This window comes from Balearica regulorum, chromosome Z (assembly GCF_011004875.1).
Source record: "Balearica regulorum gibbericeps isolate bBalReg1 chromosome Z, bBalReg1.pri, whole genome shotgun sequence".
NCBI classification, from domain to species: Eukaryota; Metazoa; Chordata; class Aves; order Gruiformes; family Gruidae; genus Balearica; species Balearica regulorum.
The window spans coordinates 51348163-51616283 of NC_046220.1; the positions used below are offsets into that span (position 1 = coordinate 51348163).

The following is a 268121-nucleotide window of genomic DNA, read 5'->3' on the forward strand; positions in this document are numbered from 1 at the left end:
CAGGGAGACTGTGGAGTCTCCATCCTTGGAGATACTCAAAATCCAAATGAACACAGTCCTGGAAACCTGCTCTAGCTGACCCTGCTCTGAGTAGGGGGGATCAGACTATACGATATTCATTGGTTCCTTCCAACGTCAACCATTCTGCGATTCTGTGATTTGCAAGGCAGTGTCTTGCTTGCAGTTATTTGCTGCAACAATTTGTAAGTTTGATGACTTTGTTCTGTGACCCATAAGAATAATCACATCACTCGTGTGGTGGCATCATGGAATAGATGAAGTAATTATCACAAAACAGGAACAGCTCCTTAACAAACCAAACATTCTTGGGCACTGTAAGCTAAAGAAAATGAATGATGGAATTTTAGGATATGCTTATCCTCTCATTTGCTGTGGACACAAACCTCAGGTTTCACAATGATGAAGTTCCCCTCCAACCTTTTATTAGACTGATAGCTATATGCCTGTGTATTGGTGTGTCTCATCATTATTGTGCACTGCACACTCTTTTTCATATATGTGTCAAGTGAATGGATTGATTTTAATGACCTTTATTTTTCTATCACCTTTGCAGTCCTCTAAGTTCCCATCTTGAAACTTTTTAGTTAGCGTGTATATGGCATAATTTATTTGTTTGTTTTAAGAAAAGCAGCTGCGTTTGTGTAATTATGGTAAAGTAATGCTGTCCTTGGGGAGAGGACACCTCATTTTAGACAAATCCCTCACAATATGAATAACTGTGGCAAAGAAAAAGTGTTAAAATATCACTTAGAATTGACTTAAGTTGGTGGTTAGAACAAAAAAAATGGGGTATCAGGTTTATAATCCAGTTGAGTGACCCTGTATTTTTGACAGAACGTTTAAACTCCTCTGTAATATAGGGGCACTTGTCTAGAAACACTCAAAGCTGCACTACCTGGATATATATATCTCTCTCCTTCCTTCCTCTTCCTTCCTTCCTTCCTCCCTCCCTCCCTCCCTCCCTCTTCTTCCTCTCCTTCCCTTCCTTCTTTCCCACAGAGAACATCGTTCTGGAAAAGGCAGAATTTTGATTCTGAAAACAAATATACATATACGTACACAATAAGAGGAAAAAACCAGACATACAGGAAACTAAGAATTGGCAATTGGAAAAAAATAAAGCTTGTGAAAGCCATGTAGAAATTTCCGTCACAACACTTTCCTCAGAATTACAGCTCGGATTCCAGTCTAAACTCAACCCAAGTAGCTCTCCACATTTCATCTTCATGTCCCTGAGATTTATATCTGAGACCCTCAGACTTGTCTATAAAATTATAGTCTCTAAATTGGATATGAATTAGACAGCTGGTTTAATGAAAAAGATGACTAGCAGCTGCTCAAAGAAATAAGTTTGTATTTGACTAGCTCAGATGGTGAACAGTAACTACTCTATGAACTTTGCAAGAGGTTCTTGTAGACTCAGACAGAGGTAGAAACCATTTCAGTTATTAAAAGAAACCAAGTCTTTTTGTGCAGCACCAAAAAAGAGGGAACTCCTCCCTTTCAAATTATAAATCTTTACAGTGCAATTCTTTATGGCTAGGAAAAGGACTTCAGACGCTTTTCAAATAACCCCAACCGTTTAATCTGTACCCTTCAGGAAGTCAAGCTGTGTGTGTACGTGAGGCAGAAACATTTTTGCTGAAATAGGAAGAATCATACGGTTCTGCTCAGCCCACTGTAAAACTAGCTGCTTCTGATAGGGGAAGGAACCTACTTTTTCCTTTGCAGAGAATGGCATTACATGGCTTGTGAATCTTCATCCTTTGTAGTCTGGTCCGAACCTGTGACCATGAGAGACCACTGTAGGCAAATTTCTCCCAAAAAGAAAATGGACAGTAGATCCATTAACAAAGGTATTTAATTTTATTTATGTAGAAACCCAGCAGCTTCTAAGTTTAGTTTACAGGAAAACAAGTCTGAGCCATTCATAAAAGGTCTTATTTATCACTTCCTTTTAAATTTACTATTACTCCAGAGTCAGTTCAGTCAGGGTGTTCCCTATTAGGTTTTAAGCAATTTGTCTGAAATTCTAGCAAATCCAATATCCCAGTAGTAACATTTATTGATTTCCCTTACCTTTCCCTGTGCAGAGATCAGCCAATCATATAGGTATAAAAGTGCAACGTAAACAAGTATTCCACAAATACTTAATGAAGACTTTTGATGTACTTACAGTTGTAAAGGTGTTTCACACTGGAGGAAATTTGCATTTTCAATAAATTAAGATAGCCTCACAGACTGCAGGACGTTAATACAGTAGAGATGACAATGAATGGACCTTGCAGATAGATAACATTTTTCATCTGAGAATGAAAACCTTTTAAAAGTACTGGAGAAAAATAGGTAACAATTCTTACTTACGAGAATTTACAATCAGGCTCCTGGACAAAAGGATTCCATCTTGAAGGGCAGGCTGGGAATTCTTTTGTTTAGGTGTTTTTTTAAGTAGCAGTTGACATGAAAAATAAAGGGGTTTTTCTTCTCTTTTTCTTATAGGGAGTCACAACCAGCATTTGGTGTCCAAATCACGATTTATTGCTAAAATCACACAAACCCCTTCTTTAGAAATAAACAGAGCCTTTTGCCACTGAACATGGCTACAAGTTACCTGGTGATCTCTGAAGCTATCCAGAGATTCCCAGGACTTCTTTTCTTTCTAGTCCTTCAAAATTAAAGCTGTTTCTAGCTATTCTCGCCTTATATATATTATTTTCCTAAATTAGGATGTCCACTAGGTAACTATCATCAGCACAGTTTTTCTAACTGGTCACCTTTGCATGCCTTTCTTCTTGGAGCTTTTTGACCAAATGACTAGCACTGCTTTGCAGTTAGCCTAAGATTGTAATATTTTGCTCGCCCCTTTAAAGAAAGGTTTATTTACAATGCTAAATAAATTCTTCTCATTTTACTGGTAATCATGAAGTTTCCTCTTCTCTCTTGCTAATAATTTAACAGACTCTGCCTCAATAGAGGCTCAAGAGTTCACCAAGCAAAAGTTGGTTCTACCTGATTGCTGTAAGTGCTTCTGGGTAAAATAAGGAGTTCAGCGCAATGTGCACGATATGCATAACAGCACATACACCAGAGAATGCTAAAGAATACATTAAATAAAATAAAGCACTAACATGTTCAAAAAGCCAACACCCAACTCAAATGTTGAGTTGGACAATTATACTTTGAGATACAGCAGGTTCCCGCAAGTCTCCCTATGGCTTTGCCCCTCTGTATTGCTCAGTGCTCTTTGCAGCACAGTTTTGAGTTTCTGGAAGCTGGAAGGATTTATTTTTTGCCCTTGAGCCCGTGGCAGGCATGAGAATTGAGTTCCCTCTATAGGCCCTGCCTGCTGAACTGTACTGTTCTCCATAGTATACAACAGACTCGGTGTAGATCTTGGAAGAAGACATAGATCTACAAACTTCACCAGTAATTCCTACTGTGAAGTAGTTAATCTTGTTCCAAACACTTTCATGATATCTTAGACACTAGGAAGAAGTTGAATATATTTACTTAAACCCATAAAGACAGGTACTTAAACAGGCTGCTGCTTCTAAGCAGCTCTGACTATTATGACTTTCTACAGAAACTCTTTGTGATTTACCACTCACACAAGATTCATACATTCAGTTATTCCTTTAGGAGCCCAAATGTGATGTCCCGATGTCACCTAATGGGATAGTATAAGAACCAGGAAGTTCACATATGCATGAAAAGTTTCACATGAGCTAGGTCCATTTGCAGTTGTAGGCTTCAACCAGGCTGGCTGACATCAACTTGAAAAAAGACATTGGCTTGTTAAAAAAAAAAAAAAAATGTTACTCATGAGCATTTACAAACTCATTTCCAATACAGAGAATTCTAATGACTTCCAGAAAATATCCTGCAGTCATGAGAAAAATCCTGGAAAGCATAACAAAGTCCTATGGGACTAGACAAACAGCATGCAGACTACTTCAGCCAAAATAAGGAAGTACGTAACAGCTGTCCATATGAGGGCAGTTATTTTGGAATAGTTATTCTACCGTGCAAAAGCACAATATGAAATATACCCCACCCATTGTGTACACAAGCTCTTGTAAGCTCACCAGTGTTTATTGCTTCCCATATTCTTCTTCAAAAACATTTGTTTGTTTGAGTCCACAATCACATTATTTTCTATATCTCACTTGCCAAGCCAACATCTATTTCCTCTTGAGGGTTTTAGACTGGCACGGAGACTTAACACTGAGAAGTATTCAGAGGAAAAACACAGTTATTTTTCCCAAACTTAAAGACAAGATGAAAAGCCATTGGTGTGTCCTAAGACAAACTTACAAAAGCTATCAGAAGGTGCTTCTATAACAAATCTGCCTTCTGGAGTTGGCTTTGTACTTTTCAAGGTACATTTACTAACTTGTGTGACACACCCGACAAAAAAATCTTGAGATTTATTTATTTATCTAAAGACCCAACAATTCTGTCTTATCAATCCTCTCAAGAGGCAGTATGAAAACATATATGAGGGGAAAAAAACCTGACTAGTTCACATTTCCTGTCAGCATATAATGAATGTTGCCACCATTTAGACAGTATAGAATTCCTACTCCAGCAGAGTACAACTGCTCTGTCTTGCGCTCTATTTTTCTATAGCAGCAAGATATGTCAGTGTATACTTTGCTGAAAAGAACTTTCTGTCAACAATCAGTGTTTCATTGGCATTAATGTGCAGTAAAAGACAACGAAGCATGACTCAATTAAACCACCAAATACTGCATTTAAATAACATTAACCCCTGACATTTTAAAAGAACTGTGCAGGATTTTAGCTGCATGACTCTCGTTAAGGTCAGTGCTTTAACATATACAGCTTCCCACCCCAAATGTCTGACATAAACTTGTATCAGTAAGCCAATTGTGAATGAAGCCTGAAACCAGGATTTATCTTCTACTGCAAACATATTGCAACTAAGATTTCTCCCATGCTATTGTTTATGGGGACAAATTTTATTAACCTTCACATGGCATAGACATAGGAAAGGATTTAATTCCTAATTCTCTTTCCTTTTTTTGATAACCACCTTGTGAACTGAGGACTGGAAATTATTTTTTAAAATTTTTTATTCAGTAAAAATCTCAAACGCTGTCCAAATGTCACAGGATGGAGTATAGCTTTGGGTCTCTCCCCATATGTGCCAGCAGAATCCCATGCATTAAAAAGATTTTATGTATGAAGTCACAATGGGCTGGCAAATCAACACAGCATACGCTAAAAGTTACTGAAACTCTTGCCTGATTCATACAAAAGTTGCCACCATTTAGACTGGTACTATTATGGCACATATGCCAGATTTTTACACCTAACACCATTTTCCCTGTAAAGTGTAAAAGGTGTATGCTTTACATAACAGACTACTGTTCACAAGTACACAGTCTGTGATGCTTGTTGCCAGGACTTTTAGGAGCACACCACTCGTGTACAATATTCAAGCATCAGTAAGTCAACAGTTAGTGGGGCTGCTATACGAGTTAGCTTTGTATCACACAAAACGGAATGTAAATATGTTTATGTATTAAATATAATTAGCAATGTTGCCTTCAGTTTGAACAATCTCCCTGTTACCATTCAGCAGTACATTAAAAAATCTGTTACCATGAAAAAGAAAGGAAACTTACACAATAATGCTCACAATATTGTGCTTAAAGTAAATCCAAGGTTCTTCATTTTTTTAATTAATGACATTCATTGAATTAGTCAAAACAAAATCCAACAACTTCTGAAGCTTTAATAAGGCACAGCAGAGCCATGAGAAGACAATCTAATATCAGTAATGATTATTAGTACTATTAGTTTATAAAGACACAGGAAGTATGGTAAAGTAGAAGTGATAAAAAAAAGAACTGAATTATTCAGTGGATCTCCCTACCCACGCTGAGCATTCCTTGGAAACAACTTAGTTTTCAGACACTCCATTTTTTTTTCTTTTTTGTCCTTCTTCAATTTTATTCATCAGTCACTGGACACCAGAAGTGACAGACAAAGATTCAGATTGCCAAATGACTGGTTCATAAAGAACCTTTTTTTTTTTTTAACATTAGCATCGAACTACAATACATCAAATTATATAAAGCACACAAAATCCTTACATGATGCTCCCCATGACAGTGATCAGATCCATATTACCATGACAAAGAATTTGTCACCTTTCATCTTACATTGATATGGAAGTGATCAAATGATCAATCTGACCTAATTGACAAACAGCTTATATAACATAATGCATTTCACTTAATCCAGGGCTTTAGCAGCATTCGGGAATTTTGAGAGGCCTTTACACAAGAAAATGGCCCACTGTTGAGTAAGGACATATGGACTAGATACATGGACAGTTAGTTTCAAAACTGTCTAAACTGGTGGGCCCAAAGGGTTTGTGATCAGTGGCACAAAGTCCACCTGGAGGTCAGTCACTAGTGCTTTACCCCAGGGGTCAATAATGTTTAATATCGTCATTAATAACCTGGACAATGGGACCCAGTGCACACTTCATAAGTTTGCTGATGATACAAAGCAGGGAGAAGTGGTTGATAGACCAGAAGGGTTTGTTGCCATCCAGAAGGACTTTAACAGGCTGGAGAAGTGGGCTGACAGGAACTTCACGAAGTTCAAAAAAAGAGAAGAAAGCCCTCTACCTGGGGTGGAATAACCTCATGTACCAGGACAGGCTGGGGGCCCAAGACTGGCTGGGGACCAATTTTCTGGGGAGCAGCTTGGCAGAAAAGTACCCGGAGGTCATCATAAGCTCAATATTGACCATGAGGCAATATGCCCTTGCAGCAAAGCAGGCCAACAGCCTCCTTGGGCTGCATCAGGAAGAAAACTGCCAGCAGGTCATGGGAGGTGATCCTTCCCTTCTATTCAGCACCAGTAATGCCGTATCTGGAGTAAGGGCTCCAGTGCTGAGCTCCCTAGTAGAAGAGAGACATAGACATACTGCAGTGAGTCCAGTGAAGGGCCACAAAGATGACTGATAAAATGACTGGATCATCTATCAGACAAGGAGAGGCTGAGCGAGCCGTGATTTTTTTAGCCTGTAGAAGTGAAGGCTCAGGATCTTATCAACATGTATAAATACCTGCAAAGTAAAGATGATGGTGCCACTTAAACATAAGGAAAAAACCACCTTTACTTTGAGGGTGATTGAACACTGGAACAGATTGTCAAGAGAGACTCCATCCTTGCAGATATTCAAACCCAACCGCACATGATGCTCAACAATCTGTTGTAGCTGACTGTGTTCGGAGCAGAAGCGCTGGACCACACAATTTCCAGAGGTGCCTTCCAACCTCAGCTGCCCTGGACTAACTTGGTAAAGGCATCAAGGTATTTTCCAGCAATGGAGGAGACTCCCATAATTGTGTATCAAGCTTTACTGCCAGTAAAACTTGTGCTGAATTTGCAAGTATGTGTGGGAGACAGAGGGAGCCAAAAAGCCTTTCTGTACTACTGGTATAGTAGTAATTGCTTACAGTATGTGGAGAGATAATACAGTCAGCCCAATAACCAAACTCTTTGCTGAGAAGTGTACACACGTGTGCATGCAGGCACACACACAATTTGTACTAATAGCTGTAACACTTCCTATTGCACGGAAGAAATCCTGTATTTCACAGTCTGTTTTCAGAGATGAGTTGCTTGGTCAGAAAATAAATTATTATGAATTTTGAGACCGATCAGAAGAGACATCTGTGAAGAATTATTTATTGTGCCACATTCCAAAATTGTGGAGAATATTCTAGCCCCACCAAACATGGGCTTTCTTCTAAGGAAACTGTTTGGTTGTTCTCATGGAGCAGTGCTGATGATGAAGCTGAGGTTATCCAAGCAGAAGCAGTCCTCTTGAAATTCCAGGCCCAAACCATGAAAAGCTCTGAAAGTAAGGATCAAGGTCTCAAGCTCTGCAATTTTCAAAGCAAGCCAGAGCGAGCAGATGGCATAAAACAGTCAGGATGCTCTTTTGGCAGCTACTGTTACTGAACTGTGTTGCTACATTCTACACAATCATGATTTTTATTGTGTCCCCAAAAAGGGAAAGAAATGCTTTGGTGGGATCATTTGTAAACTACTAACAGGGGATCTTGCCAGCTGGATTTCTTCTATTCATTTGGAATTTATCACAAATTTCAATTTATCAGATGCCTGGAAAAGCAACACAGGAGTATTTGACTGATGATGATCCAGGTTACTCCTCAACTTCTTCACAGTATGAGAAAGAGAAGCTTTCCTTTACAAATGGGACATCTGACATCCAAACAAAAGATATTTCAAAGTCTCTTCAAAGTGGATAGTTTTAAGAAAAATAGTCTGTAACTCACAGTTGGTCAATATTTAAACAGAGCAAATGAGGTAGACGTTCTCCTTTCAATGAAAATACACAGGCTAGTTCATGTGAGAAACAATAACTCACAAGATTATTCCTATTAACTACGTTGTTTGCCATCGCTATGGTCCCTGTGAAATCACATGAACATATGCTTGGAGCAGTAACTGGAGTAACTGGAAGAGATCAGTCCTAGTCTCAATAAGATACTGATTTCAGAAAGAAAAACAGATTTCAGAAAGAAATCTTCCATCTCTACATGCACAATACCGCATATACTGACAATGATGGGAAAGAGACAAATATGCTGCAAATTTTCTTCAGTAGTTTGAGGTCATGTAGCAATGAATAGGCACTTTCTCAAACTATAGAGAAACATGAGAATATATTTTAAAAAGTAAAACACATACATGCTTCTATACATAATGGAGAGAAAAATGCTCAGTAAAATATATTCTTTCATTCTTCGTACAAATATAACAGATCTTTGACATATTTGAGAACGCAGAATACAGTACTTGCAGTGCCTTTACCAGGAACAGTCACTGTCAGGAAAGAGGGAAGCCAAGACTTTTGGAGGGAAATGAAACTTGTTTCTGTAGTATTCAAGACTAATTATATCATCATAAAGAACAGGAGTGTTCTTCCTCTATCAGCCAACTCTTACATGTGAGAGTTTTGCAGGATTTATCATTTGGTTTTGCATGGCTCTGTATTAGTATACATACACACATGCACATCATAGCTGTGGGCAATGGACTTGCACGATAGGGGAATACCTGAAAACTTGAAGCTATCTTTGATTAAAGTTCTTCTGTTCTAAATTTGAGATTTATTTTGGCTTTCCTGGTACCTTTGAAAACAAGGATATTTGGAAGACTTTGGTCATTGTTAAGTGGTGTATTATCTATGCAAATATTCTTTTCCATCCAAAATGGAATTTCAGCAATAGTTGGGAGGCTTTAAAATCAAATCCTACATTTGACATATTAGAAGAAATTACAAATTCCATAATGCACAACATTATTTTTGTAATGTATCACTGGCCCATAATGAGAAACAATCTATTATATAGATTTTGCATTCAATCTTTTTGTCAAAAACTACATAGCACATCAAAAGTTAATAGCACTGGGGAGTTCAGTGATTAATATGAAAACAAATGGTATATTACAAATTTTCTTTTATTCTTCATTCACAATGATGAAACTGCTAGGATTTAACCTTTAAGGGTTAAAGAGTTTAATCAATGTCAATGTCTGATCTTCTGAAGGCGATAAAGAACAGTCTGTCTAGCGATACCCAACAGAACATCACTTTGTCAAGCCACAAAGCGCCCAAAAGCTTGTCAAGTAAGTTACCAGAAACCTCTTTGTGGTTAGAACTCAGCTCCTTCCTGCTTGACCTATTATTTGATATTTGACCACTTGGTTGCAAGACACTTGCTCTTTCCAGCTGAAATGTCACTGGGGCATCTTGTCAGCTCCCCGACATCTCGGCCTGACATACAATTTTACTTTTGTGTGCTACAAGGCAGAAAATGCAGGGCAATGGCCTTGCTTTAAATTCTGTCAGCATCAAAGATGGGCGTCACTCTTGGGTCCTACCAACAACAACAAAAAAGGAGTCTATTTGAAGGTCAAAACAGCCATTACTTTAAAGTCTTTCACAGCTTAAACTAAATATATTACCTGCAACACTGGTCTGGGAACTGTCCTTATAAAGTACATAAACATATCATCAGAAATCCTCCCTGCACAATTGTTCTTCTTTCTTATGAAATGCAGACTTGATAAAAGGGTGAGTTTTCAGTGCCTGCAGGGACCAGATTCAGCAGTTAACTTAACTTGTTCAAATAGGCAAGTGGTATCATGTAGCTTTACAAGGAGCAACCTGACCTTCTCACATTGACCAGCAGTGACATTATTGTGCAGGAAGAGAAGCAGTCACATCATTTCTGTTTTGCACAACCTGCTTAAAGTTTGCAACTAAATGCTTGTCTTCAGTTGAGCTGACAAGAGAAAAGAGGGGGCTCAGTGAACCATGGCAGGGCTGCCATGAAATGACAGGAATCATTGGCATACATTTCAAATAGCTCTCTCAATCCTATTAAAGTATTGCAGTCCTGCTTTAAAATAGACAAGTATGAAACAACTTTGATAGATAGAGACTAAAATGGCTTATTGATTTTTTTTTTTAAAGACTGAGGAAAATTACCCAAAATGTGTCATTCTTTAACATTTAAAAATATACTACATAAAAAATGAACAACTGCAATAAACAAAGTTATAAAAATAACTGTTTTGGTATGCAAAGAATGAGAAGCACAGAAATGTGAACATATAAATGCACATTTTCATAAAAATGCAAAATTAATGTCAAAAAATACATATACTCAACTACAATTCAAAGGTAGCAACAAAATTGCACTTTAATTGCATCATTTTACATTAATGCAATTTTTTCCTTCTAAAAGATTATTGATACAAAGAATCTGAAAATCCATTTTCCATTGTTCTTTTGGGACTGGATGTGACATTCAGGCTGAAGAAATAGACTGAAGACTGAGAACTGGCTCTATTGTGCATGAAACTGTACGATGTGTCAGATTCAGCTTGCAATGCCAAAAAATATGGGCTACAACTCTGGTCAGGCTGAATTCCTAGCTTGAAGCCATGGTGATGTTTGAACTCCCTCTTGATTCCTAGAGTAAAATAAAGTAATAATAATAATTAAAAAAAAAAAAATCCACATTTACTGTTAAACAAGAAAGAAAAATAATTTCATTATGCCTTTCACAAGTATGAAGTATTTGCAAGTGTTTGCTTCTTGTTTCAAACATTTATTTATAATACATGGTACCTGAATATATATATTAATCTTTAATAAGCAGGAACAAAGAACATTAGCTAGATTATTCTGTACCAGTAAGTGTTAGGAAACAATAGCCTACTTTATTTGAATTACTAGAAATACTTACAGAAAACTTTTATCCCTCTTTGTTATCATTTCTAGGTTGTGGATTTTTTAATTAAGTAAACAAACTTATTCTAGAGTCTCCCTGTCACTGTTATTATGGAAAATATGCCATGATAACCATGGAAGGTATTCATTTACTTTTAAATATATTTTACATCAATCGAAATCAAACACTTAATACTCTTCAAATGTTAGCCTATTAGAAGATGGCCAGAGAATATACACTGAATGTATGTTGATGGGAAACATGGTTCATATTTCAATGAGTCTCGACATTCAGTCAAACACTTACAAAGGTTAGATCAGTTAAAATTCAACATTAAATAACTTCCATCACCAAAACATTGTGCATCTTACTTTGAAAGATTATGGATAGTATCAGTACATCAGTCTTAGTATTTTTTTAAATGCTAAATAAAGACAGTCTGTATACCCTTAAATATCCAGAATAATAAACAAACTTAAGGAAACACAATGCCATATTGCTCTTCTGCCCTTTACCAAGGTATTTTACTCAATGCACTATATAGCTGTCGAAATAACAATTAATTATTTCATCAGGCCATAAAATGCATGAAAACTTCACATGCAAAGCATAATTACAGAAAAGACAAAAGTTAAGATACTGGGGGTTTAAACACTCTGTCTACAGCATTTCAGGAAGAATATACATGCATATATAAACACACACAGAGGCAGAAATGCATATATACAAAGGCACAGATTCCAATATACATAGTCATAGATATCCAGAGACGGGCAGAAGGGGGTGCGTAGATTCGTATTTCACCAAATCCAGACTCAATCATATGTATAAAGACACACCCATGAAAAATTCCCCTTTCCTCTGTTACTACTGCTGGAGAAAAATCAATGGTTGCCTCTAACATCTACTTCAACAGTTCCCTTTGATACAGACTCTTTTGATTTCCTGATTCACCACAAGCCGTATTGCAGCTACGGTAAATAGCTTGGTTATGTTAGACCTTCATTAAGAACCCATGCAGTAGCAAATTTAGATAACTACTTCAAGTAGATATTTAAAATGAGGTGGTGCCCTGAGTTTTTTTAAACTGTGGTGGTGATGAGGATGAGATAACCAGCAGAACTGACAGGTATGATCTGTCACACTGTAGCTTTTCAGTCCTTCTGGGCTCAACACTATACAGAATGGGGACCACCAAAAAGCCAAAGCACAAATGAGATTTACTGCATTTGTATCAGCACATCTGAAATGAGATCTCAGTGACGGCATCCACCTATTACATCGATTAACAGTCTGTTATTTGCACACTTTAATCAGCTGACAACACAGATAAAATTCTCTCTAAAATAAGAGTCATTCATAAAAAAAATTACGACAATATTGAAATATGCAAATAACTTCTGATGTTCTAAAAACACTTGTGTGTGTAAAAATATGAAATCAATAAGATATAAACTATAAACAGGTTTCACTCTAGATAACAAATACTGAAGACAAATTTAAACATATTGGTTTGTACTGCTTTCAACATCTCAATTAATCAGCGTATCATAATGAGTAAAAATCACATGCTACAATGACACTCTCATATTACTCTTTTTCCAGATGTAGTGAGGTTTTTTTTCTGAAGAATTTGGCATCAAAATCCCAGTAAGGAGATAAGAAATCAGATTTCCTTTGAGAGTTGCAAAAAAAAAAAAAAAGTATGAAACTTAATGATTGGCAGCAAGTCAATAGACTATGTTACAGTAAAAGCTTCACGGTTGGGGGAAAAAAAAAAAAAAAAGCTCTGTTTTAGTTATCCAGATCCTGTGCTGTACTTCTTACAAAGAACAGAATACTATTCACCGAATAGTAGGGAAATCGGATCTAAAAGCAATGTGATTGATGTAAAAAAAAATCTTGGCTGTTACTTGTAAGAACTGTTTTGATCCAATATCATTATATACACTCATGATGAAAAAGAAAATGGGATTCCATAGGTTAGAAGAAAAAACACTCAGAACTGTTATAACACTCATTGTTTGAATACATACCTGTACACAGGAATTTTAAAGGCAGTTATAATTTCCCCAACAGACTTCTTTCAACGTTATTGTATTTAGACACCTCTCTAAAACATGTATTAAATTCACAAACTCAAATGACTATGCCAGAGCTGTGATGATAATCCGTCATATAAATATGCATTTAGGTAATTTTTAAAAGAGGAATTATGTATCTTAAATAAGGTGTCTGTTCAAGTAAATCTTTAGCATAGCACGTTTATTTACCCGATAAGCTGTAAATGATTCCATCTCAACTGTTACACTTCATCAGGTAAATAGATATTTAGGACACAGTATTTCTAGCAAAAATATGCTTTCAAAATATTTATGTAATATAGTAATTGGTCATGTCCTATGGTCATTTTTCAAAGTTTGATAGCCTAACTTTATAAAATATGTTTTCCCAAAGACCAAAATATGAAAGGTTAGTCTATATTATAGAATAATTGCTTTCTAAACTATAGTTAACTCAAGCAATTTTTTAATATTAGACATGGAAAAAGATTTCTAAAACAATTCTTCTCTACAGTTTTTCTTCTGTGACTAACCTGTGATCACATTTAGGATCTAGTTTACAGGTTGTCTCATGATACATGAGCTGTTTTACCAAAGTTAAAACTGATTTATAGTGGGTTGCATTACTGTGTATGATATTGTGAGAAAATATTATAAATACCATCTTGTATTATATCCATATATAAGTTTTTATATCAATGTCAGCATACTCAAAAGCATCATGTTGTGATCAAAGACACTCCATTTTGCTTTTATATATCAATACTTGTGGAATAATATGCACAGTTAGACACCTGGAACTAGAAGACTATGCATATATTGTGACAGTGGTGCAAACACATAACTACATAAAGAAATTCACTGTTAAAAGCATATTGTTTATCTTCAATTGCAGGAGTAAAATCTATAACCAGAGCTGAAGCCATAAATCAGTCAGAATGGTTTCAGCCTTCAAAGTCTACACCAGGATAGTTTTACTGGACCACAATTTTCACTACAATACCACACTACAACTTTTCAATTGCCTTCTACTATTTGTATGTTACAACAATAATCTTGGGATTTCCCACCACTAATTTGAGTCACTTTAAACTGCTTTAAAATATTCACTTTCAAAACACAGTAGCCCAAACTCCCCTTCCACTTTCTTATGACATGTAACATTCTATGCTATAAAAAAAAAAATCAGAATAATAAAAATTGGTAGGGGTTTTGTGAGTTAAGGCTTCTGGGTTGTGAATATCAAGCTTGCATATATGGCTTTGACTGAGGTTAAAAAAGTAATGAAACTGCTTAGAATCAGAACAGAGAATGACTAAGGGACAAAATAAAAGGGCAGAAATACTGAAGTTACAACATAACACCAAGACTCAGTTATGGGTGTTCCCTGTGCGATGATGCAGATGCAGTAATAAGTTCAGTGCTCTCTCTCCAGGTAAACTAAAGCAACTGTTGAATTACAAAGACAAAGTGTGACCTGGAAATCACCAGATTACAGGATACTTGGGTGCGGTGAGGATACTTGACAGCCAACAGAAGTGCAGAGGGAGGAGCAAGTTGTAGTCTCTTCTGAATTCTAGCAACCCCTAAAATCTCTGGAAAGGCTGTAGCACAGTCCCTCAAGAGTACCAAGAAATGTAAGGTAAGCACAGACACAGAGAGCAATGGAGGGGAAGTGGGAAACAGTCATATTTCTCCACAACTGATTTCTGATACTGATTTCTCTCACCCCAACTCTAGAACATACATATACACAGTAGTATCAGAAGCCAGCAAATCAAGTGGCCAGTAATGTTCTTTTCAGCTTGTCCCACCTATGCTATCATTGTAGCTTGCACCATTTCACTGTAGCAATAGCAATTCCAGTAAGTGTTAAAGAAACAAGCACTGCCTTTGACAACCATTTTGCAGCACTTACGTGGAAAAACTATTTCCCTATAAAGAAAGATGCACATTTTCAGATCGTTCACAACCTCTTTCTCAGACTGCTTTTCCAAAACTGAGTTGCCTTTTGCCAGCAATGCCAATGGACTGCCAGTATGCTGCTCATTCTTTTGCGGTTAAAAGTAGCTCCAAGAGCCATTTCTCACTCTCAGTGAAATAAATAAAACATGCTAGAAACTGGTGCTTAAAATGGAAAGTATTACTAGTGGGTGTCAGTACTATACAGTGCTAGTTAACAAACTTTTTCAAAGCAGGAATGTATGCTGGCCAAAACTGGGAAGTTTGCTTCCCATGTCAATGATTTTGCAATTCTGTATGCTGAGGCAGTAGGACTAAATTGGTGCTCTGACACAAAGTAGGAAAACAGTAACATTCGGTATAAATTTTAATTGTCAGCACTCCTGCCTGGATTCTGCAAACAAATTGCTATCAGAGAATAATTCAATGGGCTGCCAACTCATTACATATTAAGTCAGAAAGGTAGACACACAACACACTTTGGGTACTGCTAGCCAACAATACTAATGGCTTTTTTCATTACCAAAAAATTCCCTCTTCCACTTTCAGGAGTTTTTAAACAAACACATGAGTCTGAAATATTCAGAAATAATAATTTACTTCCCCTGCTTTTCTAATGCTTTAGCATTTAATGCCTTCAGTGAAATCACACACCAGAGGCTCAAATGAAAGCAATTAAAGATTCACAATATTATATTTGTTTTTAAAAAAAAAAAATCCTGCTTTATTCAAACATACTTGAACCTGGTATGTTTGAAGAATACATGGGATTGGATGGATGATCACATCAGATGAACACCTTATCTTCCATGTTCTGTTGGCTTAAAGACAAATAATTTGGTTTTGCATTGCTAATTTTGATGATTTCTAAATATTTTGGCCAAAATCCACCATATAGCCTATATAGTAAGCTTCTCTTCCAGATGCTTCATTGGAATACACACAGAAGTTTCCCATTCACAGGTCAAATTCTCTGCACTACACTAATAATACCAAAACATTAGGCAAACTATGTAGTGTACTATTTTCATGGTGAAATGCTCAGTCTGTATTGATTTCAATACAAGTTTCCAAATTCTTTAGTATATTTTGCCTGTGTTGCCTACCACTGTCTTTCCACTTTCTCAAGAATGGCAGCAACTTTTATTTATTTATTTTTAATCTGATTAACTAACCCAAATGACTATTGATCATATAGTCCTATCTTGCGCTGCATGTTGCAAACAAGATTGAAAGGTACACTGTAGTCTTACTAAACTGTTGTGACACCTCTCCATGTTTTGCGTCAGTGTATAAGGTTGTCGCTACCTTTAACTGATTCTCCTCTTGCTTCCAAGAAAGTCTTTCCTGCTATGTGAGTTTTCCCACACCTTTCCATTGCCTCAGATCAGTGTTTCCCTCTCTCATGGCTCCCTCTCAGCTCTTCGCTTCTTTCTAGCAAGAAGAGAAGGTGACTACAACCAGAGACTAAAACAGTCGTGACACCGTGCTGAGGCACAAGTGGCTCATGAAGTAGTCCTCCACACTTAGCCTTTTCTTCTGCTGGTGCTAGTGGGAAAACAGTCCTTACTCAACTAGTTCAAGTTTCAAACTTGGTATTCTCTTGAGAAATGTATTCAGTCATCACCTGAATTCCTAGACAGCGTGACTGTCTGACGTAAGCCTTCAAAGTTTTGTCTGAGTTGCATGTATACTGCCGCTCTAGCAGAAAAAAGAAAAAAGTGTATTTACATTCATTTTGCCAAACATTAGCATCTTCTGTCCAATCATTTGAATGCAGAACTGTTAGGAGAAAACAGCTTAGAGAACAAGGGTTGACACATACAGTGTGAAATCTTAAGGTGCTTGAATGCAATGAGGGAGAAAGTGAGACAGAACCACATTTCATCTCCCTAACTGTGCTATAGTCCACATGAACTTTGTGACAGGTCTCTGTCTCTCAGCCACACTCCACTAGCTTCTGCTGACATTCAGCTGTCAGACAGCAACCCTTTACCATGCCCCTAACATGCTCTACAGCTTCACCCAATTAACTCGCTTTCACTTGACATTGCAGCAAAAAGCTTCATAATAGGTGGTCAAGGTGCATGGTGTCTGCTTGCCCTCTAACTGCTCACGCAAGGCAAAATGCTTAGCTACCTTCCTTTTTGTCTGTTTGCTCTGAACTGGTGCAACTACAATTTAGGCATTCTGCTGCTAAACAGGAAAAGGACAGCAGACCTTTGCCAGTGGTGCATTAACCTATCTTTTACCAAAGACTAATTTTAATGCAGAATCCTAGAGCTAATCATCATAAGCATCTTGGCAAAAAAGAAATTACACTGATTCAGTAAAATACTTCAATCACTTTATAATTAATAAAGATGTACTGTATCAGCATTATGGATACAAGAGGGAAAGAGGGAAAAAGTAATTGTTTATAATAGTAACATTTAACAACATAAAGGAGAACGGTCTAGGAACAATGAAAATGTCTTTATGATTCAGCTTTCTTGTATTAAAAAATCTTTAGGCATTCAGAAGATTAATTTTTGCTATGCATTTCTGCCAAATATGCAATATTTTTGAGGAATAATGTTCAGAAATATAAACCTATGTAGCTAACAAAACAAATGAACTATTAAAAAAATGGAAATCAACATTTTAGGATTCTCCTGATAGCTTATATAAAAACAAGAACAAACATGGAACTCCCTGTTACTTTGCAGACAGATGCCTTGAAAATATTCCAGTTTGCTCACTACTTCTCTCAAGTATATTTGTATTAAATATGTGAAGTAGGTCAGAAAAGGCCCTTAAAAATCCAATATATAGTAACTACTGATGATGTTCAAGCACTTTTGCTGAAAAGGCACGCTATTAATAAAGGCTGGAACAGTCTGGATGAGCACTGGTGTCTGGACAGTGGAATTAGGGCAGTCACTGTGGCGAACACCTTCCAGTAGCTTTATGGGTTTCAACTACCAGAACTGCAGCAAGGCAAGACTCAAAAGACTGTCCACGAAGCCCTTTCAGATTCTGGTGTTTGCTAAACTACAGAAAATTCAGAGAGGTTATGTAACCTATTTGCTTTCCAGCGTATCTACAGGGACAAATCCCCTTGAAGTTTTCTCTACAAACCATTGAAAGGGCATTTTTCCCCACAAGAAATCTGATTTTCATAAAGAGAAGCAGACATCCAGTCTGTAGAAAGTGCAAGCTCAAAAGAAGCCATAAGCAGGAAGGAAGGAAAACACAAGGAAATACATTGATTGAGGTGTAAAGCAGACACCTTTCTCGACAGGAGTTTATGGCAAGGACATAGAACCAACTCATCTTTATGAAAGGTGGTGAAAAGAAGCAAGTCATAAGGACTCGGAACTCGCACACCTCTGACAGAGGTAGCTGATGCAAAAATGGGTAGATTTGCAGCAATGAAAAAAATTTAGCAAACATCTCACTTGGATTTCAATTGGAAAATGGTATTACTCAGACTTCAAATGAAATGCCAGGGACACATGAGGCCTCTTAGTGGAGAATATTATTGCAGATCTCTCCAAAAACCTGTAGGTGAGCAGAAAGTGATTTTGGTCCACTTGGTTGTGCGAATATAAGTGAGAAGGGAAATGTTAATCTTCATAATCCTGAAGTGAGAAGGGAAATGTTAATCTCATGAATGGTCAGATTTTAGCATCCCCTAACAAACATCAGATTGATGTTAGCTCTTAGGACACAATAGAATTAGGATCATAAACTGGATACAGACATGGTTTATGCAACCTATCTGCACCTATTTGAAAAACAGACTGATTGCAATCTGTTATCCAAAATACAGACAAACACTTTCATGCTGAGTAAAAACATCTGCATTTGCATTAGGCTACAGGCTAATCTAAATCTCAGGTCATCTAAATAACTGTGTTAAACAGAGTAGCCTCTTAAAAAGACCCTCTAATGATAGAGCAAAAAATGACTGACTTATACCATGCTTAGAAGTGAACTATTACTACTGTCGACCTCATTTTCTCAAAATCAATGTTTATTATTAAAATCATCAATGTATTAGGAGGACAAAGAGTTCCACCCTTTTAGCACTCACCAATGCAGTGTACATTTTCCGGACTGTCCACTGCAGATGTGTAGCCTGCCACACACCAGCCAAAATCCTGATAAGGGCTCCATCCCCCTCACCCATAAACTAGCTTAGAGAAAGATTCACTGGGAAGAGGTACATTTGGCTCCCTGTATGGTTGGGATAGTTTTCAAACTTTTGTTTGCTTATCCAAACCAAGCACATTAATGTTCATTCATCCTCAGTAAAACTTAGTTGAAGTAACTTCAGGAGGGAATTACTCTTTCACCCACAATTTGGATGCAATATCTCAAGTAGTGTATATTCATCAGAGTTCTAAAGGGTAGTTTTATAACAGTAAATGGTCAAGGAAAACAGTTGGCTTTCCAGCAGTGTTGCTTATAAAATATCAGTTGATATGTGAATAGCCTAAAAAAAAAAAAAAATTAAGGTCAATTTCAGTTGATGGCTAACATGTAGGTCTTTTGTAAATGTAAGATCCAAATTACACTAACTAGGCAAGGAATCAAGCTTATCAGTTATAAACAACTTGAGTGTGGGTGAGCTAGGTTTACTGTCTCTATTGGTTTTGGCCGAATTTATATATACAGTTATACTTCAGACTGAAATTAAATAAAAAAATCTAATAATTACTCCAACAGAACTTTTTATGTGTATTAAATTCCTCAGCATAATCGGCCTCTAAGTACTGCTCTTAGCTCAGGTACTAGATCATCACTTTCTGTGAGGCTGAACGTGCAGTTTGGGTGAGTCCACTAAGCAAATGAAACTAGTATTTCCTGCATACCAATCATATTTTATGTGAATCAACATAAAAAAATACTGACGGGATTTCATCCTTCTGTATATATATGCCAAACATATGTTCTGAAAGCACAGAAGAGTTGAAACAAAAACCAAACCAAAACACAAAAAAATAGAACCCACCGCCACCACATACAACACTATGAACTTTGATCGGGCATGTTTTATCAAAAGAGTCTTGAAGAACATAAAAGGAGACGTGGAGAGAGCTTCAGCTTTTTGGTTTGTAAAACAAGAAAGCTGTAACACATCTTTAAAAAATCATTTTACACAAGGATGTTTCAGTAATTTGGTGTGTCTTGTACATTCCAGTATGATATCTTCAATGCCTTTATTCAGAGCTCCCGAACAGATTATGCTCTTCTAAAACATCTCTTATTTAAAGTGTAGTAAACTTCAGTAAGTAATTAAATTAAACTAGAAATTCCTAAAGCAATAGGATGTTTTGACATGCACAAATTAAAATGGAACTGGATAACTTAAAGTGTCAGGAAGCTTTGCAAAGTCCTGGTTAAGTTACAATACATGCTCAGGCTCTCAAGAGAGTGCAATGCATTTACTAGACCACGTGAAAGAAAACTTGATGTCACACAGGGCCTGAAAGACTAATAGGTCCCTGACTATAAGCATATAACCACCATATAAGCCGATCCTTTTGTGGCCAAGTGAGAACCTTGCTGCTCAACAAAACCTGAAAAATTAATGAATTATTTCATTATTGCATCTTTGCCCTGAAAGGGCTTTCTTTGTCAAATTACCTGCAACACATAGATCTGACAAAAGGCTTTCAAAATATTGGTGAACATACAAATTTAAGAGAGGAAAGTACTGCAATGTCAGCTTTATGGAAATGTTTACTGAGTGAACTATGGGTTTATGGGCCAATTTCAGTTGAGGGTCAAATCCAAAATTGTGGTGTCTTAAAACAATGTTGTTTTAAAGGTTCCATGGGTCCCTCTCTAAAAAGGTGTAGGAATTGAAGCAGTTACAGCATCTGAAAAGGATGAAATGGAATCATTACATTATCATAATGTCACTTTGCTTTCCTAATATCATCACATGTAGCAGGGAAACTTTGCTGGTGATTAACCACACTATTCTTGCCTACAGTTTTAGTATATGTTATTACTTACTGTGCGTTTTAAAAGTACCCTGCCTTCCATTAAAAAAAAAAAAGTCAATTGATTGCTTAACAAAAAAGAGAGTTCTTCCTTTCCAAAAGGTAGCATTTCTGAAACAAGTCAACAAAAAATCCAAATTACTGTAAAATGGGAAAGATATAGTTTAAGAAACACATTTGTTTTTCAATCTTTTTCTTTAACTGAACCATAACATAAACTGGAGAGACCAAAAGTTATTTGAAAAATCAAGATTATTATCATGGTAACATCCTTTTAGCTGACAACAAAGCTCTTTACCCTACTGTGTACTCATTTCACATTTTAAAAATTTGTTCAAGTACTAGTTTATTCAACAGGCCAAACTGCTTCAGGGAGCTCAGTCTCTGGAGAAAATAGGTCCTTACTGTGATCAAAAACTGTGCCTTCACTACATAATGTGGGTTTCACAGACTTCCATGACAAGTTTTTATACGTAATTTAAAAAAAACCCAACAATAAATAAATAAATATATGTTGGGTAAATATTAAGCAGTGTGACTTAAATATGTAAAACCCAATAAAAATAAACATTAAGATGTAACTTGCTGACTGTATGCCCTTAAATCATGTCAACATTACAGGAATAAAATTATGAATTAAGAACAGTGTTACGCTTCATGTCCTAACTCTGTATTTCCTGTCTTTTTATCTCTGCAAGTCATTCTCTCTAATATATTTTAAAGTGTGGGTTGTTTTTTTTTAATTTCTCGCATTAACTTTTATGCTTGAAGCACAAAATGCAAGCAATCAGGCAATGGAAGTAGGTAAACATGTATTTCTACAAAACCCACGTTACTCTAATGCAAAAATGTAACAGAAAGGAAGGCAAAGGTTTGTTGGTTGAGTTTTTTCCCCAGTTGAAAAGGATGCAAACATGCACAATTATAGGTGAAGGTGGGGAAAAAAGAGCATGAGCAAACCAATAGAAAAATGATCTGATTTTATAAATTCCAGAAAGGCACAAAGTAAAGGCGACTGCTACGGTTTACAACTATCCTTCTTTATCGCTCTCATTATCTCCCTTTGGCCTGCTGAGGATCCACTCCTCCTCCGGACTTGGAGTAGTGAGGTGAGGTCTGACAGCTGAGAAATCTGCTGTGGGACCAAGGGTGGAGACGATACCCAGTGCTGTGCTCCCATGACCTTCCTTCCAGTCAGTGCACCAGAAGAAGAGACCAAGAGGAGATACAGCATCAGAGACAGTTGTCTGCTGTGGACGGAAGTCTGCCCGCTAGCTGGCACTCAGTTCTCTGGTGGTGGGGTGTTGGGCACCTCTCTTCCATCCAGAGGGAAACATAAACCTCTAAACATGAGATTTTGCTTTACAAATCATTAAATAACATCTTTTGAAGGGAATGCTTACTTCCCCCTACTTTTTTAAATGTAGTTTATGCTTAAATAGATTCTCCAGGCCCAATCCAGTTAAATGTCAGCACAAACTTCTTTTTTCTTTTTTTTTTTTTTAAATGGATGCATGTAGCACTATCCATGCTACATTATAAGTGGGGGCATGCTGCGCATGCATGCATTTCTGATGAGGCTGGCTGAGAAAGAGGCAGACTCCTGGAAACACTGTCCTGGATCTTGCTCTCTTTTTTCCCTGTGAACTGGGCAGTGAGCTAGTGGTACAAAGTAAACAAGAAACACCACAAAAGACAACAAAAATCCTTCCACCTGTCATCCCGATCAACTGAGTTGCGACTCACAGATAGTATCTACGCATCTTGCAGTATTTATCAAAGCTAATGTCCGAAGATCAGCACTGATTTTTTTTCTTACAAACAGTGCTTTACATACTTAGCTTGAAACACAGAACCAAACAGGTGTCAGAACAAGAAAATAATTATTCTCAACAGTATACCTTATAGAATCTAAATTTAAAATGTCAGGAAAATATCAGGAAGATGACTATCTGGATTGCATGTGTTCATTCACCATTTAGGTATCTGAGCTCATCTCATTCAGGCACGGCTACGCTTTAATCCCTACCAAAAAATTCTCAGCGAATTCAGAGTCTCAGAACAAACAGACATTCCCTTTATGTTTAACCCACAGTTTAGCAGGGAATAATAGAAGCTTCCCATCTCTCTTTCGTGAAATAACTGCTTCAAAAGGAAGGAGGAAGCACCTTCTGGCCTCAGTAAAAGTCCTTGAGTCTGGAAAGAAGTGAATTTGTCTGCCTTTGTAGAGAATATTTCTTTTCTTCTATAAAGCCAGTAAAATTGTGTCTTTGGCTCTGTTCTTTTGTAAAAACTTTTTCCTGGGGTTAAATGTCCTGGTCTATATATCCAGTTCTCAAAATAACAGCCTGTCTAGCACTCCCAATACTTTTATTTCTACTGCAGCATTAGCAGTGTACATAGTAACATACAAAAGTTTCTTTTAATTTGATGTGCTGAAAATGTCACCTTGAGAGGTCTGGGAAGAGGGCAAAGGAAACGGGTGTGTAGCAAATGGAAAGCAAACATGTGGCTGGTGACTAAAACTCATTGCATATTAGCAATTAAACACATTTTGGTAGACCACTGCAAAGACATCTAACAAGGAAAAGGGCATCACATGGCTTTCTCTTGACTCACAGTTGTCCTCCACAGCAACTGGGGCCTTTCTGAAACATTCCGTTTCAGGAAACCCCACATACCCTTTTGCAAAGGAAATAAAAGACTAGCTCATTCCAGTATTTCTCCTTCAAAAACTGAACAAAATGAAGCGTAGGCATTCACTTCCTTTTTCTCTGTTAATCTGCTGCAGGCAGATAATGAATGCATGATGATTTTTTAGAGGGCAAATTTGAACCTATACTTTAGACTTGTTTCCTTATTCAAATCATTAGTTTCTCTAAATCAATTTCCAATTAGTTGCTGTAGGAGGTACAATTGTTGCACTGGCCTGCAACAGGGTAAGAGATGAATACAGCTTCAGGTTCCAAGTGTCTTGTTTTCAGTCCTGGGAACTGAGGACCCTTGTTTGTGAGTTGGTAGTTCCAGTACCTCACTAGAAACACATTTCTAATGCCATAGAAATGCAAACCATGAAGGGAAAAAAGGAAAGGAGATTAGCTTCCTGAAAAATTGACCCTCCTTTTTTGCGACTCAGCCAATGACTTGAAAGATTTGTTTTGTGCTTAACATCGGAACAAACCTGCGGTCATTTAGGAACTTCACGGTCTCCATTAAACCGCACAGCATGGACATTTGGAATTTCATGGCAACTGTGAAGTGAGAATGTAGATTTTGCTTTTCCAAAGCACCAGCCTCTGCCGAGAGCTAACACCCACACACATTCACTCACATTCCTTCGCCAATTCATGTCATTACGGAGATTTTAAGAACAGACAAAACAAAGCAGAAAAAAAACCCCAAACCAACCCCACTTCAACATCTTTCTTAAGCACTTGATACAAGTGGAAATGTAATGTTTCAATGCAGTGAATGCATTGAGTCCATCTACAGTGTTTACAGCATTAATTCTGCAACTACACTGAAAAGCTGAAGTATTGGAAACCACCTAATTACCCAAACATTTACCTCTCTGCAGGTGTAAATACATGGGCCTAATAAGCCTTCCCACTGTGAAAGCAGTTACTTAAATTATATTAAAATATTAAAAACTATTTAATGAGCTTTTTTCCCCTAAAGTAAATTGAGTGTGTGCCTTAACCTGCTTCAGGCAAAGGAAGTTTCAAACATATTGGTTTTGAAACTAGCCATTATTTCCCATGTTGCAAAAATGGCAATTTTATTTCCCAACAGCAAATGAAACTGTCAGGAAAATTTAGATGCAATAAAATTGGGTGGTTAAACCAACATGCTGGATTTGGAATAAAACTGAATTAAAGGAATTAAAATTAAGCATTATGTCAGTCAAACTTTATAAAAACTATTTGAAATGCTGGGGAGGGGGAAGGGTGTTGGTTGTGGGGGGTGTTTGGGTTTTTTTTGTAAAAGTTAGGTTTTGGACTTGGTGAAGTCCACCCGTAACTACCCATCAACAGTGTCACATTTGAAATTTGTGCAATGAAAAATATTTTGCATAAAATGTGTTGCTTCTGGCAACATTTCTGCCTAAATAAAAAGTTGTCAGGCAGTGTGTGACTTTAGTGGTACAGAGTTTTAAAATGGTGGCTTCAGTCCAAGGCTAGCTAATAACGGCTGACATGCACTGGAATCTTGAGGCCTAAATCAACATTGTTTTCACAGCTGTAATTAAGCCACCTAATCAGAAGCACATTTTGACGGGACAGTTTCTGGAAGCCAGACATTACAATTTCTTATGCCTGGAGCGCAGTGGCTCATGAGAGGTCCTCATTTAATTTCAGGTTGTTTTTTTTTTTTTTAAAAAAAAGGCTGTAAAATGAAAAGACTATAAAAAAAGCAGTGTATGGCTGTTGAAATGAAGCAGGCCTATGTGTTCATGCCTTGACCAACCCTGCATCCCACCCTCCTTCGGCTTTCTGCCGAGTCCCCAGCTCTCAAGTGGCAGCTGCACACAGTGAGATTAAGGGCTTCTGCCAAAGTCAACAGATGAGCTGGTCTAAACTGGCTCTCTGTGTGTTCCGATTGTAAATTGTGCTGGTGATGATTAGAGAACTCTAACACAGGATGTCGACTCTTAAAACTGTCCAGAGAAAATAATTTTATTTTTTTTTAAGTTCAGGAAATTTTTTTAAACTTCTTTTGTGGCTTGGTACATGGTGTTGTGTCTATAACTTTCAGATGATTCAACCACGAATTCACACAAATTAAGTAACTATATTAAAAAAATACACCATTACTCGCTCACAGCAAGATCCTTCATTTGAGGATGTTTATGTAGCGGTGTTGCTGCTGAATGCAATTCTCTGACTAGCACACTCCAGCAGTCTTATGCTTCTACCACCTGCCAGTGGAAGATACCCCTAAAATTCAGACTATTTTTGTTGAGTGACTATCACTTCAGGATGTTGTCATACCTGCAATGGCTACACTGTCTTGCTCTTTTTCTGGAATGCAGCTACATTAGTAACTTTAATATAAACTTTCAACCCCAGAGGCCATTCTAAAACTACCAATATGAAGGCACCAGTCACTGGGGTCTGATTACATTTAGTTCTGCATTTTAATTACATATGGATTCTATTAACCAAACCTTTTGCCTTATAGGCAACATTTTAATCAAATTAGTATAATTTTCAAATATGTTACAATAGTCTGACAAGTTAAAAGTTCACATACCTAGAATATTGAGTATCAAAAATATTTTGCATATAAAAGTAAGCATTCTTTACAAAATAGCAAATGTGTTGTTGGATTGCTGCAACTGTTTTTGAACACCTTGCCCTAAATTACATAGTGTGATTTATAATATTGATCTCATATTACTTTTTATTGGTACTACACAGTAAGCAAATAGTTTAAACTACATGATTTATACTATTTGGTTACAACTCATAAGCAATACCACATGACAAGGTAAGCATTTGCACTAGGATACCTTTATTCCTTGGCTATGCAATAAGGTTGGCAAGTGACACCCAAGTGCTTAAAATCAGGTAAGAAATGCAAATATTTCAATCAAAACTAGTTTCTGGAAGATATCACTGCTTTGTGGATTCAGCCTGATACAGACTTCAGGCTTAGTAAATACTACAAATACAGTTTTCCATTTTTGCCTATACTGAAATTTCCACTCTTTCATTATTATTATCAACTCAACAGTTGGGAAATTCTCCTTGTGGGCCTGTCAGATTTATCTTTACTTACTATCACTTTAAGAACATTCATATGTTTCACAGTAAATAAACCATGCACTGGTAATTAACAGTGCTGAGCAAAAGTTACAATTATTTGAGGCCCGTATCTTACTGAATTCTGTCCTATTTCCCAAAAAACATGGCAAGACAGAGGGGAACAATGAAAATAAAAAGTCTGATTATTTTTTGCAAGGCAAATTAAGAACTAGTATCACCAAGTTTTTCACAAACCCAATTCAATTCCAAATCTTTCAAAAAATCTTTTCAGTTCAATTGTGCATCAGGCTAGCATGAAGTAGTGGAAAAGCCAAGCAGTTTTCATCCAGGACCTATCTGCTGCTTGCAACATCTGGGAAGAATTCCCCCAGCTGCAGTCATTCCATGTCCTAACACAAGAGATATGGCTTGGGCCCATGAAAGCCGCTCTCTGACATTTAGCACGACACCGATGGAGTGAGTGCCTTTCTCCTATGCAGCAAGTGAAAAGGCACATAGGTTTTTTTCTTTCTCTCCAGTTCCGTCCTCGTAATTCTAAATGTAAGACATTGCACCCCTGTTAGATGCAGGTCTCAGCCTTGAACACAGATTGAACTGGTGACAAGGAAACAGAGGGTATGGGGGAAAGACATATAAAATCACTGCCCTGACCAGCCTGGCTAAGTAGGAAGAAACTGTCAGTGGTGTAGTTAACTGACAAGTTTTAGTGTTAAATATTTCTTTTCTCTCTCCACCCCATGAATGGGGGTTCAAGTAGATCATGAGAACTGAGCACTGACTGCTCTGAGTAAGAAGTGTACATTTTGCTTAATTCCATTCTTCAACACAAAAATATTAAAGCATGTCAATTACCAGCATCTCAACAATAAATAGGGATTATTCACGCATAAGATCATTCTACTTGCTTCTCTTACCTTACCAAAAACTACAATTCTTGTATTTTCAGTACTTTAAGTAATATCACTAGGCATTTTCAGACAAAGGACAGGCACAGTCACAACTGCGGGGAAAAAAAAAAGTAAGGATGAAGCAAAGCCACATAAAGCAATGAGTGACTTCATTTCCAGCCCGTTAGGAGAAGCATCCAAAGACAACAGTTGTTTTTGTGGTTAGTTAGAGAACTCTGGTCTTCTTACAGACCTTCACTTCACCCCTCTCTCACCCATCTGAAACTCACCCTCTCCTCCTTTCAGTTAAAATTATCCTTTTGGCTCCCCAAATTTCCATTTCCCCAGTGCAAACAATGCTTTTCTCTCTTCATGGTCTTTATAAATTACTGTATTTTCTCTTTCATTTTCTACTTGCCTTTGATTCTGAAGTGAAAGCAGAAAAAGGAAGGAACACCACCAGATCAGCTGCACATTCAGAATTAGAGAAATACCTGACCACTTGTATTATAACAGTGGCTTCTTTTGTTTGCCAAAACTGATAGCAGAATATTTTAAATTCTTAAAATTCTGACAGCAGTACTGACATCAAGCACAAAATCTCAGGGCTGAAAGCTACAAAAAACACTTTCTGGAGAAATTCTGTAGTGAATTGAATTCTGTCAGTTCCTCATACGTGTCAGGTCACACTGGAAAATACAGTGTCACTGCACCCATTCCCCACAACACTGTGTTTGCAGCAACAAAATCTTTGGCAGTAAAGACACCATGGATTCATGTGCTTGCCATGTGACTAATACGATGCCACATGTTGCCCCACAGCACCCACAAAGTAATTGCTTATGACTATACTACTGCACAGTACAGCACTTAAAAGCTTTCAGTTCAAAGCCTACTTATTACTGCAACTCTGAATGAAAGTGCAAGTATAGTAATAAACTAATGTATCTGAAGAAGTAAAATGGATCAAAGCAGCAGAATTCAGTGCTGTTAAAGTAACTGGCAAGTGTTCATTTAATAGGAAGCCTTCAAGCACAGTCCAGTTCGTGATGTTTATATTACTAGATGTTGCTGAACAAGAAATAGGCAGGAAAAAAGAAATACAAGAACATTTTAGCTGTTATCTTCTCTTCTTACATACAGGTCATGTGTACAGGTAGTTACTACCAGTGAAGTACTTCCAGTAAACCCACCTAAGCACACTGAGTGTTCCTAAGGAAAATCATAAGAAGGCATATATCTTTATATATAAAGGGAAACAATACAGTTTATCAAATTTCATGGAGAAAATGGCAGTGCCAGTCCACTACTGAGTTCAGTGCTCAGTGAAATAATTCTCCTTCTTGTTTCATGCTAAAGGTAGACTGCTGGCTTCTCTGCTCCTCCTCTGGACCTACATCCTTATGGTCAAGACTACAGATGGTCATATCAAAAACATCTTCTTAGCTGAACTCTTATTATCTCTACCAATTATACATATGACCCTTAATATGAGGATGCAGAAAGTTATGGTGGACAGAATTGTGACTGTGGTACTTGCACAGTAAATTTTAAAATAAAAGGAAATGCACAGAAGTGAAACTCTTATAGTTGCAAAGAAAGACTATTACAAAATGTTAATGGTTTGATGACAGAAATAAAAGAAAAAGACATTTTAGAAATGAAAGGGAAATTCCAGAAATATTTGGTAAAGAAAAAAAACCACAAAACAAATTAAAAAAACCCAACCAACCAACCAAACAAAAAAACCCAAAACCAACACCACAAACAACAAAACGGAAAAGAGATATAGGAATAAGGAACAATAGAAAAAAGGAAGGTTTAGGTAGAAAACCAATAATCTGTATTTCAGCCATACTGAATGTTAAAGAGTTGCAAGAAATAAAAATGCACAGGGCCCTTCTCTGCACAGAGGAAGAATCATCAGACATGAGTGCAACAGACAGATAGCTGGACACCAATGAAGAGTACAGAGACATTCTGCTATTGACTCCCCTTCACCCCACATAATAATACTCTTCTCTGTAAGCAGTGTTTCCAGTGTTCATCTCACCTCTGTCCGTCATAATCATATCCCTTCCTGTTCCTCTCTGTTGGCATTAGCATGAGCACACATAGCAATCTCAGAATCTAAACACTATTGACTAGAAGGAAAGTGGTTGGATTAGAAGCAGACTGGAGGATGGAGATGTCAAATCAGAGTCTTAGATAAAAGATGAGAAGTCAGAATCACTGATGTTACCTTATGGCACCAGTTTAGCTTTTACAATTATCAGCAAAACCCAAAGCAACAGAAGAGGAAAAAAGCAGTGTGAATAGAAAGAGAGGTGACGTATTTAGCAAATTTCAGTACAAAAAGGTCACTGAGGAAAGCAGTATCTTCTGAACATGGAAACGATCAATACTGATGAATGGCCCAAACTTGGATGCAATGGACAGTTAGGAGGGCAAGAACCTCACACAACTAGCATACAAGACATCGAGAGACAGAGACAACATAGTGAGATAAAACCCAGTCTTAAAAGGTCAGAGTCCACATATGGTATACACTTGAAAGACTTTTCAAAAATACGTTTCAGCACTGGGCAATAGGTTACTATTCTAGGAACACAAGCATACGTCATACGAAGACCTGCAATTAATACAGTCCAGGTGCTGTGTTTGTCTCCCACATGAAAACTCCTGCCTGCAGTGTTACTAGAGCTAGGTATGTGATTGAACACAGAGGGTTGAAACCAACAAAGTGTGTACAATTCTGAAACCAAATAGATGCTCAAGAAAAGTCATTACTCCACTTAAAATAATCAAGAAAAATATCTGTTCTACTTTTTTAATACAGAAAGAAATGTAGTGAAAAATTTCTTCCTCAAAATCAGAAGAGAACAGTATTGGCTGAAACTTGAAAATGTAAGTCACTCCGAAGTTGTGATGTCTGAAGTTATTAAAAGTCACGCTTGATGCCACTTCTGCAAATATTAGGGACAAACTTTACAGAGAAACCAAATACTACAAAATATACCATAAACACCTATACTTTCTTCATGGGAACTTGAGAATCTATCATTCTGAATTTTTTGCCTTTACATGAAAATTTTAGAACACTTTCTATTAACACTTATGCTTAGGTTCAAATTAAACAGTATCGAAAGAAGAAATATTCTTCTCCTCAGAGGGTTGTACAGAAAAGCCAACAGATCCTACTACAATGCAAAAAGTATCATCTTTGATAGTATTGGCAGACACACTTTAAAAACATTTACTTTAAAAGCACTGCATTTAATCATAGGCATCGAAGAGCTGGGGGGGCAAGTTGTTTGTTTTCACTGTAACATATTAAGCCACTGCATAGCCCTTCATAGACAGGCCTAGCATAATCTTTGCTAAAAGCTCTCTCAATCCAAATGAAAGCAAACCTCGCTGCAGCAAGTTTGGCAGACTTCCCAATCCTTAGTACACAAGTGGTCACCTTGATTTAAACAACAAAACCAATCATAACAGGCAAAGGAGCAAGCCAATTACACTGGGCACAGGCTCAGCAGGATACATGTAAACCTAGTAGAAAACATAAAGAAAGCCTGGTTGGAGGAGAAAAGCAGCAATTTCAGTGAAGTATTTTCATTTAGTTGCTCAGGAAAGTTGTGCAGTCACAAATAAAACAAAGCTTTCATTCAACAATTATCATCTCAAGATCTTAAAACTGAAATTCAGCACTGATTAATATATTTTCTATTTGCACTAATTTCCCATTGTGCTGATCCAATTTAGAAGCAGGATAAGAAATTAATGTAATTCTGTTGGAAACAACCAAAGCCACAGCCACAGTCTTTGAATATTTATTTGCTGATTTGTTTATGTCATTTGCATTAGTGACGGCTCTCTTCTTACAGATCATCTGTTTCAAAAAGAAAGACAAACAATCCTCATTTTCTTTGGTCCTTTACTTCAGAAGAATAAAAGAAGAGAAGGGAGGGAGGAGAAAAAAAAAGAAGAAAACAAAATACCACCTCCAAAGCTTTCTCCTTTATCCTATGTGGAAAAGTAAAGAAAGATGGAGAAGAAATACATCAAGTGTATGCAAGTTGCATAGCTTACACAATCTCATTCTAGACATACTTGGCTACATATTTATGACAGTTTATGTGTCTGGCTTCCTGCCTGTGTGACACAAATACATTTGCATTCAGTAATCCCCCTAGAGAGAGATCTTAGATCTGAAGAATCACCTTATTAGCCTTAAACAAGTCCAAGTATCTTTGTGGGCAACAATATTTTAGACAAGAAATAATTTCTGAAATTGGATTTTAACCTTGTAACTTTAGTGAGAAGTATTATTCATAACCACAGCTGTCTAAACAAAAAAATTGTATCTCCTAAATAAACATTTTGTTTACATGCACAGTTGAGAACATTCTGTTTTAATACGGTGTTACATCTTTAGATGGTTAAATTCTTCAGATCCAAAATTCAACCATTTACTGTACTGCCCAAAGAAAGAAATCACAATATATACTTTTCCAGTGACAGCAGCAATGCACAGGTCCTTGTAGGAGATACAGTAGTAAAATTAATCCTTGTGTTAATTTTTACCACCCCCCTTCTCTTCTGAAAAAGTTTCAGAAGGTTTCTGTTGACAGTAGTTTTATTGCTCTATTATGCTTATAATGAAATATGACTGTATTTCCCTCAGAAACTATGCAGCATGAAGGGAGATGCAGGCTAGGAAACCACATCTAAATGACAAAAATTACTTGAAAAGCAGACTTACCAGTTGTAAGCTCTCACTTTCATGAAGACAAGGTGTTTGGAGCTTGGACTTCACGGCTGCAGTGTGAAGCTGACGAGATGCTGTTTCTCTCACTAACATGTCTATTCTGGAACTTGCAAGCTGGTAGACATCCATAAAACTTTTAATCATGGCCTTTAAAAAGTAAAATAAATCATCAGTGCCAGGCAGGCTTAAATGCCAAATAGCATACATCCAAATTCATTACAGAAGACCTAACTTTTATTAATCAGGGAAATCAAACAAAGGTTGGAAGCCAGGCAAAATTTCAGTCTCAGGACTTAAACATTAAAAAGGTCTAACATGGGATTTTGTATTCCTTCTATAATATTAAATATTAATAGCACTGAAGAAAAGCAAATGACTGTGCACCCTAATTAGAAGGTGTTTGGATGATATGTTTTCAAACATGCAATAGTGCATTGAGCAGCTGATACCATTTTTGGTTGTATTTAAATACAAGACTCAGTGCAAGTTCAATTTCTATATACAAAGAATCACTACACAGTTTCAGGTAAATGTTCGTACTTTTAAAATGAGTCATGTTACGAATCCTCCCACTCCATGTTAAGAAAAAAATAATAATTTGGCAGAAACAAAAGAAACGCAGTAAGTCTACAGACCTCTGAAACTAAATAATCTGATTACAATATAGCTGGGAAAATATAATTGTTTTCATGTATATAGTGGAAGAATGTCCCAACCATGTAATATTGATCAGACTGATAATAAAGTTAGCAGCACAAGAGAGTACAAATGATTTGGCAGTACTGTTAACTTTATATCTACCCTAAATAGTGTAACACTGTTGAGATTATTGGTCGTCTTTACAACTGGTTAATCACATTTTATAAGTTACAGTTTTCCCTCCTGGAATGACCTGTAGCGAGTTTCTACTGTAAGAACATATTACAGATAATATGAAATTGGCCTTATGGATGTAAGTCTGTGGTATAGGTAAAAATAAACTTAATACCACAAACAGGCATTCACAAAGATTTTTAATGTTTTCCTTTCTTTGTTCTCAAACACACTACTGCTTTTCAGAATAAAAGTTAACATAGCTGAAATCAATCCAGTTATTTCATTGTCAAATGTAGAAAACGGCAGTGGCAAATTAACACCATCATATCTTTTCTCATCAGAAAGAATATCCAAAATGTTTTACGTACTTTGGTGCTAGTCCTAAAAGCGTGTTCACACAGCTCTGTAAGTCTGCCGCTGTCAGCTCTGATCCTGCTTTTAAAATTTTTCATTCACATTCAAAGTGACTAAAATGCTGCAGCTCTTCGCAAACAATACCAAGCAAGAGTGCGGATATATCTCACACCCCATATAAAACTGCCTGACAGTCTTCATATGGCAACTGCCCACATGTTAAAAATGAGACATATGTTGAAATAGGTCTATGGACCAGGCCTGTGACTCATAAACAAGGATTATACCAATGCGTCATAACAAGCTGTGTCTCAAATCTCACAGAAAAAATTCTTGTGTTCCTTTGATTACTTCCCACATGATATCTAAAGGTACTACTGAACTAGAATGCATAGAGACAATTTCTTATCTTTTTGCTTTTACCACTGCTACCACAAAGCTGATGAAGCCACTAACCTATACAGCTTCATCCTACATCTCCAGAACCACTCCAAGTCCATGCAGTTATCTGAAACAGCAGTTATCAGTTCCTCACTGTGCAAATCAGCTATTATTTCATTTGTTCTGTTGTTTAAAGAAATTGAAAATTTTCAATCTAGGAAAAATGTATTCATTCATGAGCTTTTATTTTCAGATGTGGCAAATACTTCTTCTAAGACACCTAGATTTTTTATTAGTCCAGAAGGAAGCAATTTCCCAGCTATTAATGACTCATTACCAATGTGGAACGTAGCATTTATGCATCCATAGGTACACAGTCCTTCCAGTATATCCCAACTCCTTAGCAAAGATTCAGGTCAGTTTAGATTTCTCTCACTCAGGACGAGGTTAAGGAAAACAGTATTTTTGGTTCTTCCAGTGGGTGACATGGAATCCTTGATAATGAGTGTGCAGAACACTTTAAATGCCATCTGGAGGAAGGCAAATACTTTAACATGCCATTGGAAGGTATTAATTTATATATGATTTTACATAAGTCAGTCACGGATTGAGTCACGGATCTGTTTTCCACAATACAAAGTTCCACTTATGAGGCAGCTTGATACACAGGGAACGGGCACAGAATCTGGTCAGTTGCATACTATGAGATCTGTGACATAACGATTAAACACATCTCTAAAGGAGTTCGGAACTTTAATTTAGATCTCTATTTGCACGCTACAGACACAAATGTATCTACAGCTCTGGAAACTGTTCCATGATCAACAAAGTTGGTTGACAGAATTTCAGAGAAGGCACATCTAGTTTTTCAGATTTTTTTTTCCTCTCCTGCTAAGGAGTGGGTTTTTTTAGGTACACATAGCAATAGGATGTATACATAGTTTTTAAGCATACATAGCAATAAGACACTTCAGCAACCCTCCTGATTAATTTTTATAGCATAAAATTTGGCATCCATACACATCTGCAGGATGTGCATTTAAGCGAGCACTTCTGGTTTTGAATGTGTTGGTAATACTGTGACATGCAAACTGGGAACAGAACATGAAACAATAAAAATTTGTCTTCTGTTACAAATAAAAATGTTTTAAAAATACACACCAGAAAATGACTTCTGTTCAGAAAGGCTAGATGTAGTGATCCACAAATATCATAGGAACCAATATTATTGCAACTCAGACCATATTAAAAGTTAAAACCTTTTCAGAGAGATGAGTATTATAGGAAAGTTAGTGGGGACAAGACTTAACCAAGGAGGACACAGCAATAATGGGGCTGAAGAATACTAATTTAAAACACTGCTGGCTCTAGGTGTCCCTACTTGAGCAGGTTTGGACGGGAGGACCTCCTGAGGTCCCTTCCAACCTCAAGCAGTCTGTAATTCAGTGATTACAGTGTCTTCCTAAGGATGGAACACAATGCAAGTTAATAATGTTTGAAATTTACATAGGACCGTCAATTTTAAGAGCAGAAATTGTAATGAATTACTCTGCACTAATCAGAGAAAAAGAGGAATTAATCAGACAGCTGGAGGGCTTTTTTCAGTGATCTCTTCCCTTTCCTTTTACTCCACACAATACCTTGTTTCATAAAGGATTTCACTATTATTTAAAGTTCTACATCATGTGCTACTGATATGGCAGAACCAAATTATAATGGTGTTTTCAATGTCAGAAGCATCTTCAATGTGAGAGGAGACCCATGCTCCAACACTAAGTCAAAACACAAGCAGCTTCATAAAAAAAGATGTGTGACTTTCCTGGGTAATTGGCTGCAACTCACAGGATAAAAATATATTCATAAGGTTGGCATGGAGAAAGGATACTTTTATATTGAAGGTGCTGGACTAGGCACAAAATTTGCAAGAGTGCCCAAATCTCATTGTCAAATATAACTTTCAACGGACAAGTTATTTTAAGCCTAAGTACTTCTAAGGATTTTTTTTTAATGGCTATTTATACATTTAAAACAGTATCCCTGTCTAGAAAATCCTTATGAGCACTTTAACTATCTTTGAATTCAAAGCAAATCAGAAAATTTTGAAAAATTCAGGTAAGTGCTATTCACATGATAAAGCAACAAAGTATTTTAAATTTCAGATCCTTATTTATTTAGAAAATGGGACTCTGACGATTCTGAGCATTGCACACCTGGCTGTTTTGTCTGCCTCCCCAGCTTGTAAAAACAAGGCCAGAAGACAGGAGCATTGCAAAAGCATGTATGCACCTAGCCATCCTCCAATGCTCCAATACCCTGAATATACATAGATAAGCACATAATTAGATAAAAGAGAACATATATAAAATTTAACAAAAATTAAAGATGTTTTGTTCTAAGTGAAATTAACATGAGGTTTATTTCAAAGCAGATGTAAGGAAGAAGGTCCTTATGACCTGTTCAAAGATGTCTGATCTGTAATATGAGGCTACGCATAAAAATTTCTGGCTTAAGCTACAAGTTGGTGAAGCTGAGAAACCTGAGTTGAGAGTAAAAATGAGACAAACTAATTTGATGCTGTTTATAAGCTACAAACCAGTGAACTGCAGAGCAAAATAACAAAATTTAAGCTGTGCTTTCTTTCTCCAGATTAATCTTTAAAAGGATTGAGAACACTAATATTAGAGATAGTCTTCCAGAGGACCTGTAAAAACATTTTTTTCTAATATTCCCTCAGTGTACTTCTGAATAACCAATTATTTCCTTGTTCTGTACACCATTTCTAGAATCAGTAAATTTAAGGTGCATAGTGCTATAGATGCTTTAAAACAGCTTTTGCATGTATATCTGGCTATAAATTTACAAGACTGGAAGACTCCAACCATCAGGAGTACTTTATTTACAGTGAAAAATGGCTAATACTGACAAATTACACAACAATCCTTAAGGAATATGAAACACGAAAAGAAAATAAACCTTTTTTTTATAATTAAGACATTCAAAGGTTACTCATACTTCAGCTGTTCTTAATTCAGTTATAGTAGAAACATATGACAAGAAATATACAGATCAGCATATGCAAATTAGCAGAAGACCTCTCAAAGTTTTAATGTATTTATTATACATTATAAAACTGGCATTTTTAATTCCAAATTAAAACACTGTACATGTTGTCTCCCTTGCCCTTAGTGCTTGGCTAATGAGAACAAACACAGTTCAAAACAATTTTTATTTGGATTATGAATTATAAATAATCACGAATGGAAGTTTCCATTTAAAGTTTTAGACTATTCTGAAGTTACAAATAAAATACCAACTGATTAAGAATCAGTTTCTTTGGTTTTATATCTATGTTATTCCATTAGCTCAGGATCTTATTGGGCCTACTGTTATCATAGAACTGTATCTCCTGTTTAGAAGGAAGAAAACTAAAGGAAGGAGACCTTACATGAAATTATGCTTATTAAAAGGTATCAAACAAACTAAGAGCCTGACAATATAAGCACTGAGTTTGTAACCTCAGATGCAGTGGGCCAGAATAATAAGACCATGTACTTTACACAATATGCTTTAAAAAAAAAAAAGTAGAAAAAATGTGAAAATTAACATTTGACTGTTAGGTTCTCCCTTCAGGAAATTCTTCAACTAAAAAGAATGTTAGCAGGTAGTAAATTTACCTAAGGGCAACATATACAAAAAGATTCAAAAGTACAAGAGAAGGAATAATGAATGGACTTCAGAAGAATGAAAGATAACTCTAGTATAACTAAGTGCTTAAATGAGACTCCGAAAAGACTGAGAATTTCATTTATGGCAGAGAATTTGGCTGCAGTGTAGTTCAGGCAAAAGCAACTGGTGTGAAAACAAAACTCCACAGAGTAGAGTTCTGCATGCTTAATGGATAACCTATACAATGCCTCTTATTACTGCCCTGCTTCAAACTGGCATAAATAAGATTAGTTAAAACAAGTCCAGAAAAAAACCCATACATCAATTACTTTTTGTTTTCAGAAGCAAGATTTCAGGATACATATTATAGATTTAGGAGAGCTATATTTGGGGAAGATAGGATTAAAATTAATTTCCCCCATACATTTTAGCATTTGAAAACCAATTCTGGCTGCCTTGACCCATAGTCCAAAATGTCTAGTGGCAACATCAGTGGAAGATGTAAATACAGCAGCTTCTCAAGCATCAGAAAAAACCCTCAAGGGAAACAGCATTCAGCAAAATTGCACTTTTGCAGCTGTTTGGCACTTCTTTAATGATCTATTCTCCTTGTATCTCATTTTGACACTAAACTTTTTGTTGGGTTCCATTCAAGCGTGGCATGCACAATTTAAATGTGCCAAAAAGCAGGTCAGTTCTGTTACAACTTTTTTTTTTTCCTCAACTAAAGCTGACTCAGTGCCACACACGGGGCCTAACTCTATCCCCTTCGCTTCAATAACAATTACTTTACCCTGAGGTCTCAGAGGATAGCCCAGGGGAATGAAGCTCTAAATAAAAGGCTAGATTCTCTGCAAGAGGTAATGACATGACTTCCTACAAGAAAATTGAAAAGGGAGCATTGAAATTGACAGAGACTGAAGGGAAAGTGCTTCTACTGGAAACCATAGCAGATGGGCATAACAATTGCCATGAAAATTATTACAAAATGTAGGAGTTTCAAAAATAACATTGATCTTTCTGAAAACTGATAAATTAAGACCAATGTGTTTGCTGGTAAGGTCAGGTAGAAAGCATCCTGAGAATTTTATAACAAAGGATCTACCTGCAACCTTGACTACTCAGAAATATCTCTGGACCATGCACGCAAATTACCACTTAACAAAATTAAAGAAATGCAGATTTTGATAGGCCAGTAACATTTAATGCAAAGACCATTCTCACTGTCTGTTGCACAAAGTCAAGCATAGCTGCATGCAAAATGTAAAGGAAAAACAATCACTGCCCCAATGAACTTGTAGTTTAAGCTACAGCTATGGGGAAAATGCTACTAATATATTGTACCCCTTCCCATCTTTTTACACAGTCTTGATACAAAAAGAACATTTCAGTCTGTCAGTAAGGAAGATAACTGTCAAGTAAATGGTTTTGGTGAGAAAGAAATGGAAACTAAAAGAAGTTTCTGTTCCTTCCTTCCTTCAGCTTTCTCTTGCGGTGAATATTCTAGACAGGGATGAAAGAAAGAGGGACAGGTAGTCACTGAAAATAATATAAAGTCCTCATTGGAGTGCCTCAGCTGTGATCATGAAAATCTGCTTAGAGTGAGCATAATATATTACCACTGATGACAGAAACTAAATAGCAGTAGTCACAACAGAAAAGTCAGGATGCAGTTTTATTTAAAAAATGGCAGTGTCGCATGACACCATCAGTCTTGAGAAACAAGACAGTAAAACTTCTCATCAAAATCCAGGTGAAATGTGCCCACTTTGTATTTTCCATGCAAAAAGATGAAGACAACCTATGTTGTAGTTGGCATTTACTAGGAGAGAAAAAGGTCCCTTCTGGCAGGTTTAGTCAATATGACAACTGCGATTATGTGGCTCATACATAAACAATCATTACTGACTCCTAATCTTCGTATCAGATTTTAGGTGAGTGCTCATATCTAATGGAGCTCAGGGGCTGGCAAACTGAACAAAGTTTTGTGATACAGTTACTTCATTTCATTTGCTTTTCTTATGAAGTGCTCATAGTAGCATTGCATTTTAAGTCAAGGTAAGTATTTCATCCTACATAAAGCAACATTTTGTAGTTCTGTAGGAAACTCCGAAGTATACCTGTTAGTTGGATAGCAAACTAATTTTTTTCATTTTAGCTTCTCACTAAAACATCAGTTATGTGCACAAATTCATGATGCCAGCACAGGAAAAAGCACCAGTCAGTCTCTACAGAGAAAGTAATGATCTAGAACAGCTGAACTGCATTCCTCAGGTAAATGGATGCACCTTTAATCTAACGTCTACTGCCACATATAGGATGGACAGGTGTTCTTCCTTTATTCTGCCTAAACTCAGATGTTAGTAAGATAACTAGTTTGCTTCATACATTCTAGAACTTTACAAAAATTTGTATTAAAAAAATGGCTCAACATACAAATGCTAGATTTTTCAGACTTGCTTGCAAGATCTGGTTTATGCCATGAAAATGTTTTGTTAGAAATTTCAGGGACAAGAGCTCCTGTTCCAAAATATGAAGCGTCAAAGGAAATTTAAAGACCATGGTATACCTACTACTGACCTTCACAATAAGCATACACATTAGCATCCATCTTTCCAAAGCAAAAGTTGGAGAATATTGGCAACATCTGCCAAAAGTGGTACTGACACTGAGCTTGACAAATCGCTATCCTTAAGCTTAGCATGAAATAAAGAAAATATCTTCTTCACGAAGTTTGCTTTTAACCATCATAATCTGAGGAAGAAGAACAAATAAAATGACCCCTGTCATCTCTGAATATCTAGTTCTACTAACAATGGATGTACAGCAGAAGAAAACCTTTGTTGGGAAAAAAACCTGATTCTATTTTTCTTTTTGGTATTTGTCATATTGATGACAGATAAGGCCAACTCAGAAAGGTATAAATCCCAACAAACACATGCTAAAAACTGGTGGATGAGACTCCACTATACTGAAGTCTGGGCCTCTTCTATGTAAGAGGTCAAAAAGCTAAGTGAGAAAGCTGTTCACTTGGAACAGCTTGAAAGACAAAGAAAAGTCACTAACTCTTCCATTGGCAGAGCTCTGGTTGTCCTCATTCAGACCAACCATTCAAAGTCGTGTTGTTACCTGATGAGTTTTTTAGATTATATTTTGGAAGACATTGATTTTCTGCATTATCCTCAGCAAATGCACCAAGAGTCTTTTCATTAAAGGGAAACTTATCATCAAATTGCAGAATAGGATTTGAATTATTAGGTTGGGAGCCTGGCAAGTAAGGAACAGGCTGTTATGGTCCATTCCCCTGTCTCGCTAACAGCCAACAATTAGATCCCATTCATTACAAGCATAAGAGATAAAGTGAATTTCTGAATTTTGTTTATAAAACTGGATGCTTATAGCAACACTGAAAGGAGAAAACTAAGGACGATAGGCACTGGTGAGATGAGTTTGCCTAGAGACCATAAAGTAGTCTTCAACAATAGGATCGGAAGTAAAATACCCCATATCACAGGGTACTGTAACTAGATTTAGAAAGCCCTTTTTAGTCTTTCTTTTTTACCAGATTTGGTAATGACTGCAGGTGCTGCAACACCATGTGTTTGAGTGGTGGCCTTAATGGTGGATGAACAAAATCTGCTGGTTCTTATCCAAGAATCCCAGGCTATCCTAACTTATAAACACCTCAGAGGACAGCATTTTCCGAACTACCTCTGATTTTAATTGCTACTACTCCTTTAACCATTTTTCAGTCCACTACTTGCACTTAGGTCATTTATGAGCAATTGTACCTATGGATGTTGGTAACATAGAGAAATCACTTCCACAGCTTACCAAATCTAGAAACTACAGCTTTTCATTTTCTTGTAGTTTGGAAATGACGAAAATAACCTGAAAAAAACCAACTGCTAATGGAGTGGCAGAGAATGGGAGGTGATTGTAACAGATGGTGCCAAAGCATGACTAGTATAAAGAAGGTAAACTGGGAATATTTATTAACATGTTAACTTTAAATGAAGTAGCAGAAACCATTTTCAAAACAAACATAGAAAATAGTTTTTCAGAAAGTGTGTAGTTAACCTGTGAAAGTCCTTTCCACGAGTCATGTGAATGCTTAACTTTACATGCTTCAAAAAGCAATGGGACAATAAATGGCTGCTGAATACAAAAATACGAACTTTGTTGCAGGAGGTCCTCGAACTAAAATGGTAGAGGCTGAGAAAAATTCTGGAGACATTTTAGCCCTGTTTCTTATGCTCTTTTGTTTGGTTGTTTTTTTTTTACTTTCCCCTATCCAGCCTGGTTTTTACCAGGGACAATCAGATTTACTGCTCTTCTATGTGCCTTCTAGGCATTAAATGTTTACTCAGTCCCACAGTCTATTTCCCAAAGGAGTAAAATTTGCAGCAAGTCTCACATGGAATAAATGCAGAACAAATCAAGCATCTAGGATAGTGACCTTTGCCAAGGTACAGACAAACATCACATTTTGACATGTAGCATACTTGCTGCTCAAAACCCAGTCCTATGGTCTTTTCAAGCATTTGTAAAAAGTTCAGAATTTTAACCTCAACTTGTAATCTTTAGCTTGTGCGATATTCATTTATAAAAAAAGTTATTCCTTTGAGAACGGGAAACTGGATGGAGAGAAAGTCTGTCACTATACACAACAGCAATGGCATGATGCTTTGCTCTCTAATCTCTCCCTTTAGTAACCTGGAAGGGGGGGACCCACAGATGGGTGCTGGTATTGGAAAAGAACACACAAACGGTCTCTGAACAGAAAGTCAGAACTAAAGTACAGTCTTCAGGCATTAAATGGGCATTGCAAGTTGGCCCACAGGTTGAATGGGTGACTGTTTCCTCCTGATCTTTACCTTTGAACTGCACTTTTGTCAAAAAGATTATAATGTGGAAGCAATCCCAAGGAATCTAAGTTCTATCAAGGTTCCAGGAAGATAAACAAATGGTGGTCTTTCAATGGATATTATCTTTTTAAAAGCTGTGAAAGACTCAATCCTTTGCAGGTAAACTTGCCAACATGCAGGCTTCGTATCCCTATTACTTGGGTTTACAAAACAGTTCCACATTAACCCTCTTTCCATTACTTTAGCACCCTCTTGCCCTCTACATTTTCTCCCCACTCCCCAATTTCTTACCACCTTTTTGATTCTAATGAGAAAAGACCACTATGAAGGAAGACACCATAATGAAGGGAGAGTTAAAGATGACTACAATGAAATTGGGTACTGCAACAGAAAAGTATTCACTAAAAATGAGTGCCCTATTTCAAGCATATTTGTCCTGGGAACACCTATAGCAATAGACCTTATCAATCCTGAGAATTTATGCTTTTCACAGTCCAAGGTAAGTGTTGGAACTTGTGACCTCAGGATTCTAGCAGCACATATCACTAGACCATCAATCAATTCAGTAATTGAAAAATCAAGACAACAGCTTCAAAGTAGTTCATTATGGTTTCTGCAAGACAACAATGTAAAAAAGAAAATTCACATGTAACAACATATGTGAATTTATGAACTATATTTCCCCTCAAAAAAAAAACCCAAACCCTAAATAAATTAGTGGCAAATTGACAGAATTTGGTAAAAAACAGGTTCACTTTAAATCCATTCAAAACTCATCCTCTTTGAATTTCACGTCAGTGGTATACCACTGGGATGCTATCCCAGTCTATTTCTTCAATATAGGACAACTGTGGAATTAACAGAACAGCTTGGGTTTTTATGCCTAGTTTTATATTCTGAAAGGTTTACTGTGTTTTTCTTAATCCTTAAGTTGCATATTCATTGCTGTATTTTCATCTAACTGCTGTCACTTATATTGTCATGCAGAAGGGCAAATCAGGGTCAGTTTATGTAAGCGGCATCAATCTGAAAAACTTCATCAGTCTTTATTTCAAGGCATTATGCAAAGAAAGCTGACATTAAGAGAGCCTTAACTGACAGCAAATGAAATCAATCAGCAAATCACTAAGCCATAATAAACTCACTCAAGTTGTAGATAACCCTTCCTCTTCCAGGTCTTTAACTACAAGGCCCACCAAATGCAGTTATCTGCTCAGAAATGTCTCCCTTGATTCCATTACAAAATTCTTGCACTAATATAGTGCTTTATTTAATAATTTTTTCTTGCTCTGTAAGCCATCAATAAGAATAACAAATAGATAGAGTTTTATAATAATGGAATACTAAGCAGCTAAGTGAAAAAAGACTAAACAAAAGATTCAGCATTTGAAGAATTTTCTTTTTTTAGTTTAAATGTAATTAAGAATAGAAAACAGTTTGACTCTGTTTCTGCTACTAAGATATTTGTGTAATAAAGTCTATTGCCTTATTAACTCCTATTACTTAGATCCACTTGCTCAGCATTTCTTCTTAGTTTTTGAAATTAAAAGAACCAGTACAAAAAAAGTAAGACTCCAGACAATTCCTAATCTTTCACGGTTTTCACTTCATGAATTCATTTTGTAACCCACATGACTATTAACAGTTTAACAGCTATGCTTCTGAATGGGCTTATCTGTGTTACAACAGTACATGCTGCAGACAATATCAAACAATACAGTCACATCCAAGCTATGCAGTTGTTATCCAGTAAAATTACTCCTTTTCTGAAGATAGTGCGCATAGATAATCCCGTGCAGTTCTGAAAGACAAGATTTCTGAAGTAAGAAAAATTGCCTAACAAACAAGGTGCTGTGAAAACTATATTCGTTATTTTCTGTTATCGAACAATGCTAGTTACAGCATTTAGGAGTCTGCCCTTATTCACTGAGGCAGCTTTGGGTACATATTGTCATGTCTGTAGGGTAATTCTTCTCATAAAAGAATAGTGACTAAAAGTCAATAAAGATGCTTCCTGTTGGGTCCTTATGCTAGACGATACAGCAACGTGGTAACCAGCTGGAAAAAAAACCACCCCAGGATTACAAGCAGAAGCAAAACTAAATAAATAAACTTGGTGAATTAAGATCATATTTTATACAGTTCTTATAGAGCTTTCTTGAGTATCAGCACAGATCATTCGTAAGAGATTACTCACATGCAACAGATATAAAAGTATGAAAAAAGTCTAAGTGAATAAAGGCAAATAGTTACATGATTGCTTGACAGGGTCAAGAAAGAAAATTTTCCATCAAAAAAGGTTACTGAAAGGTTAGATAATTATATACTAACTTTGGCAGTCAAGATAATCAGCAGCAGATCTTAACTGAAAAGTTTTTACAAAACGAGTAATGCTTATGAAAGAGGCTGGACAAGAGTTAGTAGTTTCACAGGTATAAAGAGACAGCTTTCAGTAATTGATTAATCGGTGATTACAGATACTGACTTTGACATTTACAGTCCCATAGTGCCAAAGACTTAATAGGGTTGGGGTCCAATCAGTGTACCAGCTAACCACAAAGCCTTCTGAGAAGGGTTCTTCATATAGTCTCTCTTCATGTATTAGAATGAAGAAAGGTGAGGGAAGAAACAAAAAAGTGAAAGGGTAGCTGAGAAAGTGAGGGAAAGAGGCTAATGGTAAGGAGAGGGGAAATGAGGAAAGGAGAGAGAACAATAAAAAGCCCATAGAGGACAGGGAGGAAAAGACTACTAAAAGAAATGCTGCCAAGAGGAGAGGAAGTTGGGAACACAGTTAACCTGCAGAAAGCAGAAGGGGTGTGAAATTAAAATTACAAAAGGCAAATTTCCAACATCACTGGCATTTTGAAGATGTCTCATTTTTTACGTTTTAAATTGTGTTTTGCTAACATACATTAATGTTATGTTTTTAAGGAATTATAGTTAAAATAAATTATGCTAAAATGGTTTTGAAATATTTATCATTATGGTACAAGCTATCTGGAGACACGATACCAGCTGAACACATTGAAGGAGATTAAATTAGAGTTCTCCATGTTATGTCTCTTCAATCTGGTTATTCAGATTTTACTTAGTTGTTAATTATTGTTTCTTAAGCCATGCACCAACTTTATTTTTGACAGCTTGAAGTTTGCAAAAGGTCAAGGTTGCAAGAGGTGTCATCCCACTCTAATGAGTTTAAAACACTTACTTATTTATGAGTATTTCAACTCAAGGTGCAAGTGCAAAGTATCATTGTATTAATAAAGAATCACTTCTCTCTTTAAACAATATATTGGAAGGCAGGCTCATGGTCAGTCCATAAGCAGCACATTATGACACCATGTAGGAAATTAGTCCTTTTGTAGAGCAGAAGAAAAGAGGGGGAGGGCAGCCCAGGTGCTCTTGATAGCAGCTGTTGAACTCCTGGAGAATGAAGACCCAGTTTTACCCAACAAGAAGGAGCAGTGAGATTCCAGAAGAGGCAGCATTCTGGCCTCTGTAATCAAACGGATAGTTCCTTCTGTGGGTGAAAAGGTGAAATTAAAACACTAGAAGTGTGTGCATGTTGGGTGCATGTATATATAAATGTACTATCTTCAAGACACTCTTAAAAAGGTGTCTCCTTTCTGAAGCATTAAGAGGAAAAAAAACACAATTATTTGTTCTTTTAACAGACATGACATTTAAAAAATAAAGAAAAAGGCTCCAAAACAGAAGTACAAGATTTAAAATACTAACAATTCAGTTTTCAAGCAGCTACTCCACGATTAATTCATCCCGTTAAGTCCTCATAACAGATGTGAGTTACCTTTAAAGACTTGCCCTATGCAGAGGATAAAATCTAATGACAGAATTATAATGTTACCTTTGAAATCACTTGCTTCCTCAATTTGGTAAGAACTTTTTTATTGACAAGTAAACACAGCAATGAAAAGTGTTTATTATTTTGAGAAAAATTATCAGCAGAATTATGCATATCTTTTACCTTCTAATCTATCAACCATAAATCTAATATTAATGAACAAGTGAAAATAAATACAAATTAAGACACTCCTAACACTTTAAACTACATTTATGTTTGCCCAATTAATTAGAAAAAGTGGACCTACAAAACAATCAGATAATGCATGACTAAATCATACATGAATACATAATTTACTAAAATAAATGGTAAGAACCTACTCCTTCATAAATTTATAATGATTATACGCTAACACAGAAGACATGTCAGCACTTGACTATATTACTACCGCCACTACAAGCCTTTTTGTTATTACTGCACTTTTCATTTCAAATTACCTCAAAACACCTGAGAAACGCAAAGAAGTACATATAAATCCCACGTGGACTTCCTAAACCTGCATGAACAGATGGACACATGCTAAAGACAGACACGGAGATCAAGACAGAGAGTGTACAAGATGAGGGGGGTGGGAGGGAGAGGCAGAGAGGGAGGTAGAGAGGCAGGGGGACAGAGAGGCACAGCAAGCGAGACAGAGCCAGAGTGGGAAAGACAGGCACAGGGAGCAGGAGAGAGGGGCAGAGCATGAGAGAGACCAAGGCTGAGCAGCAGGCAGAGAGGGACCGAGGGAAAGCACCAGCGTGCAGATAGCAGAGCGCAGGCATGGGAGGGAGAGGGGCAGCAAGAGCCGGGCAGGGAGGGGAGCAGCAAGAGCACCGTCGGGAGAGAGGCAGCAAGAGCCGGGCAGGGAGGGGAGCAGCAAGAGCACCGTCGGGAGAGGGGCAGCAGGAGCCGGGCAGGGAGGGGAGCAGCAAGAGCACCGTCGGGAGAGGGGCAGCAGGAGCCGGGCAGGGAGGGGAGCAGCAAGAGCACCGTCGGGAGAGGGGCAGCAGGAGCCGGGCAGGGAGGGGAGCAGCAAGAGCACCGTCGGGAGAGGGGCAGCAGGAGCCGGGCAGGCAGCGAGCGCGCACGGCAGGGCGCACACAGCAGCGAGCAAGCCTGCGGCACAGCCCGCCTGCAGTGAGTGGTGAGTGTGCACATGGGACCCGGGGAGAGACGGCGTGCGGCGTGTGCCAGGGAGAGACGGGAAGAGAGCGAGACAGAGGCAAGCAGACGGACAAGACAAAGTGAAAACTTGTCCATCTCAAACCCACCCGGAGGAGAGAAAGCACAGGCACAACTGTACGGTATCCTTCAAAATGAAGGGAGAGCTTAGTAATGAAAAATACACATTTACCTAATAAAGTCCCTGGTTATAATAAACTAAAATTTTCTTAATAAGCAACGGATTTCCAACAGTCAGGTCAATCTAACATCTCCGGTGAAGGGCAGCATACAAAGAAATGCTATCTCCTATGACCCATAAATACTGACAAATAGATATATTTGTGCACCCCTTTTAGACCAGAAGCCTGCCTATAGTCTCATTCTCACATTTGCTTTTTCATACATCACATAAATGCATTAAATATTCACATCCTTATTAAAGTCACTCACAAAACTTGCCAATTTGGATTCTTTAATTCAGGTAAATCCTGTAAAACAGCAACACAAGTTCATCTGTGAATATCGGTTTTGTTCCCAACCTACATCCAGAAGTTACATCATATCCTTCAGCAACCAGGTATTAGAGGGGGAAGAGGTCCACCATGCCAAATACTGACCAAAAGCAACCACCACAAATTAATAGGCCCAATTAATAAAATAGGCAAACAGAGACTTTGAAGACAAAAGTCAAGGTAGTTCCTGTGACACAGAAAATGATTACTCTTTCCCTAATTGCATATCTCCAGGCAGTTACCACGTGTGAACATCAGTGGCTGGCTGATCACACAGCCATATGGATGTCTTTCGGACACGCAGCGGATGTGATTCTGACAACCACAGCTAGTTTCTTGTTGCCACTGTTTTTCACAGACAATGCCTGAATAAATCTGTTACTTCTGTGTATTAGAACATCTGGGACATCCTCCACGAAGACAGTGCTCCTCTACTTTGTTTAAACAGCTCCTGTATCTCCTGTAAAACCAACCTGCAACAGTAGATACAGAGCATAATGTAGGTACACAGGGCAAAGCCACTGATTTGTATGTTGTTAGCCTTTCCCTGTTTGGGCATCAAGCACTTATACATCAAGTATACATTACATATCCTACTGATATTGCAAAACTAGTCTAAAGTACCTAAATTTGCTTCAAGAAGTTTCTTTCATAACAGTTCTTACCTTTCTGCCCTTATCTCCAAATAGAAGAAATTTATTTTGAGAGTGTATCAATGCTTAATTATTTACACATGACCATTTAAACCTTATCTGGTTTATTTGGGGACTTTATGCATTGGCTTTTAGGTCAAATTGCTTGCCGTGATTATTAACTACATACTTGATGTAAAAGTACTTGAGACTATTCAGAATGAATCTTCTGAAGGACCACTTTTTCTGTGAGTCAATAACCTCTTTCAGAAAAGAGTTATGAGAACATTATCCTCTTCCTAAAGGTGTAGTACAATTCAATTTTGTATTTTATAAAGAGTTGATAACCTTAACTGGTTAATTTAAATAGTCATCTGCCAAGGAAGACTATTAGAATTAGGAATCTGATATTAATTCAGTTGCTCTTTTTCACTCTATATGCTGTATTTATTGGAGGCTTCACATACGGTTCCACTTTTTGTCTTCAGTGGGAACATTCAGGCACGGCCAGAACAGCATACCTTAAATCCTGTTCTCATGTGTTTCAGGTGCTGGAAAATAGTACTGTATTTTCCACTTTCAAACTTAACTAAGTAACAAACAGTACAACTTTGTGACATAACATCCTTCACAGCAATTAAATACCAATTGTGAGTGTTTCAAAGCTATAGCAACCATATCATTCTACTCTTTGAGATATCGCACTTTTTTCATTAATTATCCATTTCAAGTGCATTTTCAAACTATTATAGTAATTCTTGTAACAGTGTCCAAGAATTTCACTAGTGCCTACAAATTAAGTCATACTTTCACAAAGTCATACTTTCACAGTTTGAGCACAAACTGGAACACAGGAAGTTCCATCTGAATACGAGAAAAAACTTCTTCACTGTGAGATTGACCAAGCACTGGAACAGGCTGCCCAGAGAGGTGGTGGAGTCTCCTTCTCTGGAGATATTCAAAACCTGCCTGGATGCCATCCTGTGCAACCTGCTCTAGGTGATCCTGGTCTAGCAGGGGGGTTGGACCAGATGATCTCCAGAGGTACCTTCCAACCCCTACCAGTCTGTGAGTCTGTGATTCCGTGACTCATTACTTCCATGGGACATTAGAAGACACTCAGTGCAAGGACATTCTTGTTGAGTAACTTTCAATATATTATGTAATTTTGCAATTCAAGAGCCATTACATAAAGTGCAGGCGAAGATACACAGAACTTTGTGTCCCAAATATTTCATTGCATTATTTAAAGCTCTATCATCAGAGTGTACAGACATTCTTTAAAAGATGCACAACACTTCCTATACAGCTTAACAATTATCTTGTTTGAGAATGACAAGGGTTCTATTTGTGTGTTTGTTTGATCAGCCCTGTAAGGATTCCTGGTATTTGGAATGCTGGATCCCTTTGCTAGAAAAAACAACCTGGTTTTACAAGATAATTAACTAAGTATGCCACAAAAAAGCAAATCTCTGCTATCTTAGTTCACAGTCAAGCAACTTAGGTTCATTATGCCAATCTTCTTTGCACTTGTCTCCTATAAATATATTTTTTTCCCAAGAAACATTGTACAGACATAATAGCAATTTAAAAATTCCAAGATTTCCTGTATTTCCAATGATAAGGAATATAGATCCCTAATGCTGCTGAGCCCATCAAGTAAATTAAGGATAGCAGATTTCATTCAAAATGCCTTTAAAAGCAACTTACTTTCAAAAAAGAAAGAAAGATAACCTATGCAGATGTGTATGCACATACAAATACGATAAATATATGATAAAAAAGTGATACAGACTGAACCAATGGATATAAAATTAATTACTGAGTACAGCAACCGACTGTGAACTGAATGTGTGAATAAAAATAAAACAATGCAAACTTCTGTGATTACTCAACAGTTCTGATAGCCAGTGCTTCATGCCTATCATACTGTCTAATTTAGGGTCTTAACTTTTATGCAATTTTTCAAAAGAAATCAAATATCAATAAATTTAGACTTGGAAAAAAACTCCTTCTGTTGAACACTTGCAGATAATAAGGCCTTTAACTAAAATGCACGTCATAAACTAACTATGAAATACATGCAGTAGCAGCAGTTATAGAGAACATGCATGCAAACAATTCCACTGGTTTTAATAAGAAGTGTCCATAAAGTGATTACTAACTGCTTACCTCATTTAAGACTGCAGCATTGCCCTTAATATAGTTTTGCATACAGTGATATTAAAATCAATTAGTTGTCTCCCAGCTATAAAAGGGAAATTTTATAATAAAATCTCTATAATGTACTTAGAAAGTTATCAAACAGGCATTATGAACTAGAGACAAGAGGAGAGGGGAAGGGGAGACAAGAAAAGGAGAAGGGAGAGAGGAAGGGAAAGGGAAGGATGAAAGGAGTCTAAGCACAGTGATCTAACCTGTGAACCATTGATGCTGTTTCTGTATGTACAGAGTAATCACGTGTAATAGGAGCTGTCAATTGGAGGTGAACAAAATGCATGTTTACAATACTGCGCCACCAGTAAGCTACCCAGCACATACACTGCTATATGTTAGTTATACCACAAGCTCTCCATACAAATGTGAAATGCAACTTGTTATACTTCTGTTTCTCTTCATCTTCGTAGAAAGAAAGAAGAAATAGGCTGTCTTGCAAATGCCTCTACAATAATTCTGAGGTCAAAACAGAATGGGAGTTGGGACGGGGAGAAAAAAAAAAAAAAAAAGGCAGCAGTCACTGAACAGACCACCCATTTAGAAGAGCTGCGTTTAAAAGCTGGTGATTTCCATGACAGCTTCTTTGAAAAGATGCTACCTGTAGAACCCCTCGCACAGCCTTAAAATGATCATCACTGTACTGGGGAAACATTTGCAACTCTACTCTGTACTAGAGATGTACAGCCATGTTAACTAAAGTTCATGGGAATCCCAAGGTGTTACATATTACTACTTTATTATGGAAACACAATACAACACACATAATTTAAATATTTATCATATTGAAACACATACATGCAAGAGGGCAACAGTGAGAAATGCTCATCTTAGAATCTGCCTTTCTTGAATGTTTGATTTTGTGACCCTGTTTCTGCAATTATATACTGCATCTAGAACAGAAAATCCACAATAAACTACAATGGATCACTACAGAAATGTACACCCACTATGCAATACTTGCACTGTCTGACTTCATTGCACTTTACATGACTAGCTTTCCTCTCTCTGATTCACACAGAAGAGCACAATGAAAGAAGTATGTACTCACTATGCCTTTCATTCTCTCATTGCGAAAACAAAATGTTCTGCCTTTAGCAATAATGTATCACAAGAATGAAGTCATTCTGCACAGCCATAAAGACTAAGGGATAGTTTGTGTGTAAGACAACAAATTTAAAAACAATAGGGAGGCATTGCACAGAATCAATTTTCAGAGCTGAAAATATGTACATTTTCAGTTAATTTCTCTTTTTTTCCATTGTTTCCTCTAATCAAGTTAGTATTTTGAAACATACAAGTCTCTAAACCTACACGAACAAAATAGCTCTATATTTAAGTACTCCAAATAGCAGTTTCTTTTAAATTAGGAATGCTCAAAAATCACTATTACTTCTAAAACTGTAATATGCAAAAATCTGATACTGACCAAGAAGCAGCATAAAAATCCTTTCTTTTTTTTCCTCCTATTTTGTCCTGCTTAAACTGGGGGGGGGGGGAACCTAACATTTGCTTTTTCCATGGTCATATTCCTGTCAGTTATTTAACACAATAACTGCAAAATCAAAAGTTCGCATCATCTCTGAAATGTCATATTCAAGAGTATATATGGAAATAATTTCTCTTTCAACTGTTGACTGCAATAGTTCTGAAGCTTTTTGTTCTCCACACATTCAGAGCAGTCTAGCTTCTTGTTCTATCTCAGATACAAAAAAAGGAAAAAAAGAAACAGGATTATTTTAGACTCTAACCTGAAATGCTACAACCTCTGGCCTGCCCTTCAGCCCTTCCACTGCAAAGGTCTCTAGGTGCAGTTTGGGTAGCTGCAGGGTGAAGTCATTCCTGGTTGCCGCAGTCCGTGACAGCAAGGTCTGATCTCTGACCTAAAGGGAAAAAAACAGCATCAATGGTAATTCCCCTTCAGACACATTAACTGGGATGAACTGGGTCCCCTTGAGCCCACTGAGTGGACTTGCATTGATCGCTGGACCTGAAATCCATGAATAAATTTAGGACTAATTGATTTTTCGTTGCAAATAAATCTCTAATTCAGAGTGCTGGGAGAGAATGTTAAGAAGAAAAAGCATCTTCCCCGGTCTGAAATTAGAAGGAAAGAAGAGACACTAAGGGCTCACAAGCTCACCCGGTATATACATTTCACAGATCTGTCCCCTGTAAAAACCTTGTAAGAAATGAAATAGTAATTGTACTTCTGACTCAAACAAACATCAGCTATGAAATTAAAAAGTTTGTGTGATCATACAAACAAGAAGCTGGCATGTGAGTTCTGTCTACTGCAGGGAGATCGTATCAGTCCTCCACAATAAGGTTCATTTAATATCAATTCAGTTAAACCCCAGATTAAAATGAATAATCCTCAAACAAAGCAAAATAAGCCAACCTGTAGCTCTACAATTAACAGAAGGAGAAAATAACCCTGCTGCTTCTAGATTTCTTATTGTGGATGTGCTATAAGAAATAATGCACTAATTGGTATTAATCGACTTTTATACAGTTTCTAACTATGTACTAACCGGTACAATTTGCACAAAATTCACACAGTTTGAGATTTAGCTAGTTTTGCACGCAGTCTGAAACGCAAGGATAAGACAAAACCCCCAAGCGGTACGAATGTCGTTTCCACATGCGGCCACAAAGATAACGTAAGGCCGTTGATGTCACAGTGCCACCTGCCGACTCCGCGAGAAACTGGCACTAACCGAGAAACTCCCGCGCCTTCGGGGCGATACACACCCATTGCTAAAACTCAACAATGTCAAGTGATTAACGCTTTTGTCTTTAAACACAACCAGACTTACTAGTGTTGCACACGAGACGAATATTGTCATCCTTATTTAAAATGCAGCATTTTCCCACATTTTATAACATGTCATTAGTCTATCTGATGAATATGAAATTACAGGTATTTAAGAGGTAGCTTCCACAGACACATCACTTACGTTCATGTACCATATGCTGCCACACACTCATTTTTCATTGTATTTCATACAAAAATTATCATGTCCACCTCCAGGAAATCCCAGCAGTCAGATTAGATTCTAATACAGATGGACAGACACACATACAAATACATATCAGTACAAATGAACAGATGAAATACATTCATTGGGCATAGACTCTATCTGTTGAGTAGCAATAGCTGGTACTGCAAAAATAATTGTTGTCTTTAACAACAATACAGTCTGATTCTGAAACATATATTAAATATATACTAAATAGATCATAAATAAATCAATAGATACACCATTTACTGAATAATACTTAAAATAAATTTGAGTTTTTCTTAGAGCCTCCCTTGCCCTAACAAACTCACCGAACATGAATTAAAACGATGTCCATTCATTTTAAATCCCAGATTACTTTTTTGCAACCACTTGCAAAACTAGATTTTACTAAAATGTTGATTATGAGTGAACATATTTCAAATAACAGCACAGCCTTTGAAATCTGCTCTCATTGAAAGAAGTATGCATGTGTAAATCTACTGATACAAAGAAGAAAAGATTTTATTTGTTGCTCTGTTCTGTGGGAATAGGGAGCCCTACATTTCCCAAGTTGACCTAAAGAATTCCTGTCAATACCTGTGGCTGCCAAACATATGCACTATGATGCAATTTTTATAACAGGAAAGGTCCTCTACACATTTTTTGCACACATAGTGCACTAGGTTCAGGATATACAGTCCTGTGGAACAAACATACTCTCTAGAGTGTTCTGTCAGCATGTGTAATTCCGGTCAGATGTTAACCTTGCTGAATATAACAAAATGCATTACTTTAAATACACACACACTTATATATATATACACACACACACACATACACATACACTTGATTTACATTTTTATAGCTTATATATACCAACTTTTCAGTGTCTTTGCTGCCAGTATGCACACAGATAAAAGAAAACATTAATGTGGATTAAGGTACTAAGAATTTATCAACATCAAACCACCAGTGTTTTGCCTTCTACCCTTCTGAACCGTAGTCAATAGATCTAAATATTTTACTGCACCCTGGCCAATTCATTGTTTGATGTTTAAAAACTCACCCAGAATCAAAGAAAATTTATTAAATTTCAGCCCCCAAATGAGATACTATTAGCTTTGAAAGTCAAGTTTAACTGCGATATTGATGATTCTCTTTTTTCTGTGACAAAATTCACATGGGAAATCCCTATGTCAAAGTACAAAAGCAGATTGCTAATACTAGGGGGGAAAAAACAATGTATAAGCAATGTAGGTATAATACACACACAATACAGACAGTGGAAGTCCTTTTAACCCTATTAGTTTCAAAATCTCCATTTCAGTATCGGGGCCTGACTCTCACTGAACAACAAAATAAAATACAAAAGCCATTTTTAAAAATGGCTGAATTGTGGTAAACATATACCATTAATAGCACCGCACCAGGAAAGTAGATATTAGCTCCTTAAAGAGTGTATTTGATATGAAGATTCACAGCTAAAAAAAACGCAAAAACAAAACCAAAAAAAACCCAACCAAAACTTTTTGTGTTTGTAAATACTGAGATTGTAAATAGTGAATCTCATTATCAACATGCATACTGAGAAACAGAATACGAAGCTAGAGTCTTCCTTTGAAAAATACTCATAAGCATTCAGGAAAAAGAGTAAGAATAAAAGACTGGGCATATATTGTACAAATATCACTACATTCTTTCACTAAAAGCGAAAACAGTCTTCAAGTTGGCTACCTATTCAAGGCATGGAAAGCTCCAACGGCCATGCCTGCATGGAATCATGCTGGATAGGCCATACCTATATGAAATCTTAGTTAAGAACTAATTTAATTACTTCCTGGATATTTGCTTTTTGAGATCCAGAAAGATAATGACAGGAGTTGGGAGACAGTGATTATTTCTTCATTCTCTAAGGAAGTAAGCACAGTACTCACATACACACTTACATTACATAACTATTAGGCAAAGGTAAACGAGGTAAACTGGTAATTTTATTTTAAAAAAAATTTTTATTTTTTTTTTGGCAGCTTGACAGGGAGGAAAATCATCCCATGTAGTTAAACTGTACGATGCAAGTTTCAGAGGGTTTTTTGTATTTAAATTTTTCTTCCTCCACATGAAATCTAGAGCAAGACTATTTTGTCTGAGAGATCTCCTTAGGCTAGAGACTAAATGCTATAATCTAAAAAACCTAATCAGCCAATTAGGCTTATTGCAACAATAAAAACCTGTCTAAACCCAGTTCCCCTTCCCTATACTCAAAAATTAATGCAGAGAAAAAAATACATAAATGTATCTATATCCAATGCTAGTGAAGATTTTGGCTATTTCTGACTTTGGTAAACACAATTTAGTCTGGGACCATGAAAAGTTGCAAGAGTTATTTTACATGGAGCATAGTAAGTACTGCGACAGTGGACTGCTAAGTATGATCATTACATTTTTCAGTTTAGCCTTATATAAATACTGCCTGAAAACAGGCAAAATCACAAACGGATCCTCACAACTCTCCTACAATACTCAAAACATTTTAAAACAAGGGAGTGTAGTGCCTTATGACAGTGTTTAACTTTTTAATTAATTAAGAGAGCAACACAGAAGACAACACTGTAGCCACTCAATTTAAAATCAATAAAGTACTGATGAATTCAGATCAAAGCTGAATCTGAGTAATAAACTGAAGTTACATTATTGAGTGAACCAAGGTGTAGAATTTGATGGGCTAATTCTACATGTCCAAAAATGATATTAAAAATTCTCTGCTGATCAGAGATAACAGTAATTTAGTCTACAGTCCACTTTGGTGCTTTTTTGTTTTCCCTCTGCCCAGTTTGAGCTGGTATGTCCAGTTATGCCAAAAGAGACATGGTACTAAACGCTAGCAAGTTGTAAATGGTATTAAGATGTGCTTACCCGTCTTTGCTCAGCTACTGTCTGACTGATGCAACAAACCTGAGATTTTAGTTCCTTATGTTAGGCCTAATTCAATGCTTTCTTATGGTGAAAAGATTATTTATGGATATAAACCTCACTATGTAAGCTATATAGAAGAACCTTTTATAAGCTCAAAGTTCACCAATTCTACATAAAAAACAGGACCTAGAAAATAAAAGACTTTGGGCTTTTTTTACTTTCACTCCCTACTATTTTTAATAGTGTATCATCTGCAATTCAAACAGTGGAATAAAAACTACAAGGATGCAGTGATTTGGTGGTAAGTTAATGGTAAACAATGATTTAGTCTGCTTGACTATAAGATGACCATATTGCTGAGATAACAGAAGCTACAAATATGTTATGCAAATCATTCTGAAAGAGTGCAAAATGTTTTCTACCACACAGTTATGCGTTCTGCATGTGACATATAATTAACAAAAACGTTTTTAGAACTTTTTGAAATAGAAGGAGGCAATTTGAATGTAAACCACATCTTAGTCTTAGCCAGTCTTGCAAATGTGTGGCTGATTTAGCTGCATACTGCTCATACCTTCAGGGCAGCATGTAGAATGGAGGCCACATTGCACAAATCAAGGACTTGTACATCTCCTGAACATGGTCTTTTACCTTCTTCAATGAGAAGCACTTTAATGTAAATAAGGTACATAATAACTAATTTGAATGGGCAAGTCTTTGTTACAGTGGCACAAATCATCATGGAATTAAGAAGAAGAATAAGTATAGATATTGGTGGACAGAATTAAACCTTCATGAAAACTTCCTAATTTTTTAATGTTTAGTTATGAGTTGTTAATGTTCTTTTACTCTATCCTAAAAAATACAATTGAATATACACGAAGGAAGTTGCACCAATAATAGTAGTGAATAGTATTGATAACAGTAGTTCTACAAGTAAGTTGCCAATACAGATGATCTTTCTAAGGATATATCCATATACTGTCATTCCTGAGTATGGGCTTTCTAGAAAACCGTGATCACACCTGAAGTGCTACCCCTTTAAAGGAATATAGACCCCAAAAGATTTGCTGAAGGATTTGGCATGTGTGACATCCAAAGAAGTATATACCACAGCACCCTGTTGGATCCAAAAGACAATCTGTTAATACAAGTTGCTCATAAACACCAGAGTCTGAGCCTGCCCTGAAAATAAGGAAATCACTCAAATAGTGTATATTCATCTTACTGAATGAGGGCCTATATAATGATAGACAAAATATTTTCCATCAGGATGTTTCAGCAATCAAGGATCACTCCAGAAGTAGAGTGACTACCTGTGACAAGATTGCGTTGCTTAAACTGAAGGCACTTTAAATCAATCTGAAAACTGGGAAATTAGAGCCACAATTAGAGAGCAAGACAGGTGAGGAATGACGTTGGGAATCAAATCAGTCTTCCCCCCCCAAGAAGACCAAACCAAACTACACAAAATCACAATGTATCTTGCTTAGACAAAATAAAGCCTCATAGGAGGGAAAGGGAAAAGAGCTACACGGTACAGTTGAATGGATACTTGTTATATGGCCATCACAGTTAGCTTTGAATACTCACGAAAGGCTGGCATCATTGCATACTTTTTCATCAAAAGAAGGAAACCATCCTCAAACGCAAGGGTCTGACTTCTGTTGATAGTGGAGGTTTTAAATAGCATTTGCACATACCCTACTGTTGGTAGCCACACATGAATGTAATTAGGTATACCAAATATTTCCCTGAATTGAAAATCTACTAAAAATTTCTGTATTAGCATACAGATTTAGTGACTATTATTTTTGATTAAGCCACGCAAATCTGTATGTACAATACAAGCCACTTCATAGGCTGTACTAAACTGGCCCTATCACAAGCCTATTGAAATAGTGGGTATGTGCACATGCAATAAAATCACAAAGAAAACCCAATTAGAACATCAAAATTGTAAATGACTGCTGTAGGAAGTTTCTAATAAGAAACAACTATTATTTCTCTGTGATAAGAAAAAATGCAGCAAAAAGATTGCTTTTTCTCCTCCTCCATCTCAAATTAGCACCTCTTAATTTCAATGTTTTATGAATGACTTCTGTTTCCCCCCCTAGTAATCTGACTTTCTTGATCCTTGTTCCTGAAGATCAGTTGTGCAGGACATACAGGTGTTAGCACAGCTGGCTTGCTGATGACAACTCTGTCCATATAGCTGTCTAGTGTGTCATCACTCATATTGTTCAGTGTCATTCTGACCTAGCCAAGCTAAAAATGGTACTCCAGCTCAAGAGGGATTTAAAAACCTTGACAAACTAAAGATAAGACATTGCCGAATGTCATATCCATGTGCTTAACTGTTTTCAGTTTCGACATATCTGAATAACTCACTTCTGGCTGCATTTGCCTTTGTTTGTTTTTTGGGGGTATTTTGTTTGTTTGTTTGTTTTAAAGGCTGAATCCTTCTGTGTAGTTTGCCTTCAGTAAGGAAAAATTCTTGTTCAGAGAATTGTGGAATTACTGAATACATTAACTGTTATTTTCTCCAGACATAGGTTCACTTTCAGCCCAAGGTCACTGAAATCCATTCACAGGGGATTCATAGTGCACATCCTGCAACTACAGCAAAGCTTAGGTGCAGTGGTCAATGTTTGCAAAAAACAACTCTGGATCAAATTAACATCTTGTTCAACAGAGCATGTAGTGTGTATGTGTGTAGTAATATGAGAAAGATTGAATTAAACGTATACATAAGCCTAGGATGGTATTCTACTCTGAAAATTAATTTCCAGAATCTTGACTAGTCTTTAAGAAGGAAAAAAAAAAAAGCCAAGCACACCCAAAACATCAGCTTTATGAGATACATAATTACCCAAATGTTGTTACACAGTAATTAATGTTCTTTTAAAATCCACCAAAAATGGCTTGGTGGTGTATACTCAGGGCAGTGAGGAGGGCACACAGCAAGCTCATTACCCTGAACTTCTGGAGAGCAGATTTTGGCCTCTTCTGGGATCTACTTCATAGAGCACCATGGGACAAAGCCCTGGAGGGAAGAGGGGCCCAAGGAAGCTGGTTAGTAGTCAAGGATCACCTCCCCCAAGCTCAGGAGCAATGCATCCCAACAAAGAGGAAGTCAGGCAAAAGCACTCAGAGGCCCCCATGGATGAACAATGAGCTAGTGGGCAAACTCTTAACACAAAAAGGAAGCCTACAGAGGGTGGAAGCAAGGGCAGGTAGCATGTGAGGAATACAGAGAAACTGTCCAAGCAGCCAGGGATCACGCTAGGAAAGCTAAAGCCCTGAGAGAGTTAAATCTGGCCAGGGATATTGAGGGCAACGAGAAAAGATTCTATAGGTACATCACAGTGATAAAAGGAAGACTAAGGAAAATGTGGGCCCTCTCTGGAAGGAAACAGGAGACCTGGTTACCCAGGATATGGGGAAGGTTGAGGTACTCAATTACTTCTTTGCCTCAGTCTTCACTGGCAAGCGCTCGAGCCACACTACCCGGGTCACAGAAGGCAAAGACAGGGACTGGGAGAATGAAGAACCGCCCACTGTAGGAGATCAGGTTTGAGACCATCTAAGGAACCTGAAGGTGAACAAGTCCATGCGACCTGATGAGATGCATCCGCGGGTCCTGAGGGAACTGGCAGATGAAGTTGCTAAGCCACTCTCCATCACATTTGAGAAGTCCTGGCAGTCCGGTGAAGTTCCCACTGACTGGAAAAGGGGAAACAGAACCCCCATTTTTAAGAAGGGTAAAAAGGAAGACCCAGGGAACTACAGGCCAGTCAGTCTTACCTCTGTGCCCAGCCAGATCATAGAGCAGATCCTCCTGGAAACTATGCTCAGGCACATGGAAAATAAGGAGGTGATTGGTGACAGCCAGCATGGCTTCACTAAGGGAAAATCATGCGTGACAAATTTGGTGGCCTTCTACAATGGGGTTACAGTGTTGGTGGATAAGGGAAGAGCAATGGATGTCATCTACCTGGAAAAGTGCAAAGCATTTGACACTGTCCCACATAACATCCTTGTCTCGAACATGGAGAAACATGGATTTGACAGATGGACCACTCAGTGGATAAGGAATGGGCTGGATGGTTGCACCCAAAGAGTTGCAGTGAATGGTTCGATGTCCAAGTGGAGAACAGTGACGAGTAGCGTTCCTCTGGGGCTGCTGTTGGGACCAGCACTGTTTAACATCTTTGTTGGACCGTGGGATTGAGTGCACCCTTAGCAAGTTTGCTGACAATACCAAGCTGAGTGGTGCAGTTGACACACTGGAGGGAAGGGATGCCATCCAGAGAGACCTTGACAGGCTGGAGAGGTGGGCCTGTGCGAACCTCATGAAGGTCCTGCACATGGGTTGTCACAATACCATGCACAGCTACAAGCTGGGTGGAGAATGGATTGAAAACAGCCCTGAGGAGAAGGAATTCGGAGTGTTGATTGAATGAAAAACTCAACACGGGCCGGCAATGTGCGCTTGCAGCCCAGAAAGCCAACCGTGTCCTGGGCTGCATCAAAAATAGCGTGATCAGCAGGTCATAGTAGGTGATTCTCCCTCTTCACTCCACTCTCATGCGATCCCACCTAGAGTACTGCATGCAGCTCTGGGGTCCCCAACATAAGAAGGACGTGGAGCTGTTGGAGCGAGTCCAGAGGAGGGCCACGAAGATGATCAGAGGGCTGGAGCACCTCTCCTATGAGGACAGGCTGAGAGAGTTGGGGTTGTTCAGCCTGGAGAAGAGAAGGCTCTGGGGAGATCTTATAGCAGCCTTCCAATACCTAAATGGGGTCTAAAAGAAAGTTGGAGAGGGACTGTTTACAAGGGCATGCAGTGATAGAACAAGGGGTAATGATCTTAAACTCAAGGAGAGTAGATTTAGATCAGATACTAGGGAGAAATTCTTCACTGTGAGGGTGGTGAGGCACTGGAACAGGTTTCCCAGAGAAGCTGTGGATGCCCCCTCCCTGGAAGTGTTCAAGGCCAGGCTGGATGGGGCTTTGGGCTACCTGGGCTAGTGGAGGGTGTCCCAGCCCATGGCAGGGGCACTGGAACTAGGTGGTCTTTAATGTCCCTTCCAACCCAAATCATTCTCTGATTCCATGATTCACTCTGTGACTATTTCTAAACACACAGAAGAACCAGCTCTGGGAGTGACATTATGCTAAGGAAAAATTTTCAAGTTGAGATCTCTAAAACAAGAGCTTTTAAATCATTATTGAGATAACTAAATAATATGATAGATTACAGATCCCAAACTAAATATGGTACACTACAGATCCCAGTTAACTCAGAGAAATGTGGCTGATCAGTACACCTAATATTATCAGGTCACATCTATTGAAGTCTGATTGTGGCAGCTAACTTAAACTTCATAACTGTTCTGTTTTTTTTAAGACCTGATCAATTTGTGGTCTTCTTGCTGAAACTAACAATTAATGCCACTTACACTGAGTCTTTTTACTGATGTAGTCACTTGTATATAGACTTAAACCACATCAGAAATAGCAATCTAATGCTACGATATTACTAATTTTAAAGTCTTCAATGGTCTTACTCCATCTCCAACTGTCTCTGTCCTGTATTAAAAACATCATTAAACTGGATAAAGAAAGATAATTTTGTCTTTGTATTTTACAAGTATATAACAGGATGCATTGTACAGTGTTCAGACTTTTTCCAGTTGATGGAACTGTGGGGCCCAAATCTCATGCATAGCCATTTTAGGGACATTTCGGAGAAGACAACAGGGGTGGAAGGGGAGCAGCAGTGAGGCAAGGAGACACAATGGTGAAGGATTTCAAGACACAACCCCTGGTGGGTCTGTGAGGAAGCTGTTCTGCCCAAGGGCATGTGAACCTTTCTATCAGCAGAAATGAAGTGCATTACAGAAGTGGATGAAGAAGAATTTTGCAGACCAAGTGCCAAAAGGAAAGAACACTGGGTAGGTGCTTTGATTCCTGCACTGGCCCAACATGTCTGAGTGGGCTCCTAACCAGTATTGGGAAAAAGATCTTTTGAGGGGAGGTTTTTGTGTTTTTTACTGACTCATTATCACAGCTCATCAGCTTCACAGGGTAGTGGGTAACAGTCTAAGCTTGTGAAGACATGGCATTTTATTGGCCAAATCCTAAGCAACCGAGGCTGAGACAAGCTGAAAACTCTGCCAGCCCATAAAGCTTGTCAAGACTTTAATAGTTAAAAGTATAAGGGGAAACAGAAAGAATTTGCTGTCTCTGTACAGGCTGACTCACTGGGATGACTTCCCATGGTGGTGTTTTGCACAGGCAAAGTTTAGAGAACAGGGATTTAGAGAGGCTGATGAAGAGGGCAGTTACAGCACTGTACCAGGTGTCATTGCCCAGGCGATGGTGGGGACCTGCAGGGGAGCCTCTGTGAAGAAAGACCAGGGCTGCCCCATGCCAGATGCAGCCAGCCCAACAGACACACTGCAGGGCACAGCTGAGCCCCTCAGCCAAGATGGTGGGCCCTGTGAGAAAATGTATTTAAGAAAGGGCAAAAATCACCACACAGGCAGAGGAGGAGGGAAGAAAAAGAGTGAAAACAGGCTTGCAAACACCAAAGTTGGAAGAGAAGCTGGGGGAGGAAGTGCTTGAGGCACCAGAGCAGGTTCTTCCCTGCAGCCCACGGAGAGGACCATGCTGGAGCACATGTCCACACTGTAGCCCGTGGAGGACTCCATGTTGGAGCAGGTGGATAGTTCCTGAATGAACTAAAGTCCATGAAGAGCCCATGCAGGTATTCTTGAAGGACTGCAGCCCATGTGGAGAGCCCATAGTGGAGCAGGGAAACAGCATGAGGAGGAAGGAGCAGCAGAGAGTTGTTATGGACTAACTGCCATCCTCTGCCCCTCATCCTCCCTGCGCCTCAGGGTATGGGCAGAGGAGTCAGGAGTGAAGGTGAGCCTAAAAGACAGGAGGATGCTTATTTCTTTGTCTTTATTTCTCACTATCCAAATCTATTTTAATCAATAAATGAAAATAGTTTTCCCCAAGTCAATTCTGTTTTACCTGTCACAGTAATTAGCATGCAATCTCCTTGTCCATATCTCAATGAACAACCTTTCTCACCCTATTCTGTCCCTCTGTCCTGTTGAGGAGGAGTGAGAGAGCGGCTGGGTGGATGGCTGGCTGCTGGCCAAGGCTAACCCACCAGAAGTGCTCAAACTGAGTAGCAATACAAAGGGAAGGCTGAAGATTTTAGCAGAGATAGTGTAAAATGATTTTTTACACTCATGGGATTACCTAATAAATCATGGGATTAACTAATAAATCATTAAGTACCCGTGTTAAAGAATCTAGTTGTATAAAATGAATAGATATAATGTCTCTTACTCTGTTTATGCAAACATCATATTAAGAAGTACAGAAGAAATTAATAATGAAATACAGTTTGTCAACAAGTTTAACAAGGATATAACAGAACTTCTCAACATATTTTTGACAGGGAAGTGTTTCGAGAAATCATTTATCTTGCATACACTAAAAAAAGACTGCAGATGGGTTTTAAAATAACACATTTACTTAAATGCTTTTTCTCTGTATCAGAAGACTTTTTAAGAAAACTCTTTATGTTTGAACTTCAAGTAGATGGAATTTCTTCTAAGAACTCTTCCAATAAAAATTATTTGTGTTACCGTTTTGCATCTTACATTGGGCTTTTTTTTTTTTTCTTTAAAGGAATTGGTCAAATCATGGACACAAGTTCTCTAAGTAGCCAATGTTTAAACATGTTCTACTTTGCTAAGTTTTTCAGTTTAAGGCTATTTAATAGATTCTAAGGTGAAAAATTTTAAAAATTGCATCTGTTTTCCAAACCTAGATTATAAAAAAAAAATAAGCTATTAACTTTTGGTGACCTTTAGTATTATGAGAACAAAACTGAATCAACCCAAAATCTTCTTGAGGTCCTTTGTTTACTCTTGGTGATGATGTTTGTGGGGTTTTTTTAATTTGGTAAAACATTCACTTTGTACTTTGATATCTGTCTTCAGTACTTAGATGGTATAAAATCAAGAAAGAGCTCTTATTTTCACAGTACAGGAACTCTTGTGCAAATAATCCAGCTTCAGGAGTCAGATGAAGATAGCTAACATGACAAGACCCAGGATGAGACAAAAAAATAACCTGCAAGAACACCTTGCAGGTTACGAAGAATATGGAACTAGCTGCTAAAAATATTTTCTCTCTTAGCAGAGCACATGCTCAAATTCTTCAGCATCTATGCTTCATAAATATTCATGATGATTTAAAAAGGTGGCTCTGAAATGGTCTTAAGAATCATTTTGGGCACAAGCATGCCCAACACTTGTTGACAAAGCCAAAGTTATGATACTAGACCTTCCATCCAGTCACAGTGGGGGCGGGCAGTTAAGTGTTGTAAATGATCCCTTGTCTAGAGCTGTATTAGAAGTACGCACAGAGATTGCTTCCCTCAGCTCTGCTGCTTCTTGCTTTGTTTGCTGAATGTTACACCCAGGTATACCCAAAGGCAGATGATCTAGTACCTACATTGCTGCCTTCTGGAATTCTTGTAGTGATAGAGTACAGAAAAGAATGAGGTTGCTTTAATGGATATGACTGTATACTGTCTTATCCTGAGTCTAACTAAGATTACTAAGGATGTCTGTAAAATCCCTCTGAGCTCTATAAGCAAAAATTTAGCATTATGAATTGATAACACAGATCCTGCAAGTGATGCAGTGGAATTTTGTGGATATTTGCTCATTAATACATCAATGTAGAAATACCACAATGTGCAATTTCAAACTCCCATCAACATATCTGCAGCTAACAGTAATACTTGTTCAACTCCAGATGATTCTGAACTTTATCAATTTTCTTTTGATTCCTTTTTTTGAAAACAAAAGCAGTTCCCAGAATTTCTAGGCGGGGAACAGACAGGCTTGTGGTTCCTTTACTAGTAGTTCATCTACTTCATAATGTTCTGGTTTTTCACTATGTGAGAAAACCTTTAAGAACAACAGTGTAAACGTGATAGTTTACACATAAGCCACGTTCATTACTGTTAACTAGCTACCATTATGATGTAGGGTTTACTTTTCAGGTATTTCCCAAAGATCAATAATTTCCCGTTGTTCTTCTAGGAGAAATGATATGTCAAATTATGAATGATTTACAATAAATTCTTTTTAGTTCCTTCTGAAAGGAGTATCCAGACGTTTCTAATTCTTATCTTTTCCTCATCCTTTAGGTTGACAAACCAGAAAGGATAAATTACTGTGCTACTCAATAATAAGCTATTTGGGCCTAACAACTAGGCCTAACACATCAAGAACTAAGAAGCAGATGTTGTAACTAAAATTCTCAGAGAAAGACGGCAGTTCCTCAATCCATTCACTGCATCAGGAAAATCAGTACTAAGCATGCAACCTTCCCTATGACCTTCCCCCAAACATTTCAATCCTTGTGCATATACAGCATTGCTTTCTAAATCAAAATGTAAACTTGTAATCCAGAACAAAAAATTCTCAAAGCTAAGTACATTACACATACATGTTACTGTAAAAACACAGCACTTGATGCATTACATAGATTTCTCAAGCTTAAAAGAAGCCAGTATGAAGAAGATAGGGACACAAAGGAAGACATTACCTATCAGCACAGTTTGCTGCAGCTGAAACACAGTTTAGGTACTGTCACTTTTTGTGAACATTACAAGAAAGAGAAACTTGAAAAAGGTATCTGAAAATTAAATTAACAGCAGTTTTGGTGGGCACAGAAACTAAAATAAGGAATAGATTCCCATGTTGCTGGGAATCCAAGATGTGATAAGGGAAATGAACACTCCAAGGTAATAAACACACTTCTTTTGCTCTGTGTTGCTCTAGACTAAAAACAGTTATAAAACAGTCAGCCACTAGAGCTACAGTTAAAAACAGTCCTTTCTCCCAAATAATTAATATATATAGCTTTGTTGGACCTTCAAAGAATACCATACCAGGGCTAAATAGTACAAGTCAAAGAGACAAGATTATTACTCAATTTAAAAAAGGTTTTAAGAAAAATCATTAAAGTTTTTTATTATAGGTTAATACTTACTTTTTGTTATTTTATTTATCATGTATCAAAGATTAAAGTAGCATGCACAAAGCCAAAGGTCTTATGGCCACCACATATGTAACCTCACCAGATGACCTCCACCTTACTCAGTAGAGAGAGGTAACTCAGCAGAAATTATAAGTTGTTTGGATGATCAATAGTCTTCACTTGGTAACCAGAAATAGTGCTCAGTGATTGAAGGCAGTAAGGTGAATTTTGTAGTAAGTTTTATATTAAAAAAGAAGTCTGTGTACTACAAAATTGCATTTTATTTCACAAAATATGAATAGTTTTTCGAGATGAAAGAAGTTGAAGGTGTAAACTTAAACTCTAAGGAAAGGAAGTTGCTTTACAACTTCTACTCTCTTCCTTCCCTGAGAATAAGCAGTTGTAAAACCTTCATGTGTTTGGAAAAAAAAAAAAATAGAGTGAACATTTCAAATTCTTACCTTATGAAGAGTGGCTTCCACAGATTTCATATGACTAATAATCAATTCTTTGTCTCTATTACAAGAAAAAAAAAAAAGTAGTTAATAGAAATTAAATTCTACTGATGTAGAAATTCATTTTCTGCTACTTTATAAGCTGACAAATTCTATTTTTTTCATCAATTATATGGGTCTAAGAACTATGGACTTATACACATGTAAGTCTTCCTGTCTTCTCTAAACCTGAACATTCCACTGATCCGTTTCCAAAGGAAGTCCAGTCAAGGATCCTATCCTTACAAAACAGAACTAATTAATTTCTAGGTTAGTTACTGACAGAAATCAGTCTGTTCCTCGTGTATTCTCAGGTGTTCATCATAAAAAGGGAAGTATCTCTAGATGGAATTTTGGACCCAGGTTAACAGGTGGTCCCCAGGTTCTTTTTTCTGAACACAAAGCCCTCTGACTACAGTTTATCTATCTGAGATAACATCTTAAAATAAAAGTCTAGTAGTATTTGTTTATAGCACCTAGGTAAAAAGTTTAAAAAATTAATCTATTGCACCCCTACATGCCAGGATCCACATTTCATTCAATCTTTATTTCATATATTCATCAACTCCTGCAGGTGTAAGGGAAATTGGAATTGCATCATAGAATTATTCTTTAGGATTATTATCCAGAAATGTAATTCAGGCATGAGGATCATACTTTACAACATCTTTTACACAACAGCTGGGGTGAAGATACGATAGAAAGTTTCTATCTAGCAGAGAAATGACCAAAAGAATACTAAATTTCTGTCAAGTTCACCACTATCAGACGCTTTTATTAATACTACTTCCTACTCTGTAGGAAAGTGGAACAGAATTGCTGATCACCACTGCAAGGAAGTCAAGATAGCCATTCTCAGAATAAGCCAACCATCTTGCTATTCTTTAAACCTGTACAAAAGATTAGGAAAGAAACTGAAAGATACCCATGCATTGCTTACAATCACTCAAGTTATGGAAGAGGTATTAAAATAAGATTTTCTAGACAAAACTAAAGTCTATTTCACCCACTTTGCTTATATGTTCCAAATGAAAAAAAAAAAAAGACATTTCTTTTGAAGAGTTGGCAAAACAAGAACAGTATAGGTTTTTCCTTTGTCAATATGCAACTGCTATATACAGAAATAAACCCAATTTTAAAACCACTTCACGTTAAAATAATCTTTTCTGAATATAAAAAGGGCCACAGGGAATGATCTTTACTAGACTGTGTAAAATAGGTTGGGGAGGGTGAAAAGGGGCAAGCTTTCCAGAACAAATCCTTTTTCAGGTCACATCTGCTTTAATACACTCATACTAAATAACATTTGTCATTTTAATTAGCTTGTTAAACATTTCACTGATAACTATATTAATTACGTTATTTCACTTGTGCGTAAAACGCTTAAAGCTTCTAAGCTATTGTTCTTCAGAAGTCAACTGTATCCCTGGTATAATGAGAAATTTTAATTTTAAATTAAACTTTTTTAAAATCTTAGCCATGGACCAACAATATTCAAAGTAGATACTACAATAAGAGTAACAGATAACAGAGTCTGCAAAGATTTATCTTTTTATCTGACTATATGACTGTAAAAGGTTAGTAATAATCTCATTCAAGTCAATGGAACACCTTTTGACTACCAATCTTTTCAAGATTAGTCCCTGAACATTTCCTTCCACTCTCCAGGTTATGGTACAAAAAGGCATGGGGTTTATGTCTAAATCCAAAACTCTCTGAAATCAGCTGAAAGATCTACCCTGTATCTAAAATGGTTTTCAGCCCCTTTGGCAGCTAAGTCCTGTAACCTAGCTGACATTTCTGTATTTATTATAAATAAATTTTATCTCTCTATAAAAAGATGATGTGGAAATAGAGAAAACAAGCAATCATTTCTTAAATAAACAAACCATTAGGGATCTGCCGAAGAGATGCTGTCAAATCAGTAAGATAATTGGCAAACAAAAATGCCCATGCTATTTCAGGACCCAGAATTTGGAGCATTATTATGGGATAACTACAGAAAACATACCATCTAGTATCTTGAACTAACAGTTTTCTTTAGAAGACTATCACTGAATTTCAAAGAGAGACAGATGTACTTTTGTTTTCTAGCATTACATTAGCCAGGGCTAAAACCCTGTGCATGAAAGTAAGAATTGATCTTTTGTCCGTTTTAAGTGATCTCCCCAAGGTCTCAGCGCTCACTTCGCTGCCATGCAGAGGGCACTCTCTGCATCATGGATGCTCTCTCTCAGTCGACGCTTGTCCTGCTCCAGCTGGGTAAGAAGTCTATTGAGCTGACGCAGAGATTGATCTTTTCTTTTCAGCTCCATCTTTGCCTCCGAGAGTCTCTGCAAGCAGACAGAAAGCAGAGTTACTTGTCAGCCCAAATAATTAACTTCAATTTATGCCATAGGCTATTAAATAAAGTGGAAAACAGACTGACTGTGAAGTAGATTTGGACCATTACATACTAAGGTTTTATGAATTCTCCAGCAAAAACATTACTAACTCAGAACCCTCCAGTTTTTAGTAAATTGCCTATGTACAAATATGTTTTATAAAATAGTGATTTGTTGATCCAATAGGCACATATACTATGCTACAGGTGTATTTACAAATACCAGATCTAAACAGCATGGAAATAATCAAAGGCACAGCATTAAAGAGAACAGAATAGTCTCACAACTTAATTTACAATTAACATTAAATAAAAGAACTCACAAAGAAAGAAAGCAAATAAACAAAGTAGCATTTAAATATTCTGCACTATTCAGAAATTTCAGGATTAAAAATATAAGAATCCAATATGCTCTGCTAGTGCATTAAGTACAGTTTTGCTGCAATTCCTGCTGAGAATAAATCACTATTTTAAGGTGCTTTCACTATTTTAACATTAGTTTTCCAATATGCAAAATAGCATGTGTATTTTTTTAATCTTTCTCTCCGTCTTAGAATTAACACGACATACTTTAAATCAATTCAAATTAATCCAATATAATGACAAACAGCACACAGAACTAATTAATATACAACCTGGCTCGTTGCCACTCCTTTCTGCTGGGATAAATCAATACTTTCATAGACTGGAGTATTAATAATATGATTTCATAGTTTTCTAAATGTTGTATTTCACTTACAGGTGTTAATTGCCTTTTTAGAAAGAAATTATAATAGGTGGCTATAAACATCCTTTTACAAAATGCAAATTCCCTGACAGATTCTAAACCAATAGAGAAGGACAGAGAAAGCTGCACAGTTGCAAGACTGAGCTCCTGTATTTTGATTTCAAGATTTATGGATATGTTTTCTGCTTAAATTCTAAGAATGCTCTGCATAATTTGTACTCAGGAGTACTTGACTTGGACTGCGGATCATGGAGAATATGTATTATGCTGTAGACATGATTAAGAACAGTATATACAACAGGCTGATAAAAATTTGGGGGGGCACTGAAAACTCAACTAATCTGAAAAATCTTCAGACCTAGCCAAGGGTCAAAGGCACTTCAAAAAACACTATGCAAGAGAAAATTTCTGTAAAATAACAAAGTACAGCATAAAAATGCTAATCCTGTAAAATAGACTGAAATCTGTGGATTAGTGTAGGTTTTCTTCAAATACTTTTTCAAGACAAAAAAGCAACCAGTTATTTCAACAGTGTATTTGGAAGGTACAGCACCACTACCTGAACTCTCAGTTCAGCAATTTACAAAATCCAAGATGAGAATAATCACTGCTGTAAGAAAAAAAAAACAATTAGGAGTTTATTTAAGAAACTCTAAACCCCAGAAATGTTAATATTAGTCTTGCTCAAATTACTGCAGGTTGAATAACTCTATTCTGCCTCTTATGTCATTATTTTCGATGAATGCTATTTTTCACCTAAGAACACATAAACACACAGATCTCATTCTTCCACTGCATTATTAGCATAAAGATATCCAAAAACCAGAAGTGTTGCTTTCAGAAATTCTACTCTAATGCTACCAGCAGCCATCAAAGCCCTGTCTGAACAGCTGACTTTGTGAATTGTCAGATTTTCAGAAATGTTATTTCCAAGAAAACAGATATGGATTAGCAAGAATAAAAGGAGTTATCTTTAAGAACGAAGAACTTTATCTTCTTCCATTTATTGTGTTTCCATTTATTTGTTTGTTTTAGGCTAAGTCAGCAATCAAGAAACAGCTCTGAAAACCGAGTCGAGTCCCGTCCATCCCCCCCGTTCATATTCCTATCTTTTGACAAACAAAATTTATTGAACAGAGAACAATGTCTCTGGTGACAATGCTTTGTTCACCTGACCTTCCCATATGATTGAAAAATCTTTTTTTAAGATGCAGTCACAGGACTGAGCTCTGGCTGATAAAGAATAGATAATTCTGCTAATATTTTGACACAAACAACTTCTGATTTAGAGGCTGCTGGAACAGAATCTGGCACCAAGATTCTAGTGGTCTAAATAAGTGAAGATAGGATAATAGGGACATTAACTATATTTACTTCATTTTTACTAGATAACTATCCTTCTACAGGGGCTGAAGAGTTGTCTGCTCCCACATAAAGCTTTCATCACTGACTACAAAAGGTGAAGAGACCCACTAGGTGTCAAAATCTTCTGGGAGCTGCTAACTAATCTTGCTTACCAATTGCAAGTGCAGGCCTTTTAATGAAGCAATAACAGGGATGAAAGCACGAAGCCTAACTCTTTGAGAAGCACAGCCAGCAATCCACACTAGCTAGTGATGAAGCAAAATAGAAACGATTAAATCAAATATCTCACTGAACAGATGCTTTATTATATTCAAAACTCACCATTATTTACAGAAATCTCCAAAGGATTCAGACTTTACCTATCAATAATATTGCAATATCTAAGCAAAATATAAACTGATTTTAGCTCTCTAAAAGCAGTTTCAGCATTCACTTGAAACTTCTTGCTACTGTGGGTTAAAGTCAAGCCTTGGAAATTGCTCACATACAGTGTGGAGTATTCTAAAGTAATGGCTGCTATGCCTCTCTTTTTTTCCTTCTTCAGATTGATCTAATTAAAACCCTTGATAAACTTTATAGACTCTAATATTTCCAGCTGAGTGACTGAAACCAAGAGGGTGTGCCTCAAGGCAGCAAGGCAACAATGATAAGCAGCAGGTTAGCCACTAATTTCTCAGCCAGGGTAGATTGTGAAAGTGTGATGTTCTGATATCCAAGAAAGTGTTCAGGAGAGAATAGGATAAATCAAGTTTAATAACTCTGCTCCTAATTGTTCCCTCAATGCTCCACTCTAATTACTTGGAGAACTCTCCTGACTGTCACCTGATATTAAGTTGTTGGAGGCTGAGTGTGGAGCAGTGAGATAATCAATAAACATTTAGTGGGGAGAAGAATGAAGATCCCGTTAAGCAGTGGGAACCTGCAGCACCCAAAGCCCTTCTGCTCATGAGAAAACCTATGGGAGAGCCATAGTGATTGCAAAGCAATAATCCAAAGCACTGTTTTTAGGCCTAGAGGCCTTTAGGCAACAGTACATTTGAGAAAAAAAGGTTAACACGGTCACCCTAATTACAGCCCATTTTCACATTCTTCATATATAAGCGAAGACAAGCCAATTAGGTAGAAAGGAAGATAAGGGAAGTTTTATTTGTATACTAATTAAACCCCTGATGAAATTAAAGGAAAAACATACAGCTCTGTAATTGTGTCTGAGAAAGGTCACTTCAGGTTCAGTTATCAGAAAAGCACAGCCTTGAGATATTTCACTTAATCCACAATATACCCCTTATTTTGCCCCCCCCCCGGTCTTAGTATTTACAAAAATAAGAAAATTTCAAAACCTGATAATGCATTTATCTTGAAATGTTTTCTGTGGACAATTACAATTGTAGAAAGTTGAGGCTAAATATGATAAGAAGAATGAAGGTTTTAAAACCTACTATGTCTGCACATCGTTCTGTGAAGATGCTGAGCTTTCATTTTCAAGCACAAGTGATTCTGAACCAACTCAGAAGCCAAACTCCAATTTATTGACATTCAGTAAAATCCCTGTTATCTGTTTAGTTCAGATGTTTAGGCATTCAGGTGCTAATTCAGACATCACAGCACTCCTTCCTCTACAGTCCACCAAAATCTCACAGATCAGTTGAGTTTTCATCAGAATTCTTAGAAGTTCCCTTTAGAGATATTTTAGATTTAGGCTTCCCCCCGCCTCCCCCATAAACTGAGCAAGTAAAGAGATCTGTTGGAGACAACAGCAACTAACTGATAGCACTGAAGAAAAAATCTCATTGGACGTCTCTTGGCTGTGTCCTTCCACAAATAATTTTAGCAATCTTACGTTTTGCAGTTAGGAATATCTCTCTTCAAAACCAGTTACAAAAATAAATCAAAGTTTAAGACTGTCATTCTTTATACAAAAAGAAGCACTCTATTCAAAAGATAACAGATGGACAATCATTCTAGACGAATTATGACAGTCATACAGGTTAAATTCATGCAAAGCATGTGTGACACATTTATACTGAGAGGATGTTTTCCAAGATCAACTAAAGCTAGATCAAACCGCTTACTAAATTAGATTTAAATTACACAGAACGCAGCACTACACGATATGTGCATTATGAACTTATTGTGAAATTAAAGATTTTGTCTTCAGGATGAAGTTTTATATGTATAGTTTCCATTTAGATGCAAAATATTACTTTTTAACATCCTGAAAACTGTCCTACACACATAAATAATAAAATTCCACAATGAAAAAAAGAATACAAAGTTTAGCCAGCATCCATTCGTCCACGAGTTGAGACACACTTCCCATTATCCCTGTTGGCAAATATAATCTTCAGGATGGTCTCTGAATGCATCCTATAGATCCTCAAAATACATGCTATAGATAACATAGAGAGGACCTGCAAAAGGTCCAAATCCAAAAGGTACAAGAAGTTACATTAATATTTAATGCCAACTGTATTTTTAGTGTGCATGACTGCAATGCAAACCAAATTACATTTGCTCAAACTCTACAGCTGAATTTCCACAGGATGTTTTTCTGAAAAGAATTCTTACTTACCCAGAACAACTCAAATGAGTTCATTCAAAATGAAACTTCTATCAAAACAGGAGATTAAAAATCTCAGAGAAAAAAGTTCCGTGGCAAAAAAAAATTCATAACTGAGACTTCTTACAGATACATGGAAAAAAAAAAGAACGTCTTAGACATACATTACATATGCCAACAAATAAGATGGATTTACACTTCTCAACTGGAAGCCAAACAGCAATATCAGCATACTATATCTGGATTCACTGTGTGTCATAGTGGCTACAGTAGTGTCTTTAAAACAATTTGAAATGAACTCCAAGTGGCTGTTCTGCTCTTGCAAAGCAGAGCTAACCTGAGGCTGATCACCCATGATATCCCTTCAATAACAAATGCTTTCACATGTCCTTTAAACTTCTCTACGAAAAGAACTATGAGTACTCAAAAGGACGCTCAAATGAGATCTATCTACTTCACAGGAAAAGCAGTGAATTTTTTAACTTCTTTGCTACTGGACCCTCATCCTGCCAGCAGTAATCTTCTCGTATGCTGGCATTCTGAGAAAGAACATACCTGATGACACCTCTCTGAAGTATGTGATGCAGCATGGAAGCAGCTAAACACAGCTTACAGATCACAGTGTATCTAACAAGGTGCAAAATGGCTCTTCCATGTCTTTGAAAGTGCCCTGTGTAATGAGGTCACAGAGAACCAGTGGGTCTGCTAAGCAAAACAGTAATTCCAACCAGCACAATGATTTTAAAAAATAACCAACAAAATACTGGTGAATAAAGGGATACCTGCAAACATATTTTCACATTTCTTACACAATGTCAAATACAATTGCTTGTGATTGTTTTACATAAGAAACCCTCGCAATACTGGAGCACAAACTATGCTAATACAGAAAGCTTTAGCCAAATTAGTATCATAAAAAAGTCAAGCAATCACCTAAAGACAACGAGTTGAACAATGATACAGGTAGCTTAAAAAGCAGCTGTGATATACAGTTACTCTACAAGATCTAGAACCTAAGTATTAAGAAACATTTCAATAAAAATTTGAGAGTCACACAATGGATTAGAGGGGAAATGCATATATTTTCATCTTGCAAGAGATTTTTCTTACAAAAGTAATTTGAAATTGTAGGCACTCATTTTGTCAAAGCGAATGGCATTACCTATGTCTGTCTAGACAACAGTCCATTTATTGACTGAAGCATAGCTCTCAGATATCCAAGTGAGTTTAGGAACCACAAGCATTTTACCTGTAGTGGTTCAGGCTGGATTACAATGACTCAAAGACTTAAAGCTAGGTTTAATATCTCTGTGCTACAATGTAGACTTATTTCTCAAGAGAAAATCTATTCTGATCAACAAAAAACGAATGCATTTTTTAATTGCACTAGGTCAAAATGTTTAGCAAAGGATGACTGAAAATGTTTTATGAAGTCATTGAGCTGTGTATGCTTTTAAATTATTGTGAATTAAAAGAGCAGTAGCTATTTCTGAATAATTCCACATAATAACATTTCTTCTGGAAGAAACATCCTATGTTCACATGTCACTCAGCTTCAAAGTAAAACTAAACAAAAATTTGGAAGTTTTTACATGAAGCAATTACAAAACATAAACTGCCCACACACAGGCTAGATCATCATGGACTGTTAGCAAACAAAAGCATTGGTGTTGAAATGTGTTAGCTAGGTACACTGCTGCATTTGAAGAGAAACAGAAGTTGAAAAAGTTGAGGGACACCCTTTTGAATACCAAGATGCACTCAGCCTTCCAGACATACACTAATCCAATCAGAGATAATAATTAAGCCCTACTTTTAAACAATGTTTTGGAAAATGTTTAAGTGCATAATAAAATTTATGCACATAATAATCTACAAATTTTTATCATCTCCTGAGCTAAGTGAATTATGTTAGCATTACTGGAAAGCTGCAGAGAAGGATTATATCACCTTAATAGAAGAAAGGCAATTTTAGGAAAACTCAGGCTTTATCACTGTGATTTTTAAGTGTATTAAAAAAACCTTTGATGTTAAGTGAGAATAAATTGTTGGAATCATGTGTGGTGGCATGAGTACATGATAATTCACTCCTCATTCACCTCTGACATGCCACCTCAGGACTGATGTTTCTTTTTTCTCCCTAGAAAAGTAAATTCCTCTCCCACTACAATACCTAACCCTATGCAAACTAGATAAGATCCAGCCCTGAAGGAGCAGCAGCATTTCTGTGCTTTGGCAGTGTCATGCCTTTAAATCAGTTATTTAATCTCCATAGAAAAGAAATAATGCCTTTTTTTTCACTGTTACACTTTTTACCGTAATAGACCCCCAGCCTTTTAGTTGTTACAGTTCCAAGTTTTCAAAAAGATGGTTTATACCTGGTATTGCAAAAGAGGACTTTTCATAACTTTATTGTGTACCTATATGTATTGAGGCATCTAACTTTACAGGAAAGTAATGTATTACTGATGCTGCTCTCTAACACTGCTCTCTGCTACACACAAGCATCTGCAATACTGTTGCTTGTTTTTGCTATACATTTAATTGTGCACATTAGCAACACAGTGTACAAGATAAACATACAAACAGCACTTAGACTTTACTATGAGTGAGAATCTGGACATAGACTAAAAAGTCATGAGGGACAGGTTAAATCACACAGCATCCTGCTTCAGAACAAAATTTAAGAAACAAGTATTATGGTACACTGTCTTCACTTTAGACACTGGTTCAAAAAATGAGAATCCTAAGAGTCTTTATCATAGTTTCAAGAAATTTTCTAAATAGAAGGTTGAGTTCTGAGTAAGAAAATACACTATCCATGACCTTAATATACTGGTAGCCCCAGATAAATTGTTTTAGAGCTGCAAGCCATTCCGCAGCAGTTCCTTGGAAGAGGCTGCTGCACAATTCCACTAGATACTAGCGCACTAGTGCGAACCATCACATTAAGCTGTTACGGACAGTGACAAGTATGTCAATTTATGCCACCTGAAGTTTTGATCTTGCTTCAGCAAGAGTTTTTCATTTTCTTTACTTAATGAATTGGATAAACCTTATTTTAACATGGCACTAATGTGGGCTTCAGCAGATTGATCACTTCATGCAGTTTACACTCAAACACTGCATTCTCCTTCAGAAGAGTTCTGACCAAACCATACATTTGTATTCAGGTATATGTGTATCCACAGACAGCCCCAAATACTGTTTAGTGTATGCATATTTTATTTTAATATTATGCCAGCCAAATCCTGCTGTATGAAGTGCCTGCAGCAGGAAACACGCATACATGATTCTCTTTATCCCTTTTACTCTTTAAACCTCAATAAAATAAGAATGAATTGATAAATATATAATTTCATACTAAAAGGTCTATTCTTTTATACAGGTCACCCATATTCATTAAAAACTGGAGAGTAGTCTTCTTAGCAGAAAGAACAGATATGGTAAAACAAAATTTATCTAATATAAAAGGCAACTTCTAAATCTTTCTGTTGAAAAAAGTTCAAAAAAATATTACATCCCAATATTCAGCAAGGAGATCAAAGTGCTGTAAAGGCATATTGATTGGGTGTCTCCTTTCCCTCTGGATATACTTTGTGTCATATCAAGTGCTGACTGAGAGCACAAACCTTTAACAAGGAATACATTTATCTGAACATGGCACACACAGATCCTGAAGTAGACATGGTAAACACTGACAGCGATAAATCACTGCAGCTGTTGAATTGAATTATTATTCATATTTTTCACTTTTGGTATGTTTCCTAGTTACAACAAAAAAAGGCACCATGATGGTACAAAACTTGGAAAATCACCTGCTTCACTCACCTATAGAAGCAACAGTAATACATATACTCTATTATCAAACACATTGGGTGATACCACACAACCAATTATTTTAGTAAATTATCATTAACTTTGGTGTTTTTTTACGAACACTTATTTCTTCATTCTCATACCTGAGAAATTTTCTTGTATGACAGCAAAGTACTATTTATAAATAAAATCTTGGGACTGTTACTTAGAATTGAGAATCTTACATTTGTAATTTTTAAATCACTTAATTACTTATTGTACAGTCCACAGACAAAAGAAAAGAAACAAACAACAATTAAGCTGGGTTTACATTAGCTAAAAAGCTTTTTTAAAAAAATTAAAAGTCATTTGAACTAAGAAAGTAAAAAGAGTCAGGTAGCAACAAGAATTTCAGTGGCTTTTTCATAAATACTTATTGTGAAAGTCAACACAAGAATTTAGACAACATAAAAAATAATTTCTGTTTTGAATGTGTTATCCTGCTACGATCTCAAAGAGCTTCCACGTTTTTCATAATTAAAAGAAGATAGCATAGCTATTGATTTTGGAAGCTGAAAGCGGTATAAATTTTGAAAAAACTTGCCCTTGAAAATCAACAAAGACCTAATGAAAATGAAGTGCCAAATTAAATTCAAAAACCCAATTATATGAAAGATAAGCATCACTGCTGTTGTTGCATGTAGCCAAGAAGGAGGACCGAAGTGCAAAGGAATGCATCTCTTGCTTCAGCCTTATGCCAGCTAGATACAAAATTATATTCCAATAGCTTAATTATATTCCAATAGGTATTTGAGAGTTAGTTACTTATGGTTTCACAAGAAGATATAAAGATCTTTCCAGACTTAGCTTCACACAAATACAAAGGGAGATCATGGAAAAACCTGACTAAGTTATAAAAATGATGGCACCCTAGAGATATCCTAGATAAACAGTAGCAAGAAGCAAATCTATGTATAAAGCACTTGTATATCAAGAACCTGTATAACAGAAAGTCCTACACATTGATATCTAAACTACTAGGAAAAATAGAGTTTAGAACATTCATTTAAAAACATCACATGCTGTTTTAAAGATCTATTGATCCCCTCAGCACATCTCAAGGTAACAAAGTTACTTTGTAGTTGACCCAATAATATAACAAAAATCTCCCAGGCACTGGATTTACCAAGAAGCCTTTCTGTATTTTTGAGTGAAAACTGAAACATAGTTGAAGGTCTTGAAGTAACAGGGATAAACAGTATCTAAGTGCAGATGCTTAATAACCACACACTGTAATTACACAATAATCCCATTTTTCTTCCAAACTACATGTCAATAAATCTTTCTCACTGCACTATAAATTCCAAGGTCATGGACAGAGGTGTTTATTAGTATAATTACAATGCAGCAATAAAACCATTAAGCTTTTATATCCTGATATTGTTCCATTTATTCTTCCCTCCCCCCAAGGGAGGCAAACAGTTCCTACAAATGGAATACTCAGAAAATATCCGAAGCTACTTTTAAAAGACTATAAAAACTTTCTGGTTCATGCAATTACTTTGTTAAAGTTTTCCTTTACTTAATCTTCAACAGAATGTCTGAATTATTTTTTTTAATAGCACAGTGCAGCAAGCAGACTCAAGATAAAAAGTATTTTCTGAAATGAACTATGTTACTACACCGTAAAGATATAACTAAAACAGCCTAGATTTCACTCTGTGCCAGTCATTAATATATTAGACCAAAAAAACCCATGGTCTTAGCCATTTGTTGTGAAGTAACTTGTGGTCCAAATTCTTGACTTGTTTCCACATTAGTTTAATTATTCCTGGGCACAATTCTACCTGTCTTGGTTACTTGCCTTCCTCTGCAAACCACCAGAAGGACGCTTAGGTACATGATTAGTAAAATGACTGTTGAAATCAGACTAGCATGATCAAACTTTTTCTAAAATTTTCTATAGAAGGGAAAACCTGTTCTTACTTGGAAATTAACTCCTGGTCATAATTAGGTTTCAAAGATTAACTGATGTTATGTAATCATGACTTATTGCAGTGTTTTTTCTCAGAACACCCAAATTGTTCAAATGGTGAGCTCATCTTCCTCAGTTATCTTAAACTCTTAAATTACAATGAACTATCACCAACATTCAACTTGCAAAATTGGACAAAAGAGGAACTGCAGAGGAATGAAACAGTAACAATAATGCCATGTCCTTTCAAAATAAGGGCTTCTAATGAAATGATGTTTGTGAGACTCATACTGAAAATTTTTAATTGTTATACTGAACTTCATCTTAATGTAAATACATAACTAGTTCATAACCACAAATTCTAACTTTATTCTTCCTCCTATTCTGCTCATTACTTAGGTATTTTCCAGAAAGCCTGACTCAGAAAAGTTAAGGCAGACCTTCAACAACATGATTGCTAGTTGCTTGGTTGCTTCACTGATGACTGTGGAGCAAATACAATACTTTCCTAAAGGCCATGTACTGACCTCAGTCCCTCCGGACTACTCATGCTGATACTGATGAATGTTCTAGGCACAGAACAAAGGAAATACACAGTCCTAACAACCTGGCTGGAAATAAGTTAGTTCAGTGAGGAAACACAGAGATCAATATTCCTAATGAGGTGATCTCTAAACTGGAAAAAGAACAGGGCAACCCCTGGACCCTGAATCTTAGATGCTAACCAGAGAAGCAAAGCAAGGAGAGCTATGCACCTCAACATAAAGAGCTGCTTTCAAAGTGCTAAACAGAATAGAGCACAATTATTTATCTCCAAGAGAAGATTTCATGCACCAGTTTGTGATTTTTAAAAAAATAACAACGCGGACAGTAAGACAATAAAACAAACAAACTTCATGGACAAACCACAGAAGAGAGAAATTTAAGGTGACGTTTAAGTTTAGGTATCTGAAGTGCAGACTGAGTAACAGAATGCAGACTACATCACAGTTGCCTTCTCTTCCCTTCAGTGAAGAGAAGCTCTCAGGTCCAGTCCACAACAGGATACCCTCTATGTGTCTCTCCTATTATGTAAAGATAGCAGCTGCTAGAAGGAAGCCTGGGAAGTCTATCCCTTCCCATATACCTGAATTCCACATACAATGCATTGCAATTTTTAAACAAGAAAGCACCAAGGACCAGCTCCAGGGCAAGTCTTTAGTTGACCTAACTCCTTGAAGACTATCTAAGAAGTTATCAGTAGTGGAAGTTATGTAACACAGACAAACAACGAGCAGACTTACTTATTTTACAAATAATGTTAACACAAACTGAAATACATGACAAAACTGTTTAACCTGTAGTTTATTGTAATAAAAAAAAACATATGACCTCTTTTGACTAAGAATAGGGCAGATGGCAATGCTAATTCATTCTTACCTACTTTATAAATTATTTAGGTGTTCAGAACACAGAGAGTACGGAAACTTAAAAAAGCCATTTAATTAATGAATTATGTATTTTAGTTTCTAACCTGTTCAGAGGGGAGCTTGCTTCTCTTTAACATGCTAAACTTGATTAATACAAATTTTCCATTAAGTTAGATGCTAATGGTAATCAGCCATACTGCTGTCTTTAAAGAACAGCCTTTAATTTAACTGGGCAATGGATGGAAATGCCATTTCCTGACAAAGTGACAAACAAGTTTTTGGGAATTGACACTATCCCCTCAGTGCACCCAAATCCTAACAGTCTTTCCAACTTAAAAGGACAAGAAAGTTTAGAAAAAAATAAATACAAACACTATTTCTGTTCTTATAGTGATTGTAATCTTTGCTGTTCTATTTGAAAAGCATGAAAATCACTTGGTCTTCCTAAGTGAGGCCTTTTAACCTTTCTTTAAGTTAGAATACTGCACCATTTGCAGAAATAGCCAACTATAGAACTGACTTGCAAAGTGTGTGCAATAGTATTAATAAAAGTAATTGTATAAATAATTGAAAATATTTTTCAGAGTAAATATGTGGCTATAAATGTATGAAGAGGAAAAGCAACAAAAAGCAGAAAATTGTGTACCATCTTTATTTGAAATCCACACCAAGAATAAAGAGTCTGCTCAGGGAAAACATCCACTTCTAACAAACCTAGAAATCGCCATCAGAATCTAATTAATTCTGATATATCTGTTTAGCAAAGGATACTACACTTCCTGAACACAGACTATACATATAAAGATTTAAATGAAGTCACTCCAAACCTTCCCATCAGAAAATGTTTTAAGTGTTATCAAAGCACTGGGATGAGGTTCTTTTCTCACTTATGCTGTCATAAATCAATGGCAGCTTCACTAAACTCAGCAGAGTAAATAAACCTAAAATTTAGGGTATCTTCTTCTAAAACATGTATTGAAGACTATTTTGAGGCAGATCAGTAGCAAGTTAACATGATTTAACATATATTGCATTTGAAATGCACACAGAAGTTATTCATTAACAATTTGTATAACATGCTCCATAAATTTAACCTTAAAAAGATACTGTTTTTATTACAAGTACTAAGATACCTAAAAGGACGTAAATATACAACCAGTGCCTGTCAATAGGAAGAAAAAATATTTTACTGGAATTAAGACATGCTTGTATAAGGAGTAAAAATTATGTCTGCTATAGATGTCTGTTTAGCATTTGTGTACAAATTTCTCTTCAAAGACAGGGGAATGAGAGCTACTGGTTTACCTCATCCAATAAAAAAAGTGGTGTAAAAGAGTTGCTTAGTTCCAGCTGACCTTGAATGTAATTGGCTACCTTGGATGTCTCTATGGTATACGCCATTAAGAAGATAAAAATATACAGGATTAAAATCTGAACCGATAAAGCTAAGAAATTAAGTATTACTCCTTTAATAAGCCTACTTTATGAAAGTACGTGAACACCCAAATATCCCCTTACTGATTGCCTTTCAAGTGTGAATAAATTTAAAAGTTATCAAAAGTAAACTTATCTAATATTTTATTTTTCCCCTTTTTATCTGTTTAAAAACTATGAATAAAGGATTCAAAGCAAGTTTTTTTTTTTTACCCCATGACACACTACTCCATCCAAAATCACTTGTGCGCCACTACACTCTCCAACTTTTTACGTATACTTCGTCCAGACTGACAGATTCTTTTGTATCTTAAGATGAAGATTGAGGCATATTATTTCTGTTACATTTTTTCAGTGCACAGTTCTTTTTTTCCCTACTTCTGTACTATTTAAGAGTTTAAAAGTTTATGCAACTGTAAGAACACTGTTTTACACGGTCAGAGTTGATTATTACAGAGATGAAACTGTTCCACTGTACTGCAAAACAAGAGCTACAAAAAAAAAAAAATTCAAGTCACAAAACTCAATTAGCCAAGAGAAAAAGGTCTGTCAGTTAAAACGCCAGGGCAAAGGCAGAGACCACTTCTGTCTGTCATGAATAAAGCCATGAATAAAGAGGGATTGTGGTAAACTGTGGGAGGAGGAAGAAGCTTATGAAAGATGTATACTTAAATTTTAAAGACCCAAACATGTAGAGCTCAAAATAAAGTCCTTTTACTCCATGGTATCAAAGTAATTTGTGTTAGACTGCTACTTGAATTTAGGAAGTACTTATTCAGCACAGGTTTGGACCTGTAAAACACAATGATAAAAATTGAAGGCATGATGATTTAGGAAGTATACATTATAAAATCATACATGCATGATAAAAAAATTAAGAAATACTAGATCATGAATGTGTGCTGCCATGCTACCACAACTGATCTTGTTTCCTTCCTTGATATAGTCACAGATACGGGCCATTACAACCACAATGCCATTTTGTGCTAACTATCGTAGTAAACATTATGAAGGAATTAGGAAACGTCAACCAATCTTCTGGTATTTAAACACAAGTTTAGGGACAGTACACAGCAACAAGTCTACAACTTAAACTTGGTTCAAAACTCCTCCATGTAAAGGATTGAGAATTATGGAGTAATAGATTTAGAAAATCAAATCAGTATAACTGTAAGTGGTAAGTTTTAGCTCTAAGGTTTATTTTTGTCTTAGCCTCCATCCTATCACAACAGGTATATTATTATGTTGTATTGTATCTTTACAGCTTTCAGCTATAATCAAGCATTTTACACTAAGTCAAGTTGGTCCAGTAGCAAACAACGGCTAGGGGGTTGCAGAATAAGGATATATTTTAGTATCACTGCTGTCAAAAAAATTGTATCTAGCCTTTAATTAATAAAAATATAATTCGTGAAATTTAATTCAGTATCCAAGAATCCATGTAATAAATCTGTTTAAAACTCCATTCTATATTTAAATGCCTACAATTGACTTTTTGTTTCATTTCCTTGGAAAAAATGTAAATGTATGTTTTACATATAAAGTAAAACATGGTGAAATACCATGCATTAACTTATAAAGAGTAGACCCTAATGAAGTTTTCAAATAATACCTGTCTTCTATTCCTTCTCTTCTTTATGCTCCTAATACCCATTTAAAAGTCTTGAATCAAGTATTTCCCAAAGAAATCAAACATAAGTCTAATGGTTTATATAGACTGCAGTTATATCTGAAACAAAAAAGCTGTAGTATTAACACACAACCTGACTTAAACATTAGACAAGTTTATTCTTACATTGAAATGAAATGCCCAAAGTTAGGGGACTGGGAGGGAGAAAAAACATAAAAAACCAGCAGGTAAATTAGCAATGTCATTGTCTTTCATGTTTAGTGAGATAAGGCATTTGAAGTAAATAATACTGCTAGTGGAAACTCTCAATAAATTTAACAACATCCTTCAGCTTCCTCCACTGCAAATCACTTCAAACTTCAACTCTGTTGCAAGTCATCCTCTTTGACATCCATTTTTGCTGTTATATTTTCAACAATGGTCTCTGACATTTCTACTAGTTTTGTAGCTTGCATCTTTTTGGTTCTCCTCCTGCCTCTTGACATTTCTTATCACTTCCTCCCTAAATCTTCCTCAGAATCACAAGTGCTTCTATTTCTCAAAATATCAGTGAAGCAGCCTCTTTTTCTCAACTATCAATTCACAGAAGAATACTGAAAAGTGGAAAGATAGTAGGGCTGAAGAGCAGACACAAGCAGCAAAGCTTGCTTTAAATAAAAAATAAATAAAAGCTACGAGCTCAAGTCACCACACGTTACTCGTCTGCCATCACAAGGTTTCTTTCTCTTCCCATGTTAGATATCCACCTGGTTTCAAACCTCTTACTCTCTCTGCTCCTCAATTTGGTATCAAAGATTCTGATAACTTCTTTTCCCCATTATTTGTTATGTCTGGGGAAAATACTAAATCCTGATGAAAAAGGATCTTCCTCTACTCTCACCTAGCATATTCAAAACTGAAAAATGCATTGTCTACCCTAAGATTATATTCAGGAAACAGCTAATCCCAGCTTTAAAATACTCTTATGATCTCTATTATAAGTCAAAGTATTCCAGTATTTCTTCCTTCATTACTCCTGTAGTCTGCAAACACCTCACAATAGTTAGAACTGCTGTCTCTTAGGTATCATGTAAAATCCAGACACTTTACATATTACAGATACTGGTGTACACCACCCAGTCCCAAAAGCAGAAAACAGAAGTTATACCTTGAAGTTTCATCTTGAAAGTGTTTTCTGAGTGCCCTAAAATTCCAACGGACTGAGTAGTATGTGTGCATTTACTCCTATAATTTTATTTACAGAACAGCAAGATTTGGCTTATTCACCAAAAGATAAATTTCCAATGCCTATTTCAGAAGGATGATCATCTTACCTTTATAGTTTCACTTAAGACTTGGTTTTTATCTGCTTCTTCACTGGAGTACAATTCCAGTTTATTATTTAACTCCTGTAGCTGTTGTGCCTGTTCATTCAAAAGCACTTGTGCCTGATGCTCCCGATGTAATGCACTATTTAATTCTTCACATGCACTTTCAAACCTCTCATGGGTGATCAGTTTCTGATAAGGGAAATAAATTGTGTTTGATTGTGTAACTGTATTCACTTGTTTACATGCTTGACTTTCAGAGTTCCACTTGCAAACATATCAAATTCTAAAACAAAAGCGTGCTAAAGATGAAAATTTAGGGGTTTTAACATGAAAACAGATGACTAAAGAATAAAACAGCAGACAACTTCATTCACTGTGTTTTTTCAAAAAAGCATTCAGGGTACTGTAAACAGTATGCATTCATTATTCTATTCAAATTAGTACCCTAGGTTGTAAAGAATAAAAGGAACTATGCAGATCAATGCCCCACATTTCAGTGCATATCTTATTAACCCTTGTAAACGTCTTCCTGGACTTCTTCTCCCCTCCCAAAAACTTTCCAGAAAGAATCATAGAATGGTTTGGGTTGGAAGGGACCTTAAAGCCCATCTAGTTCCAACCCCCCTGTCATGGGCAGGGACACACGCCACTAGACCAGGTTGCCCAAAGCCCCATCTAAAGAAGAAATAATTCTTCAAGAAAAATCATCATCTACATTTGAATGACAATCTGAAATGTGATAATTTCATTTCTCTGTCCCAGAATTGTAACAGAATAAAAGTCATTAAGAACAAAACTGAAGATGATTCGATGTGCTCTTGTCCATTTCAGTAAAAAAATCTATTTTACCAGCTAGCAACAGGGAGGAAAATGGATGTGAAATCATCTACTAAATATTCTCTGCCTGGAAGTGTTTTGATTGGGATACACTGACAGCTCTACCAACCAGGCTTCCGGACCAACACTGGGCACAGCTACAGAAAATGCTGCTCATTCTGGGACACGACTACTTCAGTTAGGCTGTGCACCTGTAAAGCATGTATAAGAATCCTTATCCATTCACCTTCTCAGATAGCTCAGTTCTGAATACAACTTGTAGAAAATAAGCATAGGAGGAAAGATGCCAAGTGAACCTCCAGCGTGCTAAAGCAAGATAAGCTTCTTCCCTTCCAATGAGGACTAAAGGCACAATTCCATGAGGGAACAAACTGACAACCCACAAAAAGGCATCAATCCCTCAAACACCATGTCCATTACTTGCTATCCTGTGTTTTCAAGTGGTTAAGGAACCTTTTCGTTCTCTTCTCATTCCTGTCACAACAGTGGTATTTACAAGTTAGTGAACCCATAGTGTTTAAGTAAATTGATCAGCAACAGCAAAGGGTCAGAGGAATTTGGTGCATATGTGCTACTGAGAATGTAGAAGGAAGCTTTCTTTCTTCCTTGCCATAAACTTGCTCCTTCAAAGAAACAGCCACACTAAAATTTGCACTGACTAGCTCAGGATATAACCCATACTCACAGATACAGTAAAATGTCTCTCATAATATTCAGTAATACCCATGCAGAGTTTAAAAGACTGTATCTATGCTTTATGAACTTCTCATGAACATACTTATTGGATACCCTCATTCAAGCTGACTTTACTCTGTTGAAGTGAAATCTTTAAATCCTGTTAGGATATATAAATCACACACCTAACATCAACATTTTCATCATGTGGAAGAAAATCTGGGTTGCTGAAGATCAAACACGTAACTTACACAGAATACCTCATTCTACAAATCAAAGAGAAACTCCCGTGTTTTCTGAAAATTCGGTAAATAGTAGGTTGATCTTATACTTGTTTTTCAAAAGAACACAAATAAAACCATGTGTAAAAAGGAGGATCTCTTGTAAGCAGTTTCCTCTAAATCAGACATACTTACAGATTGCTTAAAAATATTTAATTGCTCTTGCAGGCTCTGGGCTTTGTCAGCTTCTTTTTTCATCTCACTGAAATTCCATTTGAATTCTGCAAGTTTTAGGCGCAGTGAGCGGCGCTCCACCTCTGCTGTATGAAGTCTTTGTGTAAATTCAAATATTTGCTTCTGCAAGGATGCTATGCTTTTCTGTTAGTAAACAAAACCATATGCTATAAACCATGCTATTTTAGCAATAAAATCAATCATGTTTAATACCCAAGCAAATTAGACAAAGCTGTCATTTTGTCCTCCATCTCTAAAAGACACACAAGTGCAAAAATGTGAACCTGCTTCACAACACTGTTGCGGGTTACTGAAAACTCTTGTTTTTGGGGAAGTATCTGTTTTCATGTAAGACCCACAATAAAAGACAGACTATAGGAGAAAGAGTTTATCTTTTCATTTTCAGGGAAGAAGGTTATCTTTACTGAAAGATATAACAGGGAGCAGGACAAAAAAGAAGAAAAAAAGAACAGAAGAAAGAAGAAACTTAACTTTTAGTTAAAGACAAAAGCAAGTTTGTTATAAAGCAAATACAATTTTGATAGAACTTGAAAAAAATCCTTTCCTTGGATACATCAAATCTCAAATTCTTTGACAATAAAAGATGTATTTACGCTCTAATGCTTTTGGATGTTGCAAATCAGCTTCTGATTCTCTATATAGTTGAGTTCAATGCAACCGACCCTTAAACAATCTGAAACAAAATTAATGGTACTATCAAGAGAGGTTCACCGTAACACTTATGCTGTGAACCTACTGTTTACATGAAGTAGCATCATAAATACGCATACCATAATGGGTACTCTGTCACACAATCCAGCTTCCAGGGCCCGGGTATTTATTTTATGAAGTCCATGAGCCAGCCTCTGTACCAAGGAATCTTCCTCCAGGTAAGTAATGCTCCTGCTGTTGTGTAGTAGAACAGTCTCCATTATTACATCCAGCTTGTCCATAAGTTTTGAAAAGGAGTTCCTGGCTGCACTTGCAAGTAAGTGTCCAGAAAGCCAGGACTTTGGATCTTTAAGATTAACAACAAAAACGAAACATCAAGTAGGTTATTAGTTTTAGGGTTTTTCACTGGAAAAAAGCAACAACAAATAGCATCTTTAAAATACTCAGTAGGAAATTTCCATGAAAGAGTAGAAGCTTGAGCTCACAGGACTGCCTCAGAAAGGCTTCAGGATAAATTCTGTATTAGCAATGAACACTCCACTCCTATCAATCTTTGTATGTAAGGGTAGGATAGGATTCTAAAGGAAAGGGTTTGTTTGTCAAAGAATAATTTACCAGTTGTTTTTATGTTCTCCTCCAATACTATATTTTCTTAAGTCTTTCTTGGGTGTTCTAATTTTGTAATTCAGAAAACATGTAAGACAGATGCAAGCAAATGTAAGCCAGGTCAAGTATGTCAGATGTGATAGCACATGGTAAATCACTTTATCGCAATATTTACAATGCAAATTTCTGAGGGTTTCCTGACTCCTCTTCCCTCCCCTCTATAGATGTCTAAATCATTTGCTATTCAAAATTAGTGAGGCTTGGTACCTTAATGCCATACTATTTATATTCTGAGACAAGAGAATATAATTTACCTTATTCCAAGGCAATTAAAATTTTACAGCTACAATTACTTATTTCCCCACAGGATTTTGGTAATCATCCTTCTCATATAATGGACTTAAGGCCCCAGCACACCCAACATGTCCTGCTTACTGCTAGATTCGTCAGGTCTGTAATTAATAATTGCGTTTAATGTTGATAAATAAAATTGTCAGTGCTCCTTCCACTAATTGGTATTCCAGATAACAGTTAATAGGTTTATTTATGCCTTAATAAAAGTCTTGTAATTTAGTTTTCCCTCTGCTAGGCAGGTCTTAATCTGTCATTACTTGTCTTATGATACTTATCAGTGTAAGATGACAAGCATGGAAGAGCTTATTTACATTCAGTAGTACAGCAGGTCTCCTGTTGCTGCAGTGAATTAAAATATTTACTTAAGAACATAAACAGAATAAAAGAACCACAGCTTTTTTCAGTTAAATAATTTCTTTTTATATATTATGAGGATAAAGCCAAAGGTTCAAAGCAAACAAAACATGCTTATTGATATTTTTAGCTTACAATTCTTACCATACAGAATTTATCATTTAGACACAGGAGATGAAATTTATGTGTAAGCAAAAAAAAAAAAAAAAAAAGCACATGATAAAGTCAAATATTCTTTTTTCAGAGCCACTCTTCCTGCTTGGTTTCAAAATACCACCATTTCAAAGATCCCAGTGCTTAACTGGAGTACCATTTTTCAGTACATGCTCTCCATAACCCCAGCTAGTAGTAAATCTGTCTTTTCTTTATGTCTAAGATAGCACTCTTTCTATTCATCTTCAAAGCTAAAATCTTATCCAGTATTTTTATCTTGCACTTCAACTAACAAAACATCCTTTGAAATAAAAAAAAAAAAGACATTATTCTTATCATACACAAAAGAAACTGATATTGCAATGCTCTGTTTACTCTGGCCAAGGCTCCTCCCTTTTCCTTATGTTGGTTCTATATTACTGATCACATAAAAGATAAGTTACCTTCATAATTTTAACTGATTATCCTGTCCCATCTGCCTTTCAGCTTCAAAGACCATCTCTTTTCTCTAGTCATGATGCATTGCCTAGTTTGACTGTTTAGATAAATTAACCTAAAATTAAAACTAGAACATTTGTACTGTCTTCCATGTAAGATGACACCAAAACCTTCTAAAAAAAACCCCTCTCCTTTGCCATGATTTTTGGCAAATATCAAAACAAGGATACTGTCAATGATCTACTGTTCAAATCACGACCTCTTTTTTTTTTTTTAATGAAGAGCAGTTTGCAGTAAATATACAGAAATATATTGATGCAAGTTACTGACTGCTTTGAAAGATGAAATGAGAATATAATGCAATTCCACAAGAAACTATCTTTAATAATTGGAAAGAGAATATACGGTTTAAGTATATACATTTTAAGTACCTGCCCATGAAGGATCAAGGAATTACATTAAAAGCATTAAATTATGTATATTGCAATGTGTGTAAGAAATCAACAACACAAATACACATATGACAAAGAGCAATTAATTCTTACATTAAACAAACAAAGAAAAAGACAATGAAAAATGAAAAATCTTACTTAACTGACAGATGAAGAAAGAATTCTTTTTTACTCTGTTTTGGTGAAACAGGTCAGCAGGATGAGCTTAGTAGTACTGCACAAGACTAAAATTTTCATGCTAAGATTCAAAAGCTTTGTGTATGCAACAGCTGATGGTATTTGTATTCAAAAAGCTTGACTTTCACTTTCTCTGGTTTATTGCACTACAGATTCTGGTCAAACAAACCTACAAAACTAACCTTACAAAAAACCAAACCAGGAAACCTCAGCACCTGTATTCAAATCGAAGCTAAAAGATCATTCCAAGACATGCTGGAATGAGAATCAAACTAATGAACAGTGTGAAGGGAATTGATCATGAATATCAACCCCAAACCACATTTTTAAAAGTTAAAAGCTCAAGAAATGTGCCTCAAATCACCAGCACGCACAAGTACAAAAGTTCCAGTGTTATCTGAGTGATCTGGATTTGGTTTCTTTCAACTGCCTCAAATGGTTCCTCAGAAGCTAGTCATCTGTGCAATATTTAAGACACTGAACCATTCCATATTGTAGATCCAGATAGCACCTTCTTGTGCCTACTCTCTCCTGTGATGTACAGTCTAATCTGGAACTGCCATTATTTCCAGATCTGAACAGAGCAGATGCCTCTCAGATTGCCTATTTACATTTAAAAAAAAAAAATTTCAAAATCATTTAAATCAGTTTGAAGGTTTAAATCATATTTGAAATATGACTTAGAGAACATAAAATAATTTCCTAAGTATGCAAGCTTTCTTTCAAATATATTCCTTCAGAGCCTTATCACTTCAATGTCTTCTGGAAATTTCATGTCAAACTTTAAATTATTTATTATTATTTTTTGAACCAAAGATTCTTGTGAGACTTTTGATCTCATGAGCAAGAGAATTCCAAGTAATACATGGGCAGTTCTATCTTGAAGTTCTGTAAAAATTATTTAAAATAAAGATAAGCTATGAATCACCAAACTGACTGTGGCCACGACATTCTGGGCATGGCCCTCCCTAATTCTCAAAATCAAAACTGTGTTGAGTGCAGAGATATCAAGTAAATAGAGTCCACCACAATTCTCATATCCTTCAATACCAACAAAATGTCATGAGGTTTAGGGTATTCTAACTAGTCACTTCAGCACATCAATGATGCTGTAAAGTTTCTCTTCATTCTTTTTCAATTTGTTGTTCTTATTCAACACTTTATATACAAGAATATCTGCAGTATAAACCTTGTAAATATTCTGAAATACACATCAAATTTTGTTCTGTAAGGATGTAAATTTAAGTTATTGAAAACAGGATGATCAAAGAAGAGAGCACCTGAATCTGAATTGAAACACTTTTGATTCAATGGTTGACTTCTGGTACCAGTTTACTGTTCAGCCTTGTGGGAAACGTATAACCTTTTCTCTGTCCTGCTACTTCCCTTTATTCGTATCAATTATCCTTCCTTTAATATCCTTTATTCTGTGACAGAATTGTTGGGACTTTGACACTACCAGGTACCAAAGAACTAAGGATGGCAGCAATGCAGAGGAACCAAGTCATATCTTATATCAGTCCTCACTGCAAAGATATTAAGGAAGATAGTTAACAGCTGAGAATAAAGAGGTGACATTTCCAAAGATTGGCACCAAAATTTTCCATAAGCATAGCAGAATTCTTTACAAGGAAAGACTAAGAAAATTAGGGGATCTAGACACAAATCTAATTAAGCATTTACTTAGAGAGGGAACACAGCAGAGACATAAACTAAAGACTGCTATACATCATGTAAATTAAGAGCATTTTATTTCTCTCTCAAAAGACACAAGATAGCAAGTAAACCCAATGAAAATAGTATCCATCAAATTCAATTGTTTTCCAGATTTGGAAATTCTAGATTCATATCATATAAGACACAGTAGGAAATTATTTCCTTTCAGTCAGCAGCGGCAATGTCCCTGGCTGAGTATGTGCCAGTTTCAGGGCCTGCACTTAAGAATTATGCAGATTAAATACACAGAAATGACGCAGATTTTCTCTATGGAAAAAAAATAGATTGAGCTTCAGTAAAATACTTTTCAAATATTAGAAGAGTGGAACAACTTAGCTAGGAAGCTTGTAAATATTACTTCATTGGAAGCTTTTAAGGACAGGTTAGCCAAGTATCTATTGGCAAGGTGTAGTTTGTTTTTTTTTTCTATCTCACAACAAAGCAGGCAAACCTGTTTATATGCTTTCTAGAAGCACTCACCAGCCTTTTGTTTCCATGACTCTATATACCAAAATGATAAAGCATCACATCACCAATTAAAGAAACTTAATCTGTTCTAACAATATAGCTCTCCAGATATTTGATCCAGAATAGTTTAGATAAAATCCTAAAAATGGAAATGATGTAACCACCCTATTATTTTTTTAATCTTCTACTCTAAGAATATACTTTTGAAATTACCTGTTTTGTTAACAACATCCTGTAATTCAGTGACAGAACTGATTATTGCAGCAAGGAGGTTAGAACTAGTAAACCAGTTGAGTGCTTCAACACAGTGAATCTGTTCCTCTTTGTGACCTGTGAAACAGAATTGTAGGTAGCAATAAAACTGAGTAACTTAGATACGGCACACTACTATCTCCACCTTTTTCAGAAAACTAAGTATATAAGCCACAAACTAATTCTTTTTTCAGGATAATTTAGACTGTATTAAATATACTTTCAGAACTACTAAATCCGAAAAGTAGATGGATCTTCTAGTTTGGAAAACATTTTTTTATACCATTTATCCTTGTAGGGGGAAACATGAGCTGGTCTGGTAACAGAAAGGGACAGGAAGACTACATAATCTCTAAAGCGAAATTTAGAAATTCTATACTAATATTTTACCTGAATCAGAAAGCAACTTTTTTGCATTTTTAGTAGGAAATAAATATTAAAAGTGATTAATAAAAGAAGAGGAACTATCTTTTAAAAAATGTTGATGGTCATATATTTAAGAACAGTACAAGATATTTACCACAGAGAAGATGCGTTAACAACTATTTCTGAAATCCGTAATATAAATGTCAAGGATATTAAACAGTATGAGCTCACATGTGTTGTTGCAACTTTTCTTTCAATGCTTAACAGACTAAGCATTTCCTTTTAGGGGAAATTACATTTGTCAAGAAATCCAGAAATCCTAAATTCAGAAATTACATTTGTCAAAATGTCATTAAATTTGTCTTTATGCTCTATTAATAATAGCATTATTATTTGTTATTCACTAACCATGTAATTTTACAAAACACTTATCAAAGAAGAAAACAATTAGCTTACTTGACAGATTACGCTTGCCTTTGGAGTCTCCTATACAAACTAGAATTCCAATGCCTTCTTTGAAGTCATTTACCCAGGAGAAGAGGGAACTAGAAGACTGGGCTAAAAGTTTAAGTCTGTTAGCTGCCAAAACTGCAATCACACCTCTTCGGAATACATGAATCAGGCCTTTAAATTTTCTTTTCTTCAGTTTTGCTTCATCTTGATTATTTTCCTCTACATCAGAGAGAGCATGAACTAGGGTCCTAATCTCCTGGTTCACTAATTCATAAATGTTAACCTGATCCTGGAGAAGGTCTCTTTGTGAAGACATAGCACACAATCGGCCATAGAGAGGATACAGGGCACCTGCCAATAGTGCACAGGCTGCCAGGAGAGATGAATGCTCCTTCTGAACCTGCATTAATGTATTTTTCACAGAAACATTTTCAAGGGCCAATTTCTCCTGTCTTTTTTCAAGGACATAAATTTTATCCTTGTTTTTCTCTGCCGTTTCCTGGTATTCCTGGGATAAGGGGAAAAAACAAACAAAACCAGAAGAAATATTAACTAGAAGATTTTTTTTGGTAAATAAAATAATTTTTACCTAGACAAAAGCGAAAAGAAAATTAGTAATATTTTTTCAGATTCAAATAATACATCAAAGGAACAAAAAATATTAGTAATGACTGTCAAAGTATCTCTCCTAGCAGCTGCAGAACCAGATATATGAAAACAAATCAATAGCACGAGGAAAATTTGCACAACTTTCAACTACAAATGGAGTCCAGATTTCTGACTAAAATCCACTAGTACTGCTATAGCCCACAGAAGATCCAACAGTACCTGGTTATCCACAACCCAGTTTTATGAGCTGGCTTAACAATAAGGAATTACATGCTCCAATTTCAGAAAGAACATTGCTCTTCAAAGCAGAAAAGAAAGTTAGTGTAAGAGAGAGGAAAAAAATCAAGGAAGACTCTGGAAGATAAAACTAGACAGATTGGCAGCAGCTGGGAAAGGGGAAGTAAAGGTGATCTCTTAATTACTTTGTAATCAACCCCCTACTTATATATTCACAGATTAATTAGGTCTCATACAGAATTGAGTTTTCAAAAGAACAGTGTAATACAAATATTGTTATTTTGACTAGTGCCATTACAGATATTTTCAACTTGCAGACCTTTTCCCCGCCCCCATACACCCTGAAAGAGGGAGATTTAAAACAGTAAACCTGTGTAGCAAAATTAAGACACTAACAAGCCAGGGAATGCCAGGACTAAGTTTAGACTATGCAGACTGGTTGCCTTTGATAACACGCAGTTCTCATACAGGAATCAAGACACTGCACTGGTACCTTAGAGACTTAGACTGGCTTCATGATGCATGAGTCCTCTGTGATTGGAACAACCACTTGAGGCTACATTCAAACAGGATCCAGTGGTATAAGGAGGTAATAAATTTTAGGCACTGTTTCACAAAGAACCCACAGGCTCAAATTAAATGCTTAAACTCCAGTTACAATACATGGACACAAAAAGGCAAACATTAATGGAATGCCAAGTCTGTATGAAGAAGAGAGGATTACGCTAAGCTTCAGCTACCTCTCAGAGCTATAAACAATTTTGTTAAAAATGGGGTGAGGTTATTCCTGTTAGCAGTGGCCAAAAAAGAAGTTAAATGGTGTCATCCAGCCACGTTCCCATGTGTTCTACTTGGTACAGATCCCAAGCAAGTGGTGAGGGGGGCACCCTAGTTTCTTCTCCCTCCTCCATTTTGCAAGCATATCAGAGGGGGGGAAAAAATTACATAGCTATCCCTACAATGGAAATAAAAGATTCCACGCTTCTATAGAGACACCCTAGTCAGTTCAGAATGTCTTTGACCAAATAAATATTTTATTATTTTTTTAAAAAGGAAGAATTTGTAGTATTATTAAAACACTTTCAGTGATATAAACTAAAAGATTTAATTACAAAATGCAATTTACAGCCTTTGTATGCCACTTTACTACTTTAAAATTAAGTATGAACATGTACAATACTTTCAGTGCTACTGCATTATTTACAGTGTTTGATTTTTATAGATTTTTTAATAGAAAAAACCCTGATAGCATGACTGGAAGAAACTGAAAAGGTAAGCTGAATTTAGAAAACAACTTATGGTTTCTGGCCATCGCAGGTGAAAGGCCAATATCTGAGTAAACAAAGTGTGATCCCTACAGGGCTGTTGGGCAGCAACACTAACATTCAGTGCTCTGGCTAATTAAAGCTTATTTTTAAAAAAAAAAAGCTTAGTGTTTTATGCTTATGGTTATCTGGTAATATGCAAAAGTGAACAAGACAATGTGGGACTACAGAAATAGAAAAGTTTTGTAGGAAAATACACTTTTTCGGTTTCGTCAGCTAGTAATTGCTTTTGTATTATTCCACACTGTTTCTAGTGTTTTCTTCGAAGCTTAAAAGCACAGTTTTTGAAAGGAACATAGAATTCTCTTCCAAAACATTGGCAAGCCAACTTCCTTTGGTGTTTGAGCTTTGAGAGACACCTCACTGGGTTGCAGAGCTTGGTGGACTCCAAGAATCCTTGACAAAAAAAAAATCAGGTGCTACTAGCACACTATTTTATCCTACTTCTTACTGGGTTCTTACCCATTATTCTGGCATGAAAACAGAACTGGAAACTAGAAATATAATGACACTATGTCTTCAAAAGGTTTTCCTGTATTTCAGCTGTTTTATTTTTCTAAATATATGCATCTATACATCTAAATAAACAATATCAACACTACTGTCCTCCATTTCTTTTCTGTGTTTTAAATACATGGCCCAGATACCTCTATCAAAGACACCTGGTATACATTAACAGTGTAGTTGCATGTACTTCTCCTTTTGCACTGATTGCACTGACTTTTGATACAATTGCAAGATATCACTTTAGCTAATTCACCTGCCTTGCTGTAAAAGCAAGGCTTCCAAGAAACAACAACAAAAAAAAGCCAATGAAAGAATTTTTTTCTCCCTAGAGGACTTTTTCCCTTTCCTATTTAGCAAACCTTTTATTTTTCTGTTGAAATTAACATTTTTAAAGTAGTTACAGGATATTTCTCTTCCAACATGTTTTTGCATATCAGAACAAAACCCTTCTATTTTAAGTGGTTGCCACAAAAAATGGGGACAGATTAATAAACGTCTACATAATAAACAACAACTGATAGTTAAAATTCAGAGAACATTTCCTATGAGACTATGCACAGTCTGAATAAATAATTTGTGTGAGGCTAAGGAACAGGCATAGTAATATTTTCAAAATGGCACACTATCAAATCAAGAGGACTGCACTCCTGCTACAAAAGGCAAGGAAAAAGGATATGCATTTTAAGCTCCATTGACTCTCTTAACATGGAGACCATGGAAAAAGAAGAGCGGTATCTGTAGAGTGCCTTGTTCACTGCTGATCTGCGATAAGGCTACTCTGGGAATTTCTGCCCTACAGAAAAACAGTGAAACTGCTTTCTGATTACACCATCCATCTGACCTACAGTAACAGCTGTGAAGTAGTACCTATTAACATCCATAGATCCTATCTTGGAGTCAGGGCCCCTGAACAGTACTGGCTGGGGACAGAAGCAGTGGCAGGTGTCACTGCTACTAAAACCTTCACATTTTGCAATGTTACATTTTAATCATAAGGAGATCATTCTGAAATACCCTAACTCTCAACTGCAGTTCTAAGAAACAAAAACAATAATTTCCAAGATACATTACTCATACAGCTGTGCAGTTAGAGCTCTCAGTTAACTCTTGAGAGTCTGAATTGACAGTCTTCGGTTTGCCTTCACACATGTACCAACAATTGGAAAAATGAAAGAAGTCCCAATCCAGGAACTCTAAGAAAAAAATATCTAGAAGGAGGCATGAACACTCGCTGAAGATGAAGTTACAAAAAAAAAAAAAAAAAAAAAAAAATGCATCCATGCTGTACCATTAGCTTGGTGTATAATAGCAAAAGTCACTTATCTTCCTCTTCCAGAAAGGAATTAACAGCAAATTGCTACAGTTTCCTTGTAGTGCTAGACTAACTATCCTAGAGTGATGAGACCCACAGTTCTACAATGAAATACAGAATGCTATGAAATTATATTCCACTTACACTGATTATATGTGTCCTATAAAATTTAATGAATAAAGCCTGCTAAAATAATTAAATTTAAATGTTGCATTCTTTATCTTTATGTAAACACTGGCACTATATAATGAATATATTAATATCTAAATAATATCTAAAAGACCCTTTGAATTCATTCTGTAACTTGTGGCATATTTTTCCTTGTTTCCTATGGAAACAAGGCTACAACATTACTGTGTCTGCACACTTCTGATCCAACACAGCAGTGATCTCGCAGACAAATATGGCTAACAGGCTCAAAATGCAACTGGTAAAAGACAGTGAAGTCTTATGAAAAACAAACAATCAGGATTAGAACAGCCCTAACAGCATAGGCCCTATGGATCCCAGAAAGTGAAGGGCTTAATCTGGTACTTGCAGGTCCAAAGTCAGTCACAAATTAAAAATCCGGAAGAAATTAGCCTTTTTACTTCCCAGATTGACACTGAATAGTAAAGAAGGCAAAGTGGAACATGGGATGGAAAAAAGACGAGACACAGGCTTGTTGAATGATCTAAGTGTACATAGACATTGCCTAGATTACAAGACTACCAGTTTGTACTCCAACACTATATAACCTGTGCCAGAAAACATGCCCAGACATTTCTAAGGGAAAGCATTACCCTTTTAGAAACCCAGTAGTCCTGTACAGCAAGTTGACAGATAAAGTCTTTTCCAGAAGACATGCCTAATGCATGCTCCACAAAAGAGAGCCATGTTTTCAGTACGTGCTCTGCTTGCTGTATACACAATTGAGCTGAGAAGACTGGCAGGTTCAGCACCATCCCGAAGAATGGCATGGTACAGCACAGCACCAGTTCTCCACAATAGGCTAGAATTCTGAAAGAGATAGAACCATACAATCATTTTGGTTGGAAAAGACACTTAATATCATTGAGTCCAACCGTGAACCTAACATTGCCAAGTCCACCGTTAAACCATGTCCCTAAGCAGTACACCTACACAGCTTTTAAATACCTCCAGGGATGGTGGCTCAACCACTTCCCCGGGCAGCCTGTTCCAATGATTGACAACCCTTTCAGTGCAGAAATTTTTCTTAATATCTAATCCAAAACTCCCCTGGCGCAACTTGAGGCAATTTCCTCTTGTCCTATAGCTGACTCACACCTTTCTTTTGTGCAGCACCCACAGGAGGTAGAAATCTAAACTGTGTAACTCCACTTTTTCATTAGGAAGGAAACATCAGGTTTAAAATTAACATTAAGCTTCCTCATTTCATCATTCTTTTTGTTGGCAATGATTTCATAAGATGAAACTACAGGATGTTGGGGGCATGTCTGGACGCCACTTACTCCACTCATAGGGGTATTTTTAGCATTGCCAATATCCAATGTGAAATGTAAGCATCAAGCAAAAAATATATACAGTATTTTAACGCATTCCCAATAAATGACCATAAATTGCTCTGTCTAAAGAATACGTCATAAACACATTTTTCGGAGTGTGAAGACTTCCAAGCCCGAAATCTGAGTCAAATAGAGTATTCTTCTGATGAAGCAAGTTTCAGATGGCAGTCACAAATAACAAGGCATATCTTATTTCCTCTATTTCATGACACTTTTAACTAAAACATGTATATAGAAATGAGACTGTAAAGACAGTGAATTGTGGTTGTAGAATAACAGTGAAAGTTTTAGATTGCAAATAACTCCTCTAACAATCAGACATGACGGTTTTACACTTTTGAACCACTGCTCACTGTAGTATCTGTATACTGAAGTCCTTTAATACTGTTGAAATCTACCACTGTAACTGCTAACTGGTTCTCAGGGTCAGAATATATATACCTAAGTTTATACCCAGATGACACCACATTACTGTTACTCCACAGAGTCTTTGCAAAGCATGACACTGAAAAAATAACTGCTGCCCTATATAATTCTTAAAATAAGCAATTTCAATCTTATAGCTTTAACATTCTCAAAAAAAAAAAAAATTAAGCAATTAATTTCTGGAATGTTTTAACAAAGTGATTTATTTCTTATTCTCAGTTAAGACTAGCACACTGTTAGGTTGGGTTTTATTTTATTTTAAAGATAGACTAAAAATCCCAAACAACCTTAACTTGGTTAGGAGCTTAAGATACTGAAATAATCCATAAAATATTTACAAGAAAAACAAAAAATCAGAAGTTCACAGCATCGTACCTGTGCCCTTGCATGAACTTCCCCAAGGAGACCTGAGTACTGCTGTTCCAGATACTCTTTTTGTTTCTGCCAACAGCTTTCCTGTGCTTTCATCTGCTCAGCCATTTTGCTAAAAACATCTTCCTGGCTCTGCTGAAGCTCCTTCACAGTATCAGACTTGTTCTTACAAACATATTCTAGGTGAGATACCTGTGTGACAAGCATTTAAAAAGAAATTCTTTTACCTCTCAAAACAACATTTTACTTTAATTGTACATATTAATATAAGCACAGACTATTCCAGTATAAAATCTAGACTGTAATTTCTTCAACATATTTATTAAAAGTAAGTAAAAGCCTTTCACAACAGATTACTTACAACAAAACTGAGATATATTTTGGAATAAGGAATTTGCCTTGGTTTCAGTTTTGTTACCCTTAAATCACTTTGCAGATATCTGTTGCCTTCTTTGTTGGAAACTTGAACTGGACATTTCCCATACTTTTTTTAAAATACGTGCATTAAATCTCGTGCTGCCAAATTAGTAATCCAACTCTACAAGTCCTTTAGCAGTTTGCAATGATTGCAAGTAATAATGAAAAACCAGCCCTTAATTTAATTATTTGTTTTATTGGAAAACCAAGACATTCCATATACTATTAAGAATTAAAATAATTTCAGGAAATTTTAGCATACAGGATGTTTTTCTCACAAGTAGCTCATTAGTTTATGATGTGTCTTCAACAAGCATGAAGGGATTCACTCTGGTTTAACTTTGCAGCTCCCACGCAAACTAAATGGAGGAATGAATCAAGCTAACAATGATCTCCAAATACTCATGCCTACAGTTTGTTACTACAGAATATAAGCAAGTTACCTTCCAAATAGATCACACAAAACTGCAGGAGAAAAATTTTGTTCTCAGAAAGGTACAACACATGTAACAGCACTGCCCCAAATCCCTGAAAAGCTGGTAAGTACATGAGAAGAGCCCTGGAGACCTCATAATCCAATCTCAATAACCATACTAAATTAAAAAGCAAGAAACAGTAAGACACAACCCCTGCAAACACTGCCAACAATGTTCACTCCCTTCCTTTCCATTTCCTTTCTGCTTCTACTTCAAAAGGAAAATAGAAATGTACATTCAACCTGCATAATCCAGATTTTACACTATTGCTCTTTAGCAATTTCCGCTGACTGCTGGGGTCATCATTACTAAATGATGGGCTGAGTCAAAACGATTCACTGTAACCAGCCCTGTCCCTTATTCAGGTGTCTGAAAGAGCCTTTCCCTTCCTATGCCTCAAGAACAAAACATTAAGGCAGCCAAGATCTGGAGTGGCTCTACTAGACTGTAGGACTGGCCTGATCAATGGAGCCACAATATGAACTGAAATCCTAAAGCGTGGCATATGTTAGTCTGTGAAGCTAGTTTAAGTTATTTAAAAAGAGGTATTTTCTTTCCTAAACATGCAGGGATTTCTGCGGAGAAAGGCCACGTAAGCTTATTCACATTAAAATCATTCAGAAAAGTGCAGCTTCTCCCTTAAAGAAATATGGACATGTTTTATAAAAGTATTTTCTATTGTATTTCTGAATACAAATTTCATAATCCAAAAGTTACAATTAAACAAACAAACAAAAAAAACCCACTGGCATTTTTGCAGATAATACCTCTGAATAATAAACATGTAATTTAAAGATGATGTTCCTGGATAAATGCATTTTGTTTCTGTTTTATGCTAAAATAAAGACTTGCTTTATTAGTGTAAATGACTAAGTTCTTTGAATTGCTTCATCAGTAAGATTAATTTATTTTCTTTTAATTAGGTCCCTGTGGCTAATATTGGCTAGTACTATTAGCATGTCCTGCACAGAAAGTGGAGCTTAGAGACTTCATACAGACTTCAGTCACATTTACATGCCCACAGCAATGGCATCAAACTGAGTTGTAGACAAGCCATAATTAATGGTATTGAATTATTAACGTTCAAATTCTTTTTGAAATAAGATGAATGTCAGTCCTTTTTAATGATACTGTGATGTGGACAAATGTCACTGAATTTAATAGAGGTAGCTGGTGCCTAAGGACACTTACCTTCTCATTAGCCCTGTTAAGGTCTAAGATCAGGGAATCAACATTCTCCTGTAAGACTGTACAAAGCTCAAACCAAGAGAATCTATCTAGGATGCCTTCTGGTTGTTTTATAAGCACACAGCCTGCTACCAAACGCTGGTATAAGCTATGGAGGAAGGTTAGCTTCTCCTGAGACAAAAAAAAAAAAAAAATTAACTGTTGTATCTGAACAGTGTTAGAATCCAAAGAGATGCATCATATATGGCATAGTAACGTGAGCTTCATGCAGCTGAAAAAAACCCCCACAAATCTCATTCTCAAACCTTTTCAAAATTCCTTAATTCATTGTTAATATTTGCAGTCATACATATTAAAGCCAGAGTAAGAAAAGGTTTTTACAAAATTTGTCTAATTAGACATACTATATAAATAAAGCCCAATCCTGCAGTGGTCACAACCATGACCTGATATAGATAAAAATTTCCATGCTGTTAGTAGATGCAATTTAATCATTTATGTTAACACTTTCATGTACATTCAAACTGTACCCATTTCCAGTATCTGCACAGCATGCAGAAAATTGTCTGATTGGCTTGGCAGCGCAACACATTGTTTATACAACCACCACTCTAAAGTCTTTTAAAAATTGTTTTTGCATGGATTATGTATGACTAAATAGCTAGACAAAACAGGTTTATAGCTTCATCAGTTAAATTCCACAAGCCATGCCTCATTCATTTACACTGATTTTAGTCAATAGTGTAATAAATTGATGCAAGTTATAAATAAACTTTAGCAACAATAGCATACAACAGAATTTCCAGCCTTCATCCTTTTAGTACATATATGCAACTTAAGAATTTTGATTAAGACAACAATAGAAAGCTGTACCTCAAAAGCCACAAGAAACAGAGCCTTTATTTGAAGTCAGTAAAACATTGTAAAGGTTCCCATTGCTTTCCAGAGACCTTGGATGAGGCTTTACATTAAGAAATTGTGAATGACCAAGAGGAGGAACTATTGGTTTTCTGAGCCCTCTTCATTATACTTAGGTGCATTTTCTCACAATTATTTCACAGTATTTTAGGCAATAGAAAAAATGTAGTTTAGTTTAGTTTAACTTGGTTTCTAGCAGATCTCCTAATTCCCCAAGGAAAATCCAGTGTGCCACCATCACTACATTTTTGCTTGAGCGGTGACAAACCAAGGATGATAATTATCCATTTGGCGTGGAAAAAAGGCATCCCAAGATCCAAAATCAATTCACACATGTTGAATGCAACCACAGTGTTGTAGACATGCTGACTTTACAATATAGCCAGGCTTCTAGTTTCCTTCACTTTAATCATTATCTGATGTGTCTAACAATTCCAGCTGCTTCATGTGGACACTATTTAAATACCAGACTGCAAAAGAGGTGGAAAGAATGTTTCCTTTTTACTCAGCTGGCATCCATGTCCAAATTTCTGGAAGTAATGAGCTCAATATGCACGACAAAAGAATATCTTTGCTATTGCCAGTACAGAACTGCTTTACTGGGGGGAAAAAAGCAACAAAATTAACATCTGTAAGCAAATATAAGGAGAGAGATAATAGTTCTAAAATAAGATTTTGTGAAGCAATTCGCACATATAGCACACCACAATGAACTAACAGGTCACAAGTAAGAGTTTCTAGGTTTTGTGGCTCGCAGGCAATACTAGCTCAATTCCACATTTGCTATCTATCAATTGCGATGTGAATCAGTAATTAACAACACATGATGATGATACTATTGTATGTTCCAATTGTAAAACATCACTTTTAATTTGAAAGAAAGAAATAATTGCTCATCAAGCATAGCTCTTTAAATAAACTTAGTTGTTCAAAAATTTTAAATACTGGAAGGGTTAAGCTATTAGTTCTGATATAGAAGTAAGGATCTTAAGATCTTGTAGATATTAAATACATATTTCAAAATATGTATCTTAAAATCATATTTTGGGGATAAATCTGTTAAGACTAAGAGTAACCATCTGATGTATGTAAATGTATAAAGTTGAGATTAAATAAAGACTCTTTGACAGTCATTTTGTCTCTGGTAATACCTCCATATCCTTTTGGTAAGCCCTGGTAAGCTTCTGGATTTCCTTTTCAGATTCTGTGGCACGTACTTTCTCCTTCTCCCAGCACTGCCGTAGATTCTGTAGTTCCATTTGTAAAGTTCCTATTAAAGTCTCTCCCTCTGCACACTTAGTGTGCAGATGATTTAACTCTTCATTGGCATCAGCCAGGTTATCTTGAGCTTCCTGTAGAACAGAGGCATGGAACAGAAGAGCTAGTAAGAATTTTACTCTATAAAATGTTACCTTAGTCCAGTGCTTACCATCTGAGGAAGTAAACAGTCATATAGCCACATGTGTTCAGAAGACTCCAGGCTAAGCTGACTGTATCTTGTCAATAACAGAATTTCAAAATTGACAATAGTCCCTTCTCCACAGCTTGTAACTAGATGGCATCAGAAATCCATCTCAGAGTTAAAAGCTCCATGATGCAGTGACCTTCGGAACCCGCTCTACCCCACAACTGAGATGCAGAATGCATGGATGCCAGTTATCTGCAGAGTGGAGAGGTCTCAGAGCTAGTGAAAAGATACATTATTTTCATGAGTAAATCTCTGATCCGTTACAGCCAAATTGGGAGGCAACACAGATAGCTGTTGTTACCCACTGTATTCTTTATCTGCATGATAGGAAAAAAAATGAGGACTCTCTTTGGAGGTTTGACCACAGGAAGAAACTAATAATTAGAAATGGTCATAAATACAATCATTATGTTACCAGTACCAAATCTCACAAGGTAAACAAAGAACTTAATACACTACCCCTCTTCCGCCAAAAGATTGCTGAGATGGAGTGGACAGATACACATGCTTTCCTCTCCTACAAGCACTGGACTTCCAGCACTGCTAAAGTTTGCTAAAGGTCAAACTGAAAGCATTGTTTGTTTTTCATAAAATCATAGCTGCTTATATAGGAAATGTAGTAGGAAAGATACTCCCAAATTCATCAGACAATGACAACTTTTATTCTTCTTAATGAAAATACTGACAGATTAAAGCAATGTTAAATTTCTAACATAAATGTTTTCAGACTGGATCTAGTTTTCACTCATATATACAGTTTTATTACCAAAAATTTAAAGAGATCAAAAACTGGTGTACTGCATAGAAACTAGCACCGTCTGTGTGTAGCAAACTCAATTTTTGCACGATGAATACAAGTATCTGTTGCAATGGGTTGCAAAATTTTTAGGTGCCTTACAAAGCTGCTGCAACAGAAGCAGAAGTCTTAAGTCTTCTGAACATAAATTAGTAAAGAAAGCTCAGATCAGATATCAGATCATGTTCAAGTATCAATTAATATGAAGATTCAACGAGTGTTGCAGAAGGATCTGACTAAACTGAAGTGATAAAGCAGCATATCCCCAGCAAAAGAATCTGAGAAACACTGGGAGACATTCTATTTTGGCAGTAATATAATACACTGCCAGTTGGGAGATTAAGTTTAACCATGACCTCAGGACTTCCTCACTCCCTTGGCCACTGATGTAACCAGACAGGACATTACAAAAGTGGTGTGTCAGCCAAAAACAAAAAAAAAAAATCTTGTTCAGAAACTAAAGAAAAGAGTTCTCAAGTGTTTTTAGCAGTTCCCAAGTAAATTTTACTCTAAGAAATTTTGGGCTGCACATTGTACAACTGTTAATGATGACCTGATGCTTTTATATATGCATTAACTTGTCATAAACACACTAAAAAAACCCCAAAAAACCCAAAACACAGGAAATGACATCATTAATAAAACATGCTTTCATATGAACAGAGGTAATTAAATTCTCTTCTCCTTTTCTCGAGAAAAATAGTTAAGAGAAAAAAATTACTGATGCTGCTTTCAATATAAAACGGTACTTTGCAAACTGATAAATCTATTTCAAATTATTTCAGAAGTGTAATCATTGAAAAGATCAGTTATGTAGTCTAAGGTGGTAACCAGAATAAAGCAGCATGGCTTCACACAAGCTTACAAGGTAAACTAGTCTGCTCAATGGAATATAATGATACAGAGACTTAATCTGATAAGGAAAAAAGATATCTGAAATCCAGAAAGATACTCTTTGCAGAACCTCCAAATTTATGTTAAGTTCATGAAACCATACCTTAAGGTCCTGATTTAAAACGCACATTTTCTCTTTGGATATCTCAAGTTCTTTTGTCATCTTTTCACACAAAGCCTTCATTTTTCCAAGCTGTGAAAAATATGGATGTCAAACAGGCTTTTACAGAAAGGCTACATAATCACTTGAATATAAAGGAAGAATTTTGTATATAAATGTAAAAAATTGGTTTCAAATCCTTTGATAATATTTATACTCCATATAAGCTAAATAACAGGCTATTACAAAAGAACTAAATAACTCTGTTACAATGATTTAAGATGAGTAGCAGTGGCAGAATCCCAAATGGAGTCCATTGTTAACTTTCCCATTAACTCTCAATCTATCTGACAAAAACAGAGACTTTGAAATGCATTTGAAAATGATATAAATTCAGATTATGATCTGAGGAGTGGTTTGAGAAAACAAGTTTTCAAAGTCAGTGGCCATTTACAGAAATTGTCCAGCTACGAGTGTGGTCTCTGCTTTTTACTGAGCAGTGCACAGTACTCACATACATACCCGTAAAAGCAGCAAGGTTCCCAAGAGGCATGATGCCTACTGAACTGTTTGTAGTGTTACAAGCAATCACCTTAGAGGTAACTCATGACCATAACCTGTACTAGCTTCACTTTCCATTATCAAAAAAGATAACACATCACTATAATCTGTATTTTTGGTTACCTGATGATGAGGTTAGCAATACAAATGTCTGAAAGAAAGCATCAAATAGAAATGCATTACAGTGCAGGTTACTGCCAGCTCTTGAGCAGTAAGGAATAAATCAGAAGTTAAAAAAAAAATTAGAAAATTTACAAATTACTTTGGAAATTATATTTTTTGTTTGATCTCAAATCAGGAGACCTAGCACAACCCTTCGAAATAGTTACAGTAAGATACAGAATGTTACTAGAATATTTCCAGTCTTTTTGTTGGTTTCCCAGCGCTGTCTCTCTCCCCAAACATATTCTAGCCTTTGCACTATACAGAAAGTCAAAAGCTTGTTATCTGTCAAAACCAAAACACTTATACACCTTTCAGTCACACAAATGAATTAGATTGTTTAATCTAATGTTTAACACAGTAAGTTAAAAGTGACACATGACAAGTTTACCAGTGTATTTCATGTATACATACAGGTGTACATGTATATTAATAACTCCATCAATATGTGGGGTCTTGTTGAAAATCTCTCTATAAAAAGAACCACTACATAATTAGTCGAAACTAAACCCTTACTGCTGTGTATTAAAACATCCTGTTTTTATTGCACAGTGCCCTTCATAGTCCCTTCGTGCATTATTGTATTATTAAAAAGTTTTATTACTAAACATATCTAATATATAAAAAGCCAAAAGCAGCATTGTCTGTGGGGGTAATCAAGAAGGACAGAGCACTGCCCTTTCTGTGCACCATGAAGGTGCTTGGTGATCTCTGGCTCCATATGACAACTTCAGGGTCAGTCACACGCAGTCCTACTGGGAAGTCTTGTGGCAGGTCATCAGTTGGTCCTGCTCTGCTTGCGATTTATTTTCCTTGACAGTTCATTCTTCTTTCTGTCAGAATACTCTCTTTGCTTTCTTAGCAGCCACCCCCTTGGTCTCCCCACTGCTGTCTCTGGCACAGTTTCACAACAAAGCACATCACTAAGCCAAAGCCTGCTGAGTCGACTTTTCAACTGTGCTGCCTATCACGTGACATTCCTCCTCCCAAATAACAATTCGCTGTGGGTAGTATGTTCCTAGTTACTCTGCAGCTTCCAGACTTGGGTCTCAGAAGAGTTTCATAATGACTATACACATCGGTTCTCTTATCTCACTGGGAGAGACCTAACAGTGCTTGCTGTTTACAAAAGTATAATTGTTTCCATGGTCACTTATTTTTGCACCCATTGAACAAACTCAAAGGTCTTGCAGGACACCATTCTTTTCCCAATAAAAGGGGAAAAGCTGATATACTTTTGTTTTTTCTTTTCTTTTTTTTTTTAAAAAACGTTTTGAGTGACTAGCTAGACTATGTATTTGTGAAAATGAAAGATAAAACCTAGAAATGAAACAACAGTACTGGCATTTTTATAATCTTATCACACCTTGCCTTTCTGTATTTGCAAATTTTATCCAAAGATAAGCTAATTACAAGTTTGTACAGAAAGCTTTAACAGTGCACTTAAGTTCTCTCTACAGTCTTTAAAGCCACAAATTCATAAAACATTCACACCCAAGAGGATTAATTTAATCACATTAGCAATACAAATGAGAAAATAAATGCAAGATTGTGACTTTTCAATCAGTGAAATAAAAGGCCAGTAGGGCTGCACGGAAAACATTTGATTTTTTTTCAAGGGTAGGACTTTCAAAATTGAAGTATTTCCATTATTGCCTTAGATAACTTACAGTATTGTCCTATTTTACATGAACAGACCTCAAAATAGCACCAAAGGCTTTCCATCGTAAATGCACTCATCTCAGAAAATCATGCCGCTTTTCAAAGGTACCAGAGCATGCATATTTACATAACTCATACCAATGACTGTTCAGGCTCAAGTGTTGTGTACTTAGGAATATTGCAGTATACACTGCCCAACTCTTAAATTCTCATCTTCTAACTGAAATCCTAGCTATGAATGGCTTGTTTTCCTGAATGTTTATTGAAAATAAGAACCCCAACAGGTTTACTAAGAAAACAAAAACAAATCAGGCTAAAAAGAAAAGAAGAAAAAAAACCTCTTCTCCCTGTCCCCCTAAACATAAGTGAAACTTCACTGTAGGGCAAGCTTTGAGAAATAGTAGTGACGGAGATTATTTCTTTGGGTAATGTGAAGCTGTCAGCTCGACATTCCCACTATTCTGACCTTTTTTACAAGCAAAGCGTATGTACTGCTGCAGGCCGAAGGCGATACATATAGAGCCAAACAGTGCAAGTGTTACCTCATTAGACATATCTTCCAGCTTGTTCTGGTAAGCTGTCAAGGTACACCTCAAAGTCTCAAGGACAGAGAGGCTCAGAGGTTTATCTTTGTCCTTACAAGTGCCTGAAGAAAAATACAGAATGAAAATTAAGCCTTAAAGCCACAGAGAAAAAACTACTCACCCTGGATGAGAGGTACTAAAATTAGTAAAGGCTTCAGTGACAATACAAAACACTAAACAGCAGCCTTGTTTGCCACAAGAGATGCAGCTGAATAGGCATACTTTCACAGCAAAAACAGCTGAAAAACATTTGTATAAAAGCTTTAATACAAGATACAGAACTGTAAGTTCTGGATTACACTTCTACCTAATGTATTTGGTATGCAGTCTCGCATATAATTTCTACTGTGGTCAAGTCTGTGTCATTCAGTCAGACCAGCCAACTTGAAAACCACACAATAACACACTTTGAAAACATGAAAGTTAAATATGTTACACTTTTCCTGACATTATTTTGCTGTTGTGACTAAGCATGCCTATTATAATGTAGTACTTCATCTACTCAAAGCTTTACCGAGCCAAAGATCACATGACTATGTTATGCTTGGAGAGGTCTTAAAAACCTTTTAAATGATCTTGAATTTCATTCCAAAGGAAATAATAAAAAAAAATTATTATCTGTCTGCAGAGTCCTACATAATGTTTCAATTATAAATCTTAAAGCTGATATATCCATTATATACACACTACACTTATTTATTAAACCTTTAGGTAGAGACTTCTGATCTGCTTGCCTTAATTAAGGACATATGAACAAGTTTGAGCATTCCAGAGCCCCGTAGTACAACGTGCTAAGAAAGCAAAACAACACTGTATTGATCAAGAGGTCACAAGATGTCAGCTGATATTAAATTTCCAAGAACAGCCTATTCATTTTTTTCTGGTGTTACAGCAAAATACCAGGTTATTGACAGATTCTTTTTCTCACCATTATTTATATTGGTAGGCAGCATTTATAAACTTATTTTGTAACAAATTATACTATCATCTTTTACACAAGTCTTAAGAAAATGAGCAAATGAACTTTACCAATGCTAACAGCATCCTTATTTTGCAAAATAAGTGAAAAAATCTGTGGCATTTGAACTCCAGAGAGGCTGAACAATCATAACTCCCAGCAGAACTAAATGATGATACAGGTGTTTATCACCTTTGAAAGTTCAGTGTCACTAAGTAATTTACCTAGGGTGGCTCATAAAGTCCAACCAGATACTAAACTCTAAGCCTTTTCTTTGGTACTCCATAAAACATTGTCAGCTAGAGGAGGTGCACTTACAGACTTGCAAGCTGGGTTTTTTAAGAATCCTACGGTTAGTGTTATCTAATGAGCATGATATTCTACTCAAAGCATTATACAAAAGTGACAGATTTGTCCTGTAGGCTATTCATAATGCACCAATGGTAGTGGAAAACTTACGTATATGCACGATTCAGAAAGTATTGACAACAGCTGTTCTGAAATTTTTTTCCATTAATTAGCCTCTTCTCTCCCAGCCCTTTGATAATACCAGAAAGCACAGAGACCTATTCAGATCGGACACTAACTTTTCACTTTTGACTTGCCAGCCAACTGTTACTGTCAAAGTCACACCTTGTCAAACCAATGCAGGTTTGCAAGACTGCTTTCGGTAACAAGCACAAGACCTGCTCTACAGCACGTAAGTGAATTTAAATAGAATGCGCATCCCAGTGACAGACTTCTGCTCTGTCCTATCAGTCACTCTAGTGGACACTAATTTACCACAGTTTCTAAAGGTCTACAGAGTCAGGGAAAAGCAAAATCTTCTTAACAAGACTCCAGTGCCCTTAACCAAACCTCTGAGTCCTAGAGATGTTGCAAATAGCAATGTTACACTTGGAATCAACCTAAGAATAATTCATAAAATCTGACCTTTTGCAAGGAGTTTAGATTTCACATTTAAGAAAGAGACTAGTAATACCTTACTACCATTTTTATCACTTAACCACAGCTATAGTTAAGGACGCACAGGGCTCCAGTCCTGTCTTATCCATTACAAGAGTGACTTCTCACTACTACCCTTTGTAGGAACATTTTGCAGTGACCTTGTTGCACAGAAAAAATGAAGTACTATTCTTCCATACTTGTAGCTCTAGAGAAGTTGTAACCCATAATTCTCATTCAGCTTAAAATAATACCTGTTAAGTCAATCTAGGGGTTGTCTTCCATCCCATAGTTTTCATCAAGCTGTCTAAATAATGTATCTTCATTCCTAAAGTCCAACCTGCAATGCAGTCACTGAAACATGCCTCTGAACTATCTTGATTTACATCATGTTGGCCAAACCCAGGCTTTTGCCAGTGAACTTTCCATGCTGGCATTCCTTGCTGTTGCTGCAACTCTATTTTTTAGGCAGCCCAGTCTGCCAACAGAAATACCAGATTCTACCTTCCTGCACTAGTTGAAAACAAGCCTATGGCTTTAATACCGGCCAAATGTTGTCTGTCTTCATACAACTATGCAGGAGACATGCAACATAATCCAAATGGCACTCTTTTGCTGGAAAGGCCCTACTTCAGCAACAAGGAAAAAAACAAACCAACACTTGAAGCATTTGCCAAGTATCACCTAAGAGTTTAGGGGAAGAATTTTGGGAAAATGCCAGGTTCAACAGGAACCTAACAGGAGGTATACAAGTGAGTAAGCTCTTAAATCTGCTGCTTCAGACCTTCTATGTATAGAACTGGCCTGGCTAAGATGGAGTTAAGTTTCTCCATTGCAGCTCATACAGTGCTGTGTTTTAGATTTTTGACCAAAACAGTACTGGTGGCCTGCAATAAATGGTGGCATTAACTCAAAGCAGCTAACACTATTGGCACTTGATACTCAGTTCACTTTTTTTCCCAGATTACTACAACCACAATTTCTTTTTTCCTGAAACGAAGACAAACTTCCCTGACCAGTAACCTTGCTGCTGAATAACTGCAAAATGTGATAAACTGAACAAGGACAAACTGAAATCATGCAAATTGCCCAATAAGAATAACAATGCTGTGGAAAATTTATAAAGGTCACTCAAAAAGGAGAAGATGTGGATTTATACTTGTTATTTTGTAAGGTATAATGAAAAAACTTTTTAAAATACTTCAGATTTTAATCTTAAAAATATAAAATCTCCTCTTCTTTTTCTTGTATAGCCTAATAATCACAGCACAATCAGTACTTCAATTAAGGGGCTAGACCTTTAATACTGACAGATCTTTAAGGAAGTCTCTCAACCACTGGGGTTGAAAGTTAAAAACAAGAAAGAAAAGGCTGCCCAGCCAGCTGTGGCTCATGTAGCCCCTCATCTGCTAATTAGACTACAAAGATTTATTTAAGATTTCTACTTTTATTGGCACCCAGGCATTCCCATTTCAAATATGATTACATTAAATATCTTTTTGGAAATTGAAAGAAATACTGTTACATAATAAATTCGTAAGCAGAACACAGTAAGGAAAGAGCATTAAAAATTTAGGTTTCACATTAGAAGTGTAGTAAGTATGTAGAATAAATGTCTTGGTCAATGTCCACTTTAATATTAGCCATAAGAACTCAATCCACAGCAGACGCAAATTTGACTTGCTGCCTCAACTGAGCCTCTGCAGAGATGCTGAAGCTTAAATAAGAGATCTCTTCAAATGAGATCTTTCAAAGTTTACCTTAAAGAAAGAAAATTAATCCTTAAGTTACTGTTACTGAATCCCTGATATTACAGAAACAGGTCAAAGCTGTTCTCTACAAGGTTTACCACTAGGGAGAACAGAAAACATACCCAAAAGACAATTACTGCTTTGGAAACTGCACTTTGGAAGCAGCATCTAGCTCCCCCTAGAATTGCTGAAGCCTCTCTAGACATGTGGAACTTTGCATGGTTGAGGAAAACATACAGTTTTGAAAAGCTTTTCAGTCTGAGGTATCTACAGTAAACCTACAAATATATATTACCCACAGGAATTACATTTACAATTACAGAATAAAACTGATACCAGTTCACAAATAAAGAAAATCATACAGTCCATGTGAGGAAATCAATGCATCACAGATTCAAGGCTAGGCTTTTAAGGACAACTGAAATCTCAAGAAGTTCCGTTATTCAATTTCAACAGTGCCAGGCCACAATAAATAATAATAATCATCATCATCATCATCATCATCTGTTTGTGAAGATAGAAAAAATGCATCTTCATTTAAAGGTGTTATACGACCCATTTATGTCTACTGTTGCTAAAAAGTGCAGCAACATTTATTTTATATAAGATAAACGCATTTGCTCTTTAGGCAACATTTTGCCTGTTTTCTTTCTGTTTATTTGCACTGTAAGTTGAAAGCATTTTGTGTTTAGTGTGCGAGAGAAACTTTTATAGAGTTTTAAATTAAGATTTTAAAAATGTACTAGTTTCACCTTTAAAAAAAAATCAGTGGCTTTGATGTTAAAGTTCAGCTTGTTTATGTTAGCCATTATTTCAAATGTTTAAGCAGGCAGCCGTTTGTTGAGTTTGGTACAATAATTATATATAAAGCTAGGCAGCAGAGTGACAACCACAGACTTGCAATTAATTTTAATGAAAACAGAGAAATAATTGTTTTGTATTAGATCAAATGAATGCAATATAGTAATAGTCCACAATCAACAGTAAAAAAGTATTGTGTTATACCATGTGTCCTACACAACCTTTTTGAATATATGACCTTTAAGTTGCTGAAGGTTGCCTCAGAATTTGGCTCAGTTCAAGCAAAACATCTGTTCCCTTTGCAGGTATACTGTAAGGACTTTTTTCTCAGTTGGATTTAGAGCACAGCAAGTAAGCCCTTTTCTGACCGATCATATACACCCCAGCATTTGTAAATCAAGCTCTGGGCTGACAACAGCAGGTCCACATTCCGTCACCCTTTCTCAGCTAGCAAGGCCATTTGACTGCTGTGAGAACTGCTCTTATCATGTCATCAAATCAAAGCATGTTGAGAAGAGGGAATGCAAGAGGCATCTGCAGAATTCCCACAATGTAGTGACTTTGGAACACTGACAGATGCATCTGTCATTTTATACCTTCAACTAACCTGCTGTCCGCTGGCCTGACATAGCAAAGCTGTCCAAGAGTAACTCCAGCTCTCTCATGTTGTTTTCATACGTCTCTGTTAGAAAGACCTGGTGTTTCTTGGCCTTTATTTGACAGGATACACACAAGACAAGAGGAGAAAAAAAGAAAACCATTAAAACAGTGAACAGAAGAAATACAGATCATAGTGGTATTTTTGTTTTCTAAGTTTAAATTCCTGCTATATTTCTTATTACTCTTTTTCTTGTGCCAAGAGACCTAATATGACATCACAAATAAGTAACACTGAACCCCAAAACACATTTAAAATAGAACTAAAGGCTTTCAAAAGAAAAAACAGTTGCACTAAAAGCTAGTCTTGATCATCTTCTCCTTTAAAAATATCTTCAAGAACATTAATTAACTGCTGCCCACCTATGCAAGCAACGAAATCTATTGTTACACCCTACAAGGGCATCCAGAAAGACACCAAACTACTGGCAGACAGGCTAGAAATTCATTATTTGGCACTCAGTCAAATCCCACACCTATTCTCATTGCAAATCTGCCTACTTTAATTGTTTGTATCTTCCATGCTTGATAGTGATTTCTTCAATATCAAAAACTCCTCCTTATGCATGGAATATAAAGCAGCAGAGTCCTTCAGTTCCTATCACTTGAGTTTTCTTAAAGAAAGCTGTTCACGAAGTGCAGCCTATTGTCTTGACATTTGCTTTATTTTGAGGGCAGAAAGATACTACATCAGATTTTTTAATCACTACAATAGAAAGACTCTACCAAATCATCCCTTCAATTTATATCTTATAATAAAACTTGCAATTTTCAAAGACATGCATCCATAATTCCAGGTGAGATCAAGGTCCTCTTGGACATAAGTAGTTCTGACTTGTCAAAGAAATGCTCAATTTTAGCAGCTGACAAAAAGTAATACATCTCAACAGTTTAGAAAACAAAAGAAACAAAATGAAAACCCCTGAACAACTCCTCTCCCCTAAATCAAGAGTAAACTAGATTTAAATAACTTCATGATTTTCTTATGACAAAGGTTATGCTCAAAGACGTCTCATCATTCCTAATTACTAAATATTTTTTTTCTAAATTCTAACACCTACTTAATTTCCATTTCTACTTGGTGATAGAATGTTACGCTTTCTATATTGAGAAGAATCCTACTGTTTTCTATCATACCTACAAACTATTGCTTTGGTTATGCTTTACATCATGTGTAAGGATCCAGTCAATTTCTGAAGGGTGGGAAATATCCTCCCCAGGAAAACAGCTACATACTGGTAGCATATAACTGTCAGGCTAAAATACCAAGAAATGCATTTAATTCTCTGCAGTGTTCTTCACTATCCACCTTAAATATTTTATAAATTTGCCTTACTCTTTCAATTTTAATTATATGTACTATGTATCAACTAATATATTATTCATATGTGTATTTCAATGTTAGGTCCCCTGCAGCATTTACACGCCCTTCCTTATGTAAGTTTGTACTACACTTCATAAAGAATTTCCATACCACTTCTCTATATTCAAAAATAAGTAAATTGCAATTCTTACTCTATAAAATTATCTATATAAATAGAGCTTGTAATTGCTGAGGTCCAGTAAAAATATTTTATGGGATGCAAACACATTAAAATAATTTACTCTCATTACCAGTATTATCTCAAAGACCTCACATATTATGAATAAGAAAATATACCAATATGATCAGCATTACAATAAAATACTCTTTCTGCATAAACCACTCCAGCACAGACAAGGTCAGACTAAATCTTCCCAGAAAAATCTTTTCCCATGGAAAAGTCAAATGTGAGAATTTTTTTTTCAATCTCCTCATTCAATTTTTCATTTGGTTTAGTTAATTTACTACAATTTAGTCAGTATATTCCAGTCTATGTAGCTTTCACCACTTTTCTGTGTTTTATTTGCTAGCTGCATCTACACTCCCTAACCCAATTTCAGTCTCTTTTTCAACAGCAATAAAGATCAAAACGAAATTCCTTAGATTATCCAGTTTCTCTACATTTCAGCTGCAAAGTATTTAGTATCTCTCCTTTCGAACTCCCTTTTTCAATCACTGTCCCCATTATCAGAAATTGAAGAAAATACTGCTGGAAATCCAGGCACAGGTTAAAAGTCCAAAAGGGTCTGAATATATCAATCTAATTTTTTATGTCTCACTGACAGGTACCTAATAAGAATGTGTAGAGTCATAAAATCACGGAATAATTTAAGCTGACAGGATCTCCAGAGGTCATCTGGTCCCACTCCCCATGCATAGCAGGGCCATGCTTGAAGTGAGGTTAGGCTGTTCAGAGCCTCATCCAGTCAAGTTTTGAGTATCCTCAAGGATGGAGTTTCAACAACCCCTCCAGGCAACCTGCTCCAGTATCTCACAATCCTCACTGCGAAGGTTTTTTTCCCCTTACAGGTAATTAGAATTTCCCTTTCTAAAACTTCTGTATGGTGAAAGTGTGAGAGAAAACAGTTTGAAAGTGCAGCTTTGTCTTCTCCATAAGCACCCATTTGACGGTTCATTGCAGTAACTGTAACTCCCTTAGTTTTCTTTTCTTCAGTCTGAATAAATACAGCAAGTATACTTAATTCTTTACTTTGAAAAGGAAAATCACAGAACCATAGAATGGGTTGGGTTGGAAGCGACCTCAAATATCATCTAGTTCCAACCCCCCTGCCATGGGCAGGGACACCCTCCACTAGACCACATTGCCCAAAGCCCCATTCAACCTGGCCTTGAACACTTCCAGGGAGGGGGCAGCCACAACCTCTCTGGGCAACCTGTTCCAGTGTCTCACCACCCTCACAGTGAAGAATTTCTTCCTAATATCTAATCTAAATCTACCCTCTTTTAGTTTAAACCCATTACCCCTTGTCCTATCACTACATGCCCTTGTAAACAGTCCCTCTCCAGCTTTTCTGTCGGCCCCCTTCAGGTACTGGAAGCCTTCTCTTCTCCAGGCTGAGCAATTCCAACTCTCTCAGCCTGTCTTCACAGAAGAGGTGCTCCAGCCCTCTGATCATCTTTGTATGGAGTATGGATCCTTGAAATAGAGTCCACAGGTGTAGAGGTCAAACATAATCAACTGCAGCTGCTCAAAGATATCTTCTGCCAGATCCAACTATTCCAGGAGATGAGATTACTTCCCTCTCACGAACTCGATCCATATTCATATTTGTGCTAGGGGATGCCAGTCCTGTAGAACTACTGGAAAGGTACTGGTGTGAGTTTCCCTACATTACTTCAAAAGGGAAATCAGGTGACAAAGTGCTAAAGCCTTTACTTAAAGAGAGTTTGTTTCCCAGACCACATTAGTAGAAACAGGTGAAAGAACACTTGTGAAGTAGGCCTTCTGCTGACTTTGCTTGACTTCCTGCACATCAGGATGGACCATTCTTGACCTTGGAGGTGATCCTTGAAAATGACCTTGAAAATCAAAGGCAGCAGGAGGTCTGTACAGATGCACAAGCAGCTCCTGACTAAATTCAAATATTAATAGGAAGCATAAAGGAGGTGGCAGCAGGTATAGGTAACGAGGAAGAAATATAGGGACACTGTCCAGGCATGGAGGGGTATGTTCAGGGAAGCCAAAATCCACCATAAATTAAATCTGGTAAGGAATGTGAAGGGCAACAGGAAAGGCTCCCCGAAGTACATCACCAGCAAAAGGAAGACTAGGCAAAATGTGGGCCTGCTGCTGAATGGGACAAGGGATCTGGTGACTAGGATGCAGAAAAGGCCTTCTCAATGCCTTTTTTCACCTCAGTATTTACTGGTAGACCTGCCTTCAGGAATCCCAGGTTGAATTCTCGAAATGTATTAAGAGTATTTCCTATACTTCCCTCACAAAATATTCAGAATAGGAGGCTAGAAACCAAACAACATGGGAGCAAAGTCATGCTTCCTGAACCCAGAATATATGCTGAATTGTAGCACACACAATGCTTCCCCAAGTCAAACTTCATAACCTGAAGAGGGCTCCTATTATCACAAAACATCCCTCGAGGACAATAGAATTTTGGGTAGAAAAATGTGTTTGGCAACATACGTACTTAACCATTAATTTTAAAACACAACTGCAGTTTTAAAGAAATTAAATAGAAGCCAAGTATTTTTCACTACAAGTACTGTAGGCTCCAACCAGATCAAAATCTTTTTTTCCAAATGCTTTGTATCCTTATCCATAAGGGTAACTAGAATTATTAGGAAAGCTTACTACTTATAAAAATTATTCCACCCACTGTCAGAATTAGGCTAATCTTCCAGAAATGCAGTATTTGTATTTATTTGGGAAATTCCCTACTACCTCGGTTACAGAGATATTTTCCTTAACTACTAGTATTCAATTTTGGTATTATGCCATCACCTACTCCAGGACAGAAATGAAGTCCCATTGATTTTTTTAGCATTTTCCAAAAGCCACCATTGAATAAAGTAGATGCAAAGTCTATGCACACTTCCAGAATAGCCCCGACGTGACCTGTCACTGCAAATGTGCATCTGTCTTTCAAGTTCAATAATGTTTAAAGAACAAATGTGCAGGCAGGAGTTCAAGGCCTTTTCAAAATTAACTTATCAAAACCCCAGTAGTATTATGCATGGAACTGGGATCCAGTCCTGCAACGAAGTGCCATTAGTCCAAGAGGAATTTTCTCTGCTTTGTTTACAGTTACAGGGATTTTCCTGTGTGACTGTCTCGCACATGGACTAATTCATTCTCTCAGTCTACAGTACAAATCCCATCTGATGATGGCAGAGAAAGTGCGAAAGACAGAACTATCCACACAGCCACCAAAAAGCAGTATGTTCAGATACTCCTTGAAATTAATTTGGGTAAATTCTCTACAAAAGCATCAGAATGTTTACCAGGCATGACCTTGAGGGAAACAAATCAAAGCATTTATAGATATAGGCTCCAAATGACTGCTCGACAGTTAACAAAAAATGGGTTTTATTTGAATGATGTTCTGTATACCAGAACAGTGGCAAAAATTTTAAGCAACCAAGCAGAAATTGCAAGATAAACAACAAAACAAAACCATCACTGACAATCTCCCTCCTTAGGCTACTATTTATTTTTGCTCAAGTTATCTAACTATTCAATACTTAATAGAGTTTCTTTATTTTCTTTTATTAGCTAGAATTTTCCAAAGTCTATAGAGGGGTCTTTAAAAGCGTCTAGGCATGTGTAAATTTAATACAATTTCTCAAGAAATTTAGTGTCTCCGTTTTAATCACCTGAAATCAAATTAAGCAAAAATGCTCAAGTTTTACATGGAACTAGTCTAGTCCCTTAAAGAGAACAACCATTTGGTGGCAGAGAATGTTATGAAGTATCTCTCTGTTTTGGGGGGTTTGGTGAGTTTTTTTAGTCAGAGAAAACTTTTTGAGAACTGGTAATTTTAAAAGCATTTTTAGATGCCTATCTTCAAACATTGGGACATCACAGCTTGAGTGGCCTCTCCACTTCCAAAATAAATCACAAAATTGGTTTCTTTGTAGAAACTTGTTTAAGTATACATAATACTGATTGGTCATCTTAAGACAGTAACAGAAGTAGCATCTAGGTAGGAACACTCCACCCCTGAGTGGAGAGGCAAGCAAAACAAGAATCAAGGTAACATAACATTTAACAACTATTAGCACAAAATTAATGAAGAGAGTGTCTCAGTTTCTTTAAATTGGAAAAAAAAAAAAAAAAAAGCTCTGTTGACAGTAAATTGTCTAGATGAGATTTACATCTTTGCCACTGAGTACCAGGTTCTACTCCATCGAATTTGTAGAACAGAATCATAACCTTCAGGGTGTTTCACTGCCTGATCAGTCAATACTTAAGACACTTCTGTTAAAGAACAGTAGTTAATGCCTGTGTCCACACACTAGATGCTCAAACATTTCTGTTCTGACTGACTTTCAGCTTACAATAACCTACAAGGTTATTACAGACTGTCAAGATGTATACAGCACATGACTGCATGCATGGCTGTAAGAGAAAGATTTACATGCCACATGGAAAAAGACAGGCTCTACGTGTAATCTATTACACCACTTATACACTAATTATGCTAGTTCTGGTAGTACCTATACAAAGGGGAGGAAATGAATACACAGTTCTTCCAAATTAAAGGAATTTATACTAAAATACACTGGTTTTAATTACTTCCATTTCCCAATACGCATTCTGACAAAGTGGTAAGTTCCCCAAATTTGAATATGCATTTCTTATAAAATAAAGGTTCAACATCTCCTGCCTGTCTGGTACTAGGAATTAAAAATCATTCACTACTAGATGCCAGAGATGTAAATATCCTGAGTAACTTTTAAAACTATTAAAGACACCTCTTATTCTTTCCACAGGGCAGAAATACAGCTGGGGCTGTTTCGATTTAAAATATGTTCTGATTTACAATGGCTGTTCTTCCAAATTCCTATTCTTCAAGCTAAAAAATTTCTAAAAACCCTAGCTGGAAATAATGACAAGCTTGAGACCAATTTCATCAGAAAAACATAATAGAAATCTTGAGAGCCTGCTCACGCTGAACATTCATAAGCAGTTTTGTTTGATACCAACAGATCCTATCACATTTGATCCATGCAAATTTCTGGCAAACTTCTGCCACACGCTGATATTTAAAATTAAAAGCAGCATAACTACTTTACTATATATTCAACTGACCTATTTAAAAAAAAGTTCTTTTTCATATAAAGTTTCCAAGAATCTATTTCGTCCCTGCATAAGTCTGCTTCTCTGAAAACAAAGATCCTTTACTGGTCCGGTTGTATTTCCCAAGTATTTTACAAACAAAAACATTAACTGGTATTATAGCAGTACAGCAAGAAACCAACATAAGATTATCAGACTGGAGTGGAAAGGACATATTCAGGATGTCTAACAATAGTATAAAATATAAGAAAGAAATTAATATATCAAAAAAGCAGGAGGGGGAAATGAAGGGAAGAGAACACACTGACATTTCCACACAATTTTAGTATCGGCATAGTGAAGCTTAATAGCGGTATATGAAATGTTATCTATACTTAGTTTCTGCTAGTCTTCTGCTTTTTCATTTTGGGAAGAAAAATAACAAAAAGCTGTCCAGACTGAGTAAACAAGACCACACACAGGCACTCCTCCTTCCCAAACAAATACAAGAGTCTTCAGGAAAAATACAAAGCCATCCAAGGTGATAAAAATCTAATCCCATAGGGGACCACTAATATAACTCATCAAAAATGAGTATTTTTACTACCTGTTCAAGACAGTCTTGTGGTTTGAAATTGTTCCAGTAAAATAATTAAAACAACTGGCTCTATGAATAAGACAGTTCTTTTAACTGAGACTATCTATTCTGCTTTTTACCTTGTAATGTTCATTCTGAGTACACCATTTAATAGTGTTGCCATTACCAGAAGCCTTGATCATGAACAGAATTTAGTCCTGAATTCTTGTCAGGTATAACATAGACTTCACTAAGGTAACCAAACGAAAAGGAAAACTCATATCACAGCAATAGCTAGCAAGTGCTCAAGGTTCCTAGTAGAAATTTTTCAGCTTGGAGTAGTATTTTATATTAACAAATAGCAATTGTTACTGACTAGAGTTAGAGAAGACAGTTGCTTTTGTCACTTTATATTCCTTTGTGCCTGATAAGATGACTTTTTCAGGTTAATTAGGCCATGACTTTTAATACATTAATGCTTGCATGGAAGAAGCTGTGATTTTCCCAGAAGGAAGAGAGGGTTTTGACTTGATTTTTCTTCAATTTATTGGTTACCAATCTGTCCGGAAAGTGGGTAACACTAAGACAATATATGGAATAACTCTATCAGCTGAACAGAAGGCACCAGCAAGTCTGAAGATCCTCTGATTCAGGTCTCCTGCTCACTGATAAGCACAATGCCTGTCAGCAGCAGGGAACAGACTACATTTGCCTTCCATACTCACAGCTCTGAAAGACAGAAACAGGAGAAATTTGCAAGCCAGTCTGAAAAAGAGTTTACTTGGCTAAGTACAGAAATACTGCAAATGCTAATACACAATGGAAAGAGAGATGCGTTTCTAGATACCCTAAGATGTTTGTTTTGTCCCTGCTGCTACGCAACAGGATGGCAAAATTGTTATTCAAAATTGAGGTGGGTAGAGACAATGGGAAGGCCCTAGCTGGTCATGTAAAGGGAGAAAGATTTTAGAAAATAATCCAGTAAAATACATCCAACATGCCAAATTCACACCAAAACAAAACAACAACAAAAAAACCCCTCTGCTTTGTCACCTGCAAACAAGCAATTTTCAAGCATTTTTTACAGTCAAATGCTTGCATTAAAACCAAAATGTTATGTGAAATAAACAAGCCTAGAATGGTAGCTAATAAACCTTGGAGTAGAAAAAAGCTTGAGTAGAAAGACAGAACATTCTCCACAAAGAATCAAATTGCCTCTTCGCTAGGAATGCAAACACAAGTTACTCTTTCCTCATAGTCATGCTTTTAAAGTAACTGTTTTCTGCAAGCAACTCTTCAGTTAATACATGGTGTATCACTTCAAATACATTTTCAAATTAGCTTCTCCAGTGTAATTAGCTATATTTACTCATGTTTTACAAAACAAAGTAATATAAGTAACATCAGAGTAACACAATGGCAGAGTTCTTACACAGCTCAGCATAGCAAATGCAGATTATGTTCACAGCATGTTTAAAAAACCCTGAACAATGAGTGCCACAGGCCTTTTGTCTTACCTTTGCAAGCTCCTCCTGTAATTCTCTGCAGATTTTTTCATTATTCCCTAGCTTCTCAGAAAGATCTTTAATTACCTTCTTCTTTTCCTCAATCTTTTCATTCATTTGCTTGTTTGTGGATAAACACTCTTTTTCTAATCTGGAAAGTTTTAGCATTAGAAAATTTTTATGAAAAATACTGTTGTCAAGTATAGCATATACTTTTAAAGATAATCAATGAATATGGCACATATTATGTTAGCACATCATATGGCTTCTGAAGTTGATGTCTTTTTTTTTTTTTTAAACTCAAGAGAGGTATATATTCCTTCCAAGGCTTTTCAAGAAGTGGTTACATTATTTTCAGTTACCAATGCTTGTGGTAGGCTTCCAGTCATAAATTCATTTGTTCATTTGGATATGGCCTCCAAATTACACACAATAAACAGAATTAATCAAATTTTAATCAACACAGTAGCTCTCTTCAGAAAGACTATGTCACATTTTGTATAATCAACTCAGATTTCAAGTACAAAGCTTGCTCCTAAAGTTTCCACATTCCTAACTATATTCTACTCAGAATGGCATCACTTCAAATTTTTCCACCAGCAGACTGTTCCCAAAAATTCAAACAGTGCTTGTACTATACCAGTCCTCCATATAAAGAGCCTGGCGTGGCTCAACAGGTAACTCATGAGAAAGACATAAGGCCAAACAACAGCATACACAAGACAGAAGCAGGGACAGGAATCCAAGGAAGAATTTAGAAAGATTGCCTGAGTATGTAGGCATGGTGTCAGGAAAGCCAAAAGCTCACCTAGAATTCATGTTTGAAAAGGATGACAAAGACAAGATGAGATTTTACCACTACGTTAAGGTAGGAAAGAAAACATGGACCTGCTTCTATACAGACCAGATAATTTATCAACAGCAGACAAAGAGAAGGTCACCACACTCGATGCCTTTTTTGCCTCAGTCTTCCCCGACAAGGTCTTCCAAGTCTCTATGACCAGTGAAAGGGCTCAAAGAGGAAAACAGCTCCTAGCAGTAGATAAGAATTGAGTCCAGGACTACTTGTAAGAAGGCAGCCTGCAGAAATTCACAGGTTCACAGACTGGTAGGAGTTGGAAGGGACCTCTGGAGATCATCTAGTCCAACCCCCCTGCTAGAGCAGGATCACCTAGAGAAGGTTGCACAGGATCGTGTCCAGGCAGGTTTTGGATATCTCCAGAGAAGGAGACTCCACCACCTCTCTGGGCAGCCTGTTCAGTGCTCGGTCACCCTCAAAGTGAAGAAGTTTTTTCCCATATTCAGATGGAACTTCCTGTGTTCCAGTTTGCGCCCGTTGCCCCTTGTCCTGTCGCTGGGCACCACTGAGAAGAATCTGGCCCCATCTTCTAGACATCCACCCTTTAGATATTTATAAGCATTGATCAGCTCCCCTCTCAGTCTTCTATTCTCCAGGCTAAACAGACCCAGCTCTCTCAGCCTTTCCTCACACAAGAGATGCTCCAGTCCCTTAATCATCCTTGTAGCCCTCTGCTGGACTCTCTCCAGGAGTTCCCTGTCTTGAACTGGGGACAACAGAACTGGACACACAACTCCAGATGTGGCCTCACCAGGGCAGAGTAGAGGGGGAGGACAACCTCTCTTGACCTGCTGGCCACGCTCTCCTTAATGCACCCCAGGATACCATTGGCCACCTTGGCCACGAGGGCACATTGCTGGCTCATGGAGAGCTTGTTGTCCACCAGGACTCCTTCTCCGCAGTGCTGCTTCCCAGCAGGTCAACCCCTAACCTGGACTGGTGCCTGGGCTTATTCCTGCCTAGGTGCAGGCCCCTACACTTGCCCTTACTGAATTTCATATGGTTCCTCTTTGCCCAATTGTCCAGCCTGTCCAGGTCTCACCTGATGGTAGCGCAGCCTCCTGGTGTGTCGGCCACTCCTCCCAGTTCTGTATCATCGGCAAACTGGCTGAGGGTACACTCTGTGCCCTCGTCCAGGTCATGGATGACTATGTTGAACAAGACTGGACTCAGCACTGACCCTTGGGGCACACCTCTAGCTACAGGCCTCCAACTAGACTCTGCGCTTCTTATCACAACCCTGTGGGCTCTGCCATTCAGCCAGTTCTCCACCCACCTCACTGTCCACCCATCTGACCCATACTTCCTAAGATTGCCTATGAGGATGTTATGAGAGGTGGTGTCACAAGCCTTGCTGAAGTCAAGGTAGACAACATCCACTGCTCTCCCCTCATCCACCCAGCCACTTATGCCATCCCAGAAGGCTATCACATTGGTCAGGCATGATTTCCCCTTGGTGAATCCATGTTGACCACTCCCAATAACCACCTTCTCCTCCACATGCTCATCGATGACCCCCAGAATGAGCTGTTCCACCACCTTCCCAGAGATGGAGGTGAGACTGACTGGCCAGTAGTTTCCTGGGTCCTCCTTCTTGCCCTTTTTGAAGACCAGAGTGACATTGGCTTTCCTCCAGTCCTCAGGCACGTCTCCTGTTCTCCATGACCTTTCAAAGACAACTGAGAGCGGCCTAGCAATAACATCTGACAGCTCCCTGAGCACTCATGGGTGCATCTCATGGGGGTCCATGGTTCTGTTGTGGGTGTCGAGATTGTCTAGATATTCTCTAACCCGATCCTCCTTGATCAAGGTCTTCCTTTTGCAAGACTTTCTCTCCTACCTTCAGGGTTTGGGTTCCCTGAGAGCCAGCCTTAGCAGTAAAGACTGAAACAAAGAAGGTATTCAGTAATTCCACCTTCTCTGTATCCTCCGTCACCAAGGCACCCATCTCAGTCAGCAGCAGTCCCACATTTCCCCTAGTATTCCTTTTGCTGTTGATGTATTTCAAAAAGCCCTTCTTGTTGTCCTTGAGATCCCTTGCCAGTTTTAATTCCAAGTAGGCCTTAGCCTTCCTTGTTGAAAAGAAGAGGCCTGTTGAAGAGGCCAGCTCACCTACACTCACAGGTTCTGACATAGCTGGCCAATGTCACAGCAAGGCTGCTCATCACCATCTTTGAAAGGTCACAGAGATTGAGGGAGGTTCCCGGCAAATGGAGACAGGCAAATGTCACACCTATATTCAGAAAAGGGCAAAAGGACAAGTCAAGGAATTATAGACAAGTAAGCTTCATTTCAGTCCCAGGAAGGCCATGAAGCAAGTCCTCTTAGAATGAATTTCTGGGTTTGTGAAAGAAAAACATGATTTGGAACAAGCAGTGAAGATTTACCAAGGCTAAATCATGTCTGGCCAACCCAGTTCTATTGCAAGAGAAAATTACCACATCTGTGGACAAAAGAAGAGCAAGAACTCAACTTTAGCAAGGCTTTTGGCACTGTTTCGGACAGTATTTTTACAGCCAAGTTAGGACTTGAGTCTAGATACGTGAACTATGACCTTGATAAAAATGGTTTGATGGTGAAGCTCAAGTGGCTGGTAACAAGTGCACTACTTTAGGAGTCTGTATTAGAATCTGTTTAACATCTTTATCCATCACCTGGATTAGACCAAGAAAGCAATCTCACCAAGTCTGCATATAATAGTGAACTGGGTAGGGGTAGGTCACAACACAATTCATACACTCAAGAGAAGGGCTCCCATTCCCTAGAACCTAGACAGGGAGGAGGAACAGGCCAGCATGAACCTTCAGAGATTCAACAATGACATGTACAGACATCTGAATTTAGGAAGCAAAAGCCCCCGAAGCAATAAGGCTAGGGAGCAGCTATGCTCAAAAAGGATCTAGTAATCTTGGCAGACAGCAAACTAGCCACAAATCAGGAGCATAGCATACAAGTAGAGATAGCTAAAAGCATCACGAGCTGGATTAGTAGTGGCATAGCCATAAGATCAAGGGAAGTTATGAAATCACCTTTTATTTGACACTCATTATAATACATCTAGGATAATGACCAGTTTTAAGCACACATCTCTCCTGTAGCACAGGAAAGAAGTTGAAGTGAGCCCAGAGGAGGCTCAACATGGTCGGGAGCTGAAGTACATATAAGAACTGAGGAAATTTGGTATGTTCAGCCTGGAGAAGAGATAACTGCAGGGTGTGTAACAGGCTCCCCAATATCTAAAAGGAGGTTATCAAGAAGATGCAGCCAGTCACTTCACAGCAATGTATGGCTGGAGCACAAGAGACAACAGTCACAAATCGAATTCAAAGAGGTTTGGACAAGGAGAAACTTTTTATATCTTAATGACAGTCAAACAATGGAACAGGTTCCCAAAGAGGTTGTGCCATCTCCATTCTTGCAGGTTTTCAAGACCTAACTGGATGAAGCCATGAACAACCTGATCTCATAGCTGATCCTGGTTTGAGCAGAAGATTGGACTATAGATCTCCTGCAATCCCTTTCAACCTGAACTATTCTTTGGTGTAACTCTTAGCAGTGGGAATATCCAGATGTGTCTTATTTTTTTGTCTCCTATTGCTTCTGTCTCACTAGAACTGAAAGCAATGCAAAGGGCTCAAAGTTCTTCCAACTTGGAAACTTTTGAATCAATATTGTCACTTCCTGACTTTGACATTTCGTACAGATCAATGTATCTTTTTAGCTGAAGGACTACTTTATCAATCCTCCAAATACCTGTGCTTCTGCTTCAGCCTGGCTGATTTTTTTGCTTTTAGCTGTAGATAGTTACTTCTTAGAGAAAGAACTTGCCTGTTTCAGTCTCCCAAAGTAGCTCCTACTCCCACAGCTTTCAGAAACACAGAAAAGCAGTCCCAATTTATCTTACGTCATGCTCTCATTCTTCAAGAAAAGTAAATTCACATGGAGATCCAAATCCCATGTTGCTTCCAATTTACATAGTGTTGCTGGGTTCAGAGCTAATTAATAAATTATGCAACCCAGAAAAGCCTGTTTGCTTGGGTTTAGTTATTACAGCCATCTTCTTCTGAGAAAATAAATTTTCACAGCTTTGTATAGCTTCCAACTTTGGTATCATTTATCCTACATCAAGTCCAGCTAAAAAGACATACAAGTGTTCTCGTGCAACAAATGAGCCTCCAAGACTTCCCAAAGACTAAGGCTTAAAGACAAACTTGTGGGACTCCTCCAGAAAAAGGGAAAATACGTTAGGATGCCAAATCATGCCTTAAAAGAAAAAGTCAAGCTCCTGACATTGTCCGGAGTCCAAGGACCACAGCCTTCAAAGGTAAGTAGATCAAAGGCTCTTGTATTCTCTCTGAAGGGATCCGGTGAAAGCAATCACTGATATTCACCAATGTTACTGATACCTGTACGCTTCAAAGAATAAAAAAGGCACAGGAAACAGACAAGGCAGTACATGCCCACCCCATGTAATTACCTCAAGGGAACTGAGTATATTGATGTCCATCTGAGATGAAGTTTGACCTTCACTACCTATCATTATGAAGCTTTGGAAATTTAGCTGTCTGGACTAACAAAATTGTAAGGATAGGCTGTTTCTGTTTCTTCAAGCTCTATTAACAAAATCACCAACTGTTTAACTGTGTTAACTTTCATGGAAAGGTTTGCATTCTTTAAAATGGCAGAAGATAATTTGTTTTCAAAAAACTCAATTGGCAAAAGCTACTAGGAGTAATTGCCTGAATCAACATGATTGGAAGTTGTGAAAAGTACTGTTTAGATATCAGACCAAGTTTATTCTCATATCCACTTAACACACAGAACAGATGCTTTAAACAGGCCCTTTTTTTTTTTTAGTATGAAAAAACCCCAAAATAGGGCAAATCTGCTTTCCTGGGAAGTAAGTGTTGAACAGAACTACCCAGTTTAGAGGAAAAGGGGAAGGCTGTTTAAGGTTCTTGTTGCATTTTAGTAGCACAAGTACTTCTCTGTAAAGCACTAATACTGAAGTTTCTAATGCAACTGGTACCATAAGAACTGTATTTCCCAGTCTTAGGCACAAGACAGACATATACTCAGGTATTTCCAGCAATTGCAGACAAAGAAATAGAGTCCCTAAGAGACAACTTTTTTTTTTTTTTTTTTAGGATAAAGTTTTTAAGACCTCTTCCCATTTTTCCAAAACGTAATTTTCATGGACCAGAACTACCCTAAGCACAAAAATCTTTGCTTCTCAAAGAAATAGCTTCATACATCTAGATAAAAGATTCTCATAAGGAAGAAAACAGTATTGAATGCATCAATGTAATTCAATATTTAACCATTATCCTTATGCTGGTCTGAATAATCTAATATGGAAAAGTATCTTTAAGAGTCTCTCAAACACTTAGCTGGAAAATTACTACTTATAGATTTTCACAATTTTTAACTAACATTACTAATTTAAAATTTAAAAAGCAGATCTTGTGGTAAAACTTGTAAAGTTCTAATTGTTTGGTAAATTCCTGAACAAATGTTTAAGCTACCATCAAAAATGCTTCTACTTAACTTACATTTTAGGTCTATTATCATCCCTTGATTCTCAGAACATATTCATACTAATAATAGAATAATTCAAGCCTTAAAGACTCACATCTCTGTCACTAACTTAGTTGAGTATAATTTGCAATTTCTAAGTGTTTGAAAAAAAATGCAGAGCTGTTGAAAGAGTGCTTCCCTCAACATCTAAAGGGACAGTGGAGCTCCACATGGTAACAACTGAACAACATTATTCATGTGCAGGCAGTACTCCACTTAAGACTACTTCTTGAGATAAAATTACATTGCTTATCCAAGAAACTACCAAATTCACAGAATTTATTTGTTCTGAGAAACTCTGTTAAGGAAACATAAGTGCAAATGCATACCACTTTTAGCAGATTGAGGTCTAGCATAATGAAATCAACCAGCAAAAATTGTTCTAAAAAATGTAGGTGAAGAACTCATATCTTACGAACTTCCTATAGGGCCAAAATGAATCTTCATGAGAGGATCTTGTACTGAAAACTATTACTGAGCACAGATATCTAAAATAAAACATTTTGTAGCAACAGGAAAATAAGAATTTGCTAAAACAGAGAGAAGCACCTGAGAGAAAAATAACAGAGAAGCACCTGAGAGACAAATAACAGCATTAAAATGCCAAACATACTAGAAACCCTGAGAATCAAATTGTATTACCAAAACGTAACTCCCAGTGTAAAGCATTAACGCTCCTTTCCAGACCTAGTATGTTTGCATGATGTGTAGTTTACATTTTTGTTACATGTGTTGACTTAAGTATCTTACTGTATTTTTAAGTTCATTTGTGCAGAGTTATGACTCCAGATTTATTTCACATCAAATAATAAAATCGTAACAGGCAATCTCCTGTAATTTTAACCCTTTACTTGTGACTACATCAAACTGAACATGACCTATGTGTTCAGACTCACATTAATTTTCTAAATAGCTATAAAAATCAGTGCAGTTCTGCATTTCACGAGTTAAGTACTTTTAATAGATATAATTTCTACAAGTCTATGAACTCTCCAGACGGACTGACTGTAGCCTTAAATTTGACAATTCTGTAGCTCCTTAATATCATTACCTTGAACTTCAGAAAAGCTACAGGTCAGACGCACTTGTTTGCTCTAAGAGTGTAAGAGACATAATAACAGAGGACAGACAGGAGCTACTTGCACAATTCAAGGGCTAGTTTTTGAGCTTGGACAGAAACAACAGGAGAAAAATTCCCAAAACTTCCAGAAGGAAGGAATCAATGCTATCTGGAGATTCTTGGAAGGTTAACAGCTCCCTTACTGATTACAGACAGCCATGATATGGTAGCCATATTGACAAGACAGAAGAAATTTTTCTAGACTGAAAGCTACTCCAGTTTAACAGGCATTAGCCAAACAAAAACTAAAAAAGCCTGTGTTTCACTTGAGGATGGTGAATTTGGCTGGTCTAACCTCGCATACAAAGATGGACCTTGGAATATTAGACCTTGGAAAGACTGAAGAAATAGTCCAAGAACAAGCACTTGAAGAACACTAGTTCAAGTAAACTTTTAAGTCTGAAAGGAGAAGACAGACTTTCTCTGTAACATGAATTTTCCATATTTTCTGGACCACTCAAATACGGAAACCTACCAGAAAGGAGGGAAAAAAAAATAAACCAACACACACCCACAAATTAATTCTCTGTAAAAATCAGAAGTTACATACAAGCAAAACTCATACAGTGCAAGGTAGCTTGTTACATAAAACTACTGATCCAATAGCCATTCCTCTGAACAGCACTGTTCTGAACATAAAGGAGCTTTTTAAAAACAAAACCAAAAAAAACCCAAAACCAAATAAAATGTCAAATCAATGGTTCAGGCTTTCTCCAGTTCAAAGAAAGGCAAAGAATTTGATATTAGTTTAGCGCCATGTATGTTGCTGCCATAGAACTCATGCTCAAAGCAACAACAACCAGGCAGGATGAGATTACAGTTTAATTAATTGATGTTATTATAGGACCATAGAGAATCTTGATATATACTTACTCAGTTTCCCAGTTGTGAAGACTGCAGTATTCCTGAAGCACCACATTAGATTATCATAACGTATTTCACACTTTTTCACAAATTTTTAACATAAAAAATATTTCTTTGAGAAAAAAGCTTTAGTATTTTAACATGACTCTGGTTTACCTAAATGCACAATCTTACATTCAGACTTCTTTTGGCCTTATTTTAATGGAAGAGCTCTAAGGTGTTTATAATACAGCAAAGGTCTCAACTATGTTACTAAAAACATCTCTGTAACCTTGCATACAGAAAGACTCTCCCAGGCCCACAAACTTTTTTACTTGTAGGAAAAACAGCTTCTTTTGTTCTGCACTACTGCTTGTGTGAATAAGTCAACATAAATGCCTATGTGTACAGACCCATATAATCCTAGATGGAAAGCAATGCCACCTCTGTCTTTTTCCAGCCCATTCCACTAGCTTGAGTCTCTTCCCAAAACCCCACTGCACAGCACCTACTTTAAGTCTTCTTAAACCTCCTCTTTCCCTTAACTTCACCTACTACTATCCTGTATTTCACCTACTACTCAGTTCTCTGTCTTCCAACACCATTCTTCTTCCTGACATTTTCTCAACCCAATATATATTTGATTCAGCCAGGAAAGAAGACTCAGAACTGTGCATCCTATATCTGCCTGGGGACTATAACAAAGCCATTCTTCCAAAAACAGTTACCACAGACACAGCAGATTGTGCTCAGCAGGAAAGATCTCCCAAGTAATTTTGTCTGCTCTCACACACTTCACCTCTTTTTCCATTTTTTGTTACCAAGTTAAAACTTTCCACGATTATTCAAAAGCTGAAAATGAAGATTATCCACTATAAATTAAACACAACATCTAGACAGAAATCTTAAAGATTCATCTTGCTCCCTGAAGTGAAAAAGTAATGTTTTCATAATAACCTAAGTGTATATAGAAAAAAAAAAATCTGTTACAAACCTGCCACATATGTTTTCTTGCACTCCTCCCAGACACTACTAGAAATAGGACTCTATCACAAGTATTATTTTCAACACTTTTGCTTTGGCAAATAATCTATAACAGATCAGTTATTTTCTCTACCTACCCATAATATGTATGGTTCTGAACCTTGGCTCAGTTTGGCAAATTACATCAGATTGTGTTGTTTTCTAGCGACTGAAAACTATAGAGAATGTAAAGTGTAAGTGGTACTCAAGCTGTCTACTGCCATTTTACAACATATTTAAAAGGTAACTTACACATTGAGTTTTTCCAAGTTCTCTTGGGCATTGTGTTTTTCTCGCTCATATGCATTTTCTACCTCTTTGAACTCTTTCTTGATCATTTCTAAATCCGAAAGAGCTTCTGCTTGGCTGGCCTTTTCCACCTGCAAAGCTCCTTCAAGGTCTCGGATTCTTAACTACAAAGTGATGAGAAAACAATTAAAGCAAGTTAGGAAAAACTACCATGATCTTTAATGCTGTTCTATGTTCTGTTCTGCTTTACAGGTAACTATAGTCTGTTAATTCTACACGAAGTATACACACAGAAAGCATTGATCACCATACAGAGGGACCTGGACAGGCTGGAGTGGTAGGCCCGTGCGAACTGCATAAAGTTCAACAAGGCCAAGTGCAAGATCGTGCACGTGGGTCGGCGCAATTGCAAGCACGACTATAGGCTGGGCAAGGAATGAATTGAAAGCAGCCCCAAGGAGAAGGACTTGGGGGTATTGGTGGACAAGAAGCTCAACACGAGCCAGCAGTGTGCGCTTGCAGCCAAGAAAGCCAACCGTGTCCTGGGCTGCATCAAAAGAGGTGTGACCAGCAGGTCGAGGGAGGTGATCCTGCCCCTCTACTCCGCTCTGGTGAGACCCCACCTGGAGTACTGCGTCCAGCTCTGGGGGCCCCAGTACAGGAGAGACATGGAGCTGTTGGAGTGAGTCCAGAGGAGGGCCACGAAGCTGATCAGAGGGCTGGAGCACCTCTCCTGTGAGGACAGGCTGAGAGAGTTGGGGTTGTTCAGCCTGGAGAAAAGAAGGTTCCAGGGAGATCTAATTGCGGCTTTCCAGTACCTGAAGGGGCCTACAGGAAAGATGGTGAGGGACTGTTTATCAGGGAGTGTAGTGACAGGACAAGGGGTAATGGGTTTAAGTTGAAGGATGGTAGGTTTAGATTAGATATTAGCAAGAAATTCTTTACTGTTAGAGTGGCGAGGCACTGGAACAGGTTGCCCAGAGAGGTTGTGGATGCCCCATCCCTGGAAGTGTTTAAGACCAGGTTGGATGAGGCTTTGGGCAACGTGGTCTAGTGGAGGGTGTCCCTGCCCGCAGCAGGGGGGTTGGAACTAGATGGTCTTTAAGCTCCCTTCCAACCCTAACCATTCTATGATTCTATGATAACACGTGTGAAAATATATGAATACATACAGTTCAAAACAGAGAAAAATAGGTATGCTGACCAGAAGCACCTTTTATTCTCCTTGGTGGTGTGTGGATTTTTCCTTTTTCAGTTATTGCAAAGGTTTTCCAGGGGAATTCTAATGTTTAAGTAGATTCATGAAAGTGTGGGATTATCAGTAAAGGCTACACTTCCACTAAACACAAAGCACACTTGAATATTGAACCTTACCAGTCATTCATTCATAAAAGATAAGTCTCTAACTTTAAGGAATGTTACCCTCCCAGTCTTTTTTATGTTGTAAAAGTAGAGAGAGGAAATTAAGAACACTAAATCTTTCCTTTCTACTAGCTTAATTGTCACTTCAAAAAATTAAGTGCCTGTACATAGAGATCATAAGAAAATAACTGAAGAATGACAGTACTTATTTTTGTTACTCAGAAAGTAAAAAAAAAAAAACAAACAAACAAACACCCTGAAATGCCTTTTTTTTTTTTCTTAGTTTTTCAAAAGTCCAGTGCAAATGCCTTGTTAGTTAGTATGAGATTACTAAGCAATTGTCATTTTGCTTTTTCTTGCTTGCTCTTTAAAACAAAACATAACTTACTGGGTCAAACCCCACGTGACACAGTTTAATAATACAAAGATTTAATATTCCAGTATATATACTGCATTTTTTCATATAATCAGTCTTTACTAGTAACTGTAGATATAACTTTATTTGAAGCTGAAATGTACTCTGAATAATTATATTTGGAACTGCAGTTTCAGGATGCATTAAGCTCTCATTCCTACAGAAGCTGGATGAATGCACCATATCTCCAAATAGGTCTAAGTGTCTATTCAGAAGATACAGGGCAGAATATTTAAACAGTACTATAGTGTTTAACTATTGTGAAACATTTCCTTTCCCCCCACTGTTTAAATGCTAGTGGGAATTCTCAAACTTATAAATGTGACATTTTATTTTATTATTTGTTCTAATAACTTTAATGTTCCCCGAAAAGTAGCTATTTTTCTGTTCTCTCATTTTATATATTAGCTATTAAAATTTGATGCTTGTTGCAAAAATACTCTTCAGTGTTTTTCACTGAAGCAAGTAAGTGGTCTTAACACCTTTGGAAGACTATCCTTACAACTTCATCAACTGTTTTACTGTAAACTTCTACGAAATATTTAACAAAAAGTTTACCTGGATGATCTCTGAATTGAATTTGGATTCCAAATGTGCTGCTCTCTCTGCTTCAATGTTTTCTTCCAGTTTCTTTATTCTCACTGTAGCTGCCTAAAAGTATTTTGAAGAAATTTAAGTCCAGAGTGATGGTAAACATGACAAAAAGACTACTCTACTCATTCAGTGTATTAGGACTCCATATACCAACCTGATGTATCTCAACTACTTGTACTTTAGAACTGTGAGAACTCATACCAAGGAATACATACAAAAATAATTTCTACTTATCTAGACTATTAAATCATTATTTTCTATTTAAAGAAATTTATGTATCATTATGTTATTGCTGCATTTTTTACAATCAAGAAAACTACAGCTGGAGTCAGAAAGCAGAAAGACCAAGTTAAATAGTCTACCTATTCCCTTACTATTTGTTTTTTCATCAAGGTTGTCACTTGAGGCAACATAACCACATCCTATATGTTCCAAAATACAATGGAGTATCAATAGACTATCTACAATTTCAGTGACGAGACAGATGAAGCACAGAGAAGATACAGAATTCCTCAAAAATATGTTGGCTTTGGCACCTAATTTCCAATGAAGGAGCCCAGAACAGTTTGATTTGCAGACCTGGACTAGTCTTAGTTTCCCTACAACAAAAATCTGTAAACTCTTTAATGTTTTAAAGCACTAACCTAGTATTTTTTTTACTGTGTGTTCCTTGACCTGTAACTATTCCGTTTTTGTTAGCAATTATTAGGAAGTTCATGTGCTCTTTTAACAAATATCCTGACTATTTTAGTCAGTTACTACATCTCATTACACAGAACATAGTTTAAGCAAAATGGGATTACCTGAATTAAACGGCTGCATCTTTCATACCATTCTTACAACATTTAGAAAAGCACAAAAATGCAAATCACTGTCCTAAGAATCTACTTGGAAATTTGGATTGCCTACAAAAAGTTCAAGAAGTAGTCTATATTTTTAATAAACTATTTTTTTTTTAAGTGATCCAAGCCAAAAAAAAATCTTCCAAGTTACAATAAACACAAAAGCAATCACTAGATACGTATGTCCAGATAAAAACCTGGACACAGAATTTCATCTGGAAAAGTACTTTTACCAAAAGCAGTCACTAAAGATCTGCTATAATGGAAATTCACATGCAATTTTAACTACACTGTTTTCTATCAAGAAAATCTTTTTACTTTGACTGATAACTGAATTGAAAAGAAAAATACATCCCCATGTGTCTCTTGGCTTCAAGTTAAATCAGGGGGATCAAGAAAAAGGAATTAATATTAAAAAGTCATTTAACATAAGCACATTTAAGGTTACATAAATACAATCGAAGTTATTGATTTTGGAAAAGTAAAACAAAGTAGCAAGTATGTGAGACTGCACCTCGATTCTGAACATTTAAAAGGAGAGAAACATTAACAGATGTTAAAATAAAAGCTCTTGAAAATAAATTTAAACTTTGTTTGTATAATCACGCACACACAAAAGGAAAGACTTTTGAAACTGATGACCATGGAAGGCCTACTAAAGAGAAAAGCAGCAACAGGACAGAGCTTACTACACCTACTCCACAGTAAGGTCTGTCAAAAGGCTTAAACTTTGCCTCTTCCCAGAAGTTTTATCTGCTTAACTTACTTAATAAAAAGAATTCAGAAATCCTGCACAAACAGGACTACTGTACTTCCATATTGCTATAATTATTCTTAAAAATAGCTTGATTTAAACTCTAACACTATTATTCCTTCCAAATATAGGTTCCTACTCCCCTTTGCCCTTAATGGAGAATTAGCAAACTACTTCCTGCTTCAGTTTGGAAGGGCTCCTTAATATCCTCCAACAGGTCAGCATCTGTCAACAGGATGCTTTTACACAAGAATATTGCCAGCCTAATAAAAGTAGTCAGTGAACAATAAATGTAAGTGATGTGGATTTCACTTCATAGAATCATAAAATGGTTTGGGTTGGAAGGGACCTCAGAGATCATCTTGTTCCAACCCCCCTGCCATGTTTTTAGTAACATTTAAAAAGTCAGCTTGAAAATAATTCTATTTTAAGTTTGAGGAAAAGAATAAAGGAAACAGTGAGGAAGGTACCTATCACAACACTTAGAGTGGGAAACATAACTTTAAAAAAATAAAATGTAGAAATAGAAACTTCACTGAGAATATTTCACCGCATACCCTCAAAAGCAAAAATGCTTTCCTTGTCTTTCGCTGGTTTGTTCAAGTGTCTATTCTCATAGCAAACACTGAAATGGGAAAAGAAAAAAAGTGATTCTGCAAGTAAAGTTTTCAGGCATAACTTACTAATTCACAAGTTCTGTACTGCATTTGACTACTAAGTCTTATTTCCCAAGCATCAGTCCAAAGTAGAACTATGCCATCATCTCAGCCTCTCTTCAGCTGAAACAAGAGATGCCAGACACTATCAAAATGGTTAACTTATCCTCTCAAATGGATCATAACCCCATATGAAGGCATGAGAAAACTGACTTGTTCAAAAGTGGAGTTTCTTCACAACGTTAGGAATCTCAACGCCCTATTCTTGCTTTTAAAGCTCATCATCTTCTAGAGTTTGATTCTTTAAAGCTTTGCCTCATACCAGTAGTTTGTTACAATTTTGATTTTTAAAATCTTGTTTAAAATAGTTCACTGTACCTTCAGATAACAAAAACCTAGGGAGAGAAATAAAATGTGTTTTCATTCAAGACAAGTCACTGTCAGGGACCTGACAGGAACTGCCACTAACTTTTATATTGCTAGAAGCCAAAGATGAAGAGTGAATCTCCTCAAAACTCTCAGAAGATTACTCACTTAAGCCTTAATCTCAGTTTACCACTACAAGCAGCTGTCTTACCCAGAAGAGATTCAGATGCTTAAAAGAGTTTGCAGAAAAATTACATATGTAAATTGAGGAAGTCATGCAGATGCTGTCTGTGTCTGGTGGAGCAATGAGTATTCTTCTTCCTGGATTCTATGATCTGATTGCTGAAACTTATGGTTCACCATATATCTAGCAAATTTAAACAAAGTCAGACGCCAGCAAATCAGTGGGAAATTAGTGGGAAGAAAAAAACTTCACGAGAGAAATCTACCCAGTCATTAGCACATAAGCCTTGCTAAGCAATGCAGAGTTATTAAATATGAAGAAGTTCAGACTTGCTTAGACTGCTCTAAGGAAAAAATATTGGAATCACTATTTATTTAAGTGCACATGAGCCACAGAAGTTGCATTTGGATTCCAAGCTGAGTCTGAAGTTTTATTTGGGAAGAACACAGCTGCAAAAAAACACTATAATACAGAAAATCTTGTCTCTTTTGCTAGCAATGATTCAAATAGCCTCTGCTGATACTTATATGCACTTCCCTTCGCAGTGAGAAGTTGAAGCTGCATGCTCTACCAGTGAGAATAATCCATTACTCACTCTGTGAGGGAAAGAAAGGTCAGGGATGAGTCTAACCTGTAACACCATACTAACAATTCCAAAAAGAGCAATGGGATGAGGAGTTTCATGTTGCTGTCTGACATACAGAAAGATACTGGTACCAGAATGATATGAGCCAGGCAAACCTCCCTGAATCAGACAAAAGGTGAGAATCAGTATCCTTACTGAGCCATATGTGTCCAAAAACTTTACACAATACCTGTCTAGAAAGAAGCAGGTGTGTGAAAACAAGGTATAAAGAAAGGTTGCAGGCCCCAGACATCCAGACCACAGTCTCTCAATTGGGAGTCAAATAGGAGTATTTTCTGGTTTAGCCTCAAAAGCTTCTAGTCAGGTCCAAGTCATAGAGATCAATCTCAAGGATGGATCAAAAAAGTGGGTTCTCCAGTGGTTATGAGGTGTTTGCTTATCCAGTGTTGAAAACATTGGTTATTCAACAAGATTCAGTCACTCATTACTTCCATGTGCACCTAACAGGATACTTGAAGGCACACATCTTTCCACACACAAATTCATGGAGTCTCCAAAGTTTCCTTCAATACTCAGGCTGAGTCAATTTCAGTCTTTATTTAAAGAACAAAGGTATCTGGGATCTGTTTCCATGATAGCACAGACAGAACTGTGACTTTTGAGAAACAACAAATCAAAATTACTAAGAAAACTTCAATGCCAACCTTAGAACTTGCAGGCAACCATGCTCTATGTTTACTCTAATTCCTTAAAGTTCAGTCACTTTTTCCAGTGTCTTGTGGCACGTCAATGCTAATGTGGTTTCTAGGAAACATTTTCTGTATGCTAACAGTTTCCAATAAAATTTTCCAAACTGGCCTTTGTGGCTTCCATTTTTCTCAGCCCCTCACACTTGCTTTAAGTACTGCAATATTTGTGATTATTGGGGCACTCTGTACTGAAAGAGTAATTCAGTATCCTACATTTGTACAATGCCACAGCCATGAAAATGTAATCATTTGACATTTGCATTTACATCAAAGTACCCTTTACCATATGAGCAACAAAGAAAACAATAGAAAAGAGAAAAGTACATTTACAACAGTTCAGATACAGTAATAGAAGTAATTTTTGTCTTCTCCGCTTCCACTTCTGCAAGATTTTTCAGTCTCGTTTTACTAACAAGTTGTCAGGATACTTACATTTCCCCATGGCTGAGGTCCAATCCCTATGTGACATGCTCAGCCAAGATAAAGTTTTAAGTGAAGGACACACACATATACCTCATATCTGCATCCTTATCCACCCACTCAGTTTGTGTGCTTCCATATTCAGATTAAGATCTTACTTCTTCCTACTTTAAAGCATTTTCCTATGACTCATAACTCAAATCAGGAGGTCAGATCTAAACACATCTTTGGGAGATACAGGCTGACCACTTCCACCTAGTGTTAGAAATCCCGATGCCTCTTGATCATGGTAAGGTGGAGCCATCTCCTGTCCAGATAATAAACAACCGTTTAGTAACTATAAAGTTACTTAACTACAAACAATTCTTAACCACTGAAACAAATGTTCCTTCAGCCTGACAGCATGTGGTCAACCCTCACTATAAACATTTCCTGTGTATGAAGTCTAGAGTAACATGTCTCATTGACAGAGGAGCCATACTTGACCTGTACTGGCATGGGGGCTACAAGATAAGCCATATGCTTCAAAACAACTAGGACTGCTAAACTGATATAGTTTGGTTGCCTTTGGGTAAAGTCCAAGTCCATTCCAATCTGCAACTGACTTGCAGCTGGCGAACCCATCTGAACTACTTTCCCTTCCTACAGCACCTTGAGGGGAAAAAGATGTCCCTTTTGGTTCTCATTCTCAGTAGCTGGTAAAACCTTTAACAGTACATGAACTGACATCATTACTTTATACATGGACATAGACAAGATTAAAGTGTGACTTGTTACTAACTCCTGGTGAGGGCTACATAAGACAATATTCAAACAACTTCGGTCTGATAGTAAGGTAAGAGTGAACAGCCTTCAGACTGGACTTGAATAATATGATGACACAGGAGATAATAAAGAGGACGCTCCTCTCAGAAAGCCAGTTATTGTCAGTAAGCTTGTCACTGGAGCAACATGAACTTTGGAGCCACTACAGAGATGCTACTATGAAAATTGCAGTGCTTAGAGGATATACAAGACAGTCACAGTAGCTAGCATTCCTAGATACCAGTTGTGCATTGTGGAAGCACAAGAAAGAAGAGGATTAAGTAGGGGTAAGCCATCAAGAAATGCTTAGTCATAGACAACAAAAAGTGGTTTAAAGTTTAACCAGTAGCACTGTTAACAGGCTGAGGAATGTGTCCTTTCTTGCACTGCCTGCAGTTTTTTCAACTCTTTCTTACAAGAACTATAACTTACCTAACACTGCAGTTTATGGTGAAATTAATAACAAGGGGAAAAAAAACAAATCAAAACAGGTCTGTGGGTTTGGAGGGGTTTGTTTTGCTTTTAGCTGGGACCTAAATTTCATGTTTCACTGACTTAGCTACAGGAAGAAATTTAATAAACCCACAGCCTTAAACTACTGCATGTACATATACCTTCTGCAAATAGAGATGGACCATCACTCAAGTCTTCTGTGCAGTCATCTCCCCATCACAGCAGCATTACCAAGCTAATACAAGATGACCTATTTAGCAGCACATGAAAAAGTCAATATACTTAGAGGTGGGGGAGCAAGAAAGGCAAGGTGAAAGCTAAGGGAATGGTCTTTAAATGGTAACTCAGTCTCAGAAATATGGCAACGTACTCAGCCTCAGAAATAAAATGGACCAAGCTATGGGACATTTTTCAGGCCTCATGAGAAAGGCTTAAAAACTTTGAGAGACCTTGAGCTCCAGCTTACAAAAGTTGGCAGCCTCAAACACATAAAACAAGCAATAGAAAATCACTACATTTCTGTGAATAAGACAAAGAGTTTGAAATTTATGAACTAATAATTCTGTTTCTCATGGTAAAATCCACATTCCCCTTTTGTCAAACAGTTTTCCCACCCAGCTTTTTGGCAGCTAGACACATCACAAGAAACACTATTTTTATATACAAATTGCTTGATATATCCCAAGAAATCATCTTTCCAGAGCAATGAAACTAAAGGCTAAAATAAAAGACACTGGTTCCAAGAAACTGATTATCACAAATAGTAGTATCTTGATGAGTTCAATACAAATACATCAAGAATTTGTTTGACTACTGAATCTTAGGTTAAAGAGGCAGAATGATAACAAGGTTCCCAATTTAAATTTTTCTGGTATAGCATGTTTTCCACTTCAGGACTCCATGTCCATGCAATAGTATACCACACTGCCATCACTGCAAACTGGAAAGCTAGCAGGTTAGACACTGTACCAACAGCTATCTTTCAACTGAAGAGTCCACAGAAACTCGCCATTATTCTTTCTCTTCACTTCTAATTCCAGAAACTAGATATGCCCTCTTTTAGACCAGACTAATATTACAAAAAAAAAAGGGGGGGGGCAGACTTTTTTCACCTTCCTTTCTTTATAATATAGTCTATTAGATACAATTCTTCATAAGACTGCCATTGTATAAAAAGAAAAAGATTCAAAATTTATCATTTCCTTTCATTCCTGAAAAACAAACATTTTCCCATGGATTTCTCCCTTATGTCCAGCAGAGGGTAGTAAAGGAACAGCTTTGTGAACTCCAGAAAAAAGTACATCCTCATTGCATATCAAGAAGTAGTGTAATAACAAAAGATTGTAAGATTGCCTTTTAATTAGAATTACAGTACTTTTCACACATATCACTGTAAGAAGTTTGCTGCCATCATCAAGAACTTAAGTACACATTTTCTAACCAAATGCTCATTGACACACGGTACTCTGCACGGAAATTAAAACAAGACATGTCTCCTGTGTCCATCTTCCTACAAAAACCAAATTTCAATCTACAAGCTAAAAATTCCATGAAAAGAGATAAAGAAATATAGGGCTACTTCATGTAAAAACGAAAAAACATAGACTGTTCTGTCTGGGATGTACTACTTTAAGGCTTGTATACCTGAATGGAAACCAATCTCAAATACTGATATCACAGGTTAAAAGTGTTGTATATAACCACAGCTGGAATTTCAGGACTGGTTATCAGAACTTTATCCATGTTTCTAAGATAAGTAACACATTCCCATACATTGAAGAGCTTTAAATCGACAGCTAGACCACCATGGAACTATTTGAGAGTAATACCAGGTTGGCAGAAACACAAGTAGACTTTGGCACATTGGCACACAGTGAAAACTACTGCCCAGGCTTCAGTGCCCTTCTTCAATGCCTCTTCCATAATGCATGGGAAGAATCTGCAACTTAGAATGTGATCCACAGAACCTGACATGGTAGTGAGGCAGCTGTTGGGGCAGAGAGGAGGAAATTCTACTGACAGCAACGTGTTTAAATCCCAACAATCTCCAGGCTTCGCAGAAGCACTTCTTTCTACTTGGCAATGCAGCATGCCCTTTTAAAAGTGCATTGTCCTTTCTTTCAAACACAGTTAGAAGGGAAGATTGTGCTTATTTCTGCACCTTTTGCAGTAAGTCTGACCTTGAACACTCCCCCATTTCCTTCCCTTACTGCCTCCAAGACCAAAGTTGCAATAACTGAGCTACAGAGGTGAAGAGCAGCTTATCTGATCCCTTTGGTTGAGGTCTTTCCACTTCCTTTCACCATGAAGGACAGATACCTCTGCCTGATTGAGCTCCAAAAGGTAAGAGAGGAAGAGGAATGACAAGTTTACAAATCAAAGAAAGGTGGCAAATAGGTTTCAAACTCTGTTAATACTAAACTGTTCCCCGGTATATAAATTTTGGGGGAGAGGTTTATAGGTGAAAGAGCAACTTTAAACAGATTTTATTAACCTGCATTTTGAACTTCAGAAGCCCAGCAGCCTTTTATCACCACAGAAAAGGCAGAACAAATTCTGCTCCACAAACGGCAATGCAAACTACTGGTACCTTGTAAAATACAGATGATGCTATTGTCACAAACTCTGGAGTTTGAGTCCACTATCAGGTATGAACTCCACAGTAATCGATACCATCTACAGTAATTACTATTGGAAGCTTAAAATACCTAGTGCTTTTGGTTCTCAAAGAATAAAGGTATTTTCAGAGATGCTCACTAGTTAATCTCTCTTTGACTTCAAGTATAGAATGAGTAAGTTATTATCGTAGACCCTTTCAGACACTTACACACGTGCAATTTGCTTTTGACATGGTAAAGTGAGATGCAAGCTGACTAAAGCATATACATTGAAGTTTAACTTAAGACCTTTTTTTTTTTTCAATTGATAGGGACTTGTGCTAATTTGCTTAAACTTTGGAATGCAAGATGTTTCATCACATACTTTCCTTAATCACTGCTTAAATAGCTGTACTTACAAGTACCATGAGACTGATTTTTCTGTAGTCTGAGTATGTTGTTTTCTCATGACATTATTAAGAGATTCAGTAAGTTAAAAGAATTTAATAAAAATTAAGCAGCAATGAAAATATCTTAGCTGATTGTGGTTAATAGATACCATTCCCTGATAAAACCATCTCCAGGGCATAGCAGTTACACATTTTCAAGGAAATGAGTGCTTTCTTTTCAAATTTGCAGATGGTGAGTATACCCAATCTAAATATTTAGAAAGATAAATAATTTGCTGCCTTGCTCCTCCTCCTTTCAGCTCATGATTCCTATGTCAATATATTAAAAGCCACGAAATCACAAAAGAAGCCCTTGTTCAAGTACTTGGAAGCAAAAAATCTTTGTTTTTAAAAGGGCTATTGGAACTTCACAGTACACAGCACTTTCCAAACTGAAGATAATTCTGCCTAGGCCAATATGTGAAGCTCACAACACCTGACAATAGATTTCCTGTAGATCTCTTTGAGGGCACAAAAGTCTACCTTGTTGGTCAATAAGTCAGTGTTTTTAGTTGATGAGCTTTGATCTTCCCTGTAGGAATTTTCTTTGTACTTCATCTTTAATGCAAGGCTCTACCCACCTAGCAATCAATGCTTTAAACACTTCTTTTGCCTTTAAGGGAAGAATAACAGAGAATAAACACAGCTGAAAACTGTGTGTCACTTATTCCTCTAAGGGCTCCCAATATCCTGCAAGTGCCAAATCTTTAAAATTTGTTGCACAAAATATTTAAAGATGCCTTTAGTAGAAAACTTACATCAGGATAAATAATCATCTGGTCACTATGCTCTTCTGCAGTGACATATGTTCTATGAAGAAAATCTTGGTCCAGACTGTACCTACAGACAACACAGTCACTACAAAGCCTATCAACCAAAACAAAATATGGAAACTCAGGAGAGAACTAGCACTTTAGTAAAAAGGAGCACATTTACAAAATATTAAAGACTTCTCAGCAATGGATGTCACTCAACAGACAGGCTAACTAAAACTACCTGTAGCATTTAAGTCTATGTAGGAAGATGTTGCCATAACACCATTGTGATCTTCCAGCATGCTATTCTCTGTACCTAGCGCAACACCTGGTGACTTTCTCAGCTCCAGCAGATTCTCCATTGCAAATTCAATAATTCTCAAAGTCTGTTCTTAAGCCAAAAAGATAGCAAGATAGACAAATTAAGAGGTTAGGAAAAATGTACAGATTTCCTACAGTATAGTTAGCCTTGTTTTCATGCTTACAGAAACCTTTTCCCATCTGCTGTTCAGATACCAGTCAACATTTTCTTAATACAGTACATAGAATTCACAGCCTAATTGTGAGGTTCCATCCCCCAAAAATGAAATTGCTCAGAGTGTCAGTGCTTGTTGAGACTAATCACAACAGCCAAAAAGCCTTACTTCAAGTTCTTTTTTAAGTCGCTCCTCTCGTTCAGCACTGTATTCAAGCTCATTCGCCTGGCGCCTCAGCAGGTCAGCACAGCCGTTGTGTTCCACCTCCATATCTTTCATTTTCTTGTGTATATTTTGCAGTGCATTGTTCTGCTCCTACAAAAAATTAAAGCATTAAGAGATACTTTAACTAAGATAAAGTATTATAGTAAAGAGTTTAAAAGAGGAATACTTCATGGAGACTGCATTAGAACAGGTTATTAAAATCTAACAATAGCACATCAACATAACCATTTACACAAGAGCAGACATGCTCTTCATTCACCACCACACAAAATATGTTCAAAAGTCACTACGAATGTGACCTCCTGCAGTAATAATAAAATCAGAACCAACTCCCCACAGGAAACCTTGCTCTTTAGAGAGTACAAGGCTGATCTCCAATCTCTTCTCTCTCCCAGCTCAACAGCAATGAGGAGAGAGAAAGTTAATGCATACATAGAGACAGAAGTTCTATTTTGTTCTGGTTTTTAGTAGTTAGAACTTGAAATCAAATCAAACAATTCTAAAATAGTTACTCCCATAGACTAAATAACTTTCATTTCTGCTCTTCTGAGAAAGACTTTCTTCTCTCTAGAAACTGAATTACTTTTAAAAATTACCTACATGAATGACAAAGTTCTCAGTAGAATAAAATAACCAAACTGTTCGCCACTTCAATTTCTGTGTTCAGAAGTTGAACCAAGCTACAGGCTGGGATAATTACTAACCCTACTGGACTCAGCAGCTCTGTGGAGTCACTGCTACAAAATCCACATTCACACCACACCAGGCTCAGAGGAAAGTAGCCAAATAATGAACCCCCAGTAGTCTAGCACATACTTAAGATGGAGATCCCAGAAGTCTCAAAAAGAATAGCTTTTGTCTAGTGGACAGGAATAAGCTTTTCCGTAACTAGCATCAGAAACAAGCTATAAATCCAGTGATTTAGCTGGAGGACCTTTGGAGACCCAATTTGTTAAAATGACTTTCTGTGCAAAACACAGAAAGATTACAATAAGTCCTCCTGTTCATTTACTCCTATTCAATATCATGGCAAGAGACATTTTGTGAAAGCAAACCAGTTGGTCTGCAAATTCTGCTATTACTCTTACATCACATAATCTTGTTCCTAGAAATTACTAATCATAAGGCATCTGAGAAGCAGGGAGGAAGAAGAGGAGGAGAAAATGAATTATTCATATAGAATGATTCTTTGGAAGATTGAAGTCTGACAGAACCATGTTTATACATGAAGATCAAAGAAATACAAGTCTTTTCCAAAGTTTGGAAAATTATTTTTATAAGTTCCTCCAGACTGAAGGTAGAAAGTTTTGGCCACTCAAATATAGCAATAAGGGAATCACGACTCTTCTACAGTGCTAAGTGTTACCAATCAGTAAGTGAAAAAAGTAAGCTTATTTTCTCCCTTCTTTCCTGCACAGGCACTATAGCACATTTTTTTTGGCATTCTCTGAAAATATAGCAAGGAGCTTGCATGTGAAACACACATGAAGAAAAAAATGGGAACCTCAACAAATCAATATATTGCAAAAATAGTACTCTTGGACATGGACTAAATTTAAGCTAATCCTCTAACTTTGCCTGTAATGTCAAGCAAACGCACCGGTTTCCTTCCAACAGCATGCTAAAATACAATGTCAACCATTTTTATAGAAATATACAACTATTCTCTCCACACTGGAAAGACACAGAGATATTTATCTGTTCAGGTGTATCTTCCAGATATTTACAAAAGTGAGCTGGGAAAAGTCCACATGAAATAAGTAATACATAGTTTGCTGGAAAATACTACATCAAGATAAAAACATTTTATACTGGAAATGTAAATATCAATCAGACTAAAATTGACATGGCTACATCGAGCCTGTTATACAAGTCAATGCGAGTTGTAGGATTCCCCTCTACTCTGCTCTGGTGAGACCCCACCTGGAGTACTGCATCCAGCTCTGGGGGCCCCAGTACAGGAGAGACATGGAGCTGTTGCAGAGAGTCCAGAGGAGGGCCATGAAGCTGATCAGAGGGCTGGAGCACCTCTCCTGTGAGGACAGGCTGAGAGAGTTGGGGTTGTTCAGCCTGGAGAAAAGAAGGCTCCGGGGAGATCTACTTGCGGCCTTCCAGTACCTGAAGGGGCCTACAGGAAAGATGGTGAGGGACTGTTTATCAGGGAGTGTAGTGACAGGACAAGGGGTAATGGGTTTAAGCTAAAGGATGGTAGGTTTAGATTAGATGTTAGAAAGAAATTGTTTAATGTTAGAGTGGTGAGGCACAGGAACAGGTTGCCCAGAGAGGTTGTGGATGCCCCATCCCTGGAAGTGTTTAAGACCAGGTTGGATGAGGCTTTGGGCAACGTGGTCTAGTGGAGGGTGTTCCTGCCCAGAGCAGGGGGGTTGGAACTAGATGGTCTTTAAGGTCCCTTCCAACCCAAACCATTCTATGATTTCAGAATCTGAAAGAAGTCTCCAAACTTACCAGACTTGGTATGAAAATGTGCAAGACTATCCCCGCAGTCACCTGCACTTAGAAGGTTCAAAAAGAAAGATACTTCACCATGTAAAAAAAAAAATATATATATATACACACACATACTATATATATATCTTCTTATGAAAAACATGGCTTTTTTTTTTTTTCTGAAGTGTGTATAAACAACACGATTTCAGTCCAAGGAAAAACTGAATGTTTCTGTGAAGAAATACTATATTCTGACTAGCCACAAGGTGATGCTATTGCACTTACTATTGAACTCAACATCTTTTGTTATGAAGCAGGTGGCATGCTAAGCACATCCAATAGAGCACACTACAAAGTGGTTAGAAAGCAGAGATTATTTTCCCTCCATACTTTAGAGACACATTTCAATAGGTTAAGCTGACTTCATTTCATGTCTGCCTCAGCATTTTCATAGCCAAGTTCAGAATTACAGTTCATGAAGTGCAGCATTTTCAACTAGGATTTGTGCACATGCTTAGAATATTTCTATGTACATACGAAGACGAAAATTAAATCCACTTTATGTAGCTTTCATTTCATAAATCAGAATATCTATAGAAATATTTAAAACAGGCCTGTAAATACACAACAACAGACCGGAACACATTTGAAGTGCCAGATCCTTCCGACATTTATAGAGTCATAGAATGGTTTGGGTTGGAAGGGACCTTAAAGACCATCTAGTTCCAACCCCCCTGCCACGGGCAGGGACCTTAAAGACCATCTAGTTCCAACCCCTCTGCCATGGGCAGGGACACCCTCCACTAGACCAGGTTGCCCAAAGCCCCATCCAACCTGGCCTTGAACACTTCCAGGGAGGGGGCCTCCACAACCTCTCTGGGCAACCTGTTCCAGTGCCTCACCACCCTCACAGTAAAGAAATTCTTTCTAACATCTAATCTAAATCGACCCTCCTTCAGCTTAAACCCACTACGCCTTGTCCTATCACTATACTCCCAGACCTTATCTACCAAGCTTAAATCAATTAAGCTTTCAAGCAACAACTAAGGCAGTCAAGTCCATATTTAAAAAAGACATAACAATGTTCTTTGCTGGAAAAGTCCATATTTAACATTTAAGTATGTATTTTTAATTTGCAGGAATTTTATAGCTATACATAAAATCTGTAACTAGGGTAATGGGCAGGGGAACAGCTACAAAAGCAAAGTGGGGAAAACAGGATGTTTTTACTACTGAAAGCAGGTTAGGAGTTGACACCTCGTAGTGAATCTTGTTTACCTTAGGAGTGAACAATTTTCTAGCTTTAATACATTTACCAAGCGAACATCTGTCTCCACAGATCACCTTTCCTTCTGAATATACATCCATTGACAGAGAACGCAATGTCCTATCAGTCCGCTGCTCCTTTTGATCTGAGGCCAAACATCACTTGAGAGAGTGTACCTCTCCAACACTGCTCTTTTTTATACAGTGTTAATCTCTCTGAATGTGGCTTCTACAAAAACTGTATAGAACAGAAGATAAGTCCATTCCAAAGCCTCCTCAATGTAACTCAGCCTACTGTTAGTCAGAACTCAGAGCCAAAGCTCCACTCTTAGCCTGCTTTACCTGGCAACTTAAAAAAGAAAACTATCTAAAAATAGGTTTCTTCATAGCCTATACCTAACACTACTTTTTTAAGCATCGACTTTGAATGAAAACTGAATCATGTTTCTGTTGGTTTGAGAAAGACCTTAGGGTGTCACCTGTCAATTAACTCATATATTTTTCTCTGAAATCTTCTCTTTCCTTGGCTTTCTCATGTGTGTGTACCTATCCCTTTATGGTTCTCCTAACTGTTCCTTCAAAGCACTGTTCAACATATCCACAAAATTACCAGGGAGAAGAGAGAGGAGGGAACTTCCTTTTTGTCCTTCATTCAGAGAAAATCTAGGTCAGTGGGATCCTTCTCCACCATCAGGGTTCCTGGTCATTACAATAACAACAGAGCCCAACTGCTTTTGCAGCCCATGCACAGAAACACTATGTATCCACACACTACCTGATTTCTACTTCAGGTCTCATTAGTTATTGCACCTGTCTTTCCAGATCTTGCCCTCAAACACACAGCTGAAGAGTCAGCACACAATACTTTTGGAATACACGTAACTAATAGATTCTCTGCTGTTTCTTTTAAAAGCTGCTCCTACAGGTGCTGTATAGAATCTGACCAACAGAACCATAATGTAGTACAACAGGTAGGTTTGCTGTCAGAACTAGGTTATCAAACTGCCAGAATAGGATTGTTTTATGTCATTTGGGAAGACTGTTTGGCACTGTCCCAGGCTTGGAGCTAACTGTGTGGGAAGAAAGCAGGCTAATTTTCTACTGCTTGACCAATGCCCAGACCAACTGAGAGAAGTCTGCCACATCTTAAAGGGAGCTATAGAAGAAGAAAATAAAAATATAAAAAAATAAAAAGTCTCACTGAATCAAAGAAAGTAAATCTCTTAGTAGCAATCTGTTCTCCGCATATGTCATGCATATGAATAAATGGCTACCAGCCTTAACAGAGCCTCTGCACTACACTTCTTTAAAAGCGTAAAGGATTACTATAGCTGAATACATTTCTTGATTTACCTCAGATGGTATTATTACATTGCTAAGATAGAAGGTAATTCAATTATCAGTTAAAAAGATTAGAATTATTAAATTACAGTTGTGTAATTGTTTGTGTCCCCATGGAGCAGGTAAAAGTTGGGTATGTTAACTCAGCATTTCCACATCATACTACTATTATATTCCTTTGAAACATAATTCAGTTTTGAATAGCTTGACTATATAAAAAAGTGTAAAAAAAGTGGGGGGTTTGTTTGGGCTGTGAGGGGCTTTTTTGTTTGTTTGTGGGGTTTTTGCTGAGTTTTGTTTTGTGGGTATTTTTACACATTTAACATCTAATGGACTTACACATACCAGTGCAACCCAACTTTGAAAATTACTTTTTTCATTAAAATATAATGAAATGAATTATCTGAAGAATAAAAACCCACAGTCTAAAACAGATTATAAGGCCATGTCTTAGTATTAAATGACTTTTTTCTAACCAAACAGCAGAATTTCCAACAGAGGTCATTTTTCATATGTGGCATGGAGTGAATAATGTACACTGCACAGTTGGAAATCCCATCATCACTGTTTGGGTTCCCTGACAGTGTGTAGTCTCCATATTATACAAATGATTTTCATGTTCACAGGCTACTAGACGTCAGACTGGGAGAGGTATGAGGGAAATGGAGCCAGAAGCTAGGTGTTGGGTGTCCCTGATTTTACTAACTCAGCTTTGCACAACAGTGCAAATGGGCCTCACTACCACCATGCACTGGTAATTTGGTTTAGGTGTTTACCGTGAAAATAGCCACAACATGTTCCATCAAAACAAGAAAGACTGTGACACAGTAAGAGTAATTTTATAAAGCTATACTCTTCAGAAATATTCTGCAGTATTTTCCTATTTGGGGGATTTTTTTTTCCTAAACCAGAAAAAAAACAACCCACTGCACATTTTGCACCAAAAAAGTTCCAGCCGTCATCTCATGCAACTTTCCAACTAATTATACATTATACCTGCAAAACACTTTCTAGTTTGGTTCTTTCCTTAAGAAGCAATTCATATTCACTGTTGCAAGTTCTGCGGATATCATTCTTCTCAATTGCAAGTCTCTGCTGTTGTTCCTTCCACTTCTGCTGAGCAATATGAAATGTGTTCTCAGTCTCTGCCACTTTCTGCTGAAGTTTTTCATTCAATACTATTGTTTACAGAAACAGAGAAAGAAAGGAGACAAGTACCACTGTAAAACATGTTCAGAAGAAAATGTAAAATGACTGTCAGTTCTTCTGTGTATTGTGATATCCTGTGGAACATTAACACTTCCAGCAGCAGAGAGCACCACCTTCACTACAAAAACAGTCAAATTTTGTGTTCCTGTAGCATCTTTCACACTAGGACACAGGAATGCTTAAGAGATTTTTATAAATTAAAACTCTTCTCCTTTTGGAAACGAATAAAAACTCGAGATAACTATTTCACTAGAGGTCTCTATAGCATGGAGGACTTAACTTCAGATGTCTACAACATTCGGCCAACTTATTTCCAAATGTCTATTTGATGTAGATATTAGTCTGTATCGATTAACTTTGAGCTCAGTTTAAGTGACAGTAAAGATAGGCACCTGCCCCATAAAAAGGACTATAGGAAAACCTAAAGCAGATTGGACTAGCGACCAAAAGGCTTAGCTTTTCCAAGGAAATTTACTGCTGCTCAAGAGATTCAAATCTTCAGCCCAGCAAATTCCCTGAGATAGGGGAACATTGCATACACTCTTCTGTGAAAGCTTAAATGCCACAGGAACCTTCATTATCTATGCCTGCTCATTTAAGGCAGTTTGACTAGGAACTTTGCTTTATTTACAAACTGGTTTTCAGATGAAAATACTTTCCATCAGGTTTTCATCTTGCTGAATACAACTAGCTACACTGGCATTTAAGTGATCACCACTTTCTAACAGTTTTATTTCCAGTTCATTCCAGTTTTCTGAAACTTCTTCCCAGTTGGAGAAGGATAAAACAAATAGAAGAGGCACATGAAGACAACACAGAGACTCAGTGGACACAATGACGGGAAAGGACTGTCAGATGGCAGAAAGTCAAGCCTCACTGAGAACAACAGAAAAACAATTTGGAGGAAATACTGAAGAGGACAAGCCACAAATGAGGCCTTTTGTCCAAGGAGCTAAGTCAGGGTCACTTCAAAGCACCCAATGAGGTGAGGAAGGCTCCAAATGACCAGGGAAAACAAGTGGTTAAGTTATAAACTGCAAAAGAACTGAGAAGCAACACCATGATGATTTGACTCCTTTGTCACCTGTCACAGAAAAAAAGTTTGAGAAATTTCAACCAATGGAACTTACTGTCAATTAACAAACTTCTAATTACTGATTCTGGTATTGAAAGAAACTAATACACACATACATTTAAGAAAACATCCTTCGCCTCTGCAAAACCTCTCCTCCTCCCTTTTTTCTTGTCCAGTCCGCTCACAACACATTAACCCAGTCCCTTCAGAGAGGTGACAGGCCGCGCAGCAGACTGGGGTCACTCTACCAGCAACAGTCCCCTTTGAGTCCCTGCCTCTTGGTGCCTGCATGGGCAGCCCCTACTTTGACCCGAGCCCCTGCTCAGGCTGCTGCTCTACTCTTGTCTCTCCGTCTGTTTCTTTTTTTTTCTCCTCTTCTTTTTGTTTTCCTCTTGGGATTTACCACCCTTTCTGAAACACATTTTGGCAGAGGTGCCATGCACTCTGCAGTGGCCAGTTCGGCATGCAGTCGTGGGTGGGTTTGCCCAGTGTGGAGCTGGTCGGGACCCACTCCAGCCAGACTGAGACCTCTTTCCTTCCATGCTGGTTGCCCCGCAGACCTGCACCCACCACTGACACCTGCCAGCTGTGTCCAATACAGCAGCCAATGAGTTTTCTATATCATAAAGTGAATCACAAAATGAGATTCAAAGTATTTTAAAATAATACACACACTACTTACTTGAAATTGGCAAGTAAACTAGCAGTAAAGTGAGCATGCACAGGAAGAAACATATCTTTCCTCTAAGTGAAAAAATAGCAAGCAGGTCAAGTCTTCAGCTTGCAATCGCAGGGGAATTTACAAAGGGGAAAAAAAATGCCTTCTTTTTTGCAATCTGTAAGATTTATTTTTTGTGCGTGTGTTCTTGAAAGGAGTGAAAAGTTCAGTTTTCTAATTATCTTAAAACACCTGGTACTTTAAGTACTTGCAAGTTTCCGAGCCTCCTTCCATTCTTGGAAAGATAAAATCTCCATGAGGAGTACTCTAAACTCTGCAAGGAACATCAAAGGTTCAGCAAACTCACAAATTCATCTCCTATACTAGATTAAAAAGTATTGTACTTACTTAGGTAATTAAAAACACACCTCACTTACTTGTAAGAATGAGAAATATCTCTCTGTTGAGGAGGATCAAGGAAATCTGAATTTCTGAATACAAAACTAGTAGGGAAAAAAATGTCTAGGTAAAAACCTTCCCTTCCACATACTACTGTCACAACATACATGTTCCATTACCTATAAAAAGAGAAACAAGGATGATGAGAAGGAAAGAACCCAGATGTGAGCAATGAAAAGCCTGAAACTTTTGAAGAGATGAAAGAAAGCAGTATGATGAGAACTTCTGGAAAAAAGTTGTTGGAAATAGTGCAAATAAATGAACAGGAATGGACTTTTTCTTTTCCCCTGAAATGGAAAAGGAAGAACTTCTGGACATAGTGATAACCAGGATGTGGAGACAGCCACCCTGATTAGAATACTGTACAAGGACAGCAGTGAAAGAGGGAACCATAGAAGGTAAGGGTCAAAAAGGAAAAGGGTTGAGGTTTAGCAGGTTAGTTTTAATTCACACATAAGACAGAAAGAGTTTTGTAAACTATTACGAGTTTACAAAAACAGATGGCTAGAAGATGAGAAAGATAAGAGAGATCCAAGAAAAACCACGATAACTAGAAAACGTAATTAAGTCACTGCTTCTCACTTGTCTTCCTGACTTGGAACTGACTTAGCCTTTGTTCCATGTTTGCTTTTTTGAAACTTACCTTGCAGTTCCATAAGTTTGTTTTTTGTATCACTTAACTCCTCTTCTGCGGCATACATTTTCAGATGAGCATCTTTTCTGGCAATTGCCAATTCATACTCCAGACTTTGTCGAACAGCCTCTCCTTTCTCAATGTCTGACCGTAATTTGACTACCTGGCTTTCATAGTTGGACAACTAGAAAATAGATTTGTTTCAGAAAACTGGCAACAATGGTCCTTTGAAAATATGCAACATGTTACAGAAATACACCTACAGAATATATTTAAAGATATATTGAATTGCATTTGTAGCTGCCTCTTATTCCACTTGAATTTCAAATATAGTCTTGCAAATGCACATTTATGCAGATTTTAAGTACTTTTACTGGTTTTTATGCAAACTGTTTCTATTCTCAGATCAATTTCATGTACTTTAAACATACCCCTTCATTCTTCCAAAAATACACTATCTTAAGAAAATAAAAGTCTTAATATTGTCATCTTCCTGCACCTCAGAGCAAATCAGCTGCAGCAACAGAAACATATTTCACAGGCAATTTTCTGGTAACTTTCTTTAAATTTAATACTTAGAAAAACAGGCATGTTGGGATGCTAGCCTATCAGACATCTAATAACTCACAAGTATACGCATGTACATAAAATTCAGTCCAATAATGTTCAGTAGTCAAACAGAATGCTATTAAATTTAACAGACAATGAACTAAGAATGGAAAATGCTTCAAAAAATGATCTTATCCAGATTAAGAAACATAGTCTAGTCATTGCTGCCAAAAATTGTATCCAGAAAATCAAGCTCAAGCTATTTCGACACAAGAATATGGAAAGTCAAATACGTATTTCTTCAGAACATCTACAAAGTAGCCCCTTGACTTCAATAATACAGCATGTAGGTAACTTGAGCACTTCCATTACCTGTAACTACACGGTAAATGGGTAAGGAAAAAAACCAAAACCCAGACTCTCAAGTAGTTTATCTACTTAAAATACACCTGGACTTTGTGGTGCAAACCACAACATGAAAATGGCCCAGAAGATCCTTGTGCACCCTCGGCTTTTGAATTCTCAATGCAAAAGGTGGTTTGTTTGGGGTTTTTTTTGATCTAGATAATTCCCGAGATCCATTTTATAGAATCACCCCACAGTTGATGGGGCAATAGGAAAATAATGAATTAACGGCAGCACAAAAGCAAGTCATTCTGGGAGAAGCAGGAATCTCTTAATTTGGGTACATACCCCAATAATCATATAATCATAGAATCTTTAAGGTTGGAAAAGACCTCTAAGATCACCAAGTCCAACCGTCAATAACAAGTGGATATAGAACAGCAAACTTGGTTCATTGGCTGGATTTAGCCCAAAACAGATGAATAAGCACCCGTATCAACTGCCCCAGCAAAGCACTAAGAGCAGAATTGTTACTTATACTAGTAATAATACTTCTGCACCAGCACAGTTTAAACCAGGATATCAGCTGCCAGATTAGCATTAGCAAGTGTAGGAACTGTTCCTAGTAACAACAAATTTGAAGCTGATTACAACTACTGCTGCACTCAGTGCCCACCTTTTCTTACGTACACTAGTGTAAAAGCTGATATTCAAGCTAAAGAAAAAATATTAATTATTTTGTTACTACCACTTATTTTCAATACTAGTTTGCTACAACAACATCAGGGAAAATCTTTGTAATGTGGGTAAACTATTTCCCTATGAATGAAGTTCATAGAAGCATGGAATGGTTTGGGTTGGAAGGGATCTCAAAGACCATCTAGTTCCAACCCCCCTGCCATGGGCAGGGACACCCTCCACTAGACCAGGTTACCCAAAGCCCCATCCAGCCTGGCCTTGAACACTTCCAGGGAGGGGGCAGCCACAGCTTCTCTGGGCAACCTGTTCCAGTGTCTCACCACCCTCACAGGAAAGAATCTCTTCCTTATATCTAATCTAAATCTATCCTCTTTCAGTTTAAAACCATTACCCCTCATCCTATCACTATATGCCGTCGTAAACAGTCCCTCTCCAGCTTTCATCCAGTTCTCATTAACAAGTATGAAGTTATTGATGAACACATCACCACATTTGTACATTATACATTGTTATAGCTATTGAAAACTGCAAATTTGCACAAGCTGAGATATTGCAAGACCACTAAAGGATATCCCAGCTGGTCTTGGTGTACACATACACAAAAATACTGTACTAGGTTTTTGAGTTGCAAATTATTTCTGCAAAATTAAAATCATAGTCTAATATCCTGCAAAAAAAATATAAATAAGAACTAAATAAGACCTTTTCATGAGACTAGATTCAAGCTGTGGCTTTCATTTATTTGTGTCACCAGGCAATTTTATCTCACAAACTACAGGTAGTGGCAGCAACTCCTTTCCCTGCAGAAAATTTGCACTCTGCTTGATGCAACTTTAACTATTAACAATGCCAGCAGATGTGCTAAAAGTTCCTATGAACAGGTGTGAGTGCTCTGTAGAGTATCACCTTCCTTGTCATGTTTCAGTTAATGCCTGTGCCTTTGATATACCACATGAGAGTATTATTTTAATGAAACAAGATTACATTTATTCCAAAAGTAAAATAAAGCTAACAAAAAAGATCTTACTTCTTGATTGTGTTTAATGGTTAAGTCTAATTTTTCTTTTTTAGCTTCACAGAGTTTCTTTCTCAGATCTTCAGCAGTGTCCAATTCTGATTCATTGCTATTTTGTAGTAACTGTGACTCACACTTGGCATTATGTAAGCTGCAAAAGATGAATGTTTTCAAAAAAACGTTAGTATTCCTTTTAATGATCTCTTTCTGATTGTGAGCCCAAAGTTCTAAACAGTCATTTAAGTAAAATTATGCCAGGCAGTTGTCATCGTACATCTGAAAAAAGGCTTATATAGAATTGCTTATTGTGCAAGATATGAGAGATGTAGCAGCGGGAACTTAAAAACAGATATGCACTTTGGATTTCCCAAAGTTGATTTAAGCATAACATGTTTTTTAATTATTTTTCATTATCTTTATTATTAATTCAGTAATTTTTCAGGATTATTAAAAAACATCAATCCAATCACTTAAAGTGACTAACAAGCTTTTGTTTGTCTCCTGCAGTAAGGCTCATTTTTAAACATGGATTACCATCTCAAAACCACCTTTGTCATGACACAAATGCACATATGTGGAACAAAAATCAGTTTTTCTTCAAAGATACATACATTTAAACCAAACACAAGCAATTGATCACAAACACAATACAACTTAAAAGTGTAGTTCTCTAAAATACCCAGTATTTTCACTTCCACTACTATTTCAGTTGAAAAAAATGTAATAATAATCTATTTGGCAGTTAGCAGGATCAGCCCTTGAGCACCACAAGTAGTATTAAAATAATCAAAACAAGCTTTTATATGTAGAGTGACAAATTAGTATAAAAATACATATTTAATTAAAATTAACAAGTTTAATAATCTTACATGCAATTATTGTAACTGCAAACTGAACAACTTATAAATTATTTCAGGAATTAAAAATCAGTTTTCACATTATTTTATATGCCAGTTTTCACATTATTTTATATATGTAAAACTAGCTGCAATAATTAGTTGCTCCATACAAAAAGCAAAAGTTGTCAGGACCACTAAATACAAAATAATACTATAAAAAAAATATATTAAATTAACCACAAAGTTGCCATCACTTCATACAGAACTGAAAATATTAGAGTAGCTTACCTTTGTTTAGATGAAGTCTTAAGTATTAATTACAGAAATGACAGTCTACCAGAATTTTTTTTTTAATTATTTGTTTTTCCTAAATAACAATTACCACTTTACCCCTAGATTTGTGCACAGGCAGCATGAACATTTTCCATGACTAAGAACTTCACCTTATGATACATGTTTTCTCACATAAGTTGACTAGAAAAATAGACACAAATGTCATTAACACGGGGAACAGTAATTTAGATTAAGTGTTATCTTTAAAGACATTATTAATAACAAAGGATGAAATGTCAGGTTTTTACCTGTAGCTTATACATATTTTATAATTTAATAAATACTGAGTCTATTTCTACTTAAAAACAAGACAGACTTCATCTATGAGATCAGAATAATTGTATGTCATCAGTAATTGTTCCACAGGGTGCCATGTACTTAACATATTTTATATTTTTAATAAATGCAGGAGATAATGATTTTTAAAACCTGCATGTTCTGCAAGAAAACAACAGACACATTATTAGCTTTCAGTATTTACTATGGGAGCCATACCCAAAGGAACCAACATGACTCAAAGGACAAAAGATCAGCAACAAGGTAAGTAAAATCAGGTGGTGTTATTTTCTGCAACTCTTAGCTACTGCAATAAGGAGATACGGTGGTAAGTCAAACAGGAAATAAGAAGGATCTGAACAGCCAAAGCATCTGTAAACTGTATAAAAGCTTGTTTGTGGACATCATATAACAGGTTTGGGAGACCTTTATTTTCCTGTTGCTGGGGAAAACAGAGATCAAAGTACGGCAAGTCATCTTATTCATATATAATGCAAGAAGTATCAATATCAACTAAAGACAGCTAAAAGCCAGATAGCACCAAAGTTTGCAAAGCACAGATTAGGCAGAAAAACAGAATTCAAATTGAAAACTAGGGAGTACTAGTGCAAAGAAACAACTATGGAAAGGGTAACCATTTTGTTAGTTTGCAGACAGCAGGAAGGTCGTTTTGCTTCCTTAAACCTGGTGATATTTAACACTTCTTGCATGGAGAGCACACAATGCAAGCAAGGGAATGGATACTTTTTGTAACGTAAATTAAAAAACACCTTTAAATCTTTAAGTCAATTATATTGGTTTGTATGGCAATCAGCTTTCAAGAAAACTGTTCCTTCCAACTCCTCTATTAATTATCCAGAAAAAAAAAGAAAAGAGCACATTGGAGATATCTACACAATAAAACTTAATCAGAGGAAAATTTAACTATGTGATTAACGGTTCTGCCTAACTGGACCAGTGGAAAAAACAATCAAAACACAAACAAGTTACAAAACATCACAAGTAACCGCAAATCAGGGACATTAGAGAAATGAGAAGTATGCATAAGAGCATTGACACAAAAGCACAACACTAACTTCTGGGAAAAAAAGCAGTAAACACCTTTTTAAAATAGCATTTTCTGCACAGCTTCTAAACTGAGAATGCCATTACTGAAAAATTAAAAATATAAACCAGAAAACCCTATTTTTGTTCTTACTATAGAATCAAATTGAATCAGCTATTTTAAAAACTAAAACCCTGAGGGAATATTACTGTTGTCTACTTAAACATTTTCAAATAAAATCGAAATTGGCCTTAAGAATTCTTATTTCTGTGATATTTTAATCATCACAGTGTCACCAGCACATGCAGCACTTTTTTGAAAGCTTCATGCCACCTATTGTAGGAGATTTTTCCTTCCATATTCGTATTACAAGAAGTAGTGCTACAAATGTAAAGCTCTTGGAAGCTTAAATCAAAGACAAAACAACACAAATTCCCTGGAAAGTTTCACAGCATGTATGATTTGCAGTCTAACAGGAATTCAGAGAATGCTTTGTACTTCCCTTTTCATATATTAATAGTTCATCGATCATTGGTTTTGAAATAAAACACGTATTTTATCAACCAGTGCTTTTATCTAAGACACCATTTTTAGTAGTACTTTAAGATTCTTCAAGAAAGCATATAAGCAGGTGAAATAGCTTTTAAGTTCTACATTGCAAAATTACTTTTTGTAATTCAATTTTAAATTCACATTCTCTTTACAAGTCAGCTAGTTACAATGAACGTAGAACATTGCAGGAAAACAGTTTTTCACTAGCTTTTCTTCCACATCTGGCAGAAAATGTAATTTTGTAACAGAAATTTTCTTTCATTTACTACCTATAAGTGGAATTTTGTTAAACTTTCCTAGCTGAAATAGTCGTCTGCAGTCTGATTTCCTAATCGAAGTTCACATTAGTGAAATTATGCCGTTCCTACATAATTGGCAGGTTTGTATAATCAGACTTTAAATAGTGACAAATATCTCTCGCTGCTAAGACAAACAGAATGAATTAAAGCTTACTTTAATTGTGCCAAAGATCAAACACATATCAGGTTATTAAAAAAAAACGAGCCACGTGCAAGACTTAAAGCCGACCTCTACCATGTCACTAATGCAGAAAACGATTCTGTAACACCAGGTCAGCATTCCTAAGAGCAGACAGGAACCCCCTCTACCTCTAAGTCACGTCTCCTATGGTTGTGTGAGAACTCTTGCACATTGGATGACAAGTATGCACGCCTTCAAGTATATCTTTTCATTTAATGACAATATTGACAGGGCACAGCTTCCATGTATCATACCATATCTGTTTTTTCTTCAGTCTGAATTACATAATTTCAGGGATCTAGAAAATAAACCACAAAACCATGAACCATATTACTAGACTTAAAAAGAGAAGTGAAGCTCACCATTTAAATTCTGTGACAGTGTAGCTGACTGGAGAGGACAGACTCATGATGTCCAATATGCAGCTTTTTAAGTCTATAAACTCTGGAGAATGAACATCATCTTGGACTATAATACTTTTACTTGACAAGCTTCAAAGATTACTCTTTTTGGTATCATAAAAACATTGAAACCTGTAACAGAGAAATACTTTAGTTTATTTGGCAACATAATAAAAGAATCATTTGTTAACACTCACTAACAGTTACCAAACAGTGTTACTACTATGTTATGTGAACAATAATCACCAAGTGTAATTTGACATCAGTTCTAGTCAACAGAGAGAAACGTGCTGCTAGTCCTTTAAATTTCAATATTGTAGACAAATACCCTTTTTTTTTTTTCTGTAGAATATCTGCTGCCAGGGTTTTCAGAAGGATGACAATACAAATGTTTGCATAGATTGTTCCCCTACATTCTCTATTCTCAAACTCCATTTCTCTTCAAAATAAGTCTAACAGAGATAAATGCCTGTACTATGATTTTTAAGTAGGTCAACATCCAAGGTTTGCTGTCTAATAGCAGCTTTTAACATAGCAAATCTTCTGTTTCATAAACCTGGAATCTTCTACTGGAACTTATTTTTATTGTTTTAGATATATCAACAATATTTAGAGGCATACAGCCTGAATATTAAATTGAACAGTAACTCAGCTCATCTTTAGAAAAACCGTACAAATTAAGTAAAGAAATCAATACAGGTAACATTTATAACACAGACCTTAAAAAACCTCCAAGATTTACTTCAAGTTGAATAGCAAACTCATTTAGGAGTTCTTTCCATAATTAAAGCAAGCTAACATGAAGAATAAGCTGTATTCAACAGTCAAGATTAATTAGCCGTGAAGATTTGCTTTTGAACAGATGGACATCCATACTAAAGTTCAAAACAAGAAAGTAGACTGGACTCCATCTTTACCAACTCTGGCTTGCAGCCATATGTTTGCCACAACCTATTTCTGTTGGACTTAAGACAGAACTATTTTGTTTATTTTGTTTATTGCAGTAGCTAATAATCTGCACTAGAAATAAGGAAAAGAAAAATGCATTTCTGCATTAAACTATAATTTTAACAAAACATGCAGCAAGAATAAACCTATTATTTCTACAAACTTTTTTTAACAGAAAAGCATAACAATTGGTGCCTAGGATTATCATACTGCTTTATACTCAAACATGCAGTTATTCCAAAGTATCTTTAAAATCAAGTGGAGTAATATGGGAAGTACAATGAAGGTTAATCGTTTATTTCAGTTTATTAATACAGAATATCTAGATGTATCACTTGTGATTTTTAAGATTTACCCATTAGAATTCACCTTGGTACATGTGTTCGTAAACCCCAAAACACGTAACTACCATACAATTGTCACTCACACTCCTAGAGAAAGCGACATAGCTTTCTTTCCATCTCAACTGGGAAAATAGTTGAAGACCTCATTTTCAAAGTATTGACAAGCATGTGGTACAATTGCTAGGTACATGCTAAGGCCCATTAAATTATTAGTAACTTACAAACTAAGAACTCCAACTTTACATGAGAGAAGAACAATTCTGACAGAGTATTTGTAGTATTGTACTCAACACAGATCAATAGCTTGGATTAAAAAAAAGGGATATCAGGGTATGGGAAGCTATACCTCTATCAATAGCGTCCAATTTTCACATCAAGATGTAGCTCTGAACACTGAGAAACTAGTTTTCCATACGACCCTTTTAAGTTTTATTGCAACCTACACCAAAATCTCATAATGAACAGTAGGGAAAAAAATTAGGTATAACTGAAAGACTTTCTCAGAAATCTGGGGTTTTTCACCTCAAGAATGGAATTCACTAACTTTACCCAACAACCAATAGCTGCAGTGAAAAAAAAAAAAACTTCATGTCAAAACATAATAAAAATGTACTCTGTCACATCCACATCATTCTGCAGTTTTAAAACTTCCTGAAATTATTTTGAAGTAATATAGAAGAAAAAAAAATAACTTAAGGAATGTGTTCTGGGAATGCTAATGATTTTGAATGTGCAACATTCATCTGTTAAAATGTGTATCAATAGCTAGTTTACTAGCACACAAATGGATATACTCCAAAACACATGCTATTTCACTTATGGAAAAGTATTCAAGTGGCATGCAATGGCTCGTAGGAGCCCCATAATTAAACAAAAGAGTGTAAGAAATGTTTGTTTGAGGAGTTAGTATGTTTTGACAGGTGTTATCCACAAAACTTGTATCATATTCTCCTCATGAGTTACTGAATACGCTTAACTAACTTTAACAAGGCCACTGATTTAGATCAGATATAAGCAAGAAATTCTTTATCATGAGGGTGGTGAGGCACTGGCACAGGTTGCCCAGAGAAGCTGTGGCTACCCCCTCCCTGGAAGTGTTCAAGGCCAGGCTGGATGGGGCTTTGGGCAACCTGGTCTAGTGGAGGGTGTCCCTGCCCATGGCAGGGGGGTTGGATCTAGATGGGCTTTGAAGACCCAACTCAAACTGTTCTATGATTGAGACTACTCAAAATAAATCTAACCATGATCTTAAGATGTATTACTTTAAAACACACAAAGCCAGGCATAACTGACATATCTGCACTGGAACCTATAAAAACTCACCAGTTGTTTCACTTGAAAGAATCACTAGATTTTCATAAACAAAAACTAAAAGCTTTACGCAAGCTAAAAATCAAAGCAACATCATCACTTCACTACGCTTACACCAAAGATGTCACTTGTTTAAGGACACGCTGCACCAGTGGCTCAGACGGTGTATCTGGCAGGCCGAGGAGAACTGCGGCGTGCTCGCACCTTAAGGGAAAGAGCCGGCGGGAGCGTCAGGCTGCGCGGCGGTTCAGGACAGGGCTTCACCAAGGCCCCAGCGGAGCTGCAAGGAGTCACACAAAAACCGCCGCCCGGGAGAAGCAAGCACGAAGCTCCGTCGCCACGGCCGGGCACTCCGTTCACCGAGCGCCGCCAGCCTGCTGGTACCGAGCAGAACGGCCTCGCGGCCCTCCCGCCGCCCTGGGACTCCCCAACACGTCCCGCCGAGACCCCGTCACCGGCCCCGTCCCACCTCTCCGCGGCCACCGGCGGGCCGCGCGGTCGTTAAGGCCCGGAGGGAAGGACGCGACTACGCCAAGCCACGCCACGCCCCCCAACGGCAACTTCCGGCTGCGGCGGCGGGGTTAGGGCTCCGCCCACGCCTGGGAGGCTAAGCATGCGCGCGGAGGGGAGGAAGGCGGGCTGCGCGTCGCGCTGCCACCTCAGGATCCCGCCTCGCCTCGCCTCGTTCCTGGTGGGGTGGCCTGCCGGGCGGCGGGCTGGGGCTTGTCCATCGCGCCGGCTCCATCGCGCCGGCTGCCTGTGTGGAGGGGTCCGGCGCCCCCGTGGTTTCAGCCGCCCTCTCTCCTGAGGACTTGTGCCTCGTCCAGTTTAGCAGTTGCCTCAGGGCCACCTGAGGCTTCTGGGTGTGTGCAAGTCTCCTCAGCCAACACTGGTCACCCCTACCCAGGCTGCTGTGCATCTGGTTGGGCACTGCATGGTGCACCCAGCACGGCTTCTCACGTCAGCTTGCTGAGCCATCACCCCTATGAAACATCATCATCGAGCAGTCATTAGTAGCACAGGGGGTATCCCCAAACACCTCTGTTTGTGGACAGCAGGACGGCTGTACCCTCCTTCCCAGAGCTGCTACCATGTGTGCATGCTTGCAGTTGGGCAATCCCAGCCGTGTTTTAGGAATACTGAATCTATAAAATAGATAATAGGGAATATATGTATGGAAAATTAAAATGACCAACTAATGTGAAAGCCAGATTTAGACTTGGATGTCCTCAAACATGGGGTAGCGCATTCTTGACCTAGATTATCAAGAAAAACAAGTATTGATTTACAAATTCACAGATTCGCAGATTGGCAGGAACCTCTGGAGATCATCTAGTCCAACCCCCCCGCTAGAGCAGGATCACCTAGAGAAGGTTGCACAGGATGGCATTCAGGCAGGTTTTGAATATCTCCAGAGAAGGAGACTCCACAACCTCTCTGGGCAGCCTGTTCAGTGCTCGGTCACCCTCAAAGTAAAGAAGTTTTTTCTCATATTCAGGTGGAACTTCCTGTGTTCCAGTTTGTGCCCATTGCCCCTTGTCCTGTTGCTGAGCACCACTGAAAAGAGTCTGGCCCCATCCTCTAGACATCCACCCTTTAGATATTTATAAGCGTTGATGAGATCCCCTCTCAGTCTTCTCTTCTCCAGGCTAAACAGACTCAGCTCTCTCACCCTTAATGCACCCCAGGATACCGTTGGCCACGAGGGCACACTGCTGGCTCATGGAGAGCTTGTTGTCCACCAGGACTCCCAGGTCCTTCTCTGCAGCGCTGCTTCCCAGCAGGTCAACCCCTAACCCGGACTGTGGCCTGGAGTTGTTCTTCACTAGATGCAGGACGCTACACTTGCCCTTACTGAATTTCATATGGTTCCTCTTTACCCAACTCTCCAGCCTGTCCAGGTCTCACCTGATGGTAGCGCAGCCTCCTGGTGTGTCGGCCACTCCTCCCAGTTCTGTATCATCAGCAAACTGGCTGAGGGTACACTCTGTCCCCTCGTCCAGGTCATTGATGAATATGTCGAATAAGACTGGACCAAGCACGGACCCTTGGGGCACACCTCTAGCTACAGGCCTCCAACTAGACTCTGCGCTTCTTATCACAACCCTGTGGGCTCTGCCATTCAGCCAGTTCTCCACCCACCTCACTGTCCACTCATCTGACCCACACTTTGTAAGCTTTCTAACGAGGATGTTATGAGAGGTGATGTCTACCTGAAGTCAAGGTAGACAACAGTGACTGCTCTCCCCTCATCCACCCAACTGGTTATGCCATCACAGAAGGCTATCAGATTGGTCAGGCATGATTTCCCCTTGGTGAATCCGTGTTGACCACTCCCAATAACCACCTTCTCCTCCACATGCTCATTGATGACCCCCAGAATGAGCGGTTCCATCACCTTCCCAGGGATGGAAGTGAGACTGACTGGCCAGTAGTTTCCTGGGTTCTCCTTCTTGCCCTTTTTGAAGACCAGAGTAACATTGGTTTTCCTCCAGTCTTCAGGCACCTCTCCTGTTCTCCATGACCTTTTGAAGATGATTGAGAGTGGCCTAGCAATAACATCTGCCAGGTCCCTGAGCACTCGTGGGTGCATCTCATCAGGGGCCATGGATTTGTAGGTGTCGAGTTTGCCTAGATTTTCACTAACCCAATTTTGAAAGACGATGGCACAAAATCACAGCAGGGTTGATGGGGGAGACAGGTAACAAGGTTATCACTCCCCTTCTGTTTGCCTCACTGCAGATATGGAAAGGTTCTTGTGAAACATCTCAACTGAGAGATTTCAAGCCCCAGAAGTAAGCATATATGATGTCAAACTACAACAGCACAAGAAGCTGAGTAAAATGTACCTTACAATGTCCTAGAAAAGTGGACAAGGTATTCTTCTAGAAAGTATGTCACAGGCTGAAGGGAATTGTTGAGGGGTATTAGTTGTTTAGAGTAAATAAGTAGGTTTTAATTAGAATAAATTTCTTAGGAATATAACGAAGTGTGATTTGTGCTGTCTGCTTAGCTTTACTTAGCATGAGTGGCTAGACTTGCTGAAGCCTTTAGGCTGCGATGGAGGTATTTTTCTAAGTAATTTTCCTAGTAGTTTTTCTAACAGTCAGTACAGTGCTGTGTTTAGTCTTTTAGTATGGTAAAGTATTTTGATATCACACTGATGTCTCAGTAGTGTATTTTCCAAGTCTGGGACTCTTCAGTTCTCCATGTTCCACCAGCAAGCCTGGGTGCACCAGGAGCTTAAACCAGAAGATAAGGAGGCTCCAACCTTCGGGGAAAATTGTGGAAACTGTGAGTCAACAAGATAAGAGCCTGCCTGCCTGGACACCAAAAGAGAATCCAATTAGAAGAAGAAGACCCCAGACCAAAAATCACCATTAGACTAAAGGATGTGTGGACAGTGTGTGAGGGGCAGGTGTATGCCTCCCAAGGGTATGAGTGCCCCAGGATTTCTTTATTCTGGGTCCCTCTCTTTGGCAGCACCCAGCCCGGGCTAATCCTACTGCTGCATCTTTCAATTAAATTAATGATTTTATAAAATCTGACACCTGAGACTGCTGTGGGAGACCTAGGGTCAAGCCTGAAGACGGAGGAAGGGCACCCAAGAATAAGTGTGTGTGTGTGCAACACCATGAATGGTGTGTGAATGCTGGGGCAGCAGCTCCTCCTCTAACAGGAATTAAAACAATTTTAAGGTAACATGTTCAATAACTGCCATTGACATTACCATTAAGATGTTGGTAACATGTAATTTGAAAGGTACTTTTTATACATGTTCTTTTACTGTTGATATATGACCTGAATTTCCACAGGCCATGAGAATTCTGGGTTCTCTTGCATGACCAAGACTGTATTAAAGCTATCACAAACCACACTTGGAAAAGCATCAGTAAGAGAGTCTCTTAAAAGAATGTTGGTCTGCATCTGAAGAAGAAAAATGCATCACGATGCCCATAGATTACCAGCTTATCTAGGAAAATATATAATCCACAAATGACCAGGTTAATCTTTGAAAATATAGTCCAAAAATGACTGGGTTGTTTGAGAACACACAGTCCAGAAGATGAACAAGTCACCTGAGAGACAATAACATACTGGTGGACAGTGCACAGAATAGGCGTATATGGAAACTTACTAAAAAAAACCCTGAAACCTGTGGGAAACTCAATTATCCTTGTCTATAGAAAGGATTACATAATTTAAACTGTAATAAAAGTTGACCCAAGTAATAGCCTTCCAGTACCTAAAGGGGCCTACAGGAAAGATGGAGAGGGACTGTTTATCAGGGAGTGTAAGAACAGGACAAGGGGTAATGAGTTTAAACTAAAAGAGGGTAGATTTAGATTAGGTATTAGGAAGAAATTCTTTACTGTGAGGGTGGTGAGGCACTGGCACAGGTTGCCCGGAGAAGCTGTGGCTGCCCCCTCCCTGGAAGTGTTCAAGGCCAGGTTGGATGGGGCTTTGGGCAACCTGGTCTAGTGGAGGGTGTCCCTACCCATGCCAGGGGGTTTGGATCTAAATGGGCTTTGAGGTCCCTTCCAACCCAAACCATTCTGTGATTCTATGATAATAGTGTAGGTGAAGACACATGAAGATTGGATGTATATGAGTCTAGCTAACCCTGAGCTGTGTAAGTCACCGGGCTTCTTCAGCCCTGGATATGCAGCACGGTCAGTCTGACATGCTGCACGTACTGTACTGCTGCTTATGTAAGTACTGTTTTCTTACCACTACGGGAACCTCTGCTACATTATCTATTCTCAGGTTTTCTAGGTTGTATTCAGTCTGGTAACCCCCTCTCCAGCTTTGGTGTGACTGTTTAATCTGGATGCAACAACTGGAAAGAAGCAGAATGAAGTCTTAACCTTTCTTTAATTCAGACTTTTGAATCTAAAGGTCTCAGATTTTATAACACCAAAAAATCTACAGAGAAATACTATAAGCAATGTAAATTAAAACATAGTTTATATTTATTTGTCTATATTTATATTTATAAAAACACAAAAATCATTGGGGTTTTTCTTCTAGTTGGAATTCCCCAATAGGAGCAAAATTATGCTAAACATAGTTATTTATGAAGTTAAAATCAGCTTACATTAACCACAGAGCTGCATTCAGTCCTCACTCAGAAAAACACTCATACTGAATTCAAAGTACAGCTAATTGCTTTGGCTTACAGATAGGTCAGCATGACTGTCTTCATGATTGCAAGTACTGCCATAGCACTTAAAGTCCCCTATCACTTTTTATTCCAAAGTTGTTTCTTGTTGCTTGTAACTGCAAAAATACTGCTTTGGGCTATGTGGCAGGGCGACCCTGGCTGGAGGCCACCTGCCCACCAAAGCCGCTCTGTCACTCCCCTCCTCAACTGAACAGAGGAGAGAAAATGTAACAAAAGACTCATGGGTTGAGATTAGGAAAAGGAGACATCACTTACCCGTTACTGTCACAGGCAAACCAGACTCAACTTAGAAAAAATAATATCTAATTTATTACCAAACAGAGTTGAGTAATGAGAAATAAAATCTTAAAACATCTCCCCCCTACCCCTCCCTTCTTCCAAGGCTCAACTTCACTCCCAATTTCTCTCCCTCCTCCCCCACAGCAGCACAGAGGGACGCGGAATGGGGGTTGCGGTCAATTCATCACATGTTGTCTCTGGCGCTTCTTCCTCCTCAGGGGAGGCCTCCTCACACTCCTCCCCTGCTCCAGTGTGGGGTCCCTCCCACAGGAGACAGTCCTCCACCAACTTCTCCAACGTGCGTCCTTCCCACGGGCTGCAGTTCTTCACAGACTGCGCCAGCATGGGTCCCCCACGGGGTCACAGGTCCTGCCACCAAACCTGCTCCAGCGTGGGCTCCTCTCTCCACAGGGCCAGGAGCCTGCTCCAATGTGGGCTTCCCACGGGGTCACAGCTTCCTTTGGGTGCCTCCACCTGCTACAGCACAGGGTCCTCCACAGGCTGCAGGTGGATATCTGCTCCACTGTGGACCTCCAAGGGCTGCAGGGGAACAGCCTGCCTCACCATGGTCTTCTCCACAGGCTGCAGGGGAATCTCTGCTCTGGCACCTGGAGTACCTCCTCCCCCTCCTTCTTCACTGACGTGGGTGTCTGCAGAGTTGTTGTTCTCCCATCTTCCCGCTCATCCTTCTGGTGGCAAAAAACTGCTTGGTTTTTGGGATTTTATTCCCCCCTCCTTAACTCTGTTTTCCCAGAGGTGCTACCACTGTCACTGATGGCCTGGGCCTTGGCCAGTGGCAGGTCCGTCTTGGAGCCATCAGGCATTGGCTCTGTCAGACACAGTGGAAGCTTCTAGCAGCTTCTCACAGAAGCCACCCCTGTAGCCCCTCCTCCCTACCAAAACCTTGTGACAAAGACTCAATACAGGCTAAGATTTCCTATAGATGCGTGGTGAAGTATAGCCTGACACTGATATCCTTCAAGGTGCAGACTGAAGTTTTAATTGCAAAAGACAAAAAGCTCCATAACATTTTACACTCTCTGAGATAAGTCTCAAAACTTCATTTCTAGTTTGTGACCTGATCTGTATAATTGGCTATGGTTTTGCTCCTTCTGAGTCATGCAGTTATTTTAAATGTCTTGTGCCAAATCAAAGAAGTTGCACAAAATTGGAAGACTTCATTATGTTGCAGTTCTTTTAATATCAGCATGGCATTTTTTTTCTCTTTAAAAATACAATAGTGAACATGGCTTCCACTCCACCATTGTCTGATGAGTAGTCAAGAATTGAACATGATGAAAAGTGGTGTTGGCTAATGAAGAAATACAAATTATGGGATAATATGGAAGGAATCATAGAGATTTAACACCATGTCTGCTAGTTCTAATAGGTTTTGGCAGCATAATAGCTTATCAGAGACTGAACCAGTAAGATGAATTTATCTTCCCAAAATAGCACACTTATCATTTTTTACCTTGATTCACAAGAATTACTTTAGCCACAATACTGCTGCTGCATGCATGTAGCAAAACAAACACCTTTCCTTCCTCCCACACTGAAAAATACATCTCACATATACACTGTCTTAGGCATTCACAGTTCAAGGAATATTTTGGTCTAAAAGCTACACAGATTCAGGTTACATGGGTGGTTTTTTTTTAGAAAGGTGGAAACAAATCAGTGTTGTATTATACATAGAATTCAACATGAGCTTATTTCTTATCCTTCAGAGAGACTGTTCGTGATGTGTTTAGAAAGAGTCCTTGATGTTCAGGAACACGGAGAGGAGAACATGGTGCTTCAGTGCTGGCCTGGCCTTGGCAGAGCAAGAAGCAACTGCTTCATTTGCAGACAGGATACCAGTATGCTTCTTTGCAACACGACCTAACCCACATCTGCAGGAAATCGTTTGGAACGGCTGTTTCAAACAGGCAAGCTCAAGACATACAACTCCTCACAGGAAGAACTCTTTTTCACCTCCGAAAGTTCATTCACGGCTTGTAATAACTTAATGCCTATCAGCATACTGACCTGTAACTCAAATATCAGGTTGCAGGTCTACCTGAAGCGCTACAGATTCTGTCATTCAAAATAAAACCGTTTGCTAAAAGGTGCTGATCTGGTCCTTAAGTTTAACAGCATCAGTAATAGCATATTGCTGTCCTTCAAGTACCATGTTTGGATTGCAAAATACGCATTTTTTTCCTTTTGTTGTGTCTGTACTTGAACAGTTTGTCTTCAATCTTATGTTTACTTAACATGTACAAAGGAGCCTGATTACACACAAAACATAATTTGTTCAAACAATTTTATTTTTCATTCTTTAAATCGAATTTTACGTTGTTTTCTTTAAAAAATGCTTGTCACTTCAGTCTCTTTTGAAGAACACACTACTTTTGTATGAAGCCAAGTCATCTTGAGTTCCTTTGTTAAACAGGAAAAAAGAAGGATTTTCAGCTGTTCTTCACTGATTTTAATACAAGGTGCAAAGCTTCTAATTCCTGAGAAATGTCAGATTCAAAAGATCGTTTCCAAAGGCTAAGGAAATTAGAATGTCCTCAAGAGATTTCAAAAGCATTGCTTCAAAACTAAAGTATGAACTTATTTAATTTGATACGGAAGACAAATGTAACTACATGATTAAACAGGGTAGCGACTTAGCTAAAGGAATCTCAGCAGATTTTTCCTGCATAAAAAAATATTAAAATACACAGTTTTTGCAGTACTGAACACTTTCTCAGGAAAAAAATACGAAACTTTATGTATAGCTGAAATAGCAATGATTCAATGCAGTGAAATAAAGACTTACATTATCTGTCAATGCAGGCACAATTTCAACCACTGTCAAACTTTTATCTTCCTCTAAACACTTCTGGATGTACAGTCTACCTTAGTCTTAATTTTTTAGACAACTTTTGCCCAAGCAGTCATCCATTTGTGCATAGAAAGTAAGTTTTTTCCCTAATATGTTGATAAACAATTTTCTGCTTCTCTAACTCTGCAGAAACTTCGTATTTATGGCAGGGATATGAGCTTCACCATCTCCAAGAAAATCAACAAAATTTGACTGGTTTTAGCCATTGGAAAACTGCAGTTTGTTCCTGCTCAACACAGATGGAGTAAAGTTTTGCAGTTAACATTTATAACTGACCATTTTGCATCTGTGGACAAAAGAGCCTAGAACAAGGCACAGCTTGCTCCGTGGCAACTGCAGTGGGTGTTTTGGGCCTGACTTGAGTTTCAGTATCAAAACTGAAAGCAGTAGGATGGTTCTTTTCACAAGGACTTGTCTTTGTGCGCAAGCAGCACAGAGGGCAGCTGGTAGAAAACTGGCTCCTAAAACTTGTGCATCAGGCTACCCTCCCAGGATGAGCACCCAAGCACAAAATGGTTAGGTCTGCCCCTATGAGACAATGTAATTGTGTAAGAAGTAACTTTTTGTGCCACTACCCTTACAGCTTTTTGCTGGTTTTGGCACCCGTGTTAGCACAAACATAGGGTACGGTGACTCGCAGGTGGTGCTGTGTGGGACCAGCAGATAGGGCCGAAGCTATGGAGAGCTGACAGGCCCGCTAATTTTTGACTTGGAGGGGGAAGAACCAGCACTGGACCCAACAGGGCAAGCAGGCAGGCAGGGAGAAAAAAAGCTGTTGAGCTCTATTTGAAGAAAGGTATTTGCGGGGGAAAGCATGTGGAGGCTGGATGTGCCTGATGCACTCATTAAGGAGACCATCTGGTCGAACAGGAGAGGAGGCAGCAGTGGCTGAAATGCTGGGAGAGGAGTGAGCTTAGTACTGACAGGTAAACAAGCCAGGAGAGAGTAGGTATGGAGAGGACAAGGGGAGTAACACAAAGTCTGAATTAACAGTAATCCCAGTAACAAAAAAAAAAAAAAGAAAACCCGAAACCAAAAAAAAAACAAAACCAAAAAACAAAACTGGAGTTAATGTCGACTAAGTTGCGAGTAAGACTTCAGAGACCGAAGCCGCGGGTTGCTGGATGCTGGGGGAAATCAAGACACCGAGAGAATGAAGTAGGTGGGAGTACCCGGGGAACCCGAGCGGCTTCGGGGCCCGGAGCAAGACCGAGAGGTCCGGGAAAGGGAGGTCACCGTAACGGGGCTTGTGGGGCCGGAGAAACACAAAGGGACCAGCGGGGACGAACACAGCCATCCATTTCACTAACGAGGGTGGTGATAATTACCTACTTCTAGTCTGTGAATGAGACGACATTCGCGCCTGGAAGGGCCCCAGCGCACGGCCACAGCTTTAAGCGCTGGTGAAAACGACGCTCGGCGAGCAGTTGCGACTGAAGTGGCGCATGGCCCCGCGCCAGGCCTGTCACCGGGCTGGCCGCACCGGGTGGGCGACAGAGCGCCGCCGCGCGCCTGCCAGCCGCGCTGCCACCGGCGAGACCCGACGCGGCTCGCCTCGCTCTTGGGGGAGCGCGGGGCGAAGCGCGGGGGTCGGACTCCCGCGGCCGGCCGCTGCTGCTGTTGTTGTTGTTGGGGACGGGACAAGAAGCGGGGCGACGCACGGCCGTCCTCCGGCTTCGCCTGAACCCGTCCCCGCCGTCACTGCTACCGACGGCGGCCCGTGGGGACCGGCCGCTGGGCTCCGGCTCCTCCTTCTCCTCCTCCTCCCAACCTCGCAGCGCGGCGGCCGCCCCGCCCCCGCGGAAGGAGGAATGAACCACTTCCACGGCTCAGGGGAGACACGGTAAAGGAGGCTCGTCCGCTTCCTTCTTCCCTCCCTCGGGCTGGGCCAGCGACTTCTCGTCGTTACCTGCGTTCGTTCTCAGGTACGGAGCCAGGAGCCGAGCCGCCTGTTGGCGGCAGGGCCTGCGCCGATTCTCCGCCAACACCCCCCGCCACCCCCGCCGCCCGGTTGCGACGCGCCGGTTGGTACCGCCCCTCCTGGCGGGAGGAGGGAGCGCGGCTGTATCTCCCGCGGCGGCGGCGGCTGCTGCTGCTGCAGTCGGGGGTGAGCTGCGGGCCGCGCTCCAGTGTGGTGGGTAGCGAGGTGCCAGACCGCCGCGGCTGAGGCGACGGAAGGGACGGAGGCCGGGCAGGCGGGCCGAGTTTCGCTTCCGCGCGTCCCGCTTCCGCGCCATCGCGCCTTATACGCGGGGGGGGGCGGGCGGTGCGCCCGTGTGGCGGGAGCCGTGCCGGCTGGGGAAGGGGGAGCTTCGGCCGCGCGGGCGAGCGGAGCCGAGCGTGCGCGGGGGCGGGCGCTGCTGGCTGCGTGCGGCCCGGCCCGCGTGGGTATGTGTGTGGCGTCGGTGCCGCGAGCGCGCTGCGGGTGAGGGCTGCGGGCACGACCGTTCGGGTTTCCAGGGGGCTTCCGGCGGGGGTGAGGGGCGGGCGCGGAGCGCTGTGCCCCCGGCTGCCGGTCGGGGGCTGCCCGCCTTTGCGGAGCGCGCTGTTGATGTTCCCTCCCGTGTTACCCTTGTCTCCTCTCCCCTGCCCCGGTGTGTTTATCTCGGCAGCGGGACCTCAGGTGGCTGATAGCGCGCCGGTGACTGGAGGTGCAGACCCTCCTCTCGGCCCAGTTCGTCTAGTGGCAACAGGCGTCGCGTCGGTGAGAAAACATGAGCCGAGATTTCAAACCCGGAGACCTGATCTTTGCCAAGATGAAAGGTTATCCCCATTGGCCAGCCAGGGTAAGGCACCCCCTCCTCCCCTGCAGGCCGCGACGCCCTCCTGCTCTGTACCTGTCCCCCGCTCTACCCTGCACCCGACTCTCTCCGTCTCCCCTCCCGCTGTTTTGTGTTGCAAAAAGTGCTCCCAGACACCTGTGGAGAGCAGTGCGGTTAAACTGTGTTGTGCCTTCAGCCTCCTCCCGTGTGAGGGAGAGCACGGTAGCGCTCCCGTAGTTGGAAGCAACTTCTGAATCACATTGCAGATCCCGTGCTGCGGTTTGCTCTTGCTGTATGCTTGTCTGCAAGTCGCTTCTGGAAGAAGTAGCCCTCTCTAGTAGTCGTTAGTTGCTCTTATTTGCATAACGTAGCTTTTAAAAATGAAGACTGCTGAATGGTAGCATGGTGCTGGAGCTGTAAAGCTCTGACCTGTACAAAAATACTGTTCCCAAATAGCTGCTCACTCTTGATAAAAGAAAAACACAAAGTTATGACAGGGTTACCCTCTCCTAAAGTCAGCGATTCCTATAGTGCTTCCTGTAGACTAAACTAAGCGCGTGTGCTAAGTTGTCCAGTTCTCTTTAGCATTCTACCTGCTCCCTTGGAAGAAGCAGGGCAAGTTCTGTGACTATGGTAGGTCATTTGGTGGTTGTGGGAATGTAGATAAAAGACTAATTATGAGGTATTTAGTTAAGATGCTGGCTTAAGAATTGGGTTTTTTAAAGTTTATTGACCTTCCCTTTTTGTAGCACTTGACATTTGGGCTTGGGCAAGGTACCAGCTCAGCGTAAGGGTAGGACGTCTCGCTATTGCTTGCGCTGAAGGAGTGGTGGTATTTGGACGGAATTGAATTGTGTTTTACCTGTAGCACATCGTGTCTCTCCTTTTAAAGCAGGCAGTCATACGAAAAGTGTTGCTGTAACATGAGAAGTGTTGTCATTTCCTATTGTTGCTAATACTGTCTTTGATTCTGCTGTATTTTTTAACACACAGTTAAAAAGAGATCTTGAGACCTACTCTACTTTTCTGTAGTTTTTTTCTTTTTTAATGCTTAACATTTACTTATTTCCCCCTAGGCTGTTCTTAGCTGTTAGTTGACTTGAATTATAGTGTGTCTTTTCCTTAGGTGGATGAAGTTCCTGATGGAGCAGTAAAACCTCCTACGAATAAAATGCCCATTTTCTTTTTTGGCACACACGAGACGTAAGTCCTTTATATTTAAGTGTCATGTTTTTTTCATGGTAGAATGCTGTAACAAGAAGTTAACAGCTTGTCTGAATGTAGTGTATTTTAAACTATAATAATCAGTAGCAGACCAACTCTTCCTAAACTAATCTTTTTTGAGAAGAGCTGCTTCTCTAACATTCACTTAAGCTGTTCAAAGGAGTGGTAGACCATAACCATACCATGTACTTTCCTCATCAGAGGGAAAATATGTCCTACCCACAGTGATATGACTGATAGGTTTTTCTTTCTTCAGTAATGTATTTTAACTACAGTGCTATATGTCCTCAAAATTCTCAACAATATATTCTCAAAGAAATTGAGATAAGGCTGAGAACAATGAAATAGGCAAAATTTGAGAAACAGACAAATAATCATATATTGGGTTTTGGTTTTATTTTTCTAGAGAGCTTTGAAGTTGTAAGTGCAGTTAGCTTTATACCTCTCAACCTGCAAAATATTTTATCTTTGGGTATTTTTGGCAATGGTAGCATTTTGGAATCATACATTTGTTTTCAGGGACTGTATTTCTTCCACTGCTAAACTTGATGGTAAATGTGTTGGGTTTTATGCATTTCCGTCTATTTGAAAATTACCGTGTTACTTCATGGCATGACTGGTTGTCGTAGTGTAGATTTCCAAGACTTCAGTGCTACATTTGTTGGGTTTGGTTTGGTTTTAAAAACGACTAAAACCTGTACTAGTTTGGGTTTAGTCCTACTGTTTTTCTTAATTAAATTTTTTACATGGGTAAATTTGAAATGTCTGTTCCTCACTCTTTGATGTTATTAAAAAATAAAGTTTTACTGTGATCTGGTTTTTGTTAGGCTGTAGATTTCAGAAATCCATACAATAGAAGAGAAACTGCCTGTCTCTTGCATACACACTGCGAAGTACAGGATGTTCCATGACCCAGCTGTCTTGTGGTGTTTGTTCTTTAAGCAGGTCACTTATCTTGTGCTCCTTAGAGTGGAGAAACAGTGCTTCTTGATCTTTCTTATTGTTGATTACAGCAGATACCTGTAAGTAACAATAGGAAGGAGCAGATCAGGTAAAAAAGAGGAATGCTGTTCCACGGCATGTAATTTTATTTAGATTTGTAGCTGTAAATAGTGACTAGTGATCCATCAGGAATTAGGTAGAGCTATCATTTCTCTGTACTTTCTCACAGGAACTAAAATAAATTTGGTAAACTTGTTCTCCCCTGTGCTTCTCATGGTTAGTTACACACCTGTGCAGGGTTAGACACTGGGTACCTTCAGCGTGTTACTAGTCTGTACATTTACAGCTGATCTTACTGGAAGTAGTGGTAACTTTGAAAATCCAGATAATCGTACTAAGAAGTCCTTCTGTATAAAGGACGATGTTTTCTAGCTGTGTGGATGTCTACAGTAGGAAAAGAAGAGCTATGGGGAAAAATGAAAACCAGACTTTATAGGGAATAATTCCTACTTGACTGCTAGGAATAATATTAATTCAGTTTTGCAGATTACTATAAACAAGTATAAACTTGTACTTTAATGCTATTGTTGATTTTCGCTAAGTTCTGTCAAGCACAACTAAATGTATTGCTACCTTTGTGCAGTGAACAGACACGTGCTTCTTAAAATATTCTTAAAAATTCTTGGGAATTTGGTTGAGATTTTTTTTTTCCATACTGTCTTAATGCAGCAACAGTACCCTTTCCTAAAAGAAAGTAGTAATAAATTAGACGCTATTTTAAGAAAAGCTTTGTTTGGATCTGTTGCGTCAGTAAATCACATCAGTGCAAATTTTGGTTGGTCACAGACAGAAGGTCACACCGAACTTTAATTTCCGGACTTTATCTATTAGGGCAATCTCTCTTCATTCGATTTTCTTGTTCCTTTTTCTTTGTGATTTAACTACAACCCTGTAAGCTACATGACCTTTTCATCGCAGCTGATTTCTGGTGTTTTTCAAAGCCTGAGCAATATGAGTAGAGGCTTACAGACCTTGGAAAAATGCTTCCCTTCATGGTAAGGCTACAGGGAGACCTTACTGCAGCCTTCCAGTACCCAGAGGCCACCTACAGGAAAGCTAGAGAGGGATTCTTTATCAAGGAGCATAGTGACAGGACAAGGGGTAATGGGTTTAAACTAAAAGAGGGTAGATTTAGATTAGGTATTAGGAAGAAATTCTTTACTGTGAAGAGTGGTGAGGCACTGGCACAGGTTGTCCGGAGAAGCTGTGGCTGCCCCCTCCCTGGAAGTGTTCAAGGCCAGGTTGGATGGGGCTTTGGGCAATCTGGTCTAGTGGAGGGTGTCCCTGCCCATGGCAGGGGGTTTGGATCTAGATGGTCTTTGAGGTCCCTTCCAACCCAAACCATTCTGTGATTCTATGATAAGAAGAGAGCAATATATCCTACTTTTGTGTCTCCCGATTTCTGTTTGTCTCCCCTTCTTTTTAGTCTGGTTAAGCAGGCTGTGTAGGTGCACGTTTCCCACACTGGCTGAATCCTCTCTAACAATCTCTTGCAAAGAGGTGGGTGATTTGCAGTCTAGTCTGTCACAGTGGCTTACTTAATACTTTGTACACACAGGTGAGTGTTTTACTGCTGGAGTAGGAAATGCTTAAGCTTTCTAGATGATTATATGTTCTTTTTTTGTTTAATAGGTTGTAAGACTCAAGTAGCTTTTTTTAAAGATGATGAAGAAAATAGGAGAGTGGAGCTTAAAGTATCTAAATTTTTCTGTGAACTGATACTTTAGAAAGCAAGTATCTGCAACTTTTCAAATAGTTTGATCTAACATATATACGATCAGACAAAGCTGTGTCTAGGCACAGAGTGAAAAGAATGTACCACCAAAGTGTTGTCTTCTTCTGTTAGCAGCATATGGATTGCTACACTGAAATACTAACTTTAAGGCCTTTAAAGTAGAGCAGGAATTAAACAGTCTTTGTTCTTCAGCATAAATCAGAATATTGGTTCTCAGTAATATGTTACCTTGTTTTCCCAAGTCTAACTTAGAGAAGATAGTAGTGTGGATACTGTGACTTCACCATATGAGGAAAAGCTACTAGGCTAAAAGCTGTAGTTACACAGCTTACAGTAGGGGTAGTGGTATCCAGGAACGTTATTTGTTTGTCTGACAAAGGTACACAGGCAGTGTGAAGACCTCTACTGCAAGAGTTGCTTAAATAAAAATTAAATATTCTTAATGTTTACTTCATCAAGAAAAAGATTGGAGGAGAAGCTTAAAATAAGGAACAGTTTAAAGTTTTTATTGGTTAAGTTCAGTAAATGATGTTATGAGGTCCTATTGTTACACACTGAAAAACTGCTGAATTACATAGCATTCTTACAAAGGTGTGGCAGCATATTCAAGTGTTACTTTCATGTGTCCAATACACCAGGAAATTATTCTTAAATTTTATATTTTAACTGGATTATTTTTAATAACTTTGAAAGGTTTTCTTTGTTAGCCTAGAGCTATTTTTTCTTTTAAATTGTTTTCTTGCATTACATTGTCCAGATTCAAGGATTCCTTATTCTTAACATTTAAGTCTGATTTTTCTTTTTTTTTTTTTTTTTCCTAAGGAAGCAATTGCTCTGTTTGTTTGTTTGTGAGCTACCCAGTTTTTAATTGTTCTAGTTCACAGTAGTTGATTGTCCTATCAGCAGCTATCTTAAGATGCAGCATCGGCTGTTTCATGCTTGGACACTTAAAACTCCGGGGAGGAGGGACTCTATATGTGTGGTGGTAGTAATGGAAAACTTGGGCTGTTGAAGGCAAAAGTTGGGAAAACTAAAGACACTTATGTAACAGAACTAGTTGTTGCAGTAGTAATGAATTTCATATATTAGTAACATTTGGTGCTTGCTTCTTTGAAAGGACTAACCATTTAAAACGTGAAATTTTGTTCTTTTTTGTTCTTTTTTCTCTATAAGGGCATTTTTGGGACCAAAGGACATATTCCCTTACTCTGAAAATAAAGATAAATATGGCAAACCAAACAAAAGGAAGGGTTTTAATGAAGGATTGTGGGAAATCGACAACAATCCCAAAGTTAAGTTCTCTCATCATCAGGTAAGTTACGCAGAGTCTGCAAATCTTTGTTGCTACACTGGTGGTGGGGGGGGAAAGGCAAGGAGTGTTTCCCTGCTGTTCAACTGGGAGTTAGACCAATTTATTTTTTTATTTTATTTTTAATTGATCTGTAGTACTAATAGCCTAAAAGAGATGGGGGTGTTGTTTAACTGGGGATTTCTGTTTATTATAGTAAGCTCATGAGGGATTGTGTTGACAGTTTTCAGAGCACAAGGCTAAAAGTTTAACACTTTTTACAGTACACATCAAGTTTTACTTATAGCTGTATATATACACTTACATATATTCCTGAGATACTTATATTTGGAACTGTACACCTGTGCTTGAAAAATGGTAGTTTTTTCAAATTTCAGTCACTCTACTTCTTTCTGTCCTCTAAACCCAAGTGCTTTTCTCCACAAGTATTCTTGTATTTCAGTACATGCTTTCTTAGCGTATTTTCCTTCTAGCAGTTGGAAGCAACGCGATGCTTGCCTTTTGCCCCCAAACTGTCATATGACTTGCTTGATTAAATTTTTATCCATCAGTAGGTCCTCACTTCTTGCCCTCTTTGTAAATCTTCCAAGCTTAAACTGGAGCTATGCAGTACTACACATAAAAAAGACCCAAATTTAATCTGAAGACAAATTGTCTTTCTCATTTTGTCTTTGCCTACCTGCTCTGAACATTCTGTAGCCTCTTGGTTTTGATGTGTACTCTGGACCCTCATCACGTACTGGGCCTTCTTGGCAATGCTGCAGTAATCATAAAAAGAATTGGTATCTTTAGGTATTAATTGCTGCTCTTGCACAACATGCCAGATTGCCGTTTCAGCACCCGTTAATCCCTGCTTCATAAGATATCCCAAGTTACTGTGTTTCTAGTTTGAAGGAGAACATGGATAAAGAGTGGAGGAGTTTCTGAAGTAGAGAGATGATGTACTCCAGATGTAAGCTTTTTCTGCTCTGGGATATGGAAAGATGCAAATCCCCTCATCACAGTGGGAAAGACTGTATTAATAAGGGACAGATTCTGCTGACGTAAAATACAAGTCGGTTGGTATACCTTCTCGCTGTTTCTTGTGACAGTTAGGAGAGATGCTTCATAGATGGCTGAGGCAGTTGCGAACCATAATTGAGTTGTATGTTGCCAGTTATTCTAGCAAGGTGAAAATCTGCATATAAACCATCGGTGACAAGCTTGTCTAATATTTTGTTTCACAGCAGGAGTCAGTAACTTCAATGAAGCAGTGCTCTGGGTTGCTTTCATAGCATGTCAGACATTCCTAAATACATTTCCAATTGGAAATACACAGACCATGCTGCCAAGAGATACATACAGGCTGTTTTCTTAGTCTAGCAGCTTTTCTGCAGGGTAGTCCTTTCCACCTTTTGAGTTCATTCAGACACTTCACTTCGGTGATAGCTCTTTCACAAGAGTTTTTCTGTGAACTCGTCAGGTTCCATTTAGAACCATTGGGTTGTTCTTTGCCATTTTTCCTGCACTATTTCTTTATTTAAAACCAACCAAATAACTTTTTCTTTCCACGAGTCATATTTAAAATCTGTTCCTTAAGTGAGCTTTAAAATTACTGGAAGAAGAAACTTTTCTTAGTAGGGATGTCTTAACTGGAGTACTATGTCCAGTTCTGGGCTACTCAGTATGAGACACGGACATACTGGAGAGAAAGTCCCATGAAGGGCCACAGAGATGATGGACTGGAGCATCTCTGCTTTGAGGAAAGGCTGAAAGAGCTGGCACTGTTCAGCCCTGGGGAGCTTGGGGGCAGAGGGGATCTCATCAGTGTATACAAATACCTGAAGTGAAGGTGCAAAGAGACGGAGCCAGACTGTTTTCAGAGGTGCCCAGTGACAGGACCAGAGGCAATGGGCACAGACTGAAACGCAGGAGGTTCCCTCTGAACATCAGGAAACTTTTTTTTTTTTTTTTTTTTTACTGTGAGGGTGTCCAAGCACGGACACAGGTTACCCTGGGAGGCTGTGGAGTCTCCATCCTTGGCAGGTAATCAAAAGCCATCTGGACGTGGTCCTGGTCAGCCAGCTCTGGGTGGCCCTGCTTAAATGGAAGGGTTGGACCAGATTAATTTACTTCGCTCATTCAGTAATTCAGTAGACAAAGTTTCTTTGGAATTTTCACCTTAACTCTAGAAAGCCTTTCTTTTGATAGCCTTGTTTTTCTATCCTGTGCTATACATCATTAAAAAATGCAAGTTTGATTTGGAGCAAATCAAGCCCTTAGGATTTAGCCAGCTCTTGTTTTTTCTTGCAGGCAGTTCTTAGTGCTTAAAGAGTACATCTGCAAACAGCTGACCAGATTTGACATTCTATAAAATAATTTGCCTTTTAAGTCCTGACTTAAGTGTTACTTGATATGAAATAAAATTGTAGAGGTCTACTTCAGAAGTAGTTTCTTTGTCAGGTCAATCAGTTCTTGATCTTCCATGTTCTTTCACAAAGCACTACCTTTTAGAATTGAAATATTACATCTCTGTTCTATTATAGATAAGGTGAAGGAACTTCCCACCTTTCCAAGAACAAGAAAATTGCAGTGTGATATTGGGGTTTTTTTTGTTTTGTTTTACTGGTTGCAGCTAATGTGCTGAAATGAGCTTTATTTCTTCAGTACTTTGCAGGGTAGCATACAGTTCACAGAGATGAGACTTTAGAGGTACCTTATTTCATGTTCTTGTTAGTCCCTCAGCGTTTTACTACGTTGCAGCTTTCCTGTTCAAGTGGATGTTGCCTTAGCATCATATTCTCAAAGCTGGAGAAACAAGTGTGTACGGTTTCTCCCTCCTAGTAATAAGGGAAGGATGTTTATCTGCTTGATAGCAGTCTCTGTGACTGTCTTTAACAGCTAAGGGTTTTTTGAGGGGTAGGGCTTCTGGATGTTGTAGGAAGGATGTCAGGGAAGGAAAGGAAGTTTAAGAGTGCTTGATGTAGATATTTAGACATTTTTATTGGGAGTTTATGGGGAAGCTTGTACCTGTTTTAAGGGTAACAGAGTGGCTGAAATTGGCTTCTGAGGCCCCGCCTTCCCATCTTTGCCAAAGAGGGGTATGGTACAGGCAGCAAAACACCCGTGTCAAGGAATTTGGCACAACTTAACCAACTGACAGAAGCTTTTTGTTACTGATTCTGGTAACGGGAAAGAGAAACACACCTCAGCTTCCCTGTGGCCACCTCTGCTCTCCACTGTGCTGGTCTCCAGTCCCCACACCTCACATCACAGTCGGCCCCTTGGGTGAGGCAGTGGTGGCACAGGAGACTGAGGCTGGTGCACAGTGGTTGCTTTGCTTTTGCTGTTCCTTGTTTCTTACTCAGCTGCTTGGGAGTCGGCTCTCCCCAAGGGCTTGCAGTCCCTTCAGAGGTGTTCCTTCTGTCCCCTCTCTGCCCCCGCTCTGGCAGCTCCTCTGGGCTGGAGCCTGGCTTGGGTGACTCCTCATCTGCCTCCTCCTTCCAGCGCCCCTCCCGCCCTGGCACCTCTTTTGCCTCGGCGTCCCTCATGCCCTGTACAGGTGTCTTGTCTGCATGTCGGCATCCCCCTGTTGCAGCATCTCTCCAGCCCTTTCCGGGCGGCTGCTCTCCTCCTCTTTGCCATGGCTGTGTCGGTGGAGGCGCCATGCACTCTCTGGTGGGCGCAATTTAGTGTCTGTGGGTGGGTCTGTTCTGCCCGTTCCCGGACCAGCTGGGACCGGTTGTGACCGGCTCAGGGCAGTCCTAGACCAGGTTCCACACAGGTCGGCGGCAGCCGGCCCCGGCCCTCGCTGGCTCTTTTCCCTGGCGCCATTCGTGGGAGACCATCGGTACGGGCAGAGAGTGAGCTTGGAAGTGAAGACACGTAGTTGGTTATGAAGACTGAGAGGAGAGGTAACAGAAGTATACTGATAAGTGAAGACGCTATATTTCCAACAATGTTTTAATAGAATAGTGTATTACAGCCTGTTAATATATTGGAATATTCAGTACGCATTGGTGAATAGGAATTTTTTTAGTTAAGGTCTTGGAGACGAATGAATGTATCTTAAGATATTCCTTGATCTCTATATATGATCTACATAAAATTCTTTGATTTTAAAAATGATTTTTTAGAGTTAAGCACAGTTACTGGACAGTAGCAGGGAAGGCAGTAGAGTTATCAGAGCCTAAAATTTCAGGGCGAGTAGGTAATTTTGGTTTTGGTCACACAGCAGGTAAGGTCAGGGGGGTGGGTAATAACGTGGAGATGTTGGCAAAATCGAGCTTTTATTCTGGATACAAGGTAATATTAAAGTGACAGACTTGTCAACTATTCATATAGAGGTGTTCACTTGAATTTTTTTTTTCTTCTGTCCTTTTACTGGGCATATTTTGTATTGGTAAGTCCTTCTGAGAGCCACGTTTTCTGTTTAACTGCCAGAACTGGCTGGAATGTTCTGAAAGCAGTATTTATACGTTGCAGATGTTGCTTGTAACTGCTAGTAAGGGAGGTGGAGGGCAGAAGGGAGCTTGTGTCTTGGGCTTAAATCCAAACCCACTTCCTCAATGGGGAAAAATTAGAGTCAGGGGAGTTCTGCCAGCTTTGTTTGAAGGAGCTAATATTTAAGAGTGAGAACGCTATCCACAGTGTAATGGAATAAAAGGAGAGTAATTTTGGCTTCACCTTCTATGTGTCCATGTTTTTAACTTTATAATAAAGGCTAAAGAATTAGTCTTTTTTTTTTTTCCCTGCTCATGTTTACAGTAACAGGTAGTTGGGTCACATGGGATTGATAACTCATTTAAAAAAATGCACATCTTGGCAGTAGCATCATAAGTGGTATTTGACCAAAACCAACTTTTTCTTTTTTTTTATTATATATGAGGAAAATCTTACATTGCAGTATTTGTAGTGTGAAGAGAAATCATGATAGCATTAGAGGTTGGAAGTTTGGTAATGAAAATGCAACTTAAACTGAAAAGTATGGAAATTAACGAAATAGGATATCTTTCAATATTCTTGTATTTCTAATAAGGGTTTCTTTAGCATGATGCTTTATTCAGTAATGTACAGGTGGTAGAACACTTGTCAGTATTGTTACCATGTAGTTCAGGAAGGGATTTAGATCTCATTTTTGATGTTTTTACATGGGAAGACCCTTCCAGCTGTTAACACTCCTGTCAAAGAAACTGTTCAAGAAAGCAGCCAGGAGCCTGCTGAGGCGAGTGAAGAAAAAGCAGGAGCCAAAAGAAGAAAGTCTTCTGTCACAAAAGTAAGTGACCGAATTCATGTTTTTTTCTACTAGAAACGTTTTTAAGTCAAAACTGTATTGCCAAATTTTGACTTAAACTACTTTAGCGGCGTTTTCCTGTTGTAACTGCCTTGTCTTTGCTTCAAACATACATATAGTTTTGTCCTTCTGTATTCCTTTTAAGGTGCTGTACATGTTTTTGAGAATTAATTTCTTTACCAGTCTATATTTCTGAATCATAATACACTTATGCTAAATTCATACAGTACTTCCTAGGCAGGAGGAGGTGGAAATGATCACCAAGCTTTACCTTTAGGTTTCCCTTTCTGTTTTTGAAGACTTTTTAATACCATAGATGGGTATGGCTGTCTCTTTCAATTATGACAGTTTTTGTTGAAAAGCCTAACAGAGCATTAGGTTCTGTCTGGGCTGAAAGGGTTCTTAGTGAACCTGTTCAGTTTGAACAGGTTATAAAAATCAGTTTGAATTAGGCCACATTCCTGATGGACTAACTAGGATATAAATGGATATAAAGCATTTCATAGCTGTGTGAGTTGAACTCTTGAGCCAGGAAAGTACCTGTGAGTAATTGGTATGCAGTAGTTTATATAGACAGAGTTTAACTTCTTCGCTTTGTAAATGTGTGCAAACCCTAAGAAACCTTCTGAAATGACATTGTGTTCTCTTTAAATATATTATATTCATACTAAGAAGATGTGTATCTGTTTGAAACATTTTTGTTTCAGCTTACTGGTGCTGTATGTACTTTGTACTGTAAGAGATGAAACTTCCTATCTTACTGTACACTTAATGATTCTAGTGTAGCACACTGTTTTGAACATTCTCTGTCCTTGAATATTTTGTTCATGTAGGATTATTTTTCGTATAACGTGGAAAAAATTATGTGTGTCATTGCTTCTTTTTTTTTTTTAAGGAGAATAGAAACCTAAAATGACAAAAATTGTGATGCAGATGGGATTGATAACATAAATGTATCTTATTTCTACCTCATTTCTGGCAATTACTTTCTATTAATGATGAGTAGTGCCCTTAAATTGTGTCAAACTATTTTGAATAGACTTGCCTTAATTCTGACTGTTTTCCTTTTGATTATTTGCCAAGATTGAATGTAGTTTTTCTGTAGGTATAGCTGGCTGTCCTTTAATATTGATTCAGATTTGAAACAGAAGAATTTGCAATGTGTCAAATACACAGTGGATGTTTCTTACATACGATTAGTGTCTAGTAGCTGTAATAGCTTGTTTTTTCAAGAGGAAAAAATACCTTTGGGGGGGGATCTACTGGTAGTACACTGATAGATGATGTCTGGAGCTGTTTTGATCAATTGAAGACTGCAGACTTAATTGATGTTTTTTCTTCTCGCAACTTCTTACTGCTTAGAGTGTTCCTTAACTTAGTACTTCTACATGTGGAAGGTCAGTGTGATTTGAGTTCTATCAGCTATACTTTAGGAGCACTCTTCAATATGTAATTTCCTGGTAGCAATATTGTTGGGTGGTGACCCTGACTGCACAACAAATCCTCTATATCAGCCCCCCTCCTCAACTGGACAGGGCAGAGAAACTATAACGAAAGGCTAGTGGGTTGAGTTAAGGACAGGGAGATCACTCACTGTGTTGGGTTTGCATGGGAGGAGTGCTACAGGGGTGGCTTCTGCGGGAAGCTGCTAGAAGCTTCCCCTGTGTCCGATAGAGCCAATGCCTGATGGCTCCAAGACGAACCCGCCACTGGCCAAGGTCAAGCCCATCAGTGACGGTGGTATCACCTCTGGGAAAACGGAGTTGGGGGAGGGGGGGGGAAATCCCAACCCCAAGCAGTTTTTTGCTGCCAGAAAGATGAGTGGGAAGATGGGAGAACAACAACTCTGCAGACACCCACGTCAGTGAAGAAGGAGGGGGAGGAGGTACTCCAGGTGCCAGAGCAGAGATTCCCCTGCAGCCTGTGGAGAAGACCATGGTGAGGCAGGCTGTTCCCCTGCAGCCCTTGGAGGTCCACAGTGGAGCAGATATCCACCTGCAGCCTGTGGAGGACCCTGTGCTGTAGCAGGTGGAGGCACCCGAAGGAGGCTGTGACCCCATGGGAAGCCCATGTTGGAGCAGGCTCCTGGCAGGACCTGTGGCCCTGTGGAGAGAGGAGCCCACGCTGGAGCAGGTTTGGTGGCAGGACCTGTGACCCTGTGGGGGACCCACGCTGGTGCAGTTTGTGAAGAACTGCAGCTCATGGGAAGGATTCACGTTGGAGAAGTTTGTGGAGGACTGTCTCCCGTGAGAGGGACCCCATGCTGGAGCAGGGGAAGAGTATGAGGAGTTCTCCCGAAGAGGAAGGAGCAAGGAGAGGTAGAGACAACATGATGAACTGACCGCAACCCCCATTCTGCATCCCCCTGTGCCACTGGCAGGGAGGACGTAGAGAAATTGGGAATAAAGTTAAGCCTGGGAAGGAGGGAGGCGTGGGAGGGGAAGGAGTTTTAAGATTTGGTTTTATTTCTCATTACTGTTGTGCTTGATAATAAATTAGATTAATGTTTTTCTAAGTTGAGTCTGTTTTGTGCGTGATGGCAATGGGTGAGTGATCTCTCTCCTGTCCAGTTAAGGAGGGGGAGTGATAGAGCACCTGTGGTGAGCATCAGGCCTCCAGCCATGGTCAGTCCACTACGCTCACCAATTACTGTCACAGGCAAAACAGACTCAACTCAGGGAAAATTAATTTAATTCATAACTAAACAAATCAGAGTTGAGTAATAAGAAGTAAACCCAAATCTTAAAACACCTTCCTGCCACCCCTCTCTTCTTCCCGGGCTTAGCTTTACTCCTGGTTTCTCTACCTCCTCTCCCTCAGCGGCACAAGGGGAAGGGGGGTTGTGGTCAGTTCATCACACATACTCTGCTGCTGCTTCTTCCTCAGGGGGAGGACTCCTCACACTCTTCCCCCGCTCCATTGCGGGGTGCCTCCCATGGGAGACTGGCCTCCATGAACTTCTCTAGCGTGGGTCCCCCTCAGGGTCACAAGTCCTGCCAGCAAATCTGCTCCAGCATGGGCACTCTCCATAGGTCCATGGGTGCTGCCAGGAGCCTGCTCCAGTGTGAGCTTCCCATGGGGTCAGGGCCTCGTTCATGCATCCAGCCGCTCTAGTGCAGGGTCCTCCACCATCATCCTCCATGGGCTGCAGGGGGACAGCCTACCTCACCATGGTCTTCTCCATGGGCTGCAGGGGAAACTGCTCCAGCGCATGGAGCACCTCCTCACCCTCCTTCACTGACCTGGGTGTCTGCAGAGTTGTTCCTCTCCTATCTTCCTGCTCATCTCTCTGGCTGCAAAAAACTGCTCTTTTTTTCTCCGTCTCCCCCCCCCCCCCCCCCCCCCCCCCCAAACTGTGTTATCCCAGAGGTGCTACCACTGTTGCTGATGGCCTTGACCAGCAACGGGTCCATACTGGAGCCATCTGGCATTGGCTTTATTGGGCATAGGGGAAGCTTCTAGCAGCTTCTTGCAGAAAACCACTCCTGTTGCACCCCTCCCTACCAAAACCTTGCCATGCAAACCCAATACAATTTCTAAACCAGTGCTGATCTTCCTTCTGGCCCATGCTCAACACTCAGAAAAGAATTTTCTCCCTAGGATTTGCTACTGCAAGAGGAAAACTACTTTTAAACTGGACTGATTCATCAGTTTGCTTCACTGTGAATTTATGCAGCAACCAGTGTGAGCTAGTGGGGATGGCAGTGACTTAAGTTTCATGTTTCTCCTGAAAAGAGCTTTCAGGCTGTCCTGAGCTGGCACTGTGCAAGAGAAACAGGAAGACCTAAGAGCTGTTTAAACACAAAGATGGAATGGAAAGTCCTGAATGGGTCCTTTTATATAGATTTCTGTAATTAGTTTCAATCGGTTAATCAGTTTAAGGCAAAATATGGAGCAAATTTACTCCTTATCTTTTGATACTAATGTAGCTATAACATTCTTTTAACTGGTCATTGTACTCCGGTTTCCTCTGGTTTTAGTCTACTAGTGATTCTTCTGTCTTCAAGTTGTGATTTGTAAAAAGACTCAGTGATACTACGTGTCTTCAAGTAATTAGAAATACTGCATGATAGCCTTGTGCCTGAGTTGCTTTGTTCAATGTTGAAATTTTAAGAACTGTAGCTACTTTAAAAGGGAATTACACAAAAGATGCTGGCAAGTGGGACAAGGCAGTAGCATTAGTAGATTTGAAGATCTCAAACCTGCACATACATAGGCTTCAAGGAAATGTTGATTATTTTCAAGTAAATTATTACAAACTCATTTGTTTTCAAGTCTCAACTGCTCACCTAAAACAAAAACTAGTGTTTTAAGGCCTAAAATAACCAAACCAACAAAACAGGAAAAAAGGCATAGATCAGATGACACCAATTATCACTAATTACTATCTTACATATGATAAAACAACTTGTGGTCTACTTACTGCATTAAGTCTTTGTTTAGTAGAATGATACTATTTGCTAAATTTCATCTGTGATTCAGATCTCCATCTGTATATAATAGATAAACAGTGATCCAAAAGAATCGTCAATGTTGGCATGAACACTTGAAAGTAATCATGTAATGGTGATACAGTGAAAAGGTGTAGTTACATTATCGTGAACACTAAGTGGAATTTAAGTTCCACCATAGTACATTTCTGTATTTTCACCCATTCTGACAACTGTCTGCAATCATGTACTGGAGAAAGTGGTCCTGAAGTAGGCTTTTAATGTGTCTGATATAATAATAATGAAAGGAGTGTATTTACAGACTTAAACAATTTGAAGTGAAAAGCCTGATGGTTATTACCGTGTTTTCTTTTCACTATGAAATGCTTCTTAATGCTTTTTTTTTTTTTTTTTTAACTCTGTATTGACTCCCTTTGCAGTTATCCCCTAAAGGGGATAATGTAGCTACAGAAGCTGAAGCAGAAGAAAAGGAGATGGATGCTACAAAGGAAGATGATCTGCCTTCTGAAAAAAACAGTAAAGAAGTATGTGAAAGCTTTTTCTATGTATCAGAGAATATCTTAATATTATGTTGATTGGTGTAAATTATTACTGAATACTAAGAAGCTACAGATGCTACTACTGTGACAGTCTCAGGAGCTGTTTAATTATATAAAACTTCTGTGTTCACTCATGTTTATACATCTCATTGAAGCTAACAGGAATTGAAGCTTTCATCAGAAAGGAAACTTCTAGTCTGGCTTGTCTATAAGTTCAATTTAAACAGGTGGAACAGTGGGTGTTTTTTATCACTTACTCTGTATTGCAAATGTACTTTTTTAAAGGACTAGATAAAGAGTTCAGACTAAAACATGGCTACATACCTTTATTTAAAACAGAATATTATTTAGTAGTTATTTAATATTTTTCAGAAAAAATCCTGATTACCAAATAATCAGGAAGTTAATAATTTAAAAGCAGGAGGTGTTGTCTTCATATATATTATGGGATTTTTGTCTAAATTACGTGCTAGAGGCTTCAGTTGTGAAAAAACCTAGAATAATTTAAAATACGTCTTTATTTTGTTAAGACTCTTAGCATCATTTTTAATCGTCACAGGATGTGGTGAAAACAAATGATGCTTCTATTCCTAAAGTTGCTAGAAGAGGAAGAAAAAGAAAGGTAACAATATGTTTCATTCCATACTGTCATTTTTTGGATGTGATAATACTAGCTATTATTTTTTTTAATGACAGATTATGCATAAGTTGCAGTGCTTGACACCCTTCTCCCCATCCCTTTCAAATGGCTGAAAAATTTGTAGGAATGAAAGTCTTCCCAGAGGGTGTTTTGCAAGTCTTAATTCTGTTTGAACTTAATGTAGAGTAGGGAGTTTGCATCTTTTCTCAAATAGTCCATTGCAAATAAGAAAAATTAAGATACAAACTGATGCTAGACCGCTAATAAAATAGTCTGGTATGAAGCTCTGAAAAATTTCTTTTAACATCTTCATTACACTGAACTGACACCTGAAATACTCGCCCTTTTCACGAGGTTGTGATTTTGTAGTCTCTTCAATCTGGGAAAAAATTGACTGATTTTGAAAAAGGCAGTTCCAGCTGCTTGCTGAGCATGCTCCAGCCTCAGTGTTCATGTGGTCACACAGCAAGCCAGATCAGGGCACTGACCCAACTAAAAACTAGATTAAAGTGGGGTACAGTTTAATTTTAATTTGAAACCATTTAACTTGCAACATTAGTGCTGACAGCTGGGATGGAATGAGTGTGAAGTAACTGTGACCTTAGTATGTTTGTCACAGGTAAGTAGCATGCTGAGTATCATTCACTTCACAAAAAAGAAAGAAATGTGGTTGGATGCTCTTACAAAAATGACTTTAATATTTTAAAAATTAATACCTTATTTATTTATTTTATAAAAATCTAAAATTCAAAGAAAGCTTCTAGTCTGAAGCATCACGAAGTTGAAAGAATGGCTGTGACTATGCATACATGACTTCAGCTTGTAAATGGGAGAGCAGTCTCACAGATGACACACACAAAAAAAATCTCATTTTTTGCTTTTTCTAAAAGCACTCAAATCCTATGGTTGTGGGGTTTTTTGTTTTGTTTTGTTTGAGGTGGAGTTTCTTGGCATCATAAGGCACTGCAGACCTAAGAAGATTTCCTCTGTCACGTTTACTAGCTTCTGCTGACAGACCTGAGTTTGGGACATTATGTCCAGTTAGTGCAGTTCAACATAAAATTTTTCATTGTGAGTAATAATTGGCTCTGTAGAGCTAGAAGCAGGTGTTCTCATGAATAGCTCCATCTAGTGTCTTGATACTTTGCAGTTAGGGGAGATGGTAACATCCAAAAGAATATTTGTGTACAGTGGGGAAAATAGGAATGTATGTGCTTAAAACTGGGTTTTGGCATGCTGTTATGGTGATCTTAAAAATACTTACAAATAATCTTTTTCCTTTGTTGTACCAAAATAGTTTATTGTTCTGAAGATGAATGGGCTGGTTGAAATTATATGAAACTTTACTATATCAGGTAGTGATGGTATGGAGAGGGTGAAATTAGTAAAATTTAAATATAATCTGTTACTGAATTTGGAATTATTTTTTTCATTTGTAGAAGCAATAGCATAACAATGCATTTCTAGAAGTTTAAAACTGCTGTTTGAGAAAGTAATTGAGATACTGATGCCCTGTGTTTTTTCACTTGTGAAATTTATTCTTTAAATTAGGCTGAAAAACAAGCTGAAGCTGAGGAAGCAGCAGCAGTGGCAGCAACAGGTCCTGTGACAGTGTCTCCAAAAGTAAGCCCCAAAAGAGGAAGACCAGCAGGTAACTTTAAAAGAAAGATTTGATTCTTTTTCACCACAGAAATATCTTAGTAGAACTAGTCAGGGAGCTATCTCTTTCCCCTAAAGTACTTCCAGAGTATTTTCTCCTGCTAAAGGCAGTCTTTGCTGGTAGATTGTAATGAGAAAACACCTTATCTCAATGTGACATTAGGATGTACATGGATTTAAACTGTTAGCATTAGTGCTCAGTCCTCTAAATAAGACTCGTTGGTTTTGGGTACAAGCGTCACCTTTAGAAAAGCTGTCTTCATACAATGCTTCTAACTATAGATATATGATAAGAGCTCTTTGTGCACTGTTGCTCCACAAAGGTTTGTATTCATTAAAGGTCTGTAAAATACTTTTGTGTTAAAACATCCATAAAACACAAGGAGGAGAACTTGGGAGACAACAGAGCCTGTAGGTGAAGTTCAGGGGACAGTAAAAACAAAGAGCTGGAGAGACTTGCTTAAAAAGATGTTTAAGGCAGCCTGTATAGATTGATAGACAAATGAAAACAAGATATAACTGCTTTTTATAAAAAGTATATTTAGAACCATTTGGTGATAATTCTGCAGTGCTTATTTCTTTTAAACTAGCAATGATCTAATTAATTTGAATTTTTGTCATAGGCTTGTGGATACTCTTGAATTAATCATTAACTACTACATCGGAAAACAGTTCTTGACGCAATTAAGTATGTTATATGAGCATCTAGTCCAGGAAACATAAGTTACACTCATCTGTGTCTGCTGACAATATGAAAATAACATCCACAAAGTGCAACCACTGTTAACTAGGTTTAATTATTTTTGCCTTGGAAGTTGTGAGGAGATTAAGTATTACTTCAGCTTTCCCCCCTCCCCATTTCATGACATGTACTAGATGTACATTTTTAATATTTGTATGTGCCTTTATGTTGCCAGTCTTTTTGTTTATTTTTACTAACTACTGTCTGTAAGAGCAGGAAAGGATCTGTAAGAGAAGCTTTCACCTGCTGTATAAAACACCTTTTTACAAGACGTACTGTGCAGCCTTTTCTAGTGTTCGTATGATGCATGTATCTCTTGCTTGACAGTGCTCCATGCTAACACCAACAGGAGTTTAAACACTATTAGGTTTCCTAACCACGTGTTCACTGTGGTATCAGACAAGCATTTAAAGGATGTAAGTGCCAGGAAGGTAGATTCATCGTATTGTTAGGAATTAGACAAATAGTGTATCTGAGGGATGCAAAGTTTTGCTCTGTACTGTAGTGTAGTAGTAGAACTTCTTGACAGTGGTTTGTTGTCAAGAAAAGTGACGGGAGCCCCATGATACATCTAAAAATACTGGCAAACAGGCTGCATAAATGTGGACACTAAATGACTTGTTTCCATTCTCTAATTTCAGACTTTCTCATTGTCTAATTTGAGGCTTGCTCATGTTAGTTATGCAACATGTGAAACAAATCCTGACTGCACAGAGTGCAAAAACCACAAGAATTGGTAGTTGGAGCCTGTGGCTAAAAAGCTACCAAAGTTTTTAATTTCCCACTCAGCTAAAAAAAAAAATTACTGACACTTTAATTTTCCAAAGAGATCTTAATTAAAATTTGGTACTCACTTAACACTTGAATTTTGTGTAATGACAAAGTTAGGATATAAATTTTGATTTAAGTGTAGCTTCTGTCTGTGGACAAAGAATCTTTCCTCATAGACAAGGAGCAGATGGTGGCTGTGGACTAACTTGTTATTTCTGTATAAAATACTAGCTTCTGAAGTAAAGGTTCCAAAACCAAGAGGGAGACCGAAGTTGGTGAAACCACCTTGTCTTTCAGAGAGTGACTCGTGAGTTATTCTGTCTAGTTTTTTCATATAAAGCTTTTTCATTGTAAACAGTGTTGTTGCTTATGTTAAGACTTCATAATTAGTACTGAGCTCCTGACAGGTTTTTGCCCCTTTAGTATTCAGTATGAGTTACTGTTTGCTTTGTTATCTACAGCTCAGGTAATTAAAGTAACTCAAGGTAGTACATATCTGGAACAGGAGACAGAAGATCTTAACCTTCCTAACTTGTAAAATCTGTGCAAAATTCCCTATATAATTGTATGCTGAGTGAAGAGGAAAAGATATTTATTAAAACAAAAAACATGCAAAACTAAAATACTGAACTTTTTTTACTTTTTTGTTTCAGAAAACTCTTCTGATGGAATTCCAACACTACTTGTTACCTAAACTTTGTTTTTACCCTCTTCAGTTCTTTTGTCAAGTCCTTAACAGTTCTAGTAACTGAAGGAAAAGTTGAACGTTACTGTAGTTTTCTATAGTTTAGCAGATGCGTGGTTTCAGTGTATGTACACCTTAAATAAGTATGCTTTATAAAACTAATTTACTGTATATGCACTCTTGGTCCTGCAGACACGTATGTGTGTGGAAAACTTCTGAGCATTAACTTCTTGGTTTTGGATGTATGCACATACATTAACGTTAGCTTCATTAGAGCCTCCATACTATTATTTATTTCTTTTTTGCGTAAGTAGTGGGCTATAATTTTAGAAAAGATTGAGTATTTTTTTTGAAGAGTCATTAAATGAGAGTGAATTCATAATTTTGTGGTAAAAAAAAATAAATCAACTTCCTGAGTTAAAAGAATGTGATGTTTTAAACTCACTGTAGGTAATGGATATGATGCCTAAATACTGTCTGTGTTTTAGTGTTAATGAGGAGGAGAAGGCAAAGAAAAAAGGACCAGAAGAAAAGCCTAAAAAGCAAGGGAAAAAAGATGAGGAAAGTCAGAAGGAAGAGGAGAAATTAAAGAAGGAATTTGACAAAAAGGAAGGAAAGAAAGAGGCTGAACCAAAAAAGAAAAATACTGCAAAAGGGAGTTCTGCATCAGCTTCTGATTCTGAAGATGATGGAGAAGAACAAGAAGGTGACAAGGTATAATTTTGCTTTCTTGATATATTTATTACAGAGGAAAGAAGTATTACTGAAGAGCTTTCTTGAAGTTAATGCTAGATCTTAAAGGTTGGAGCCCTGTGGCTGGCTAATACAGATAGATAGAATGAAAGTTGGAGAACTTGACAAATAATACTTTCAGGAACTTCTTTGGTATTTTTTAAGAAAAGCCAGATGCTTTTTACTTTAACAAAGGATTTAAATGTAGCACTTACGTATTTTGTCAAAATGCTTTTTCCATCTATCCTTGGAACACAGACTTTTTTTTCCTTGGGTGCATCTAAGAGAACATTTGGCTTGAAATCAAGTTTTTGAAAGGTATAAAGCTGACCCTAGCCAATCATTTGGCATGTTTTCATTTTTTGTTGGTGCTTAGGATATTTGTCTTCTGTTGGGAAAGGAAAAAAAGGAGAAAGGACTACAGAAATTCAGAACTTACCAATATGTAGAGGTCTTGTATTTAGTTGTAGGGAAAGCCAGTTCTTGTCCGGTAATTCCATGGAGCAGAGTTGCTTCAAAGATATTTAGTGTAGGTAGGTTTTACATTTTACAGAAATAATGATTTAATAATCTTGCTTTCCTCTTTCGAATCCTAAAATCCCAAATAAAAACAGAAGAAAAAAGGGGGAAGAAGCTTTCAGGCAGCTCATAAAAGAAACCTTGTAAAAGGCCAGAATGAGAGAGAAGCAACAGAAAGAAAGCGTAAGCAAGAGGAACAGACAGAATCTGAATCGTGAGTATGTTTTAACATGCAATGTCCATAGGTTGTAGGACTACTCTGAAACTAACAGGAAGAGACAATATCTGAAAAAAAATTACAAACTGGTTTGCACTATGTTCTGTTGTTCTCTCCCCTCCCACCCTTTTTTTGTCTAACTTAAAATAAGTTAGACAAAACTTAAAAAGTTCCTCTAAACCAGTATGTTATATTGTGTGAGGATGGGAGGAATTGAACATAGAAATTAAGCAATGTCTGTCTTTAAGTGACTTAATTTACAGCAGAAGACAGCTAAGTGAGTTCTGTTTAGAAGTAACTTAAGAATATCTGTGTGAAACGTAATCAGTGTGAAAAACTGTTCAAGACAGCCATATATTTTTCTTTACATTTTGGGTGCATTAGATTGAGATCTGGAAGGATCTGTTAATCCATGGTCATGGATTTTTTTGGTCAGGTTGTGGAATGCATAGGGTTACCTGGAAAACATTTCCTTCTCTGTCTGGCAGCTGTTAGAACTGTTAGACAGAACAAGGAGAAAATTAAGAATTATTCTGCTGTAGCATTTTAAAGCCAATTGAGTGATACCAAGAGCAGTCTGCATTTGGAAGATAAATTATCACAAATGAATCACGCATAAGAATGGAGAGAAGATCCTGCCAGAAACTGGGCGGGGGGGGGGGGGGGGACACACAAGGACACAGTGGGAAGAAGTCTGACTCATTCTCAAGAGCTATTCTGCAAATGGGTGAAGAAACCACTACCACAAGAGCATAATGTTCCCATCCCCACAGTTGATGGGAGGGCAGAAAAAAGGGAGAACAAGGTACAAATTCAGAGAAGATGGAGGAGGATAATGGTCTCTTCACCTGTAACAAAAAGATTCTATCTTTTTCATGTTCATTAACAAGAATCTAGCTTGTTTGGGTTTTTCATTCGCTGGCCCTTTCTTCTCCTTTTCTTCCTGCCACTCCTTCTCTGGAAACCTACCATAATTACTTTGCTTGTTTGTAGCAAACCTAAGTGTTTCCAACTCGAGAGACTAAATTGTTCGTAGCATCTTTGTAGCTCTTAATAAATCACTATTTAAATCTGACACATTCTGATTGATTTCTGCAATCAAACTGTCATATATTGATTTGGTTACAATAATCAAAATCTCCTCTACTTTTAAATAGCTGTTGTATTTTTATGTATTGGAGGGTAGATAGAGCTTTGTTTCAGTAAGATGAAGTAGTAGTTAATGAATGCATAATGAATTTAATTACAGCTGATGACTAATACCACAAAACTCGATAAAAAGTAAAAAGACTTATTTTTGTGCTGTCTTCAGGTTCCTCTACTAATACACTGAATATGGGCTGATATTTTTTTTTGGTTACTTTTCTTATCAGCATAGTTTCCATTTTCTGGTCTTCGTAGCTACTTTGTTAATATTTATTCAAATCTAATAATGGTGGTTTGCATGCTGTTCTGTACAGACACAAAGTTTACATATACCATTTAAACAGCACGAGCTTGTGCTGCCGGTTAAAGTAAAACAATCTTGTGTACTTTAAAACTTTTGATTCTGTAACTGGATAGAGTATGAAAGGAACATGGAAAGTGGTAGACATGCAGGCCTGGACGTTTTATGGATGCATATTACTACGACAGGAAGAAAATTAGTCACAGAATATTTAGTCATGGTGTGCTGAAATGTGCAAATTCTAAAATGAGACTTAAAACCCCTCAGTAAGACAAGACTGAGGAATTTCTAAGCCGGGTTCATGATCCTCTCTGAATAGAGTTCAAAAACTTGTTTGAAAATCTTCTGTCTTCATCCTGTAACTGAGATGGAGGCGAGTTTTGGGTTGTTTTTCTTGCATCCTAGCTTTATTTTTAAAGATAAAATTAGAGAAAGAACCAGGAGATTTGAATGAACTTGTAATAAATCTTGTTCCTTTATCCCTGTTTGCTTCAGGAATATTTAAATTATTGCTGATACATTTATGGTCGGTTATACGATACTTATACTGTTACAATTAATTATATGAGAAAATAAGTTGCATAGGAACTGATTATGACTAATTGATCTCTCTGTAATTCCCCAAGATGTTAAATAGTTTGACTCTTTTTATTATGATGAAGCATTTTCTTTCTCCATAAGTTCATTCCATACAATACCATTTTACCAATTTGTACATCCAGCCAAAACAAAATACAGTTTGTTTTTAAAAATCCTTTAATTTGCTGTTTCTAGGGAAAATTGTCTGTCAGTATGGTAGATTTATCAGTAATATCTTAGCTAACCTTTTTTGTAAACTTATTTCAGTCTTTGAAAAACCAGGATTTGGCTCTTTATGTTTTTTGCATGCTAATGTTTTGCTGAGATACTACCTCATAATATTGGGTCTCATCTAAAATTGGGAAGAAAAAAGACTGAAAAACATACTTTACAACATTATAAAAGTACTTTAATGTTTTTGATAGGCAGGGTAAAGAAGAAGGCAAGAAAGCAGAAGTTAAGAAGATGGAGAAGAAAAGAGGTTAGTTTAAAGAAGCTAAATAGTATTTTTGGTCATCTTAAATTTTGAACAGATTTACCTGTCTGGATAAGATAATTTACTGCTAAGAGTGGCTGTGGGGTCTCCGTCAGAGGTCTTGATCCATGACTTCTTCCTTCAAATCTGTGAAGCACTGCATTCTTGTTCTTCTCTGTTTTTTCTTTCTTCAGTGCATTAGAACAGGTCTTTGCTAGTCCCATTTCACTGTCATTTGAGTTTTTAAACCTCAATTGATCCCTTCTGTTTGCGAACAAAAAAAAAAGCTCTTATTCTTTGATTCAAATCACTTTAGTTCTTCCCTTCATTTTTTCCTTTCTGTCTTCTCATAACAGTAATCTGAGGGACCTCTTGAAAGTATTTAGATACTAGCTCTTACTAAGCAGGAGGTGTGCTAAGCAAGACGCTTAGGGCTTGTCTACTAACCCACACTTGCAGACTGACATTCATAGGGATAAGTCATTCCTTTTTTAGTACTTACATCTTTAAGTGCAATCCAAACCACTGGCTGTAGTTTGTAGTATCATACAGATCCAGTGTCATGGATTCCAACCAACCCAGTGTTGGCAGGGGGGAAGAAAATAGCCAAACCCATCCCAGATGGATTGGACTTGAAGGAAACTCTCTTTGCTTGCAGTGTTATTCAGAATACATGCCACTTGTGTATGAAAAAAATCCAAACAGGCATTCAGCATGTGAATTAGAGATGGACGTCTTCATTCATCTTGCACACCTGCTGGAGCATGTGTACTGGGAACTTCTTATTTGCATGGATTTGGACTGTAGCTTGAATCACGTCCAATTTACTGAAAACAAAACCATCAGTATCTAGCTGTCCTGTCGTTAAAGGTTTCCCAGCTTTGTAACTCTTAGTATTTATTGAAACTTCTTTTTAAATGTCCCACAAGCAGAGGATGACAGCTGTATATTGAAATAGAAAATTATTTTCAATTTGTAACTCCTAAGGAGAAAACTATGTAGGTTACCTACAGTGTCCAGTTTTTAAAAGCTGCATACTTTGGTTTTGGTAGTAAGCCCTGTGTATTTATGTGCGCACCTGCATCATTAGGTGATGTAGAGTACCTGCCCATATTTTTCTGCTTTCTATATGATGTTAACATTTGTAGAAAGGTTTCTATAAAAACAAACCTGATATGGTTATCAAATATTCATGCATACTGTTTTTAATTTTCAGAAACATCAATGGATTCTAGGCTTCAACGGATACATGCAGAAATTAAGAATTCCCTGAAAATTGATAATCTTGTAAGTATTTTTTTTAAACTGATTTATATGCATAATTCTAGTAGGAAATACTTAGCATGTGTGTTTGTTTTTAATTAATATTCTGAGAATGAACAGATTTTTTTTTTTCAGTTTGAAAGTAACTGCTGCTTAAATGAGGTTACTATGGATATTAAAAGATCAATGTCAGCAAGTGAAATTGGTTTTGTTTGAAACTACTTCATAATAAATTATTTACCAGAAACATTCAGGCAGAATTTTGTCAAATGAAGCAGCTGTGCCAGCTCTGCCTGAGCCATGCAGAAGCACCAGAGAGGGACACAATGAATGTACTTGTGGCAGATGCAAGGGATCGAGGCCCCCATCTGCTGACCTAACTCATTGTCAAGGGAAGTCTGCTGCTTGTTGGGGGCTCAGAATTGGAACTTTACTGACAGATGGTTGAGGCTTGTCAGGCCTTAAGAATTAGCTGCTGCTGGTTTTCTATGTTGGGTACCAACGATACATTCAGGGGAGGCTTGCAAAGTATCAAGCATGACTGTGACTCTGAGGGTGATGGTCAAAGTATGGGGACCCAGGTGGTGGTCCCTTTCTTGAGGAAAGAACTTGTGAAGGAGTGGATAGGACTACTAGGAGGCGGCACAATCCACCCAAAAGTAGTGCTGCCAAGAGGCTGGCCAGCCTTGTTAAGGAGCTTTAAACTAGAAACAGTTGTGGAGGAGAAAGTGAAGAAGTGGTGGAGCAGGGTGATGTAAACAGAGTTGGCCTTGTAATCAACAGAACTCCTCAACAGAACAGGACTGAAGTGGCAGCACCACAAGCATATGCACAGAAATAAGGAAGTGCTGGCAGCACAACATTATGAGGAAAGCTCTTATAACCCTTCTGGAAAGTCAGCACAACGGGGTGCTTCTTTGAAGTGGCTGTACACTAATGCGTACAGCATGGTGAACAAACCAGAGGAACTGGACATCTGTCTGCAATTGCAGGGCTATGATCTCATTGGCATCACAGAGATTTGGTGGGATAGTTCATGGGACTGGAACCTTGCCGTGTATTTATACAGGCTTTTTAGGAAAGATGGGTGCTAGGAAGACAAAATGCAGGATAACTCCTTGTATGAGAGACCAGTGAGAATGTGTGGATCTCTGCATTGGGACAGATCATAAGCCAATTGAGAGCTTATGGGTCAGGATTAGTGGGCAGACCAATAGAGGGTGTCTACTGCAGATCACCTGATCAGGCAGAAGTAGAGAATGAAGTCATCTTCAGGCAATCAGGACACACCTGTGGTTCAAAGGCTTTCCTCCTGATTGGAGGCTTGAACCATCCCGGTATCTACCAGAGGGGCAGCATGGGGATTATACAGCAATCCAGGAAGCTGCTGGAGTGTGGTAACTTCCTAACACAGGTGATCAAGGAGCTGACTTTAGTACAGTGGCTCTTAGAAATGGATCAGAAGCTACATCATTACTTCTGGATATCCTGCATAGTGTGTCATTCATCAAACTTTTAACTGAAGAATCTACAAAGATACAGTTCTATATATTAACTGCAGTCCACTTAAGATGCTTTGCTACCTTCTCAGTGGCAAGTCACTTGGGAAAAATTCTGTATGGAAAAGGCTGAGTAGGGAGAACAGCTTCAAGCATAGAATTGTGAAAGCTGCATAAAGCTTCAGATTGGCCTTTTGTTATGGCAGTAGCTGAAAGGCCACTGATAGCAATTTTTGTTTCTAAGTTTGTAGAAATTGTTCTAAAATTCATTACATAGTCAAAGGAATATAGGAAGGCATCACTGAGAATGGAAATTAATTTAGTATGGCTAAGGATTATTAACATAAAAGTTCAGTCTTCAAACTAATTTCTTGTTTATATATAGGATGTGAACAGGTGTATTGAGGCTCTTGATGAGCTTGCATCCCTTCAAATCACGATGCAACAAGCTCAGAAACATACAGAGATGATTCTGACCCTGAAGAAGGTGAGATCTGCAATCTTAATCAAAGTAACCTGTATGCTTTCTTAAACTGGTATCAGCGTTATTTACTACTGGAGTACTGTGTCTGGTTCTGGTCCCCACAATTCAAGAACGATGCGGAAAGACTGGAGAGGGGCCAAAGGAGGCCCATGAAGATGATCAAAGGGCTGGAGAACCTGCCCTATAAGGAAAGACTGAAGGGGTTAGGTTTGTTCTTCCCAGAGGTGTCTCAGGTGGGACCTCATCACGGTATTCCAGCAGCCAGAAGGAGGATGGAGGCTCTCTCTTCACAAGGAGCCACATGGATAAGAAAAGGGGCAGTGGGTACAAGTTGCACTGGGAGAGGTTTCATCGTGATACAAAAAAAGAAATTTTTTTACGGTGAGAATGATCTTTCACTGGATCAACCTCTCAAGGGATGTGGTAGAGTCCCCATCGCTGGAGTTTTTCAAGGGTGCTTGATAATCTCATCCAGGCTCCCTTTCCCACAAAGGGTTGGACCAGATGGTCTTTCACAGTCCCTTCCAACCTGGGCTATTCTGTGGTACTCCAGAGATTGCAGAAGTCTATGATGTCATTTCAGGTTAAATTAAGAATTTCATCTAGCACATGATGAAATTACATAGGTATTTAAATATCTAAGTGGAACTCATTGTTTTATTACTTTGATTTCAGATACGGAAATTCAAAGTTAGCCAAGTTATCATGGAGAAATCTACAATGCTATATAACAAGTTCAAGACCATGTTTCTGGTTGGGGAAGGAGATTCTGTTCTTTCCCAAGTACTGAATAAATCACTTGCTGAGCAGAAGCAGCATGAGGAAGCCAACAAAACCAAAGAACAGTGGAAGAAAGGCGCAAACAAAAAAATGGAAAAAGAAAAGGACCAAACAGGTGAGTCACTGTGATTTTGGTTTAGTTTTGTTATACAGAATACCTAGTTTCCATCAATTTTTAAGCAAGCTTCAACAAACTCGTTGATGTAGGAATTCTACCCATCTAGTAAAACCTTTACGTATCTGAAATAGTCAGGGATAATACTGCTGTACCTGTTTCAAGTCTAAGGGTATAATGTTTTCCATCACTATTTTACCTTTGTTGTCTGAAGGGAAGGGCTTTTGCAAGAATTGAGTTTAGCATTTTTTACTTCTCCATAAATTTTCTAACTTTATTACCTTGTGGAATTAAAAAACCCATTAAACATGAGGTAGAATAACATACTGCCTTCCATTCCTCAAGTAGCCTTTTGGTGCCTAGACTTCCACCTATGCTTTAACTGCTTAATGTCCTTCACTAGCCTGTTCCTATAATCGTGCATGCTACATGTATAGCAGCAGCTTTTAACTACTTACATGCTATTTCTGTGATGCAACTTCAGTAGTTCAGTCTAACAGGAAAGAAATCACCATATAGGGTTGAATAGGCTTTTGTGCTCTTAGCAATACTATTCCAGATTAATCATGAGCATTTGCACAAGTGCAGCATGATATTGAAAGCTTTCCATAATAACCATGCTCTACAATAACTTAGGTCAGTTATTTTAAAAAAAAAAAAAAGAAATAGTAAAATAGGTATTTGCATTTTTAAGTAGAGGAACAAAATGAGACAGAGACACTGGAAAGCTGTGTTGCAAACGAATATAAATCCTTGAAGATGTCTACCCATCTATTAAAATTATTTAGATCCTTGGTCTCCACAAGCACTGGAGAAAAATTATATTTACTTTGAACTTGAATCCTGGGAGCAAAACTGTTTCAGAAAACTGTTTGAAAGTTACAGCACTTGGATCTGAAATAAGTTACTGCAACTGAGATGATTGAGGATGCAAGGATTCAGAATCATTGAAATGCCACTGTGTTTGTATCTGCTAAGAAAGCAGGATGATGATAAAATCCAACCATTTTATGGAGAGAGAAGTATTCATGAGTTCCACATCTTTTCTCCAACCCACGGAACAGCACAGCTAATACTTTAACAAAGAATCTAAACTGAAAGTCTTCCTACACAGTCTGACTACTGAAGCTACTCCAGATAAGGTTAGCACTAGACTTCAAGAGAGGACACTGAAATTTGCCTAGTTGAATGGAGAATGGTAAGAACTTCTATCAGAGTAGATGAATATTTCATGGAAGTGGATTTTTCTTTTATTTGCTACAAATACGTATTTATTTGCTACAAATACGTATTTATTTGCTACGTAGTTCCTTACGTCCATACTTCTGTCCTTTTAAAAACTGAACTGCTGAACTCTTACTAGCTTTATGAAGCACAACAATTACAGCAGTTTGTACTCAGCTGAAGTACAGTTTCAGGCTATCTACTTTGTAACAAGGGATTAGAGCATTAGTTGTTTCACTGAATTCCTCCCGTGGCATTCAAGATCAGAACTAACTCTGAGCAAGTCTACATAGACCAACTACTAGAATGTCATCTTAAGATAATCTTGTCTGCTTTTTAGCATCTCTTAGCCTGTAAGTATTCAGATAAGTAATGTCTTTTTTTTTTTTTTTTATCTTGATGTAGCACAGTAGTTTAATAGAAGGTTTTTCTGGTCAACCTGTAACTTCCAATAAAATGGACTGTTAGTTCTGACTTGAATTGTTGAGGAATGTCACTTTACTCAAAACTCACTGCCTTGTAATACCAGAGAAAAACATGTATTCATCACAGAAATTTTGAAGAGGTTAAATATTCCTGCTTTGACTTCACTAAATACAGCTTTTACATAGTGCTTTGTTTTCCTGCTTGACAATTGTATAGTGTAACTAAACACTTTTACTGTTTGTCATATTTGGATTATACACATGCTTGTTAGAGTTGAGAGTAAATGAGATTCCATGGAACTAGTAAGTTCTCCAGTTGAAACTTCATCAGAAATCTCCCCAAATTGTCTGACCAGATTAGAGTGGTAAACAGAATTTACTGCTGAAGTATATTCTCTCACTGCTTAGAATATAAATAACCATTAATCCTGTTATCTGTAGCCTGGCAAGTACAAGAAGAACTTGAAATTGCCTGAACTATATACACTTTTCATTTCACATCATTAAAATCATGGGATGAGGCTCACTGCATGGAATTTTCAGAAGTTGAAGCCATATCAGTTACTGCTTTTTTTATTGTTTCAGCTGCCTGGGTATCAAGATGAGGGGAAAACATTTATAGTGTTTGAGTTGATGAAGGTAAAGAAACTATCTGGGGCTTTTTATAGCACGGTTTTGACTGCCTGCAGTAGTTTTCTTTCTCTGCCCTTTCATTTTAAAGGTTCGAAGGTTCTGAATGGAGGATCTGAAGCTCAAGACACCAGCCAGTCACAAAACAACAGAGAGAACATGGAGGAGAAGAATGATAAGGATGAAGTTGGCAGTAAGAAGTGAGTTAATAACCTTACTGAGCTAAGGATCTGTTCTGCTCTAACCAAATGATGTAAAATAGAACAGCAGTAGATTGAAGTTATTTTACCATGTTGAGGTACTGTTTTCTTTACAGAGTTTTCTCTCAACTTTAGAGAATGACAGTAGCATGCAAATGTTCTGTTAAAGTTTTGAATGAACACTTTAAAAGTTACTTCACTCGCTGCTGTGGGTGGAGACTTGAAGAAAAAAATTACAGGATGTCCTATTAGGAGAGAATCAGCATGTGATGATACAGGGCAAAGTATAAGCTTTCTCCTATGTTTTAGACTACTTGATGCTATTAAGTTGAAAGCAAAGGAAGCCTGAACCAAGTCTTAAAGAAACTAATGGGATTTATCAAGTGTTTTGTGAAACGATGTATTCTTATCAATAGCCAAGCACTTTAATCAGTGTTATATAGTGTAGCTATAGAATTGCCCAATTGCCCAGGTAAACTGCAGGCTAGAACTTAGATCTGTGAAATTTCAGAACTCTGAATGCTTTATAGAGGTTGATGCATTTACCTTTTTCAAGCAAGAAGCCATGAGAATGCTTGAATTTGTCAGGAGGCATTTAAACCTTAGCCTCGCTGAAAAACACTGTTTTGTAAACAAGACCAAGCAGCAGTGAATCTTTTGTAGAATATGAGAAACACTTAATAGAATTTAGTAAACAACAGGAAAAGGTCTGCAATTATCCTTGACCTGAATTGTTTTGTTGAAGTACCACTTCGTTTTTCTCTGAGCACTTCTACACCTTGTGTTCAGGCATTCCTTTTGTCCAGCAGTATGTGTTGAAGCAAGTTTTCCTTCATCGCTGTCTTCATGCAGGTCAGGAGACAGTGCAGTTGCCTTGCATTGTTTTGGCTGTCTGCCAAGTTAAAACTGTACAAATGAGTGGAATATTTGCCATTATTTACAATAAGGTAAACTTAAAGACAGCAAAACCAAAAAAGCCCTTAAGATGAAAATGAATTTGATATTTGCTGAGAGGCAGCCTCAAAACTACTGGCTTCTGGTTACACAGCTGTCAGAAGTGACATTTGGGGGTTTTCAACCAGTGATACCAAATGCTCATTTGATCTGGACAAGCAGCGTGTTACCGGAACATAACAAAGGCACAAGTGTAGGGTCCTAACACAGGTTGGACAGTCTAGCATGCTGCTTGAATAGCTGATTTAGCCAAATCAGTCACTAACGAAGTGCAGCACTTGCAAGGCAATTCAGTAATCACACACAGACACAGATTGGTAGGGGTTGGAAGGGACCTCTGGAGATCATCTAGTCCAACCCCCCTGCTAGAGCAGGATCACCTAGAGCAGGTTGCACAGAATCGTGTCCAGGCAGGTTTTGAATATCTCCAGAGAAGGAGACTCCACCACCTCTCTGGGCAGCCTGTTCAGTGCTCGGTCACCCTCAAAGTGAAGAAGTTTTTTCCCATATTCAGATGGAACTTCCTGTGTTCCAGTTTGCGCCCGTTGCCCCTTGTCCTGTCGCTGGGCACCACTGAGAAGAGTCTGGCCTCATCTTCTAGACATCCACCCTTTAGATATTTCTAAGTGTTGATGAGATCCCCTCTCAGTCTTCTCTTCTCCAGGCTAAACAGACCCAGCTCTCTCAGCCTTTCCTCACACAAGAGATGCTCCAGTCCCTTAATCATCCTTGTAGCCCTCTGCTGGACTCTCTCCAGGAGTTCCCTGTCTGTCTTGAACTGGGGACAACAGAACTGGACACACAACTCCAGATGTGGCCTCACCAGGGCAGAGTAGAGGGGGAGGACAACCTCTCTTGACCTGCTGGCCACGCTCTCCTTAATGCACCCCAGGATACCATTGGCCACCTTGGCCACGAGGGCACACTGCTGGCTCATGGAGACCTTGTTGTCCACCAGGACTCCCAGATCCTTTTCCGCAGTGCTGCTTCCCAGCAGGTCAACCCCTAACCTGGACTGGTGCCTGGGGTTATTCCTCCCTAGGTGCAGGCCCCTACACTTGCCCTTACTGAATTTCATATGGTTCCTCTTTGCCCAACTCTCCAGCCTGTCCAGGTGTTGCTGAATGGCAATAATAGAATACACTTGGCCAAATATTTAAAAATAAATTACCACTAAACTAGTTCTCCAAGGTAGAAATTTTTCATGGCCTGCTCCTTTACTTGTTCCTGTGGAACCTGACAGCACTTGGATTTCTGAGTGGTAGAGAGACAATCTCAGTCAGATTGCCTTTTATCTTTGTGATTAAAAGAATTAAGAATATTTGAGTGCGTGCATGACACCTCAATGGACATTGGTCAAAAGAAATTTAAGGCACATACTTCAGATAGCTATGCAACATGCTTGGAAAAGGCTGTTCAGTACAAAGTGCGTCTCAAAAAAAGCAACTTTGAGGCAAGACAACTTACATTTTTAATACTTAAGTAATTGTGATTGTATCTGTAAAACTTGCAGATACATTTTTCATGAATAAGCTAGTGATGGTGTCATGTTCTGCTGGTAAACATTGCTCTCTTGAAGTTGTGTGTGGTGTTTGCTGTGGCCTTGAAGTCTATGCTCCAACACACTCCTTGGCTTACCTCAACAAAGAAAGAAAACGACTTTACAAAAAAGCCTGTGTGGCTACTTGGGAGCGGTTTCTGTGGCCTTACAATCATTGTTGGCTAACAGCTGTAAACCAGATTTTCTATCACCTCTTGCAAACACTTTATTGAGACATGTATCCACATACCTGTTCTAAATTCAAGCAAGCTACAGACTCTAATGTCTCTCCATCATACAAACTTTTTTTCCCCTAGTATTTTTCATACATTTTTATTTGTAATATTCAGCTTCTTCCAAGTGAGAAACTAGTAAGCAAAATAAATATGAACAAATTATCAATGTTCAAAACTCCCCTGCAGTTCCCACTGCTGACTCTAAGCAAATAATTTGTAAACTAACAAGTCACGGGGCTGTCTGTTCAGTTCTGAGCTTTACTCCCTTCAGTAATTAGAGGCAAGACGTGTCTGTACCTTTCTGAAGGTGTACATCAGAAATTTTGGAAGACAGAAGTTGTGTAACCTAAAACTTCTGCAGTGATTGGCACTTAAGAACATCTTTCTATTCTCGTTTGGTAAAAATAGACACTGCTTCCTGAGGTTACCTTAGTGTTTCCAAACAAGAATAACAACACAGTGGATTATTCCTGGCTACTAAGAAAAGCGACAATTGGTATGGTATGTTAAGGCAGAGTGTTATTCCATCTGAGCTGACACATTTGGCAGCAGACTAGGGAGGACTGCCTTGACTGGAACAGAAACCGACTTCTGAGCAACTGCTGTTCATGGCCAGTCACACACGTTAGCGATGTTAATTACTGCCAGCTTAGCGTCACGTTTGGGGGCAGTCAGTCCGAGGGAGAAGACATACAGCTGGCATCACTGCCTGCCTCAGCTCTCCAGGCTTGATCTACTGCTGAATCTACATTAGCATCGCTTACTCTAGACAGTACAAATTCATCTGGAATAAGTCTTGCTCTCTATGTTTTTGTATTTATTAATGTTGCTTTATTTTGTTTCTAGGGCATGTGATGAAGAGAATGAGCTTGAAAAGCCAGCAAACGATCCTGCCTTTGAAAACAACTGATGCGACTGGTGTCTTTTTTTTTTAAATACAGATTAAAGAGGATTGCTAAGTTTTGCATTTAAAATCTATAGACTGCTGAAAGTTTTAAATAATTTTATAAGCATACTATTTTAAATTTTGTGGAATAAAAGCCCCTTTAATCTTGGCTTAAAAGTATTTAAACACTTTTGCCAATAGTTTTGTCCAGTATTAACAGGTAACACATTTCAAAAAATGGTATCTTTTTCCAGTTAGAAAACAAATGCTTCCATGTTACAGGACTTGCAGTATATTTTTACTGGACTACTATGTGTTTGTCCAGCTGATGGCAGGAAAAAGTTAATACTTTCAACTGCCAAGTTGCTTCATTCATATAAAACCTGCTCTCTTCCCATGATACTGACCTCTGTGCATAGTTTTTCAACTCTTGTTGGGATGTCTTTTTGCTGTGTTTTGTAGGAGTTGGAAGCAGCATTTTTATAGCTGGTAAAATGTTAAGTATACTTAATCACTTTTTTTAAAGAAGGTTAGTTCTGTTCTTGCAAAACTCATTGTGCCAATTTACTGCAATGTGACTTTATGGTATGCTTTTGGTTTAATAAGTATACTAGAAAGAAATGTGTTTTCACAGAACCTGTCAGTGCATATTGGTTGGAAAACACTGTCTTCAACAGTTTATGAAAATAAAGAATTTAAATTGATAAGAGACTGGTTCTTAAAACTTAATTTGTAGAGAGAGAAACTTTTATAGGAACAAGTAGCATCTGGTTTCAGTTCAATTTTGATTTTTATTGCCTGGGCATTACCTTGGGGATAACTAATTTGAATATTAACAGAAATATGGGTAGGGTATTTTAAGAAAAATTCCTAAAGGCATGAAAGGGAATGAAACAGAGAGAAGTTCCTCTGAAAATCCATTCTTGAAACACACACTTTGCTCAACATCAGAACTAGAAACAACTTCTGTGTGACTGGAAAATGGTATTTGACAAAGACCAGCCAGGTTCGAAATTAGTGTTTATTACCCCTAAGAATGTTGTTTAGGGGGCTGGGAGGGAAGGTGTGGTGGGGTGACCCTGGCTGGAGGCCAGGTGTCTGCCAGAGCCACTGTTGTCACTCCCCTCCTTAACTAGACAGGGGAGAAAAAGTATAACAAAGGGCTCCTGGGTTGAGATAAGGACAGGGAGAGATCACTCACCAATCACAGTCATGGGCAAAACACACTCAACTTAGAAAAAAAAAAAAAAAAAAAAGATGTAATTTATTGTCAAGCAAAACAGAGGAATGAGAAATAAAACCAAATCTTAAAACATCTCCCCCCACCCCTCCCTTCTTCCTGGGGTCAACTTCACTCCCAATTTCTCTACTTCCTACCCCCAACCAGCACAGGGGGATAGTGAATGGGGGTAGTGGTCAGTTCATTGCAAGTTGTCTCTGCTGCTCCTTCCTCCTCAGGGGAGGACTCCTCACACTCTTCCCCTGCTCAAGTCCAGGGTCCCTCCCACAGGAGACAGTCCTCCACCAACTTCTCCAACATGCGTCCTTCCCACGGGCTGCAGTTCTTCACAAACTGCTCCAATTTCGGTCCCCCACGGGGTCACAAGTCCTGCCAGCAAACCTGCTCCAGCGTGGGCTCCTCTCTCCACGGGGTCACAGGTCCTGCCAGGAGCCTGCTCCAGCACGGGCTTCTCACAGCCTCCTTCAGGTGTCTCCACCTGTGCCAGTGTGGGGGTCCTCCATGGGCTACAGGTGGAATCTTTGCTCCCCATCATCCTCCATGGGCTGCAGGGGGACAGCCTGCCTCACCACATCTCCATGGGCTGCAGGGGAATCTCTGCTCCAGTGCCTGGAGCACCTCCTGCCCCTCCTTCACTGTCGTGGGTATCTGCAGAGTTGTTCTGTCACATCTTCCCAGCAGAAGCTGCCACTAGTTTTCTTTTTTTCCCTTCTTAACTATGTTACCCAGAGGTGCTACCACTGTTGCTGATGGGCTCAGCCTTGGCCAGCAGTGGGTCCATCCTAGAGCCGGCTGGCATTGGCTCTATCAGACACACGGGAAGCTTCTAGCAGCTTCTCACAGAAGCCACCCCTGTAGCCCCCCTGCTACAAAAACCTTGCCATGCAAAACCAAAACAGAAGGTGACAGTGTTCCAGGTGTACACAACACCTTGTATTCTGTCACCTTTGGGTCAGCAACAGAAAACCACCATCACAGCCTGGTGCAGACCAGTACCTCTGAAGCTTTAACTCACATCATTCAACAAGGAAGAGTTTTCAGTATTGCACCATGACCAAAGCAGCACAGTATCAAATACTGAGGAGGCAGATTATTTCTTCTTCACATAGAATCATAGAGGGATATGGGTTGGAAGGAACCTCAAAGCCCATCTAGATCCAACCCCCCTGCCATGGGCAGGGACACCCTCCACTAGACCAGGTTGCCCAAAGCCCCATCCAACCTGGCCTTGAACACTTCCAGGGAGGGGGCAGCCACAACCTCTCTGGGCAGCCTGTTCCAGTGCCTCAGCACCCTCACAGTGAAGAATTTCTTCCTAACATCCAATCTAAATCGACCCTCTTTTAGTTTAAACCCATTACCCCTTGTCCTGTCCCTACACTCCCTGATAAACAGTCCCTCACCAGCTTTCCTGTAGGCCTCTTCAGGTACTGGAAGGCTGCAATAAGGTCCCCCTGTAGCCTTCTCTTCTCCAGGCTGAACAATCCCAACTCTCTCAGCCTGTCCTCACAGGAGAGGTGCTCCAGCCCCCTGATCAGCTTCGTGGCCCTCCTCTGGACTCACTCCAACAGCTCCATGTCTCTCCTGTACTGGGGCCCCCAGAGCTGGACGCCGTACTCCAGGTGGGGTCTCACAAGAGCAGAGTAGAGGGGCAGGATCCCCTCCCTCGACCTGCTGGTCACACCTCTTTTGATGCAGCCCAGGACACGGTTGGCTTTCTGGGCTGCAAGCACACACTGCCGGCTCATGTTGAGCTTCTCATCAGTCAATACCCCCAAGTCCTTCTCCTTGGGGCTTTCAAGCCATTCCCTGCCCAGCCTGTAGTTGTGCTTGCAATTGTGCCGATCCACATGCAGGACCTTGCACTTGGCCTTGTTGAACTTCATGTGGTTCACAGAGACCCACCTCTCCAGCCTGTCAAGGTCCCTCTGGATGGCATCCCTTCCCTGCAGCATGTTGACCACACCACACAGCTTGGTGTCATCAGCAAACTTGCTGAGGGGGCACTCGATCCCACTGTCCATGTCGCCGACAAAGATGTTGAACAGTGCCAGTCCCAGTACCGAACCCTGAGGGACGCCACTCATCACTGATCACTTGGACATTGAGCCGTTGACCACAAGTCTTTGAGTGTGACCATCCAGCCAATTCCTTATCCACTGAGTGGTCCATCCATCGAATCCATGTCTCTCCAATTTAGAGACAAGGATGTCGTGCGGGACAGCGTCAAATGCTTTGCACAAGTCCAGGTAGATGATGTCTGTCACTCTTGCCACTTTGTCTTGTCACTTTGTCCACTAACACTGTAACCCCATCATAGAAGGCCACCAAATTTGTCAGGCACGATTTGCTCTTGGTCAAGCCATGCTGGGTGTCACCAATCACCACCTTATTTTCCATGTGCCTGAGCATAGTTTCCAGGAGGATCTGCTCCATGATCTGGCCGGGCACAGAGGTAAGACTGACTGGCCTGTAGTTCCCTGGGTCTTCCTTTTTACCCTTCTTAAAAATGGGGGTTCTGTTTCCCCTTTTCCACTTGGTGGGAACTTCACCAGACTTCCAGAACTTCTCAAATATGAAGGAGCATGGCTTAGCAACTTCATCCACCAGTTCCCTCAGGACCCGCGGATGCATCTCATCGGGTCCCATGGACTTGTGCATCTTCAGGTTCCTTAGATGGTCTCAAACCTGATCTTCTCCTACAGTGGGTGGTTCTTCATTCTCCCAGTCCCTGTCTTTGCTTTCTGTGACCTGGGCAATGTGGCTCGAGCACTTGCCAGTGAAGACTGAGGGAAAAAATTCATTGAGTACCTCAGCCTTCTCCATATCACAGGTAACCACGTCTCCTGTTTCATTCTGGAGGGACCCCACATTTTCCTTAGTCTTCCTTTTATCACTGTGATGTACCTATACAATCTTTTCTCGTTGCCCTTCACATCCCTGGCCAGATTTAACTCTCTCAGGGCTTTAGCTTTCCTAACCTGCTCCCTGGCTTCTTGGACAGTTTCTCTGTAGTCTTCCCAGGCTACCTGCCCTTGCTTCCACCCTCTGTAGGCTTCCTTTTTGTGTTTCAGTTTGCCCAGGAGCTCCTTGTTCATCCATGGGGGCTTCTGGGCATTTTTGCTTGACCTCCTCTTTGTTGGGATACGTTGCTCCTGAGCTTGGGGGAGGTGATCCTTGACTACTAACCAGCTTCCTTGGGCCCCTCTTCCCTCCAGGGCTTTGTCCCATGGTACTCCACCAAGTAGGTCCCTGAAGAAGCCAAAGTCTGCTTTCCTGAACTCCACGGCAGTGAGCTTGCTGTGTGCCCTCCTTGCTGCCCTGAGGATCTTGAACTCCACCATTTTGTGGTCACTGCAGCCAAGGCTGCCCTTGAGCTTCACATTCCCCACCAGCCCCTCCTTCTTGGTGAGAACAAGGTCCAGCATGGCACCTCTCCTTGTTGGTTCCTCTGTCACTTAGAGGAGGAAGTTATCATCAACACATTCCAGGAACTTCCTGGATTGCTTGTGCCCTGCTGTGTTGCCCCTCCAACAGATATTGGGGTGATTGAAGTCCCCCATGAGGACCAGGGCTTGTGAATGTGAGGCTGCTCCTATCTGTCTATGGAGGGCTTCTACTGCTTGGTCTCCCTGGTCAGGTGGCCTGTAGCAGACCCCCGCTATGATGTCCCCTGCCCCAGCCCTCCCTTTAATCCTAACGCATAAGCTCTCTGTCAGCTCCTCATCCATCCCCAGGCAGAGCTCCATGCACTCCAGCTGGTCATTGACACAGAGGGCGACACCCCCTCCTGGTGTCCCCAGCCTGTCCTTCCTAAAAAGCCTATATCCTTCCATTCCAACACTCCAGTCATAGGAGCTGTCCCACCACAGCTCCATGATGCCAGTGAGATCATAGCCCTGCAGGCATGTGCACGTCTCCAACTCCTCTTGTTCATTCCCCATGCTACATTTGCACAGAGGCATTTCAGTTGGGCCCCGGACGAGGCTGACTGACCGGCTGGGGTGGCTGGAATTCCTCTGATGTCTTTTCCCACTGTTTTCCTGTTGGTTCCTGGCTCATCTCCTCTAGACTTCAAGCATGCTGCAGTACGTCCAGCACGTCTCTGAGCAACAGGCTGAGGGCCATCACCAGCACCCTGTCCGTCTAACCTGGGCATGTTGTCCCACAACTTGTTGTCACGAGCAAGCCTGATATTGCCCCCCCTCCCCCTTCAAGCCTAGTTTAAAGTTCTGTCAATGAGCCCCAGTAGCTCCTGGGCAAAGACCCTTTTTCCCCTTTGAGAGAGGGGAATCCCATCAGAGTTCATCAAGCCTGGTGCCATGTAGGCCACCCTGTTGTCAAAAAAACCAAAACTGTGGCAGTGACACCAGCCACGGAGCCATGTATTTATGGACCATGTGTCCGCCTGTTCCTCCCAACGTGGTTGCCCACAACTGAAAGGAGGGAGGAAAAAATAACCTGCACTCCAGATCCCTTCAGTGACCATCCCAAGACCCTGAAGCCTCTTTTGATGGCTTTTGCATTGTGCGTCACAGCTTCATCCCCACCCATGTGGAGGAGAAGTAGTGGGTAGTAGCCAGAGGGCCACACCAGGCTGGAGAGTTTCCTCATGATGTCCTTAACCTGGGCTCCAGGGAGGCAGCAGAGGGTCTGCCCAGCATATCAGACCCAACGTACCTCTCAGAAGGGAGTTCCCTACAACTATAACCCACCTGTTCTTTCTCATGGAGGTGGTCACGATACGGGGTGTGGGCCTTTCTGGCCTTGGTGATACCTCTGGTGTAGCTCAACATGCCTTCTAAATTGCTGCCATGGGTTTTGTGTTGTTCCTTCATTCTTACCCAGGGGAGTATGGAGAAAAGGGGTATCTTGCATACAAAACAAGGCTTACAGCTCTTCCCCATTCCAAGTTCAGCAACTTGGTACAATCTTTACTTCTGTTGGCAGTTCTGCTCTTAGAATAGTGCTAAGCAGCTAGAGTCGGTAATAGGAAAAGGCAACTTCAACATTCACTACGTCAGGACCAGGTGAAGGTCAGCAACTTCAGCACTGCTTTCAAACTTCTCTGTTTTACAGAATCTGAGTGTGACAGGTTTATCTTGAGAATAACACTTTTTTCACTGAAATCATGCACTGTTATGAAGTAACTCCTCCTTACTCTGTGTACTAATTCTGAAGAGATGAGAACTTTTTTCCCCAGCACCGCCTTTTTGTTGTTTGGGTTTTTGTTTTGTTTTTTTCTTTCTTCCTAACAGACTGGAATAGTATACTGCATAATAGTTTTTGGATTGTAGCCCTCATCTTCCCTTCTCTTCACTTGCATGGTTTAAGTAATAACAAAAAAATCCTTGCTAGTGACCAGAGGCACAGAAAAAAGCATGAAAAACATGAAATCAGAATTCTAGTATGTCATACTCATTGCACAAGCAGTATTAATGTTTATTGTGTTTAAAACTGCTAATTATCTGTGCTAGTTTGCCCTAGTTACTAATTTTTATGTCACTTCACCAGAATCCATCACTGTGAATTTTTCTTTCCCTGCTAAATGCACCGCTCCGTCAGAGACCATGTGTGCAGGGTGTAGTTGCTACATGTAAGCTGCTGCTAATGCCTGTTTGAGGTAGTTTGACCAACTTCTAACTGTCCATTTACATAGTGGTACACCTAAATGATGTTAACTGCTTGTATACGTTGTCCTTAAGCAGAACCCATTACCTTTATTTTTGGTCTCAATAATCTGGCTGTAAAGTTAAGATAAGGCAGAATTATAGGTTTGGTAATGTGCAAAAGCCAACAGAAGAATATTCATTTTAACTTGAACAACACTGCTCACCAGCAGCTGGGTTTATGGAGCTTGTTTTGCTGTATTTGCCCAGCAGACTTCCTACTATTAGCATACACTGCGTCCTTTCTAAAGATTTCTTGACTATATTGAGTACATCTAGGTTTTGTAGATGCAAGCGTACTTTTTATCATCCTTATTACTCCACTATCATTTCTGTGAATGGATAGAAGCACATGCACATGTATGCATCTGTAGTGATCTATACAAAAACATGATTTGTGCATATTTATATGATAGTGCTATTTCCATGTCACCTTCCTGCCCAAAGTTGCCAACAGCCTAAAACTCTCTATCTTCTCTTCAAAGCTCTGTTGATGAAAGAGGAGGAGATGTGAAGGGTGCCTGGGAAAGGCCTCCCTGCTGCTGCTCAAAGAAGCACACTCATAAATGACTTTTTGCACAAAACACAGCAGCACTCAGTTACAGTAGCACTTTGTACTGACACGCTGGCTGCCTTGGGGAAATTAAAGTATCAAGCTACAGGCATTTAGAAAGGTTAATGATTAAATATTGAAACCTGTATTTACAAAGCAGAATCCACTTACGTGATTACTGGAAGTTAAAACTCAGCATGGAAAGCTGTTTTAGTTCCCGGCAATACAGTTAAGATTTTGAATACAGCAATCTCCCAAACAAAGGTGAAAACATGTGAGTAGTTACTAAATGCTACAATTGTTTACAAAGCTTACCATGAGCATAATGACTCTGTACTGGTGTGATGAAATGGCAGGTGTTTATGTACCACGACTGAATAGCTTTCAGATCTAGACGACAGTACCTCAGGTTACTGAGCTGGTAGGTCAATAGCCATGGCAGCTCCCAGTACGAACTGGCCCTCGGCAGGTGGCCATGTTTGGCCTCCACAGATCCTGGGGTTTGGCAACCATTAGTTTCACAGCAGACTGCAGTTCAGGGGAGGCACTAACGTGGCCATACAGCTAGACCATTGGACAGCAGCGTTCTCGTTCAGCTTCCAAGTTAAGGTAGTTACTGTACACTGGATTTTGCATACTTCTACATACAGCTAGCCACAAGGTGTATTTTATTGCCTTAGGAGACTAAAAACAACTTCCACTTTCAGCCTCAGAAGCGTTTCTGAAAAGATGTTAAAGGAAATGGGAATTCTCACATAGGCACTTCCTGATTCTGACCATTCCATATCAAAGGATGTTATTGCTAGGCCGCTCTCAGTTGTCTTTGAAAGGTCATGGAGAACAGGAGAGGTGCCTGAGGACTGGAGGAAAGCCAATGTCACTCTGGTCTTCAAAAAGGGCAAGAAGGAGGACCCAGGAAACTACTAGCCAGTCAGTCTCATTCTGGGGGTCATCGATGAGCATGTGGAGGAGAAGGTGGTTATTGGGAGTGGTCAACATGGATTCACCAAGGGGAAATCATGCCTGACCAATGTGATAGCCTTCTGGGATGGCATAAGTGGCTGGGTGGATGAGGGGAGAGCAGTGGATGTTGTCTACCTTGACTTCAGCAAGGCTTGTGACACCACCTCTCATAACATCCTCATAGGCAATCTTAGGAAGTATGGGTCAGATGAGTGGACAGTGAGGTGGGTGGAGAACTGGCTGAATGGCAGAGCCCACAGGGTTGTGATAAGAAGCGCAGAGTCTAGTTGGAGGCCTGTAGCTAGAGGTGTGCCCCAAGGGTCAGTGCTGAGTCCAGTCTTGTTCAACATATTCATCCATGACCTGCACGAGGGGACAGAGTGTACCCTCAGCCAGTTTGCTGATGATACAGAACTGGGAGGAGTGGCCGACACAACAGGAGGCTGCACTACCATCAGGTGAGACCTTGACAGGCTGGAGAATTGGGTAAAGAGGAACCATATGAAATTCAGTAAGGGCAAGTGTAGGGGCCTGCACCTAGGCAGGAATAAGCCCAGGCACCAGTGCAGGTACAAGGATGATTAGGGGCCTGGAGCATCTCTCGTATGAGGAAAGGCTGAGAGAGCTGGTTCTGTTTAGCCTGGAGAGGAGAAGACTGAGAGGGGATCTCATCAACACTTAGAAATATCCAAAGGGCAGATGTCAAGAGGATGGGGCCAGACTCAGTGCTGCCCAGCCACAGGACAAGGAGCAACGGGCACAAACTGGAACACAGGAAGTTCCACCTGAATATGGGAAAAAACTTCTTCACTTTGAGGGTGACCGAGCACTGGAACAGGCTGCCCGGAGAGGTGGTGGAGTCTCCTTCTCTGGAGATATTCAAAACCTGCCTGGACATGATTCTGTACAACCTGCTCTAGGTGATCCTGCTCTAGCAGGGGGGTTGGACTAGATGATCTCCAGAGGCTCCTTCCAACCTCTACTAATCTATGATTTGGTGAATCAAAACTCCTTTTACCAAAAAAACAGGTACTGTATATTTGACAAGTATGCCAAATCCAGCTTGTTTTCACATAGGTGTTGATAAACTAACACACATCTGTCTTTCACAACAGTTTCAGAGACAATGGGTCAACCATGCCACTACTTCAAAGGGTTAAATGAAATGGATGCAGAGATGAGCTCCTGATTGTATGCTGCAAGTCACTGCAGTCATGCTCTATCCATTCAGCTGCTTGAGGTTTTACTGCCTGAATTTACTGCCCATTTACAAACGAGAAGTAACCTAAATCCATAGAATCTCAATGACTGTAGAAATGGTCACCTCACCTTCCAAGATGCCAGAGAGCTGAGAACTGACAGGCAGTCAAACTCAAGTCTCCCAAGGAATAAGGCTTATTCTTTTTGCAGAAAGGAAGCAAAGCACAAAATGTAAAGCAGGGTTAGCTTTGGCAGTAGCACCCCTACTTCAAGATTTGAGTTTACTACAGCTTAAAATATTGTGCAGCCCTGCGGAGCTGCTCATCATTCAAGTGAACAAGGGGCTGTTGTGATAACAAGTGCCCAGCTAGCAGTGAAAAGTGGCACTGTCTATATGAATCACATTTTCCTTTGGAACTTCACACCAACAGTAAAATGAGAAGGGCCCTCCTCTTCCTCAACACAAGAAACAGCGTTCAGTATCGCTGTCTTGTCAGCAAGGCAAAAACTTGCATTAGGGAGAGAATCTCCAAGACCTTTTGGAGGTTTGCAATAAGTTATAAGGGTTCACACTGCCAAATCACTAAGCATTTAAAAAAAGATCAGAGCAAAAAGCCAACCACAGTTTCAGGTTAACGTTTTTTAGATTCAACCGATTCAACTACAGTTTTTAATACTCTAGCTTTTCTGCTTCTGTACAGACACAAGTCCACATGTCAGCAGGCAGGGTCCTTAAATTTTCATTTCAATATAACTCAAATAATCTCCAAGTTCCATTCCCTTATATCCAGTTTATTGTAATGAGGGGTTATAAGAAAAAATTGATTGTCTTGCTTAAAAAAAAAATAATTAAAAAAAAGACATAAATACCAAACACACAGACAAGGGATTATTAAAAAAAAAATTCTCATTTTTCATCATGAAATAATAAACCTACTTGGAAGTTTTGATCACTGAAACACTAACAGTATTTAACAAGTAGCCAAAACAGAAACCGAGCTGGTGTCATAGAAATTTAACTACGCTGGGTGCCATGCTGGATTTCACTCAGAGGACTCATTCAGAAGGATACATTAAATTAAGACCAGACCCAGCAGTTTCTGGGAAGTAAAGTTATCTTTAAAAACTCTGATTTAGTGTAACCTTTTTGTCATTGAATTTTAATCATTCAATATGAAATAGGACCAGAACACACAAACAGCAGCTTCTAATATGAGTTCTTCTCTGTTTTGTAGTTAAGCACAGGATGTACTCAACTCCCACACCCAGACTGTAGCCAGCTTCCCTTGGCCTTATTGGAAGTACAGGACTGGCCATAGCAAAATTTCATCATTTGCAGGGACAGCAATTTTGAAATATAATTGACCATAACTTTTTGCTGGAAATAACGTAAATGGGTTGGGTGAAAGATAACATACCAAGGCAGAATTAGTTTAATGAAAGAATATATTCACATTTTGGCCTCTCTCTTCTCCCTACTGTTAAAAAAGAGGAAAAAAAACCCCACATAAAAGCCCCCTTACTGATTGCTGCCTTAGAATTCAGCACAAGAAGCCATCAAACAAGCAAACAGTATCTTTGGAAATCATGCCAGCTGTCTACATGATCTCAGTCCCGATACTGAAGAGGATTGGGAAGCCCATACGCTACCAAGAGACAGCTGAAAGAGAAGGACGTTGCGGAAAGATGAACAGTAGTAACTTCAGAGGCAAATACTGAAGTTGCAACCAGGGTTGTATTGCAGGGAACCTTTAAAGCAGCTGCTACAGCACTGCAGAGCAGTCTAGCCCTAGCAGTTCAACTGTTGACAGTTATGGTGGGCAGGGCACTCCTTCAGCAGATTCCTGAAGGATAAGAGAACAATCACCACCTGCTGCTACAGGTGCTTGGTTCACCACTCTGTTTTCAAAATACACAAGCCAACAGCTGGCTGACTTACAAGACCAAAAAAAAAAAAAAAAAAAAAAAAGAAAAATAACCTTTTTTTTTGTCCTAAAAAAGAGCACAGATTTATATTCACATGACCTAATATACCACTGGAAAGCAGTCAGATACATCAGTGATGAATGGTGTCCTGCAAACGCTTAAGACACTTTTGTTTCAAGACATCTAAGACAATCAAGTGAGCACTTGCAGAACCTGCGGCCACAGGACCTGAATAGAATTCAATTTGTCAAATACATTTCCGTATGCGGGTTATCAGTCAGCTGTCTTTTATACCAACCAGAACTAGGCATTTTTGGAGAACAAGCTGAAGCTTTCAAAAGACAAGCTGTTAGCACTACTAGCTTTCCAAAACAGCAAAGATCTCAACTGAAATCCTCTGAACTACAGGTGACTTCAAAAAGCAAGGTACTAGATAATTATATTGTCTTGGCAAGCAGAGTTTCAACTTAACATCAGACTGGCAAGTACAAATTGGAAATGTTTTAATAAAAACCAACAATACTTACAATAACAGAATGATACTAAAAAAAAGAAGTGCACAATGAACACTACTTTACAACCAGTTAAAATAGCACACACTGTAAACAGTTAACAAAGTTATTTGAAAGGCAGGCTACAACTCAGTAATTGGTGAAATGCAGAATACTCCATGGAATCAGTCCTCAGAGTCAGAACGCAAGCACAGCAGTAGCTTACAGATGCAAGCACCCTCATTTGCAGGAAAGACCTTAGAAGTTAACCAGCACTCTGAGCTTCTCTCTCAGAAAGCATTCTCCTCCCCACAAAATCAGTGCTATCTGCTCATTTTCAGAGATGACAGCTGCCAGAGTTTTCAAGGTAAGATGCCTGAAGACCAGGTTCTCATCCTTTCAAGTTAGCAGAGCCTTGGATGCACAGAACATCATGGCTGCTTTTGCAAGGTATTCTCTCTTTAAAGATCCATGCTTTTAGAGACCATAGTCTCCAAACTACTGTGTTGTTGTCAAAGTGTATTAAAAATGCAACCAATTAAAATAAAGTAGATGTCTGAGCATGTTTTTCCATGCAAACTTATCTTTTAAAATCATACTTATTTACTCAGAAAAGCACACCAGAAAGACTTCAAGTGGAAAGGGCTCCTTCCACCTCAGGGCAGAAGATTAAAAGCCTAACCCAAACTCAGCAGTACGCTCAAAACTCAAGCTGTCTGGCGGTTTTACCAGCCAGAGCACAGATTGATCAACGTAGTTCATTGAATTAATTTTGACTCATGTCAGTTTCAGTTGAAAATTCCAGGATCGACATAGGGATATGCAAGAAACTCCCCCAGTTTATTGCCTTCCTCATCGTAATGGAGCATCCGAAAACAAACATCACAGAAAAAACAAGGATCCTCTGGTGCCAGACTGTCTTCGTTGGTTACCCACCTGCAGGTTACAAAATAAAAGTGTTTTCCATGTGAGTCCAACACATTTGTGACAAACATATCAACATTTTACTCAGAGTTGGGGATGGCAGCCACAAACATCAGTAATAATATCGACCAGGTACTACATGTATTGCATATTTCCCACCCCAGGCATACAACTTTTTTCCAAATTCCACATCCATTCAGTGTCAATCCCAGCTGCTACATTACATTGTTACTACTGCATTTCCCAAGGAACTCCTCAAACCTGTGTATCTGGTACAGTGCATAACAAAAAACCCCCACCCCAAACCCCAGGAATCTTCTGTCCACCTTATGGTTATTTAAGCCATAAAACATAAATCCATTTTCCCTTAAGGTAAGAAACTATGATATAGAGCAGACACACGACTGACCCACTCTGAGTAATAACCAAATCCATTTATAAGTCTAAAAGAAGGGTCTGGATGATGCAGACAAGAGAGGATTGCTGCATGCTCCAGCAATCACTGAAGTTAACACGAACACAGCTGCTAGTACAAGGAGGGCCTGCTGTGTCACTGAGCAATTAATTTATGATAGCACTCAGAGACCACAACAGCTCAAGGCCTCAAGTGATTAAAGATGCTATCTGCACAGATTAGAACATACAGGACAGCCAGCCAAAGCAGCTCTGCTACCCATGGTTTAGCATCTCCCCACTTAAGCTTAGTGCTCAATCCTGGTTTTAATTTAATGCATTTACATCACCTTGGGTAATGCTCTCCCCATCCCATCTTTCCCCCATATTGACCCTTTGGCTCCACCTCCCCTTATGGCCAAATGCCTCACAGATTACAGCCACTTGTGAAGGCATCCCAGAGTCTCTGCTGGGAACACTAGGATGGGCTCCCATCACAAGGGGAATTGGCTCTTTGCCTGACTCCAGGGAAGTCTAAGGCCAAACAAGCAAGATAACAAGGACACAGCTGCTGTGTCAAACTGAGGCTTAGAGTGTAAGCTGCCCTCAGGGAAAAAAAGGGCAGGGGGTGGTTTTCTAAGTAAATTGTTCAGATCTACAAAATCAGGGAGCCTAGCCTAGTCTGTAGAACTCCTTTAGAGAAATTTCTAGTGTCTATTGAAAGGCTTTCTCACGTCTAAGTCAACAGCACTAAAATGTATAAAGAGAACTGAATCCACATTTTGCACTCTTAATTGCAGAAAATTTGTCCATCACAAAAAATTTCTTCCAGTACAGTTGCACAGCACAGAGTTTTCAGATAGAGGTTAGGAGTTTACCTGTGGGGAAAGCTACATGCCTTTTAAAAATCTCTAGATTTTATTATATTTAAGTTGGACAGATCCATAGTTCCCTCTACTTAGATGCTAGATTTAATGAAAGCTCTGTACAACTTCTATCAAATTAATTTGAATCACATGTCTTGACATACAGGAAAAATGCAGCATTTTCTCCCACAAGTAAGGTTTTCAAATGTAATTGATCAAAATCCAAACTCTATGTATGCAAAAGAACCTGAGCCAAATAATTAACCTCTTCATCATTTTAGTTCTTTTGATCATCCTGATCACTGTCTCCAAATGAACGCTACCTGCTAGAGGCCTTTTCCTGGGTAGAGAGAGGACAACTGCCTGAAGACTTCAGAATACTTATGTGAAGATTATTCACACATCTTATCAAATATATACAGAGCTCTCATTTACTTATTTTTTTAAGTTAGTAGCAGCACCTAGAAAGACGTATTTAAGAGGACAACTTAAAAGGATCAAGAATGTAGTGTACCTGGCTGTATACATTTTGCACACAAAGCATTTTCTGGTACATAACCAGTGTTTCTTGATAAGCAAGGGATAGAGGTTCCGGTCCAGGCAGTCATCATGATGAATGATCCTTGAGGGAAATAAATAAATACTTTAAATAAAGACTCAGCCCCATTGGAATTTATCTGAACGTAAGCATGGACATTGAAGATAAGGCATGATTTAAATTCCTGTGTAAACTATGACTAGACTTCTGCTTAGCAATTCTTGACACAGATGAAGACCTGGAGACAGACCGCTAGTTGCACCATCTGTGGATTTTATGGTCAGGAGTAAATGCAGTTTGTGTAGTAATTCAAAAGTCTTCAGACCACCTACTTTAGACGGTCTAGTCAAAGCTTTTATCTCCTACATAGACTAACAGGCAAACACATCACCAGGTGAATGTTTAAAGGCTCATAATCCTGAGATCATCTACTCGCAACTTCTATGACTTTCTTTGGGCCGTGTTCCTCTTAGGAGGCACCATTTATTAACAATGCTTAGGTACATCAGGCTTCTGGGAACTGATCTGTCACCCACTACAGACAATCAGAGGAGTGCTCCCTCCACCCGCTGTGCACTGAACAGTGTACGCAACAGTTCTACTGTTGATGTGGTTGCCACCTCACAGCTGCTATCACCTCCTCCTCCTCTGCCTGGCCTATCCACCTCAGCCCACTATTTCCACTCCTCTGTTCTCTTTTCATTCCTGCCCCTTAGCACCAAGTCTAACCTAGCAAGTCGACTCCAGCCAGAGCCATTAACAGCATTCTGCTCCCTGGTGCAGAATGTATGTATGAATCAGTATGTAAATCTGCCACACATTGGCTCTGCATAGAAAGGGCTTTTCACTGTGGGTGCCATTCCTCCCATACCACTGTCACGCCATGCTAGTTAGAAAGCAGTCTTTTTATGCAGACAAATTATTAAAAATAAAATCTAAGGGAGATTCCTTTCTTCCTTGCAGACGTAGTCACGTGTATATGGAATAAAATCTTAAACAAGCCCTGCAGAAGGCAGTGGAATAATCTCAAAGTTAGTCTAACAAATTTAATGTCTGAAGTTTGTCAACTGAATGTTTGCTTTCAACTGCTTAAAGACTGCCAAAGAGCAGTAACTTACCTTATATCTGTGATGATAACGATGTGTTCACAGTTCCCTTGGTGACAGAAAAGGTATGGAAAGCCAATTTTGAGGGACAAATCATTAAATGTGTAGTCCTCCATTTTAACAGACTGAAGATTTCCATAGCCTCTGTCATGAGATTCTGACCACTCAATAATTGTTCTGAAAACAGAAAGGTCATCAGCATAGCCATGCTATAAACTGAATGCACACAAAAGGAAGGCCTAGGGCGATATGCAAAACTCTTCACTGGGACACAGTTAAAAAGATGGGAATCAAAACAGCTCACAACATTTTGTAATAACTTAAGGTAATTTCACAGCAATACCACAACCTCACAGAACTGTGCACTGTTCTTGTGGAACATCTGCCTTTAATGTCTACTAGGTAGCTTCCTGAGCAATTCTAGGCAGAGTGTATGCTCCTGATGGCACCCACCCAGGTCAGGTTGTTTGCAGCACAACACTTGTCAAGTATTCTGACAATTCAAGTTACCAGAAGCTCATTTTTTGTCCCTTGGTCAATAACTTTGTTTTAAAGTATTATTTTTTTTGCGGGGGGGAGGTTGCACCAAGGAGAAACACAAAGCCAACAACTGCACAGTTACGTTTCCAAAATTTAGCACTGGAAGGGCACTGGCCACCACTGCAATTATTTCTTAGCTTTTCAGCACGCTCCTACATAGAAGGCATTTCATTTCTACAAACCACGTAGGTTATCACAAGCCCTTCCATGAACATCATTGTTGCTTACAGACAGAAATACAAGGAGCAAAAAAATTGATTTCTCTGAAGTCACACACCAAGTCTGGCATAACAAGAACAGAGTCCAAACTCAGAGCTCTCCCATGCTGTCCATTTTAACATCTTGATCTCCTAAATCTCACTAGTGTGTCATACTTCAAGCCCATACTTCCTTAATATAAACTGCTATGTATAGTTTAAATGGATATGACTTGTGCTCAACCAATGTGAGCTATAGTTCCAAACAAGAGACCTCTGAGACTCTTGGCAATGTCATCTCAGATTTCTTTCCTAACAGTCACACAGTCCTCTAGTTGACTTTACCATGAAGGCATTCAGCATATTTTCAAGACTGAGCAGAACAACTGACTTCCACACACCTGAGCTTATTGTCTTTCTGACTCACCTTCTGCCTCACAGGCAAGTCATTTGGTGGTCATCACAAGTAGGGAGGGCACTTGAAAAGCCAATAGACTGGCACCTGGCACTTTCCACAGCAATCCCATCCCAACAGTGCGAAACAGGATTTGTGGGGGAAAAAAATTTATTCATTCCCTTTTCAGAAGCGAAGTGAGTGCAAGGAGTAAGTAGAGCAAGTAAAGTTAAACTTCTATGTAAAAATCAATTCAACATGAAAAGATAGTATGAAAAGCCCATTCTAGCTTCATACAGTAGACATTCCAGTCTTCACCATAAATCACAAACAAAATGAAATAAATTTCCTGTCCCTTAAGTTTTAGCTTAGTCAACATGTACAAATACTGTACCTGCTCAGATCTCTGCACTCTGGGTATCTTTTATCATTATAAAAGATGCCTTCAAAATAAAAGAAAGCAGATTTGTAGAGATCCTGAGAGAGAGAGAACGAAAGAGTTACAAGTCTCCATGAATGTTGTGGGATATTAAACACCTTAAACAAGAACATGTCAAAAAACAAGCACTTTAGGTATCTAAATTATATTAAGAGACCTCATTCTACAGGTTTCTGAGAAAAGCTTTGCACTGGTTTTAGATGCTGATGTGACAACAAGGCTTATATGATTGCCGGCTATGCAGTTGCTCTGCTGATATTATTCTTAAGCCATTACAGGTTACTTTAGTGCTCTTCTCTTATTTCTATCCCTAACATAGCAGTTACGGATTTCTACAAAATCACAGAACAAGAACACAAGATTCATTGCGCAAATAAAGTAACTGCACAGTACTGGCCTAAAAAAAGACTAATAATATTTAAACAAAATAGCAAGATGCAGTGGGTTGACCTTGGCTAGCTGCCAGACCCCCCCAGCCAGTTGCTCTCTCACTCCCTGTCCTCAACAGGACAGGGGAAAGGGCAAGCTCATGGGTTGAGATAAAGGCCCCTTAGTGAAAAAAGCAAAGGCCGCACGCAGAAGCAAAGCAAAAAGAGATTCATTCTCTACTTCCCATGAGCAGGTGATGTCCAACCACTTCTGGGGAAGCAGGGCGTCAGCATGCATAGTGGTTGCTTTGGAAGACAAATGCCTTAACCACGAATGGCCCCTCTTCTCCTTTCCTCCAGTTCTTATTGCTGAGCACAACGCCATATGCATGGCATATCCCTTTGGCCAGTTTGGGTCAGCTGTCCTGACTGTGTCCCCTCCCAGCCTCTTGCCCATCCCCAGCCCACTGGCCTTGGGGAAGACCTGCAGAGACAGCTTTGAGGCTGTGCCAGCACTGCTCAGCAACAACCAAAACACTGCTGTGTTATCAACCCTGCCTAGCCAAAAATGCAAAGCACCGCACTACGTGGGCTGCTGTGAGGAAAGTTAACTCCACCCCAGCCAGACCCAGGACACCTGATCAGGACAAACCACACCACAAAATACTTTTTGCTGAAATGACACAGAATTACTGCAGTCCTGTCCCCTGCACATGCGCATGCACAACATCCACATGGGAGCAGTCCCTGGTCACATCTGTATAAACAAGACAGACATGCAGTTCTAGAAGGTTCAATCACCTCACTTCTGGCAGGTCAGTAGCAAATCTAGCATTCTTCAAAATTCCCCCTTAATTACAAAGTTTGTCACATGCAGACAGGCCATTTGTACCAGTCTTCTCTATCAATGATAATTAACAATTTATGGCACTCACACCAACACTGCAAGAGTCACCAGATTCCAAATCCTCTCCATAAACCGAGCTAACCCATGAGCCTCTTTACACACGTAATAAATTCTGCAGCAGGACCACTGAACTATTTAGGTAAAATAATACCCATCCATAAAAAAAGCAGACTCCAGCTGCAAGCATCTCCTTGAGAAGTAACAAAATAAATAAGAACAGGAAAAAATCTTGTTGAAATAGCACAATCAAGCATCATTCTGTTTATCCATCCAGACTGCTTACACAACATCATTCACAGAGCTGTTCTCTCCTAAAGCTAAAAATTAGAGATACATTGTATTTTTAGAAACTGAGAGACAACACGCTGCAGACCAGCTGTGTGGACAGAGATCTCGGGGTTTGGGTTGATGGCAAGTAAATGCCAACGACTTAATATGACAATGATATGAGTCAACAGCGCGACCTGGCAGCGTGGACCAACCGTGTCCTGGGGTGCATCAAGCACAGCATCACTAGCTGGTCAAGGGAGGTGATTGTCCCACTCTACACTACACTGGTGCAGCCCCACCTCAAGTACTGTGTGCAGTTCTGGGTGCCTCACCATAAGAAGGACATCAAACGATTAGAGTGTGCAGAGGAGGGCTACCAATGTGGTGAAAGACCTCGAGGTCTAAGAAGGACTTGAGGACTTACAAGGAGCAGCTGAGGTCACTTGGTTGGTTAAACTTGGAGAAGAGAAGGCTGAGGGGTGACCTCATCACCATCTACAACTCCCTCAAGGTGGGCAGCGGAAGAGGAGATGCTGATCTCATCTCTCTGGTGACCAGTGACAGGACATGTGGAAACGGAATGAAGCTGTGTCAGGGGAAGTTCAGATTGGACGTTGGGAATAGGTTCTTCACTAAGAGGGTGGTCGGTCACTGGAACAGGCTCCCTCAGGAACTGGTCATGGCATCAAGCCTGTCAGAGTTCAAGGAGCATCTGGATGACACATTTAGTCATATGGTTTAGTTTTAGGTAGTTCTGCAAGGATTAGGGAGTTGGACTCAATGATCTTTATGGCCCCCTTCCAACTTGAGATATTCTATGATTCTATACAAAATATTGTGTGTGGTTTTGCAACTTAAAAACAGCTACATAATAGGAGAAAGAAATGGAACAGATTTACACAATATATTTATACAGCCAAAATTAAGAGGGGAAAAAAACCATACAAACTTTTTATTTAGATACAAATGTCATTTGACATCTAAGAAAGGAATAATTGCTTAATTAAGTCATACATCTGCTTCCCATAATTTCCATCTTCTGTCACTGCTGTGAAAACAGCCTTTACGTAAACAAATAAATTGAGCAGGGAGAAGATGACCAGGAAAGATTGTGGGTTTTTTAATCCATGTAACTTTTTTTAACTTTAAATTGTGGTCTTCCAAGTTCTTTCTGACTTATAAGAGGGTGTTGTTTTCATTTGTGCTATAACTTCTTAAAGATTGATGCCAGATAGCAGTGTGTATCATCAAACTGATCACAACACATGTACAGAAATAGTGACAAGAAGCAGGAGACAGCTTTCTGCAGTGAACCTTTAAGCAGAGAGATGCCTCAGAATGAAAACCCACAGCAGGCAGGGAACCGTATTGTTCAGGTACTTTATCATATTTTGCTGAAGGAAAATAATCGCAAAAAAAAAATAATCACCTTTGTTGCAAGACCAATACATCTAACATGCAAGTCCATCCTGGGCTACGGAAAACGGGTCAGCTGCCTTGCACAGCATTCATTACTGGAAATGAGGAGAGGTTGAAGGACACACACCAAACCCTCTCAAACCACTTCACAGTGGAACACATCTGTCCTGACTGCTGTTCAGAAAGCCATTCTGCATATGCAACTGTGCACAGCTACAACACATACAAGTGATGCTAAGATACATGTATACACACATAGTTGACCTGTAAGTTACAGGCTACAATCTTTTTCTGTATTTTCAACTGCACTTTGAAGAAAAACAGTATTTCATAACCTTTCAGCAAAAAAACTTTATCTGCAATTACACACTGGCATTCAGGTATTGCGCAAAGACTATTTAAATCCTGTATTTTCTTCGAGTATATAGAAAACTACAAGGAATCCTTCATTCATGGGCCTTAAGAGCATTTTGATAAAGTGTGTCTCCAATATACGTCAACATATAGTTTTATCACAATGAAGTGGCCCCAACCTTCACATCTCTAATTACACTGTGTGCCAGCTCTCAGGTAAACAAAAGTTATATTTATTCATCAATAGATGTGTGTGCAGGCACGTCAGACAGATAATGGCTGGGGAAAGTAACTTCAAGGAGCTTGGTTCCTTTCCATGATTAACATGGTGACCGCCTCACTCGAATTCTGTAACTTGGGAGTTGTTCACTACTCATTAAGTCACAGAATCCTAATGAACTTTTTATATGTCTGTCCAGATGCAGCCTATAACCTGCAAGAGCTTGCAGTGCAAAAGAAAAGGAAGAGAAAGAGTGCAAGACGAGTAGTGAACATGAATTATTTTACAGGCTGGGTACACAGGCATAAGCAGACTAAGTAAGAATCAAATGAGAAAACCGTGGACAACTAGGCCCTCTGGATCCCCAGACCAGTCTTATGTGTCTTTATTAACAGAAAATGAATGCTTATTTGTGCCTGGAAGTCTCTTTGAGCTAGTAATTCTAAGGTGTCAAAAGACAGGAAATGCTGACATTGAGGCCAGAGATGGGACTCATGACCTGCACGAAGGCACAGCACTTTTAAGCACAACTTTTTTTAGCTCTGTTATTGTCACCTTCCCTCCCACAAAGTACAAGTACTGCCATGCTCTGGCAACTCCTTACCAACTTTTGTGGGTCACAGCCGTTCTTAATTAGACAGTCCTTTAAAGCTGCTCCAAACTTTAGAAAACAACTGTTTGTCATAGTGAGCAGAAGGCCAAGGAGTCCACTGTTAATAAACTTGGGAATCTGAGTCAGGTCTTTCCTAATTAATTCTGGCCAGAGGTATGACCCAGACATTCCTTTCTCCCAGACTCTGAATTATACTTAAAAAGGTCCAAGATCCTTGTTAAATGTTTCCGTATCTATGGAATAAAATACCTCAATACTGCCCAGTTCACCTAACATCCCCCTGATGTTGGCTTGATTAAAGTGTCTGTTTACAAAAAAAAAACCAAACCAAACCAAAAAACGCACAGAATAGAACAGAATATTTCAGTTGGAGCGGATCTACAATGATCATCTAGTCCAACTGCCTGACCAATTCAGGGCAGACGAAAAGTTAAAGCACATTATTAATGGCATTGTCAAAATGTCTCTTAAACGCTGACAGGCTTGGGGCATTGATCACCTCTCTAGGAAGCCTGTTCCAGTGTTTCACCACCCTCTCAGTAAAGAAATGCTTCCTAATGTCCAGTCCGAAGCTCTTCTGGTGCAGGTTTGAACCATTCCTAGGCATCCTATCACTGGGTACCAGGGAGAAGAGCTTGGCATCTCCTCTCCACTTCCCCTCCTCAGGAAGCTGCAGAGAGCAATGAGGTCACCCCTCAGCCTCTCTCCAGACTAGACAAACCCAAAGCCCTTAGCCGCCCCTCACAGGACATGTCTTCCAGCCCTTTCATCAGCTTTGTGGCCCTCTTCTGGTGCATTCAAGGACCTTCACATCTGTCTTAAACAGTGGGGCCCAGCACTGCACGCAGTACTCCAGTTCAGGTGGCACCAACACTGAATACAGCAGGATAATCCCCTCTTCTGACTGGCTGGTTACACTGTGTTTGATGCACCCCAGGATGGTGTTTGCTCTCTTTGCTGCCAGGGCACACTGCTGGCTCATGTTGAGCTTAATGTCAACCAGCACCCCCAGATCCCTTTCTGCAGAGCTGCTCTCCAGCCACTCCTCTCCCAATTTAGACTTGTGTTCAGCATTACTCCATCCTAGGTGCAGAATCCAGCATCTGGACTTGTTAAATTTCATCCCATTAATCATTGCCCAGTGAAGAAAAAGCAAAAAATAAAATCACAAGCCCCCAAAGTAGCAGGCATGAAAGAGAAGTTAGGCCTATTTATGCCAATAAAATCCAAAAAGTCGCTTTCTCTCTGTATCAGCTGACAAGCTACACTTTTCTACCTAACCAATGACAGCAGCAACTTGACCCTTTCACTCAGCCTGTGCACTCAAATTGCACTTCAAGAGAAGCAAAAGCTGGCATCAACAGCTAGCTTAGCCTCCTTCCTGCGGAGTCTCAGAGCACCATTCTGATTTAAATCATTCTCTAAGACCCTTAAATTAGTCAGAAGTTATTTTCTCTATTTGGAAAAGCTAACATACTTCTGGCAGGTCATGATGCTACTTCCTTCTCAGAGTGAAAGGAAGAAAATTCTACCCCATTGATGGGTGATTACCTGTCTGCTGAAGCAACATGCAAATTTTATTGTGAAGACTTACCACATACTGAGTCTATACTTCAATGCAAGTTGTAAATTCACAATCATACTTGAGGAAAACAAAGGGAATGAATGCACAACACTCTTTAACAGCTCCTGCTGGGAGACTAGGCATGGTGGCACACACTTACTTTGGGGAAATTATCGATGTGAGGAAGCCTAATCTCAACCCTGTTGAGGCAATCACAGCCTCACATGACTCTTCAGCATGCCCAGGAGTCTCAGAACTGTCTGGTCTCAGAACTAATCAGTTAGTGCTTTACTAGATAGCGGTAGAAAGACTCTTCCATTTACTTTACAGAAATGAAAAGGCTAGTATCTGGGATGTCTTTTAGTCTCCTTAAACAAGAATGTGCCATCTTTTCACTATTATGTATGCAAATATACAACATCCTCTGGTTTCTCTCATATTGTATACCATATATTATTTGATTTATATTATATTGATAATATACTATATTATCTATATTATTAATATATAATATTGATGGACCTAGGCCCCAAGAGTGATAATCAGTGGAACAAAGCCTAGTTGGAGGCCAGTCACTAGCGGAGTACTCTAGGGTCAACACAGGGTTCAGTTCTGTTTAACATCTTCATTAATGATTTAGATGATGAGGTAGAGTGTACCCACAGCAAGTTCGCTGCTGACACAAAACTGCAAGGAGCAGCCAATATACCAGATGATTGTGCTGCCACCCAGAACCACCTTGATAGGCTGGAGAAATGGGCCAACAGGAACTTCATGAAGTTCAACCAGGAAAAGTGCAAGGCCCTGCAAACGGGGAGGAACAGCCCCATGCACCAATATATGCTGGGGGCCCCTCAGCCAGAAAGCAGCTTGGCAGAAAAGGACCTGGGGGTCCTGGTGGGCACCACGCTGACCACAAGTCAGCAGCATGCCCTTGCAGCAAAGAAGGCAAATGGGATCCTGTGCTGAATTAGACAAAGTATTGCCAGCAGGTTGAGTGAGGTGACCATTCCCCTCTATTCAGCACTGGTGAGGCCACACCCGCAGTTCTGGGTTCAGTTCTGGGCTCCTCAGTGCAAGAGAGAGGGTCTTTGTTGACCCCTTTTGCACTTCCTCAGAGAATGCCTGGCAATTGTAGGAGAGGGGAATAATCTTCATTCCTACTTTTGATCAGCACCCAGTTGCAAACACTAAAGCATATAAGTTCAGAGGGGGATTGTCTACATTCAGCCCAAAGTCACTTCACAGGGATACATCTATGCAAGAACTCACTGCCAGTGCTACTACTTAACATTAATGATGTTTTTCCTGACATTGCACAAAACAGGGCAGCTTGGTAATGTCACCAGGAAGATGTATTTCCAGTGCAGAACCAATGCAGCTGAATTCAGTGCTAGAGAAAAACAAAGCAAACATCTCTGCCTCCCTCTCTCCTGTATGTTTTCAAAGCTCCTACACAGGTAGAGGGTTCCACATAGAAGGTTTTACCTTGCTGATGTGCTCTGGTGCTTGATCTGGCTGACTGCTGAACTCACCACCTATCTGGAGGTCACTGACACAGGAAATTGAGTCTCTCAGTTCAGTGAGCTTCTGGCCGCCCAGTACAAGGACTGTCTGATAGGGTTTGTGATCTTTATGCTACAAAGAAAACAGCATACAAGCTTCAAGTAAAAAAACAAAAAATCACTTGTTAGCATCAGTACTGCTTGCTCTTCAGTTGACAGCTTGAGGTCATTAATGGCAGCATATGGTGCATCACCTCTCTGTACAAGATTTTAAACAGCATATTGCCTGCCTCAGCCTCTAAGGCTGCCATTTGTTAGTTTTATTCAGAAATTCAAAAGTCACATTCCCCACCGCAAAGTGCAGGAAAGATAAAAAGTCTGACCACACTTATTCCAAATCCAGAACGAGTACTCTAGTTTTTACATATTTACTTTCAGATTTTGAGCTTTCTGTGAAATCAATTAACTGCTGAGTAATTATTGTAAAAATTTTCCTTCTGTAAACCACTAACAGAATGAAAATCAGATTCTGGAAAAGCCTTAGGAAGTTACCACAGTGGAAGGGTTTACCATGCTCCCTCAGTGGATTCACTGATTGTAACTGCTTGGGAAAGCAAGACATTACCTGAATAGGGAAGAGGTATCAGAATACAACCTAGAGTATTTAGTACCAACCTTCTGAAATATGACAGGATAGAAAATGTTCAGAGTTAAAAGTAGTTCTCCCTCTTCAACTAGATCTACTGGATCATCTGGTCTCTTCCCAATTGCATGTGACTCCTGGAAAAAAATCCATGCATATAATATTGGCAACCACTTATATAGTACAGCACCTGGATAAAAGTCTGAGAAATGCTGTTCTAACTGTAACTCATTTTTGACATTCTTCTGAATGAATGACAGCTTACTTCCTCCAAGACAGAAAGGTGAGAAACTGCTACAATTAGTGATTTCAAGCATTTTCCTTCATTCCTCAGCTCTGGAGAAGCTGAAGTGCTTTCAGCAATTGTAAGATAACTGACTACTCCTTGGCTACTGAGAGGTCCTGCATAAAGGATTTAAAGCCTGTTGCCACTTTGCCCTCATGGAATCCAGCTGCTACCAACTTCCATCACTTAATGCTTTGAAATGCTCTTTGAATGCTTTCACATTTAAAGGTGGAATTGCAGCCCTCAACTTGAGAAAAACCAACCTAGAAACTAGCCATAGGATTAAGTATATGAAAACAAAATTAGTGCAATGCTTCCTCTTATTAGGGAAGCCTGACATAGCTGGAAGTCTCAGTTTCTCCAAAATTCAGCACTGCCCTTGCCACACTAGTATGTTTTAGAAAAGAAGTGAAAGCATTTCCACATTTCCATCCTACTTTGTATTTAAGACATAGCCCAGCTGTGAGAATGAGGGAGGGCACTTTTCTGTGGCAGTCAGTTTCCTCCTTTTTCAACAAATCAAGAGTGAATACTGACTGCACAAACACTTCCCACCAGCACGAAGTGTTCTTCAGATTTAAGAACAGGAGCGTATACTGCTGTGAGACTTCAGTTTAGAGATACTTGTGCTCTATGCCTTGCACTACCCTTCTTCATGCAACACATTCCAAACTCACATTTCTCATTGCTCTTATCCTATTCTAGGACACTATGGTGCCAACCAGCTCTGACACATAAACCAGTAAACACAGCTTCCTTAAAGGATGCAGTAACTGGTCATGTGCTTCGGTCTTCAGAAATAGAAACCCTTTATGAAGATTTCTGTTGCAAATATTTTCTCAGATATGCCCCAGGCCAACAGCCCAACACAGCTGTTGCATCTCAGCTGATATGTCATGTGCCTGGGCCTCTAGAAGGCTGAAACAAGATCACTCACAACAGACCTGGAAACCTCAAGGGGAAGAAATGTTTAATAGTCACAAGTGAGGCTCCTTCCTCACTACACATCCATCTCTAATTTTTATAGTAGCTCATGGTTTGCTTGTTCAAGCCATGGATTCCAGCACTGCAAAATTTAAGAACTTAAGTTTTCTGGTTTAGGACTTTAATGGTTGTGAAGAAATCTTACAAAGAGAGATACTAAGCACAGTTAAAGGAATTGCAAGATGGCTTTTGAGGGGCTGATCACTACACTTCTTGTTCATGACAGCTCAGAATGGCTGAGAAACTTGGGTTACAAAGCTCAGAATTAGGAACCTATTGCTACCATGTTCCTACTGTCTTCCTCTTTCAGCCTTGCAGAAACTAGCTTACAGTCATTTACATATTAAAGCTTAGATTCCAACATAGGACTCCAGGACCAAAACCATTTTGCACTTTGTCTAGCTCTACGTAAGTTCACATGATGGTCAGTACTCTTGATAATAAAAGCAGTCATACAGTGGTGATGAGATGGAATTCCTCCTTACTACATTCAGTACCAACAGACTGTAAGAGCAGAGTTTCTGTCCTGTCTTTCTATAAAATGTCTTTAATCTTAAGCATAACCTGCAAACTTGTATCTGCAAACATTTACAGTGTACAGATATTCACTATGAATATTTACTTTTTCATATCACTTTTTCATAGTGATGAAATATCACTTTTTCATAGTGATGAAATATCACTTTTTCATAGTGATGAAAAAAAAAAAGGAACCAGAGGTTGGGTTTTGGCTGTGCTGAACTGTCTTGAGATCCTTATAAGATGACAGGGAACTTACCATCTCATAGGCAAGAGTTTCTTGTCTGCAGGCCCGATCCACAATAATTGTTTCTTCTCTCCTCTCTAATGCCTTCTTTCTAATTCTGAGGGGCAGGAACACAGGACAAAATTTAATTCAACTACTTCCATGCAGAATCTCTAGGTATATTTCTAACAACACAAGCTACTACAGTACAGCTTTCAAAGAGCAGGATTTCTGGTTTAGTATGACAGATTAACTTAAAATACTCTTGCCTCCTGACTCCCATAAAACCTGGTAGTACACAGGCCAGCTTGTGGATTCCAGCTTGTATTTTTCTTTCCCCTTCTGCACAAACTACAGATTGTTTGTGGGCAGTTTTACACTTATGAGAAAAAACACCAAAATTTTGTCTGTAGAGGCGCTCCTAGAAAGAACACTTTGCTACCTTTGAGGAAGCTGTTTGAACTCCCTCCTACTTCAGAGAAATTCAATTCATGTTCAAGCAAAAAAAAACAAAAAAAAAGAAAACCCCACAAATATTCTTAACCCAATGACATAGATACTTTTCTTTAAAAACTTCAGTACCATTTGTAGAAGAAAGAGTGTCATACATAGAATATCTACTAAAACTCATGTATTTAACCACTGCATGAACACCAAATCCTTTTTAACTTCTGGGGCAAGTCTACTTACCCTCCAGACCTTCCTGAAGGTTTTCAGTAGCAATCAGACTTAACAATGATCACAACCTTAACACATTTCTTCACATTAGTACTACATAAACTGAACTTCAAGTATAGCAAAGACCTGAACTGGCAAGTATGAGTTCAAAGTTCACTAACTGACAGAAACTTAACATATATTGCTCAACCTCTGAAATGCACCAGTAGTATCAAGGAATGCTGTGAGGAGTGGGTTCAGCTAAGAGGTATCTGGCTACAACTAACACTTTAGCTGTTACAATGTGACTGTGGGGTACTAGAGGTAAGAGCTACAGATTTATTTCACAAGGCTTTGGAGAAGCCTCCAGCACAGTCCAAACTAGGTGCGTGTTCAGAAGTACCTAGGTCCAGAAATCCTAAGTTCTTCCAGTAAGAATGATGGCATATTCTGTATATCTTAATAAAAAGTTCCTAAGTAACATTCAAGCTGAAGGTTTGAATAAGCTGGTGTTTCTGCCTTTAGAGTATTTCTGGACACTGTTCCAGAAAGTACACCACTACCTGGAAAGTGAACAAGCAGCCAGCCATGCTTTTGTGCTTGTTTTACAGCCCACCCCGTATCAGGGTACAGAGTGTACTGTAACAACATACCGAAGAGTTAGTAGACTGCTATCTTCAGGAATAACATCTGGGTCCTCTTCTTTATCAGAAGGCATTAACATATCAATGCTAGGACAATAAAGAAAATAACTGTTATACATTTTTTCATTCTTACTTCATAACAAAAATCGGTTAAGCTATTCTTAAAAGGAACAAAGACAGCAAAATGTGTATAAGCAAGATATAGCTTGTATAGCCTAAATTAGGGCAAAAAGGCAGTATGGTTGTTAAGATAAACAAACAGAAGACAGAGAGTCCTGGAGTTGATATCTGGTTTTCACAGAGATTGGGTAAATTTTATCTTTATTTTGCATTCTGCCTAATGGAACATAGCTATCTAGAGAGGTTTAACAATCTTCATTAAAAATGTGTGTGCAACGCTTTTCATAAACTAAAAATGCCACTTGCTTTTTCAAATCTCATCCACCTACTCTGATTTTCTGACAATATATGGCAAAATAGATTCAACCAAAAGGAATCATCAAACTCAGCCTGTACGGTAGGCAATACTATCACTGCAGTAAAGAATAAGCCGTTAGAGTGGAACTCCATAGGTATATACAGTAATCGAGAAACAGAAGTCTGGAATCAACTGGTATCAGCTGACAATAAGCAAAAGTCAGAAACAGAATTTTAGTTGTGGGTAGATGCCCTAGTTCGGATGACCCAATAAAGTCACTCTGTATTGAAGACAATTTGAATTTACTATTGTTTAGTTAGTTTCTTACCATCCAGCAGTACACAGAGTTTTAACCATCCTTACAGATTTCATCCCAAACAGAAAATCATTCTTTTTAAGTTACTGAGAAAAGGAGATTCCTTCAGAAGCACCATTTTAGAAGAAACTATACAGAGAGTAGTTACAAACTCTTGGAAACAGAATCAACCTTATCCTTAGATTCCCACTTGAGGAAGTGGAGGCAGAGACAACTGAGTCCTGTATCAAGTGCAGACTGAACCACTGCTGAGAAATAGTAATTTAACTAACATGAAGGACAGGAACAGCACTTTGGACAACACAGAGCAAGTATTACTCTTTTAGATGGGGCTGTTCTCCATTCAGCATAGATCAGTATTATGAATAGCCCACCTAATGAAGTAATGTATAGCCCTTGACAGGTAAAGCAACTCACAACTGACCCTTCTGTGGAACTGACATCCCACCAGCACAACCAGACTTTATCTAAGTCTTCCTGCACATGGATCAGTGACTCCATTCACCAGAAGTCCCCAACTCATTTAAAACCTGACATTTTGAAGAAATGACTGAGTATTTTTGTTCTTTAAACACCACACATCTTATCTGCAGGATCTGAAAACGTCTGTTGCCTACCATTGTGAAGTTTCAACTGCATCAAAGGTCACAGTTTCCCATCTTCCTTCTATGCATACATACGATGTCAGAACTCCCCAACAATACCTGTGCTTTCCTTCCCTCTCATGGCTGAAGGCTAGGGATCTCCGGCTGTGGTATCCCCGCCATGACCACTAATTGCCTGCTGCAGGAAAAAAACTAACATTCCCCAGAAAGCAGCTTCAAGCAGACACCACGTAAAATAGCGGGCATGTAAGCTGCTTTCTCTTTTTCCTTGTAAGGACAGAAATGTAGCTAGCACAAAGACAATCTGCCACTGAATCCCTGATAATGTCTGTGGACCCTTGCAAGCCCAGATACTGCCATCTTTCATTCCTGGCAAGTCAGAAACCCTCAATTTCTAAAGGAATGCTACACAGAGCAAATTTTTCAGTATTTTGAATCAGTCTAATAATTCATGACATATGTAACTGTATCACATGCACTGAAGCCTTGAAAGGCTTTGCTGTATGGCCTTTTACACAGGCCATGCTGGAGCTCCTCCTGGGTAACTTTAGTGCCGCCAGTGGAACCACATCACTAATACTTGGTCCATGGTCCTGAGGAAACCAGGCTTTATAAATGGAAAGTATATGCTAATCCCTCCAGAAATTAAGGTAAGTAGTCAGTGTCATGCACCTTACAGACAAAAGTGCAGGCAATACACAGTTTGCACCAGGCATACCTCACTCCTGACAGCCACAAGCAGTGGATTCCACTGTGTTCCCACACAGAATATTCCCTGCACGCAAGACAAATACACTCAGTGCACTCAGTATGGTAGAGCGGAAAACTCTGGCCACACTGTTCAATGGACACTGAGGTGAACTGTAGCAGAGTGATGAGGAACAATAGTTGAAGGTCTCACTTGAAGAAAGCATGAAAAGTATTACATGAAATTTATGTCCCCTAGAAAGATATCTGCAGCAGCCAGAAATAAAAAGTCCAAAGGCAAGTCTGTGGCAATTTGGACATGGAAACAGACTATTAGTGAAGCCTTTAATCACCGTGACTTTACTTTTCTCAGAATATTCTGACAGCACAACGAGCTTTCTAAGTTCTAGAAATTGGAAGATGCTTTAGTATGTTGCCTGATATTGTCATAGTAAGCAGATACAATGTTTATATTACCCTTTATAGTGCATATATTTTAAGGGCAGTACTTTCATCACCTTTGAGACACTAATACTACACGACGCTAAATACTAATACGTTAAGACGCTAATACTAGCTTAATGCAGCTTTATAACACATCCCTAGAGATATTTACAACTACCCCTTCTAATATAACAAGAAGGTGAATTAGGGCTGAAGTGGAATAAGTTATCTGTAAGCCTCACCTCCCTTGACCTACCTAAAATCCACATTGATTTGAGACTTAGCCTGCCCCACATGTACACAACAAATCACTCAGAAGGCAAAACAGAATAACATAACCTAGCATCTCCAACATTCAAGCACTTCAACCACTCAAACACAAATAATAGATCCTAAGATAAACTTCTTTGCTCACAGACCACTAAGGCACTTGAAAAAAACTTAAAACTTTATCCTCTCTACACACTGGTTATTTAAGAGAACTACTGATGGAATCTCCTAGCTAAGGACACCATTTTACATCTGTTTAAAATCTGCTGAAAACCCAAGCAATCTCTATAACAACCGTCTGTGTACAACTTGAGCAGTATGCAAAGCATTCTTACAGAGTCAAATTCAAGTGATTGAAGATGGAATTTTTTTCTTGCATTCTGCCTGCAGTAACATATTACAGGAAGAAAACAAAAGGGAAAAAAATCAGCCACAACACACTGAGATAAACAAAGACTTAAATATCATTTAAACATTATACTGTTTCTCCTTATCAGAAGACTCTAAATAATCAAGAATACTTAAATGTACACTATGTCTCTATACGCTAAAAAAGATTTAAATATGGATACTGAAAAAGTTCATCCTGAGTCCATGAAAGATTCTCTTAAATATTACTATTTTAAAAATAGATATAAGAAGAGTATCCACATCTTCCTGTCTCTCTTCTACCCAAAGAAAACCTGCTTAACCTGCCAGAAGTTCCCTTGCAAGTAGTTCACAATCAGAAAAATCTGTGTTTATATCCAGGATGTGTTCATTTCAGCTCTTAGAAAACTGTATTTATGCAAATAATAAATGTGACCCCATACCCCATAGAACAGATCTTGGTGTACTCCAGTGTTTTCATCTCTTCTCAAGGGAGGAATACAGACAGCTGAGAGCAGGCGAGTGAAAGTGATCAGAGCTAGTGATTTGAGGTTGGCCAGTGTTAAGGACAGATTCAAGAGGCTGGGACTATTTAATTTAAAAGCAAAAGCACATGGAGATTAGGGATTGGGATTTCTAGCCTGTACAGGGGAAAGGTCATACCAGGATGTGCAGGTTTATCTTCATTCTCCTGCAAAGCCATAAGCAGCTGCCAGATGACCTGTCTTTCCCCTTGCCCAGACCGCCCATCCTTTTTTTCTTTCCCAAATCTTTTCACTACACAGCACCACTTTCTGCAGTACACTCAGCAGCAAACAGACAGCACTGCTCTGTAACACCAGCAAACGCAGACGGCAGATGAAATGTAGCAGTCACAGACTGAAGAAAGCAGAACAGACGACAAAGTAGAATGAATGAAGGGGAAAAATAAACAAAGCATAGAAAATCTGCTTGGAATTCAAGTGAAAACAGCAATAAACACATTCAAGCAACAAGGTCACTGCAAAGAATAAGCCACGTCATAGGGGCAATCAGAGACTACATCTGCCCTGGGAAAGCTTACAGAATAATTCCCACAGTTGCTGCCACAACACAACACATGAACTGGTTTTAATACTAACATCAGCTTCTATTTTTACTAAGCCTAGTAATGGTGAAAAATTATCCTAATCGCCAGAACTACGCAGAAGGAAAGCGTTTTAGTTAAGCTAGCATTAAAGACAGCAAGAATGCCCAGAAAATTTCTTCTCCATTAGCAAGGCAAGATATAATTCAGTAAGTGTTGATTTCTTCCTATTTAAAAATGCCCCTATAAGTCTTGAGTTCAGAATGGCTTACTAAGCTTTCACCATTACACACGACACTCACACAGGTATATTTTGGCTCAGACATTGAATTCCATGCTCCTGGGTTCCTATTCCTATTCTCTGTTCCTTGCCTTTTACTAAAGCAACAAATGTTTCTACCTTCCTCTTCCTCCTTCCTCTGAGGTACCATCATAATTTAAACAAACAATAATTATCAAATGAACTTGTCCAGTAAATAAATTTATCTCAAATAATGTTGCTAATGTTGTTTTTGCTGTCATGTTTTCCCCATAATTTGGGGTATAACTGTGAAAACATTAGAAGGACATGCCCATGACACACCTTCTGCACTTTTAATAGGCATCTTGCCTGCAGGGCACTGAAGGAAAAGCCATCAAGAAGAGCTCAATATATAGCGCAATCCTAGCTACATTTACCAAATTATGCCTTCTGCATCACTTCTAAGACTATGTTCATTCTATTCAGTGCATGAAAGTGAAAAACCTCCATCTTGCATTTGAAATAAATAGCTTGTAAATACTTCTGTGTCTTTGAGGAAACAATAACTGAAGGACAGAACTTGCACAAACAGAACTCTAGCATGTCTTCCTTACTGATGAGCTACAGACAAACTGTGATGCTTTCTGCAGGAATTACTGCTTGAAATCAGACCTTTTCTACACGAGAGATTGATTCTCACTATTCACATGACCTGAAAGCCTTCCCGCTTTAGCATGTTGGATTCCGCTTAAACCCCTAGATGGTTCTCTTCTTTCAACAGTAGTTTAAAATTAATTTGTCCACAAATATGAGTGAAGTTATAAGTGCAAAACAAGAGAATATTTTTTTCTTTCCAGCCCTAGTGCCACCTAGGCTGCTTGGGCGAACAGCACTGTGTCCTGCACAAAGAAGCACCTGCATAGCTTTGACTTTGCCACCAGCCCTGACAGAAACAGTTAGTAGAGGCTAAGGACCCGGACAAGCCAGTTACCGTAACTCATCTAAATGATATTAACACAAACAGATGCCTGGCTCTTTTTCTTCATATAAGGTACGCCTTCAATTTTGCAACTGGGGCCTCCTAACACGATGGACAGGTTCAGGAATCTTAAAGAGTAACATGTTTCTAAGTATTTACTTAAGCAACTTGTTAAGTGCTGAACTGTTTGTGAATTCACGGCGGTAACATAAAGTTTCCACCAGTGGAGCGTTACCATCTAGAAAAACGACGCTTTCCTTCTCCACTGTGTGTCTAACCGGGAGATTAAAAACCCGACATGGCACAGAACCGGAAAAGACAGTTCTGAAGGGGGTTTGCTCGCGCACTTCCCGCCTCTCTTGAGGAATCGCTGCAGCGTCTGACCGACAGCACCTACTAACCCCGGCCCGGGACGGCCTCCCCTGCACCAGCACCGAGCGAGACCGAAAGCTTCTCCCTAGGACCGGGGCCGCAAATCCCCGCCTGGAGACAGCCGGTGGTTTCAGCCCTTCCTTGAGCTGAGCAGCGTCGGACGGGCCCTGGCCTGCACGCCGCCGCGTAGCCCCGGCAACGAGCCCCGGCTCTCAGCGGGGCTCCGCGGGCCGCCCCACCCGCCCGCCGCCGGCCCCGCGGCCACCTGCACACGGCTCGCAGCTCGGCCACCGTCTCCGCCGCGCAGGCTAGCTCCGCCGCTACGGCCGCGTCCGCCTCGGCCGCCTCCTCCGCCGCCAGCGAGAGATCGGGCTGCCCCAGCTGCTGCCACCAGCAGTGCCCAAAAGCGCCCACGCAGAAGCCGCGCGTGTACAGCTCCGCCACCTCGTAGTCGGGCACAGGCCCTGCCGCCTCGACCGCGGCCATGGCCGCCGGGCCCGCGCGCGGCCCGCTGGGGCCTGTAGTCCGCCGCGACGACCGTTAACGGCCGCCGCCAAAACGCGTCACGGTCGCCTCAGACTGCGCGACTCTGTGGGCGGGCCCGGCGAGCGGCGGGACAGCGCGTCCGTCCGTCCGTCCGTCCGGGCTGGAAGGAGGCGGGCCAGGGGCTTGTCAGCCGCCCGCCGCTGACTGGAGCGCTGTCGGTGCCTGCTGGGGCGATCTGAGGGGGAAGAGCGGCGGGGAGGCTGCCGCCGAAGGAGACGATGCGGCCTGAGCGGCTGGCGTCTGCGGGGAGCGAAGGAAGGGACGCTGCGAGCCGGTGCCGGGCCTCCGAGCCCGTGGGGCGCCTTGCAGGGCAGAAGGACGGTCACGGGAGGGGAGGGCGGCTGTGGAGCTCCTCCTGCGATTCTGGAAAGTGCCTGGTACCGTTCATTAAAAAATCCTAAAAAAAATTTTAAAAATAAATAAGTCTCAAGTCAGTAAAATGAACTGTGTCCGTGATTTTGCACCAGTACAAAGTCTTTCACCGTGCTTTACTGAAAAATCGCATTTTCTCCTCTTCAAATGAAAACCTAATGCTTGCCAACCCTTTCTTTTATAGCATTAGGGTGTTTAGTAACAAGGTTCCTGAGATAGATGACAATTTACTTGACTAGCACCACTCATGCCATCACTTTAAAAAAAAATCTCTGTTGGCCTCTGCCTTTCTTCCTAGCCACATGGGATTAATGGTGCACTGCAGTTTCTCCAGGAGCAATTTTTTTATGGGGTACACAACGCCACAATGGACAGTGGCAGGATACTCTTGTGCTAGAGCACCTGGGAATGCCCCACTGGAACAGTGTGACAAAGCTGCCACGAGCACAACCTGCGAAGAAAGAGGCAGAAGTAATTCTGGATTGAGCTAACCTGATATACCTGTTGCACGTACCAGTAGAAGCACAGCCTTCTCACTTGCTTCAAGCCAAAATATCCTACTACTTACGTAAATATGAAAATAATACTTGAAGGGAGGCTGTGTTAACAGATGGTTTGTTGGAGCAGAGGGTGAACATAAAAGCAGAAAAAGTTCATGAAAAGATTTCTTTGCAAACTGCATGGAAGTGATAGGATGCTGAGAGTAGAAGAAGGTCACAACATTTGCCTGTGCTTTTGCAAAGAAAGGAGTCGGGGAGGAGGAGAAGAATGTAATCGCACAGCTCTATGATATAAGATCATATTTTTACTTCATTTACCAATAACAGAAGGTCTGAAGTCCTTATACCTTCCCCAGTTATATTTAGACTTGCATTTCAATGCTAAATTTTTTTATTAGCTCTCACCTCTGCCTCTTAATTGCAATTATCATTCCTCATTATGGAAGCTTTGCTAAGCTTCAGCCCATTTTTCTGGGCACATTTTTTTTTTCTGCCCTATAGTTACTGACAGCCTGTATTTCCTTCTTCAGCTACACCCTCTGCTTTCTTCATCTGTCACCTTTGCACATCATGACACTCCCCAGCTCTGGAAGAAGCTCTTGATTAAGGGCTGTTGCCCTCACTTCCTGTTGTATCCTCCCTGAAACTAGTTGTTCCATGAGGGATTCTCATTCCAATTTCCAAAGCCATGCCTGCCTTTTTATGTGTTTGTTGTTATCTCCTGTGTCCTGTTTATGTTATGAACATACCTTTCCCCTTTGTGTACTTGCAATGTTACCTGAAATTTGAAAACACCCCATCATTTATCTGATGTAGCCACGTCTAGGGTGGAAGTGACTGGGCTGTATTGCCTTAAGTGCAGTGTTGACATAAACATGTAGGAGCAATTTGGGCCAAGAGTAGCAGGATTAAACCCTACTCTTCTAGAAATCTATCACAGATCTTTAGGGTTCATAGAATGGAAATGAGATACTGGTTTCAAAAACCTTCTTTGGAAAACCACACACACCGAAGTGTGGGCTGGATGTTTTTGTAAGACCATGTGAAAACAGCATCACAGAATTGCCCAAGGCAAGGGTGGTCAATGCCAACCACAGCATCATCACAGAGGACAGTGTGGTTTGGAAGGGGCTAGAGACTGCTGTGTTGTTAATTATTCATGCTTCTTGGAATAATCCCCTTGGGCTGTGCAGTTAGATATATGAATTTTCCTCACTGCCTCTCTTCCTACTCCCCATGACAGGTTGGATTTTGGAGTTCTGTATTAGTTAAAAAACTCAGTGTAAAGTCCATAAAGCTCAAGCAGGAAGACTGGATACGTAGAAGCTCAAGGAGTAGCTAAGTTGAAAATACCAAAGCTGATAATTTTTAACCATGAGTGGATAATACGTTTTCTGTTTCATTTCCAAACTTCAATACTAAGAAGTCATACACTTATAAAGCATCTCAGCTCAATCCAAATCCTCTTAAGAACAAAGAGAGCTATTTATTTTTGTAGCTTGGAATTAATCTGCCCTTTATATACTAGGCACAAGGCACATGGGCATTTCAAGGTTTCCAAGAGGTACTTACTTTTCTCTGCTTGAGAGACTTTAATAATTCAACATTAATGCAATGAAGGATGTATGAAGAACTCAAGCAGTGTAAACCAGGCAGGTTCTAAGCTGAATTCTTTAAGACAAGAAGTGCTGAAATGCAAAGAGCATTGAAAGACTGTCAGAGTTAGAAGAGAAGTAGAGATAGTGCAAAAGACAACTGGAAGACAAGCTAACAAAAGCACCCTACATGCAAGAGGAATAAAGAGAAATTGTAATTAACATGCTACTGAAGTAATCAGGTAGCCTGTATTTTGTAGTGCTGTGGTATCTTGTGAGCTTAATAGACTGATTTTCAGAGGTCACATGTGCACAACTCCAGCTACAGTCAGTAAACATTGTGGATACACAACCATTCTGAAAAGCCAGTCCTAAGTGGTCCAGGAAGTCTAAGACAAAGACATTAATTAAATCATGTAGTTCTGGGCTAGTATTTCACCAGAAGAAACACCCTTCGGTCCTTTCTTGATCCACACAGCCTCAGAAATACATAAATATTTGTCAAGCTAATCACATTCCATGGCAGTATTGAATAGTACTTGCTCTAACAGACAGAGTCTTAATATAATGACATGGTAATGCTTATGAAATTGTAGTTTTGTGGCTTAATCATAATCATATTTTATGCTATTCTCAGCCCTGGATCACATCACTAAATTTAGAAAAGTAATTTAAAGTACCATGGGCTTCCTCTTCAAAACAGAATAATCACCATGGTCATCGCTTATGCTCAACAGGAGCGTCATGACACTAACAAAATGAATATTCATAGGTCGTTTGAAAAAACTTTGGAGAATTGGTGTTGAGCATTGTTTTTACTCAATATTTTAGAATCACCTCCATCCTTGTTCATTATCTCAGTCTTGAGCTCCATGGTACCTTTGTACCTTGGCAGACAAGGAATATTGTCACTGTTTTTTAACCACTGACTGTCTTGGCATGGCAATTATAGAGATACAAATAAAGAAAATTCCAGGGCTGTAATTTTAGGACATGGGGCATCAACAGCTGTCAGGTTTTTTTGGCCATGCCCTGTATTGCATGCCTTTGTTCCAAGCATGCAGCTGTCTTCTGGACAGCAGCACCCAAAGCACTGATCAAACCCAGTTAAAAGTACTCTCGCAGTCCTTCTGGGGGAGCATTTTTTAACTTGGCCTAAGCTAAGCCATAATGTTTATAGTATGACCTCACACAGGGCTGCATCAGTACAACCAGCCTGGTGTTCCCCGAGAGTGGGAATGAATGGGAAGGCCTAGCAATGTCTTGCCTGTCACTGCTTCTGAAATTGCCATACCAATGAACAGTGGTCTTGGGGTGTGGCAATCTTTGGATCGAAGATTCTCAAAGGCAGCCTCTAGCACCTTTCACTATTACACCTGAACAGGAATGATCCATTCTGAAAAGGCAGCTATAAGTGGGACAAAAAGTAGCTTATATTACTTTTTCAATAATGTAAAATAATAATACACATTAATACATTCATAAAGGCTCTGCACAGATCTTTAAACAGATCACATCATAGAAAACTGTGCAGGCCATTTGAAAGCTGTGTAACTAAAATATAATTCTGTCCAAAAACAGAAGTTAAACTGATTTTTACATCTCTTGCCAAAAATGAGAGGACTTCCCAAGGATAGCATGTTGTTTTGCTATCACCCAAGGTACCCAGAAACAATTTAAAAAAAGGAAGGAAACATCCTGTAGTTGGTAATTTCTGAACTGCTTCATGGGTGAATATTGCTTTTACATAACCCAAGTGCGAGTCAAATGAATGCAGGATGCTTTCATCTCATGAATGTTGAGCAATCAGAATGATTTCCCTGAAGGGTTTCCATCTACCTCTAATGCTTGTTCTTGTTTGCCATTAAAACAACTGAAAGTGGAAAATGAAGACAAGCTTGAGAGAAAGATGACGATGACAGGGATGCATACAATTCAAACCAGACCAAACAGGGGTCTAGTCTTTAGGCCTTAAATGTTGCTGACACAAGTCATTCTGATGTTTAAAGCTGAATTTGGGTATATTACTGGAATAAGGAACAAAGTCAGACACAAAGCAGCAGTAGTATCACACAGCAGACACCATCTACAGTTTTAGAGTATGTTACATGTTATTTTCAGTCATGAGCAAGTACAGCCATAAATAAAATTTTGGTCAGGAAGTGCTGCTGCAGTTGTACCAAAATTTTACTCCAGCGGTAATTTCCCAGCATTCTCATTTCAAAGCTGGTTTGTACAGTGAAACACTTCAACAATATAAAAATGCAAACCATGGATGCTGTTTTCACTTGCAGCTTCTTTGGAGATTCATCATAAACATAATTCTTGGACTTGGGCATGCACTAAATCATGTTTAGTTTTTGTTACGAGTTGGAAAAGAGTGTTTCAGGAAATCACATTTGGACTTGAAACTCCATTGGTGAAATTCCCAGCTAGAAAACCTGACATGTCTGTGATATTTGTAGGACAAGGAATTCTATTAATTAAGGATGCTTTTGCATATTACATACACACCAGAGAACCTTCTGGTTTTATTCCTTAGTACCTAAGAGTCAAGCCTTCTTTAGATACACTAATCATTTTGGTTTTTGTAAAAGTTGAGGTTTTGTGAAACTAATGGAGTTTTCAGATTTAGTTGTGAAGGAGTGTTATCACAGGCAATGGATGAAAAGCATTTTAGACAACAGAAGACGATGTTGCATAAATTGCTTCTTGCATCAGGGGAATAATACAACCTACAGGGACAATTACAATTTAAGAATTGTAACATAAAGATGTAGGATATATTAAGTCCTTCATCCACCTTGATGGAATCTCTTTTCGAGGTTCACACTAGTCTTTAATCATATACATTCTTCTTTCAGGAATTTTTTGCCAAGGTTTCTCCATCATTAAGATCCAAAAGCTATTTATCCCAGAGGGAGCTGTGGACTGGAGACTATTGCAAAATGCTTTATACAGACATATGAGCAATGATTCTATGAAATTATGTAATGAAAATGTGTCACATTTCAACTTCAGCAGGAAGTTTTGTTCCTAGCAACATTATAAACTATATACCAGACCACTTGAAGCTTTTTTCTTAGGTATAACCATAAAAATAATTTTAAAAATACACAAGAAATGTAGGAGTTTAAGTCTTCTTTCTAGAAAATTTGATCTGAGTCTCAATGACAGTCAACAAGACTTCACTTTCTAAGGCCAAATTACAGGTTTCCTATGGCACAGGAACCTTTTGCCAGTATAGCTATATCTATTTAACAAAAGACTAAGAAAATGTTTACTGGTACATTTTTACATACTAGTTTACATAAGGAGGTGCAATAGTGCAGAAAAAGCTCAGGTTTGCAGGGGTAGCACTACAACAGAATTACTTAGCACTTTGCCAGTGTAAATTGCCAGTGTGATTGTACTAAGACCTGTGAAACTATAAACTTCTTCAAGGCACTTCTTCCCTTCTAGTGAAAGTATTTTTCTGGTTAAAGCATGCAAAGATTTTATGAGACACCAAGCAGGACTATAGCTGAGCTTCTGCAAGATGTCTCATGTGATCCATCAGCTCCCTTTGGCTGAAGACTGAGTAGGGAATCTTTCATTTGCACGATGTGTAACTGTCTCCACCATTTCAGAATTTTCCTTTACAGAGTATGAAGGAAACCTTGTCACATAACACTATAATTCATTGCTCAAATTTTTAATTTCTGTTTTATAGGCTTGGAAGGCTGATCATAGGAGTACTCTCTACTTCTCTGGGAAGGAGAAGAGAGTTTTTTCTTGAGAATCTTTCAAAGAAAAGCCAGATGCATTTGATGTCAGTGTAAATTTCACTGGCTTGGAAATATGCAAGACTGTATCTATCTAAAAACCATTTTGAGTAGTAGCTTCGTTGTGAAACCTAAAGCAAAGAAGACAGATTTCAACTAAGTTTCCTTGAAATTTGAATTAATAAATGAAGTCCTTATATCTATGAAACATTTTGACTTCAGAAAGGTATTTCGGTATGCCAATTAGGTAATTGCTATAAACAGTCATTTTATGCTATAATTACTAGTTCTTAATCTGTATACTTTGGGATCATTAAAAAAAAAAAAAAAGAAAAGGAAAAGAAAAAAAAGAAAAAAGAAAAAAAGGAAGAATGAAAGAAAAGGAAAGAAGTGGTCCTGAACAGAGACTGACTTGAAAACAAGCATGTTTGTCAGCTGCCTTTTTAAGTAAGTGAGAAGACGACGAACTGAAAGCCATATGCTCACCACTCCGGAAGTGTTGTAACAATATAAACGTGTTATTCTCTTGTGGACAATGTGTCCACCCAAAGAGATGGATATAGCCTACAGATTATATCGTGGTTATTGTTCTTCTTACTCTCAAATCTACATATAGAAGTCCTTGTTGGTATTTTACAGTATGTTCTTCATCTGACAGATAACCAACTATTATTTCTTTCTTTATTTTTTTTCCCCCAAGAGCCTTAGTCATGAGCAAGGACCCCATTTTGCCATGTACATAGACAAAGAGAGGAAAGAGGACAGGATTAATGTGGCCACAGTTGTTTGGGTGAGTAGACAGCTGTGACACAGTGTTCTGCCCAGAGTGCCAGCAGTGATGTCCTATTGAGGAGTCCCTCCTTATTCCAGCTGTATTCCAGCCTGATGATGATTTCTCTTGACAGCACCTAAGGGTCTTGTCCCCATCTTACCCTTTGTACCATCTCCATAGGTTACCCCTAGCAACATTTTTTGTGCTACTTTAAGGGCTTTCTGCTATACCAAGTGATGATATATCCTCCTTGTTGAAAGCTGGCTGTTGCCATATCTTGAGAAAATAAATACTGTAAGTTCACTTTTGCCAAAGTAAGGTCCTTAGCTGACTGCCAGAGACTGTCCATGTACATTCATTCTCCTCCCACCGTCAGTGACCAGAGTGCTTACTGGACAGCCTTTTGGTCACAAATGCCTATGTCTGGCAAAAAAAGCAGAGTATGAGAATTTTCGGGTTTGCTGTGGAGAGGAGCACTTTTGATTCCTGGTGTGTGCCTGGTGGCCTCTTACAGCAAAACTGTTTCTAAAGTGCATAAATGCTGTGTTTTCTTTCCATGAGTGTCATTCATTGAAGCATCATAAGCGAGGAGACTGTGAAGTAACATAGTATTGTTTAGATAACAAAACTGACTGGAAGAATTGTGCTTCAGGTGGGTTCAGTTAAGACCATTTTTGTGTATAGTTAGACTCTTGCTTAGTAAACTCCACTGAGGTTGTCAGTCTCTCCAGTTATGTCAGTGACAGGCTTCCCAGCTATCAATCTGAGGGCAAACCAGTTTGTCTGTATGTAGATCTATCACCTTGGGTCCTGAAGGAGCATCAAAAGAAAAGTGTTTCGGGCCTCTTAGGCTGTTTTTGTTGCTGCACTATGCATGGTCTTTGTCCCTTATATCCAGACTAGCAAGTCTGATTTGTCTTGAGTAGCTCAACAAGTAGTTTGTGAGAGTTGAATCTGAAGGGCTAATGCTCATGTTCTACTTTGGACGAACCTCCTTCTTCAGTTAAGCTGTGGAATTTCTTGCACAAAATGTTGTGGATACTGAAGGTGTATACTGATTAAAGAGAAGTCCCGACTTTGAAGAGTAATCTGGTGAGGATTCTTATGTGCATGCTCAAGAAATTCTTGAGCTGCAAAATAATGAAACTGGGGGAAGCATTATACATACTTGCCATGTGCTTGTGTTCTTTGCAAGCCTGTGTTTTTTGACAGTGGCAGAGCCAGGATAAAATGCTAGATGGATTCTGTGGCCATTTTTGTGTTCTTACTGCACTCAGCTCATTACCATTTTATTTGTGAAGAGAAAAAGCTGCAGAAAAGTCCCACCCTTGCCAAATACGTTCCATCATCATTAGTACCCTATGCAGGTATTAATTGGCTTGTAAATCCTTTCAAGAAATGTTTCCTGGAGTGTCTAAAGGATGGAGATAACAGCAGCATATTTTTCTGAGTTTTTGGGAGGTTGTTTTGACACTGGCTAATTTGTCTGTTGGGCAAATCTTACAATAATTTATTCTGTTGATACAATTTATACCTTAATAGGTACAATGGAGTCTTCCACCCTATATAGCATCCAAAACTGTAACATAGAAACAAGTTACCTTTAAGCAGTGCTGTCCACAAGTCAACTACTTTCTCTCTCACTAGTAAATGGTGCATAAAATCAGAGGGCTTGGAAATAAATTTTTAAAAAATCACCCATCTTCTGAAAAGGCAGGGATAGCATGGATTGCAACGCAATAGGCAAATAACACTCTACTGTATACTGCCTTTTCCTCTGGTGCAAAGAGTTTTCTTTTGAGGTTTATTCAAAGACCTTTAGGTTGAAGGTGAGTGCTGCAATGAGTGAAATTATGTTGATAGTGCAGGGAGCACACCAATATCCATTGTATCATGTTCTGCTGAGAGCAACTGACCTCTGAACCTGAGTGTAGACAACCAGACTGCTCAGTGGGCCTTTTCAGTATTTCGTAGTATCCAGACAATCATGGATAGAAAAAAAATCTCAGCTGTGAGTGATGATTCCCCATGGATCCACATAGCTTCCTGTAAATTCTAGTGTCATTGCTTGGAACCAAGAGCATGGATTTTGCATGCTGATTTTTTTTTTTTTTTTTAACACAAATTGGTTAAAAAACCCCACTGAGTGGTTTTTCACACTTTGTGGTTGAAAAACCACAAGCATAAAAACACATCTTGAAAAACCCTGCACTTTTGTTCAGCTAACAATGTGTATAAACTCATATATGGCTTTCTCTGGAATTCTAGGATAAATCCAGTGTTCCAGTCATCATCTTCATATCTCGCTATTGTCCAGGTTACTAGAGAGATTACCTCACTTCATCTTCTTACGGTATGGCATGAAAGCAACATACTACTTCATTAGTAAAAATATCAGCTGTGTGAGGCAGATAGACTGTTCATGCTGCCAAGCAAATTAATTTGCAACTTGCCTCTCCAGAATAGAACAAAACCAAAACTTGATGTCTTCATAACAAAATATATGGTAACCTCCTTCAACATAGGCTTTCCACTCCATCACCAACAGAATAATCTCCCATCTACTAAATAAAGCCCAGCTTTTAGTGACAAGACCGACAATAATCACACACATTTCTTATTGTGTAGGGATAATTCAGAGAGGTATGCTACCATCAGAAACTGGAAGCTATTCCTCTAAACAAATCTGTCGAATGCCAGAGATGATAATTACTAGTGATTATTCACCAGTTGCTAATGCAGTCTAGATTTAGGCATTTCAAAACAGGGACAGCCTGGCAGTTTTTTCACATGGATGCGTGTTCAGGCTAAATTTTTAATTTTTAACTTCTAACAATAACTCTTGGTAAGGAAAAAGCTAGTATTCAGTAGCCGAAATCTATACTGCTTAAGCTTCATACAGTTTTAGACTTACTTTACAGGCATATAATATTTCAATTTGAAAATAAGGAGGAAGTGTTGCCTAAAGCCTGGTAAAATAAAGGATGTCAGACGAAAGATGAAATAATCTTTCGGTAGAAGAGATTTAGACTAGGTCAGAGGAGAAAGGGAAGTAGTTATAATTAATTTGCACCCTAGAAGCTATGGTCCACAAGATTTGTTGGTAGAAATCAGATCTTTTGTGAGACCAGATGGTACAGCTGGAAAAAGATGACAAGCTTTCAATGACAGAGCATTCATTAACTGATTACACAGATGTAGCAAATTCACAGCTAACTACAGAACAATACCACATTGGTGAGTAAATAAATCTCTCAAACCTTTTTTGAAAAAGACTGCTTAATCCTCACCTCTACAGTCCTCTCTTTAGGGGATTTGGGCACTCATCTGAATCTTATAAATTGAGTTTCCAGCACTGAAAGAAATAAGCATTTACTAGGAACCATTTGAATAATGATTTTTTTTTTCTTGTGGGTTTTGTTGCTGTTTTTATTGCATTCTTTTCATCTGGAACAAAGAGCTGATCTTACCGTGTGACCAGATCAGCATTAGTGTCAATGAAAGGGAGAGAGGAGGAATGCATGAGGAGGGGCACTGCAGGTTTAGATCACTATTAGGCCTCAAGAGCATAGGAAAGAACATCCTATGTGCCCCTTTTCATTGATCATGCAGGTAAGCGTTGTAGGTGTGAGAGAAAACTCTGAACATTTAAACGCTGGGTTGAAAAGTTATTTCAATTTCTTACAAACAGCATTTTGCAAACTTATGTGATGAGATTTTCTACAACTAATACAATTAAAGTAATGTCTATTAATGTTAAGCTAATAAATCTGCATTCTGTTAAATAGACAGTTTCAGCTGATCTGAATTCTTTGAGAATTAATGCATATAACCAGACAGCGATGAAGCAGAACAGTATGAAGAGGAACATGGTTGCAGATGGTTTGTGCCCTCAGAGAATAACTGATTTGGTCCTCAAAATACTGTTCTCCCTGGCTGCATTTGTGTTGTCTCTTCTGCCTCTGTCCACATTCCCAGTGGCAATGTGCCCTCTGTAGAGCAGCTGGCTGAGCCTGGCTCTGTCACGTGGGACTTCTTAACTGATGATGCTCTCCACATCCTCTGAGCCATGGACCAACCCAGCAATACAAGGGGAAGGAGCAACTAAACCACCACCATCTGGTCAACTGCTTCCCTGTACTCTCCTTTGTTTCCCATTATGGAAGAGAACAGCTTTGTGGTGCAGAAGCCTCAGGTGATAGCTCCTTATTTTGTGTTGCCAGTGCATGGAGTGACACCTACAAAGCAAATGAATTGGTGTCATCTCAGCTGTCCCAAGGGTTTATGGTATGGGGACACAGGTTTAAGTACTACAGCTCCTAGGAGACAAGACTCCTTTTGGTTACTATTAGCCTGTAACACTACTGCTCTGGTTCAACTGACGCAGGGAGAGACTGGGGATAGAAGACTGTCACTGTAGTTGTCCTCACTTTGCACCCCACAGTTCCCAGTGAGAGAAGTATGCAGTTATAAACCAACACTAATCTGGAGATAAGCCCATTGACCTTTGTAGTTTGGGCTATCTGTACACAGGCCTATTATAGGTAGGTAGTGTATATATGTTCTAGGTAATTATATAGTCTCACAGGGTTATGCAAATACCTATGAAAGTACTGATCTGAATGACACTCTGCTGATGCAAGCCAGTCTGGTTGTCCCATATTACAGGACTGTGGCATAGAAAGATGAGGTAGCCAGCACAGGGTCATCCAATCAGTATGTACCAGGGCAGGCAGAAGAACTAGTTACTCAAGATGCAGACTAGTTTTCTAACTTCTGTCTTGTCCTTCCTAGCCATCTATGTCTTTGCATGTGGCTGCATCCCAGTGCTCTTATTTTCTATGATTGGTTACCTTGCATGCTGGTTCAAGCAGGCATAAGATCTTGTGATTGCATATGCCATGACATTGAATTTCCTATTCCACCTTTATGAGAAAATTTTGAAACCTAAATCTGCAGTCCTTATTTGCACTCAATAAAGAAAACATGATTAGACACACCATTCTCAAGCTTCAACTTGATGCATCTACAATGTATTTTAATTCAAAACTGTCTAATCCAAAAGATTTTATTTTAAGGACTACAAATATATATCTTCCTGTTGAGTAATGGTTGTTTCTGTGAGAAATGGGAAGCCCACAAATATAAGCTTGGCTTCTCAGCTTGACCTATTGTGGCTCACAGCCATCTGTGTTTACAGTAAGAGATCGCCCACATGCATTAGTCTGTAAAGAGTATCAAAACCCAAAGCTTTTCTTTTTTTCCTCTTTCACTCTCCGTCTAGTGCAGTCTCAGGGTGTTTCCATCTAGGTATAAGTGTCTGCACTGATTTTTTTTGTTGTTTTGTTTTTTTTTTTGTTGAGGTCTAAGCAATCTAGCGGTTCTCTGAGCTAGTGCTTCAAAGATGCCTTTGCATTATTGGTAGTTGAAAAGATTATTAGATTACTGTTGTCAGTAGTAAGGGAGCATTTATTAGCTGCCTCAAACCCTTCCTGGTCCTCTAGCAATGGTTGTGTATTCAGATAACCAGTGCATATTCAAAAACCAGTCAAAATGTAAATGAGAAAAAGCCAAACCCATTAATTTCCCCCATGTGTGGAGGCTGTTGGAGGCACCTCAGTTTGGCATTTGGGAACTCGCCATTTATCCATGTTAGCTGACTTCAGACTGTCAGCAAACTGTCTTTCTGACCAGTGCTGGAGCCAGGAATAGCCACAAAATTTATTTTGCAAAACAATTATGTTTCTGCTAGACTATATATATATTTGTGAATGTGATTATGCAAAAAGACTTAAACTCCAAGGTTTCCCATAAATGTCATTGACAAAGAATGGAATTCAGATCAAGTTACAACTTGATATTTTTTAAAAGATTTTATTAAAGAACATGCTCACATTTCAGGTAACAAACAGGAACATATTTGTGGAACATGGAAAGCACAGCTGTTCTTACAACTTCATGACCTCCAGGACAGCAAAATCTTCATGTGCATAGCTCTGTTCATAAAACACATGGTGCCTGCATCTAACAAAGGTAAACTGGCTCAAGATGGAAGGAAGTTCCACAATTGTTGCAAAGATGAGGAAATCCCAGTGTATCCTTGCATCATAGAATTGAAGGCCACTTGCAGCTTCTGAAGCAGACTTGGGACTGTCCTGCACTCCTAGTCACTGCACAAACCCTCCCACTGCCAGGAGGGTGAGAAGGTGAATTGCTGCTGCTATGGAAGAAGCCAAGGCATTTGGTGCCTGGGAGCCCAAATGAAGCACAGCTCTGTGACAAGTGTTTGGAAATGCATGCTAGCATGGGGAGCACCACGCTGATTGCTGTCAGCCCATCCCTCTTCCTTTTTTTGATGATGTCTTTCATGATCTCCAGGCATTAACTGACCTGATTTGCAAGATTAAGGATAGGGACAGCACCTGGGGTCTGTTGCCTGCCTTGCCACATGCTTCCTCTGTGATGTCCTTAAACTGATACAATGTAACTGCTCTGCTTAAGCCTTAACTATTTCTTGTCCCCTAAGTGCATTGAGAATAAAGCTTTATGAACCTCATGAAATACGAGAAATGCTTAGAAATTACCTGAAGTGCTTGGTTAAATAAAGCAAATATGCCATAAATTTGGGACAGATACAAGGGCGCAGGACAGACAGATAAGTAGACAGGCTGGATAGATAACAGGACATGTCAGACACACTGATGAAAGCAAATTATAGTAAAGAAATCTAGGATCATTTACAACATTTCAGGTAACAGCAACTTGTGCAATGGAGAACGAGAAGTTGCTTATCCTACGGGCCTTCACAGGAAAATTGCCTTGCAGTTTTCTCAAGTGAGAGTATTTGGCTGGGTAGCCCTGTACGGCAGCTCGCGCACCGTGCGGTCACATCTCATGCTATCTTGTTTGTCAACCTGCATTCTGAGAATGCAGTCAGTGCTTCACATGCTGGAGCTGAAAAGGCCCAACCTGGTTTAGATGCTGAAGTGTTTCTCTGAGTGAGCACACTGAAGACGTACTGATTTTTAAAAATCCAAAATTAAAATCAGGACTTTTACAAGTGGGAAACGAGACTGGAACAGCTCATACAAAACTGGAAAATATTCTTGACTTCACATTAAACCTTTCGCGAGCAGAAAATGAAATAAAAAGTTGTTTCTTCTTATTAATGGTTATTATGTTCCTCAGTAGAAAATAATTTTAAAAGCATTTTTAGCTAATCAATATAGAAGCTAGAAACACGCAAAATATTATCTTGTCTATTCACTAGTTATATTCTGCTGCATCACAGAAAAACAAATGTGTACTGTCCTCTTAGAAAATTTCCTGGTTCAATTAAAATAGTTTTGTGTGTTTGTATGGAAACTGTAAATATTATGAAAATTCTGAGCTGCCTCTTGAACAATGAGCCTTAATTTTTTTACAAAGGACCTGTTCACTACATAACTAGTGGGAATATCAAATCAGCTTGTCCCCCAAAAGGATCTCATATCCTGGTATGACTTGGGCGAGGACATAGTCATCAGGTTTTTTGTCAGAATACCTGCGTACCCCAGCCCATCTATTTCTCAGATGAAAGCTTCTCCTTGTATCTTTCTGTAAATCAAACTCAGAGCATTAAGAAATATTTTCTTTATCGCTTGTATACAGTCTAGCAATCCACAACTACATGCTCTTCAACATGTTTGGTATTTTGCTTGTGGATGGACAGAAATTTTCTTTTGGTTATATGTGCCCAGTAAAGGACATGATTACTTGGGAAATATCTACCCTTTATCTGATGTTTTGAAATCTCCTGGACTTGTACTACACAGTGCTGAGGATATTAATCAAGCCAGAATTACTTGAGAGGATTTATCTTGACTGCAAACAGAAGCACCCATCCGAATTCCATCTATCCAGGAGATTTTTTACTGGATTTAAGATGGGATCAAATCAAAGCAAATGCACACCTCTAATTAATACACTGATTTCCCCATCAGGGTCTGCCTGTGACCTACAGTGGGCATAAGGCTAAAACAAGTATTTTCACAAAGAGTATAGCTGCAGGAGATCTTTCTACAGGATGTATTAGCTCATTACTCTAGGAAGCCCAAAATTAGGTACAAAAAGACTGTAAATTCACCAGATGCTTTTTCTGCATAGTCTACAAATCCACACATCCTCAGATCCCTTTTTGAAGTAGTTATCTTTGTTTCTCAGTTCTTTCAGATGGTCTGCCAAATCATTGGCCAAGCGAGCTGCCACAAAGTACTATGTGAAGGTTTTGATACAGAATGCATACTTGCAACTCTAATGGAGGAACACGTGAAAAGTGCTGCATGCCAATCTGGCATGGAAGGACGTTAGTTTGGGCACAGCATCATACTGACATATTTTCTGGGCTTTTGATTGAGAGGTAGATCAGACACAATCAGCATAAAGTGTGGACAAGGGAAGCTTGGGTTTATCTGTAACTGTCCATGTTCTAAATCTGTTTATTAAATTCTAACTGATAAAGTAAATAAAAGCATTTTAAATAAATTGCTTATCTACGCATTTTTAGGACTTTTCTTAAATAACAGATGGCCTGAACGAACTAATTAAATCATCAATACAGTTAAAAATCAAAGTAAAGTCTAGAAATGGAGGGTATTTGAAACCTACAGTACTTGCACTTAAGTTATTAATGAAAACTGTTCACTCCAATAAATATGAGCAGGAGAGTACACCACCTCGCATTATTCTTAACATGTGTCATTCTCTCCATCAGCTAATGTGGAATTTTAAAGCCAGAAGAGCTGTATTCAAGCTTCAAGAGCTCTTACTAATACACTGGCTCGATGCCATGGTGTACTGAGCAAGGTTTATGTCCTCAGCTAAATGTATGCATTTAGCTGCAAAGCACAGAGACAGCCCCTACCCAACCTGCAGCAAAATGTCCTCACTGAACAGAGGGACCCAGACTTGCCATTACAGTAGGAGCTTCTGAACATGGCAGCCTACATGACAAGAGGAAGGAAGCACACACGTCTGTTTTGCACATCTTTGTATTTTAGAAAAAGTATCTTTGAGGTGGATATTGCATCAATTAAGAGGAGTTAAAATACAAGTAAATAAATAAATTTTTTTGAACCATAGAATCATAGAATGGTTTGGGTTGGAAGGGACCTCAAAGATAATCTAGTTCCAACCCCCCTGCCATGGGCAGGAACACCCTCCACTAGAGCAGGTTGCCAATTTTTTTAAAAAAATGTATATTCCTACAGTGTGAAGGAAGGCCTTTGGGTACAATTTAACAATTATAAATTGCTGTCCTATCATTGAGACACAGACTCCTGATTCCTTGTGGGAACATGAACACTTTGATGTATACATGACATTTTGGGTTTGATTTGGGGGATTTTTTTCTGGGGGGATGGGGAGGGTGGGGGTGAGGAAGGGGTTGCATTCAAGCATTTTCATTCCCTGATGACTTGGACACATAGCAACCATCTGTTCAGATGGTTCAAACCAGAACATGTTGTTTCAAAGCAATGAAAGTATAACAAAACGAATAGACAAAAGATGTAACGTATTTTCTGGCAAACATAACTTCGAAAACTTTTGTTAGCAAGGCAAAGAAAATTTCTGTAAGGTGAAGTTACCTTTTTCCTTTGCTTTTTCTGGTACAAATAGTACAGTATGTGAAGAAAAAGCACATGGAAAGGATTCAGCTACATAAATCATATAATTTCAAAGGTCCCATTAGCTCTAGTTACTAGAAGATTTACAGGTAAACTGCTCCATTTCTTGAAGCTAATAAAAGTACCACATGGCAAAGCATAGTTTAGACTGTTAATAGGAACCAAGGTTTCAAAGGGAAAAACCAGCCAATTAAAAATTAACCCTATTAAATGTCAGCAATGTACCAATATCCTTAAGGGTTTACTTAGGAAGACATTCTGCAATAAGAGGTGATCAGTCATTCACAATATACCATGCAAACATCAAGCATCATGCTAGTATTGGGGGAGTGATGACACATTAATGTATTTTATTTTCTAATACCATAACTTAGTGTGGCTTTTTAGATCTTAAAAAAAATGGAGGCTTGTTTAACAACAGTTGCAGAGGTAATTTCTGCCCTTTTTTACTCTATAATTCTCTGAAACATGCAGTTTGACAAGAGGCTGGGAGAAGGAACATCAAAATACTTCCAATGAAAATAAATAAGATGAAATGTAATGATAAACAGGAAGAAACTTAGAGATACGACTGGGAGAAGTACAGACAAAATCTTGCTGAAATAGCAGGAAACTGGTCCTCTCTAAGGAGAGGAGAGAATGGAAGAAAACTGCAAAGAGATGAAACATAGTATACCAAGATAAATAAACTAACAGATGTAGGACAGGAAAGGGTGAATCATTTGGCCTGACGGAAGGTGTTACAGGTGGGGGCCCTTAAGCACCTGCTGGAAAATGCTCTTGGTTGGATGAATGAGCAGAGGAGATAAACAGAAAGAAATAAAGGGGGCTTTTCCTTTTTTTTTTTTCTTGGTTTTGAGGGGGAAAAGGGAAGGGAATGTCAGAGAGACAGATATGATACGATATGAGTGATATAATATGAATGTTGAGAAGAAAGAATGCTGATCAGTAAAGATATCATGAGGAGAAGAAGTTTAGGTGATGGGATGCCTACCTGCGCTTCCAAGTGCAGTGAAGTGTCAGGTAGGTCTTTGGCTTTGTGGTCCAGAATCACAGAAAATGGGGTGACTTTTAAACCTCCTAAAATATAATAAATGCTGTGATGTTTTGTAGTTGGGGTTTTTTTGTTTGCTTGTTTTGTTTGTTGCTGTTCTTTACTCTGCATGGCTTACCTGATTTCCTGATGTATCACCCTACTGAGTCTGACTCAATACTCTGCTGTTTTGCTTGGAGGTCTGTATTGATGTGGTGTAGCAGGTGCTCTCTGTTAAGGCACGTGTATAACGCAGTATAAGCAACCTGCTCTAACCTTGAGCCTGGCTATACTTTCAGCAGTAAGTGGATCAGATGACCTCCTGAGGTCACTTCAAACCTGAAGTATTCTGTGACTTACCTGATTACACTGCTGTGAAAAGTTGTGCACTGGCTGTGGATACATCCAATTTAATTTGCGTCAGCCTAATAACAGCTTGACCTCACCTGGAGCAGGAAAGATGTGGTATCTAAGTGTTGGGGGGGGGTATGCCTGTTTCTAGGGCTAAAAAATTTAACTAGTCATTCTGAGTGACATATTTTAGGGTTCTCCCTTAAGAAGGTGATAAGGGGATACACAAAATAATCCAAACATAGCCCATAAATTAGAGGTGACACCTGTAGAAGTATTGCTAGAAACTAGTATGCAAATAATGTCTATGTAGATACATTGATAAAAGCACAAGAGGCTGACTGAAAGGTAGGTGCATTAATTGCATTAAGCTTTCACCAAGGATCACTTACACAATCTGTCTTAGGTACACAGAAACAAGTCATATGGTAACTGAGGTAAACCACCATACCTTGTCCAAAGTTCATTATTGCCCTTTCCATAGCTTTGGGAAGGAGGCAGGGCTTTCCTAAGTAGAGGAAGCTTTCTGATGGATGTTGTTCAAGATCCTGTTTATGCTGAAATGTCTGGTAATCGCCTCTTCTAGTCTTGGGCAGGTGAACTAGCAGTTCTGTATGTCTTTTCACCACTACAATATTTGCTACACATTAGTAGCAAATACAGCGAAATACTGATGTCTGACTGAAAGAAATGGTGGCTCTACTTCAAGATGGCTACTTCTTTTAAGTACAGAAACACAATCTGGGAGTTTGAAACCACTGTGGTTCTCTAAGAGTGCATAACAGAAGGTGAAAGTCTAAGTATTTAAATAAAAATACTGCATCAATGTATTTGTCAAAGAAATAACACCTAGGTTCTTCACTTCCAAATAAAGTTCTTGAGAGGTCTAAAAAAGAGGATTTAGATGAAGCAGCTTATTGAGAGTGGAAAACATTCATTCCTAACTGTAACAGCCCAGTATTTTAAGCTTTATTTGATGTCTCTATGTAGTCTCTGCAGTACATGAACACTCTGTGCCATAGTACTACCTCTATGCATGCCAAGAGGTGTCTTGGAGAGACTGCTTTATTTTATGTCTTTCTGAAAGAGTGAATGTTGCTGTGCTTGGTTCAATTCCTTATGCACTTTTGTTGGCGCCTGATGCCAGAGAATGTATTTTGAGGACACTGGCTTTCCTTTTTATTTTTTTTTTTAGTGACTTTAGCTGTTGCATTTACTTGACTAGGTGGGCTGCTATGCAGCTTGCTAAGCTTTCCTTACAGCTGGTTGGGGGAGAACAGGTGCTGGGACCAAGAGCTGATATTCCTTCTAGAGACTAATGTAAAGCCTGAGACTTGTTGCAGGGCTGGATGATACCAAAAGACCATGTACCTGTGGGTGCAGGAAGGGGGCAGTTGACAGGAAAATAGTCTTATAATCAATCTTAGCCTTCTCATACAACTACGTGTATGCATCAAGGCACTCTCATGTGTTTTAACTCTAGAGGGGTTGCTACTGTTGCTATAGTAATCTCTGAAGTACTGTTTGTGAGCCCTAGCCTAGCTCAGCTTGTGGAAAGAAACAATATTTTGATACTGGTCCCTGTCAGGAAGAGGCGTTGCTTCATATTAATTGGCAAAATTACTGCTGGCTAAAAAAATGTAATTGCCTAGAGGTGACAGCATGGTTGTTATAATCCATAAGGAAATACGCCCTCATCATTTTTTCTCTCTGAGCTGTTACATCTTACTTTTGGTACAGGTTTTTTGTGAATTAGTATCTCTGCTAAGTTACTGCACATTGTTTGTTGTTTCCCCCCCCCCCCCCTACTTAGCTGGCTTCTAACTCAGTGCAGCAGTAATGTCAGTCTCTTCATCTTGAAAAGTATTCCTCAAATGTAGCGATTCTTACTCTCTCAGCAAATCTTTCACAGCGTATTTGCGTGGGTAGATTTACATGCAGTTTGTACTGCTCAGAGTACTCCTTGTTCTAACAGGTAGTTTATGAAACAGTACTTCTGGAACTAGCTGGGACTTGGTTTCTGTCTTGCTCACTTGCCCTACCTCCATCAGGGAATCTGCTAATTGTTTAATGATTGTTATCTACACTTCTTCTGTCAGGGTGAGTCTGAGACAGTCTAACCCTACTGGAAAGTAGCTGCAGGAGTACTAAGGCAACTTCCTAGGCTTCTTTTACAGCGGGCCTATTCTCAAGGACTATTTTCTAGTCCTCCAGAAAACTAGACCAGTACCAAATGTTTACACTGAAGTTGATTTTATTCTTCTATATTATCTGATCATGAGGGGCAGAATAGGACTTCTCATTCTTGTCAGATCTGTATTTAACTATAGAAGCTCAAAAAAAAAATTCTTTTTCCTCATTGTCCTATGAGTTCTTATGATGAGGCAGACTCCCAGTGAACAGCTATATTGCAGAAGGAAACACTAGCAGAGCTATCAAATGTCCAGGGGGTGTTAACACAGCAGCATGCAGGTGACAGCTCTGAAGATGGGGAGAAATGTAGGCAAGCTTTTACTGGGTGATAAATTCTATTAATAAAAATAATAGAATAATATTAATAGATAATTCTATTATTCTAAATTGTATTCTACTCTATAAATTCTATTCTATATAGCTATGATAGCCAGAGGGGAATCGTCTCTCAAAGTCTTGCCTCCTCTGTCAGATCTCAGCAAAATCCTTTCAATGCAGTCTACTGGAATGCTCCCTGAATGCTCTCTAAAAGATTAGTAATCAGCTCATAATCTTCCTAATTCTTGCTGCAGATACCTACATTCAAGTGGATAGAAACCAGATCTGGTTGGGAACTGCAGCAGGCTTCTCTTCTCAGAGGATTAAGACCTATTAATTCTTGTTCATATTACTTCAGAAGTTGTGTTTTTTGTTTAGTTCTTTACAAATGGAAAAGTGTAAGAGGAAGAGATATATTGCAAGGCTTTTATCTAACACTTAAAATCCAAGGGAGAAGGGGAAGAATGATTAAACTGATTAAAGTCAGTTGTGGGGAGTGGCTTTAAGATGCCCCTTTGACAATTATTACAAAGACTGAAATGGGAGCCTGCCTTCTGGCAGCCTGTCAAAGACCAAGCAAAACTCAGTAATGGCTCTGTACTCCAGTATCAATTTTCATGCCTTAGTTACCTGGGTCATGAATGATATGATGCACTTATCTCTACTATGATTATTTCAGCATGCACCTTTTTTTCTGACCAGAGAAAGGTCACTGATACAGCCTTAAATGTGCCCAAAATAATATAAATGAGCTAAAGGACTTGGTGGGGAGGAAAGAATACAATACAATACAATACTATACAGTATAAATGCAACGTATCAAGAGCTAGTTATGACAAAGTGGTGTTGAACTAGCCTTTGGTCTTGAACTTGCTGAGTATATTAACTGAACCTCTGATTCATGCAGTTATGTCTCCTACACAGAGTAATGACTTGTGACTACAAACTCTGCACATGGGTGTGATTTTGCCAACCTAACTCTAAACGCACTGGTGCTATAGTCCATTAACAGTTTCTACAAGAACATAGGGATCTGGCTAAATTTTTACTCTCTGTAGCTAGAACTGGCAGTGCGTAACCGCCTAGGTGCGTGGCTCCTACGGAATAATATAACTGGTTCTCTTCTTTAAGGACCATGTTTCTAGAACTTGAAGACCTTATGTGTTAGCTATCCTACTCATATATTATGTACCCCACAGTATTCTGTTATAGAACAATACTGGCTAAAATCTGTTTTTGAAATAGAAATAGTTTGCTGTTCTCAGCAAAAGGACATCTCAAAGAGATTGCCTTTGGAGCTGAGAAATAGAAAGGGAGTCATGTCTTCAACAGACGATGATAACTTGTACAATTCTGGTGAACAGTATAAAATTAGGATGTAATGGTAACATAAGTTTCAGGTGGAACTGCGTGGGCAGACATGACTGTGCTGTGAGTCAAATACAAAGCATGTATCGGCCTGTCTGCTGCATTTGCACTACTGTTTCATGTGCTTCAGACCAGTCCTGGAGAAGTGTATTAATATCACTGGAGTATCTTCCAAGTTGCCAGTGAACAAACATACTCAAGTGCAATAGGAGTATGGGAAAACACCTTAACTGAGAAGAGTGCCATCTTGCAGTTAACATATTCAAGTTATGTTAACTTGAACATATTCAAGTTAGGTTCCCCTCCCCCTTTTACTTAGCTTGGCTGTGTAAAAATAGCAGAGTGCATACAGCAGTATACATAAGACTAATGGGAACACTGAAATTGCTAAACTACACTCAAAGCCTGTACTTTTGCCTCTTCTTAGACTGAAGGACCTTGTTTATCTCTAATCTGTAATCCCAAATCTTGCAAAAAAGGTCTTAGACTTTATCTACCTCCTGGTTAGATTCTGTTCAGTTCTCTTTTTCTCTTCATCTGTCTCTGGTTCTAATCAAAGTCAGTATATCAAAACTGTATGTATTTTTTAACAAGGGCTGTGACAGACAACTAACCTGTAGGAAGTGGAGATGGGCATCATGCTACCTAGTTTTTGGTAGAACTTGACCTCAGCTGGCAGAACAGGGAAAAATGGAGGCCGGTAGATTTTTAGCAAAGAACATTATGATACTGTTAACTAACAAGATAAGGCAGAGTGGGAGAATCTAACAGTCCTTCTCAGAGGCTGCTTTGCAAACTTTCCTCTCAAGTAGTGGTCAGCATGAAGCGGCTCTTCCACAGACCCTGGCCACAGGGTGCTGAAGCAACATAGGAGCAAGTTTCTCCGGGACTTCAGGTAGCGAGTACCTGGAGCAGACTGACAACAATGGACTCATTGGGTGGTCTGCTTGCATGCAGTGCCGAGGCCCCTTCAGACGAGCTCCAAAGCAGAGTGGCACAGCTCACGCTTTCCTTCCTCTGCAGCAGCCAGCTGGGCTCCGTGGCAAGTCAACGAGGAGGGTGGTAGTACGCAGCATAGAAGTGCCAACCTGGCGGTACTGGTGCAGGTGTACCGGGCGCCACCGGTCCCGGTAACTGAGAGGACTGCAAGGACTCAGAGGGACGGCAGGAATGACTGAACGAGGCTCCGCTGCACTCTGCCCGGTGTAGCTGGTCGTGGTGGTGCGGGGCG

The 268121-nt window shown here is 38.8% G+C and overlaps 3 protein-coding genes across 10 annotated transcripts; 1 reads left to right on the top strand and 2 right to left on the bottom strand.

The window, feature by feature from the left end:
• Positions 1 to 28147: 28147 nt before the first annotated feature.
• CCDC171 (coiled-coil domain containing 171) lies at positions 28148 to 162220 on the bottom strand. The gene is given in 25 exon segments (XM_075739772.1): positions 28148 to 28441; positions 32781 to 32933; positions 52989 to 53120; positions 67703 to 67757; positions 69923 to 70068; positions 86330 to 86515; positions 88255 to 88437; positions 89085 to 89311; positions 93897 to 94013; positions 94758 to 95262; positions 101072 to 101260; positions 103153 to 103320; positions 105219 to 105419; positions 107329 to 107418; positions 110253 to 110356; positions 115357 to 115459; positions 124121 to 124259; positions 133783 to 133943; positions 136115 to 136207; positions 146410 to 146556; positions 152518 to 152699; positions 155566 to 155740; positions 158177 to 158315; positions 162052 to 162163; positions 162166 to 162220. Coding segments are annotated over 25 exon segments (3864 nt in total). The 5' UTR covers positions 162209 to 162220; the 3' UTR covers positions 28148 to 28327.
• A 12623-nt stretch (positions 162221 to 174843) lies between these two features.
• On the top strand, positions 174844 to 210735 carry PSIP1 (PC4 and SRSF1 interacting protein 1). 7 transcript variants are annotated; one of them, XM_075739687.1, is made up of 17 exons: positions 174844 to 174957; positions 175645 to 175818; positions 176921 to 176997; positions 180929 to 181067; positions 186202 to 186318; positions 191207 to 191311; positions 191886 to 191948; positions 193518 to 193617; positions 195370 to 195445; positions 196312 to 196537; positions 197170 to 197288; positions 199743 to 199798; positions 201009 to 201079; positions 202940 to 203041; positions 203714 to 203933; positions 206304 to 206412; positions 209989 to 210735. In XM_075739687.1, the coding sequence occupies exons 2-17, from the start codon at positions 175747 to 175749 to the stop codon at positions 210050 to 210052; spliced, it is 1716 nt and encodes a 571-aa protein (XP_075595802.1). In that variant the 5' UTR covers positions 174844 to 174957; positions 175645 to 175746; the 3' UTR covers positions 210053 to 210735. The 7 variants fall into 7 exon arrangements, with proteins under 7 accessions (XP_075595802.1, XP_075595799.1, XP_075595800.1 ...); XM_075739684.1 differs by lacking the exon at positions 174844 to 174957 and adding an exon at positions 175060 to 175200; XM_075739685.1 differs by lacking the exon at positions 174844 to 174957 and adding an exon at positions 175060 to 175166.
• Positions 210736 to 222058: 11323 nt separating this feature from the next.
• SNAPC3 (small nuclear RNA activating complex polypeptide 3) lies at positions 222059 to 244976 on the bottom strand. 2 transcript variants are annotated; one of them, XM_075739907.1, is made up of 9 exons: positions 244679 to 244975; positions 238656 to 238733; positions 237379 to 237463; positions 235363 to 235467; positions 234671 to 234820; positions 227423 to 227505; positions 225910 to 226074; positions 224768 to 224875; positions 222059 to 223006 (listed from the first exon to the last, which is right to left on the bottom strand). In XM_075739907.1, exons 1-9 carry the CDS (start codon positions 244897 to 244899, stop codon positions 222859 to 222861), a joined length of 1143 nt encoding a protein of 380 aa, XP_075596022.1. In that variant the 5' UTR covers positions 244900 to 244975; the 3' UTR covers positions 222059 to 222858. The 2 variants fall into 2 exon arrangements, with proteins under 2 accessions (XP_075596022.1, XP_075596023.1); XM_075739908.1 differs by lacking the exons at positions 222059 to 223006; positions 224768 to 224875; positions 225910 to 226074; positions 227423 to 227505 and adding an exon at positions 227877 to 228319 and having other exon boundaries at positions 244679 to 244976.
• Positions 244977 to 268121: the final 23145 nt, after the last annotated feature.

What these genes read in the sequence shown, in the direction of transcription:
- PSIP1 (XM_075739687.1), top strand. Translation starts at nt 175,747, where the DNA reads ATGAGCCGAGATTTCAAACCCGGAGACCTGATCTTTGCCAAGATGAAA. An exon ending in GAAAGTCTTCTGTCACAAAA is followed by an intron (nt 186,319 to 191,206) that starts GTAAGTGACCGA and finishes CTCCCTTTGCAG; the next exon opens with TTATCCCCTAAAGGGGATAA. An exon ending in AAAAGAAAAGGACCAAACAG is followed by an intron (nt 203,934 to 206,303) that starts GTGAGTCACTGT and finishes TTCATTTTAAAG; the next exon opens with GTTCGAAGGTTCTGAATGGA.
- SNAPC3 (XM_075739907.1), bottom strand. Translation starts at nt 244,899, where the DNA reads ATGGCCGCGGTCGAGGCGGCAGGGCCTGTGCCCGACTACGAGGTGGCG. An exon ending in GAGCTGCGAGCCGTGTGCAG is followed by an intron (nt 238,734 to 244,678) that starts GTGGCCGCGGGG and finishes TTATTGTCCTAG; the next exon opens with CATTGATATGTTAATGCCTT. An exon ending in CACCAGAGCACATCAGCAAG is followed by an intron (nt 227,506 to 234,670) that starts GTAAAACCTTCT and finishes TCTCTCTCTCAG; the next exon opens with GATCTCTACAAATCTGCTTT.